We start from the raw sequence: 288,358 nt of genomic DNA, 5'->3' as shown, positions 1-288,358 counted from the left end.
CTAGACATAACAGTTCTTCAGCTTTCACAGAGTTCGACGATTGCAAGGTCGAGTTGAATGTTTACAGAAATCAAACAGAGATAAGCTAACTGTAAACCTTCATCAAAGCATCGTTTACAAAGCTCAGTACAGCAGTGATTTAAAGAAAAGCACTCTCTTTCAAATTTCACAGTAAATGGATAATTATTTTCACAGTAGATGGGTAATTTCCATTTCATTTTCCCGCTTTTTGTCATTTTATGACAACAAGGACGACTACAGCAACAACGACAAAGAAATACAGAGCGGTAATAGTGATACATCAGAAAATGTTTAAGAAACACCAGGCCATTTCTCAGGCATCACCTACCCGAAACACAGCTTTGTGGTGCTTTCGTCACTTGCTCTGGTGTGCCCCGTACACAGCCCATGTTCACACGTCACATTCGTCAAAGCCATGGTAGGGTGTGATCCACGCAATGTCCCTGCCCTTACGAAACTAGTCCTGCTAGGGTGTTTGCTAAAAGTGTGAGCTGGAGCAGGCCCATATTCGTATGAGACTTCTAATCACTACTTGCACTTAATTGGTTCCGGTGCTGTTTGATGTCTCCTCAGGCCAACGACATGCTTGCAATGGCTGGTGTGTATCCACGTGGCTCTTTCTGCGATCCTAACTCTGTCTGTGTTGTGAGGAGCACTTGAAACGGTCCCAGCTATCTCATCACCTTCCAATTATTTTTTTCCCTCCTGAAGTCTTTCACCACTATCCAGTCTCCAGGTTCTAGATCACGCAGCTTCCCTCCTGCTGCTTGGGGTACTGTTGCTTTTACTTGATTTTGTAATTCAGACAAACGTGCAGAGAGTTTTCTACCGTAACACAACATCTCATCCTTACAGTGGCTCGCTATCTGTCTTACCTTTGGGCTTGTGCCAATTCCTGTGTTTGGCGGTCGAGCAAACAAAATATCAAACGGGCTCAGATTAGCTCTTTCTCTCTTCCGAGATCTCATATACATTGGCACAATTGGAAGTACCTTTGTCCATGTCACTCCTAGTTCCTCAACATCTTGTCAATTTTTTTAATGTAGCATTTTCTCTTTCCACTGTCCCAACACTCGCTGAGTGGTTGGCACAGTGTTATCCCATGCTTCTTCCCAAATGATCACTGACCCGCTGTAAGGCATTATTGACAAATGGTGTTCCATTGTTACTACTAAGCCTTTCAGGGATGCCTCATCTCGGAATTATCTCAGTTAGCAAAGCCTTGGATACTGCACTGGGAACCTGTTTAGACGTGGGGAATGTTTCCACCCATTTGGAAAACATATCAACTATTACCAGACAATACATTTTCCTTTCGCTGGGCTTTAGTTCAATAAAATCCATTTGTAAATGTTCAAAAGGTTTTTGGGTTTGGGATTGTGCAGCCTGTTTACCATGACGCTTCACGATAGTCCTGAGGGGGCAAAAGGACGGGGTCCGGTCTGCACAACGGAACAGGATTGACCTGTCCCGGAGGCCGGCGCTTCAGTCAGTCCCGTAGATACTCGCAAACCGATCGCCTCAACACGGAATCGTAAACAATGACCTGTAAACAACGAATCAAAACAAGTCACACAAAGACAATGAACGTTACAGTACAACTAGCAGCGCCATAACTACTCCCCAATTTCCTTACAGAAGCAGTGTTCTGGGCCACAGGCTTTCTTCTCTTTTGCCCCGAGGGCTCAGCCTGCAGACCTCATGGCATTTACGAAATCCACATCAAATAACCAGTTGTTGTCTGGTAGAATTTGAGCCAATATAGGATAGCGGGTGGGAACTTCGGGGGGTGGGGACGGGGGGGGTGGTTGGCGTAATAACTGCGTTATTGATTGCCTGCAGGTCTTGAACAAATCTCCATTCCTCTGGTTCACCAGGAAAGTTTGCCTTTTTGACCGAAAAAATGGGGGTTCTCACTGGTGAGGTTTCACAGGGAATTATCACTCCAGCCTCTAGGAGGGATTCAAAGGCTGGAGCAATTCATTGTATGGCTTCAGGTTTTAACAGGTATTGTGCTCTGCAAGGACAATACTCAGCCTTCGGGGTTATCCTTATGGGCTCACAGCCCCGTATGAGCCCCACATCATGTTTGCACTTTGCCCACAACTCAGTAGGGACCATTTTTAATCTTGGTTCTGAGACTTCCATCTGAGGGAAACGCCAGGCTATCCCCCTACGCTTTTCAGGGCTAGTGCGGGTTACCTGGACTGTCCTATCTGCCTGAGTTAGCCAATTTAGTTCCTTCCTATACGTCCGCATATCTGGATTGAACCAGATACCCACATCGTCCCTGAAGACCCAACCTTTTGTTCTTTGTGCCTTTAGCACCTATGCTCCCAAATCCTGTCACATCTCACCAGACGCCTTCGCCAGTGAGGAGCGGAGCCTTCCATATTGAAAAGGTAGGGTCTACTTCCTGTTACAGATACCTTAGTTAAGTTCACGCTGACTGCACATCTGTGATCACTCCAACAAAAATCACAAAATAGCAAGTGATCTGGTCTAACCAAACTCCTGAATGAATCCTTCTCATATGGTTCGTCAGGGCCATCTCGTTGTGTGTGTGCTGGGCAGTGCAGCATATATCCAGCAAGAAAATCGGTGTTAACAGGATAAACATGGTTACTTGCTTCCAGGGCAAGTGAATCGCTCACTGAACTTATCGCTCTCTGGCTTAATCGCCACTCATCGGCATACATCAGGGTTCGTGGGTCATACTTTACAGCCTGCACTGGTAAATCTTTCCTTTGAATTACTGAGCAAGTCCAACCCCAGTCTCCCTACAAGTCCCGAGCCATCAGATTTAAAGGATAAAATTCTGATAACAAGAAGGAGAATTGCCACGTTTCCCTGTTAGTAGTTTCGCACAATAGGGGTGCGGAAAATCACTCCCGCACCACGACTCCTGATGCACCCATTGTGTTCAGGAACTTTTCACTCATCTTTATTTGTGTTGTTTATCTAAAGTGGCTGAGTGTAAGGACTGAATATGTTGCCCCTGTATCTACCAAAATGGTAACTGATTTACCTTCCATATATAACATAGAAGTGGGCATTGACTTATACGCATCGTTGTGTTATTGAACATATTGTACACACTTTGCAATCACAGCACTCAACGTAGAGGTCCGACATGTCTCAGTGTCCTTAAGGTTAGTAGAAGAGATTAGCATAAGCGAGTCTTCGTTGCCAAGTATAAAGGAAAGAGGCTTACCTGTGTGCCTTGTGGGCTGCCCACCTCCACCTCAGCCTTCCCCCGTCAATCACCCTGCGTCCAGCCTCCACGGCCGAGTGACGCTGTCTGTGTGGGCACTGTCTCGCTGAGTGGTCGATTGCTCTGCAAACAAAGCACCCGCCAGATCTACCTCTGCCAGCGCTTCGTCCGTGACCTCTTCCACGACCACTTCCTCTTCCATGACCTCCACCTCTGCCTCTCTCTCTTCCTGCAGCACCTCCCTCCAATGACTGGGTGACCATTCGCATCATAGTAGGTTGAGCTTCATGTGCTTGCTGTTCAATCTTTAGTTTCCACCTATCCTTCTCCTGGGTAAGCAACTTTTCAGCATGTATCGCCTGTTGTTCTATCAAATCCAGCTTTCCCATGTCCCAGGTAATACATGTGTCTTTTACCTTTTTTCGCGATTTCTTCCTTCATTCCATTGATGAAACTGTTCCTCAGGTGTGCCTCATTCGGCGTGATTTCTGCTGCCATTATCTCGTCAGGTGGTCTCAGTCCACTATGGGCATTATGGATTTCTGTGAGGTGCGTAAGGTACTGGGACACTGTCTCAACTTCCCATTGTTTACACATTGCTACTTTGGTCATTTTCATTCCCACTGGGAATGCCTCCCTACAGGAAGTTGCCAGCGCTGCAACAAAAGCATTAACGTCTCTGTTCTGCTCTGCTTGCGGGTTGGCGACTCTGGTATTGACATTTGCAGCTGGCCAGGTATCCTTGATTTTGCTGACATCGGCACCTGGACTTCGTCCCAGGAGACGGCCTACGTGGAACTTCCACCAGGTGCCTCCCATAGGGGTCTGCAGGTCTCGGAGGGCAGTCATTAAGGTCAAGATCTGAAACAGACTTATGACGCTGTACAGCTTCGTTACTTTGTTTTCCGCACGCGTCTGCATGTGCACTGGTGGTTGAACGTGTATTTGATCTATCCTTTACTTGAGATTTCCTTTCATTGATATCAACCTCAGCCTTCCCCATGTTATAAGCACTCCAATTCATAGGTTCTATTTTTCTCTTCCTTTTCTCCTTCTCTCTCTCTTCCTACCTCAAGCTCAACATTTCCAGCTGTCTTTTACTAAAATTCCTCCCTCCGGAAAAACACATTCCTTGACTGACAATTCTAACTGCTTTACACATTCTGGGCAGTAATTATTTAGCATGTATTTTATTTTTGGTTCCCCATTCCAAGTCCTGTGTGTACTCACCCTTTGTTTGCTCTTGCTGGAGCCCATTTTTAGTGAAACTGGAAAAAATGTTCAGCTCTCTCTCCCTCTCTGCCTCTCTCGTGGTAAAAGTACATATTCCCTTTTGACTTGCTTTTACCTCCGAAGATCCCCTCTTGCATTGGGCGAGTCCGCCTCAATGCCTTGGTTTTCGTAAACCAAGAAACCACCTGCCCGTTATATCTTAGGCGAGTCCAACTCGGCCAGTGGTGGTTCCAAGTCTAAAATGACCCTTAAACTTGCTCTCTCCTGAACACACGAGAGACGGTAATCCTCTTCCCTTGGGGTTTTACTCTAATACCACGCGAGAGTTCACTGAACCCTTTTTTCTGTGTTATTTATTCTCTTGTAATGACTCTCTGTGTCGGATTACTTAAACCACGACTCTTCCCCCGAGTTTCTTCGATTCGATCCCACGGCGCTGGGGTGATCCACAGATTCACAGTCCTCTCACCGAAAGGGGCCAAGTCAGTGTTCAACATGAAGTGAACGACCTTCGAGGTGCAGGTGCCTACACCTCCTGGGAATCTTCCGAATCTCACCAAGTCGCGGGATCCCGGACGACCCCCAAGTTTATTGTCGTGGAAATTAAATCGACTTGACTCAATTATTAGCAAAAGCAAAGAAAAGGTCTTTATTTAAAAATCCTGCAGGATTTTGACTCATTACACTAAGTCAGATGCCTCAACGCAAAGAGTACTGAAACATTATACAGACGCCTGCCTTATAGTGTTCCTTATCACACTCTCAAGGGCAAAGACTGGGATAATTCAAGTTGTTATCCTCTCATCCCCTTGTCCTAGACATAACAGTTCTTCAGCTTTCACAGAGTTCGACTATCGAAAGGTCGAATTGAATGTTTACAGAAATCAAACAGAGATCAGCTAACTGTAAACCTTCATCAAAGCATCGTTTACAAAGGTCAAAACGGCATTGATTTAAAGAAAATCATTCTCTCTCAAATTTCACAATAAATGGATAATTAATTTCACAGTAAATGGATAATTTTCCATCATACTTGTGAACTGCCTCTGAGCACTCTGCAAGGGTGGCATATCTTTCCTGAGATATGGGGCCCAAAACATCACACAATAATCCAAATGTGGTCTGATCAGAGCCTTATAGAGTCTCAGAAGTACATCCATGCTTTTACATTCAAGTCCTCTCAAAATAAACGTCATCATTATATTTGCCTTTGTCACCAGTCGAAACACCTGAAATGAAGAACTTATGATGGATAATAAAAAATTACCATGGAGCTACAAAAATGAACAATGATTAAAGCATGCTGGGAAATGGATCCGAGCCTTAATTAAAGTCTCTTTGCTAATCCACATGCTGCAGAATCCAGACAGGCTGCAGCTCCCTACAGACCGTTTGCAAACAAACTTGAGAGCTACAGACCCTACAATACAAACCTGGAGTTGAACTTGAATGGGATAATGGAATGTCGCCCTTGGGCCATCAATGTGCCACCCCCTGATTAGGTCTGTTTGACCAGGGTAATCCAACATGATCATTCTGTTAGCAGATCCTTCATACCTTCCCAAAAGGGGGTGAAGACTCGGAAGAATGAGATTCACCGCAAAACTCCACTTAGCGCAGTAAATTGAGAATAACCACCAAAACAAAAGATACCTTCAAGTCCATCGTATGATGGATAAATCAGCACGTGGAGCCCGGAAACGTTCTTTTGGGGTGGTATACGATCATACAGAGTTAAATTAAAGCATAAGATACATTGTAGTGTGTTTCGTTACTTTATAGTAAAATTTATTGTTCTAATATTAATTGTGTTCAATCAACAAATATTGTTGTTTCGGAGTCGACTCACAGTTCTTTTGGTGAAAATAAGATTTTAAAACACACTGTCTCGTGGTATAAAAGTTTCCTAAATATTGGTTCACCAGCAAGTTTACCTTTAGATAATCTTGGTCGAGAACACCGAAGTCTCTTTGCACTTCAGATTGAAGAATTTTCCCGCATTTAGAAAATAGTCCATGCCTGTATTCTTCTTACCAAAGTGCATGACCTCACACCATCCTCCATTGTACTCCATCTGCCACTTCTTTGCCCACTCTCCTAACGTGTCTAAACCCTTCTGCAGCCTCTCCCCTTCCGCAATGCTACCTGTCTTTCCACCTATCTTTATATCATCTGAAAAATTAACCAGAATGCCCTGAGATCATTCCTCTAGATCATTAATTTACAAGGTAAAGAGACGATGTCCCAAAACTGAGCATTGTGTAACATCACATGTCACTAGCTACCACGCTGACAAGATAATTTTTATCCTCCCCCTCTGTTTGCTGCATTTTTAGCCATTTTTTAACCTTGTTGTTTCTCAATTCCACACAGACAGATTCTACACCATCTGTCCATATTTCAGAAGTGATGGGAACTAGTTACGAGACTGCAAAACACTTTAGCATTGTCGCCAATTTATAGTTTAGACATGGACTAAAAATATGACATTGCCGATTCCACTGAGTTGTGGCGACAACCTATTCAGTTTGCATTATGGAAGAATACAAACAGTGAACCTTCTTGAGAGGACACAGACAATTTCAAATATTTGTATTCTTCCATAATACAGACAGAATAATTGGTCAAAGACACAAACTGTCGCCAAATTCCAGTGGAATTGACAATGTAAGATTTTTACATTATTTTGTTTTTATTTGTATATGAAGAAGATACAAGTATATGAAGCGATATAAGTGGGTCAAATGGACAACAAATATTGATGTATGGAGCATAGAATGGAAAATGTGTCTGTGTTCACATATATTGGCAGTTTAATGGAAACGCAGGAATTATTTCAATGGAGAGAATCGAATGAGGGACAGAGGAATCAGGCACCTGGATCACACACAAAAAATTGTGTACAGCAAAGTTTTAGAGAGGCCAGACAAATGTTGAAACGTTTTTGAAACAGAATTCATTCAGAAGTAGGAAATATTTTCTAAAGTTTTAAAGGGTACTGGTGAGACCACATCGAAAGAGCTATGGCAATAATGATATGCAAAGATACACACAGTGCTCCTCGTAGTACAGGAACAGTAACGTTTTTTTTTCAGAGAGAGTTACAGGATTTTGAACAAGTGACACTGAAGGGACAAAGGTTTCAATGCAAGTCAGGATGCAATACGACCTTGGAGATTATATTCTTCACCACTTGATGCTCACAAACTATGGAAATGGTGAGACTATTTTCTGTTTTCAAGAATTAAAGTGATAGAGTCTTATGGCACACAAACAGGCCATTCAGCGCAATATGTCTACACCAGCCAGAATACACCAAACTACATGAATGAAAGTTACCTCAAGGTGCATGGCCGACTCTGCTGTAGCATTTTGTGCTCATTCAGCTGCTGATTAAATGCTGCATTAACTTGTGTTTATTCGTGACCTGGGCTGTCAGTTAGCCTTTTTTTCAATGTATTCACGAAATGGTGTCTGCAAATATATCACAGTACTTTCAAAGGCCGCAACAAGCTCATCAGGTCAATAAACACGGTTACATTGTTCAATTATTATTATGAAATTGGATTTTTCAAAAAATCATTTGGGATTTTAATGGAGCTAGTTCAACATTAATTGCCAGTGAGAAGTTCCAGTCCCGTTGGTGTTGGCCCATCGAAGTGGCTGTTGGGAGAGAATGCCAGCTATGCATCTCATGTGCCAGTTTAGATGGGAGTAAGTATTACTGCTGGTGGACGTATTGGTAAACAAGCCGCCATGCTGTGATGAACAGTTGACAGAAAAACGCAGGAAATCTGACACTTTGTCAAAGTGAATGTGTGACAAGGATATTATTCTGCCGATAAATACCAACCTTACAACGAGAAGTCTATACAATAATGAAGGAAAGTTGGTTTCTATGATGTTGGTGTCCTTAAAATAATGGTGTCAAATAGCCGGAATAATGTTGGTGGGCTTATTGACTGAAACTTACACTGATCATATGACTTATCTAGGATATTTTCAGGGATGGCCGGGCTGTCCTCGTCTTAGAAAGTACTGATGCTCCATGAGATGACGCTGATTTGTAATCTCCCCACTTACTGAAGACAGTTCGATGGAACAAACCAACAATTACCATTAGGTCGTGCTTCTCAATATATCATGGAATCGTATAATAAAGAAGATGCCTATCAAATCTGACACCATCAAGTGCTGATACAAGTACTTTGTCAGTTTCCTTCCTCAACCACCCTCACAGGCAATGCATTCCAGAAGCATATCACCCTCTGGATTCAAAATAGATTTCACAAATCGTCACTCAATCTCTTGTCTTTCACTTCAAATGTTTATCCCCTTGTATTTAACCGTTTGACTAAGGGGAACAACTGCTGTCTGTTCACTCTGTCTATACCTCTCTTGGTGTTATACACCTCTGTCAGGTTCACCCCATAACCTTCTCTACTCCAAAATAAAGCAAAAGCAAATCTAGCCTATCTTCATGGTTTGAGTACTCTCTTGTTTTGTTGTTCTTTCAAAGTGAAGCCTCTCACATTTTGCAGTGTTAAGATTTTTGGTCATTGTTCTAGCCATCTGAACAATCTTGTTGTATCCGTCTGTAACCTAACACTTTCGCCCTCACTGTGAACAACGGGAATAATAATTGTGTCATTCACAACATTGCTTAACATGCTCTAACTCCCACCCCATCTCCCACATTCTTATCATCAACGTGAATGAATATCAGAAACAAAACTTGATTTTCTACCTGTTCTACAGTCGTTGTTTTAGAGGAAGTATTGATAATTCCAGTCTATAGTTTTCCCTCTTTTGGTAAATTTGCAGCATGATGCAGGAGAGGGCTTTTATTAGGGAGCCACAAATACTATTTTGGACATGAAACTGAATTCTGCTTTTATACTCCGGCCGTCTGCATGTATTATTCATAAGGCTTGTACATCATTAATCATCGACTCGCTTTTGGCACTGTGCACTGCAAGATTTCCATTTCATGTGTGCCTGCAGATCATTCTTTATAACATTCGCTGCAATCGCGTCAGAGCACAGGGAACTTTTTTTAATCTGCGGGATGGACGTAGGCTCATTCATGAAGGTTGTTTGAAATAACTAAGGTGATGAGGATAAAGATTCAATTAAATTCTGCATTATAAGCATGCAGTCGAAGATCAAATCACATTCTCATTTCTACGTTGAATTGGAAGCAAATTCATAGAAAAACAAAACGCCCACCGTTCTGGATATTGTTTCGTGTCATAAAATTACATGATGTTGAGTTAATGAATTAGAGAGTAAATAAAATGTCTGCATTTGATGGAGATACAGAAATGTAGAGTGGATGTACAATATGAACAAGAATCCTGTTAATAAAAGAAGTATGAGAAACATTTTCCTAATACTCAAAGGAAACCAGACCCCAGTTTTACTTCACAGTGATGTTTGGTTGTCCATCAATCTCAGTTTTCCAACTGCATGGTATTGCCTGCCACAGATGGTCCATCTGACACACCACTTCCTCCCCTTCCTATTCTTTCCTTACCCACCTACTTCCCTTGCATTGCCCCTTCTGCTGTGACATATCCTTCCACTGACCATCTTCCTTCTCACTTCTCGCACTGTGTATCACACCATTTCGCTATCACTCCCACTTTCCCTGACTCTCCCTTTCGTTTTTTGCTCTCACACGAAATGCTGATAATTCCTGACTTCTGTGTGCTACTGCATGTCATCAGTGAATGGTGCGTTTGAAATGATCACTGTCCGACAGCAACAGAAAACAGCATGTTTGCCACTGTCTGATGCGCCGTGAACAGAATGGCTTTGTTAACTATTAGTACAGAGTGGAGTTTCTTCCTGTCCGTCTATCACAACAATTAACCAAACAGCCTCACCACCAACAGGACAAACATATTAGGACTGAATTGGAAGTCCATGTATCAATTTTCTTTTGTATATTGTGAGGGATATTTTTCAAACAAACAGTATTTTTGTCTTTTGCTCCTTGTTCTTTCATCTGTTCTTCCAATATAATTTGAGGTGAGATCAGAGTGACTTCCCTTTCAATCGAAGCAGGACTTGACTGAGCGTGGGATCAATGACCCTGAGCAAAACTGTGATTAATGGGAATTAGAGAACATTCTGTACTGGTTATGCGAACAATGGGAAAACAATCTCTACAAGTTATCTTCCAAATTGCATGCCATCCTGACTAGGAACAAATTTGCTGTTCCTTCACTACCAGTTGTTAAAACATCTTGGAATGTGCCTACAAGCAGCTCTGTGTGTATGTGTATCACTTGGACAGAAGAGATTCAAGTAGGCTGCTCTCGGTCGCCTTTTCCAGAGTGATTGTGTTTGACACATAAAATCTGCCAATGCTAGTTCCATCCAAAACCTATGGATGACTGTGCCCTGTACCAATATATCTCATGTTTACGCAGTTTCATCTAAAGTTTCAGAAATGTAAGTCCTTGTTGAATGAGTATGACCCTAGTGACACCAGGAGCATGATATGACATTGAGGTAATGATTGGGATCCTTAATTCAATTGGTTACTAAAAAATGATTGATCATGTGATTCATGGTCACTGAATTCAACATTTTCATGGTGATTTATGACACGGAAAATGTTATTAATATTTAGGGCTCTGTCAAATAAAAAGCTTTTAATTTTTCATTCAATGACCATAACCAAATACATGAGAGTTGACTGAAATGGCAGCCTCACTGCTCCCTTTCATATCAGAAACATATCCACACTCCAAAACAAAAAGGAAGTTCGAAGTGCTGGAAAACTTCAAGAAGTCCAGCAGCATCTGAGCAGAAAGAGAATTAACGTTCTGAGACCAATATGACTTTTTCAGAACAGGGTCATGTTCGTCTCAATGTGTTAACTCTCTTTCACTCTCAAGATACTGAATCATCAGCTGTGTTTCACCAACTATTTCCACTTGTATTTGAGATTTCAAAGTTCCTTCATATACGCTAGCACAGTGACATACTTGGGTGCGTGGCAAGGTGGCTCAGTGGTTAGCACGGCTGTCTCGAAGCACCAGGGAACCTGTGCTCAATTCCATCCTTGGGCCACCATCTGTAATGAGCTTTCGTATTCTTCACGTGACTGCAAATGTTTCGTCCTGGTGTTTCTGATTCCTCCTAATTGACCATGAAAAATTGTTCATCTGCATCTTGCTTTAACTATGGGAGATAGGTGAATCGTATAGAACGTGGATCTGGGTGCAATGTTCTTCAGAGGATCAGCGTCAGCTGATGGGCCGAATGTTTTATTTAAACACTTTAAAATTTTATTTTATTATTATAACAAAGGCGGTGGTTACTGGGGCCAACATCTCTGTATCAGTACGTAATGAGCTAAATTTCTACTGATGTCGTTCCCTATTCTTTCCATGGTCCTGCACATTGTGTTATCCATGTCGTGGTTTTTAATTCTGAATATTCTGTGCATCGAAGAGCCAGGAGGGGACATGAGAAGTCGTTGGTAGATTGGGTCAAGGAAAACCCGAAGGCTTTCGGTAACTATATCAGGAATACAAAGATGACTAGAGTAAGATAAGGGTCTATCAAGTGTGGTAGTGGGAAGTTGTGCTTGGAGTCAGAAGATTAGCTTGGCCAATTCACCTAACCTGCACATCTTTGAACTGTGGGATGGAATACACACAGACCTGGGGAAAATATGATAACTCCACACGGAGTATCGCCTGAGGTTGCAATCAAAACAGACCCCGAGCACTGTGAAAGTGTAGTGCTAATCCCTAACCCACAGAGCCACATCAGCAATCAGCATTCTATCTCAGTTTCGTTGCTCTGCTTTGCATTTCATTCTGTCTACCAGAAAGCGTGATGGTGATTGGGGAATTATCGTTGTATTCCCCTCAAATCTCCACAGCCTTTTCTGTCTCCTCAGTAATGTTATTTTCATTCGTCCCTGGCTCATTAATCCATTGGTTTTAAAGAAACAAGGTCTTTGTACATGGCATTTTTTTTTCTTGAACTGAAGCAAAAATATGTAAATCTCACTGTTTTAAAGCGAATAAAACAGCAATAGGTTGCTTGCCAATTAAAGAAAAACCTGAAGCGCAACTCGTGTGTTGACATTACAGTGTTTCCTTCAGACAGTAGTTAGAGTCATGTCCAGAACTATCCAAGTTTCCTCTGTAAGACCAGGGCAACTCTGCCCAGGAACAATCTTTTGGTTGGCAGTTTTTCTAGCGGAGGAGAGAACAACACAATAACAACAAATTGATTTTGTGATTTTTGGGGCTGCAAGCCATTACAACATTGTATGTGAGCAACACGGCAAAATCATCTAACCTGCGAAAAGAAAACATCCATCAGTTCCCCCTACCACCGCACCCCACACCCCCCACCTCGGCTAGTGATGTCTACGTCCAATCCAGTCCAGTCCAAATTCACCTGCACTTCCACACACATTATGTACTGCATCCGCTGCATCCGATGTGGCGTCCTCTATATTGGGTAGACAGGCTGCCTACTTGTGGAACGTTTCAGAGAACACCTCTGGGACACCCGGACCAACCAACCCAACCACGCCGTGGCTCAACACTTCAACTTCCCCTCCCACTCCACCAAGAACATGCATGAATCCTCCATCCCACAACACGATGGCTGGAGGAAGAGCGCCTCACCTTCCACCTAGGAACCCTCTAACCACAAGGGATGAACTCAGATTTCTCCAGTTTCCTAATTTCCCCTCCTCCACCTTATCTCAGTCCCAACCCTCGAACTCAGCACCACCTTCCGAACCTGCAATCTTTTTCCTGACCTCGCCGCCCCCACCCGCACTCCGGTCTATCACCCTCACCTTAACCTCCTTCCACCTATCGCATTTCCAACGCCCCTCCACCAAGTCCCTCCTCCCTACCTTTTATCTTAGCCTGCTTGGCACGCACTCCTCATTCCTGAAGAAGGGCTCATGCCCGAAACGTCGATTCTCCTGCTCCTTGGATGCTGCCGAACCTACTGTGCCTGACCACATGAAGATAACAGATTTCCTTCCACGAAGGACACAACTAGTTAGGTGTTTGTTTTTATTTGACAATTCACAAACTTTCATCAAATTGTTAATCAAAATACTCCATTGAATTCAAATTCCACCATCTGATGAGGGGGGATTCAAGTCCAGGTCTGAGTCATTAGCTGGGTCCCTGGATTAATAGACTCGAGATAATAGCACTAGACCATTGCATCCCCAGCATCTATACTGGTAATGGTAGTGTTGCCGTTATTGTGACTGAGGTACAGAAAATTATGCAGTTACATTGTCAACTACTTCCAATGAGAACAGAATCGGTAATATTTCAGGTCACAGGGACTGTGCAGAGGTGCAATGATTTTTCAGCCAGGAATAGAAACTGAAGCGAGAAAGCCATTTCTTAACTCTGAGTGGGTGTGACATATATACAGAGATTTGACTTGTTCCCATCACTGGAAAGTCAGAGGAGATTTCCTGGATGGTTTTCTTGGGTTTGTGTTATCAGCTACTGCAATGATTTAGGGAAACCTGAGGGTCTGGTTCCCCACTCTGGACAAGGTTTTTGTACTGCATTTAGAGAGAGTCTGGGTCTGCAGAGACTGCATAGGAAGGAGCAGTCTCAATGTTGTACCTTTTCCTTGTGCAAAGTGTGAAGCCAGTTAATTTCAGCAGTGACGTCACAGAGCTGTGAAACCTCCATCAGCACAAACTGTAGTCTCAGACCAGTGAGAGGACAGTACTCAAAATGCCCATCAACTGTTTTGATTCTGGAACTTTCCAGGCAGATGTGGGTGAAGTATTCATTTTGCCAGAGTGTGATCCTCTCATGTTCTCACAAGGTGACAGAGGCCATCTCCGTCCGGTGAGGTGAATATGATGGTTCTGTCTCCACAGAGGAAAGAACAGAAAAATCTTCCCGAAATGTTAGGGAATATGGTGACTGACGAATATGTGATACTGCAAGAAGTTAGAATTATTAAAGAGGAAGTAATGAGGAATAAAATAACAAAGCTCATTGTATTTAATATTTTGTAAGTTGCTGGACTAAATGAGTTATGAATTTAGAGGGCTACAGAGTTAGGGCTGGAGAGTTGTGCTTGCTGGGTAGCTCTTTCGGGAGCAGGTGCAGACACGATGGGTCAATGGCCTAAATCTGTACTGTTAATTCCTTAACTCTATGAGGGAGGGCAAAGTATGTCAAAGCTTTTTGTGCTATGGAAAGGATCCTGCAGACTTGGAAGTAGCTACTGTGACCACAAACATTTAAAACAGGAGCGAGATGCAAAACAGCATACCAACTGATGAATAAATCGATGTCAGTTGAGAGGGCAAATTTTAGAATTTTTTTTAGTAATTCATAATAACTAGATCTTTGGAGAATAATTATATGATTTGCGGAGTCAGACTAGATTTTAGAAAGTGAAATAGTTTTTGATAAACCACTTGGAGTTGTGAAGGATGTTGATTGCGACATCGACAAATGAGAGCCAATGGGAAGAGTGTATTTGAATTTTCAGGAGGCTTTTGAAAGATGAGTGAAGAACGTTAGAGTCCTTGTATAAGGAGTGAATATACTACATGATTTGGGAATTAGATAATGGGGAGAATACAGAGAGTAAGATTCTGCTCTGGACTAAAGGTCATTGCACATAGGGTATCCCATGTATCAGTGCATGGAGCACTGCTGTTCACAAGCCAAATAAATGATTTGAATGCGAGCAACAAATATAGTTCTTTTCATTTTGTATTTATTAGAAGATGAGAGGTTGGGAAGTGCAGTTATCACTTACACAATTCACACTAGCCAGCAAGTAATCAGGACAGTAAATGGTACGTTGTCCCTCATTATAAAATGATTCAAGTGTTGGAGTAAATGCAACTTCCTGCAGTTGTAGAGTGTTGCTTGGACAGTATTTTGGTCACTGAGTACAGATTCTCTCTCCTTTAGAAGGATTGATTACATTGCGACTGAGATAGTGCATAATACTTTCACCAGACTTATTCCTGGGATGATGGTACCGTGAGGAAAGTGTGAGGAAAATGAATGTTTAATACGTGGCGCTGAGAGCGAATAACAGGCTTTTACTATTAAACTTGAAGATTAGAGACTAACACTCATTTTGTCAAGAAAAAGACAGTGATCATGTGAAACATTATATTTTTTCCATGAAATTTGATTCCCAATAGTTCACATACCTGCCCAGAGCCCCCATGTTGGTTGAGAGGCAGCTCCAGGCTCAAAATGATCTCTCACCGTCTCAGTTGGTGTGAGAACCTGCACTGTTCACAAATCTGTCAGCAGCCACAATACCTTATTCCTAAAAGAGTTAGCCAGTCCCACCAGGTTGTAACCTCCATCCAAATGCCAGTCTGACTTCTAGGAGACCGAAGCTTTTTCCTTGAGACTTGGCACAAACTGCCACTTTCCCTTCTGACCTTCAGAAAACCAAGATAAAGTAACACGTGTACCACTGGCAACGGACCCAGGAGGAACAACATAGAGCTATGTATCGTTGTAGTCTGTGCTCCGCTGTTTGTCATGTTGGGGCATCAATGACATCTTCGTATTTCTGCAAATTTGACTTGACAGGCTGAATGGCCTCTTCCTGGTCTCATGGACGAGGCTCAAAGGCCTGACTTGGCAACTCCTGGTTTATTTCACTCCTTTCCTCCTCGTGTAATAGGCAGGAGGGACTGAATGGGCTATCCCTGTTCATAATCAATAGTTTCAATGGGTTGAATATATTCAGTTGAAACCAGCTTGAGGTGCTGAATGAGCTCCTCTTATTTAATTGTGGAACACTAGAAAGAGAAAGTTCCAGTAAGACTGTTACATGCATGTTACCTTCACTTTAACAACACAGTTTGGATGCTATTCAGATCTTGCTGCACATGGACACGGACTGCTTCAGCAGTTGACTCGTGACAAATTATTCTTAATATTGTGTGATCTTCAGAGAACATCTCCACGTCTGACCGTAAGATGCGGGAAAGAAGTTGAAACAGCTGAAGAAAGCTACCTTGAGGATGCAGGCAGAGATATCCTGTGACCAATCACAAATATCTTCCCTTGTCCTCTGAATGCCTGTAACCAGTGGGCAGTTTACAGTTCATTCCCATATATCTCTCACATATGTCTGGTAAGGCCCCTGAGATTTCTCCAACTTCAAACATTCTAGTATATCCAATACCTCCACTACTCTGATATGACTGTCCCCAAGATATAACCACTCATTTCCTCAAATTCCCATGAATTCATGTCTTTCCACACTGTAAACATAGAGGAGAAATATTTGTTGAGGACATCGTCTATCTCTTACGGTACGACACATATATGTCCACTTTGGTCTTTGAGAGGTCCTATTCTCTCCCTCGTTAATGTTTTTCCTTTAATATACTTAAAGCGCCACTTTGGTTTCACCCTGATCTTCTCAGTCAAGGTTATCTCGTTCCACCATTCGCCATCCTGATTTCCTTCTTCAGTAAACTCCAACATCCCCTTTACACCTCCAGGGATTTCCTTGATTCCAGCTGCCTCTACCTGAGCCACGCCTCCACATTTTGTTTGGTCAAAGCCGAAACATTTCTTGTCATTCAGAGTTCCTCATTCCTGTCAACTTTGCTTTCACCCTCACAGGAACATATAGATCTTAAACTCCCACTTGCTGGAGGTCCCTTTGCTTGCAAGAAGACTATTCTAATCAAGCCCTGCAAACTCCTGTCTGAGTGCATCAAAATTAACATTGTCCCAATTTAGAACTTGAATCTGTGGACCAACATCTTTTTCCCTCTCCATAACTATTTTAAACTCAATAGAACTATGGTCACTGGTCCCAAAGTGCACATCTCCTGTCACCTCACTCACCTGTCCTGACCTATGTCTTAAGAGTAGGTCAAATTTTGCCCCTTCCCGATTAGGACCCTCTATATACTGCTTGAGGAAAGTTTCCTGACGCACTTACTTGATTCCATCCCATCAAATCCCTTAATGCTCTGGCAGTTCTAGTCTGTGTTATAAAAATTAAAACCCCTGTTATGACAACCCGAATGTTCCGGCAAGTGTCCCCAATCTCTGTATATATTTTTGTTCCTGTAATTCCTGTTAACTATTTGGGGGTCTATATTACAACTCCATTAATGTCACCATCCCCTTCTTTTGTCTTAGTTCCACCCACAAAGCCTCATTGGATGATTCGTAAGTTCGTTTATCTCTGATCACTGCTGTGATACTCCCCTTAATCAGCAATACCACTCCCCTCCACTCTTTCCACCATCTCTGTCCTTTATAATGCACTTTACCCTGGTACATTAAGCTGTCAGTCTTATCCATCCCTCAGCCATGCTTCTGTAATAGCTACTCTATCCAGCACCGATTACCTATCAACACCTTGAACTCATCAGCACTACCTGTCAAATTAATGCAAATTAATCAACAGATATTCCTTGCTCCCTATCTTATCTCAGCCTGACCTGTCTCTTCAATGTTCTATTTCTGAATACTGTATCTCCTTCCAGCCTCATATTTGCCTCCCTGCTCTTGTGGATACCATCTCCTGCCAATCTCGTTTAAACACTCCCTTGTCGGACTAGCGAAACTGGCTTCGAATATACTGGTCCTCTCTCCAGTGCATGTGTCACCAGTCCCTCTTGAACAGGTCAACTCTGTCACAGAAAAGTTCCCAATAATTTAGAATTATGAATTCCTCCCCCTGCACCAATTCTTTAGTCACATATTTATCTGCCATATCCTGCTATTCTTACCTTCACTAACTCATGACACTGGAAGCAATCAGGAGATTACCACTGTCGAGGTCCTGGTTTTTAACTTTTCTCCAAGATGCCGGTAATCATTCTGTCGAACCACATTCCTTTGTCTACCTGGGTCATTTGTGCCAACGTGCACAATGATTTCTGGTTGCTCCTCCTCCCCCTTGAGAACATTCAGCAGCCACTCAGAGACATCTGGGACCCTGACACCTGAGAGGCAACGTACCATCCTGGATTCCCGTCTGATGCCACATATTCTCTGATCTGTCCCTCTAATAATCTTCTATCCCTGAGACCCTGTTTACCTTTATCCTTTCCTGCTGCTCCCCAGAGCCAGTCGTAATGCAACCAACCTGGCTACTGCTGCTTTCCCCTGAACAGTCATTTCCTGACAGCCATCCCCCATCTGCCAATACACACAAAATCAGAATCCAAAATGGTATCGAGAATATATTTGTTTTCGAGAGGAATGGCCACAGGGGATTCCTGCACTCCTTGCCTACTCCCTTCGCCATTCCTGGTGTTCGCCCAGCTACTCTCTGCCTGGACCACGACTGGAAGTAACGAACGCCTATTGGATTAAATTGCTTTTATTTAAATGCAGCAGGGCTGACAGGTAAGGCTGATGACCTCAGGGCGTGGATCTTTACATGGGACTGGGATATTTTAGTCTTTACAGAAACATGGGTGTCTATAATATATATCTGTCATTGTTTGATCCTATCCTCAACCCACAAAGCGTCATCTGAAAACCCTTCCAAGATATGATCCGTCCTTACTGCACTCATTGACTCCATAACTAATAATGCAACACCACCTTCTCTTTTAGCCCTCTCCTCTGCTGCCTATAGGTCTTGTACCACAGAATATTGAGTTTTCAGCCCTGACCTCCCTCATACACATCCATGTGATGGCAAAAATGTCCACTTCCCCATGTCACCTCGTTCCCTTATCACATCTGTCGGTCTGATAATATTCCCACATTAAGGAAAGGGACATCCAGCCTGGAATATAGCACCTGGAATACTCTGTACCTCAGAGTTATATAGTCATTTACTGTTTGTGATCAAGCTGCCTTTCCATGAACTAAAACTGTAACTCTGGGACTGAATGAATAATTATTGAATTGTAATTTCTTTTTTAATTAATGTGTTAATCAAATGCAACTTTACAGAACTGAACAGTCAGCTCCACATACAATAAATTCCTGATGACTAATTCGCTGCTCAGTGTGCAGGAGGGGTCAGCCCTCAGTAAGGGAGAAGGTGGGGACTGCAGATGCTGGAGATCAGAGTCTAAAAGTGTGGCACTGATAAAGCACAACGGGTAAGGCAGCATCCAAGGAGTGGGAGAGTGAAAGCTTTGGGTATAAGCCCTTCATCATGAAGGCATTGATGTATTCACATGTTTTTCCATTCCATGATTCACAGGATATTTGGAACTGTACTTTTTCAGGAAGGCAGCACTACATATAGCCCTGAAATGGAAAACAGTCAATCAGTTGGTTGGAAAGGGAGTAGACAAAGTGGGGTGAAGTACAGACTGATTGAAGTACAAACATTAGGATAGATAAGTCTCCTGGACGAGACAGGAAGCACCCGAGGTTGCCAGAGGAAGTGAGGGGAGAGATTGCTGCGCCTTTGGCGGTGATCATTCCGTCCCCACTGTCCACTGAATTATTGCCCGATGAGTGGACGGTGGCCAAAGTTATTCCCTTGTTCAGGACAGGCACCATAGATAATCCTGCGAATACAGGCCAGTCAGTCTTACTTCTGTATTGGGAAAAGTATTGGAGAAGACTCTAAGAGACAGAATTTATGATTACTTGGAAAATCATAGTTTGATTAGAGATAGCATGGCTTTTTAAGGGGCAAGTCATGCCTCACGTAACTTATTGAATTCTTTCAGGATGGGATCGAGAACATTGATAAAGGTAGAGCAGTGGATATGATGTACATGGATTTTAGCAAGGTGGTCGACAAGTTAGCCTAAGATCGGCTCATTCAGAAGGTAAGGAGGTGTGGGATACAGGGAAACAGGGAAATCTGTGTGTGTGGATGCAGAATTGTCTGGCCCGTAAAAGGCAGCGGGTAGTAGTACATGGAAAATATTCAGCCTGGAGATTGGTGAACAGTGGTGCCCTGCAGGAATCGGTTCTGGGATTGCTGTTCTTCGTGATTTTTATGAATGACTTGGATGATAAAATGAAAGGGTGCTTTAGTAAGTTTTACGATGTAATAGATTTTTGGAGTTAAGGATAGAGGGGAGTGCTGTTGTAGGTAGTAATGGGAAATTGACAGAGTGCAGAACTGGGCTTATAAATGGCAGATGGTGTTCAACCTGGATAAGTGTGAAGTGGTTCATTTGGGAGGGTCGAATTTGAATGCAGAATACAAGTTTAAAGGCAGAATGCTTGGCAGTGTGGAGGACCATAGGGATCGTGTAGTTCATATCATAGGATGCTCAAAGTTGCCACTCAAGTTGATAAGATTATTAAGACGGATGGTATTTTCATTAGCAGGATATTGAGTTTAAGCGCCACGAGCTTATGCTGCAACGCAAAAAAGTTCTAGTGAGACTACATTTATAATCTTGTGTTCAGTTCTAGTCGCCTCACTACTGCAAAGATGTTGAGTCTTTGGAGAGGGTGCTGAGGAGATTTACGAGGATGCTGCCTGGAGTGGAGGGCATGTCATCCAAAGAAAAGTTCAGGGAGCTTGGGTTTTCTCCTTGGAGCAATGAAGAATGGGAGGTGACTTGACAGATGTGTACAAGATGATGCAAGGCATAGATAGAGTGGATAGCCACAGACTTCCTCGCAGGGCGGAAATTAGATTACAGTTTAGATTAGATTACTTACAGTGTTGAAACAGCCCCTTCAGCCCAACAAGTCTACACCGACCGTCGAAGTGCAACTCACCCAGACCCATTCCCCTACAACTAACACCAGACAATATAGTGTGGTCAATTTACCTAACCTGCGCATGTTTGCATTGTGGGAGAAAACCGGAGCAAACCCACGCAGACACAGGGAGAATGTGCAAACTCCACATACAGAGTCGCTTGAGGCGGGAATTGAACCCTGATTTCTGGCGCTGTGAGGCAACAGTGCAAACGACGCTGCCACTGTGCCACCCGGGAAATGGCTATCTCGAGCGGGCATCATTTTAATGTGATAGGAAGAAGGTTTAGTGAGGATGCTGAAAATGTGTTGCTGGAAAAGCGCAGCAGGTCAGGCAGCATCCAGGGAACAGGAGAATCGCCGTTTCGGGCATAAGCCCTTCTTCAGGAATTTAGTGAGGATGTCAGAGGTAGGCTCTTTTCACAGAGAGTAGTGGCTGAGTGGAATACATTGCCAGCAGCAGTAGTAGAATCAGTTGCATTAGGGATATTTAAGTGACTATTGAATAGTCGCATGAATGATAATGCAATGGAGACTATGTCGGTTAGTCTGACCTTTGAGGAGGATAAAGGGTAGGCAGGACGCCAAGGGTCGAAGGGCCTGCATTGTGCTGTACTGTTCTGTGTTTTATGTTTCGCCCAGCCTGTGGATTCTTATTAATTGTTGAATATGTGAGGGAGTGATATGTGTGTGAGATCAGGAAGTTGGGGAGGGGCGTTAGCCCAAAACTTCCACTAATGTTGTTCATAGTTACATTCACCTGAATGCCAGTACAATATGTGTGGCGTCCTACACCACGTAGGCTCCGCCAAGTTTAGATATTAACGTGATTCTTGACTTGCCATTTGCTGCTGTTTTCTTCAATTTCAATCAGTTGGGTGACCCATGTATGAATTAAACATTTGCTATGTTTCGTGAACTGGGCAAAAATAATACGTCAACTATGATTATTTAACTGAACTATAGTCTCTGAAAACAATTAAATTGATCTATATTTATGGACCGATAATATAAACTCCAGTCAAGATTTTCTAACAGAGCAATAAAGAATGTACATTTTATCTTATATCGAACAAGCAACATGTATCTAACTCTTTTGGCGATCAGAATTACATACACAATGTCAGGATTCAAAACAATGCATTGTCACTCCAACAGTTTGAAAGCGGTTGGCTTCTGAATGATTACATGTTTAGGGTGAGCAAACGATTGAACAATCAAATAGAATTAGCGTTCTTATACATTTATACATCATCAATCAGTTTAATTTCTCACTGAAATGTCCATGCTTCAGCTATTTGCCAGCGATTTAGAGATGGATATAATTCAATAAGCACTGTGAATATTAAGCTAAATAAATGATTTGTGTTATCAAATTTTAGCGAACAACAATTTTAAAAATTTTAATTTTGAGAAGGAATGATATTTAATACGAAATGTCGACAGTGAACAAAAACGATGAGCATATTATCGTGTGAGTGATAAGTCAGACCTTTTCAAAGAGATTTTTTGCCAAAACATTGACAGATTTGTTTTAGCAATTGGAATACAAATTTTGAAATATTCATGTTCTAAGTAATAGTTAGACTTCATAATGAAGCTGACCTTGTAGTACTTGCATTTGAAATGCTTATGCTGCACCAATAATCAGGTATTTGCGAGCATTTACAATGGGAAATAATCGGATACTGACTTTTATTCGCATCAGACACATGATAGAATACAAAACTTTAAAATTCGGGAGCAGCCATTGGCCACTGTGTGCGAACCAGCTCAATAATGTCTCCCAAGCGTCTCCCATTTGCCAGCCCTATCTGCAGCCTGTTAAATTCATATTTCCAAATACATAACCAGTTCTCTTTTTAATCTTCATCCACAACTCTCCCAGGCAGTCCATTCCAAATCCTAACAACTCTCCTTATCTCACTCTTCGATCTTTTGCTGAAAATCTTGAAATTAGAAATCAATGGTGCTGTAATGACAACTAACGGAAACAGAGTAATCATGTTTTACTCTGCAACATTTTTTTCATAATTTTAAGCATCGCAATAAGTTCACGTATTTGTCTGTTCTGCTCCAGGAAGTATAAGACTTGCAAGAACTGTAACAAACACTGCATTGGATAAACAGGCAGAAAACTAACCACTGGATACATGAACAACAACTAGCCAGAAAAAAGACATAACCCACCATTACTAGTATCCCTACATACGGATGAGGTAGTATACTATTTTGACTGGGTCTGCACATTCATCTAGGACAAGGCAAACGAAGACACGCATGAGAATTCCTAGAAGTATGGCATTCCAATCGGAACTCCATCAAGAAACACATCGATTTTGATTCCAACTAACACTCTCTGAGAAAAAAAATCGGACGGGAAATCAGCAATACTGGAAGTTACATCACTGACACAAGGAAACCTAAACACTGAAATAGAAATTCGAAACAAAACACTAGCACTTCACCGGGGGCTAACTGATAATGTTCCCTAGTATAGTGATGAACCGTCTGAAAATGAACTCTCCAACTCAGCGAGCAAACTGACATCCAGAAGAAACGCAATTTCTCTCATCCTTTCTTTAACTAAGTCATTCATTCCAGTTATCATTCCGATTGTTTATAAGGTTATTGGTATTCTTCTGCAAAGCAATGTGGTGTCTGTCTGTCTGTCTGTGTGGATGTGTGTGTGAGAGAGACCAAACAATCCTCTTTAATCTCTGAATTACTCCCCGTGCCATGTGAAAAAGAGGCAAGGATTAGGAAGGCAGTATAGCTTAACATGTTGTTAAAAAGCTAGTTCAGGATTGATGGTTTCAGATTTTTGGATCATTTGGAATTCTTTCAGGACAGGAAAGACAGGTTGCATCTTAACTGGAGGAGCAGCAAAGTCCTTGTGGGGAGGTTTGCAAGTGCAAGTCGAATGGATTTAAACTAATTAAGCAGGAGTGTGGGAACCAAAACAGCAGCTCAGTAACTGAGTAGAAGGTCGAGGTGAACAGGACATCAGGCACAGCCAGTCTAATGACCACGCTGAGGGAAGGAATCATATCAGTTCACATTGTGAGATGTAAGTTGGAATAAATGATAGGGAAGAGTTGCAGATTTATCAGGGATTCACAAATAAGGATGGAGAGTGTGGGGGCTGTGAGCCATTGAGATGTGTGAGATCAGGAAGACTGTGCACAAGAAAATATTAAATGGGAAAGAGTTCGGGGTGTAGTGGGGTGGGGAATTCTGTGATAAATAATTGGCTCCAAAAAACAGGAAAGCTTGCTTTCTGTCAACGTGAATACCTGGGAAGGAATTTATTATGCTTCAGAGAACTAGAACCCTCATAGCTAAAAGTCTGCATTATATTAAAGGAGAAGCTATGTCCATGATATTGCTGTAGCTATAATAATGGTGGGAAAAGTGCTCGTGCTGTTGTTGGACAATGCTTGCAATGAGCATGTGAATTATCCTGGATGTTCCCAGAGATGCCCTCGGTTGAGTAAGTGCATTGTGAGAACTTGCATGAGATGATGTCGGTTTGTAATCTCACCACTTGCTGAGTCCAGTCAAAGGAACAAACCCGCAACTGCCATTGCTTATTGCCTCCGAATATATCAGAGTCTTCATGGCTGCCACCGCATAGAATCATGCAACAAAGAAAAGGTCTATCACGTCTGCACCAGCAAGTGCACATCCAAAGGCTTCTTAAACGTTTGTGAGGTTACCTCCCTCAACGACCCTCCTGGACAATGCATTCCAGATTCATACCACCCTCTCAGTTCGAAACACATTCCACAAATCCTCTCTCAATTCCCTGCCTTTCACTTCAAAAATACGTCCCTTTGTTATTGCCCTTTTGACTAAGGGAAACAGCTTCTGCCTGTTCAGCCTCTCCATATCCCTTTTGCACTTGTACACCTGTACCATATTCCCTCCTCAACCTTCCCTGCTGCAAAGGAAAAACGAGTAAATTTAGCCCTCCCCATTCATAGTTTGAGTACTCACTTGTCTTATTACTTCTGACATGCATCATCCCACATTTATCAGTGTTAAATTTCATCGGCCATTTATCTGGTTATCTGAATAATCTGTTTCTATCCTCCTGTAGCTTAACTCTTTCCTCCTAACTGCGAGCCACCCAGCCCAGCTTTGTGTCATCCACAACATTGTTTATCATTCCACCGCCACCGGCCACCCACATCTTCCACATTCTCACCATCATCATTTATGAATATCACAAATCAACCGTGATTTCCTTCCTGTTGTCCAGATCTTATTTAGAGGAAGATTTGAGAATTCCAGTCTCTGGCTTTTCTTATTTTGGTCAATGTGCAGAGTGATGTGGCTAACATCTTCTATGAGGAAGCCACAAATAACATTTTCGACACAGAGTTGAATTCACCTTTTACACTTTGCCCATCTGCATGTTTTAGCCATAAAGCATGTAAATAATTTAGGATGAACTAGTTTTTGGCACCTTGCACTGGAACATTAGTATTTTGGAGGCACTGTTCTTTGTTACATTCACTGCAATAGCCAGAAAAGAAGAAACGTTTCATCTGCAGGATGGACACAGACTAATTCATTGTTTCTTTAAATCAGCTAGTGTGAGGAGGATAAATATGCAATTAAATTCTATGTTATGGACACACTGCACAAGATCAAATCATATTGTCATGTCTACCTTGAATTGGAAGCAAACACATACTGTAAAAAATTCAAAAACACCACACTAGATGAGAAAAAAAAACATGTCGTCTGCACTTGATGGAGATACAGAAATATAGTGTACATGTACAACCTGAACAAGAATCAAGTGATAGAAAAGAAAGTACATGAATTCTTTTCTTAATTTTGAATGGAAACCAGATCTTGATTTTCCTAAACAGTGATGTTTTTGCACACAATCCCGCTTCCTCAAAAACAAGCTTTTCCCTGTCACTAAAGCTTCATCCGCCATTCTTCGTCCTCCGTCCTACTCTTTCCTTACACTCCTACTTTCCTTGCACTACCCCTTCTGCTGCTACATACTCTTCCACTGATGATCTCCCTTATACCTTTCTTCTGCCACTCCCACCGAAAGTTACACCAATTCCCCAGTTATTCCCACTTCATCTGACCATCGCGTTCACTTTTTGCTTTCCAACTGGGATGATGGGAGCTGCTGGCTTCTGTGCTGCCATTGATCATTAGTAAATGATGAGATTGGGATGATCAATGTCCAATCGGAACAGACAAGCGTGTGTTTCTGTCACTGCCTGATGCACCGTGAACAGGATGGTTTTGTTCCCCATGGTACAGAGTGGAGTGTTTTTCGGTCTCTGTGTCACAGTACTTAACCAAACAGCCTCATCACAAATAGGATCAATCTCTCCTCAGGATCAGATGCCCATGTATCAGCTTTCCTTTAAATTTTGTGAGAACAGTGAACACACTGTTCAAACAATCCATGTTCTATCCTTTTGCTTTTTATTATTTTAAGGATTTTCCAATGTCATTTGAGGTGAGATCAGAGTCACTTCCCTTGAATCAAAGTAGTGTTTGACTCATGTGGCATCAGGGACCCTGAGTAAACTGTGGTCAATGGGAATCGGAGGAAATTCTGTGCTGGCAATTTCCTCACTGAGCAATGACACCTTCCCCAGAGCTTATGGGAATGACAAATACACTATGCCCTTCTAGTACCTTCCAAAAACATGGATGACTTTGTCCTGTTAATAATATCAACATATATTATGTTTTCACAGTTTGGTCTAAAATCTTAGAAAAGTAAGACCTTGCTGGTTGCGTTTCACCCCAAAGAAATTAGGGCGTTACAATAAGATTACGATTCAGATTATTTTCAACCAGTTACTTTTTGAGGACTGATCGTGTGATGTCAGTGCCAGTGATATCAACATTTTATCTGTCCAAAAGCATCACATCCAATTGGCTCAAGGCTGCACCACTCCCCAATTCTATTTCTTTCTCCGGCTCATTTGCCATGCTCATCAGATATATGAGGCCCACAAGATGCAATAATACAGAGATGCCTATGACCCCTTGAAACCTGCCTCCCGACCCGTGCCTTGCACTCTGACTGAATCCCCTCCCCCAAATGCACCTGCTGTCGTATCTGATGTTGAATGTTCTGTGCTTAGAAAAAGGTTTCAACTTTATCCCGCTCTGTCCCCACTTTAATGAATTTCGGGCACGGCTTGATGCTGAACTCTTCTTCCTCCGTCTTATCCTTGGTGCCCATTTCTTTGGGCAAAGATTCCACTCTCTGTCCCACAGACACTTTGCCAAGCTCCAATACTCTTCCTCCACCTGAACCTCTCGCTCTGGCGTTTGCTTGAACTCAATCTGTTCATTGAGAATGCTCGATGTGACATTGGTTGTTTTAGTTTCTCTGCATCCCCTCACCCAATCCACAAATTACACTCTGAACAAGTTGTACACCGTGTGCTTTGATCCAACCCTGACTTTGTTATTCAGCCTATGCTAGTAAGGGTGGTGCTGCTGTAGTCTGGTGGACTAACCTCTACATTGCAGAGACTGAGCGCCAGCTCTCAGATACCTCCTCATGTCACCTGCTGGACCATGACCATTGTTGTTACAATGGCACATCAGGCCATTGTATCAACTATGATAATCTGACCACATTTCATCTGGTCATTCCCACTCCACTTGCCCCCACATAACAGTCCCCAAGCTGATGGTCCTCTGATAGCAGAGCTCACTTGAATCTCCTCCTGAAAATCCACAAACAGAACTGCCCGGGCTGACCCATTGCTTCAGCCTGCTCCGGCCACACAGAGGGGGGTGCATGGATACGCCCCAGTCAAATCCGTTTCTTCATGGGGTACATTGACCATTACCTGTTCCAGTTCTTTTCCAGCCCCATCCACAACTCTTTCTCCAATACATAAATGATATAATGGAATCTGCTTCCCTCTCTTGTCCTGAAATGGAAAAAAACATCGATTTCACTTTCAATTTGCTTCCCTCCCTCACTTTCACCTAGTCTTTCTCTGACTCATCCCTTCCTTTCCTCGGTATCTCTGTTTCCATTTTTGGGGATCGACAGGCCACTAACATCTGGTATTAACCCACCGACGCGCACAGCTACCTGGAGTATATATCCTCACACCCTGTTTGCTGCAAAGACTCCATTCCATTCCACCAGTTATTCTGTCTCCATCGTATTGCTTCTGATGATGTCAATTTCAGAAATGTGGTCTCCCATATGTCCACCTTCTTCCTCAACTGAGGATTTCCCTAGCAATGTCCTTTACAGGGCCCTCAACCAGGTCTGACCCACCTCCTCCACTTCTATCCTCTTCCTCTCTCTATCCTCCTGCAACAGCGAGAGAATTCCTCTTGTCCTGGCTTACCATCCCACCAGCGTTCACATGAAGAGGATCATCAGCCGCCATTTCCCCCACCTCCAGCAAGATGTCATCACCAGATATGTATTTCCCTCCTCTCTCTTGTCCGCCTTCTGGAGGGACCAGGACACCTTGGTTCACTCTTTATTCACTCCCAATATTCCGCCCTCACCCCACACCACAAATGCACTTCTCTTGCCCCTGCCTAAGGTGTAACACTTTCGCACTTCTGTCCTCCTTTCTCACTATCCAAGGGCTCAACCACACCGCACCAATGAAGCAGCACCTTACCGATGTTTCCCACAATGTAGTCTAATAGATTTGCTGCTCACAATGTGGTCTCCTCTACACTAGGGAAACTAATGGAAAACTGGGTGACTGCTTCACTGAACATCCAAAGTGTACCTATACAAATGACCCTGAGCATCCAGTTGCCTGCCAGTTTAATACCGCATCCTGTTCCCTGGCCAATATCTCTGTGTCAGGCTTGCTGTAGTGTTCCAGGAAAAGTCAATGCAAACTGGAAGAACAACGCCTCATTTACCATGTGCGGATCCTACAGCCCTTCCGACTCAAAATCAAGTTCAATAGCTTTCGGCCCTGAACTCCCCAATGTCCTATCCCCCGACCAATAATATACCAGGTCTAGTTCTCCCGGTCCCCAGCGCCTTATTTTCACTATGGACATCCAGTCCCTGTACACCTCCATCCCCCATCACGAAGGACTCAAAGCCCTCCGCTTCTTTCTTTCCCGCCGTACCGACTAGTACCCTTCCACTGACACCCTCCTTCGACTGACTGAACTGGTCCTCACCCTGAACAACTTCTCTTTCCAATCCTCCCACTTCCTCCAAACGAAAGGAGTAGCCATGGGCACCCGCATGGGCCCCAGCTATGCCTGCCTCTTCGTTGGATATGTGGAACAATCCATCTTCCGCAACTACACTGGCCCCACCCCCCACCATTTCCTCCGCTACATCGATGACTGTATCGTGCTCCCACGAGGAGGTTGAACAGTTCATCCACTTCACCAACACCTTCTCCGCCGACCTCAAATTCACCTGGACAGTCTCAGATTCCTCCCTCGCCTTCCTCGACCTTTCTATTTCTATCTCAGGCGACCGAATCAATACGGACATCTAATACAAACCGACCGACTCCCACAGCTACCTGGACTACACCTCCTCCCATCCTGCCCCCTGTAAAAACGCCATCCCATTCTCTCAATTCCTTCGACTCCGCCGCATCTGCTCCCAGGAGGACCAGTTCCAATAACGCACAACCCAAATGGCCTCCTTCTTCAAGGACTGCAATTTTCCCCCCAACGTGGTCGACGATGCCCTCCACCACATCTCTTCCACTTCCCGCTCCTCCGCCCTTGAGCCCCGCCCCTCCAATCGCCACCAGGACAGAACCCCACTGGTCCTCACCTACCACCCCACCAATCTCCATGTTCATCGCATCATCCGCCGTCATTTCCGCCACCTCCAAACGGACCCCACCACCAAGGATATACTTCCCTCCCCTCCCGTGTCAGCATTCCATAAAGACCACTCCCTCCGTGACTCCCTCGTCATGTCCACACCCCCCACCAACCCAACTTCCACTCCCGCCACCTTCCCCTGCAACCGCAGGAGGTGCAAGATATGCGCCCACACCTGCCCCCTCACCTCCCTCCAAGGCCCCAAAGGAAACTTCCATATCCGCCACAGATTCACCTGCACCTCCACACATATCATCTATTGCATCCTCTGCACCCGATGTGGCCTCCTCTATATTGGGGAGACAGGCCGGCTACTTGCGGAGCGTTTCAGAGAACACCTCTGGGACACCCGGACCAACCAACCCAACCACCCTGTGGCTCAACATTTCAATTCCCCCTCCCACTCCACCAAGGTTATGCAGATCTTTGGACTCCTCCTTCGCCAGACCACAACAAAACGACGGTTGGAGGAAGAGTGCCTCATCCTCCGCCTAGGAACCCTCCAACCACAAGGGATGAACTCGGATTTCACCAGTTTCCTCATTTCCCCTCCCCCCACCTTGTCTCAGTCTAATCCATCGAATTCAGCACCGCCTTCCTAACCTGCAATCTTCTTCCCGCCCTCTCCGCCCCCACCCCAGTCTGACCTATCACCCTCGCCTTGACCTCTTTCCACCTATCACATTTCCGACGCCCCTCCCCCAAGTCCCTCCTCCCTACCTTTTATCTTAGCCTGCTGGACAAACTTTCCTCATTCCTGAAGAAGGGCGTATGCCCGAAACGTCGATTCTCCTGTTCCCTGGATGCTGCCTGACCTGCTGCGCTTTTCCAGCAACAAATTTTCAGCTAGTTCTCACATCGCCTTCCATTACTCACCCTCTATTGTTAGCTACCAACAATCTCCATTAACAGCTGTCCAGCCTCTTCTGCATATCAACCAACATTTTCCGACCTACCATCAGTTCTGAGGAAGGGTCACTGGACCCGAAACGTTAACTGTGATTTCTCTGCACATATGCTCCCAGACCTATGGAGCTTTAGAAGCAACTTCTGTTTTTGTTTCAACATTTTCATGGCAAGTTCTCACAATCCAATACGTCATCAACATTTAAACCCTTGTTAAACATAGGAACTTTGTAATTTTTCATTTAATGTCCATAACAAATTACTCGAGATCCAAGTGAGACAGGGGCTTTGCTGTTATCGTTCAGATCAGACAATTTGTCACAGTTCAGAAAGAAAAAGAAATCGAAAGAGCTGGAGAAAAACTCAACAAATCTGGCAGAATCTGACCAGAGATGCGCAGAATTAACCTTTGACTTTTCGAAGTGTCATATCATAATAAATATGTTAACTCTGTTTCTCTCTGCAGATACTTCCTCATCGTTTTCTTTCGCTTCTCCACCATTTTCAGTTTGTATCTCATGTTTGCATATCATTATATCTCATGTTTCTTGACCAGTCCATATGCTGACCTTGGTTGTATTTGGACACTGTGGTCCTTTCCTGTTCCTATTACAGTTGGTGTGTCTGTGACACGTGTATTAAGGCCGAAATCTGTTTCTTCTATAAGATTCAAAGAGACAAAAAAACATGTTTCTGAATATCCTGTAAATCTCAGAAAACCACTTTGTTTTAAAACACTTTTTAGAGGCAACTGAACTTCATGACATAATAAGAATCGAATTTTGATGATGGAAATCTCTGTGTCCCTCATTGAACAAGCTTGTCTCCTCCCTCCATAAACTTTCAATGCATATCACAGAATTATTACAGCAAAGGTTGTGGAAACTCAACCCATTGTCTCTTCCAGTCGAGAATGAGCTGGATCTCTTATTGTTATTCTGTATACTGGCAACTGAAAGCATTCTATTCGCGTGACATGGTAACTGCTCTGCCCAGGACCATAAGAAACTACAGACGGTTGTGTGCACAGCACAGACCATCACGGGAGGCAACCTTCCATCCATTTATACTTCTCATTGTTGCCGAAAGGCTGGTAGCAAAAAAAATCTCTCCCAAACCGGTAATGATCTCCTACAACCTCTTCCAACAGGAAGAAGATAGAGAGGCTTGAAATCATCGACCAGCATACTCAGGAACATTTTCTTCCCTACCGTAATTAGACTGGCGAATTGACATCTCTAACTTCAAATAATACTAGTCTTGCTAATAGCGATCTTGCTTTGCACATCTCCTGTGCAGCTGTAACCTAATATGCCTCACTCTGTTGAAATATCTCATGAGCTGTTTTTTTTGTCTACTATCATGTTCCTGCACTACTCACAAAACAAAGCTTTCCATTGTACATTTGACTAAAAATAAATCAAATCAAATCAAATAAAACACGTGGACTACAATGGCTCACTGTCTTCTCAAGAACAGCTGGAAAAGTGAAGTAATGCTGGCCCAGCCAGTGATACCCATGTCCCATTAAGGAATATAAGAAGATGACCACACTCAGGGAAGAGACACAGCGAGATAAAATCGCTTTCAACATTGTCTTAGACATATACCGATTCCCCGCACTATCTGAAAGTACAGTGTTCCTTTCATAAGCTGATATGGTGTAAAGTGAAGAGGCATTCATTTGTATGGGGAAAACATCGGCTTTCTTCGTAAAAGTGAAAATCCTCTTTGGATTTCTTTTGATTAGCGAAAACAGGTCCTAATGTCGGTCATTTGGAAAGGGAAGTGGTCAAAAGTGAACTTTGAAAAGCAGGGGATACCTGTATTTACGTGGGCATGTCATCAGCGAACTTGCAGCTGGCGTTGTTTGGAATTTGGCAACAGCCGTGTGTGGACAGCGAGTACAGTAGGGGGCTGAGGACGCATTCTTGGGGTATCCAGTGTTGACTATAATTGTGGTCGAGGTGCACATACCTATCTTCACAGATTGTGGTCTGTCGGTCAGAAACCGGGGGATCCAGTTGCAGAGGGTGGAGCCACGACTAAGGTCACAGAATTTTGAGATCAGTCTGGAGGAGACAATGATGTTTAAGTTAGATCTGTCGTCAATGAGAAGGAATCTGGTGTAGGAGTCTGGTGTAGGGATGAGTGCAGGGATCGGAGTATGGCATCCGTTCTGGACCTGTTACATCAGTCGGCAAATTATAAGGTATCAGGTCAGGAGGGGATGTGGGCCATAACCAGCCTTTCAAATCACTCCATGTTTATTGAGGTCAGAGCCACTGGGCGGTAGTCATTAAGGCATGTTACATGTGCTTTCTCACTTAGGAGGATGATGGTGATCTTCTCGATGCAGGTTGGCACTTCGGCTTGTAAGAGGGAGAAGCTGAAGTTGTATGTCAATACCTCTGCCAGATGGTCCTAACAGGATCTGAGTACACAGCCGGGAACATCGTCCAGGTCCGTCACTTCCCTTGCCTTGACTGTCAGGAAAACCGATCATGTCTACAGCGGTGACAGCGGGCACAGATACATCCGAGGCTGTCGGGGCAGGTTTCAGCCTGGCAGTCACACAGTTATTCATTATAGACATTCCTTCCCCCACCTCCCTCCATCGTTATCAACACAGTGACATTGGTTGGTGTAGACACCACACAGTTAGTGGCCAGACAGAATGCCATCAATAGACTGGATTGTGCGCCATAATGAAGTAAACTCACCACAACACGGGGCAGGGTGTGCTTCTACTGAGAGGCAGTGGTGCAGGGAGTGAAGACTTTGCAGGTGTAATTCCACTCAAGCCATTGCTTCAACATGAATGGAGTCAAGCACATTTAATGTTCTGCCTTGTAGATGGTGGACAGTCCTTAGAGAGCCAGGAAATGTATTATACATGGACAAACTGGACAAAGGACCTGAGGGCAGTTTTGCTGAGTTTGAAGATGATGCAGTGATGGTTTGCTGGGAAGATGATATTGAGGAACTGTGCAGGGTTCAGAAAGATGATGGAACACACTATGGAATCGTGTGAGATTATACACTTTGATAGGCGGAATAGAGGCAGACACTATGTTCAATCTGAAGCACAAACGGATTTTGAAGCACTCGTCCTCCTTTATGGTTAATGTGCAGGTTCAGTTGGAAGTTACGAAAGCAAATGCAATGTTCGCATTCATTTCAAGAGAACAAGAATACAAGAGATGAGACATACTGCTGAGAATATAATGGGCTTTTGTCAGACGGCATTTGGCATATTGTGAGCTGCTGAAGGATGACGACTTGTCATATGAGCGGCAGTGTGTGTACTTGATGGAACTTAGAAGAATGGTGGGGGTGGGGGGCATCTGATTGAAACTGATGGATTACTGCAAAGATTCATACAGTCAGTGTGTCGAACATATTTCCACTAGACAGAGAGACAATGCTAAAACAGCACAGTGCAGAATTGTAAGTCTCTGATCTGCTCTTGTATTTGTAAGTTGATTTGACTTCACGTTCTGGTCAATGGTAACCCCTGTGAAATAGACGGTGGGAAGATTCAGTGTAGCCGGCAGTACATTAATCGGTTGAATGCAAGCTACTATTTGTGAGTCTCACCTGGTGGGAGGACATTGTCTCTGCGATGATTGTCATTTGCAATCTGGTCATTTCGAAGGATTGAGCCTGTTACACCAGTATTGTTGATTTTAACTAAAAAGTTAAATTTATGACAGCACTCATCAACAATATATTATCGAATAAGGAACAGCCTTCTAATAACAGAAAAAGTCTAAAATGTTCAATATTAGAAACATTGCTTTCCTGTTCGTGTTCAAACCAGATAATCTGTCCCACCGAGATGCTCAACTTGGAACTTTTTTAAAAAAAAATCTTTTTTGGATGTCGGCATCACTGGAAGGGCCCAGCATTTCTTGCCCGTCCCGAGTTGCTCTTGAGAAGGTGGTGGTGAGCTATATTCTCACGTGCAATCTACGTGCTGTGCGTTGACCCACTAGTGATTAAGGAGGGAATTCTAGTGTTTTGAACCAGCAACAGGGAAAGAACGTCGATATATTTCCAAATCAGGATATTGACTGGTTTGCAGGGGAACGTGAAGTTGGTGGTGTTCAAAAAAGTCTACTGCCCTTGTCATTCTACTTGGAAGTGTTCGTGAATTTGGAAGGAGCCCTCTGAGGATCTTTGTGGAATTTCTGCATTGTGTCTAGTAGATAGTACGCACTGCTGTTCCTGAGCGGCCGTGGTGAAAGGGAGTGAATGCTTGTGGATGTGGTGCAAATCAATTGGGCTGCTTTGTCCTGGATTGTGTCAAGCTTCTTTAGTGCTGTTGGGTCTGCACTCATTCAGGCAAGTGAGGATTATTCCATCTCATTCCTGACGTGTGCATTGTAAATGTTGGACAGGCTTTGGGAAGTCAGGAAGTGAGTTAATCATGCAGTATTCCTAGCCTCTGATCTGCACTTATCTGTGGTGAGTCCAGTTGAGTTGATGGTCAATGATACCCTCCAGGATTTAGATAGTGGGGAAATTTAGTGGGGATAATGCTGCTGAATAACAAGTGGTTATATTGTTTCTTATTCGTGATGGTCATTGTCTGGATTTGTGTGGCACGAATGTTACTTGCCACATGTCAGCCCAATCCTGGATAATCCCCACTTCCAACCTTATGATGGAAGGAAGGTCATTGTTGAAGCTGCTGAAGATGTTATCCTCAGGGACATTATCCTCAGGGACTACTACAGATATGTTCTGGAGCTGAGATGACTGACCTCCAACAACAATGACAATCTTCCTATCTGTCAGGTATAAATCAAATAATGGGGTGTTGGCCCGTGATACCCTTTTTGCTTGGGGTCCTTGATGTCACATTTGTCAGAATGCAGCCTTGATGTCAATGGCTGGAATTAAGTTCCTTTTTCGATGTTTGAACCAAGGGTGTGATGAGTTCAGGAGCTGAGTGTCCCTGGTGGAACACAAAATGGGCGTCACTGAGCAGGTTATAGTTGAGCAGGTGCTGTTTGATAACACTGTTGATGAACCTTTCCATCACTTTACTGATGATGCAGAGTACACTTATGAGGCGGTATTTGGATGGGTTGACTTTGTCCAGCGTTTTATGTACAGAACATACTTCAGCAGTTTTTCCCATTGTCGGTTTTTAACCGTACTGGGACAGCTTGTCTAGGGAAGCGGGAAGTTCTGGAGTACAACTCTTCAGGACTATTGCCGGCATGTTATCAGGGTTATAGCCTTTGCAGTATCCAGTGCCTTCAACCGTTTCTTGATATCAGTCAATCGAATTAACTGATGACTGCTATCTGTAATGATGGGGACCAGGAGAGGAGGCCGAAATGGATCATCCACTCAAAACCTCTGACTGAAGATTGCTGCGAAAGCTTCAGCCTTATCTTTGGCACTGATGTGCTGGCCTCTTCCATCGTTGAAGATGGGAATATTTGTGGAGACTCCTACTCCAGTGAGTTGCTTGATCGTCCACCACCATCCATGATCAGGTTAGGAGGACTGCAGATCGAAAATCTGATGCATTCGTTTTGGGATATCTCAGTTCTGTCTGTCCCTTGCTGTTTATGTTATTTGGCATGCAGGTATTTCTGTTTGGAAGCTTCAGCAGATTAACATTTTATCTTTATATATTCCTGGTTCTGCTCCTGGCATGCCCTCCTGAACTCTCCATTGAACCAGAGTTGATCCTCTGCCTTGATGGTAATGGTTGAGTGGGGGGATATGATGGGTTGTGACATTACAGTTTGTGCTGGAGTAGAGTGCTGCTGCTATTAATGATCCACAGTGTCTTATGGACGCTCAGTCTTGAGTTGCTAGATCTCTTTGAAATCTGTGCCATTTAGCATGGTAATAGTGCCGCACAACACAATAGAGTTTATTCTGAATGTGACCGCGAGACTTTTACCGATACTGTCATTGACAGATACATCTGCAGTTGAGAGATTGGTAAGGATGAGGTCAGAGATGATTTTTCTCCCTCTTGTTCTTTCCCTCACCACCTGCTGCAGACCCAATCTAGAATCTATGTCCTTTAGGACCCGACTAGCGTGATCAGTAGTACTGTTGCCAAACTATTCTTGGTGGTCGACTTTGAAATCTCCCAACCAGAATGCACTTTGTGCCCTTGCCTCAGTCAGTGCTTTCTCCAAGTGCTCTTTCACATGGAGGTGCACTGATTCAGATGAGGAACGACGTTACGTGGTAATCAGTAAGATAATTCTTTGTTCATGTTTAAAATGAAGCCATGGGACTTCATTAGGTCTGGAGTCAATTCTGGAGACTACCAGAGCAACTACCTCCCGACTCTCTCTCACTGAGCTGCCCCCTCTACTGGATCAGTCCTGCCTTTGGGGCAGGACATATTCAGGGATAGTGATGGTGGTGGCTGTGTTAATTTTGTATGGTATGATTCCGTGAGTATGACTATGTCAGGCTGTTGCTTGACTAGTCTGTAAGGCAGTTGTCCCAATTTTGGCAATACCCCTTAGATGACAGTAAGGAAGACTTTGGAGGTTCTACAGTGATGTTTCTATTGTTGACTTTTCCAGTGCACAGTTTGATGTCAAGTGGTCCAGCCGGTTTCATTTCTTTGAAACTTTGTAACGATTGGTACAACTGAATGACTCACTAGACCATTTCAGGGGGCGATTGAGAGTCAATGACATTGCTGTGGGTCTGGAGTTGCATGTCAGACAGACCAGGTGAGGATAGAAGATTCCTTCATTGAAGGATATTAGTGATCCAGATGGATTTTTCTGAAAATCGGCAATGGTTTTATTCTCATAGGTAGATTCTTAATTCCAGGGATATTTTAAAATTATTGAATTGAATTTCCACCATCTGCAGTGGCGGGATTCGAACCTGGGTGCAAAGAACAAGAGCTGATTGTCTGGATTGATAATCTATCGGTAACACCATGAGGCCTGCTTGGAACCACATTTCATACTCAACTGCTATTTCTTGTATTGCCCTGTTTTGCATTCAGTCATTATGTTATTCTGGAACCTCAGCCATCATTAAGTCCTGATTGATTTACGTGTCATGAACGTCGTCTCGACTGCTTGAATTTCATTCAATATGTTTCGTTTGAACAGACATTTCAAGGCAGCTACACATCAGAAAAGAACAGGAAGTAAGAATGGTTGACTGTGCACTGTACGTGTCACCGGACCAGCATGTCTGGGTATTTCAGTTAGTCTAATCTTCGAGTAGGATAAAAGTTCGGCAGAACGTCGAGAGTCAAAGGGTCTGTAATGTGCTGTACTGTTCTGTGTTTTATGTTTCACCCAGCCTGTGGATTCTTATCAATTGTTGAATGTGTGAGGGTGTGATGTGTGTGAGATCAGGAAGCTGGGGAGGGGCGTAAGCCCAAACTTCCAGTCATGTTGTTCATTGTTCCATTCACCTGAATGCCAGTACAGTCTGTGTGGTGTCCTACACCAGGCAGGCTCTGCCAAGTTCAGTTATTAACGTGATTCTTGACTTGTCATTTACTGCTGCTTCCTTCAGTACAATCTGTTGGGTGACCCATCTATTAATCAGATGTTTGCTAAGTTGCGTGAATTGGGCAAAAATAAGACGTCAACTATGATTATTCGACTGTACTATAATCTCTGAAAAGCATTAAGTTGGTCTATATTTATGGATCTAAAATATAAACTCCAGTCAAGATTTTCTGACACCAGAAATAAAGAATGTACATTTTATTTTCTATCGAACAAACAACATGGATGTAACTTTTTTGGCGATCAGAATTACATACACAATGTCAGGATTCAAAACAATGCTTTGTCACTCCAACATTTTGAAAGTGGTTGGCTTCTGAATGATTACATGTTCAGGGTGAGCAAACAATGGAACAATCAAATAGAATTAGCGTTCTTATACATTTATACACAATCAATCAGTTTAATTTCTCACTGAAATGTACAAGCTTCAGTTATTTGCCAGCGAATTAGAAATGGCTATAATTCAACATGCACTGTGAATATTAAAGTAAATAATTGATTTGTGTTATCAAATTTTATTGAACAATAATTTGAAATCGTTTAAATTTTAGAAAAAGAATGTTATTTAATTTGAAATGCAGACAGTGAACAGAAAAGATAAACATATTATCGTGTGAGTGATAAGTCAGACCTTTTCAAAGAGACCTGTGCCAAAGCAATGACAGATTTGTTTTCGTAATTGGACTACAACGTTTAAAATATTCATGTTCTCAGTAATAATTAGAGTATGTAATGAAGATGGTCTTGCAATACTTGCATTTTCAATGCTTATGCTGCACTAAATAATCAGATATGCGCGAGCATTTCCAATGGGAAATAATCGGAATACTGACTTTTATTCACGTCAGACACATGATAGAGTGCAAAAGGTTAAAGTACTGGAGGAGGCCATTGGCCACTGTGTGTGCATCGGCTCCAGGAATGTCTCCAAAGCCCTTCCCATTTGCCAGCCCTATCTCTGCAACCTGTTAAATTCATATTTCCAAATACACATCCAGATCACTTTTTAATCTTCATCCACAAATCTTCCAGGCAGTCCATTCCAAACCCTAACAACTCTCTCAATAAAGACGTTTTTCCTTATCTCAAACCTGGATCTTTTGCTAAAAATCTTGAAAATAGAAATCAATGATGCTGTAATGCTAACTAACGGAAACAGAGTATTCCTGTTTTACTCTACAACTTTTTTTTCATACGTATGAGCACCGCAATAAGTTCACATATTTGTGTGTTCTCCTCCTGGAAGAATAAGCCTTGCAAGAACTGTAACAAACACGACATTGGGAAAACAGGCAGAAAACTATCCACCGGGATACATGAACAACAGCTATCCAGAAAAAAAGACATGGACCACTATGACTATATCCCACTGTATCCTGACATACAGATGAGGAAGTACACCATTTCGACTGGGTCCATCTAGGACAAGCCAAACAGAAACACGCACGAGAATTCCGAGAAGCAGAGTATTCGAACCTGGACTCGATCAACAAACACATCGATTTTGATTCCATCTAACACTCTCTGAGAATAAGAACCGGACATAAAATCACCAATACTGGAAATTACATCACTGACTCAAGGAAACCTAAACACATAAATAGCAACCATGACATAACACCAGCACTTCACCAGAGGCTCACTGATAATGTTCCCTAGTACAGTGATGAACCATCTGAAAATGTACTCTCCAGCTCAGCGAGCAAACTGACATCCAGAAGAAGCGCAATTTCTCTCATCCTCCCTTTAACTAAATCCTTCATTCCAGTTATCATTCCGATTATTTTAAGGTTATTTGTATTCTTCTGCAAAGTAATTTGGTGTCTGTCTTTCTGTCTTCTGAATGTGTGTGTGTTGGGGGGGGGGGGGGTTGTTGCGAGAGAGAGAGAGGGTGAGAGAGAGAGAGAGAAAGAAAGAAAACAATCCTGTGTAATCTCTGGATTACTCCCCGTGCCATGTGGAAAAGAGGGAAGGATGAGGAAGACAGTATAGCTTAACATGTCGTTAACAAGCTAGTTAAAGGGTGGGGGTTTCAGATTTCTGGATCAATGGGACCTCTTGCAAGGCAGGCGAGGACCTGTACAAACAAGACAGGTTGTATCTTAACTGGACGAGCACCAACATCCTTGTGTGTGTAGGGTGTGTGTGTGTGTGTGGGCGGAGGTGGGGGGGGGGGATGTTGCTAGTGCAAGTCAGATGGATTTGAATAAACCAAGAGAGTGAGAACCAAAGCATCAGATCAGGAACTGAGTAGAAGGTCGAGGTGAATAGGACATCAGACACGACCAGTCGAATGACCATGCCGAGAGAAGGAATCAAATCAGTCAAAAATGTGAGTTGGGAGTTGGAATAAATTATCGATATTATGAGGGAGTGAGGTGTTTCAGATCAGGGAGACAGTGCACAAGAAAATGATAAAGTGGAAAGAGGTTGGGGTGGGGAATTCTGTGAGAATCAACTGGCAGAAAAAACCAAGGAAAACTTGCTGTTTGTCAAAGGGAATACCTGGGAAATAATTTAATATGTTTCAGAGAAATAACATCCTTATTGCTAGAGGTCTGTATTATAATGGAGGAAAAGCTGTGTTCAAATTATGGCTGTAACTATAATAATGGTCGCAAACAGTTAGAATATTATCAGTACTGTTGTTGGACAATGCTTGCACAGAGCGTGCGAATTACCCTGGATGTTTCCACAGATGGCTGGGCTGACTTTGGTTGAGTAAGTGCTGAAGCTGCATGAGATGCTGCTGCTTTGTAATATAGCTACTGACTGAGTACAGTCAAAGGAACAAAGCAGCAACTGCCATTGCTTATTGTTTCAGAATATACCAGAGTGTTCATGGCCTCCACTGCAAAGAATCATGCAATGAAAAACAAGCCTATCACGTCTGTGCCAGCAAGTGCATATCCAAAGGCTTTTTTAAACGTTTGAGAGGTTACCTGCATTAACCATCCTCTTAGACAATGCATTCCAGATTCATACTACCCTCTCAGTTCGACACACATTCCACAAAGCCTCCCTCAAACCCCTCGCTTTCTCTTTAAAAGTGAGTCCATTTATTTTTGACCATTTGACTAAGGAAAACAGCTGCTGTATGTCCATCCATTCCATACCCCTTATGCTCTTGTCCACCTGTACCATATTCCCTCCTCAACCTTTCCTGCTGCAAAGAAAAACAAGCAAATTTAGCCGTCCTCTTTCATACTCACTTTTGGGTACTCACTTGTCTTGTTACTTCTGACTTGCATCATTCAAATTTATCGGTGTTAAATTTCATCAGGCCATTGTTCTGGCTATTTGAATAATTTGGTTATATCCTCCTGTAGCCTAACACTTTCCTCCTGACTGTGATCCATCCAGCTCACCTTTGTGTTATCCACAACATGGATCATCATTCCACTGATCCCCACCTCCACATTCTCACAATCGTCATTGCTGAATATCACAAACAACCCGTGATTTCCTTCCTGTTCTCCAGATGTTATTAAGAGGACGATTTGACAATTCCAATTTCTTGCTTTCCCTATTTTGGTGAATTTATAAGTGATGTAATTAACACATTTTATGAGGGAGCCACAAATAGCATTTTCGACACCTTTGTTGAATTCACCCTTTACACTCTGCCTCTCCGCATGTTTTATTTATAAACCTTGTAATAATTTAGGATAAGCTAGGATTTGGCACCTTGCGCTGGAACATTAGCATTTTGCGTGGCACTGTTCTTTGTAACATTCCCTGCAATAGCCAGAGCTGAAGAAATTTTTCATCTGCAGGATGGACGTGGACTCATTCATTGTTTGTTTAAATCAGCGAGTGTGATGGGGATAAATATTCAATTAAATTCGATGTTATAGGCAAACTGCAGAAGATCAAACCATATTCTCATATCCACCTTGAATTGGAAGCAAATACATACTGTAAATAAATCAAAAATGTTGAAACACCACAGTAGGGGAGAAAAAAAAACCATGTCGTCTGTACTTGATGAAGATATAGATTTATATAGTACATGTACAACCTGCACAAGAATCAAGCGATAGAAGAGAGAGTACAAGAAATCTTTTCTTAATTTTGAATGGAATCCAGATGCCGATTTTCTTGAACAGTGATGGTTTCTCATCCAATCTCACCATCCAGTCCCTTCTGCATATAAACCAACATTTTCCGTATTAGCATCAGTTCTGAGGAAGGGGCACTGGACATGCAACGTTAACTCTGATTTCCCTGCACAGATGCTGCAAGACCTGCTGAGCATTTACAGCAACTTTTGTTTTGTTTCAACATTTTCATCACAAGTTCTCACAATACAATACATCATCGATATTTACAGCCCTGTCAAACAGAGAAATTTGGACAATGTGGTCCTTTCTTGTTTCTATTACAGTTGGTGTGTCTGTGACATCTGAATTACAGCCGAAATCTGTTTCTTCTTTAAGATAGAAAGTAAAACAAAATTCTGAACATCTTGTAAATCTCTGGAAATCTATTTTTTTAATGCATTTTAGAGGCAGCTGAACTCCATGAAATAATCGGGATAGATTTTTGATGATGGAACACTCTTGTCCTTCATTGAACAAGCTTGTCTCCCCACTCTCCAAAAGCTTTCAATGCATAACATAGAATCATTACAGCAAAGGTGGTGAAAACTCAGCCGATTGTCTCTTCCAGTTTGGAATGAGCGATATCTCTACTATTATTCTCCTGTATTGTCCCATAGCCCTGCAGATTTTGTTATTAGTATCTGTTTTTTAATTGTAAGCATCCTGCAAGATATGAACAATATGATCAATCTAAAAAAAAAACTGACTTTGGAGGGAAAGTTCAGCAGGTCTGGCAGTATCTGTGAAGAGAAATCAACATTTATGCTTCAGATGCGGTGACCCTACTCAATCTGTATTCCCAATGATTAAATGGTGTGTACATAAAATATAAATTATAAAATATCCTTGTTGTGAACTATATTTAATTCTATCTGACGTTAAGCGTGATGATGACTGGGGAAAATCATTGTACTCCCCATGCAGTCTCCACAGCCACTGCCCCCATTCTGCCCTATCTCCCAGCCAAATGTGACTCATTAATTCACAAGTCTTAAAGAATCAGCTCACTTTTGGTTTTGGACTGAGGGGAAAAAGTGTAAACATTTTTGCTTTATAGCAAATAACACTGCATTAAGATGTTTGTCAATTTGTATAAATTAATTACTGAAGCATATTATGAATGGAAGGTCCATTATTTATTAGTGCAGGGAGAGCAACATTCATATAAGTCCACACTTCCTGTCTATTTGCAGATCAACTGTGCCCAGTGACAGTGTGTTCTCTGGCGTATGTTCCCGTGGAGAAGAGATCAGCACAGTAACAAGTCCTGATTGTGTTTCTTTTTTTTGTGGCGGGGTGGAAATTCGGGGTAAGATGGTTACAGCATTGCAAACGTACAACAGAGCAGAGTCATCTAGCCTGCGATAAGAAAGCATCCATCATTCTACCTCACAACTGACTTCACTAGAGCAATTAGTGATGGGAGATGTGACCAATAGCCAGTGATGTCAGCATCCAGTCCAGTCCAGTTATATTGCAAACTGAAAGTGTTGTATTGAAAGCTAGAACTGTTTGCTCAGTCACTGTAATTGATATCAGTCTCCATGCATTGTAACTGTGTCACTGGAGCGTTTCCTCTCTTATTGGGAGGGGCTTCACTCAGTGCGCTATCCCAGTGTAGGAGCAGATGTATCAGCTCGAACAATAACAAAGATCAGCAGCTGCACAGACGTGGAGAGGACAGATCTGAATCTGAGAATGATGGACTGGATAATTACACCAATGGAGAGGAGGCTTTCCTTGGGCCTTTTCAACATTTCCCTCTATTGGGAATTTCTACCATATCGGATATCAGCAGTACTGATTATTATTCTGGGCGGGGTGGAAGGTGTGTTACTAACCTATTCTCTCTATTGTTGGTGTTCTCTACCTCTGTCCATTCATTAATCCCATAAACAATTTTGAACTTCATTGCAATTTCTCTTATCTATATTTGTCAGAGAAAGAAACTATAACCTTCAATTCAAATTGCAGTCTCCATTCATCTGAATTGCAGACCACTCCCTTACAAACATATGAGAACAAAACTGTGGACAACCTCAAGATCCCTTTTGGCTATGAATTGATTTATGTCTCGTGCTCTCTCTGTCACCAACCCTGTCTACTACCACATCATAATATCCCCAACCTCCATCTCTGCGTCAGTGCTGTGTCTGAACAAACGATTGTCTGCACGTTGGTAAAATTCAGACTTTATATTTCAAGCTCTCTTCTGGCCACTCTTCCAGTTGCAAGTATTTCAATCTCAAAATTGTTCTTGTCTCGGACGTTACTTAATGATTAGGACAATGTACCAGAGTAGGAATATCGCTGGATATAATTCAGGAGCAAAGCTTATTAAACGAAAGATATTGTTTCAAGCGACTTGTTTCAAGTCCTACCACAACTGATGGCAGAACTTCAATAAAAATGATAAGAATTCGAATAAAGTGCATTTCACGAAAAACAACCATAAAACCCAGATTTTGTATGAAGATCTTACTGTTTCACTGATGACCTTAAAGAAATCTAATGTTACTATCCGGTTTGGGTTAAATGTGACTTCAGACCCATATCAATGCGCTTGATTTTATATTGGCTTGTGGAATGGCCTCACAGTCAGGGCAATTAGTGATGAGTAACAAATGCTGCCCTGGCAGAGATGCCGACTTACCATGGAATATCAAATTTGAAGTTTAAACCAAATAAAAGAAGATGCTGGAGATCTGAAATTGCATTTTAAAAATGCAAAGCAAAGAACAGAAAGTGCTCGGAGCTTTCCTGAACTGAAAACAGTTGGAAAATCGTGTGAATAATGCTGGTGACAGGGAAGTCTGCTTTGAAAGGGAGAAGGAGTGAACTAAATGGATAGAGAAAGAGAGAGATAGAAGAAAAAGAGCAAACAGGAATGATGATCAGCTGGGATGGAAATAAAATGTGAGATTCACCTCATTTATTTTTGGCTTTTCCCATCTTCCTGAATGTCTTGCCCATGCCGGTATATGTATAGCCCGCTTTTCAAAAAATCGCTTTTTGCCACTTCCCTTTCCGAAAAACCTCCATTACGTCCTGTTTTCGCTAACGAAAAGAAATCCGAAGATAATTTTCACTTTTACCAAGAAAGATGATTTTTTTCCCACATAAATTAATGCTACTTCACTTTACGCCATATCAGCTTATGAAAGGTTTTGTAGGAACACTCTACTTTCAGATACTCAGGGAAACTAAATATATATCTAAGATCATGTTTAAAGCAATTTGATCCCAAATGTCTGTCTTCCCTGAGTGTCGTCATCTTCTTAAATTTATTAATGGGATATAGGTATCGCTGGCTGGGCCAGCATTAGTTCACTTATTTGATTGCCCTTGTGAAGACCTTGAGCCTCAATGCCACTTAGACAGAGTGAGGCATACAAGGTGACAGCTGCACAGGAGGTGTGCAAAGCAAGAGCGACTTTCGTAAGATTAATATTATTTGAAAAGTTAGAGACTTCAATTCGCCAGTGTAATTACGATGGGGAAGAATGTGTTCCTGAGCATACTGGTCCATGTTTTCAAGCCTCTGTATCTCCTCCCTTTTGGAAGAGGTTGTAGGAAACCATTACCGGTTTTTGAGAGATATTTGATCTCAGCGAAAGGCTGGCAATGAGAAGTCTAAATGGATGGAAGCTTGTCTCCGCCGACATTTCCGCCACCTCCAAACAGACCCCATCACCAGGGATATATTTCCCTCCCCACCCCTCTCCGCCTTCCGCAAAGACCGTTCCCTCCGTGACTACCTGGTCAGGTCCACGCTCCCCTACAACCCACCCTCCCAACCTGGCACTTTCCCCTGCCACCGCAGGAACTGTAAAACCTGTGTCCACACCTCTTCCCTCACCTCTATACAAGGCCCTAAAGGAGCCTTCCACATCCATCAAAGTTTTACCTGCACATCCACTAATATCATTTATTGTATTCGTTGCTCCCGATGCAGTCTCCTCTCCATCGGGGAGACTGGGCGCCTCCTAGCAGAGCGCTTTAGGGAACATCTCCGAGACACCCGCACCAATCAACCACACCGCCCCGTGGCCCAACATTTCAACTCCCCCTCCCACTATGCTGAGGATATGGAGGTGCTGGGCCTCCTCCACCGCCACTCCCTCACCACCAGACGCATGGAAGAAGAACGCCTCATCTTCCGCCTCGGAACACTTCAACCCGAGGGCATCAATATGGACTTCAACAGCTTCCTCATTTCCCCTTCCCCCACCTCATCCTAGTTTCTAACCTCCAGCTCAACACTGTCCCCATGACCTGTCCGGACTTGTTCGACCTGCCCAGCTCCTTTTCCACCTATCCACTCCACCCTCTCCTCCCTGACCTATCGCCTTCATCTCCTCCCCCACTGAGCTGTTGTATTCTATGCTACTCTCTCCACATCCCCACCCTCCTCTAGCTTATCTCTCCACGCTTCAGGCTCTCTGCCTTTATTTCTGATGAAGGGCTTTTGCCTGAAACGTCGATTTTGCTTGTCCTCGGATGCTGCCTGAACTGCTGTGCTCTTCCAGCACCACTAATCCAGAATCTGGTTTCCAGCATCTGCAGTCATTGTTTTTACTTCCATGATAGTCTGGGCTGTGCACACAACCGCCTGTAGTTTCTTATGGTCATGGGAAGAGCTGGTACCGTCACACTATTATGCACGTGAATAGAATGCTTTCAGTTGCCATTATGCAGAGCACTGAGAGGAAGCAGTTCCAAAATATTTAGATGTAAGAATTGGTTGTTAAATGGACATCCAAGTTCTGCTTGCTGTTTTGACAACAATTGAAATTTAACCAATAAATTTCAATTATGTCCAAGATACCAAAACGCAATTGAGTTTATTTTATTGTCAACATCCAACCAAAGAGCCATCACATGCTTCAAGAGAATAGAGACGCCATCACCATCACAACGAGGGAGAAATAGACAGATACGTATAAGGAGAGAGAGAACATAGCGAGGGAAACAGCAGGACAGTCAGTCAAACAGAGAAAGAAAACAAAACAAGAAACAAACAGTCACATGGACAGGGAGAAGGGGAGATAGTAAGTTCAGGGAAAGAAACAGAAGACAGAGAAAAGGAAAATACAAGGAAGCAGACAGTGTGAGAGAAATAGTTAGATACAAAGCACACAGTGAGCTGAGGATGGGGAATGGAAGGTGCTGGGATTAGGAACTAGAGAGAGCTTGGAGTGAGCTGGGGGGAGGAAGATGAGGATTTACGATGACCTGTACCAAGGTGTACAGGCAGATCATAGTAAGCAAGGATGTGCAGAACGATGGCTATAAAACATGTCTGAGAGGCATGCAGGTTACGTTGTACAGGGCGTGCACGATGCGAGATCAACATGAACAAGATCGTCATTATCTGAGATTAGAGAGTACATTCATCAGTCTAATAACAGTCAGGAAGAAATTTTTAATTAACCAGCTACTCTGTGTTTTCAAGCTTCCATATCTTTTAGCCTGATGGAAGAGGTTGTGGGAGACCATTACTGGGGTGTGATTGGTCTTTGATAATGTTAGAACAAAACATTCTAGCACAGAAACAGGCCATTCGATGGTCCAAGCCTTCGCCGATCCAAATCTTCTATCGAAACCTGTCGCCTATTTTCTAAGGATCTGTATCCATTAGCTCTCTTCTCATTCGTGTATCTTTCCAGAAACATCTTAAATGGAACCACTGGTCACAGTTCACCATTTTGAGAAACTCCCTCCCACTACTATTTTCTGTCTTATGTTGCCCAGCCAGTTCTCTATCAACGTAGCTAGCGCACCATGTGACTTCAATTTCTCCATAGCCCGACCGTGGGGAAACATACAAAACGCCTTCCTGAAGTCCATGTACATGACATCTACAGTTGCTCCCTCATCAATCAACTTTGTACCTCCTCAAAGAATTCTATTGAGTTGCTAAGACATGACTTTCCCTGCACAAAACCATGTTGTCTATCACTGATAAGACTATTATCATCCAAATGAGAGTGGATCCTATCCCTCAGTATATTCTCTAGCAGGTTACCTACCCCTGACATCAGTCTCATCGGTCTATAATGACTGGAGTATCCCTACTACCTTTCTTAAACAAGGGGATTAACAATTGTCCAGTCTTCCATGACATCAGCCGTGTTCAAGGATGCTACAAAGATATCAGTTAATGCCCCAGCTATTTCCTATCTCCCTTCCCTCAGTCATCTGGGCTAGATGTTGGCAGCCTTTCTGCGACAACGAGCCATGTAAATGGAATCGATGGTTGGGATGTTAGAGTCCGTGTTGGTCAGAGCTGTGCACCCAACCTTCTATAGTTTCTCACGGTCCTGAGTAGAGAAGTTGCCATACCAGGCTGTTATGCACCGGGACTGTACGCTCTCAATGGTGCATCTGTAGATGTAGCGCATGCTGAATTTCCTGGATGACCTCAAGATGGAGAGGCATTGTTGAACCTTCCGACTGTCGGATCTATGTGAGAAGTTCAGGACAGGTTGTGAGTTATCATCACTCCGATGCACTTGATGCTCTGCACTCACTCAAACGGTTGATGTAGATGAGGTATGTTCCCCTCCTTTCTTCTTAAAGTCAGTGATCAGTCCTTTATGTTTGCCAGATTAGAGAGAGAGGTCATTATCAACAGATCATGCCACCAAGCTCTCTATCGTCTTTCTAGATTCTGATGAGTTATTGTTTAATATCTGTACTACTATAGTGATGTCATCAGCGAACTTGTAGCTGGCGTTGTTTGGAATTTGGAAACTCAGCCGTGGCTGTACAGGGTGTATGTAGGGGACTGAGGACACAGCCGTGGTTGTACAGGGAGGACATTAAGGGGCTGAGGACACAACCATGTGAGTACAGGGAGAACAGTAGAGGGCTGCAGAAACAACCGTGGGTGTACAGGGAGTACAGTGGTTGGCTGAAGGCACAGCCGTGGGATGAACAGGGAACACACTAAAGGGCTCAGGTGACAGCCGTGGGTGTAGCTGGAGTACCGTAAGCGGCTGAGGGCACAGACGTGGGTGTACATGGAATACAGTAAGGGGCTGAGGGCACAGACGTGGGTGTGCATGGAGGACAGTGGGGGGGGGGGGGGGGGCTGAGGACACAGCCGTGGGTGTACAGGGCGTACAGTAAGGTGCTGAGGGCACAGCCTAGGGTGTACAGGGAGGACAGTAGTGGGCTGAGGGTACAGCCGTGGGTGTACAGGGAGTATTGTTGGGTGTTGAGAACACATCCTTCAGCAGTGGTGATTGTTATTGTGGAGGAGGTGTTTTTACCTATCTTCACGATTGTGTATCAAAAGCCTGAGGAGCCAGTTGCAGAGGATCGAATCGAGACCAAGGTCGCAGAGTTTTGTGATTAGTCTGTAAGGGATACTGATTTTGAAGGTGGAGCTTTAGTCAATGAGCAGGAGTCTGGTGTAGGTGTCCTTGTTGTCCAGATGTTCCAGGGATGCGTGCAGGCTCGGATATGGCATCGATTGTGAACCCGTTATATCAGTCGGCACATTATAGGGCAGCAGGTCAGGCTGGGAGACTGGAGTTGGTGTAGGCCATAACCAGCCTCTCAAAGCACTTCATCGTCTATAAGGACACGTTTCATGTGCTTTCTCTCTTACGCGGATGATGATGGCCTTCTTGAATCAGATTGGGACTTCGGCTTCTGGAGGGAGAGTCTGAAGTTGTATGTGAATATCTCTGCTAGTTGGTACAAACAGGATCTGAGTGCTCGGCCAGGAACACTCTCCAGGCCCATCACTTTCTTTGATTTGACTCACTGAAAGACTGACCATACCTGCAGCGGTGACAACAGACACAGGTACATCTGAGGCTTTCACGGCAAGTGTCAGTCCTCAGTGACAGTCACACAGTCATTTATGATCGACATCCCCCCCCCCCCACCCCACCCCCCCCCCCCCCACCTCCCTCTGTCGTCTTCAACACACAATGACATTGGTTGGTATGAGCAGCCCACAGTCAGCATTGAGACAGATTGCCATTAATAGACTGGGATCATGCGCCATCAGGTTCTGCATCACCAGAATGGGGTAAATTCATAATACAATATGGGCAGGGTGTCAGTGACAGTGGTGCAAGGAGTGAAGACTTTGCAGGTGTAATTCCAGTCAAGCCACTGCTTAAACCTAAATGGAGTCAAGCATCTTGAGCGTTGTGCCTTTTCAATGGTGGACAGTCCTTAGGTAGTCAGGAGGTGCCATTTACGTGAACCATCTGACCTGATGGCAGTTTTGCTAGGTTTGCAGATGATACAATGATGATTGGATGGGAAGGTGATATTGAGGAAGTGGAGAGGCTGCAGAAAGACTTGGATAGTTTAGGACACTGGAAAAACACATGGCTGATGGAACACAATATGGAAACATGTGAGATTATGCACTTCAGTAGGCGGAATACAGGCAGACACTATGTTCTAAAAGGCTTCATGAAATCTGAAGCACAAAAGCAGTTTGGAGTCCTCGCCCTCTCTTACCGTTAATACACAGGTTCAGTTGGCAGTTAGGAAAGCAAATGCAATGTTAGCATTCATTTCAAGAGAGTGAGAATACAAAAGCGGAGACATACTGATCAGAATGTAATGGACTATGGTCAGATGGCATTTGGATTATTGTGAGTTGTTCTGGGGAAGGATCGACGGGTGTTGAACATGATTTATCCTGGGAATGATGGCTTGTCATATGATCGGCAGTTGAGGACTCTGTGTCTGTACTCAATGGAATTTAGAAGAATGGGGCGGGGGGCGCATCTGATTGAAACTGACCGACTACTGCAAAGATTGATACAGTTAGAGTATAGAAGATATTTCCACTTGTCTTAGCGACTAAAACAAAATGGCGCAGTTTCAGACTGAAGGGATAGCCTGAATAGCCTAAATCTATTGCTATATCTCATGCCCTTATGGTCATACAGTCGATTATTCAGTGCAGAGTTGAAAGTCTCAGACCTGCTATTGTTACCCTTGTATCTGTACGTTGATTTGACTTCATCTGCTGGTCAATGGTAACCCCTGTAATACGGACGGTGGGAGAAATCAGTGCCAGTCAGTAGTGCAGTAATATGTTGAATATAAGCTGCTATCTGTGAGTCTCATCTGGCGGGAGTACATTGTCTCTACGATAATTGTCAGTTTCAGTTTGGTGTTTTTGAAGGATCGATCCTGTTACGCTAGTGTTGTTGAATTTAACAAAACAGGTGCAATTTATCACAGCACACAGCAACAATATGTCATTGAACACTGAACACACATCTAATAACAGAAAGGTCTCAAATGTCCAGTATCAGAAACACTGCTTTCCTGTTCATGTTCAAATTAGACAACCTGTCACATCGAGGTGTTCAACTTGGAACTTTGTAAACTTATTTTTTGGTTATGGGAATCGCTGAATGGGCCCATCATTTCTTGTCCGTCCCTAGTTGCCCCCTTGAGAAGGTGGTGCTGAGTTGCCTTCTTATACCGCTGCAGTCCACCTGCTGTGCATTGATCCATAATGCTACGAGGGAGGGAATTCTAGGGTTTTGACCCAGTAACAGGGAAAGAATGGTGATATATTTTCAACTCAGGATGTTGACTGGTTTGGAGGGGAGTTTGAAGGTGGTGGTGTTCGCAAAAGCCTGCTGCCCTTGTTATTCAAGACGGAAGTGGTCGTAGGATTGGAAGGTGCTGTCTTGTAGATAGTACACATTTCTGCTACTGAACGTTGGTGGTCAATGGAGTGAATGCTTGTGGATATGGTGCCAATCAATTGGGCTGTTTTGTCCTGGATGGTGTCAAGCATCTTTAGTGTCGTTGTGGCTGCACTCATTCAGGCAATTGGGGAGTATTTCATCTAACTGCTGACTTGTGCCTTGTAAATGGTGAACATGCTTTGGGAAGACAGGAGGTGAGTTACTCGCGCAGTATTCCTAGCCTTTGATCTGATCTTATATTTATGTGGCGAGTCCAGTTGAGTTTCTGGTCAATAGTAACCCCAAGTGTATTGATAGGGTGGTGGGGAGGGGAATTTAGTGACAAATATGCTGCTGAATACCAAGTGGTTATATTGTTTCTTATTGGTGATTTTCAGTGTCTGGAATTTGTGTGGTGCGAGTGTTACTTGTCACTTATTAGCCCAAGCCTGGATATTGTCCAGACCTTGTTGCATTTTGGCACGGACTGCTTCCGTACCTGAGCACTTGCGAATGGTGCTGAATATTTTGCAGTCATCCCCGTTCTGACCTTATGATGGAGAGAAGACCATTGATGAAGCAACAGAAGATGTTTGGATCTAGGTTTCATCCAGAGGGCAACTGAAGATGTTACCTAGTGTGGTGAAGAAACGTCTGGAAATGATCATTCCAGTTCATGGAGCAAACCTACGTCAACATTATCTTGATGGACTACTGCAGAGATATTCTGGAAGTGAGATGACTGACCTCCAACAACGATGACCGTTTTCCTATCTGTCAGGTATAACTCCAATTATGAAGCAATTACTCACAATGTCCTTTAGGCTTGGGTTCCTTGATGCCGCATTTGATAGAATGCAGCCTTGATTTTCAAGTGCTGGAATTCAGTTCCTTTGTCTCTGTTTGAACAAAAGCTGTGATGAGGTCAGGAGCTGAGTGGCCCTGGTATAATCCAAACTGGGCGTCATTGAGCAGGTTATTGCTGAGCTGGTGCTGCTTGATAGCACTATTGATGAACCCTTCCATCACTTTATTGATGATGGGGAGTAGAGTGATTTGGTGGTATTTGGCTGGGTTGAATTTGTCCTGCGTTTTATGTACAGAAAATACTTGAGCAGTTTTTTTCCCCATTGTTTCACTCTCTATTGGGCTAGGGTCAATCCGCTGGCTTGATGGTAATGATCGAGTGGTTTATATGCTGTGTCATGACATTACAGATTGTGCTGGAGTATTGTTCTGATATTGATGGACCACAGCATCTTATGAATGCTCAGTCTTAAGTTGCGAGATCTGTTTGAGGTATGTGCCATTTAGCATGGTGATAGTGCCACACAACACAACTTAGTTTATTCTCAATGTGACCGTGAGGCTTTGTCTCCTCAACGACAGTGCGGTGGTCAGTTTTACTGATGCTGTCGTGGACATATGCATCTGCAGTTGGTAGATTGGTTAGTGAAACGGTCTGAACTGAATTGATGGTCATGATATGTAAACTTTGGAAAGGTGCAAGTCAGTGTTTTCAGTTCCAATCAAAGATTCCATTCCTTACAAATTATAACTAGCAAATGATTATTTACAAATTACGCACCAATATGCGAGGATTAAAAAGACTGTTCTCCTTGATTCATTTTGTCCTGCTCAAGTTTACATTTCCATATCCTCTCCACTCAACAATCCTGTCCAGTGCCACCATCGTGACACCCCAGTCTCCGCCTCAGCCTCAGTACAACTCCTGGATAAACCATCGTTTGTGCCTTTGTTCATCTCCACATACAGCTGTTCCAAGTCCCTTTTTACCACGTATCCATTGCAAAATAATTGCACTTGAGATGTTTACGTTCTCTGCACAGATATGGAAAAATGGGAAAGATGGGAAGACAGTGTAATCATAATCAAGAGCCACAAAATAATAATCTGTTGATATCGGCTTGCCTCATGCCCATTAAAGAAGTCAATGGGTCATTCTTCCCTGGTCAACTCTCCGTGTGACTGCAAACCTACAGCAATGTGTTTTATTCTTTACTGTCCTGTAGAACAGCTGAACCAGCCACTCAGTTCAAGGACGGCATAACACGCTGGCCTGACCAGGGCTGCACACATCCCGTGAGGGCAGATCAAAAGGAAAGATAATTCCCTCCCTCTGCGTGTATCCCATATTCCTGCAGGTGAATTCCTTTCAGGTAGGTGGCCATTAACTATTTTAGATGTATTCTTTGTGATTGAGTCTCTCCCCAAGAGTGATGTCTATCTCGATAGCCACCTCTGGTGCTGGCTTTATTGATGCTGACCTACAGATGTAAGGATGTTTTAAGTTCCACATCAGTGGCAGTGCATTGTAAATGAATGGTTTCCTGTGTCACATGAAGGAAATGGAGCCAGCTAAGCGAGGGAAGGAATTATTGTGATCAACTTTGAGAGCGTTGTTGAGGCTGTGTTTGGGGTATTGTGCAGATTTTATCTCCTTTATTAGGAGTGATCTCCTTACCATAGAAAGAATGAACACGAGTTCCACCGGATTCATCCCTGGGATGATGGCACCATGAGGAGTGAATAAAGGTTGATCTTTAACGCTGTGAGATAATAAGAGATGATTGCATTGAACCTTGAGGGGTATGGACAATCACTCCTTATATTCTAAACATACAATGAGAATGTGATAAGTTCCATGACTGTATTTCACTCAGGATACATGATGCTGGATAGTTTAAGTGCCTCTGCGGACGTTACGCTTACCCACAAAACCCCCACTCCCTACGGCGATTGAGAGAGATAGAAAGGTCCAGCTTTTGAATAAACTCTCCCCACATTAATACAGAGCAGTTGGTGTGTGATCTTGCACTGAATGTCATATTATCCACCACGCCGGCAGCAGCCACAATACCTTCATTCTATAACAGTCAACTACTTCCACCAGCTTCTGACCTTCATGAAGAGCATGAATCCATATCATCAGAGAAGTAAGGTGCCTCCTTAAGGTTTAGTCCATACGACTATACGACATAGGAGCAGGAATTGGGCAAGTTTGCCTATTGAGTCTACTCCACCATTCAATCATCGCTGATAAGTTTCTAAAACCCATTCTCCTACCTTCTGCCCGTAATCCTTGATCCCCTGGATAATCAAAAAAACTATCCCTGTCTCAGATATATTCAATGACCTGGCCCCACAGCCTTCTCTGCCAATAAATTGCGAAGATTCACCATTCGCTGGTTAAAGAAGTCTCCTTATCAACGTTCTAAAATATGTTCGCTTTAAGCTAAGGCTGTGTCCTTTCGTCTTAGTCTCTCCTACCAATGGAAACATCTTATGAACATCCACTCGGTTTAGGTCATTCAGTATTCTGTATGTTTCAATTACATTTCCTCTCTTCCTTCTAAACTTTATCAAGTATAGATCCAAAGACTCAAACATTCCTCATACAATAAACTTTTTCACTCTTATGATTATTCCCGTGAAAATCTTCTGAACATGCTTCAGGGATAGTACATCCTTCCTGAGATATGAAGCTCAATAGTACGCGCAACACTCCAAATGTAGTCTGACCAAAGCTGTATACAGCCTGTTCTTATATTCAATTTCTCTCGTAATAAATGCCATCAATAATGACTGCAATTGCCCTCCTAACTATTATCTCAGCCTGCAAGCTTATCTTAAGAGAACCCTGCACTTGACCTCCCAAGTCCCTTTGCAATCAGATTTCTGAATTTTCTCCCCATTTAGGAAATAGACCATGCCTCTATTCTTCATGCCAAAGAGCATGACCTCACAAATTCAGACGTTGGAATGCATCTGCCAACCCCTTCACCTGGCCAATTCCTTCTTCAGCCTCTATGTCTCCTCTCTCCGACCTGGCACTCTACGTATCTTAGTTTCGTCTGCAAACTTAGCCAGAGTGCCGTCAGTTACATCATCTAGGTTGTTAATGTATAAGGTAAAACGTTATGGCACCAATACTGTGCCTTGCTGACCACCACTTGTCACCTGCTGCCATCATGAGAAGGACCATTTTATCCCCACTCTCTGCTTTCTGTCAGACAGGCAAGCTTCTGTTCACGCCTCTACCTTGCCTCTAACACCACGGACCCTTATCATAATCAATAATCTCCTATGTGACACCTTGCCAAAGGCCTTCTTGATGTCCAGATGGATAACATCCATTGGCTCTACTTGATCGAGCCTGCTCACTTTTTCTTCAAAGATTTCCATCAAATTTGTCAGGCATGACCTTCCCTTGATGGAACCATGCTAACTTTGCCCTATTTTGCCAAATGCTTCCAAGTATTAAGAAATCTCATCCTTCACAAGGGATCCCAGGATCTTACCCACGACAAAGGTTAAGCATTTGTTTTTGTCTTTTCTTCCTTACTCCCTGGGCAAAAACAGATGTCACATTAGGGTGTTTCCAATGCTCTAGGATTGTTCCTTTCTCGAGTAATTCCTGAAAAATCACCACCATCACCTCAACTAACTATTCAGCTATCCCCCTTATAACAAAGGCATTTAATCCATCTGGTTCAGGTTATTTAACCAACTTTAAGCCATTCAGCTTTTTCCTAGCATGTTCTCCATGGTGGTGGTCACCATACTCAGCTCTAGCCACTCACTCTCCTGAATGTTTGAGATATTATTCGTGTCTTCCACAATGAAACTTATGCACAGTAATTATCCAATTCCTCGGCCATTTTCTTTGTCCCCACTGCTATCTCTCCAGTGTCATTTTCCAGCAATCCAATGCCATATTTTGACTCTCTTTTGTACTTTATATATCGAAAGAAACTCTTACATTTCTTCCTTTACATTACTGGCTAGCTTACACCGATATTTAGTAATCTCCCTCCTTATTTTATTTTGTTTGCCTTCTGTTTTGTCTTTGTAAGTTTCCCAAAACTCTGGTTTCCCATTGTACTTTCCCCCATTATGTCCTTTCTCTTTTGCTTTAATGCTATACCTGACTTCCTTCGTGAGTCGCGGTTACCTCATTCTCCATGTATCATGCCGCTTTTTACTCGGGGTAAATCTCTGTTGCATCCTGAATTACTCCATAAATCTCCTGCCATTGCTGCTCCACTGTCTTTCTTGTTGGGCCCTTCTACTAGTCAATTCTACCCAGCTCCTCTCTCATGCCTCTATAATTGCCTTTATTCAGCTCTAATACCGTTACCTCTGATTCTAACTATGCCATCTGAAATTGCAGAGTAAATTCAATCATATTATGATCATTGCCTCCTATGATTTCCTTCTCCTTAAGCTCCCTTATCTAAAATGCCTGCGCAAGCTGCTCCAAAAAACCAACTCATCGACATTCCACAAATTTCTTCTCCTGCAAACCACTACCAACCTGAATTCCCAGCCCACCTCCGTAATGTAATCCCACATGATCACTGTAACTTTGTCTTTCCTACACTTCTTTCTAGCTCCTGTTATATCTTGCACCTCAACTCCTGACGACTGTTTGGAGGCCTGAACAGAGCTCCAACTACATTTTTTTTAACCTTTTTGATTCCTCAAGTCTACTGATACAGATTCCACACCACTTGACCTTACTTCATTTCTTCTTATTGATTTAATTTCATTTCTTTCTAATAAGACAGCCTCCTCCCTTCTATCCAACTGCCTATCTTTTGATAATATCCTTGAATATTCAGCTGCCAATTCTGATCCTCTTGCAGTGACGTCTCCGTGATGGCGACCTGCCAATTTGTGTATGAGTCACAAGCATTTTTACTTTATTCGTTATACTGCATGCATTCCGATATAACAGTTCAGCCCTGTATTAGCTATTCCTCTTCTCATTGTCATTTGTTTGTCCTGTGTATTTGAAGTTTGATTGCTCACACTTTCCATATTCCCTGTGTATGGTGCTGCGTCTGTGCTGGAGATTTAAATAACTTGGAGTCATAGAATCATAGAGATGTATAGCATGGAATCAGAACCTTCGGTCAAACCCGTCCATGCCGATCAGCTATCCCAACCCAATCTAGTCCCACCTGCCAGCACACGGCCCATATCCCTCCAAACCCTTCTTATTCATATACCCATCCAAATACCTCTTAAATGCCTCCACCATTTCCTCTGGCAGCTCACTCCATATATGTACCACCTTCTGCGTGAAAACGTTGTCCCTCAGGTCTCTTTTATACCTTTACCCTCTCACCCAAAACCTGTGCTCTCTAGTTCTGGACTCCCCGACCCCAGGGAAAAGACGTTGCCTATTTACCCTATCCATTCCCCTCATAATTTAGTAAACATCTTTCAGTTCACCCCTCAGCCTCCGACGCTCCAGGGAAAACAGCCCCAGCCTGTTCAGCCTTTCCCTGGAGCTCAAATTCTCCAACCCTGGCAACATCCTTGTAAATCTTTTCTGAACACTTTCAAGTTTCGCAACATCTTTCCAATTGGAAGGAGGCCAGAATTGCATGCAATATTCTGACAGTGGCCTAACCAATGTCCTGTACAGCTGCAACATGACCTCCTAACTCCTGTACTCTGTACTCTGACCAATAAAGGAAAGCATACCAAACGCCTTCTTCTTGAGTTCTGCAGTCTTACCCCCTCCTTTAATTCGGGTTTTCTAATTTTCTCTATAACTGACACCACCCCACACTCACTTAGCTTAAAGTCCAGTCTGCAGCCCGAGTTATGTGATTTACCAGGATTCCGGTCCCAACACGGTTCAGATGAAGACCGTCCGATCAGCACAGTGCCCTCCTTCGCCAGTACTGGTGTCAATGTCCCATGATACAAACCCATTTCTCCCGCACCAAACTTTGAGCCACGCATTTTCCTGCTGACCCTGTGCTAATTAGCTCATGGTTCAGGCCGTAATCCAGAGATTATTTCCTTTTTGTTTCTGTTTTCTAATTTAGCTCTGAGATCTTCGTATCCCTTAACAGACCCTCTGCTCTAGTTTTATCTCTGTCGTTGGTACCTACACAGACCACGACCAATGGATCGTTACCCTCCCACTCCAAGTTCCTCTGCAGCCCAGATGAGGTATCCCTTACCCAAACACCAGTAGGTGACGCAGCTTTCAGGACTCACAATCGCGATCACAGAGAACAGTGTCTTACTATACTATCCCCAATTACCATAATATTTCTCTTCTCTTGTCCCGCTTGAAGGTTTCCCTTAACTCGGTGCTGAGGGCAATCAGCTCACCCTTCCTGCAGTCTCCATTCTCATCCACACAGGGAATAAGATTCTCGAACCTGTTAGACATGGACAGGTGCTGAGGCTCCTGCAACTCTACCTCCTGAATCCCTCTACCTGCCTCACTCATAGCCAAACCCTCCGCTTTCTAACCACTGGCTGACTTTGAGTCAGTGGATCTAAAGATTGTAACTGTCTCTTGAATTACAGCATCCAGGGAACTCTCCCTCTCCCTGATGCCTCGCAATGTTTGAAACTCAAACTCCAGTTAATCGACTCTGAGACAGAGTTCTTCTAGCATGCAACATTTATTCCAGACATGGTCACTGGGAACCACAGTGGGCTTCACCACTCCCACATCATGTAGAAACAACACATCACCCGACCCTCCATCCTTACTTTATTTAACTACTATTGAATTGTTCCTTTATAATTTTTAGTTGTTTTTGTACATCTGCTTATGCAAGTTACAACCAATAAATTAACATGATTCAATTTAACACAGATTCAAATTTAACACACTCCCTATTTGCAAATCAGATCACACCTTCCCTTTGTCAAATCTGCTCATTATCTTCTGAAAGAATTCTGACAGACTTGTCAGTGGGACCATTCCTTGATGAAGCCATGCTGACTCGGCCCTATTTTACCATGCACCTCCAGGTACTCTGCAATCTCATTGCAAGCAGTGCACTCTAAATCCCTAATAACGGCCGATGCCAGGCTCTACTGCCCTATGATTTCCTGTATTTTGCCTTTCTTCCTTCTTACACAGAGATTTTAAATTGTCCATTTTCCAGGTCTCTGGGACTTTGTTTGATGATAGTTATTCCTGAACAGTCGCGACCAATGTTTTCACAATCTCCTCCGCTAATTACTTCAGAACATTGGTTGTTATCCTTCCAGTCTGTGTGATTTATCCATTTTCAAACATTGCAGCTTCCCTAGTACCTTCTCCTCAGCACTGATCACTACATCCATTCCTCACCCTTGACTCACTTGAAGTTCTGGAATGTTCATAGTATCTACCATTGTGAGGGTTGACGGAAAGTACCTATTTAGGTCATTCTCCAATTCTTTGTTTTCAAATTCTCTGCAGCCAGCCTCAATTTCTGGTTGTCCAATGTTCACTCTCCCCTTTTATATATCTTTAAAAAACTCCTGCAATCTCTTTTTCTAAAGCAAGCGAGCTTACATGTGTCGTGTTCATCATTTTATTGCTTCTTGAATTGTCCTCTGCTGCTGTATAAAGGCTTCCCAATCTTAGACAGGCTGCGTGAGAGCATTCCTGTTAACTCACTGTCGAAAATATACTCATGCAACTGTCCTAATCCTGTTGTCCATCATTAGATAGCGTGGTGACAAAACACTGCTGCCTCACAGTGCCAGGGACTCGGGTTCAATTCCAATCTCTGGACCCTGTCTTTCTGGAGATTTTGCCATCTCTGCATTTGGAGAATTTCCTCTTTTCTCTCTCCACAGCATGTTTCTGTGTTTGTTTCAGGTTTCTGCCATCTACAGTATATTTGCTTGTGTTTGATGGAGAATTGCTGCAAAATGACGGGTTTATTGTAAAAGTAGCTCTGGTCCTCAGGCTTCCTGAGTGCTTGGGAATCTTGCCCAGCTACTTATGTGAGTGCATGTCCCTGATTACCTACTCTGTCTCTCTCAATCCCTGAGTCCGTCCGTCACTGCATGCAACCTTTCATCGAGACACACCGGGATTCCCCACACCCCATTGCCTGGCACTGGATGCTCCCTACGCAGTGAGCGCACAAAGACACTGGGCACTTTCTGACGCGCTGGGGATCCGGGGTAAAGACCCAGCTATTAAAAGGAACAGAATAGCTAAAATCCAATTGAACAGCAAAGCAGAGTAAACAGGCTGACTGGCACCCATCTGTTGTGACATTTTCAGGTCTTTTGGACTAATTTCTGTTTATCCTCGTCCATGTACAAATAGATGCTCCATAAGTATATTTTGTCACATAGGTTTGGTGGAGGTGACAGATATCAGATCCTATGGTCATTGCGACTGATTCGTTGGGCTCCACTTTCCTAGTTAATGAGATCACACTTAAGTTTTTATTGTCAATTCTATCCATTTTAAAGTAAAGGTCTTGCTGGAGTTGTTCTGAAAGCATATTTGAATGTTGGGGAGACTAGATTATGCCACGTGCCAGTGAGGTTAGGAATAGGAAGGCAATATAGTTAAAAAAAAACATGGCCAAAGAACTGGTATGATAGGCAGCACTTCCAATATATGGATCATTGCGATTCCCGGGTCGGTAGGATAAACACAAGAAGTACGGGATGCAGCTGAACTGGCAGCAATCTCAGATATGTGGGTCATTGGGAATCCTGGGTCAGTATGAAATACACAAGAAGGACGGGATGGACGTGAACTGGCAGCAATCTCCTGGCAGGCAGGTTTGCTATTGTCACTCAAGAGGGATAAAACTAATGTGGCGGTGGGGGAGGGAGGGTGGAGCCAGAGCAGTACGTCCACAAGCACAGTGACTGAAGAGCAGTTGGAGACTAATCCCAGTACAACTAAGACCGGCAACAAACTGGCAGAGGGGAGTGAACACAATGGGACTGGCAGTCTGATGTATGCTGATTTTAATGTGAGCAGTGTGACAGGCAAGACAGTTAAGTATATATAACTATGATACAAATATTAGAGATTTGGTTGAGAGAGGGATCAGAAAACTGTCAATCCAATGGGTCCAGAGCGAGTTGAAGAATGTGCAGCGAGAGGCTGGAGACGATTGTTTGAAGCAAAATAATTACCCAGCAGTTGATTGGAATTGGACAGTGTGGGATGCAATGTTCAGATTAAAGGGACAAGGGAGGAAACTGAAATTGTCTGTTTACAATATTTTCCGCTTTACTGACAGTCCTTTGTAATCTCCTGTTACCAGAGAATAGACGAGGAGAATGTACCTCAGGGAAACTCAAACCAAATATCAGGTCAGGATCTGATGGAGTTTGGCTAAAGTGTATTTATTTCAATGCAAGAATATGGGTAAGGACGATGAACTGGGAGCCTGAATCCATACATGGGTCGATGATGTTGCGGCTTTACAGAGACTTGGTTGAGAGAGGGAAAGGACTGGCAGTTCAAAGTATCCAGGGTTTAATTGGTTTAGGCGAGATAGAGAAGAAGCTAAAAGATGTGGACGAGTTATTTTACTGATCAGGGAGAATGCTACATCTGCACGTGAACAGGACATAGAGGAGGGACCATCCAGTGCAGCAATATGGGTCAAGCTCAAAAATAAGATGGATGCAAGCACTGCGTTACTATAATCTCTTCAACAGCCACGGAGGGATTGAGGAACAGATATGTATGTCGATTAAGGAAAGGTGTATTTAAAAAAAAGAGTGGTCATAGTGAGTGTCTTTAATATCCCCAATAATGACTGGAAGTCCATGAGAGCAAAGGGCTTAGACGGGGTAGAATTTGTTAACTGCAGCAGTTTATGGATAGTCCAACGAGAGGAAGAACCATTCTGGACCTCGTATTGGCTAATGAGCCTGGCCAGGTGACTGACCTTTCAGTGGGACATAATTTTAAAAACAGTGGTCACAGTTCCTTCAGATTTAAGATAGCTATGAACACGGATATGTCAGGACCTTGTGGGAATCTACTGAATTGGCGGAAGACAAATTACGTCAGTATCAGGCAGAGCTAGGACGTGTCAATTGGGAGGAGCTGCTATCAGGCAAATCCAATTTTGTATGTGGGAACTGCTTGTTAAATCCTGACAGCAAAATCATCTGGTGAACGTTCTCCCAACTGCTCGAATTTCTATCTTTTTTTTTAAACTGATATTTCAAGGCCGCTGCATATAAGACAACAGGAAGAGATAAAGGATGATTCTGCACTGTGTCCTTCGCAGGATCAGCTTGTCTCTCCAGGCACCTGAAGTCTTTATTGTGGGTCAGAGAACTTCAGAATTGATAGAGCACTGAAGGAGGCCATTTAGCCCATTGGACACCGACGAGCTCTCCAACAGCACAATTTGTCAACAGAGAGAACCGAATGTGTGTGTCTGTGCGTGTCTGCGTGAGAGAGAGAAAAATTAACAGAGAAAAAAGGAAGTGAAGAGAGATAAAACGAATGGAGAGAAAACTGAGCCACAGAGTGAGTGAGAGCAAGAGGTGTCAGACGAGTCTGAAGTTATATCAGAAGACAGCATGAGGAGAAATACACAGAAATTTCATTTAGAAACTCCCACAGACTGCAAGCCCTTTGTCTGGTGCCGTAACCTGTGAGCACTATGCTGTCATCCCAGATCACTTATCTCCAATAATTTCACAGAAACGGGTTGCTGACGCTGAACAGTATCCAAATGAACAATAGATTAGTTCCAGGGAGAAGGTGAATTAATTTAAATATTCTGAGCCAATAGGAACTTGTAGTCCCTCTGGACACGTTGTGAGAGACAGGGCGAGAGATTCTCAGTGAGGGGGACCACTGACAGGGGGGAGATCAGCATCTCAGCTGTGGGTCAAATAATGACTGATAAAGGTTGAAAACCTCGTCCATGGTTTCTAAATTCACATTTCAATTCATATAACTCCACATCGTAGGTGTATTTTAACAAACTTGCATCTTTGTGGTTTTCATGTTTTGGTATGGACAGAAAAGTTTGTTTTTTGTACCTTTATTTTGTGTTGGGACCACAGTCCGATCGAATCCTAACTAAGGCTGTCGACAGAGGTCGAAACTGATTAGGAGTGTGTGTGTGTTGGCAGGGTGGCGGAGGCGGGGGGGGGGGGGGGGGGTCCGTTATGGGGTTAAATTAGAAAAGAGGAGGTAAATGTACAGAGCTCAGGAGAGTTTATTAAAATCTCCAGCACAGACGCAAATAAGACAGAGTGTATGGAAAGTGTAAGCAATCAGACTTCAAGCACACTGGATAAACAAATGAAAATGAGATGAGCAACCGTTAATACAAGATTGAAGGGGTTATACCTGAATGCACGCAATATAAGGAATAGAGTAAATGAACTTGTGGCACAGATTGAAATTGATAGGTATGACGTGATGGGCATCACAGAGAAGTAGTTGCAAGGGGATCAGGATATTCAAGGACATATATCCTATCAAAAAGACAGTTAGCAGAGGGAGTGGGTTTACATTGTTAATAAATGAAATTAAATCAATAGTAAGAAAGGAAGTAAAGTCAGATGGTGTAGAATCTGCTTGGGTAGAATTGAGGAATCACAAAGATAAGACAATCACAGTTGCAGATTTGCACAGGCCTCCAAAGAGTAGTCAGGAGCTGGGGTACAAGATACTCCAGGAGATAGAAAAGATCTGTAGGAAAGAAAATGTTACAGTGATCATAGGGGGATTTAAATATGCAAGTGGAATGGGAACCCATTTTCGGAGTGGATCGCAAGAAAAGGAATTTGAGGAATGTCTATGGGATGGCTTTTTGGAGCATCATGTGGGGGAGCCCACTCAGGAACAGATGACACTGGATTTAATGACGCAGGCTAGATAAGGGAACTTAAGGTGAAAGAAAACTTCAGAAGCAGTGATTAGAACATGGTTGAATTTATTCTGTAATTTGAGAAAGAGAAAGTAGAATCAAAGTTAACAGTATTTCAGCTGAATAAAGGCAACTGGAGAGGCACAAAGGAGAAGCTGGGTAGAATTGACCGGGACAGGGGTCTAGCAGGAATGACAGGGGAACAGTAATGGCAGGAAATTCCAAGATTAATTCAGGAGACACTGCAGAGATACATGCTGAGCAATAAAGGCATGGTACAGGGATAATGAGGCAACCAGGGCTGACGAGGGAAGTCGGGGATTTCATATAAGTAAAAGCGCAAGCAATGTGAAGAGCAAAGGGAAACTGGAGAATGGGGCCAACAGAAGGCAAGGAAAAATAAATAAGGTGGGAGAAGATTAAATATGGGGGTAAGCTAACCAGTAAAATAAAGGAAACTTTAAGAGTTTCTTTAGATATATAAAGTGCAAAAGAGAGGTAGAAGTGAATATGGACCACTGGAAAATGATGCTGGTGAGACAGTAGTGGGAAACAAAGAAATGGCTGAGAACTTTGCATCAGCCTTCTCAGTGGAAGACACGAGTAATTTCTCAAGAATTGAAGAGAGTGAGACGGCAGTCCTGAATATGGTGGTCATCGCCAAGAAGAGTATGTTAGAAAACGGAATGGCCTGAATGTGGATAGCTCACCTGGACCAGTTGGACTACACCCCAGCCTTGTAAGGGAGATAACTGAAGAGTTACTGCAAGCGGAAGTGGTAATCTTTCAGGAATGACTAAAATCAGGAAACGGCAAAGTGGCTGTATAATTGCTAACATGACACCACATTTAATAAGGGAGTTAGGTAGAAGATGGAAAACTGCAGACTGATTAGCCTACCCTTGGTTGTAGGTAACATCCTGGAATCCATCGTGAAGGATGGGATTTCTGATACTTGGAGGTGTTTGGTAAAATAGGACAGAGTCAGCATGGTTTCATCAAGGGGAGATCAGTCCTGCCAAACCGGCTAGAAAACAGTGAGGGAGTAATAAGCAGATTAGATCAAGGAGAACCAATAGATGTTATCCTTCTGCACTCAAGAATCCTTTGACAAAGTGCCATGCATGAGGTTATTGAGAAAGGTATGGGCCCATGGTATTAGAGGCAAGGTGCTAGCATGGATAGAAGTTTGGCTGCCTGAGAGAAAGCATAGAGTGGAGATAAAAGTGTTTTTCTCAGGATGGCAGCCAGTGACAAGTGGTGTTCCACAAAACTCAGTGTTGGGACCATAACTTTGTGCATTCATTATCTATATGAAGGAACTGAGGGCATTCTGGCTTAGCTTTCAAACAGTGCAAAGATAGATAGAGGGACAGGTAGCATTGAAGAGGTGGTTCGGCTGCAGGAGGTGCTCTTGTGCATCTCCTCAACTTCCCACACCTCCGCCCTTGCACCCCACCCTTCCAACGACAACAAATTAGAACCTCTCTGGTGTTCGCCTTCCATCCCACCAACCTCAGGATACAACGCATCATCCTCCGCCATTTCTGCCACCAACAGTCAGACCCCAACACCAGAGATATACTTCGCTCCCCACCCCTAACATCATACTGATGAGATCATTCTCTCACAACTCCCTCGTTATCTCCACACGCCCCCACCAAGCCACCTTCCACTCCCAACACCATCCCTTGTCACTGCAAGAGATATGAAGCCTGTGCCAACACCTCCCTCCTCACCTCCACCCAAGGCCCCAAAGGATCCTACCACATCAGGCAGAGAACATCCTGTGAATTCAAACACCTCTTCTAGACAGTCCATTGCTCCTGTCTCCTATACATTGTCGAGACAGGATGTCAACTTACAGAACGGTTCAGGGAACACTCTTGGACACATAAACCCAACAACCCCACTTCCCTGTGGCCGAATACTTCAACTCCCCCTCCCATTCCGCCAAAGCCCTGCAAGCTTTTGGCCTCCTCCACTGCCAAATTCTAGCCACCTGACTTCTAGAGGAAGAATGCATCATCTTCTGCCTTGGGACCCTCCAAACACACGGTATCAAGGACAATTTCACCAGTTTCCTTATCTCCCCTCCCTCCACCTTATCCCAGATCTAACCCTCCAACTCAACACCGCCCTGTTGAACTGTTCTACCTGTCCATCTGCCTTCCCAAGTATCAAATCCATCTTCCACTCTGACCTATCACTATCATCACCCACCTTCATCTAGCTGTCGCCTTCCATGCTACCTTCCTCCCAGCATCAGCACCCCCCCCATTTATCTCTCTGCCCCCTTCCGCCCACCCCACATTACTGATGAAGGCTTTATGCCTGAAATGTCGAATCTCCTGCTCCTAGGATGCTGCCTGACAGACTGTGCTTTTCTATGACCACACTTTTTGACTCTGATCTCCAGCATCTGCGGTCCTCACATTCACCTGCTGAAGGACTTTCACAGGTTTGGAGAGTGAGCAAAGAAGCGGCAGTACAATGTGGGAAAGTGTGGGAAAGCATTTTGCCAGGACGAATAGAGGCATGGACTATTTTCGAAATAGCGAGCAAATTCAGAAGTCTGATGGGCAAAAAGACGAGGGAGTTTAGTCCAGGAGTATTGAAAAGTAAACTTGCAGTTTGTCAGTAGTTAGACAGGCAAATACAATGCTGGTATTTATTTCAAGAAGGCTTAAATATACAAGCAGGGATGTACTTCTAAGACTCTACAAGGCTTTGGCCGTGCCACATTTGGATTATTGTGCGCAGTTTTGCGTCCCAAATCTCAGGAAGGATGTACTGGTCCTGGAGCGTTTTCCAAAGAGATTCACGAGAATGGTGCCAGGAAATAAAAGCTTAACATATAAAAAATATTTGAGGGCTCTGGGTCTGCATTTGGTAGAATTCAGAAGGATGTTAGGAGGTCTAATTGAAACTTACAAAATACTAAATGACCTGGGAGAGAGGAGATTTTGGGAAGATGTATCCAATGTAGGAGAGAGACTAGTACCCGAGGGGACAGTGAAAAGAGAAGATCTTTTCGAACAAAGATAAGGAGGAACCTCTTCAGCCAGACAGCCGTGAATCTATGGAATTCACTGCTACAGAGGGCTGTCGAGTCCAGCTCATTGAGTATATTTTGGAGTGGAGAAAGTGAGGGCTGCAGATGCTGGTGATCAGAGCTGAAAATGCGTTGCTGGAAAAGCGCAGCAGGTCAGGCAGCATCCAAGGAACAGGAGAACCGACGTTTCGGGCATAAGCCCTTCTTGAGCAATGAGGAAAGTGTGTCCAGCAGGCTAAGATAAAAGGTAGGGAGGAGGGACTTGGGGGAGGGGCGTTGGAAATGCGATAGGTGGAGGGAGGTCAAGGTGAGGGTGATAAGCCGGAGTGGGGTGGGGGCGGAGAGATTTGGAAGAAGATTGCAGGTTAGGAAGTCGGTGCTGAGTTCGAGGGATTTGACTGAGACAAGGTGGGGGGAGGGGAAATGAAGAAACTGGAGAAATCTGAGTTCTTCCCTGTGGTTGGAGGGTTCCCAGGCAGAAGATGAGGCGCTCTTCCTCCATCCGTCGTGTTGCCATGGTCTGGCGATGAAAGTATCCAAGGACCTGCATGTCCTTAGTGGAGTGGGAGGGGCAGTTAAAGTGTTGGGCTACGAGGTGGTTGGGTTGGTTGGTCCGGATGTCCCAGAGGTGTTCTCTGAAACGTTCTGCAAGTAGGCGGCCTGTCTCCCCAATATAGAGGAGACCACATTGGGTGCAGCGGATTTAATAGATGATGTGTTTGGAGGTGCATGTTAATTTGTGGCGGATATGGAAGTGTCCCGTGGGGCCTTGGAGTGAAGTGAGGGGGGGTGGGAGTGTGTGGGCGCAAGTTTTGCATTTCTTGCGGATGCAGGGGAAGGTGCCGGGAATGGAGGTTGGGTTAACATAGAACATAGAACCTAGAACATAGAACAATACAGCACAGAACAGGCCCTTCGGCCCACGATTTTGTGCCGAACATTTGTCCTAGCTTAAGCACCCAGCCATGTACCTATCCAATTGCCACTTAAAGTTCGCCAATGATTCTGACTCTACCACTCCCACAGGCAGTGCATTCCATGCCACCACCACTCTCTGGGTAAAGAACCTACCCGTAACATCTCTCCTATACCTTCCACTCTTCACCTTAATTTTATGTCCCCTTGCAACACTCTGTTGTACCCGGGGAAAACGTTTATGATTGTCTACTCTATCTATTCCCCTGAACATCTTATAAACCTCATCAAGTCACCCCTCATCCTTCTCCGTTCCAATGAGATAAGGCCTAGCACTCTCAACCTATCCTCGTGCGACCTATTCTCCATTCCAGGCAATATCCTGGTAAATCTTCTCTGCACCCTCTCCAAAGCTTCCACATCTTTCCTAAAGTTTGGCGACCAGAACTGCACACAGTACTCCAAATGTGGCCCAACCAAAGTCCTGTACAGCTGTAACATCACTTCACGAGTCTTGAATTCAATCCCTCTACTAATGAATGCTAATACACCATAGGCCTTCTTACAAGGTCTATCCACCTGAGTGGCACCTGGTGGGGGGTGTGGACCTGACGAGGGAGTCACGGAGGGAGTGGTCTTTTCGGAACACTGATAGGGGAGGAGAGGGAAATATATGCCTGGTGGTGTCCGTTTGGAGGTAGCGGAAATGACAGCGGATGATACGGTGTACATGGAGTTTGGTGGGGTGGTAGGTGAGGACCAGTGGGGTTCTGTCTTGGTGGCGGTTGGAGGGGCGGGGCTCAAGGGTGGAGGAGCGGGAAGTGGAAGAGATGCGGTGGAGGGCATCGTCGACTACGTCTGGTGGGAAATTGCGGTCCTTTAAGAAGGAGGCCATCTGTGTTGTACGTTTTTGGAACTGGTCCTCCTGGGAGCAGATGCGGCGGAGACGAAGGAATTGGGAATATGGGATAGCGTTTTTTCAGGGGGCAGGTAGGGATGAGGTGTAGTCTAGGTAGCTGTTGGAGTCGGTCGCTTTATAGTAAATGTCTGCTTCGATTCGGTCACCAGAGATAGAAATGGAAAGGTCTAGGAAGGGGAGGGAGGAGTCTGAGACGGTCCAGATGAATTTGAGGTCGGGGTGGAAGGCGTTGGAAAAGTGGATGAACTGTTCAACCTCCTCGTGCGAGCACGAGGCAGCGTCGATACAGTCATCGATGTAGCGGAGGAAAAGGAGTGAGACGGATGGGTTCTTGACTGTAAAGGGGATCAAGGGTTACAGGTAGAAAGTGTGAGAATGGGGTTGAGAAGCATAACAGCCATCATGGAATGGCGGAGCAGGCTCAATGGGCCTAATGGCCAAATTTCTGTTCCAATGTCTTCTGGTTGTATGGTTAATATTGGCTCTCCTCGTTCCCCATTGGAGATGTATCCTTGAATTTGATCTTTATATGATTTATGAAGAATAAAATTCCAATACTGATGGATGGGAAATATCATGTTCCCTCCCTCCACTCTCAGTAGTAATGCTCCGATATCATAATCACACTGCAATTAAAATCCAGTGACATTTACTTCAATACAGTTGATTGACATCGATAACATTAACAGCATGACCCTGACCTGCCCTCTCTGATCCTTGAATAACCATCTGAATTGTATGTCACATCATATTCTCTGTTAACATATCCATGCCATTTGTCTGTTATCACTCATGTTGTCATAAGCAATTTTCTGTCAGATTATGGACTAGGAAAGTTCTCTACATATTTTACTGACATTATAATCACTGATTAGTAGTTACAGATTATATGTTTCGATTTATAAGCCGAGAACGTTGTTTAGGTTCTGACAATCCTTTGACATTACTGCCATATCTAAGGCAGATTGAATGAATACATTCAATCAATCTACCATCTCAAATATTTCTTCCTGTTCACCCCCACACATCTCCCATGCCAAATGTGTAAACTTTAGAAGTTATTTTGAATTTTAATAAAATCATTATTGGATTCAAAGGGGTTAACTGGAGATGTTTGTTCAGTGACTGTGATTAATATCAATATCAGTGGATCCTAATTATGGCAGTGGAGAGTTTCCAAGGTTGAAATATAAATGGGCTCTGTTCAATGTGCTATCACATAGTGTGAGGAGGAGCATCACTGACAGCACTAACAGGGACCAGCAGCTCGAGAGAGAGAGAGAGAGAGAGAGAGAGAGAGAGAGAGCGGGAGGAGAGATCAGAATCTGAGAACATTAGACTGGAATGTTCCAACAGTGGATCAGAATCTGAGAACATTAGACTGGAATATTCCAACAATGGGCAGGAGTTTATCCTCTGGTCTTTACTTTTTCGGCCTTGGATATCATTAGCATCACGGATCCAGGATATCCTTTGGATTATTCAAGGAGTTTACTACCCCATCCTTTCGATAGTTGGTGTTCCTGGTAATTCATTATATTTGCCTACTAAACTGGGTTGAACTCAATTTCTGCTCATGATATATAAATTTTGGAAAATGCAAGTCAATGTCATTAGTTCCAATCAAAAAATCATTTCCTTTTAAATTATAACTGTCAAACTACTATTTATAAATTACTCACTGATATGCGAGAAGGACACAGAATGTTCTCAAACTCCATAATCCATTTTGTCCTTCACGGATTTACATCTCCATGTCCTCCCCACTCACCAGTCCTGTCCAAAACCACCATCATGATATCTCAGTCTCGTCTGCATTCTCAGTGTAACTTCTGAATGAACCATGATTTTTGCCTTTGTTCAATCTGGATGCAATAGTTTCAAGTGCCTTATAATCACATGTCCGTCACTAAATAATTGCTCTTGAGGATGTTTGACGTGTTCCCTGCACGGACAGGAAGACAGTTTATGATAGTCAAGTCATTGACTCATAATCTAGAGCCACAGAATAATAGTCTGTTGATATCTCATGAAGGAAAGTGGTGGAATTTAAAAGCAACCATTATCATTTGTTATAAAAGCCCTCATGCTTGCCTGAAGTCCTTTAGGTAAGTCAACGTGTCACCCTTCCCTAGTCAGGTTTCCGTGTGACTTCAGTGACGAACATGTGGGTGTACTGCACCTTTAAACTACCTGACAGCACTAAGTCTTCTGGAAAATATATATAATTTAACATTTTGTCGAACAACTCGCTTAGCTCATTGTCTTGAGACAAAAACAAATTCAGCCAAACAGTTTAAATTATGCCCCAAATGACCCACCTCCAATCAAGTTTGAATGTAATATATTGTTAATCTTGAAAGCCAATGACGCAATCCAATAGTTTGGAGGTACAAGGCCGTGGAAAATTGAACAGTTGAGAGCAGAGCTGCCAAGCTGCCAGCATACAAAGACTGCCTGAAAAATAGCTCCTTTAAAAGTATATTCATTGATTAGTAACTAGTGAAGCAGAATCCCCCAGAAGAAAAGAAGACAGGACTATGGAGAAGAACCGAAAGCTTCCTGGTTTTGAGATAAGAAGTTTTATTTTGTAAATCTTAATTAGGAGTGTTATCGGACTCGTATTGTGGAGGGGGAAAGGTCAAAGGTAGGTTAGAGGAAGACGTCGGTAAATATTCGTTCGATTATTATTCTCTGTAATACTTTAAGAAATAAAGTTGTTAATTTCTACTTTAAATAGTCTTTAGATTCTAGAATTATCACACATTACTGCATTGGATAAATCTTTTCTCTGTTGCTGGTTTTAATTAAGCAGGAACATTTATCCGGTGTTGTAACACTACACACCCCCAGCAATGTGTTTTACTCTTCACTGTCGGGTGGAACAACTAAAACTGCAACTCAGTTTAAAATTGGCGTAACATGCTGCCCTGACGAGGGCTGCATACCTCCTGTTAGAGAAGAACAAAAGTAAAGATAGCTCCTTTCCTCTGCCTGTTTCCCGTATTTCTACAGCCCATTTCTATTCAGGTAGGTGATCATTAGATCCTTTAGGTGTATTCGATCTCATTGAAATTCTCCCCGAGTGTGATGCACGTCTCCATAGGCAACTCTGGTGCTGGCTTTATTGATGCTGACGTACAGATGTAAGGAACTTATACATTCCATGTCAGTTGCAGTGCATAGAGAAATAATGGCGTTTTATAACACGGAAAGAAACGGTGATGTCTAAGTGAGAGAAAAGGATTATTGCACTCATCCCTGAGAATGTTGTTGAGGCAGTATTTGGCGTACTGTGGATAGACTTTCTCTCAAGTCTCATCAGACTAATCTCTGGGATGATGACAACATGAGCAGTGAGTGAAACTCAGAGAGAGAATAAGACGAGATTGCATTGAACCTAAAGGGGGATGGACAATAACGAATGATGTTCTAAACAGGCACTTATATGGTGATAAATTCCATGGCATTTTTTTCACTCGGGTCACATGATTCTCGATATTTTAAGAGCATCAGAGAACGTTCCACTCAATCACCCCCGCTCCCTATTTCGATTGAGACAGAGAGGGAAAGAGAGAGAGAGAGGTTCAGGCTTTTGAATAAACTCTACAGTTCAATTGGTGCGTGATCCTGCAATGAACGTCATGCTATCCATAATCCTGACAGCAGCCACAATACCTTCATTATAAAAGAGTTAATTCTTCTCAGCAGCTTCTGACCTACATGGAGAACATGGATGTGTCTTCTCGGAGATGGAAGATGCCTCCTTGAGACTTGACACAAAATATTTGGGTTCCCTCCTCACTGCCAGCAAACCATGTTAAAGTAGCACTCGTTCTATAAACACTGGAACCGTGATTAACATCATGGATTCCTCTATCATTGCAGTCTTGGTTTCATTGGTTTGTTTGTTGGAATATCAATGACGCCATCCTGCTCCTGTATAACTGTCCATGAGGCTGAATAGCCTCCTCCTGATCTCATGGAACATATTTATGGGTCTGATTGGGCTCTGCCTGTTCCTGTTTAACATCTCAATGTACTGACCAGACCCCTTCCCATCCTGAGGAACAGGCAGAATGATTGAATGGGCTGTCCCTTTTCATTTTCAGTAGATTCCAGGGCTCAATGACTTCCACAAATTAGTGTGTAACCAGCTTGAAATGCTGAATGAGCTCCTCTTTCAACTGTGGAAATGTGCAGTGTCTGGCAGCGCTGTTACATGAATGTTACCGACACTTTAACAGCACAAACCGGAATGCTGTCCGGGTCTTGCTGCACATGGACACAGAATAGCTCAGGAGCTGAGGGGGGACAAAATGTTCTGACTATTGTGTGATCTTCAGTCATCATCCCTCCTTCAGATCTTATGATGGGGAAAGACATTACTGGAGCAGATCAAGATGTTTGTGCTGAGGAGGCTAACCTAAGGATCTCCTGCAGAGATATCCCGGGGCTGATAGGATTGTTGACCACCGACCACAAACATTTTTCTTTGTGCTCTGAAAGACCCAGACGACTGGGAAGTTACACTTGATTCCCATTCAGCTCAAATAAGTGGGTGGTCCTGATGCCATCCTCAGTCAAATACTGCCTTGATATCAAAACCATTCACTCTTTGCTGAGCCCCTCTGTTCACATCTTGTTCATATTAATTAGGTGACGATGTTTGTGTAGGGAGTGATTTCCTCTCACAGAGGATAATCACTGTCAGGAATTATCTGGGCTGGAGAGTTATGGGAGCTACATCACTGAAAGTATTTAAGGAGATAGATGGATTTTTGACCTGCCAGACAGCTTAGGGGTGTGAAAAACTGGGGCATTAAAGAAGAGTTAATATCAATAGTGGATCAGCCGAATTACCTGATCCGGTTCCTTATGTCCTCATACTCTGTAAATACAAAGTTAATGATTGTAATTTTCCTGAACGTTCTGTTATTGAACGTTGCAATCAGTCAGAGCAAAGTATTTTGTGAGTCATCTCTGAGTGAGGTATGTGGGTTGTATTCACAGTGAGTCTGGGTCTATAATATGACCAACAAATAATGCACAAGTTACAGTGAGGAGACAGTCTGCAAAGAGACCAGAGGCGTCTTTCGAACCCTGCCTGGATTTCCAAATAGCATTTCCAAACCACACCAAGCCGTGTGTGTGTGAAGTCTTGAGGGACTGAATGAGATGCTGTGTTACTGTGGACCAGGCATTTGGAGCAAGTGGCCTCCAACTGCTTCTTGCAGGAGCTGTGAGTGGTTGAATGGATCATAGGAACATAGGACTGAGCAGCAGGAGTGGGTCATTAGACACTTTGTTACCGCTCCACCATGCAAAAAAATTATGGGTCATGTGACTGTGGTCACCCCACATTTTTCTGTCCGTACACCATTTTCTGACAGTCACTTGTCTTTCAAATGTCACCAAATACAACTTTGAACACATGCAAACATCCAGGCACCACAAACGTCTGGGGAGGGAATTTCCACTTGGACAGCCCTTTCAAATGTTCTCCTTTGTGTTCCAGCCAATGTTGGAGAGTCACTGTTTCCTTTTCCAGTCCCACTCCCCACTGGTTACACCAATTTTAAATGCAACCAGTTTAGTGATGTGGCCAATGATATCGGTCTCAGAGGAGGTCATTTTCTAGAAAAAATGTGAGACACAGAAAGTTGAACTCATATCAAATGGTAAAATGACAGAGTTCCCCAAATGTTATTCTGCTATGGAAGTTATTCTGTTCAAATAAACTGCTGATAGTGGGATTTCTTTGTGGAACAGTTGGATTTGGCTGAATTCAGGCAGTGGAGAGATTCCAATGAATCCTCACCAGGAATCCTTCACAAGTGGTACAGATAACGCAGGATTTTATGAACTGACACTCAGATATCTGGTAGAACAAAGTAAGAGAGAGGGATCAATTGGCTGCTGCTTCTCAGGCAGGGAACAAGTTTCTCCCTCTCTGTGTTGGAACATAAAATGATGTCAACTGAACACCAAATTGGACTATGTGTGCTCTCCAGGAACATTCTCTGGAAAATCTGATTATGGATTATATGCCGTGGCATCATTGCTGTTGTTGTACACAATTCCATTCAATCTCAAAAAATGTCACCACTTTATAATTTGATGACATGCTTACATGTGTCTGTGTAATTTGTAAATATTGGTAGGTGTCTCCATAGTATATGTGTTAATATCAATGCATCTTTTCCTTCAAATTTATTCTCTAGCTTTAGTCTCCCTGACAAGGGATAATATGCATCCAGCGGATGCACTTTTCTGAAAGTCATGGGTGATTCAATACTATTTCTAGGCTAAGATCGAAATTGATTATCCCCAATAACCAAAGGCAAGCATTCCAGGAATGAGTAATGGGAAACCTCTTTGAAATTTTCGAAAACAGTTATATCCTTTTATTTTATTGTTAGAGGATCAAAACTGCACACAGTGCATGAGGTGTGGTCTCAGCAATGCCCTGGACAGATGCAGTAAAACATTCCTGCGATTAAACCTGATACCTTTTATCAAAAACAGCATCATTCCACTTACCTACCAAATTACATGCTGCACCTGCAGACTGACTTCACATGATTCATGTCCCAGGAACATGGAAACCGCCTGTATCGCAGAGTTCAGCAATCTGTCTCCATTTAAATTGATTACCATTATTTTATCCTTCATGACAAAGTACACTTCTTACCTTATGTTATTTCTACTGAAGGTTTGCGCACTAATCTTCCCTGTCTATAATCATATTGCAGACTACCTCCATTTGATGACACAATCAATGACCATCTTGGTGTACGAGCTAATTGAGCTGCAAGCTATTCCCTCCCCTTCCTCCAGATCTTTGATACAGATTATTGGACGTTGATGACACAACAGTGATCTCTGAGGCACTCTATCAGATAGAGCTTTGTAGGCTGAAAGTAAACATTTCTCTCTTACTCTCTATTACCTGTTAGCAACAGATTCTCTGTTACTGTGTAGCCGTTCAGGCGGGTTGAATGCCTCGGCCTGGGCTGTGTAATGTATTCAACGAGCTAAATTACTTCATTGTATATTCCTGTGTAATCCCTTAGAGGGGCAAAATGGTCTCCTCCTGTCTCATTGTAACCATCCTGTCTGACTAAATGGGGTGGTCCCCTTTCCTGGAACAGCATCGAAGGGTGGATTGAGGGAACAACACATGGGTAGGGGCAGCAATACATCTTTACAACAGCATCAAGGGTGGATAGAGGGAACAACACATGAGGTAGGGGCACCAGTATATTTCTGTACAAGTATCGAGGGTAGATTGAGGGAACAACGCATGGGGTAGTGGCAGAAGTATATCACTGTAACAGCACCGTGGGACGGATTGAGGGAACAACACCACAGGTAGGGACAGGAGTACATCTCTGTAACAGCCTCGAGTGGTGGATTGAGGGAACAACACATGTGGTAGGGGCAGTACTTGGCCATTCGGCGGCACCTTTCAGAATGCTCATGGCTGATCCAATTGTGTCTGATCATCCTTCTCCTGTATGGTCCCGATAAACATTTATTCTCCTGTCCACAAAGATCAGTCGAGCTCAGCCTAGAAAATCCTCAATAAGAAAGTCTTCCCTATTCCCTGAGGATGAGAATACCACAGATAGCACAGCACTAAAGAGAATGGGACATTCTTATTTCATTGTGGGACCCATTACTTTAAAACTACGTTAACCTCACATCAAATCACCACCTCTTTTCATAATCATAAACCATTCTGCCCTCCAAACCTGTCCCACATTCCCACTGACTCTTTCCAGTCAAATATGTATCAAACCCAACCTCTGCTGCTGTCTCAGAAAGTGAGTACCTGATAGCATAACACCACATGAGCAGGAAAAAAGGAGCAGAATTAGGCCATTTGGCCCATCGAGTCTGATATGCCATTCAATAATTTCTTGTATGTACCTCAACCTCATTCTCCTGCCTTCTCCCTGGAATCCTTGATCCCTTTATAAACCAAAAACGTACCGACTTGTGTCTTAATGAGATTAGTGCTTGTGTCTCTGCGTGTACGTATATGTATGTGTGCATGTCCATATGTGTGTAGGTGTCCATGTGCTTGTTATCTGTGTATTTGGTGCCTTCATCTGTGTGTCTGTGCATCAGCCTCTGTGTTTCTATCTGTGTTTGTGTCTATTTGTGTGCAACTGAATATATCTCTCTGTTGAAATATGTACATATGCCGATCTCCTTATATGTGTTGTGCATTTTAGCATGTTGGGGTGTTTACCAATGCATCTGTGCATATCTGTGTCTGCATCTCTGTGCAGTGAGGTATCTGTTTTTGTTTCGGAGTGAAAGGACTGACGTTGGAACTGACAGTGGGTTTAAAGTGAGAACTGAAATTTGCTCTTTACTCGGTTGATGGGAAGTGGATGTTTCAGAATCTCCACATGAGCCATCTTGTTCCTGTCCGGCTAATGCCAGGCTCCTCCCCAGATGGTGGGCGAAGGGGGTGTGAGGGAACAGATCTCAGGCACTCCACTATCCGCTTGGCCCTTTCTGTCCCATTCCAGGCATTTTCTCCTGGAACAGGAGAAAGGGAGAGAGGGAGAGTGGGAATGGGTGACCATGCTGTTAGTGCTGGTGGAGGTGGGTCTGGGGGGTAATGGTGTAGTGTCCGGAATAAGTCAGCTGACTGTTGTAAATCCATTTAGTATTATTAGTATGGGGGGTATTGCGCAGGTGACAGAGAAAGTGAGGAACAAAGTTGCTGAATTCAATAATGAGTTTGGAAGTGCCTGAGCCTTATTTGCAGACAGCGCGCGAGCCTTGTTCGGGGGCAGTGCCATAACAGATATACGGGGAGTGTGAAGGAGCAGATAGAATATGGTGACCCTTATCCTGACAGAGCGGGGAATGTTATTGACGCTTGTCCTGTACTGATGAGCATTTCTTCAGATCATCACTAATCTTGCTCCTAATCACACCCTGTCTTTCCAAGTGCATGTATATCTTATCTCTCAGAACCTTTTCAGGTAAGGTACCTAATACAGATTTTTGGTTTAGTGGTCTATAGCTCCCAGGTTTTTATTTGTAGCCCTTCGTGAGTAAGGGCACAACATTCGCCACCTTCCAGTCCTCTGGGACCTCATCCGTTGGCCAGCGATGATGCAAATATATCAGTCAGGGCTCCCGAAATTCCTTCTCTGTCCTCCTGCAGTGTTTCTGAATACATCTGGTCACGACCAGGAGAGTTATAGAAATACTGCAAAGTCTGAAAAATACGTCTATTTATTTTAGGTATAAACACCAAAGAAAGGGAAAGTGACACAAAGATGTTTAACATATCAAATTAGAAAATGTATTAATCATAGGAAGTTGCTTCAGAAGAATTTCAGTCATTGTGGAAACCTGAGAATTCTCAGAAATTCACAATCCAGACACAAGGGCCATGAAACTGATAAGGAAATCAAAAGAAGAACATGAATGATAACAAACAGGAATAAGAACACTGCATAAATCTGCAATCCGTATTTCAAATGAAACAAAATAAAAGTAGGGTCTAATATGGAAATTTGTAATCGGGAGAGGAGAGTTTATTGTGAATAACAGGGAAATGGCAAATAAAATAACCAGTTCATTTGCATCTGTCGTCATGGAGGTAGATCCACAAAATCACCCAGTAATACCAAGTGATACTGTAGGGCTTGTACAACTAAAGACAAAAAGTCAATTTATATCAGTGGCAAGGAAGTATTTGAGAATGTAACTGGATTGAGCATGGCTAAGTCGGATAAACCTGATGTACTTCATATTAAAATGTCAGGCATAAATCGGCAAAAGAAGTATTAATTGCACTGTCGATGACTGTGTTTTATTTTCCTGTGCATTCTGAAAAGGCTAGAAGCCATTGTGGATAAATGAAAGTTAGCAAACGTGGTCCAAGCACTATAGATTAATGGAAGGAATCCAAGCATCTATAAAGGGAAGAAGACATACTTTGGAGAAATGCCGATCAAGTAACTTGACATCTGCATGGAAACTGTTGGAATCTATTATACAGCATTTGATATTGGATATTTAGGAATTAACAGCAACAATGCAGAAAATCGGTATGTATTTCTGATAGATATCTAACTCGATGTGCTATTAGATTTTAGACCCCATCAACCACCCTCTGAGAGAAGGAACAGGAAGTGACTTCACCGCAGGAAATAGCATCACCACAGGAAACGACATCAGCAACCAAAAGAAAGCCAAACAGATAAATAGAAAGCAGGAATTTTCAGCATTGTTTCGCATGAGGTCCACTGAAGATGTTACCTAGTAAGATATCGAAACATCTGGAAATGAACCCTCCAGCTCCGCGAGCAACCTGCATCCATTGTGTACAATGTTGCTGAGCCAATCTGAGAAAGAATATACTGACTAAAAAAAAAGTGCAATGGACATTGTCCAGATTAATCCCTCAGATGGCGAGATTGCCTGATGAGGAAACTCGGCCTGTGTTCTCTAGAGTTTCAAAGAATGAGATGAGGGTCACAATGAAATTTAGGAAATTCACAAAACATATGACAGCTTGGAAATACACAAAACGTTTCCCTGGCTGACAAATCCACATTCAAGGCAAATAACTGCAGGTTAAGTGACAGACCATTTAAGACCACAATAATGAGGAAATTCTTCACTCGGTGTGATCTGCCTAAAACAGGGGCATAGAAACCTGCTGGTAGGGCAAGATTAGGAAGAGTCCCCAGATATTCTGCAAGTGTGTCAACTGGAGAAGAATAACAAGGGAACAGGTGGGAGTCATTCGTGATTTGCCAAGTTGCATCCAAATCAATTTAGTGTTAGGAGACAGAGGGTAGTGTTTAAAGGCTGTTCGTGTGACTGGAGACAGGTGCCCAATGGTGTATCACAGGGATCAGTGCTGTGTCCCTTATTATTTGTGATTCGGACGTGTTGGTGTTGGACTGTGGCGGACAAATATAAAAATCACATAACACCAGGTTATAGTCCAGCAGGTTTATTCAGAGGCACAAGCTTTCAAAGCGTACAACCACCTGATGAAGAAGCAGGGCTTCGAAGCCAGTGCCTCCGAATAAACCTGTTGGACAATAATCTGGTATTGTGTCGTCTTTAACCTTATTATTTGTGGTATTCATAAATGGTGCAGCTGTGAATATAGACGAAGTTGGCGGGAGTGTGACAACTAAGTTAGTGTTTGATACAAAGATTGTCCGGGTGGTTGGTAGTGAGGAGGAAGGCCCTATGTTACAGGAAGATACAGATGGTATGGTCTGGTGGGCAGGTCAATGGCAGATGAAATGTAACCCTGATAAATATGTGGTGATACACTTTGGAAGAAGGAACTGAACAGGGGAATACTCAATGAAAGGCAGCACACGAGGAAGCTCAGAGGGTGCGTCTTCACACACCCTTGAATATGACTAAACAGGTTGATGCACAATTTCAGAAAGCATAGGGACCGTAGATATAACCTTTATTCATCAAGGCATAGATTATAAGAGCTAGGCGGAACTTAGGTTTGGCCAAGATGGAATACTGATTGTAGTTTATTCCAGGAAGGATGTGATTTTCGTGGAGGGGGCTCAGAGGAGATTCACCGGCATGTTCCCTGGGATGGAGCATATCAGCTGTGGAGAGAAGTTGGATAAGCTCGGTTGTCTAGTTTGGAGGAGAGAAGGCTGAGTGGGCCGATATTCAGAAGGATAGCATTACGAGGGACATGGACAGGACGGATAGACAGCAGCTGTTCCTTCTCGTCAAAGGGCCAAAAACAATGGAGCACATTTTATAGTGAAGGGTTTAAGGTTTGGAGAGGAATTGAGGATTGTTTTTCACCCAGAGGGTGTTGGGGTCTGGAATGCACTTCCTGAGAGAGGAGTTGTCATGGTAACTTCACAGCCATTAGAAAACACACGGCTGTGCACTTGAAATGCCATAAGATTCACGGTTATGGGTCTTGTGTCAGAAAGTGGGACGAATGTAGACCGTGCTGTCTTGTTGATGGTACAAAGTCTGTGCTTCTGTGTTTGCATGGCTGTGGAAAGTTAATCATTGAGAAGCTTAAGAAAGGAATTGATGGGTTTCTGAAGAGTATATTAACAAGGGTTTTAAGATTGAACTTGTAATATCTTCTGAAAATATGTCAATGGCAAAATTAAGTGGAAAAAGGTGCAGCTTTCTTACAGTCTGATACCAGAGAATTGAGCACAGGGAAAAGGCAGAACTATGGAGCAAATACTTCGGTTATGTCTTCACAGGAGAAAACAAAATAAAAAAGAAAACGTCCCAACTACTAGTCAACATTAGTCTGTTGAGAAAAAGGGAGTAGAATGAAATTAGCAACTGAACAGTTTTAGAGGAAGTATTGGAACTGAAAGTAATGAGCACAGACAAAGTCAACAGAGGTTTATCAAATGGGCACCATATTTGAGAAAGTGACATTTCACATAATTATGGAGAAACAATCAATGCAATATGATCGCATTTTTCAGAAGAATTTTGATAAAGCCCCAAGCCTATTATGCAAATTCAAATCCCTTGGAACTGGGACTAATATGGTTTTAGAATGGGAGAACTGGCAGGAAGCAGTGAGTAGGAATAAAACATTTTTTTAATGGACGGCTTGGAGGATATAGCAAGGATCAGGGTTTGGGACCCAACTATTCCAAACACTCATCATATATTTGGCTGAGTGGATTAAATACAATATTTCCAAGTTTGCTGATGACACTAAACAATATCAGATTGTGCGTGGGTGAGCAGGATGCCAAAATGCTCCAAGTTGATTGAGACAAGTGGAGTGTTGGGTAAATACGTGGCATATGGAGAGCAATGGCGGGCGGGGGCTTGGGATATGTGCTATTGTGACCTTTGATGGGAAAAACAGAACGGGAACCTATCATTTGAAAAGGGATTGGTTAAAAATGTTGATCTATCCAGGAACTTAAGCTGCATTTTTGTTTCCTTCTGTGCAACCCATCGGAGTCAGTGCAGGGCAATGAGATCTGAATCGAGAAATCAATACTGGGAATGGCTTTTGGACGCTGACCAGTGTACACAGATCCAACAAGTGGGGAGCTGTAACATTGAAAAGGATCTGGATCTCCCTGTACACCAGTCACTGAAAGCACTGTTGCAGGAGCAGAAAGCAGATAGGCAGATAAATCGTGTATCTACCTTCATTTCAGGGGGACTTGAATATAGGAGTACAGGTGTTTTATTGCAGCTCTACAGGACCTTGGTGAGACATTGTCTCGAACACTGTGCAGTATTATGTGCAGTTTGGGTCTCCTTACTTAATAAAGGACAAACCTGACATTGATGGAGAGCAGCGAAGATGGCCAGACTGATCTCTGGGATGATAGGCTTGTTGTGCGGGCAGAATCTGGAGCGGCTGGGCTTGTATTCCATGGGCTTTCGGAAAATGAGTCGAGATCTCAATGAAATATATAAAACTCTGCTAGGGCAAGGCAGATTGGAAGCAGGGGTGGCAATTCCCCTGGCTGGGACATCAAAACTAGGGGCCACAGTATTAGGTTAGGCAGGCCACTCTGCAATGAGATGAGAATAAATGTCTGCACTCAGAGACTGGTGAACTTGGGGAATTATCTCCCAGATCAGGCTATGGAAACCAAGGCACTGAATAGAAATAAGGATTTCTGGAAACTAAAGTGATAGGGAGAGAGCAGGGAATGGTATAAAGATAGAGGATCAGATATCATTCCAGCTTGTTCTCCAAAACGTGGTAGCTGTGTTCCTGTGCATCACTGTGTTGCAGAAAATCATGCAACATTAATGATGTGCTCTATGGGGAAAAGAGAATAATGGACGAACCGCAAAACATCAGTAAAACTCAAAAATTAAAGTGAGTCTAACACACACACTAGCACAGTCTAATAATCCTTTAAATCATATATTGTAATGAAATAGTGCTGCAAATGTAACACTTTTACAATACAGTCACTGGCTACATCCCTGTACCTTTCACCAAGCTCTTCTCCCGAAAGCGTGCATGGCTGACTGACAACCTGATGCCAACACGGCATTCCAGTTCTCCACAAGATTCTCCCCCTGGTTTGAAATAAAGTTCCTTCTAGTTGGAGAGAACACTTCCCTGTTTCTAACTCAAGGTCAAGGTTTGCAGAGCGGATTGCATTCCTGTTTTAGCAGAACATTCAGAGGGTGCATTTTGCAGGCAGAAGATCCTGAGGCTGGGTTTTATTGTTTGGCTGGTGCCTGGCAAGGAGTCGCATGACAGTGAACGGGAGTTCACTTTATAGCAAAAAGGTGCGCAATTCGCAAATCGCATTGCAGTCAAATCAGTTTCATCAACACATGTTATCAGAAAACTGCCTGTATATTGAATCGAGGATCAAGATGGATGGACCGAAAGGATTACAACAGTTCTTATTTTATATTTCACAATGTTTAAACATATTAATAGATATGAACACTGTGTCGGAAAAAAACTGCATTGAGGAGATTTTCTCCAAGAACTAGAATGGGGAAGGCTCAATGTGTTGAATGGCCTACTCCTTGCCCGATGTTTCTGTGCAGTTTGTGGGAAAGCTCTGTAAATGTTGTCACAAGCTCTCAGATGTTAGGAAGGAAGTCTCTGCAGGGTCAACAGTGCTGTGATTCCCGTTCTCTTTTCTGATATCGAGGCTGGTGCTGGGTATTCTGTCGGGTTTTATCCTTTAAGACCTCGGAGCAGTGATACAATTGAGTGTCTTGCTTGGCCGTTTCAGGGACCATTGAAGAGCTTATCACATGTCTGTGAGCCTGGAGTCACTTTTAGGCCAGACCTGGAAAGCACGGGAGATTCACTTCATGCAAGTACATTGGAAAAGAAAATTAGTGCCTACAATCGACTTGACTTCAAGGTCACTGTTACTGACACTCGATTTTGCATCTTAATATTTTATGAATTGTTTTTAACGTCCACCAGCTGCCAGAGCATTATCCTGGTTTGGAGTAGTAATCCAGTGACATTTCCAAAACAGCACCACCTCCACATGGGGACCTCTCAGAAATCACACTGACCAAGTTATTTCTGTGTTGCTTGACAGCTCTGTCAAAAAGAGCTCCCATCACTTTGACTGTGATGGGCATAAGGGGGTGGCAATTGGTCAGATTGTAATTAATCCCCTCTTCGGGTACGGGACATAGTTGAGTAATTTTCCACATTGCCAGGGAGATGTCAGACTTGGAGCTGGAATTAAACAGCTTCCCCAGGGACACGGCATTTTGTGCAGCACAAGTCTTCAGTCATATTGCAGGAATGGTGTCAGGGCCCATTGCCTTTGTCGTATCTACTGTGTTCAGCTGTTTCTTCATGTCACGGGCAGCAAATCGAATTGGTTGAACACTGCCATCTGTGATTCTGTGGATGTCATGGCGAGGATGAGGTGGAGCATCCATTAAACACATCTGGCTGAGGATGGTGCAGATACTACATCCTTGTCTTTTACACTAATATGCAGGGCTGTTCCATTATTTAGGATGGGGATATTTCTGGTGTCCTCTCCTCCAGTAAGTTGTTTAATACTACACCGATATTTATGTCTGGATATGGCAAGACTGCAGAGCTTAGATCTGATCTGTTGGTCTTGGGATCATTTCATCCTCTCGATCAGATGTTAGTTCTGCTGTTTGGAACGAAGCCACCCAAGCGCCGTAGCTTTGACGGTATGTAATCAGCTATAGGTACACATTGTTCTGACCTTGGCATGTTCATCCACACTCCTTACTGAACTATCACTCGGTTTGATAGTAATAGTAGACTGGTGGACTATCCTGGGGAAAATGTTAGAGATTATGTTTGAATACAGTCCTACTTCTGTTGCTGCTGTTGTCTACAGCATCACACGAAAGCCTAGTTTGAGCTGCAATATCTGCAATTCAATTCTGCTGACTGTGCCCCAGTTAACATCGAGACCCATTCACCGATCAGCCGTGTACTCAGTGACCGCACCTGGTTTCTGATGCGGTAATATTTCCATTTTCATATTCTCATTCTGCTGAGGGTTCTCCTTGGTGTCATGCTTCCAATTTGTTACATTACTCAAACGCTTTAACATATTCATCTGAATCTTTTCCTTTGTCGTCGTGCCATTTTCTGCGTTTGAATTGAATGTGTTTCCCTCTGGTTTTCTCGCTGACCATGATTAAGAGCTCTGTGGTGTCAGTGATGCCAGCTTTATGCAGTTTCTGAGTGAATGAATGTATGCACTTCAGTTCCCAGGGTACGGCGCTCTGTGTGGGCAGGGCATTTGAGCAGCTTTCACACACGTCATTGGAACTTGTTCAAAAACAGAAATTGCTAAAGAAACAACGCAGCTCTGGCGGCATCTTCTGTCGTGAATGTAGACTTAATATTTCAAGTCCAGTGGCCCTCTACAAAGCCCGCAGTTTCTTCAGATTTTTTTGTATTTACTTTGTATTTATTTCCAGTATCCATAGTTATGTTTTTCATTGAAAATTTGTGATGTGCCTATTCGTTTCTGAAGAACCTCAGCAGGTCTGGCAGAATCTGCAGAGACAGAGAAACAGAGTTAGCGTAACAAGTCCAATGTGACTTGTTCTGAACTGAAAAGGGGTGGACACTGGGCTTTTTAATCCTTTGCCGGAGATGGGGGATGGGTGACTTGGAAAAGAGGGCGTTGCAAAAGATAAACGGGCTATTAGCAGTGGTGAACGAGAAGATGATGCAAAATGGGTTTAAAATAAGGTGTGAATGGGGGAAAGGGGTTCTCTCTAGTTGAGAGTAAGATAAAGAAGACAACCACACAGGGCCATAGGGAGAACAGGAGAGAGAATGTTGAGAATGTGGTATTATATAGATCTATATCTATACGTTTTCACAGTATACATCATCACTGCCTTCACACTATGGAATTCAGGTGCTTGACCTCTTATTGACACGAGTAAGAGTTTCATGCTGCCTTAGTTTTGTAACATAGAGCAAAACTAACAGTATGAAGTTTGGGTTGTTTTCTACACCTGTCATTTTTAATATTCTTTCAAATTTCCAGTGCTTATCGTTAAATGTTTGATCGTGAAGTTAGTATCAGGTGGAGTGTACGAAGTTGAGGGGTGGCATTCTAAAAGTTTATGACATCATAGCAGGCATGGATAGAGTGAATAGCGAAGGTCTTTTCTGCAGGATCGGGGAGTTCAAACACAGATGCATAGCTTTAAGGTGAAAGGGGGGAAACTTGAAACGGACGAAGGGACAACATTTTTACACAGAGTGTGATGTATGTATGGAACGAGCTGCCAGAGGAACAGTGGGAGATGCAAGCACAGCTACAATATTTCAAAGACATTTAGACCAACATATGAATGGGAAACGTTTAGAGGCATTTGGGCCAAGTGCAAGCACATGGGACTAGTTTAATCTAGAAAACCTGGTCAGCATGGACAAGTTGGGCCAAAAGATCTGTTTGTGCAAGATATGACTGTATGGATGTAGAAATTGAGGAAAATGTACGAAAAGATATGATGTAATAAATTGGAAAGAAATATAAAAACAAGCATCATGACCTTTTCTGTCAACATAAAAAAAGCTTGAAGATGTGTGTGTGTGTGAGCTGAAGCAGAAGTGAAGTGAGGAAAGTAGATTGAGGCCATTAGGAGAGTGTGACTGGAGAACAGGCCACAGGGAATAGGCAGATAATTTACACTAGTATTTTAAATCACTCCTCATGGGGAAAGTAGTGTAAGCATGTCAATGGTATAAACAAAATGGTAACAGGAGGGAACTTATTGAACTGTCTCTATCAAAAGGAACAAGGTATTTACCTAACAGATAAGAATAAGGGTAGTCAGGTCAGCAGTAATTCATAGTTAATTTTAAAGGAAGTGGTCACAGAGTGACTAGCGGCATTTTGTGAAATATTCCATAACTCTCTGCATTACAGGAGTGTTCCAGTGAAACTGGAGAACCTCCAATGTGGCGCCTGTCTTCAAGAAAGGAATGAGACAGAACGCAGGAACAATTTAGCCTAACAGTTAATGCTGGGAATCTGCTAGAGCCTCTTATTAAGGAAGGAATTGCAGGGCACTTAGAAAAGCTTAATGCAGAGTTGGCATGGTTTTGTGAAGGGGAAACTATTTTTCCTCTGTAAAATCATACAAATTCTTTTTTGGAGATCCCTGAGAATGTCAAGATTAGAGTCATGCTGGAAAAGTACAGCGTGTCAGGCAGCATCCAAGGAGCAGGAAAATCAATGTTTTGGGCAGGAGCCGTTCATCAGGCATCCCTGAGAAAGTGACAAGCAGATTTGATAAAGGGCACTGGTCAACATGAGGCTTTCCAGAAAGTTTTCACAAGGTATCACAAAATAAACGTTCTGACACAAGACAGAGGCTTGTAGTATGATGAATAATATATTTGCATGGGATAATGGTTGCTTAACACATAGAAATCGGAGAGTCAGGATTAATGGATCTTTATGATAAAGACGTATCTACTGGATTACCACAAATATCAGGCCGATGGCATCAGTTATGTACAATCTATACTGATAGCCTGACGGCGGGAGCTGGGTGCAATATACATCGGAGTTTGTGGATGACTTTGAGAACCAAAATGCAGGTTGCTATTTAATGAAGAGGACTCCCAAAAAAGGAGTAGTACAAAGGGATTGTAGTGTTTCTGAGTATGAAACGTAACGTCAGCATGCTGATGCAGCAAGTAACGAGATTGGTTCATGAGGCGGCTTCCTGGGATGGAAGAGTTGAATTATTGAATACATTTAAAATGATAAGGAGATTATTCATTGTGGTTGAAATGAGGGTGATATTACGGAATGTACAAGATACAGAGGGGCCTTGACAAGGTAGATGTTTCCCCTGAGTTTCGAACTCGAGGTGGTAGTTACAGAAAAAGAAACATCGACTTCAGTCTGAGGTGAAAAAATGATGCATTCTCACAGAAGGTAGTGAATGTCTGCAATTCCCTAACCCAGAGAGTTTTGGAGGGATTCAAGAAATTGGGTAGGAAAGTAGAGTTGAGCCCGGAAATGAATCAGCCATGTTCTTATTGAATGAGAGTTCAGTCTTGAGGGGCCGAATAGCCGTCTCATGTTCCTACTTCTTAGTTTTTCATGTCATGCTTTTGGAAAGTAATTGATTATTTTCCTGGAAGTCGTGTTGTACAATGTTGCATTCGTTAGAGGAGAAAATTTGCCTGAGTTAACCCTGGATGGGATATGGGAGCTGCATTCAAAGCAATTCCAGAGCAGAACTTACAGAGTGGGGAAGCATGGAAAAAGGGATAGCGGCTGGGGGTCACTTCCTGACCGAGCCTGGAATTTTCAAGTGCATTTCCGAAACTACAACTAACCATCGGCGTGGCTTCCATCTGCCTGTTTGTAGCAGGTCAGAAGGGCTGAATGGAACATCAGAACATAGGACTGAGGGACACGAGTGGGCTAAACGGCCCTTTAACACTACCCCACCAGTAAATAAGGTCATGGCTCATCTCATTGTGGTCCCAACTGCACTTTTCTCTCCATGCCGCATTATCCCTGATTCACCTGTCTATGGAAAATCAGACAAAGCCAGCCTCGATATAATATAAAGATTCAACCATCCCAAACTTCTGGGAAAGGGAATTCCCACTTGAGTGAAATCCGACTTTGTGAATTTTTCCTCACTCCGGTTCTGACTGAGGTTGGAGAGTGTCACTGTTTCCTTTTCTAGTCCCACTCCTCCACTGCTCACAACAAATTTTAAATGTAACTGGGTTGGTGATATGACCGATGATAAAGGTCTCAGACGGGGTCAGTTTCAGTGATAGGAACAAGTCAGACAGATTTATTTCGTCAGCCACAGGTAACTAATAGGGCTAATGGCGCAGCCTGTTAGATTTGTGGTTAGCACTGCTGCCTCATATCAGCAAGGAGCTGAGCTCAATTCCAGCCTCGTCCGACATTCTATGTGGAGTTTGAACATTCTTCCCGTGTCTGTGTGGGTTTCTTCCCAGTTCTCCAGTTTCCTCCCACAGTTCAAAGATGTGCAGCTTAGTATTATTGGCCATGCTAAATTACCCAGAGTATCAGGGATGTGAAGGTTAAGTGGGTTAGTCATGGGAAATGCAGGGTTACATGGATAGGGCAGGGGGACTGGTCTGGTAGGAAACTGTTCAGTGGGTTGGTATGGACTCGATGGGTCGAATGTCCTGCTTGCACACTGCAGGGGTTCAATGACAACAGCATCAAGTTTGGGCTGTACAAACTTCCAGTCAGTATGTACCTGGTTCACTCGCCTCAAGGCTTTGCATATTTCAATACAATCAGCTCTCACTCCAAGGGTAACCTGTTAAAGTCCACATAATATCAGCCCTTCATGCATGGAATAAATGAAGTGAAACATCTCTGAACTGCTTCCAGTGTTACTATACACTTTCTCAGATAAGGATGCAAAACTAAAAGTAATCTCACACACCGTTGAGTCGATTTATTTTTGTTTGCTCAGGGTGCAGTGAGTCTTTGGAACACTCTTCCCTGCAGACCATTCGAGACAGAGATATTGAATATTTTTGAAGCAAGGTTCACGAATCACAAAGGAGTCAAGGATTATCGAGGAGTGGGCAGCAATGTGCAGTGTTCGGGAAAATGTAGACAGTGGTACTGAATGACACGGCTCCAGAATATCCAGGAATTAAACGAAATGATAACATCGATAAAGTTTTAACTGGGAACAAGATGGAAGCGATCTGAAAGGTCAGCTTTGCTGATCTCTGCATCACAATAATGCTGTACCCCACCCCACCACAGTCATTTACTCACAACTGAACACTAAAAGAGCTATAGAATCCTTACTAATGCCATTTTGTCAAGTGGAAATGACAAAACATGGGAAAGTTTCGAGTAAGTCCCAACACGCAGCGAACCCTTCAGAATCTTTCAGCATGTCGTGGCCGCACTGGTAACACCCTCTGCTCGTTCAACGGACCGAGTTACTCACCAGGATTTGGTCACCGAGTTCACCAAGTTACGGGAAATAATTGAAACCATGATTGAAGAAACATCCAACAGTAGGATAGAACCACTCTCAGCACTGCTCCAAAAACATGAACAGCAACTTGAAAGGCTTGGAAACAGAACGGGCGAGGTCGAGCACCAAACTGCAGGGGCAGAGTCTGTGATCGATTCCTCTAAGGAACGGACCCACGCCCTTGAAAAACATATTCGTACCTTAACTGAACAAGGTGGCGAACTCGAGAACAGGCGCAGAATGAAGAATGTTCATTTCATCGGTCTGTTGGAGACATAAGCTGTTCAGCCAGTGAGTTTTTTTCGAGAACTGACTGCCGCAATTCCTTTACTTCGAAGCTGAAGAGGGACGGGTGAACAGTGAGGCAGCTCATCGCGTTAAAGCGTGGTGGTCAGACTCGACCAACGCCTTCGCCCTGTCCTTGTACGATTACATACTTGCAGGGACAAACAAATACTTATGGAAGCTGCCAGAATACAGGGAAAAGATCCGACGAGGGCTCAGGATTATGTTCATCCAGGTCGTTTCAGCGGCAGTGATTCAGAAAAGAAAATCTTTTGATGATATCAAGAGAAGACTAAGGGAACTTGAGATTCTGTACTCGTTATTGAATTCAGCAGTGCTCCGTATGTTATCAATAGATCCAAGCACTCAATAGATCCACTGACTCTCCAGAGGAAGCGAAAACTTTGTGGACACTTTAAAGTAGGCTGGATGCTTTAATGGATATCGATAATCATGTTTCTCTCTTTTTAAAGAAAGTTTGTTGAATGTTTCTGGTATTAAGCAGTGTGAATTTATAATCGGGGATGGGTAGAGTACACACTTTTAACTTATTCATTAGTATTACTACTCGTTTTTGTCTTGCTCAGTTTGTGTGTTGGGTTTGGCTCAAGATGGAGGGAGTTATGAAGGTGATCGTGATGACTAAAAGCCTACCTAAGGGCAGTTCAATCCCGATATATGTGATCAGTTGCCCTGGATGCAGTATTGATAATAGGGCAGAAGACAAAGATTTGTGACGTGCAAATGCCCCCAGTGGGCGGGGGGTAAATGCCCTTCCTGAGTGCCATTGGTACTTTGTATCTGTTTTTTTGTTTTTGTATGTATTTAGTTTTGGAACGTTTTGAGAGCTTGTCAGTTGTAGTAGCTTTACTTTGTATGTATTCTTAGGCTCTATGAGTCTTTTTTCATTGATACTCAGAGATTTATATTTCGAGTTCTTCCTCTCTGGAGTCCATATATTGTTTCAGTGTGTTATGGCTAATGTCGTGCTTAAATGGTGCATCTGGAGCATTAAGGGACCCAGTTCAGAGATAAAAGGTACTTTCTAGTCTTAGAAAGGAGAGGGTGAATATTGCCGTATTGCAGGAGATGCACCTTGATGACAAGGAGCATTTGACATTACAGCAGGTCGGGGTTGATCAGGTTTATTTCTCGTCTTTTAATACTTGGAGTAGGGGATAAGCCATACTGGTGAGGAAGACTTTTCCATTTAAGTTACTAGATTGCATTAGACCCCCACGGGAGGATCATAATCCTCAAAGATATATGGGGAAGAAAACGGTACTTTGAAAGTTTATTTCCCCCGGTGCACAGTTCTAAATTCATGGTAGTTGCATTTTCCAAATTAAGTAATCTTTCTTCGCAGCACATTATGGTCGGAGGAGATATCAATGATCATTTGCGCCCACCTTGGCCAGAATGCCCAGAGGCCACCAGTACCATAGAACATAGAACATTACAGCGCAGTACAGGCCCTTCGGCCTCGATGTTGCGCCGCCCTGTCATACTAATCTGAAGCCCATCCCACCTACACTATTCCATGTCCGTCCATATGCCTGTCCAATGGCGACTTCAATGCACTTAAATTTGACTAATCTACTACAGTTTCAGGCAAATCATTCCATCCCCTTACTACTCTGAGTAAAGAAACTACCTCTGATATCTTTCTTATTCCGATCTCCCCTCACTTGAAAGTTGTGTACCCTCGTGTTTGCTGTCCCCATACTTGGAAAAAGGCTCTCCCTGCCCATCCTATGTAACAGGCTGATTATCTTGTATGTCTCTATTAAGTCACCTCTCAACCTTCTTCTCTCTAACGAGAACAGCCCTCAGCCTTTCCTCGTAAGACATACCAGGCAACAACCACGTAAATATCCTCTGCAGCCTTTCCAAATCATCCACATTCTTCGTATAGTGCGGTGGTCAGAAATGTGCACCATACTCCAAGTGTGGCCGTGCCAGAACATTGTACAGCTGCAGCATAACCTCCTTGTTCCGGAACTCAATCGCTCTATTAATAAAGGTCAAAACACTGTATGCCTTCTTAACAACCCTGTCAATCTGGGTGGCAACTTTCAGGGATCTGTGTACATGGACACCGAGATCACTCTGCTCATCTGCACTCTCAAGAATCTTACCATTAGCCCAGTACTTTGTATTCTGATTACTCCGTCCAAAGTGTATCACCTCACACTTGTCCACATTAAACTCCATTTGCCACCTCTCAAGCCATGACAACTACCCTGCATCTCTCACTCCTATCGATAATCATCCTTGCAATCCATTCCTCTACATCTCTGCAACTATTCGGAGGCCTATAGAAAACTCCTAGCATGGTGACTTCTCCTTTCCTGTTTCTAACCTCAGCCCATACTACCTCAGTTAACGAGTCCCCAAATATCCTTTCTACAACTGTAATATTGTCCCTGATCAACAATGCTACACCTCCCCCCTTTTACCATCTTCTCTGTTCTTACTGAAATATCTGAATCACGGAACCTGCAACAGCCATTCCTCTCCCTGCTCTACCCATGTCTCCGTAATGGCCACAACATCGAAGTCCCAGGTATCAACCCACGCTGCCAGTTCACCCACTTTATTTTGGATGCTCCTCACGTTCAAGTATACACACTTCAATCCAAGTTCTCGCTTGCCAGTGTCAGATACTTGATTTTAGAACTCCCTACTCTCATCCTCTTCCGTACATTTTCTACAATTTTGGTTCCCATCCCCCTGCTCTATTACTTGAAACACATTTTAATAGCTTTCGTGAATTTCCCACCCAGGATAATGGTACGCCTCTGGTTTAGATGAAGACCATCCTGCTTGTAGAGGTCCCACCTATCCCAGAATAAACTCCAATTATCCAAAAACCCGAAACCCTCCCTCCTGCACCATCCCTGTAGCCACGTGTTCATCTCCTTTCTCTCCATATTCCTCACCTCACTAGCACGTGGCACGGGCAGCAAACCAGATAAAATAAGTCTGTTTGTCCTAGCTCGAACCTTCCATCCTAGCTCCCTGAATTTCTGCCTCAAGTTCCCATCTCTCTTCCGACCTATGTGGTTGGTGCCAATGTGGACCACGACTTGGGGCTGCTCTCAACCACGCAAATATAAACTGTTCTACTTACCCTTCCCAGAAGTCCTTTGCTCGCTCCTTCCTCGCTGGCCTGAAGGTAAGAAGTTTAAATCTACTTACCGGCCTTCCTGACAATCACCTCGTACAAACGTCACGTCCTCCAGGCTCCCGCCTCTCGCTGCTCCGAAATGGACAGTTGGCCTGAAGATAAGAAGGTTAAATATACTTACTGGCCTTCTTGACAATTACCTCGCACCAATGTCACATCGTCCCGGCTCCCGCCTCTCGCTGCTCCGAAGTGAGCATCTTTACAATCTAGGCAATTAGTGGATTTTTGTGTGGAACTGGGGCTGGTGGATGTTTGAAGGCAGATCCACCTCACACATAGAGATTTTCCTTTCTTCTTTAACCTGCAGAAATGCCACATTGTTGGTCTCTTCCACACCTTGCAGCAATCTTTGATTCGATGGCGTTCTGTAAAATTGGGAATATTACCATTTCTGACCATGCAGCAGTATACTTATTGGTTAAGATTAAGGGCAATATAGCAGGTTCGAGACACTGGCGAATTGATCCCTTTATTCTTAAGGAGAGTAAGTTCATTGAGTATTTTTGTAATGAATTCGGAGCTTTCTTAGCCATTAATTCAGATTCAACCAGTAACCCATCCATTCTATGGGAAATTGCTAAGGCATACGCCAAAGGAATAATTATTCCTTAGGATGCTGGAAGCTGGAACAGGAACGCTTGCTCCAGGCACTGTTGAAGGCAGCGAAGAGGGCATACTGTGATAAACCCTCGGTGGCTAGACTGCAGACGATTCAGTCTGCAGTGAATTCTATGCTCACACAGACATCCAAAGAGGAACTTACTTACAAAGGCTGTTTGAGCATGGTGATAAGCCAGGCAAGTATTTAGCCTATCTTGCGAGGACAAAGAGCATCCCCAAACCATTAATTCAATTAGCGAAGGTACTGGAACCTTTACCTGTGATCCCATAAAGATGAAAGCAGCACTTCGGAAATTTTAGCCCGAACTATATCAGACTGAGCATTATGAGGATAGGTAGATTAAGATGGAATCTTTCTTCAAGAACTTGGATTTTCCAGGGATAATCCCCAACACGCATCTTGCTTTAACGCACCATTGTCAGTGCTGGAGGGTATAAAGCAGATTCAGCGCGGAAAGGCGCCGACTCCTGACGGATTTTCAAGTGATTTTTATGAGGAATTTATAAACCTATTATCAGGGTCGATGATTACCATGTTAGTCACTCACAGAGTCACGACTACCTCCCACCATCCTTTTCAACAGAGGAACTGTTACTGTGGGACTGTGCAGAGATGAAACCGTTTTCTCAGCCAGTAAGAGAAACTGAGGAAAGAGAGGCATTTTCAACACTAAATGGGTGCATCATGGGTGTGGGGATTTGACTTGCTCCTGTCATTGGATAGTCAGCGGAGTTTCTGTGGATGGTGTTCCCGGGTTTGTTTTGTTAGCTGCTTGGTTCATTCAGGGACATCCGAGGGTCTGGCAACGGCACTGTGGACACTACATTTACAGAGTGCCTGGGTCCATGGTAAACAAATGGAGCTGAGACTACACAGAAGTGAAGTTCTGTAAATAGGAGGAAGTAGGCACTGCACTATCCTCCCCGGGATTTCCAGGCACATTTGTCGACGCTGGTCTCATTCCAAGTATAAAGTGTGAAACCAATTTGTTTCAGATATGAGGTTGTCACCGAGCTGTGTACCCTCCTTCAGTATATCCTGTAGCCTCAAACCAGGGACACGACTGTGAACTGGATTAATTGTGGAATTTTACAGCGCAGGGGTGGGTGGCATATGCATTATCTCCGGAGTGCAGTCCTCTGATGTATCACTCGCTGAGAGAAGACATCTGCTCCGCTGAGAGGAATATGTTGGCTCTGTCTCCACAGAGGAACTTACAGAAACAAACTAGGGAACAGAGTGGCTGGTGTAAAAGGTGAATAACAGGAAATTAGAATTATAAAAAAAATGTATTTGAAAGTATCATTGAACTGAAGGTTTGTAATTTGATGCATCTGATGAGCTACTTCCAAGAGTATTGAGGAAGTACCAACAGAGCTAGTAAAATAATTATTGATTATTTTTCAAAGCTGCTTCGATTCTGGAAATGATCCTGCTGACTGGAAAGCAGCTATAGTGAAACTAAATATTTGAAACAGATCGGAGTGAAAAAAAAACAAACAGAAAACTAGATACCTTGATGTCAGCTGTGAGGAAAAAATATAATTGTAGCCTGTTATAAGAATGTAGATTAGTGGTGCTAGAAGAGCACAACAGTTCAGGCAGCATCCAAGGAGAAGCAAAATCGACGTTTGGGGCAAAGGCCCTTCTTCATAAGAATGGGACTACTTAACACTTGGAGAATAATTATTTGATTTGGTAGAGTTGGCCTATATTCAGGAAAGGGAAATAATCTTTGATAAACGTGCTGGGGTTTGCGGAGATTGTCCGTTGTGACATCACTAATTGAGAACCAATGGGAGTGGAGTATTCGAATTTTCAGCAGTCGCTTGACATGAATGAATACAGGTGTGGAGGGAATGTTAGTGTCCATGGGTAGCTAGGGGTGGAATATATGCCATCTGGCTAAAAATTGGGTAATGGAGATACGAGAAGAGTAGTGTTTTTCTCTGGACTGAAGTCTTGTTGGTTATCAGATGGATCACTGTTTGGACAATAGCTGTTCACATGGTATAAAATGATTCAGATGCGAACAACAAATATCATTATTCTATATTTATATTTCTTAAATGGTGCGACAATGGGTAGTGCTGTTGTTGAAAAGGACCTGGATGTCCTTGGTCATAAGTCACAAACAGAATTCTTACGGGGCAGGAAGTAGATGATACGTGGGTCTTCATGCAAAATCATTGAAGTACCAGAGTTAGTATATCTTTCACAATGGTAGTGTTTTGTTGAGGGAGCATTTGCTGCTGTGTGTACATATTTGTTCTGCTTTTTAAATCATGATCTCTTTGTCACGGAGACAATGCAAAGGAGCTTCACCAGACTAAACCCTGGCATGATAGTACCATCAGGAGAGAGTGCAGTAACTCTGTTTTCAATCTGTAGCGCTGTGAGAGAATAGGAAAATGAAACTTGATGGTTATGGGCGGACACGCATTATGTCTCAAGCAGCTGAATAATGTGAAAATTCCATACTTTTCATTGGATGTTTGATTCCAGATAGTTTAGATGCATCTGCAGAGCCCCACATGTCGATTGACAGAGGTGCAGGCTCTGAATTAACTCTGAACACTTTAATGCACAATTATTGCGTGACACTGCATTGATTGTCATTTGTACGCAATCCTGTCAGCAGCTAAAATAACCTCATCCTGAAACAGTTAGCCATTCTGACCTCCATGGAGACCATGGTTCTGCTCTATTGGAGATGGAAGACAACTGAGAGAATGGCTGAAAATGTCGGCTGTATGCCTACTCAGAAAACCATATTAAATTAATATTTAAGTACTATGAGTAATTAAGCCACTTGGTTCAATTTGAACCAGTCTATCTGTGCAGTTCCTGCATTATTTGATTGTGATGTTGGAGCATCTTTCAGCTCTTACTGTTCCTGTGTTAGTGGCTTGTGAAACTGAGTGACCTCTTCCTGTTCCTTTGTAAGTGATTCCAAGTGTGAAATGCTCTCGTTCTGATCACGTGTAAGTGACGTATGGGAGTGAGCAGACTACTTATCTTCCTGTGTAACGGCAGGAGGGATTGAATGAACTATCATATGTCTTGCCAAGTAGTTTAGTTTGGCTGAAAGACTTCCCCATATTTCTGTGAACCCAGAATAAGGTGCTGAATGAGCTCCTCCTTTTATTGTGGAAATGTACAGTGCTGTTTTATGAATGTTACCCAGACTTTAACAGCACGATATATAATGTTGTCCAGGTTTTTTTTTTAGATATGAACACAGATTGCTTCTGGAGCTGCAGGGGGACAATTTGTTCTGAACATTATTCAAACTTCAAAGATATCCCCACTTCTGCGCAGTTTGGACTCAATGGGCTGAATGGCCTCATTCCACACTGCAGGGATTGTTTGATGATAAATTGGAGATACCTGTTCTAAAGGAGCTACCATGAGGATCCCCTGCAGTGATGTCCCACACCAGGGATGATTGATGCCCTCTGATAATAAACATCTTCCCTTGTGCTGTGAATGACTCCAGTAGTGGAGCGATCACAATCAATTATCATTAAGTGCGATTTTGGTACTGAATTTGTGCATCTTGCATTATTGCTCACTTCCTGGTTTATGGCGCTATATGTTGCATAGGGCGTTTGAGCAGCTTTGACAAGTTATTAAACTCAGAAATTGCTGGAGAAACCTAGCAGGTCTGGCTGCATCTGTGGATACAGAGAAACAGAAATAATGTTTCAAGTCCAGCATGGCCACATTTCCGAACAAAAGTGGACAAAGGATGAGGGGAAACAGAGCATGTGGAGGTGCAATGCCACAGAGGAGTGGCTTTTGATTGTGGTGTAAGAGAAACTGACGTAAAATAGGTGTAAATTAAAGTGTGAATCGGAAAAATGCGTTGTTTGTATTGTGCGTAAGATAAACAAGACAAAGACAAGCTCATTGGGAGACAAGGAAAATAGGGAAACCAGGAAGCAGAATGCATGAAGAATGGAGAACAGCCATAGTTGCTCCAGGCTGTGAAGTTATGGAATTTAATATTAACTCCTCTCGGTGGAAAAGTACCAAAGTGTAAAATGAGGTGTTACTCGAGCTGGGGTTGTGCTTCATTGGAACATTGAAGCAGCCCAGGACCGATACGTTAACATGAGAGCAATGTAGGTTATTGAAATGGGAAGCAATGAGAGTGTCATGGTTATTACTACTGACAGAGTGAGAGTGTTCCTCAATCCAGTCTCTGTTTGGTCTCCCCAGTGTAAAGGAGACTGTATTATGAGCAGCAATGACAGGAGAATGGAGTTAATGATTACAAGTGAAATCTTGCTTCACCTGAGAAGTGTGATTGGGGCCTTGGACATTGAGTAGGGAAGAGGTGAATGAGCATGTGTTGCAGCTTCTGCAATTGCATGGGAAGGTGCCATGGAGGGAGTGGTGAAGTGGTCGGGGTGAAGGAAGGTGTCACAGAGGAATAGTCCCTGTGAAATGCTGACAGTGGACGGGAGGGGAAAATGTGGTTAATAGTGGTGTCCTGCTGGAGGTGGTGGAAATGGCGGAGGATGATTCCGTGAATGTGGAATTTAGTGCAGTAGGAAGTGAGGACAAGGGGAGATCTATCATTGTTCTGGGAAGGAGGGGGTAGAGTGAGGGCAGAAGTGAGGGAGACGGGACAGTGACTGCTGAAGGCCCTGGGCACCGGAGTTTGGGGTTCTGGTTTGAAGGAAAAGGAGGTCACGTCACAGGCAGTTCATTGGAATGTGGCATGATCAACCAGAAACAACAAAGATGGAGAAACTGGGAGAATGGAGTCAGCCTCCGCTGATCATGTGTTCAGCCACATGCACAAGTTCCCACTGAATGATTGAAAATAACCAGGCATCTAAATTGAGGATTTCTCTCTCAGACCTGCTCTGAAGCGGGATGTGGAAGTAGACCCAGAGGAAGGTCAGTGGATGTACATGGGCACACATTCAAGCAGATATTCCATAATATTCAGAGATTATTGTTTTTGTTCAAAAAGAAGGACTCGATAAGAAGATGAACCACCCATGGTTGACAAAAGCTGTAAAGGATACTATTCAATCACAATGTGATGAGTGTTTGTGTAGGATCGGGTTTAGGATGTTTAATTTAAAGACAAAAAGCAGATGCTGGGCATGCATTTAAGCTGCGCTTCCTGAATTCTCTCCCCCCCCCCCACCAACCCCAAGAAACCACTGCCATTAATGCTCTATCTTCTTCCCTGCTCGTCTCCCCTTTCTGATCCCAGGTTCTCCCTCTCAAATTACAGAGTACATTCTCTCACATTGTGGACCCTCCGCACTTCACCTGAAACTCTTTGATCAAGTCTTCCTTCGCTGCACTCGCATCAAGCTGTGTTTTGAGACGCCACTTTGCCTCGGGTGTTAATGTGGCTCGGCCTCTCCATTCTTGCTCATTCAGGAAATTTTTCTTCTTGGAATAAATCTAATTGAAATCACCTCTCCACCTTTGCACTGAATTTACAGTTAATCCAAATTTCCAAAAGTATATTCAGCCTTCATTTCACTCTGCTAAAGGCTGTCCGTCTGGTATAATAATTTCGTCTCTCACAAAGATCTATCCAGAGCAACGTTTTCACTGTCAACATCATCATCCCTTTTCGACAAAGGATTTCAGGTGTTTTACTTCTTCTTGGCATGAGTAAGCGTTTCATGCTGCATTAGTATTGTAACAGAGAAAAGCAAATCACAACATGATGTTGGTTTACCTGTCATTTTCGATATTGCTTCAACTTTGCAGTGCTTAGCTCGAAATGATTGTTCTTAAAGTTAGTATCAGATCGAGTGTAGGAGGTTGAGGGGTGAAATTCTAGAAGTATATAATATCATGAGTGGCATAGGGTGAATAGTCAAGGTCTATTCCACAGGGCAGGGGAGATCAACATAGAGTACATAGGTTTAAGCTTTAAGGGGGAAGATTTAAAAGTGACAAAGGGGCAACGTTTTCACACAGAGAATGGTATGTGTCTGGAATGAGATGCCAGAGGAAACGTCGTAGATGCAAGTATAGTTACAACATTTCAAAGACATTTGGACAAACATATGAATAGGAAATGTTTAGAGACATGTGGGACCCGTGCAAGCAGATGGGACTCGTCTGTTTTGGAAAACCTGGACAGCATGAACAAGATAGATCAAAGGGTCTGTTTGTGTGCGATATGACTGTGTGAATCTAGAAAGCGAGAGAAAAGAAAGAAAAGACATGATGTAATTAAATTGGCAAGAAATATAAAAGCAAGCATTTTGAGCTTTTCTGTGTGTATGAAAACATGTTCAAGGTGAGTGTGTGACCTTTGGTAGAAATAAAGTCAGGAAAGTATATTAAGAACATCTGGAGGGTGTGACTGGGGACCTGGCTACTGAGAACAGGCAGATAACTTACACCGGTATTATACATTCATTCCTGACAGGGGAAGGCACTGTAAGCATTTCAACGATATAAACAAAATGGTAATAAGAGAGGCGTTCTTGAACAGTCTCTAACCAATAAGACCAAGTTTTTTTTCAACAGATAAAACTTAAGGTAGGCAGGTCACCAGTAATTCATAGCTGGCTTTAATAGAAGTGGTTACAGAGGGAATAGTGGCGCTGTGTGAAATATTCCATAACTCTCTGGATTACAGGAGTGTTCCAGTGAAACTGGAGAACCTTCAATGTGTTCGTGATGAAGGGGCACTTGTAGACACGAGGCTTGCCAGAGATTTTCCACATGTTATCACAAAATTAAGGCTCCTACACAAGACAGAAGCTCATAGAAGCTCATATCCAGAAGCTGGATAATGTATTAGCATTGGACGACGGGTTGGTTAACACATAGAAATCGCAGAGTCAGGAATAATCAATCTTTCTGACAAAGACGTATCTACTGGAGTAACACAAATATCAGTCCGGTAGCTTCAGTTATTTACAATCCACATTGATAGCCTGTTGGCGGGAGCTGAGTGCAACATACATCCGAGTTTGGGGATGACACTGAGAACCAAAACGTAGGTTTTTACTTAATGAAGAAGACTCCCAAACTAAAGAACAGTACAAAGGGATGGGCGTTTTTCTGTGAAAGAACCATAAAATCAACATGCTGATGCAGCAAGTAACTAGTTTATTTCATGAGGCGGATTTCTGGGATAAAAGGGTTCAATTATTGAGTACATCTAAAATGGTGAGGTGTTTGTTCATTGTGTTTGAAATTAATGAGGGTGATGTTATTGAAACGTACAAGATACAGAGGGGTATTGACAAGGTAGGTGTTAAGTTGTGGTTCCATTCCTGGGCAGAGTCTCGAACTCGGGGATACAGGTACAGCATTAGGGATATCGATTTCAAACTGAGATGTAAATAAATGTCTCCACTTAGAAGATAGTGAATATCCAGAATTCCCTAACTCAGTGAGTCACTGAATGTATTTACCGACGGGGTGGATTCGGTTTTGACACATTAGCGAGTTGAGGGATACTAGGGGTTAGATGGAAAGTGGAGTTGAGCCCTGGAGTAGATCAGCCGTGCTCTTATTGACCGACAGTCCAGGCTTGAGGGGCCTATTGGCACAGGCATGTTCCCATTTCTTACGTACTAAAGTTATGCTGTTGGAAAGTGGCAATTTTCCTAGAAGTCGTGCTGTAGAATGTTGCATTCAGGAAGAACAGAGGATTTGTTTTACTTAACACTGGGCTCGGCAGGGGGCTGTATTCACAGCAATCTGGATCTGCAACATGACCCACATTTCCAGCAGAAGTTACAGAGAGGAGAAGCCTGGAAAGATGGATTGGAGGGGGTCCTGATGGTCACTTCCTGGCCCGGCTTGGATTTTTCAAGAACATTTCCGAAATTACACCTAACCATTGGAGTAGCCTCGATCTGCTCCTGTGTAGCAGGCCTGAAGGGCTGAATGGGACATCAGAACACAGAGATGAGGGACACAACGATGACATTCGGCCCTTTGACACTACTCCACAATTAAAAACGATTACGACTCATCTTATTGTGGTCCCAGCTACACTTACCTCTCCATGCACCATTATCCCTGGTTTACCTGTCTATAGAAAGTCAGACGAAGCTAGCCTCGATATAATATAAAGATTCAGCCATCCCAAACTTATGAGAACAAGAATTCGCACTTGAACGAGTCCTCACTTTGTGAGTTTCTCTTCACTCCGGTTCTGACTGAGTTTGGAGGGTGTCACTGTTTCCTTTTCTAGTCCCACTCCTCCACTGCTCACAACAAATTTTAAATGTAACCAGATTCTTGAAATGGCTGATAATAAAGGTCTCAAACAGTGTCAGGATCAGTGATAAGAAGAAGTCAGGCATATTTCTTTAGTCAGACACAAGTAACGTACATATATAACAGAGGGGCATGGTGGATATGTGGATAGCACGGCTGGTTTCAACTCCAACGTCTAGATGAGAGTGGTGCTGGAAAAGTACCGCTGGTCAGGCAGCATCCGAGGTGCAGTAAAATCGTCATTTCGAACAAAAGCTCTCCATCAGGAATGGAAGGGTTCAAATTGCAACCTCGAGCGAACCTCTATGTGGAGTTTGAGATTCTCTACGTGTCTATGGGGGTTTCCTCCCAGTGCCCCAGTTTCCTCCCACAGAGCAAAGATATGCAGCTTAGAGTGGATTGGTCATGTTAGATTGCCCATAGTGTCCAGGGATGTGTCGATTAGGTGGGTTAGTCATGAGAAATATATGGTTACATGGAGGCAGGTTTGTGTGCGATGCTGCTTCGTTAGTTGATGTGGATTCGATGGGCAGACTGTCCTGCATCCACACTGTAGAGATTCTATGACAATGACAACAGGTTTGGACTATACAAATACCCAGTCGGCATCTTCCTGATCTGCTCTCCGCAAGGTTTTGTATGTATAAATAAGATCAGCTCTCATTCCAAGAGTAACCTGTTAAAGCCTTCATAATATAAGCCCTTCATCGTTGGAATATGTGAAGCATAACATATCTGATCTGCTTCCAATGTCATTACAACATTACTCAGGTAAGGATACAGAACATAATCTCAGATGTTTTGTATGTTTGTTTTCTCAGTGTTGTGAGTCTTTGTAACTCTCTTCCCCGCAGAGTATTGGAGACAGAGATATTGAATTCTTTTTTTTTGAAGCACAGACGGAAAGTTCATAAATAACAATAGAGTTAAGGATTATTAAGCAGGAATATGCAGTGTTGGAGATATGCTGACAGTGGTACCAAATGACACAGATTCAAAACATACAGGAATATAATGCAAAACAAAATTATAAAATAGGAAAAAAAATAAAATGTAGCAGTGATAGAATATAGTTCGAAAGGGCCATGGGACTGCTCTGTCATTAGAGAGAGAGACCACTCAAGCAGGTTTAACCTGAGGGTCACCACATCTCGGGTGATGGGGTGAGAGTGAGAGAACATCCTCTTCATGGTAACCTCTGTCAGTGTGGGGACTTAAACCAGCGCTGTTGACCTATCTGTGCATCACAAACCAGCCATCCAGCCAACTGAGTGGGAGACCGCGTAACTGTTGCAGACAGAAACAGGCACAGACAAAGGGCAAGAGAAACAATCATAACAAGGAAAAAGGTACAATTTAGATAACGGTCAAGATAACAGCTGAGGATTAAATCGTTCTCTGCTATAAATAGTATTTTATAACGAGACAAGTGATTAGCAGCCGTCTTAGGCTGAATAAAATACGGTGAGACAAGTGAAATTATCAGAATTATTAATTGAAATTTGATATCGATCTCCACAAATAAGTGTATACTTTTGATTGGTCTATGTAAAATGTGCTTACCATTACACAAAAGTATGAAGCTGATGGAATATATTGTTTGCAGAGTCCATCTTCATGGGAAATGCCCTCGAACAGGTGCTTGAAGAAAACCGGGGTAAAAGTGCCTGAGTGTCGTCTGGTCAGTGACTGGAACCCAGGGGGTTGAATGACTGAAAGTTCCTGTGACATTGAATTGCGAAAAGCATCAGATCATTCGCGTTCTTATTAAATACGAGAGCACATTTGAAGGACTGAATAGCCTCATGATGGAATTGCATGATATCTGATTTACAAAAGCTTACATCTCTACTCCCTCCACTTATGAGTTTCATACTGGGGCACTGACATTTTCCTGAAAATTGGAATTATTTAGAGCATTATCTGGAACATTCCATAATCCGCATTCTCCAGAACATTCTTTTACCTTTTGGTGGTATTGAGAGAGGGGGAGAGGCAGAAAGGGAAGCTGCTGCATGCGGCAGTGACAGTGGTGAAGCATGAGCCTTGTTTTGGGGTAGGTTCTATAACAGAGAAACAGTGAGTGTGAGGGAGCAGAGAGAACATGCTGACCCTTATCCTGACAGAGCGGGGGATGTTATTGATGCTTGTCCTGTCTTGCTGGATATTTCTTCAGACCATAGATGCACTGAGCTGGGTGGCGAGCTCAGATCATGCTTGGTGGGTCTTGTAGTGTGGCCCCCTCTGGGAAGAGAATGATCCTCGTCTGTATTAGCCTATCCACCAGGCCCTCCGTGCTCCTGTCGACACACCGTGGTGTAATTGCCCCTTATCTGCCATGCTATGAGTAAACTATGCAGGGCAGCTCCGAAGTGACAAAGCTCAAACGTTTGCACATGGCCTTTTAAAGTTGACACCAGTGCCAGGGATCATGAAATATCCAGGGGCATCCGGGCGATGGTGAGTATCACAAGCCATGATGTGTGGGAGAATCGGGCTGGCAGTGAATGAGAGAGACACCATGGGGTGGGGTGGGCAGTTAATGAGGTGCGTTCGATAAGATAGCACCAGGAAATTAGTTCCGACTCATGCAGACAATCCCTCTGTCACACCCAATGAAAATGGCACTGAGAGAAATTATTATTACATTGAGCCCAATGAATCGAAGACTCTTCTGACCCCACTCCCAGTTACAAAGCTGCAGAACAAATCATCATGCAAAACTCTCCGTCATCTGGACTCCCACCGATATCTCGTTCACCCATCATTCCTGGGAATACTGGCTAACGTTGCAAAATGCCATTGAAATATCTTCACTTCAGCATTCTGAAACCTGTGGTCTTCCATGAAATTGTCTCTCAATCTCATTTTCTCCTTTTCCCAAAACTCTTGATTTTTGGTATTTAAACTGATTTCCCTGACATCTCTCTCTAGCAGTGCGTTTCACTCCCACAGCATCCCTTGTCATGTTTCAACGGAGATATGGAACAGTAAATGGATGGGGGCTGCACATTCTGTCACTTCTAGCATGGGCTGCAAGTTTCCCCAAGCTCGGCTGCGATCTAACACCATCTTACTGAGCAATGTACTTGGGTGGTGTATACAGCTCTACATGCTGGGAGGGTAACTGCTCCTGGTTTACAGATCAATGCAATGCTATTCACTGTACAGCTCCCCGTAATGAACAGATACCTTGTCAACGTTTATGGTGTGGGATGCATATCACCCCATGCTGGACAGACCGTTTCGTCCAGGTTTCTGAATCAATGCACTGGTGTTGTGTGTACTGTTCCCCATGTTGGACAGATGGATTGCTTAGAGCTGCATAGTATTCCACCCTGGACAGATTGCTGAGTTGTACTGAGCCTGGTCTGCACAGTCTCATGTGGTCTCATAATTGTCTGGGCTTGATCTGTGAGTTGGATTGTGTATCTGATATAATTCCTGACAGAATTATCACTGGTCCAGCTCGGCGCATTCAGTTGTCAAACCCCGTGTTTTTGCAACTTATTGTCCATTAAGTAATTATCCAATTACAACTTGAATACCTGTCCTTCTTGTTATGGAGGCGAGCAAACGCTCCTCCAAATATATGCAGAAGGTAGTCTCAACCCGAACATTTTCTTATTTTAAAGGTAATTGCCAGGTAGGTGCTGTGTTTCAGATTCAATTCGTTTGGACAAAATATTCGACATTAACAAAATACAATTTATTAAAGCATTGTAGACAAAATACAATAAAAATAAGAGGAACTTGGAATAACTTCATGCATTGGAAAATGTAACGGTTATTTAATTGCTAAACAATAACTGGTCCAACATGGTGACATTCTTAAAACACACACTTGTCACAAAAGAAATTCAGGAAACATATTGTTTCGCATGCAGCTCTCCAATCCAGGAGGAATGAACATCAGAAGCCAATTCTGAGAGAAATCTCAGAGTGTGTAGCTGCCGGGAGAGATTTACTGCCTTCCAACTCTGCTGAGACCCCAGCAAAAACTGGCGAATGGGAAACCTGAAAATCCTGGTTCTGGGAGAGTTTGTCCATCACTCCACTGGACCAGGCTGCGGCTGGAAGGACCACAAGGAATGGAATGTATCTACACTGCTTATGCCATTGTAGGAGCCTCTCAAAGATGCCTAACCCCAGCTGAGCCGTGCAATGTTGATAAGATAAATGTCCAAGTTAATTATAAATAAATAAAGCCAAAGGATGCAGCAGGCCTGGTGAGCAGACACAGACGGCCTTTGGAGCACAGCAATTCCGACCCTGCCAAAACGGAGGAGAATTATCGAGCTTGTGAAGAGAAAGCATCATCTCTCTGCCTCACCTCTAACATTACAATTCAAGATGTGCCATTAGCCAAATAGTCAGCGATGTCAACATCTCAGGAAGACCAAGTATTATTGTCATATGTCAGGGTTGTTGCGAAAGGGGTTAACTGGAGCTGTTTGTACAGTGACTGTGATTGATATTAGTCTCCATGGATCTTAACTGTGTCACTGGAGGGTTTCCTATTCTATTAATAAGGGGATTCCTTCACCGTTTAATCTCACAGTATCAGCGGTACTGTCATCCTGAAGATGATTGGGATCGGCAGCTACAGAGAGACGGCGAAGAAGAGAGTCTTAGAACAATAGACTGTAATGTTCCAACAATGGACAGAAGTTTATCCGATTGTCTTTACTTTCTTTCACTGGATTGGGCATGGTTAGAGTTGCGGATACAAGCCGTACTGATGATTATTCAAGCAGGTTACTATCCCATGCTTGCTATGATTGGTGTTCCTGGTAAGCCTACCTTTGTCATTTCTATAAACTGTGATGATGGTTATTGCTATTTCAGTTAATAAAATTTAACAAATGCATAAACTGTTATCTTCTGTTCAGTCACAAACTCCACTTCATTTCCACCAATCTCAGACTTCTCTCTCATAAATATCTAAGAAGAAACGAAATTGTTTAGACCGTTTTGTCTTCGTTTCACCCTCAACTGTTTCTCTGTATTTTCTCCGCCATCAAACCTGCCCACACCCAGCTCTGTAATATCCCCAGTCTCCAGCTCTGCCTCAGTGCTGTTGTTGAATTAGCTATCAACTGTCCCCTTGTTAACTTCAGATTTACGGCTCCAGTTCTCTTCTGACCTCTCCTCCAATTGCAAATATTTTGAATACAAACTTGTTCTTGCTTCTCCAGCCAATTAATAATAGAGACCCCATATCAGAGTAACAATGTCACTGGATGGGTAATTGAGAGGCACAGGTTATAACCTTAAAGGTATTATTTCAAATCCTATCACAGCCAATGACAGAACTTAAATTCGAATGACAAAAATTGGAATGAAATCTCATTTTACTAATGGCAACCATAAACCTTCAGGATTTCTTTCATTATTTCACTTATAGCCTTTCTTAAAGAAACTAAGTGTGACTTCAGACCAATGACCACATGGTGGCTCCATATTGCCTTGACAAATGGCATCACAGTCAAGAGCAGTTAATGATGAACAACAAATGCTGCCATTTCTGGTGATGCTGACATCCTGTGAAACAACAACATTAAAGGTGAGAAAACCACGGAACTATGGATGTTGGAGATTTGAAATAAAATTCTCCAGCGTCTGAAAATATTGAAGAATCTCAGCAAGTATGGCAGCCTCTGTCAGGAGAAAATCAGATACAGTTGCAAGTATAGTGATCCTGCATCAACACTGAAAGCAACTGAGAAGTAATATTATTTCTATCAGGGATGGCTGGATGAGTGAAGAGAAAGTTAGTTGAATAGATGGAGAAATGTCCAGCAAGAGAGAGAACAAGAGAGAGAGAAAGACAGGAAAGAAATGAAATGCAAAAAAGGGACTGCTGATGAGAAAGTAGAAGGAAAATAAAAAGAAAACTTATTCTAACATAACTCCTTTTTCACTTATTCCTGAATATCACGTCAACTTAGATATGCTCCTGTTTAAAGTGAGTTATATTCCCTCCATCGCTCTTCTCTGAGAGTGAAGATCAACTCCATTGGCAATATTGATGCTGTCCTTATAGTTGGTTGGATACAGAGAAACGTAATGTGACATTGTCAACTGCTTTTTTCAGAAAAAGGGACTGTTACTGTAGGACTGTGCAGAGATTTAACGGCTTTTTCAGCCAGGAAGAAAAACATTTTCAACACGGAATGGGTGCACTACGTGTGTGAGAGATTTTGACTAGTGCCTGTCATTAGACAGTAAGGGGAGGTTCAGTGGGTGCTATCCTCGGGTTTGAGTATTATCAGCTGCTGCACGTATTCAGAGAGATCTGAGGGTCTGGTGACCCTACTCTGGACACTGCATTCATAGAGTGTTTGGGAAACAAATAGAGCCGTGATTATACAGAAGGTAAGCTCTGTACATGGGTAAGGGCTGGGTACAGTACTATCCTCCCTGGGATTTCCAGGAATATTTTTCTTAGCTGAACCAATTCCAAACGTATAATGTGAATATTTCAAAAATGAGGTGGTCACTGAGCTGTGTCCCCTCCATCAGTATAACCTATAAACTCACACCAGAAACAGGACTCAACATGAAGTGAACTGGATTAATTCTGGAACTTTCCAGGCAGGAGTTGTTAACATATTCATCATCTCCGAAGTGCAGTCCTCCGAAATATTCACTGGCTGTCAGAAGCCATCTGCCAGCTGAGAGGAAGACATTGAGTCCCTCTCCTTGAGTAAGGTACAGAAGCAAACTTCCAGATGTACAAGGGAACAGGGGGAGTGGTGAACATGCGGAACTGAGTGCAACTAGAATTAATGTTTTTGAAAATCCATTCGAATTAAAGGTTGGTAAGGTGCTGCATCTGATGAGTTCCATCACTAAGTATTGAGGAAGTGGCAACAGAACCAGTGAAAGAATTACTAATTATTCTTCAGAGCTGCTTTGAGTCTGGAAAGGATCCTGTAGCCTGGAAAACATAAATATTGTAAACATAAATATTGAAAACAAGACAGAGAGTGAAAACATAAAACTAAATACCTTGATGGCAGCTGTGAGAAAAAAAAAACTTTGTAGTCTTTTATAATAAATGTGACAACAATAAACCTGGAGAACAATGATATAATTTGATGGATTTGGCCGAGGTTCAGTAAAGGCAAATGATCTTTGCTAAACCTGCTGGAGTTTGTGGACTCTGTCCATTGTATCATTGACAACTGAGAACCAGCGGGACTGACGTATTTGAAATTACAGAAGAATTTGACATTTTAAATGCAGGTGGGTGGAGAATGCTAGCGCCCATGGATAGGTAAGGGTGGAATACACCGAATGGATTAAAAGTTGGATAATGGGCAAAATGAACAGAGTAGCTTATTTTGTATCTGGACGGAAGGATTGTGGGGTCTCCGGAGGTGTGAAATGGTCACTTTCTGATCCTGTGCAAGTGACATGTGCTGTTGGACAGACTGCTTGTCTTCCTGTGCGAAAGGCAGGAGGGACTGAATTGGCTGTCCCTCCTTTGTACAATAGTTTTGAGGGGCTGAATGACTTTTCCACATTCTTGTGAAGCCAGATTGAGGCACAGAATGAACTCCTTTGTTTACTGTAGAAATGCGCAGTGTCTGGCAGCGCTTTTCCAAGAATGTTGCCGACACGTTAACTTGAATGCTGTCCAGGTCTTTGTTGCGCATGGACACAGACTACTTTAGGACCCGAGGGAAGTGTTCTGAACATTCTGTAACCGACAGTGAATATCCCCACTTCTGTTTAGTGAGACCTCAATGGACTGAATGGCCTGCTTCCACAATGCATGGATTCCCCGCTGTCCAACTAGAGATGCCTGAACTGGGGGAGCTCCACTGAGTGATGCCCCACAGCTGAGATTATTAATGCCCACTGATGATAAACATCTTCCCTTGTGCTGTGAATGACTCCAAACAGCAGAGAGTTTGCAATGGATTCTTATGAAGTGCGATTTTTCTCAGGCTCCTTGATATCTTCCTCATATAAATACTGCCTTGATATCATGACCAGTCACTCTGAGCTAAGCCCTTGTATTCACCTCTATCATTCGTATCAATATATCTTGGTGTCAGAGCAGACAATGGTTTCTTCAAACAAAGTGTAGTGAACGTCAGGAATTCTCTATTCAGGAGAGTCAGGGGAGCTAGATCACTGAAAGGTCTCTGAATGGTCTTCCCTGTTTCTGTGCACCAGGTTATAGCAGTAAGTGGCCTCCAACTGCTCCTGTCTAGCAGATTAGAGGGGTTGAATGGAACAATGGAGCATCGCACTCAGGAGCAGGGTTAGGTCGTTTGACATTATGAACCTTCTCCACCAGGCACGAAGATTGTGGCTGATCAGATTTTGGTCTCAACCCCACTTTCCTGTCTCTATCCTATTATTCATAAATCAATCTTTGTAAAATACTTAATGAACTCAGTTTGAATAAATGTGAACAGAGAGGCAACACATACCTCTCAGGAAGAAAATCCCCACTCAAATGGATCTTGTAGAATTCCGTGTCATCTCTCTTACAGTGTCGTACAGCAGGGAACCATGTCCACATAAATCAGACATCCCAACCTTATCTCAACTCATTTACCAACATTAGCCCTAGATCATTCTTATCATTCCTATTAATATGCACATCCAGAAACATTTGAAATTTTGTAACTTTAGCAGCTTGCATCACTTTCTCTGACAGCTCAATCCATACACACACCACAATCTGCATGAAAATGTTATCCTATTAAAGTCTTTCTCCTCTCACCTGAAGCGTTTGTCCGATAGTTTTGGTCTCACCGATCCTGGGAAAAGGACCTTCGATATTCAGTTTATCCATGTTCCTCATGATTTGATAAACCTCTATAATGTTACGCCTCAGCCTCCGATGCTCCAGAGAAAACAATCCCCAGTCTGTCTCGACCCTCCCTGTAGCTCAATCCCTCCATGCCCAGCACTACCTTTGTAAATCTTTTCTGCGCCCTCTTAGGATTAACAACATCTTTCCTATAGCAATGAGAACCAAATTAGACACAATATTCTAAACGTTCACTTACCAACATCCAGCCCAGTTGCAATATGATCTCCTAACTCACATACTCAACGTCCTGACCAATAAAGGCAAGCAAACCAAACCCCTTCTTCACCACGCTGTTGACCAGCGACTCCACTTTTAAGGAACAATGATCCTGCACCCTTTTGTTCAACAACACTCCCCAGGACCACACCATTAATTGTATATGTCCTGCCGTACTTTACCTTTCCAAAATGCAGCACTTCACATTTATCAAAATTTAACTCCATCTGTCACTCCTTCGTCCATCTGATCAAGATCCCATTGTACTCCAATTGCTGTAAACATAATAAACAGGCAAATATTCACATCCAATTTCCTTTATATAAATGACAAAAGCAGTGGACTCAGCACTTTGTGTTACACCATTAGTCACAGGGTTCCAGTCTGAAAATCAATCGTCTACTACCCTCTGCCTCCTACATTCACTGTAATTTTGTAGTGGATTGGCGAGCATATCTTGGATCCATTTATGATCCAAACTTACTAACTTGTCTGTTGTGTGGAATCCTGTCGAATGCCTTGCTGAACATTGTATGGACAGCGTCGACCACACAGCCTTAATTAAACTTGTTTGTCATCTCTTCAAAAAACTCAATCAATTTTGTTAGAAATGACTTCCCGTGCAAAACATCATGTTGACTATCGCTAATCCGTAGTTGCATCTGCAATTGCAAGTAATCCTATCCCCCACAATCCTCTCCAACAACGTGCCCACTAATGACATCAGGCTTACTGATCTATAGTTCAGGTCATTATTCCCTTTCCTCGTCCCATGCTTCCACTGCTCACTGCAAATGCTAATGCAAACGGGTTGATTATTTGGCCAACAATATAGGTTGCAGACTGGGTCAGGGTTAGGAACAAATTAGGCAGGATTCTTTAATCAGCTAAAATTAACAAATTTATCACCCAAACAAAGTTACTCAAATTACTTTGGAAAGATACATGACAAACAGTTTGGATATTACAAATCTGAGCACCAATGTTTCTCTTTCGAAAAGTACTGACACATGCACACGATTGATGACCAGCAGAACAAAAAAATCTCGGCAGAGCGTTAATTTGGAAGAATTTTGCCGAAATATTAATTGAACTCATGATGAAAGGGAACATTAGTGATTGTTCCAAATATCATTCAGCTTATGGAGCTATTCTGTTCTCACAAGGTACTGGTAATGGGATCACTTTCTGGAACAGATGATTTTGCTGAATTCCCTTTACTTCAGGCAGTGGGGCTATTTTAGTGAATCCTCAACAGGAATCCTCCATGAGTGGCAAAGGAGTTTCCAGCTCACACACATTGCTGGGAAGAGGAACGCGAAGAGGGAGGGAGCAACAAGCTGTTCCTTCCCAGGAAGGATACATTTCCTGCCTCTCTGAGTTGAATCACACAATACCATTATCTAGCCCCAAACTGGACCAAATGAGGTCTCTTTGGACAGTGTTTCAACTGTACGATTCCATTGCATTCCCTTCTCCATGTAGCTACATCATTGCTGCTGTCGTATGCAGAGCCAATACCTTCGTAACAAATAGCCCCATTAGATTTGTAGATGTGTTTACATATTCCGGTATACATTTAAAATACAACTTTTAATATCTTCATAATATCTGTATTTAAATGAACACATATTCGTCTTAAAATAATTTCCCAGTCTGTTCTCCCATACAAGATGAAATATTCATCAGATATACACCAGCTTAAAATCTTATGTGGTCAATAAGAACATGGCTCATTCTCAGGTCTAAACATCTAATCGGACAGAACATAATGCCTTCATCCCAAGAATGAGTAAAGAGAAACGTCTTTGAAAAGTTTCAAAAACACTTTGTTTTTCACTTCAGTGGAATTACAACCACACACAGTACTTCAGATGTCGTCTCAGCAACGGCCTGTACAGATGCAGTAAAACATCCTTAAGATCAGACCCAATACTCTTTGCAAGAAAAAAATACCATTGTATTTATTTTCAAATCACGTGCTGAATCTACAGACTAACATGATATGATTTACGTACCAGGACACAGGAATCCCTTTGTACCAGCGAGTTCTGCATTCTGCCTCCAGTTACATAGCGTATTGTTGTTTTATGGGGTGTAGGTTTGCTCGTTGAGCTGTAGGTTTGATATGCAGACATTTCATTACCTGGCGAGGTAACATCATCAGTGGCGACCTCCAAGTGAAACGAAGCTGTTGTCTCCTGCTTTCTATTTATATGTTTGTCCTGGATGGGGTTCCTGGGGTTTGTGGTGATGTCATTTCCTGTTCGCTTTCTGAGGGATTGATAGATGGTATCTCGATCTATCTGTTTGTTTATGGCGTTGGAGTTGAAGTGTCAGGCCTCTAGGAGTTCTCTGGGTTGTCTTTGCTTAGCCTGTCCCAGGATAGATGTGTTGTCCCAGACAAAATGGTGTTTTTTTTCTCCATGTGTGGGGCTACGAGGATAAGAGTGTCGTGCCATTTTGTGGCTAGCTGATGTTCGTGTGTCCTGTTGGCTTACTTTCTTTCTACGTAGTGTTTCTGGCAGTCCTTGCATGGAGTTTGGAAACGACGTTGGTTTTGTACATGGTCTTTTAAGTTTGTGAGTTTTTTTGTTTGAGAGTGTTGGTGGGTTTATGCTTCCTCTCAAACACAAACTTCCCGTCACCGACTTTGTGCATTTTGTTTTTTGCTGAAGGTTTGCTCACGACCCTCCCGTGTCTGTATCCCATTGCAGACACTGTGTCACCACTTGACATCTCATTGAATGACTATTCTGGTATCTGAGCAAATTGAACTCCAGACCATTCAGCCCCTTCATCCAAATCAATAATCTAGATTTCAATCTGTTGATAACCCCACACTGATCCCTGACAAATTCCAATAATGACATCTTTCCAACATGAAAATAATAATTATTTCTACCCTGTATTTCCTGGTAGCTGACTAGGGCTCCCCTGTTCCTGTGTACCTGCCCAGAAAGGTTACATGGCCTCCTGCTATGCTATGTAGCTAAGTGTCGACTTGTTTCTGATCTCAGTGATCTTCCTTCCGGCCATTTGTTGCCAGATGATCAGGTGTAGTTCGTACCGTCATTGATCCTGATCCCTGAGAGTTTACAATATGAGCACAGAATATAGACTAAGATTTGCGGGGAGGGGTGGTCGCTACCCGGTCAGAAATGTGGTCTTTCAGATGTAGCAATCGAACCATTCTGCAATATCAGTCAAGTGCTCAATTTTCACCAGGCAGACACTGAGGAAGAGGGGATATTTCCTATTAGTCTGATTAACATGCATCCCCTTAACAACACAACCAATAATCTTCATTTGTGGCTGTTGGTGATGTGCTGAAAAATTGTCGCAGTCAGTGCACATTAAAATAAAGTATTGTGTTTGAGAGGTGACCTTATACATGATTTTAGAATCATGATGGGTATGGAAAGGGTAAATAAGCAAGGTATTTTTCCTGGGGTAAGGGAGTGCATAACTAGGGGGCATTGGTTTAAGGTGAGAGGGGAAAGATGTCAAAGGGACCTAACGGGCAACTTGTTCACACAGAGTATGGTGTGTGTATGGAATGAGCTGCCAGAGAGAGTGATGGAGGTTGGTGTGATTACAATATTTAACGTCATCCAGTTGCGTACATGGAAAGGAATGATTCAGAGGGATATGGGCGAAATGCTGGCAAATGATACTAAATTACTGTAGGTCATCTGGTTGGCAGAGACGAGTTTGACCAAAGATTCTATTTCCCTGATGTATATCTCTCATACACAATGACTGAATCCTTCATTCTATTCCTATGTATCTCCTTAGAGGGGCAGAATGCTCCCCCCCCCCATCCCCCCCACCTCATTGCAGTGATACTGACTGGCTGAATGGGGTATTCCTCTCACTCGGTAACAGGCTCAAGGGGTGCAGTGAGCGAACAGCATATGAGATAGGAGCTCCAGCCGGCTGCTCAGTTTATGAAGATCATGGCTGTTCTTTTTGCGGCTGAAAACTCTTTTCGTGTCTATTCCCAATAAACCCTGACTCTCCTGTCCAGCATAGGTCAGTCAATGCCAGCCTTGAATATCTTCAATGACCCAGTCTTCACTGTTCGCTGGGGATGAGAATATCACAGCCAGCACAGCCCGAAGGAGATAAGAACATCCTTATCTCAATCTTCAATGGGACAACCTCTAAATTTAAAAGTGTATGATCTTTACAGCAAGTCACCTCATTTTTAGATGTGAGAGCACGACGAATAGGAAAGAAATGGACCATTTAGCCCCTCAAACCTATCCCACATTCCCACTGACTCTGTTCAGTAAAGTATTTATCAAACTCAGCCTTACTGCTCTCTTAGGCAGACATTTCAGATAGAGTAAACACAAAGCATACCAAATTGGTGCAGAACCACAGTGATTGGTCCATCAAGTCTAATCAGATGTTTGATCACGGCTGACATGTTTCACAACAAAATTCTCTCGCCTTCGCACTGTAATGCTTGATCCCCTTATCAATCGAAACATATCTATCTCTGCCTTAAAGACAAAAATGTGTCTATGTCATCGTATGTCTGTGTGTGTGTTTCTTCCTATTGGCAGGTGACAGAGGGTAGTGGAGGAGGGTTCTCTTTTGGACTAGAGGCTTGTGGCCAGCGGCGTTCCACAGGGATTGGTGCTGGATCCACTTTAGGTTGTCATGTATATCAGTAATTTAGTTGTAAATAATAGAATGTATCGTGAGCACGTTTATGGTTGACATCAAGATTAGCTCTATCGTGGAAGGTGAAGAAGGTCACAAAAGATTTTAAAGAGATCATAATTAATTGCATCAATGAATAATAGAGTTGTACAGCACACCGTTTGGTCCAACTCATTCTTGCCAACCAGATGTCGTAAATTAGATTACTTTACAGTGTGGAAACAGGCCCTTCGGCCCAACAAGTCCACACCGACCCGCCGAAGCGCAAACCACCCATACCCCTACATTTACCCCTTACCTAACACTACGGACAATTTAGCATGGCCAATTCACCTGACCTGCACATCTTTGGACTGTGGGAGGAAACCGGAGCACCCGGAGGAAACCCACGCAGACACGGGGAGAATGTGCAAACTCCACACAGTCAGTCGCCTGAGGCGGGAATTGAACCCGGGTCTCTGGCGCTGTGAGGCAGCAGTGCTAACCACTGTGCCACCGTGCCACCCAAAGTTAAACAAATTAACTTTGTTTCATTTTCCAGCAGTCGTTGCAAATCTTTTTAAACCCTTCTAATTCATGTCCCTCTCTAGATGCCTTTTAAATGTTGTAATTGCACCAGCCTCCACCACTTCTTCTGGCATCTCATTGCATACATGCGCCACCCTCTGTCCATCTCACCTTAAATCTACGTCCTCTAGTTGTGGAATTCGCTACATTGGGATAAAGGCCCTGACTATTCACACTACCCATGGTCTTCATGATTTTATAAACCACTAGAATGGTAAATGTGACTCCAATCAACACGAATGTCTGTGTTTTCAGTCATCCCGGGCCTAAGTTTTGAAATTCAATAATGACAAGTGTTTCTTCTGCATCAAGTCACTGTTCTAAAACCATTTTAATCAACTTGTTCAGCCACTTTTTAAAACACCTCTGTGGGATTTGAATCTCGAATTTTGGGTTCAGAGATTGGAACACCACAACCACTTGGCAGCAATCCCTAAAGCTGCAACATTAGTCTCCTGTATGTTTGTTCAACAGACTGTTGTTAAATACTGTGACATACTTCCTTGACAGGCAGGATTGAATCTAGACCTTCTGGTCCAGAGTGAGAGGCACTACCACGCAAGTTCAGGTTTTGGAATCTAACCCAGAGCTCTGGCTCAGAGGCATGGGCGTTACCAACTACACAATACTTAAAACATAGCCAGATTTTGGGTCACATTTTAAATGTCAGCTTTCAGCTCGTTGTGGGTTCATTAAAATTTGGTTCACTTTTACTGAATTACACAGTTAAAAGAATTATATTGTTTAACAGATGAAAGGTACTTACCTCAAAAATAGGATGTTGAGTTTATGTGCTCTGCCTTCGAGATAAATTATGAAGATCTTTAATTGTTTGGCTATGATTTTCACCTTAAGTGGCTATTATCTGATATCTGCAATATGAGGGAAAGACATCCTGCAGACACACTTTGCACTATAAAGGATCTGGAACAGATACTTATCACTGAACACCAGAGATGTAGAAAGAGCATACTTTCTGGATCAAAAACATCAATCACAATTTCCCGCCAGTAACGTATGATGGCCCTGTTCTGAAAACCACGAAATGATCCAAGGCAGCGAACTATTTGCCAGCCTTTCTACCCCAGTACTATCACTCACTGAGCTGAGGTGTGGCAGATGGAGTTTAGTTTCGTTAATTACAGGGTATCAGAATTTGGTAAAACAAACAACGAGAGGACATATACAATTCAAGGTCAGGCCATTGGTAGTGTTGTAGAAAAGATAGATCTAGGCGTTCTGGTATATTTCTTTGAAGTTTGCATCATGCGTGGCAGGGTGGGTATGAAGGCGTTTTACTTGCTCGCTTTCATTGCTCAGACATTTTAGTATAGGAACTGGAACATTATCTTCAGATTGTGCTGGACATTCGTGACGTCTTTCCTGAAGTTCTGTGTGCAGTTCTGGTCGCCCAGTCACATTGAGGATATTATTAAACAGGAGACATTTCAGAAAAGATTTACCAAGATATTGCTGGGAATGGAGTGTTTAAGTTATGAGGAGAGCCTCGATAGACTGGGAACTTTTCCACTGCAGCGTAGAAGTTTGCGAACTTATTAAATTTATAGAGGTTTATAAATCAATGACGGGTATAGATACTGTTGAATGGCAGGTGTCCTACATTAGGGTGGTGGATTTCAAGACTGGGGTAATTTTAAGATGACAGGAGGAAGCTTAACAGAAGATATAGTGTCATTGAACTGTCCAGCATGGAAACATACCTTCCTATCCAACTCGTCCCTACTGTTCAGACGTCCTTAATTAATGTAGTTCCATTTGCTAGCATTTGGCCCATATTCACGAAACGCTTCCTTTTCATGTGCCCATGAGATGCCTTTTAAATGTTATAATTGTATCAGCCTCCACAACTTCCTCTCGCAGCTCGTTACAGACACAGCATGCTCTAATTGAGACCGTTGTTCCTTAGATAGGTTTTAAGTCTTTACCCTCTCACCTTCAACCTATGCCCTCCAGCTTTGGAACGTGCTAACTTGGGGAAAAAGACCTTAGCTATTCACGCTATTCATTCCATTAAGAATTTGGAACCTCTCAACCGTTGGTGCTCTAGGTAAAATAATCCCGGCCTACTCAGCTTCTCCATAAATCTCAGAACCCGCAACCCTGGCAGTGCCTTTGTAAATCTTTTCTGAATCCTTTCAAGTTTCATACATCCTTCCTCTATGATGGAAACCGTAATTGCAGGAAGTATTCAAAAGTGGCCTAACCAATGTTCTGTACAATGTTTCTTTGTTGAGCAACACTCCCCAGGAACTTAACTTTAAACGTATCAGCCAAGCCTTGATTTTCCTTTCCAAAATGCAGTACAACACATTTATCTAACTTAAACTCCATCTGCCACTCCTCAGCCCATTGGTTTTCTGGTTAAGGTCCCGTTATACTCTGAGATAACATTTTCTCTCTGTCCACTGCACTTCCAACTTTTGTGTCATCTATAAACGTAATAATCATGCCTCCTATATTCATATCCAAATCATTTATATGAATGACAAATAGCAGTGGACCCAGAACCAATCTTTGTGGCACTCCACTGATCTATGGCCTCCAGTAAGAAAAGCAACCCACCACCACCACCCACTGCCTTATACCTTTAGCCAGTTCTGTATCCAAATGTTTAGTTCTCCCTGTATTCCATGAGCTATTGGAGTCTACCAGTCTACCAGGAGGAATTTTTTTGAACTTCTTACTGAATTCCATATAGATCACTTGCACTGGTCTGCCCTCATCAATCTTTTTCATTACTTCTTCAAGCAAAAATAATCGTGGTTGTGAGACATGATTTCCCATGCACAAAGCCATGTTGACTATCCCTAATTGGTCCTTGCCTTTCCAAATACATGTACGTCCTGTCCCTCATAATTCTCTCCAATAACTTGCCCACCACCGATGTCAGGATCATTGGTCTATAGTTCTCTGGCTTTTCCTTCCCAGTTTGTTTAATGGTGGCATCACGTTAGTCGGCCTCATGTCTTCCAGCACCTCATCTTTAGCTATTGATGATAAGAACATGCCATTAAGATTCCCAGCACTCATTTCGCCGAGCTTCCCACAGAGTTCTCATATATACCTGATCAGGACCCATGAAGTGCATTTTGATTACACACCATTTGGTTCGTGTATGGAATGAACGCCGAAGAAGTGATGGATATGGGTAAAGTTACAACATTTAAATGACACTTGATTAAGTACAAGTATAAGAGAAAGTTTGGGAAAATATGGTCCAAGCGCATGCAGGTGGGACTGGTTTAGTTTGAGATTATCATCAGCATGGACTGTATGATCCAATAGGACTGTTTACAAACACCCAGTGTAACTCTATGACTCCATGTGTGTTTGTATGTCCAAGCATGTATCTGCATATTTCTTTCCGCGCTTGTCTATTTTTGTGTGTCTATATGTGTCTCTGTGTGCCCTCTGAGTGTATCTATCTCTCTGTGTATGTTATGTGTCTGTTTCTCTCTCTCTCTCTCTGTGTTTGTTTGTTTGTGTGTGTGTGTCTGCCTCTGTGTGTGTGTGTGTGTGTATGTGTTGATGGTGCTGTGATCTGTTGCCTCTCTTGGTCTCTCCAAAACTGAATCCCTGTTCAGTGGTGTGGAGAGTGAAGCACAGACTGACAGCAACAGAAAGCTCAGCAAGTCCGACAGCACCTGTAGACAGAAATGATAGTTAAAGTTTCAGGTAAAGTGACCCTTCCTCAGAACTCATGACAGGGGGATATTACATCACTTTAAGAACCATAGTGACTGCCAGATTCGCCCCACACAGATACACACAATCACTAATACAGAGACATAGAGACACTCACTAATACACGGAAACTAATACAGATATGGAGAGTCTGTCAGTAATTCTCTTGCTCCATGATTTTCTTGTCAATATGTCACTTTCCCTATCTAGTGTGTGTCAGTATTTAATTCTGTACTCAGGGAGTTTGTTAGTATTGCACTTGATCACAATAATGAGTGAGTCGGTATGTCCGTGTGGCATGTGACGGTAGGACAATTTCAATGTTTGCAGGTAACAAACCTGGAAGAATTATAAAGTTTGTGATGGGCAGTGTGGTACGCCAACAGGACAGTGACACGCTGGTTTTCAGTTTTATGACAGATGAGGATCAATGCAGGGCAGTGTGAGGTGATACACTTCAGTAGGAAGAACATTGAAATACAATATAAAACAGGCTTTACCGTTATAAAAGGGGTGCAGGAACAGAAGACCTGAGTGTAAATGATCAAAGATTATTAAAGATGTCGGGACAAGTGCGGAGAGCAGTAACTATCACAGATAAGTTTCAGTATCTGAGCTGTTTACAGAAAGATGTGAATGAGGGAGCCTCCATGCTCCCTTCTTGGGAGGTGGTGGTGATTATGTGTTGTGAGCCCACCCTGCTGCCCACCGAGACCTTCTGGATTCCATTTGTACCAGCTCGACACAAAAGGGAGATGGCATCAGGGCCACGGCTTCTAATTTGTGCCGGGGGGAAACGGAGCTGCCAATGGATTGAAAGTGCGAATTGCCCTTCACTGAACATTGCTCCTTAATCGATTGGTGGGACGTGGATGTTTCAGAATCTCCACACAAAACGTCCTGGCCCTCTTCGGCTCGTACCAGGTACCACCCCCCCCCCCCCCCCCCCCTCACCCCCCACAAGGCAGGAGTGAACGAGTGTGAGGGAAGGGATATTGGGCACTTCACCACCCGGCTTGGCCCTTTCTGTCCTATTTCCGGCTGTTTCCCGTGGAATGGGTGGAAGGGAGGGAGGGAGCGAGGGTGGGAGTGAGTCGCTTTGCTGTTAGTGCTGGTGCAGGTGGGGAGGTTGGACATGGTGAGGTGTCCGGAGGGAGTCAATACACAATAGACAATAGGTGCAGGAGTAGGCCATTCTGCCCTTCGAAACTGAACCACCATTTAATATGATCCTTAATCAGTATCCTGTTCCTGCCTTATCCCCATAACCCTTGATTCCATTATCCTTGAGAGCTCTATCCAACTCTTTCTTAAACGAATCCAGAGACTGGCCCTCCACTGCCCTCTGGGGCAGAGCATTCCACACAACCACCACTCTCTCGGTGAAGACGTTTATCAACATCTCTGTCCTAATTGGTCTACCCCGTATTTTTAAACTGTGTCCTCTGGTTCGGCAGTCACCCATCAGCGGAAACATGTTTCCTGCCTCTAGAGTATCCAATTCTTTAATTTCTTATATGTCTCAATCAGATCCCCTCTCAGTCTTCTAAAATCAAAGGTATACAAGCCCAGTCGCTCCAGTCTTTCAGCACAAGGTAGTCCCGCCATTCCAGGAAGTGACCTCGTGAACCTACGCTGCACTCCCTCAATAGCCAGAATGTCTTTCCTCATACTTGGAGAGCAGAACTGTACACAGTACTCCAGTTGTGTTCTCACCAGGGCCCTATACAGCTGCAGAAGCACCTCTTTGCTTCTATACTCAATCCATCTTGCTATGAAGGCCAACATTCCTTCTTCACTACCTGTTGTACCTGCATGTTTACCTCTACTGACTGGTGTATAAAGCACCCAGATCTCTTTGTATTGCCCCTTTACCTGAATTGATTCCATTTAGGTAGTAATCTGCCTTCCTGTTCCTGCCACCAAAGTCCATACATTTATCCACATTAAACTGCATCTGCCATTCATCTGACCGCTCACCTAACCTGTCCAGGTCACCCTGTAATCTCCAAACATCCTCTTCACATTTCACCCTGCCACCCAGCTTAGTATCATCAGCAAATTTGCTAATGGCATTACGAATACCATATTCTATACCTTTAACAGTGCGGTCCCAGCACTGATCCCCGTGGTACCCCACTGGTCACTGCCTGCCATTCCGAAATGGAGCCGTTTATCACTACTCTTTGTTTCCTATCAGCCAACCAACTTTAAATCCAAGTTAGTACCTTGCCCCCAATACCATGCAACCCTAATTTTGCTCACTATACTCCTATGTGGGACTTTATTAAAAGCTTTCTGAAAGTCCAGTACACTACGTCTACTGGATCTCCCTCGTCCATCTTCAGAGTTACATCCTCAAAAAATTCCAGAATATTAGTCAAGCATGATTTCCTCTTCATAAATCCATGCTGACTCTGACCTATCCGGTTTCTACTATCCTGATGTGTTGTAAATTCATCCTTTATAATAGACTCTAGCATTTTTCCAACCACTGAGGTCAGATTAGCTGGTGTATAATTTTCTGCTTTCTCTCTCCCACCTTTCTTAAAAAGTGGTACAACATTAGCTAACCTCGAATCCGCAGGAACAGATCTTGAATCTATCGAACTCTGGAAAATAATCACCAACGCATCCACGATTTCTCGAGTCACCTCCTTCAATACTCTGGGAAGTAGACTATCAGGCCCCGAGGACATATCAACCTTCAGACCTAACAGTCTCTCCAACACCAAATCCTGGCAGATATAAATTCCCTTAAGTTCAGGTCCTTCAGCCATTGTTACCTCAGGAAGATTGCTTGTGTCTTCCCCAGTGAACACAGATCTGAATTACCAATTCAATTCTTCTGCCATTCCTTGGTTCCCTGTAATATGTTCCCTTGTTTCTGTCTTCAAGGGCCCGATTTTAGACTTAACCATTTTTGTTTTTGCCTTCCATATACCTAAAAAGCTTTTACTATCCTCCTTTATATTTTTGGCCAGTTTACCTTCGTACCTCATTTTTTCTCTGCGTATTTCCTTCTTAGTAATCCTCTGTTGTGCTTTAAAAGCTTCCCAGTCCTCCGTTCACCCACTTATCTTTGCGATGTTATGCTTTTTCTCTTTTAACTTTATACGTTCCTTAACTTCCCTCGTCAGCCACGGCCATCCATGCCTCCTCCCGGGATCTTTCTTCCGTTTTGGAATGAAGTGATCCTGCATCTTCTGCATTATACACAGAAATATCCGCCATTGTTCCTCCACTGTCATCCCTGCTAAGTTATTGCACCATTGAACTTTGGCCAGCTCCTCCCTCATAGCTCCATAGTTCCCTTCATTCAACAGAAATATTGTCACTTGCGACTGTACCCTCTCCCTCTCAAATTGCAGATTGAAGCTTATTATATTATGGTCACTACCTCCTAATGGCTCCTTCACTTCGAGGTCCCTGATCAATTCTGGTTCGTTTCACAATACGAGAGTTGAAACTTTATTGCTGGAACAGCACAGCAGGTCAGGCAGCATCCAGGGAACAGGATTTTCGACGTTTCTGGCACAGGCCCTTCTTCAGGAATGAGCAGAGAGTGTTCAGCAGGAGAAGATAAAAGGTAGGGAGGAGGGACTTGGAGGAGGGGCGTTGGAAATGTGATAGGTGGAAAGAGGTCAAGGTGAGGTTGATAGGTCGGAGTAGGATGGAGGCGGAGAGGTCAAAAAGAAGACTGCAGGTCAGGAAGGCGGTGCCGGGCTGGAGGGATCCGGCTGAGACAAGGTGGGGTGAGGGGGGATGAAGAAACTGGTGAAGTCCAAGTTCATCCCCTGTGGTTGGAGGGTTCCCAGTCGGAAGATAAGACACTCCTCCTCCGACCGTCGGGTTGTTGTGGTTTGGCGGTGGATGAGTCCAATGACCTGCATATCCTCGGTGGAGTGGGAGGGGGAGTTGAAATGCTGTGCTACAGGTTGGTTGGGTTGGTTCGTCCGGGTGGCCCAGAGGTGCTCTCTGAATCGCTCCGCAAGTAGGCGGCCTGTCTCCCCAATATAGAGGAAGCCACACCGGCTGCAGCGGATGCAGTAGATGATGTGGGTGGAGGTGCAGGTGAATCTGTGGCGGATATGGAAGTTTCCTTTGGGGCCTTGGAGAGAGGTGAGGGGGTAGGTGTGGGCGCAAGTGTTGCACCTCCTGCGGTTGCAAGGGAAGGTGCCGGGAGTGGAGGTTGGGTCGGTGGGGGGTGTGGATCTGACAAGGGAGTCGCGGAGGGAGTGGTCTCTACGGAAAGCTGATAGGGGAGGGGAGGGAAATATATCCTTGGTGCTGGGGTCTGTTTGGAGGTGGCAGAAGTGACGGCGGATGATGCGCTGTACATGGAGATTGGTGGGGTGGTAGGTGAGGACCAGTGGGGTTCTGTCCTGGTGGCGGTTGGAGGGGCGGGGCTCAAGGGCGGAGGAGCGGGAAGTGGAGGAGATGCGGTGGAGGGCACCGTCGACCACGTCGGGGGGGAAATTGCGGTCCTTGAAGAAGGAGGCCATCTGTGTTGTACGTATTTTGAACTGGTCCTCCTGGGAGCAGATGCGGCGGAGACGAAGGAATTGGGAGAATGGGATGGCGTTTTTACAGGGGGCAGGATGGGAGGAGGTGTAGTCCAGGTAGCTGTGGGAGTCGGTTGGTTTGTAGTAGATGTCCGTGTTGATTCGGTCGCCTGAGATATAAACAGAAAGGTCTAGGAAGGGGAGGGAGGAGTCCGAGACTGTCCAGGTGAATTTGAGGTTGGGGTGGAAGGTGTTAGTGTAGTGGATGAACTGTTCAACCTCCTCGTGGGAGCACGAGGTAGCGCCGATACAGTCATCAATGTAGCGAAGGAAAAGATGGGGGGTGGAGCCAGTGTAGTTGCGGAAGATGGATTGTTCCACATACCCTACGAAGAGGCAGGCATAGCTGGGGCCCATGCGGGTGCCCATGGCTACTCCTTTTGTTTGGAGAAAGTGGGAGGATTGGAAAGAAAAGTTGTTCAGGGTGAGGACCAGTTCGGTCAGTCGAAGGAGGGTGTCGGTGGAAGGGTACTGGGTGGTACGGCGGGAAAGGAAGAAGCGGAGTGCTTTGAGTCCTTCGTGATGGGGGATGGAGGTGTCCAGGGACTGGATGTCCATGGTGAAGATGAGGCGTTGGGGACCGGGGAAGCGGAAATCCTGGAGGAGGTGGAGGGCGTGGGTGGTGTCACGAACGTAGGTGGGGAGTTCTTGGACTAATGGGGACAGGACCGTGTCGAGGTATGCCGAGATGAGTTCGGTTGGGCAGGAGCAGGCTGAGACGATGGGTCGTCCGGGGCAGTCAGGTTTGTGGATTTTGGGCAGGAGGTAGAAACGGGCGGTGCGGGGTTGAGGGACTATGAGGTTGGAGGCGGTAGATGGGAGGTCCCCTGAGGTGATGAGGTTATGGATGGTCTGGGAGATGATGGTTTGGTGGTGGGGGGTGGGGTCATGGTCAAGGGGACGGTAGGAGGAGGTATCTGCGAGCTGGCGTTTGGCCTCAGCGGTGTAAAGGTCAGTGTGCCAAACTACTACTGCGCCTCCCTTGTCAGCTGGTTTGATGGTGAGTTTGGGGTTGGAACGGAGGGAGTGGAGGGCTGCACGTTCCGAGGGTGAGAGGTTGGAGTGGGTGGGAGGGGTGGGGGAGTTCAGGTAGCGGTTAATATCGCGGCGGCAGTTTGCTATGAAGAGGTCGAGGGCAGGTAGGAGGCCAGCACGGGGTGTCCAGGTGGACGGGGTGTGTTGGAGGTGGGAGAAGGGGTCGTCAGAGGGTGGGCGAGAGTCTTGATTGAAGAAGAAGGCACGGAGTCGAAGGCGGCGGAAGAATTGTTCGGTGTCACTCCGTGTATTGAATTCATTGACCTGAGAACATGTGGGAATGAAGGTGAGACCTCTGCTGAGGACTGATCTTTCATCCTCAGAGAGGGGCAAGTCTGGAGGGATGGTGAACACACGGCAGGGCGGGGAGCTAGGACCTGGTGTGGGGCTGGAGCTGGATGTGGGGGCGGGGTTAGGCCTGGGGGCGGGGACAGAGGTCGGCGTGGGGGCGGAGTTGGACATGGTGATGGACACCGGCGGGGGGGCGGGGTTAGGCGCGGTGACGGAACTCGGCCGGGGGGCGGAGTTAGGCGTGGTGGCGGAACGCGGCGTGGGGGCGGGGTTAGGCGCGGTGAGGGAACGTAGCGGGGGGCGGGGTTAAGCGTGGTGACGGAACGCGGCGTGGGGGCGGGGTTAGGCGCGGTGACGGACCGTAGCGGGGGGCGGGGTTATGGGTGGGGACGGAGCGCGGCGTGGGGGCGGGGCTAGGCGTGGTGACGGAACGCGGCGTGGGGGCGGGGTTAGGCGTGGTGACGGAACGCGGCGGGGGGGCGGAGACACATGCGGCGATGTGGTCGAAATGTAGTTTGTTGACGTCACTGGGGGCGGAAGTATCTGCGGCGACCACGGAGACAGAGTTCTTCCCCATAGCCGCGGAGGTCGCCAATCTGTTGGCGATTGTCTTCATGACGATCGCAGAGCAGGTTGTCTGTGCGGCGATCCCGGAGGCTGTTGTTTGGGCCGCGATCATGAAGGTTACGAGTTCGGTGGGGGCGGAAGTGACGTCATCGTCGGCGGCGTCTGCGGCTGTTCCCGCGGGCGCTGTAGCGGCCGCGTGTGTAATGGCGCCGGACTGGTTTCGGAGGCCGATGGAAGTTTATGGAATGGTTGAGGAATCCGGAGTTTGGGGGTAAGTGCATGAAAGTTTTTGGTACTTACTGCCTTTAATTTCCGAAATGGCTAGAAAGAACTGTTTGTTCAGTCTATGGATTCTTCTGTAAATGAAGAACAGTAGAGGTCCTTTACAGGTCTGTGAGAGAGTTGTCCTGAGCTGGGGTCGGTCGAGTTGCAGGGAATGTAGGTACCGGCGCATGGCTGCAAGCGTGGATTGGAGTATCTGGAGGGAGGTCCGTTGCTGGAGGCTGCGGATTTGTTGCAGGTACTGGTAGTCCTGGTTGGGTCCAAATTGTGTTGGTCGGAAGGTGATCTGGAGTCCATGGGGGATCAGTCGGTTCCGTAGGCAGGTGCTGAGAAAGGAGATATGGCTGTGGTAACGAGTCTGCTTCAGAATGTGGCTGAAGAGCTTCTGTGCAGAGGAGATGACCTGGGGTGTGCAGTGAGAGAGGGACTCACTGAAATCTTTGTAGAGAGAGGCAGAGAGCTTCTTCAAGGAAGGCATCCTTGTAAGAGGATTCGCAGTAGGTTGAAATCTTCGAGGAGAAACTGAGGTCTGCAGATGCTGGAGATCAAAGTTGAAACTTTATTGCTGGAACAGCACAGCAGGTCAGGCAGCATCCAGGGAACAGGAGATTCGACGTTTCGGGCACAGGCCCTTCTTCAGGAATGAGCAGAGAGTGTTCAGCAGGAGAAGATAAAAGGTAGGGAGGAGGGACTTGGAGGAGGGGCGTTGGAAATGTGATAGGTGGAAAGAGGTCAAGGTGAGGGTGATAGGTCGGAGTAGATGGAGGCGGAGAGGTCAAGAAGAAGACTGCAGGTCAGGAAGGCGGTGCCGGGCTGGAGGGATCCGGCTGAGACAAGGTGGGGGGAGGGGGGATGAAGAAACTGGTGAAGTCCAAGTTCATCCCCTGCGGTTGGAGGGTTCCCAGTCGGATGATAAGACGCTCCTCCTCCGACCGTCGGGTTGTTGTGGTTTGGCGGTGGATGAGTCCAATGACCTGCATATCCTCGGTGGAGTGGGAGGGGGAGTTGAAATGCTGTGCTACAGGTTGGTTGGGTTGGTTCGTCCGGGTGGCCCAGAGGTGCTCTCTGAATCGCTCCGCAAGTAGGCGGCCTGTCTCCCCAATATAGAGGAGGCCACACCGGCTGCAGCGGATGCAGTAGATGATGTGGGTGGAGGTGCAGGTGAATCTGTGGCGGATATGGAAGTTTCCTTTGGGGCCTTGGAGAGAAGTGAGGGGGGAGGTGTGGGCGCAAGTGTTGCACCTCCTGCGGTTGCAAGGGAAGGTGCCGGGAGTGGAGGTTGGGTCGGTGGGGGGTGTGGATCTGACAAGGGAGTCGCGGAGGGAGTGGTCTCTACGGAAAGCTGATAGGGGAGGGGAGGGAAATATATCCTTGGTGCTGGGGTCTGTTTGGAGGTGGCGGAAGTGACGGCGGATGATGCGCTGTACATGGAGATTGGTGGGGTGGTAGGTGAGGACCAGTGGGGTTCTGTCCTGGTGGCGGTTGGAGGGGCGGGGCTCAAGGGCGGAGGAGCGGGAAGTGGAGGAGATGCGGTGGAGGGCCCCGTCGACCACGTCGGGGGGGAAATTGCGGTCCTTGAAGAAGGAGGCCATCTGTGTTGTACGTATTTTGAACTGGTCCTCCTGGGAGCAGATGCGGCGGAGACGAAGGAATTGGGAGAATGGGATGGCGTTTTTACAGGGGGCAAGATGGGAGGAGGTGTAGTCCAGGTAGCTGTGGGAGTCGGTTGGTTTGTAGTAGATGTCCGTGTTAATTCGGTCGCCTGAGATATAAACAGAAAGGTCTAGGAAGGGGAGGGAGGAGTCCGAGACTGTCCAGGTGAATTTGAGGTTGGGGTGGAAGGTGTTAGTGTAGTGGATGAACTGTTCAACCTCCTCGTGGGAGCACGAGGTAGCGCCGATACAGTCATCAATGTAGCGAAGGAAAAGATGGGGGGTGGGGCCAGTGTAGTTGCGGAAGATGGATTGTTCCACATACCCTACGAAGAGGCAGGCATAGCTGGGGCCCATGCGGGTGCCCATGGCTACTCCTTTTGTTTGGAGAAAGTGGGAGGATTGGAAAGAAAAGTTGTTCAGGGTGAGGACCAGTTCGGTCAGTCGAAGGAGGGTGTCGGTGGAAGGGTACTGGGTGGTACGGCGGGAAAGGAAGAAGCGGAGTGCTTTGAGTCCTTCGTGATGGGGGATGGAGGTGTACAGGGACTGGATGTCCATGGTGAAGATGAGGCGTTGGGGACCGGGGAAGCGGAAATCCTGGAGGAGGTGGAGGGCGTGGGTGGTGTCACGAACGTAGGTGGGGAGTTCTTGGACTAATGGGGACAGGACCGTGTCGAGGTATGCCGAGATGAGTTCGGTTGGGCAGGAGCAGGCTGAGACGATGGGTCGTCCGGGGCAGTCAGGTTTGTGGATTTTGGGCAGGAGGTAGAAACGGGCGGTGCGGGGTTGTGGGACTATGAGGTTGGAGGCGGTGGATGGGAGGTCCCCTGAGGTGATGAGGTTATGGATGGTCTGGGAGATGATGGTTTGGTGGTGGGGGGGTGGGGTCATGGTCAAGGGGACGGTAGGAGGAGGTATCTGCGAGCTGGCGTTTGGCCTCAGCGGTGTAAAGGTCAGTGCGCCAAACTTCTACTGCGCCTCCCTTGTCAGCTGGTTTGATGGTGAGGTTGGGGTTGGAGTGGAGGGCTGCGCGTTCCGAGGGTGAGAGGTTGGAGTGGGTGGGAGTGGTGGGGGAGTTCAGGTAGCGGTTAATATCGCGACGGCAGTTTGCTATGAAGAGGTCGAGGGCAGGTAGGAGGCCAGCACGGGGTGTCCAGGTGGACGGGGTGTGTTGGAGGTGATAGAAGCGGTCGTCAGAGGGTGAGCGAGAGTCTTGATTGAAGAAGAAGGCACGGAGGCGAAGGCGGCGGAAGAATTGTTCGGTGTCACTCCGTGTATTGAATTCATTGACCGGAGAACGTGTGGGAACGAAGGTGAGACCTCTGCTGAGGACTGATCTTTCATCCTCAGAGAGGGGCAAGTCTGGAGGGATGGTGAACACACGGCAGGGCGGGGAGCTAGGACCTGGTGTGGGGCTGGAGCTGGATGTGGGGGCGGGGTTAGGCCTGGGGGCGGGGACAGAGGTCGGCGTGGGGGCGGAGTTGGACATGGTGATGGACACCGGCGGGGGGCGGGGTTAGGCGCGGTGACGGAACTCGGCCGTCACAATACGAGATCCAGAATTGCCTTCTCCCTGGTAGGCTTCAGCACCAGCTGCTCTAAGAATCCATCTCAGAGGCACTCCACAAAGTCTCTTTCTTGAGGTCCAATACCATCCTGATTTTCCCAGTCTACCTGCATGTTAAAATCCCCCATAACAACTGAAGTAACATCTTTGCAACAGGCCAATTTCAGCTCCTGATACAACTTACATCCGACATCCGGACTACTGATTTCTGGCCTGTCGATAACTCCCATGAGGGTGCTTCTACCCTTAAAATTTCTCAGCTCTATTCACACTGACTCTACATCCCCTGATTCTAGGTCCCCCTGCGCAAGGGACTGAATATCATCCCTTACCAACATGGCCACCACACCCCCTCTGCCCGTCAGTCTGTCCTTACGATAGCACGTTTAACCTTGAATATTCATTTCCCAGGCCCTGTCCACTTGAAACCACGTCTCAGTTATCCCCAGAGTATCGTATCTGCCAATTTCCAAAAGAGCCTCAAGTTCATCCATCTTATTTCTAATGCTTCGTGCATTCATGTCAACACCTCCACCCCCCCCAACCCCCCCCCCCCCCCCCCACCACCAAAACACTCTCCCATCGCAGCTCCTTCCACTGCCACCGCAGGAATTGCACAACCTGCGTCCTCACCTCCCCACTCACCTTAGCCCAAGGCCCAAAATGATCCTTCCACATCCATCGGAGTTTTTCCTGTACTTCCAGGCAAACAACCTACCATATCCATTGCTCCCGATGTTGTCTCCTCCACATTGGGGAGACAGGAAGCGAACATGGTGCACACTTCAGAGAACATCTCCAGGACACCCGCACCAATCAACCCCACTTCCCCATGGCCAGACATTTCAGCACACCCTCTCACTCCAAGGCCCTGGTCCTCCTTCACCACTACCCCCTAACCAACGGATGCCTGGAGGAACAAAGCCTCATCTTCCAACTTTGGACCATGCAACCACACGGGATCAATGTGGATTTCACTAATTTCCACATTTTCCTTTCCCACACGTTAACCTTCCAACTCAACATAGCCCCCGTGACCTGTCCTACCTGCCCAAATTCCTTCTCACCTTTCTGTTCACCGTCCTCTCTGCCATATCACCTTCACCCTAAACGTTATCTACCTGTCACGTTCTCAGCTACCTGCCACATTCTCAGCTACCTTCTCCCATTCCTATCCCCTTCTCATTTATCTCTCAGCACCTTCGGGCGACAAGCCTCATTCCCGATGAAGGGCTGACACATGAAATGTGGATTCTTCTGATCTTCGCATGCTGCCTGAAGGACTGTGCTTTTCCAGCACCGCATTCTCGACTCTGACCTCCAACATCTGCAATCCTCACTTTCTCTCTTGAGTGAGTGAATACAGATTCGTCCAGATACACGGAAATGGTAAAAAGAAAGATTGAAAGATTTATTGTTGGTCCGGCAGTTACCCTCATCCATTCCATTCAGACTGAGTAAATATTCCTTTTATTATGATATGAAATGTGATGTCAGGAAGGGGTAAACTGAACCTGTTCGTTCAGTGACTGTGATTAATGTCAGTCTCCATAGATTGTATTTATTCCAGTGGAGCATTTCCATATTTTACTGACAAATGGGCTCCGTCAATGTGTTATTCCACAATATGAACGGGAGCATAACTCATTTGTCCATGAAACTTCCCTCAATCGATCTGTGTCGTTTATCCAAATCCCGGCCAGTTGTTCATATTTAACCTGGTTTCCTTCAAGTGCATTTCTCTTAAGCAGTGATTTTCACATTCAACCATCCCAAATGCACACCACACACACACACACCCCTCCCCCCTCCCCACACACACACCCCTTATACTGGTCCAATGGAGATAGAAACCTTCCCCTGCTGAGTGTAATTGATGTGTGTATCGTTCCCATATGATAGTATGGTTAGCAATGCTCCTCATGCTGGGCAGATAATCCCGTTCTCTGAACAATGCACGAACATCGTCTGCACAACTCGCCATGTTGGTCTGTCATCTTCTCCTAGCTTATGCTGCTTGTAGTGTTCTGTGAAGCCAATTCAGAATTTGATGAAACAAAGTATTTCAGCTGATCTGAAAAAAAAACTTTATTTAATGTTATCATTCTTGGAATTTTCGTCTCTAGGAGTTCAATCCTACCGTTCGTCCCACCACCCAGTCTTTTTCTATATACTTTCACAACATTTTCTCGATTAATTAACTGTCTGTTTCTGACTTTAATGTAAATCTCTCTGTCCCTCTGTATCTTTCCCTGGCCTTGGTTTTTGACTTCCTAGTATTGTGTGCTGGTATTGTGTAGCTCAGAAACAATGAAATGGTGTGTGTCAGGCTTCTGTCCACTTCCCGATGTGTCCCATGTGGTGCTCCATGGATGAGGGAGGGTGGTGTGTGTCGGGCAGTTGTTCACTTCCCGATGTGATCCATGTGGTGTTCTATGTTCAGGAGAGTGTGTGTCGGGCTGCTGTCCACTTCCCGGTGTGTCCCATGTGGTGTTCCATGTTCAGGGGAGTATGTGACGGGCTGTTGTTCAATTCCCGGTGTGTCCCATGTGGGGATCCCTGTTCAGGAGTGGGTGGTTGTGTTGGGATTTTGTTCCCTTCCCGGTGTGTCCTATGTGGTGCTCCATGGATGGGGAGCGGGAGGAGGGGGTCGTGTGTCGGCCTGTTGTTCACTTCCCGGTATGTGTCATGTGCTGCTCCGTATTGGGTAGGGTTTTCAGCAGATTTGACACATTTTTTAAACTTGATCTGCGCCTGTCCACTGAACGTCTGACTTTTGTGTTTGTGCCTTTGAGCTGATCGTGTGGTCAGTAACACGAGGAAGCACCTGGTGTATTATTGGAAAGGAATAGGTACCTTACATCTCTGACAATGCTGTCACTTTCAAAAGGGTTATTTGCTCATTTTCTTTAAAGAGAGATCTTAAAGGCCGAACTGCCTATTGCAAACCGCTGAATTAAATAACTTAGGAGGCTTTTAGGTTTTTTAAATATAAATAATGATAACAATGGTCAGCCCGCACAGACCAGGCTTTCCAGTTTTTCTGAGCTGTACCAACCACCAGGTGCCTGGGGTGGGAGAAGGGTTGGATGCTTCAGTAAATGATCCCAAGTTGCTATTCTCTCTGAAATCTGTCTTGATGCTGTTTACCCCTGGATTGGAGAACTGCATGAATTACTGACTGGCCTTGGGTGTATCTTTTTGCTAAGGGACGAGCTTATGGGATGATTGTACTTTGGAACAGTTCATTAGTGGAAGGTAACATCCAAATGCCTCTTAAATGTTGTACTTGTATCAGCCTCCCCAACACCACCCGGCAGTACATTCCATACACGCACCATTCTCTGTGTGAAATAATTGCCCCGTAGTTCTCTATTATATCTTCCCCTCTCACCCTAAACTTATACCCTCTCGTTCTGACTCCCCGACCAGAGGGAAAAGACTTTACCTATTTACCCTATCCATGCCCCTCATAATTTTGTAAAACTCTATAATTTCAGCACTCATCCTCCGACGCTCCAGGGAAAACAGTCCCAGTCTGTTCAGCCTCTCTCTATAGCTCAAATCTTCCAACGCTGGCAACATCCTTGAAATCTTTTCTGAACCCTTTCAAGTTTCACAACATCTTGCCGATAGGAAGGAGACCAGAATTGCACGCACTATTCCAACACTGGCCTAACCAGTGTCCTGTTCAGCCGCAACATGATCTTACAACTCCTGTACTCTATGCTCTGACCAATAAAGGAAACGCCTTCATCACTATCCTATCTACCTGCAACTCCCCTTTCAAGGAGCGATGAACCTGCACTCCAAGGTCAATTTGTTCAGCAACACTCCCTGCGACCTTACCATTCAGTGTATAAGTCCTGCTAAGATTTTCTTTCCCAAAATGCAGCACCTCGCATTTATCTGAATTAAACTTTATCTGCCACTTCTCAGCCCATTGGCCATTTGGTCAATCTGAGGTGTCCCTCTTCGCTCTCCACTACACCTCCAGTTTTGGTGTCATCTGCAAACTTACTAATTGTACTTCTTATGCTTGCATCCAAATCATTTATGTCAATGACAAAAAGTAGTGAATCCAGCACCGATCCTTGTGGCACTGCACTTGTCACAGGCCTCCAGTCTGAAAAACAACCCTCCACCACCACCCTCTGTCTTCTACCTTTGAGCCAGTCCTGTATCCAAATGGCTAGTTCCCCATTTATTCCATGAGATCTAACCATGCCATTCAGTCTCCCATGGGGAACCTCATCAAAACCCTTACTGAAGTCCATATAGATCACATCTATCCTTCTGCCCTCATCAATCCTCTTTGTTACTTCCTCAAAAAATTAAATCGAGTTTGTGAGACATGATTTCTCACGCACAAAGCCATGTTGACTATCTCTAATCAATCCTTGCCTTTCCAAATACATGCACATCCTGTCCCTCACGATTCCCTCCAACAACTTGCCCATCACCAACGTCAGGCTCACCGGTCTATAGTTTCCTGGCTTGTACTTAACACCCTTCTTATTCAATGGCACAGGGTTAGCGTACCTCCAGTCTTCTGGCACTTCACCTGTGACTATCCATATAACAAATATCTCAGCAAGAGGCCCAGCAATCACTTCTCTAGCTTCCCCCAGAGTTCTAGGGTACAACTGATCAGGTCCTGGGGATTTATCCGCCTTTACCCGCTTCAAGACATCCAGCACTTCTTCCTCTGTAATATCGGCATTTTGCAAGGTGTCACAATCTATTCCCCTACATTTTATATCTTCCATATCATTTTCCACAGTACATACTGATGCATAATACTTCTTTAGTATCTCCCCCATACTTCCTGTGCTAGGAAAAATATTCTTTTGTTTTGGATGTCTGAAAACCCCCCGGGTCTGTTGGGTGGTTGCAAGCTCGTCATGGAGAATATCCCTTTGGGCGTTCTCATCAGTATGGTGCCCTGAAAAGCAGAGATTTATATAGGTATGGCAACCCTTTTTGGATTACCGCGATACAGGCTTACCTGCTGCTCTAAAAAGGGCTTTTATATAGCCATGACGATATTGTCTAATGAATCACATATTAGAAATTATGAACATATGAATGGGTATCCGTTAATGCTCTCCAAGAACGAGAGCTAACACTTTGTTATGCTGAGCCATATTATTTATTTATTATTTATTGTTTATTTTTGTTTTTCTTCTGTCCGTTTAGAGAGTTTAACTTATTTTGTATATAATGAGACAAGTGTTTGGAAGCTGTCTTTGGCTGAATACAATAAGTTGAGACAAGTGAAATAACCAGAATGACTAATTGTGATTGGATACCGATAACCATAAAATAAGTGCATGGGTGTAATTTTGCTCCGTTATTTGAGTTGTTTTGTTATTGGTTTAATATAATAATGAAAATATATTTAACAATAAAATAATTTGCTAAAAATTTAAAATGCTAACATTGATAGATTCGAGTCCCAAATAACTCTCATTAGAGATACCACTCATGGTGGTTTACGTTGAAGGTCACCCCACGGGTGATGGAGTGAGGTTGAGAGAGCATCCCCTTCATGGTAATCTCTGTCAGTGTTGGGAATAGAACCTGCGCTGGTGGCCTCCCTCTGCATCACAAACCAACCATCCAGCCAACTGAGTGGGAGACTGTGTAACTATTACACATAGAATCAGCCACAGAAAAGGGCAAGAGAAATTTTAATGACAAGGAACAAGGTGTATTTGAGACAAAAATGTTCTCTGCTAGAAATTGTATTTTATAATGAGACAAGTGTTTGGAAGCTGTCTTTGGCTGAATACAATAAGTTGAGACAAGTGAAATAACCAGAATGAATAATTGTGATTGGATACCGATAACCATAAAATAAGTGCATGTTTTTGAATGGTCTGTGGAAAGCATGCTGACTGTTGCATGAATTTATAAATCAGATGAAATATATTGTAAGGAGAGTCCGTGCTCATGGGAAATGCCTTCGGAACACATGCTAGAAGAAACCCGGGGTATGAAGTGTCTGAGAATCGTCTGCTCGGTAACAGGAACCTGGGGGTTGAATGACTGGAAGTTCCTGTAATATGTAGCTGAGAAAACCATCATAATACCCCCAACGTATTGAATGTTGCAGGATATTTGAAGTACTGAATGGCCTCATGGTGGATTTTAATTGTGTGTGATTTGAAAAACGTACATCGCTACTCCATCCTCTTACGTATTACACACTGGGGCACAGCCGTTTTCCTGAAACTGGGAGTAAGTTGGAACAATACCTGGAACATTCCATAATTGGCATTCCCCAGAATATTCTATAACTCTGTGGGGGGGCATTAGAAAGGCAAGAGAGAAAGAGAGAGAAGGTGCTGCATGCAGTAGTGAGAGTGGTGGAGCATGAGCCTTGTTCGGGGATCGGTGTTATAACAGATATACAATGAGTGGGAGGGAGTAGAGAGAATACAGTGACCCTTATCCCTACAGAGTGGGGAAGCTTAATGATGCTTGTCCTGTATTGTTGGACATTTCTGAAGACCGAAGATACTGCACGGAGCTGGGTGGTGAGAGCAGATCAGGCTCGGTGAGTCTGGTAGTGTGGCCCCCTCTGGGAAGAGAATGGTCCCCTTTTGTTCTGGCCCATCCACCAGGACCTCCGTGCTGCTGTCGACAAACCATGGTGTAATTTCCCCTTCGCTGCCATGCTTGGGGAAAATGTTCAGGGCAGCTCCAAACTGATAAAGCACAGCCGTGTGCCCATGGGCCTTTTAAAGATGGCAGCAATGTCAGGGATCACAGAATATCCAGGGGCATCCGGGCCATTGTGAGTACCTCCAGTCATGATGGGTGGCAGAATCGGACTGGCGTTGTATGAGAGGGGCACTATGGAGTGGGATGTGTAGTTAATGAGATGTGTTTGGTAAGATAGCACCAGGAAACTAGCTCGGCCTCGTGCAGACAACTCCCCGTCCCACTTAATGAAAATGTCACTGCGACAGTTTTTTGTTAGGTTCAACCCAGTGAGGCGCAGACTCTGCTGTCCTCATTCCCAGTTACAAATCTGCAGAACAAATGCTCATCCAAAACTCTCCATCGCCTGAACTCACAGCAATATGTATCTGTGTATCTGTGACTCAAATTTCAGATAACCGTTCCCCTGATCTCCAACGTCCTTTTGTTCCACTACACTCCTTAAGGCCCTCTCATTCATCACTAAGCTCCTAACTGGATATGACTTTCCAAAATGCAAGACGTCACACTTATCTATATTAAACTCCATTTGGTATTTCTCAGCCCACTTCTCCTGCTGATCAAGATACTGCTGCAATTTCTGATAACGTTCCTCACTGTAAATGATGTCTCCTAATTTAGTGTCATAAGCAAACCTACTAACCTTGCGTAGTGCACTCTGGTCCAATCATTGATATAGATAACGAACAGCAATGGGCTCAGCACCGACCACTGAGGCACTCCACTAGTCACAGGCCTCCGGTCCGACAAGCATCCCTCCACCAGAGACATTTGCTTCATAACGTCAAGCCAATTGTGTCGCCAATTTGCCAGTATACATTGGAGTTCATTCGATCCAACCTTCCAGAGCGGCCTACCATGTGGTACCTTATCAAAGGCCTTACTGAAATCCATATCGACTATGTCCACCACCCTGCCCTCGTCAACCTTCCTGGTCACTTCCTGAAAAAACTCGAACAAAATTTGTAAGGCATGATCGGCCACGCACAAAGCTATGCTGACTGCTCTAAGTCAAACTCTGTCTTTCCAAATGCATGCATATCTTATATCTCCGCAACTTCTCAAGTGGTTTACCGAAAACAGATGTGAAGCTTACTGGTCTATATTTCCCAGGCTTTTCTTTGCAGCCCTTCTAAATAAGGGCACTACATTTGCTACTGCCCAGTCTTCCGGTACCTTACCCCTGATCTATCTTCTCTCGACTCGTGAAGTGCTCTTAGATATATCTGGTCAGGACCAAGAGATTTATCTGACTTTGTGCATTCTAATATGTCCAACAGCACCTCTACTGTGATATGCACTGTACCATGATATCACAACTAACCTCACAAAGGTCACAGGTCTTCATGTCTTTCTTCATGATAAACACAGAGGGGAAATTGAGGACCTCACCCATCTCTTGAGGTTTTACACATGCATGCCCATTTTGGATTTTCAGGCGTCCTATCTCTGTCTAGTTGTTCTTTTTCTTTACTATACTGAATTTGTATTCACCCTATTCTGCTCAGCCAAGGCTATCTCGTACCCCACTTTAGCCCTGCTGATTTCCTTCTTCAGTAAACTCCTGTCACACCTGTGTACCTCCAGAGATTCACTTGGTCCCAGCTGCCTGTACTTGAGTGACGGCTCCTTTTTTTTTCTGGTCAGGGACTCAATATCTCTTGTCATCCAGGGTTCTCTCTTCCAGTCTCACTTTCCTTTCACCCTCACAGGAACATGCAGACCTTGAACTCGAGCTATCTGACTTTTGAAGCACTCCCACTTGCCCGGGATCCATTTACCTGGAAACACACTACTCCAATCAAGCCGTGCAATCCCCTGTCTAATTGCAACAAAATTCGCCTTGCCCCAATTTATAATTTGAATCTATGGACCAGTTTTGCCCCTACCAAACCTATTTTAACATTAATACGGCTGTGGTCACTTTTCCCAAAATGCTCGCCCACTTTACCTCCGTCACCTATCCTACACTATTTCCCAACAGTAGGTCGAGTTTGTCCGTTCTCGAGTAGGACCCTCTACATGCTGCTTGTGGAAGCTTTCCTGAACACACTTAACAAATTACGTTCCATCTAAGTTCTTAACCCTCTGGAAGTCCCCGTCCATGTTGGGATAATTAAAATCACATATTATGACAACCCTATTGCTCCTGCAAGTCTCGCCAGTCTCCCTTCATATTTGTTCTTCTAATTCCCATTGATTATTTGAAGGCTTATAATGCAACTATTATAACATTACCACCCCCTCTTACTTGTTTGCATCATTTACAAAATCTCATTGGATATTATCTCAGTTATTTCATCTTCAAATACTAGAGTGATATTCGCCTTAATCAGAATTATTGGTATTTAAATTGTTTCCATTTACATCTCTTCCTCGCAGTGATTTGACATTTGCAGCACCCCTTGTCAAGGCACATTGTAGATATGGAACTGTAAATGGTTGGGAGCTGCACATCCTGTCAGATCCAACATTGGTTGCAAGTTTTCCCACACTGGGCAGTGATCTAACACAGTGTTACCGAACAATGCAATAGCCTGGGTTTATATATGAATGAACCAGTGCGGACTGCACAGCTCCCCACGCTGGACATTTAGTCCAGGATTATAGATCTAGCATTGGTGTGGGGCTGCACGTAGTTTCACTCTGGGCATAGCTGGGTTGCATTCAGCTGTACACTAGCCGGATCTACACAGGGCTCCATCCTGAATATGTGATGGATGGGCTGGTTATGTGAGTTGGATTGCGAATGTGAGAGAACTAAATATCTGGCTATGCTTTTATTTTGTGTTTTAATTCTTGTGATTGGACCCTTCAAATCCTGAATCATCCGGTTAGACCCGACCCTCTGGATGAGTCATGGTGACTGTTGTTACAGCATCTGGGTCTGCAACATGACAAAAGAATGGAGCGGAGGCTGCAGAGAGGGACAGTCTCCGTATAATGGAATGAGGGAATCACCATCAGATCAGCCGTGGTCTTAATGAATGGTGGGGCAGGATTGAAAGAACCACGAATACAACTTATCATATATTTCTGTTTGTTTCAAGAAAACTCTCCTTCTCTCCCAGTGTCCCATGCTGGTGGGGAGTGAGTCACCTCCTCCTGTTCCTGCGTAACAGGATCCTCGGGCCTCAATAGCCTCCAGATTTCCCTGTGCCCCAGTTTTCATCAGTTGAATGACTCCCTCCAGTTCCTGTGTCCCACTCTCGAACAGTTGAGTCCCCTGTTCCTGTGTCCCAGATTCAAGCAGTTGAATGATTCCCTCCTGATCCCAAGTTTGTGAAAATACATGTCCTCCTCCTACTCCTGAGTAACAAGCTCCAACAGCTCTGTGCTCACCTGCTGCTCCTGTGGAATGGAGGTGAGGGAGTGAATGACCTCTTCACCCATTCTTTACAGCTTTTATTTGACGAAAGGCCTTTGTCCTGTTTCTGTAAAACACCATCAAAATCTGAATGATGTATTTTTGTATTTGACTCTCAGTAATTGAACAAACAAGCTGACTGACAGAATTCAGATGCTGAATAGCCTCCTCCTGTTCCAGTGTTATACACTGAAGAGTCAATAGACTCTCAGAGATGTACAGCACGGAAAAAATCGTTCGGTCTGGTCATCCATACCGCCAAATATCCTAAATTAATTTCGTCCCCCTTGCCAGCAATTGGACCATCTCCCTCTTCACACTTCTCAGAGAAATATCCATCCAAATGCTTTTTAAATGGTGTAACTGTACCTGCCTCCACCACGTCTTTAGGCTGTTCAATCCATACACACAGCAGTCTCTGTGTGAAAATGTTGTCCCTCATGTCCCTTTTTAAATCTTTCTCCTCTCACCTTAAACCTTTGTCTTCTAATTTTGGACTCGTCTAACCTGGGAAAAGACATTGACTGTTTATCTTATCTCTGCCCCTCATGATTTTATAAACCCCTTTAAGGTCCCCCCTCAGCCTTAACACTTGAAAATAGCCCCAACCTATTCAAACTCTCACTGTAACTCTGACCCTCCAACACCTGCAACGTTCTTTTAAATCTCTTCTGCTTTGACAACGCCTTTCCGACAGCAGGGTGACCAGAATTAAAGGCAATATTATATAAGTGGCCTAACCAATATCCTGTACAAATTTAATATGTCATGCAAATGCTTCGACTCAAAGCATGCACCAATAAAGGGAAGATCACCAAGTTCATTCTTCACTGCGCTATCTACCTGTGACAGCACTTTCAAGGAACAGAGAACCTGCACCACTAGTCTAGCTTTGCTACCTCACAGGGCAGCGACCTGGGTTTAATTCCATCCTTGAATGACTGGCTGTGTGGAGTTTGTACATTCTCCCCGTGTCTGCGTGAGTTTCCTCCGGGTGCTATGTTTTACTCTGACAGTATAAGGATATACAGGTAAGGGTAGATTGGCCATGCTAAATTGCGCACTGTACTCAGGGATGTGTAGGGGAGGTGGATTAGCCATGGGAAATGCAGGCTTCGAGGGATAGGGTAGGTGTTTTTTCCAGTGGGATACTGTTTAGAGGGTCGGTGTGGCCTCGATGGGCCGAAAAGCCTGTTTCCTAACTGTAGGTATTCTATAATTTCGATGGAGTTCTCCTTCATTAGCAGCTTTCGACAGGGCACTACTTATAGGTCTTGCCTTGATTTGTCTGCCAAAATGCACACCTCATATGTAAGTAAAATATACTCTATCTGCCACTCCTCGGCTCACCTAAGCAAAGTCCCATTGCAGTCTGAGAGATCATTCTTCACTGTCGACTACACCACCAAATTTGGTATTATCTACAAACTTACTGACCATACTTCATATACTCAAATGCAAATGATTTGTATAAGTGACAAAAGGCAGTGGACCCACTATTGATCTTTGCGGCACGCCACTGGTCACAGTTCTCCAAGTTTAATGAACAAATGTCCACTGTCACGCCCTGACTCCAATATTCAAGAGAATTTTGGATCTAAATGGCGAGTTCTCCATGGATCCCAGGCAGTCTAACCTTGCTAACCAGTCTACCATGTAGAACATTTTGGTAATCTTACTGAATTCTATAAAGACAACATCCACTGGCCTGCCTTCATCAATCATTTTCATCACTTCCTCAAAAGATTACACCGAGTCATTGAGACGTGATCTCTAATGTACAAAGCCCTCTTCAGTCCTTGTCTTTTCAAATGCTTATACATCCTTTCCAACAAAATCCCCTCCAACAATTTAGTCACCATTGACGTCAGGCTCACTGATCGATAGTTACCCGTTTTTCTTCCTTACCTTTTAAATAATGACAGTATGTTAACAGCCCTCCAGTCTTTTGACACCTCACCTGTGGAAATCAATGATACAAATATTTCAGCAAAATGCTGACCAATCTCTTTCCTAGCTTCCCACAAACATCTGGGATACAACTGATCAGGTCCCAGGGATTTGTTCACCTTTAAATGTTTTAAAATGTCAAACACGTCCTTGTAATATAGACATCTTTCAATGTTTCACTATATATTTATTCATTCTCTCGCTCTTGTAATCTACTCCACATTAAATACTGAGAAGAAATACTTGTTTCGTATCCCTCCCATCTCCTGTGGTTCCACACATAGTTAGCCTTACTGATCTTTAAGGAGCCCTATTCTCTCCCTAGTTAATCTTTTACCATGAAAGGATGTGTAGAATTTCTTCAATGCCTTGTTAACCCTATTTCTAAAGCCATCTCATGGCCACATTTTTCTGGCCTGATTTCCTCGTTGACTATACACGTACTGCCCTTACACTCCTCTCGGGATTCACTTGATCTCAGCTCTGAAATATGCCTCCTTCCTTACCTTGACCAGAGGATCAATATATCTAGCCATCCAGCACTCCCTGCACCCACCAGCCTTGCCCCTCTCACGAATAGAAACACGTTGGCTCTGGACTGTCTGAAACCAAGTTTTTATGGCCTTGCATTTTCCAAACATCCCTTTACCTGTGAATAGGGAATTCCAATCATCCTTTCACAGGGCTCGCCTAACACTTTAAAAATTGGCCTTAGTCAAAGTTAGAACTTTAATGTTCATATCAGGTCTTTCCTATTCCAAAACTAATTTAAAACTAATATTTATGCGGAACAGACTTGAAAGTTAAACAAACACTTCCTGCCCCTCTGCAACAGGCTTGAGAGGCTGAATGGGCTCCTCCTGGCCCTCTGTAATAGATTGGAAAGGCTGAATGGCCTCCTCCTGTACCTGTATAGCAGACCCGAGACATCAAATGACACAGCAACCCGTGGATTATGAGCAGCCGGTAAACTGTATCTGATGGAGGTCCATCCCTTCTCAGTTACAGAGACACAAACAACACAATGTACTCCAGGTACCCTCTCAGTAACGCTGCAGCGACACATCTCTTTGTTTTGAATGATTCTGTTGACAAAATGTGCCAATATCCCAGCTTTCCATCTTTTCAAGTTGAACCAGCCTAAATGGGCTGAATGGCCTTCTCTTATCCCTCTGTAAGAGGCCCATTGGGACAGAATTGCTTCGGCCTGTTCCTGATCAGCAGTCTCAATGCTCTGTCTCAAGGTTTTGAAAGGATTTGGTTGCAGGGCACTTAAAACCAGGAGTAGCCTCACACTGGTCAAGAAGCATCATACTTTGGGTTAAGGTGTCTAGAAACTTGCCCACCCGACTTTTCTTTATGTCGCCGATCTGTTATTTTATAACTGCCTCCTTTCATAAGCAGAGTGGAACACATATAGATCCCTGCAGTGTTCTGTTAATGCACTCATATACAAGTTAAAACAAGATTATAAAGGTTTATGGTCCATCCCTCAGCAACCCTCATCCATTCCATCCAAACCCAGTAAATGTTCCTTTTTATACTGATATGAAAAGTGATGTGTGGAACTCGTTAACGGAGCCTGTTTATTCAGTCATGATTTGGAGATGCCGGTGTTGGACTGGGGATGTACAAAGTTAAAAATCACACAACACCAGGTTATAGTCCAACAGGTTTAATTGGAAGCAACACTAGGTTTTCGGGCGCCGATCCTTAATCAGATAATAATGGAGGACACAATTCTAAAGGACAGAAATTATAGCAGAAATTTACAGTGTGATGTAACTGAAATTATACATTGAAAAATAGCTTGGTTGTCTGTTGAGTCTTTCGTCTGTTCGAATACCATGATAGTTTCACTTATTTCATGTGTCGATCACAAAACCCTTTTTAAAAAAAATAAGTTGCATTCTCAGGTTAGCTGTAACATTGACTGTTAGATAGACAATATGTTGAAGGTGTTGGCCCCTTGTGTTCTCTGTCTACGCCATGATGTTTAAATTGATTCTGATCTGAAAAGTGAGATAACAGAGTTTTACATGAATTCATGCAGTTTTTGAGCTCAGAGTTTTACATGAATTCATAGCTTTTGAACAAAGTACAATGTAACTCTATAAGTACAAATCCACCCCACAAAACATATGTGTGCATTTAGGTCGTCTGTTTGTGTGTTTCTGTGTTTGTCTGGTTTGAGGGTTGCGAGTGTGAGGGAGTGTATATGTGTGTGATGTGATGTAGTCTTAAGTCTGTGAGGGGATGCATGTGTGAGTGTGGGAGTGTGTGTGCGTGTCTGTGTTGGGGGGCTGTGAGTGTCTGTAAGAGAGAGTGTATATGTGTGTACATGAGTGTAGAGTGGTCTAAGTCTGTGTGAGTGGAGTGTGGGTGTCTGTAAGCGTGTGTGGGAATGTCTGTGTGTGTGTCTGTGTACATGTGTGTCCGTGTGTATGTGTGGGTATAGGAGTGCCTGTGTGTGTGTGCGTGTGTGTGAGTGTGTGTGTGTGTGTGTGAGTGTGTGTGTGTGTGTGTATAGTGCAATGGTGGTCACCTGTAACATGACATGAACCCAAGGTCCCAGTTGAGGCCCTCCCTATGGGTACCGAAATTAGCTATCAGACTCTGCTCGGCCACTTTTCGCTGCTGCCTGTCCCGAAGTCCGCCTTGGAGGGTGGTCACATGGAGGTTGGAGATTGAATGTCCTGCACCACTGAAGTGTTCCCCAACTGGGATGGAACACTCCTGTCTGTTGATTGTTGTGCGGTGCCCATTCATCTGTTGTCGTAGCCTTTGCTCGGTTTCCCAGTGTTTGTTCAGTGACTGGCATTAAAGCCAATCTCCATGGATTCTAATTATCCCAGTGGAGGATTTCCATCTTTTAATGATAAATGCGCTCCGTGCAATGTGTTATTCCATAACATGAGCAGGAGCATCACCGACATCAATGACAGGGATCAGCAGATTCAGAGAGAGGGGGAGGAGAGATCAGAATCTGAGAACATTGGACTGGAATGTTCCAAACATGGATCAGCATCTGGGAACATTGGACTGGCATGTTCCAATAATAGACAGGAGTTTATCCAATTATGTTTGGTATCTTTCTGCATTTTCTTGGTGGCCATTATCATCACGGATCTATTACGCTCTTCTCATTATTCAATATTTTTATTATCTTTTCCTGGCTATCTTTGGTGTTCCTGGTAAGTGTCACTGTCCAGATTGTTTTTCTCTATAAACCAGTTATGACTGCATTACTGTTCTTTCATATAATCTACACTTCTTGCCAGTATTATTGTTCCTGTTGAAACTCTCAATCCAGATATTCACTCTACAGACCACTACTAACTACATCAATGAATGTGTTCAATTACTGTCTCACTCTCTGCTCTGACATTGTTACTCACGGGTCTCGATGTTGACTTACTCAGTTTCAGCGGAGAACTACAATTTATTGTATCATTGCCTTTGTTATTTATATATTAACCTCATGGAGGTCACTGTCTACTGCTCTGGTTACAAACTCCACTTCCTTCCACTGTTTCCCTCCCATCCCTGGCCAATATCTCCAGCTGAAGCAGACAAGTCACAACCGTGGGAGATCGCTTTGACTATGAGCTAATTCCTGACACCATACTCTGACCATTTCTAACTTGAAATACTCACCATTCCAGAATATATCTCACTGGCTTATTCCGTCTGCTGTTTGAATCTTGAGCTATGTATTACAGTCTTAAAGAAGTCAATAATCTGCTGCTGACGCTCCCGGTTTCAAACCTGCCGAAGCAAATCTGATTTGAACTCACGCCAAACTCCCATCCATCTATCATTCATGTGCACGCCGATGTATGTTGCTATTGTGTCTGGCAATACCTTTATTTTGACATTCTCAAACACTTTACCTCATCTGACCATGAAACTTTACCTCATCTGACATGATTAACAAAGAGCCTGCCAGTTGTTCGTAATTAGAATAGTTGCCTCCATGAGCTTTCCTTCTCAAACAATGAGTTTCTCCTTCAAACACGCCCCCCCAACCACCCCCCCCCCCCCCCCCCCACACACACACACACACACACACTCAGTCTCTGATGAACACACGGAGAGAGCAAAACTTCCCATTGCAGGCAGTAATCTGATGCGAGTAGTTAGCATATGTTAGTAAAGTTTGCAATACTCTCCAGATAGTGCAGTTTACTGAGCAACACACTAGCATGGTCTGCACAGCTCTCCATGCTGGGCTGTCATCTTGTCCCAGTTTATGTTGTTGGGGTGTTCTGAAAAGCAGATTCAGAATTTGATGAAACAAATCATTTCAACTGATTTGAAAATGCCTTTATTCAATGTTCTCATTCTTGTAATTTTACTCATGAAGATCTCACTTCTCCAATTAGTCCCACTGCCCTGTCTTTTTCTCCATTTTCCACATCTTTTCAGTTAATTGACTGTCTGCTTTTGTCTTTAATGTGAATCTCTCTGGTCCGTCTGTATCTTTGCCTGGCTTTGGGTTTTGTCTCCCTAGTGTATCGAGTGCTGGCATTGTGTAGCTCAGAAATAATGAAATGGTGTGTGTCAAGCTGTTGTTCACTTCCTGGCATGTCCCATGTGATGGTCCGTGGACAGGCGTGTTTCAGAAGTTATGAGACACATCCTTGTAACTTGGTCTGTACCTGTGGTTGTCCCTCTTAGGTGACCTTCTGATCAGTAACACGAGTAATCCCACTGAGTAAAGGACCAGGCATCTAAATTGTGTGACAATGCTGTCACTTTTTTAATAAAATATTATTTTCTCCTTATTTTTAGTAAGAGGTCATAAAGGCCAAACTGCCTACTTAAAACGGCTCAAGTAAATAACTTACTCGGCTTTTAGGGTTTTTAATAAATAGTAGTAACAATGGCCTGCTAGATATTTCCTTGTAGCTGTAATAGTTACCAGGTGCTTGTAGTCCCAGAAGGGTTGGAAGTTTTAGTAAATTATCCCTAGCTGCTGTTCTCTCTGTAACTTCACTTGATGCTATTTCCTCCTGGATTGGAGAACTGTATGCAAGAATGCATGTCTGAAGGTTCCTTTTTTGCCAAAGGGTGTGTTTCGGTTATTTTAGTTATTGGAACAGTTGATTTGTAGAAGGTACTGTATCCATTATTCGATTAAGGTTTCCAATAGTTTAGTTATTCTAAATTCCTCTTCATTTTGTATGGATTTTCATTAGAGTGTTTAGATATATTGTCTTTTGCTTCATGTTGAGTGGTTTGACGAGTAGCATCACATCTGGAACACCCAACTCACATCTACCTTTAAAACAAGGAAAGGTTGGAATCCAAGCTACCTCCTTAAAATAGTTTGGGGCAGTCTGGTTCGTCTATAGCAAACTGGGGACTCTCGTCTGGTTCTAAATCAGTAACACCAAATTGGGTTTAGAATTACAATCCCTACAGTGTGCAAACAGGCAATTCGACCCAACAAGTCCACACTGATCATCCGAGGAGTAACTTACCCAGACCCATTCCTCTACCCTATTATTACACATTTACCCCGACAAAAACTCTTAACCCACACATCCTTGAAAACTATAAACAATTTAGCATGGCTACTTCACCTGACATGCACATCTTTGGGTTGTTGGAGGAAACCAGATAATCCAGAATAAGCACCAGGAGGCTATTGGGTTCAAAGGTCGCGTATTGTTGCTGTTAGTGTCTTTTGTTCCGGATGTTGAATTCGGTTGGTTTAAACAGTGTTTTGTTTGTAAAGATTATTTCAGTCACTGAGAGTTCTCTGGGTGTGGGAGAAGTGAAGTTGGGGGTTTTCCATAAGGTAATGAAGGCAACGCTGTAGGAATTGGCAGACAAGCTGGAGTTGGGGTTTGGTTTGTCTGTGAGAAAATGAGAGATAATTACAGCTAGAGCTCGGCAATTACATTTAGTGGAAATGCCATCAGAGTCTTCGGAAAAAGCGAGAATTCAATTTCAAGTAAGGCACCTTGAACATGAGAAGGAATTGAAACTTTTTTAATTATGATGAAAAGTAGAAATAAAAGAACAGGAAATGAAGAAGAAAGAGAGAAAAAGAGAGAAGAAATGCAGAGAGTTCCAACTTCAAAGGTTAGCAATTAGAGAGGAAAGTTGACATAGAAGGCGGAGATGAAGGTACGCAGTCGGCAGGATGAGGAGGATAGTGAGAATGAGCAACCCCATAGTAGCCAAAGGTTTGATGGAGATCTGTTTAAATACATCCAGGTATTATCTATATTTGAGAAGAAGGATGGGGGAGCCTTTTAAATTTCATTTCAGAAAATGGCTAAACAATGCAGTGCTCAGTGAACATGTGGATTTAGTTGATTCAAGCAAAGCTGATAGGTATTTGCATCCCTCTCGGAGGCGGTGTCTGGGGAGTAGGAGGAGGTGAAGAAAGCCATCTGAAGTGCATATGAGGTTGTGCTGGAAGCTGACAGACAGTGTTTCAGGAATCTAAAATAGCGTCCATGGTTAAATACACACTGAGTTTGAAAGAATCTAACAAAGTAATTTTGAAAGGTGGGGAGGGGTATTAAAAACAGAGAAAAGTTATGGCACTCTTAGAGAGTTTCTTATTTTGGAGAAGTTTAACAATTCACTTCCTGCAGTCGTGCGAACTTGTGTGGAAGGGCAGGGAGATACAATGACAAGATTAGAAGCTGAAATGGCTGATGGTGATGATCTGGTTCAGAAATCAAATCTTGGTTTCTGTGAGAGATTGAGAAGTATGTGCGAGATCTTCTCAAAACATCCCTGTGAAAGTAAGGTTTATTAGCATAGGCCAAGGGTAGCAGGTCAAGAGGTTACAGCATTAAGAGGTACAGAAGTATGTAACTCTTGTATGCTGAGACATGAGGAGGTATGTTATTCAGAGGGAGTATTGGAGAGGTGAAAAGTACTCCATTATGTAACGTGTGGTTGGAGTGTCCAGTGGAAACAACTACAGATTTATTCCACAATGGGGAAGGAGGCCTTGAGCTTGGTGTTGGCGTCACAACATTTCAGCATTTAAATTGCGAATAACATACATGAGACAAATTTTTATCACTGATCGTGATCCCTTAAAGTTTTTGGAGAAGTTTAGGGAGAAAAATACCAGTCTGTTTCGATTGATCTTATTCTTACTGCCATTCACTTTGAAATTTTACAGTTGACAGGGCGAGAAAACTTAAGTTTTGACACATTGTGGAGACTTGGAGGAAGAAAGACAAAAGGCATTCTGTGGCAGGATGAAATGACTGAAATGGAATCGAGTTGTGAACATTTGTATGTTCAGAGTCAATGTAATATATATGCATTTCAGTCTACTAATAGAGGAAGATTAGGAGGTCAAAAATGAATCCATCTTTGTATATTGATGGATCATTTTATTAAAGGTGGAGTTGTGAGGATACTATCATTGTAAAAAGGTTATTTTCTCTTAGTTTTTTTTTAAGAGAGGTTTTAAAGGCAGAGGTGCAGAACTGCTGTCTGAAAACAGTTTAAGTCAATAACTGAGAAAGCCTTTAGGTTTCATTAAAACGGTGATAACAATGGAAGGGCAGTGGCCAGCTCTGCCAGACCAGGTTTTCTTGTTTTGTTTTTAGCGGCAGCATTCAGAAACTGCTGGAGATCTCAGCAGGGTTGGAAGTTTCAATGCATGATCCCTAGCTGCCTTTCTCTCTGAGATCTCTTTTGATGTTGATTTCTCCTGGATCTGAAAACTGCATGTAAGAATTTGTATTTGAATATATCTTTGTGCCAAGCAGTGTATACCAATAAGGTATGGTATCTATTGTATGTGTAAGTGTTCAAACATATAAGCTAACTCAAAATGTTGATTTCTTTGATAGTATTTTAACTAAAGCATTTGAATAGATTATATTTTGCTTAATGTCGAGTTGGTTTACCAGTCACAACATATCTGGAAAGCACACTTCCCATCTATGTTTAAAATAAGGAAAAGTTTGGGTCTAAGCGGCCTTCTTAAAATATTTCGTGGGGATCTGGTCTGGTCCACAACATTTGCAGCCGAGGAGTTTCTGACTGATTCCTTTTGTTGAAAAGTTAGTGGAGGGGCTGGGGACGGTTTGCTGCATTTTGTGCTGTGAGCTGCCTCAGACATTCAGGGAGACCTGAGGATTTGGTGACCCAACTCGGGATGGAGCATGGGAACTTTATTTACAGCATCTGGGTCTGCAACATGAACAACAAGTGGAGCAGAGGCTGCAGAGAGGGGAAGCTCTGAAACCGCGCAGTGAGTGCATGTGGTGAAAGGGATCTGCTGTATCCACCGCGGATTTTCCAGGAACAGCTTCTCAAGCACCATTTAACCCAGGAGCAGAGTGTGAAGGGATCCTGACTGACCAAGGAACTGGTCACAGAGCAGTGTCACCTCCTTCAACCCGCAGCTGCACACGAGGCGGAGGACGGTGCTGTCAGTGGCTGTTAGGGTCACTGTTTCATTCAGCTTCTATGATCCGGAACTTTCCAGGCAGGACTGGGTGACATATCCATCATCTCCCAGTACCTTAACATCAATGTCACCATTCGGTGACGGAGGATATATATGATGGATGAGTAAAATACATCGTTTCTTCCTCAGCGGGAAGATGCTGTGTGTATCCTTATTTTCCCAGGATAGTGGGATTCCCCTTGGTGTACGTGACATCTGCGGTTAGCCATGTCAATGGGGAGAGGTAGAGGAACTGAAGGAGCTCTCACTCGATGAATGTTACAGTGTGTCCATGCACAGTACATCATGTTGGTGAATACCCCTGTCCTGGCAGCAGCCACAGTTCCTTCATTCAGAAGCAGGCAGCCAGTCCCATCGTCTTCGTCTCTCCATGTAGAAAGGAATAAATGTATCTTGGATAAAGGCCGTCCCCTTGATGCACGTTTCAAATCACCATCCCCACCGCCAACTAACTACATCAAAATATTCCATGTGCACGGAGAGCAATGGGGTCACTTGGATCGTCTGGGAGCAGACGATCAGGGATAGAGCAAAACCTCTCATGTCTGAACGTGTCTGAGTGAACCCCCAGCACACAGTGTCATTAAGTCCTGTAATCCCTCTCCATTTCAGGAACATACTGCCTTCCATTATCCCAGAATATGAAATGACAGGTTATATCATGTTATATTGCACCTGCCAAATTATTATCCATTGCCTTTACCTCTCTGTAATTATCTGTAGACCCTCTACCCTCTCTTGCTGATTTAATCTTTTGCTTATCACAGCGACATGAGAAAACTCAGTATCTGTGTATCTGTTCCATCCTCCTGACCATTGATATAGATTGTAAATAGTTGAGGACCCAGCACTGGTGATTGTGTGACTCCACTGGTGACGTTCTGTCAAACTGATTAAGACTGATTTATCCGGAGTGCCTGCTTCCTGTTTGATACACAGTACTCCCCAATTTCTGTGTAACACAGTGGAAAGGCTGAATATAAACAAGGACCATCAGTCAGGAATCCAACCCCTCGAACCTGCTCCGCCATTGAATACAATCATGGCTGATGTCATCGCGTCCTCTGTTCCACTTTCCTGCCATCTCTCCATTCTCAATCTCTTGTCTCTGGTTGTAGATTGCCCCACATGAAAAAAAAGAATCACTCCACCTCTACACTTACAATTACATTTAGCATTTGCAGACCTCAATGAGATCTCCTTTCATTCTTATAAACTCGAGAGTATAGGCCTGAACTGCTCAATTTCTCTTCATAAGACAAACACTTCAAATTTGAAATCAATATAATGAACCTCTTCTGATTTGTCTCTAATGCAAATACCTCATTCCGCAGGACACAGAAACTGTACTCCAGTACAGCCTCACTAATGCGTTGTATAGCTACAGCAACACTCCCTACATTTCTACTCTATCCTTTTACAAATAAATGCTGAAATTATGCTTGCATTTCTCAATACTTGCAGTACTCGCAGGCAGGTGTTTTGTGATATACAAGCTGATATCCTGATCACTCTGTACCTGAGCACTTTGAGGTTTCTCTCCATTTAGATAATAATTTGTCTTTCTGTTACGCTGGCCAACTTGAATAACCTTATATTTATCCACTTCAATTTTCATTGCCAATTTTTTGCTCATGCACCCAACCTGTCCATGTAGCTTTAAATCTCTTGAATCACCATTCCGAAGTACAATTGAAAATGTAGCTAAAGTATTTTCTATCCCGTCATACGAGTAATAATATCGATCGCAAATGGTTGAGGCATGAGAACTGAAATCAATGGCCCTCAACAAATTGCATTTTCCAAAAGAAAATGACACATTTATTCCATCTGACTCCATTTTGTTGCTTAACCAATCCTCCATTCAAGCTAATAAATTACTCCTAAACCCATGTTGTCTGATCTTACCACTTACTTTTTGGAGAAGCGACACATCCAATGCCTTCTGGAAGACAAGATATCACATATTTAAGTAACTCAAGCAAACACTTCAAACTTGATTTAATCTTTGTAAAACCATGTTGACCCCGATGGATTGTGGTTTAACTTTGCAAATGTCCTCAACAGTGGATTCTAATAATTTGCCTCATATTACAATAGTTTATTGTTACATTTTAATCATTAATGTATACATCTATTGTAAGTTCTTCCCTTTCGAAAACCTTTAGGTTTTCTTTGAATTCCTGTCTCATGGGCAAAAGGTTTAAAGAGATCTGTTGCAACTGCTGTGTAAGAAGCATGTGTGGCTCAATGGACTCATCATCCTGCTGGTGTACAAAATCGATGGGATGAAGTCTTGTTGTCATCTCCAAGGCCAGAATGACCTCTTCCTGTTCAGGCGATAGAGGGGTGGGGGATTATGGAATCTTCCCGGTTGCCATGTAACATATTGAGGGGCTGATGGGTCTTCTCATATTCATTCATAATAGGTGGAGATACTGAACGGTCTCCTCATGTATCCTGGTGATGGTACCAAGGGAGCGATTGGTCTTCTCTTGTTCCCATACAACAGACACGTGTCTAAATTACTTCCTCCTTTCTCATGACATAAGTCACAGATAGTTTTTATCCTTATCCAATTCTCTTGTAACAGACTCGGTGGGTCTGAATGGCCTCCTGTTATCCCAGTGTAACAAATCTCCAGTCACTGTGTGACCGCTTCCAGTTCCTCTGTTACAAACTTGAGGAGGCTGAATGGGCTGATCCTGTTGCTGTGTAATAGGATACTGGTGTCGCATGGCCTACTCTGGGTCCAGTGTTATAGATTCGAGGTTCTGATTGCCCTCCTCTTGTAAATATACATCATGCTCAAGGGGCTGACCAGACTCGTCCTATTCTGGTGTAACAGGGTCAAAGGCCGGAATATCCTTCTGTTGTTCCTGTGTAACAGGCTGGAGAACGGAATTGATTCATCCATTATCTGTGTAATTCGCTTCAGTTGTTGACTCCTTCCTGTCATCTCGGTTGAAATATGATCTTCTTTCATTTTTGTAAACTCCAATGGCTATTGGATCAACCTGATCATCCTTTCGTTATAAGCTAGCACCTTCATTGCAGGAATCAGTTGAGGGAACCACCTCTGAGCTGCTTCCAATACAACAACATCCTTTCTTCATTGAAGAGACTAAATCTGTACACACTAGTCCAGATGTGATCTCACTAAGATCCTGTACAGCAGCAGTAATGCTTTACCACCCTGTTGTAAGGTTCCCACCCAGGTTAGAGCAGTCTCAGCTCACTTGGGGAAATACAGAGCATTGTTGAACGATCATTGTCCTTCTCTACTCCACTAGCATAACGGGAGATCTGGAGAAAATGTCACAATGATGCTTAAGAAGAACATAAATGATGTGGTGAGATGATCTCTACCATTAACCTCCCCAAAGCCCACGTCGCTCAGATTCTACATAATCTTGTAAGGTGGAGCGTAAAAACAGCAAGGAGAAGGAAACATGGATGGGAGTTATATATCAAAGTGAAAGCTGCAATTCAAATGTTGGGCAAGTTATAAAACAGGAAAATGAGATATACACATTTGTGGCTACTGCAGTAATAATGTACTGTTTACATTATATCTAAACTGTGTTAACGCAACTGAATGCTAATGCTGGGAAAAATGGATTTCATGAGGATGTGTTAGTTAGCTGGCATGAACATTTTGTCGTGCACTGAGCTGGAGATCAGGTTATTTAGGAATTGGTGTTGGATGATCAGAAAAGCTAATTGAAAACTTTGCTGTAGAGGAACTTTTGCGAACAGTGACCACAATGTGTTGGTTTTCTTTTATGCTGTTTGAGTACACAGTGTTTTTTTTTGTTTTATTTGAAGGAACTGTTATAAATCTGAATCAAGCAAGCCCTGAAGGTGTGAGGAGAATGTGGGCACTACAGATGCTGGAGATCAGTGGCGCTGGAAAAGCACAGGAGCATTGTCGTTTCGGGCACAACCCTTCATCAGGAATGAGACTTATGGGTCAAGGAGCCTGAGAGATAAATGAGAAGGGGGTGTGGCAGGAGGCAGGGAGCTAGGAATGCGATAGGTAGAGGAAGGTGGGTTGAAAGTGATAAGTGATGAAGGGAGACAGAACGCCTCATCTACTGCATCCTTTAAACTCAGTGTGGTCTTCTGTACATTGGCGAGACACACGTGGATTATTTCAGAGAACATCGCTGGAACAGCCACATTGACCAACTCCCCACCTTGTGGTTGAACACTTTACCTCTCCTTTCCACTCTGCCAAGGACATAAGAGTCCTGGGCCTCCTCCATCGCCAAACCCTTACCACCCGAAGCATGGATGGAGAAAGGTTCCTCTTCTGCCTTGGGACCCTCCAACCACAGGAGATTAATGAAGATTTCACCAGTTTCCCCATTTCCGCTAACTCCACCTTATCCCAATCCAATCTTCCAACTCAGCAACCTCCCCACTTTTGAACGTTTCTGTGTGTTCATCTTCCTTCCCATCAATCTGCTCCACCCTCCTCTCCGACCTAACCCTTTCAGCCTCACCTTCAACTATCTATTAAACCAAAGGAAGCAGCTTAGAAAAATGCCAAGTGTTGGAGTAAGCTAGTGGATTCGGAAAAATGTAGGACCCAGCAACGGATGACCAAGAAACTGAGAAGGAAATCAAAAAGCGATACAGCATGGAAACAAAAGAAAAACATAAAGACTGCTAAAGAAAACCATAAAGACTGCTAAAAAAAAGTACATCAGTGTATGAAACTAAAGTAAAAACAAGGGCAAATATGGAATAGTATGTGTGTGGACTGGATAATTTATTGAAGAGAACAGAGAAATCACAGCGGAAAGAAACAGTTTCTTTGTGTCTATCTTCAAGGCAGAATATCCATAATTCTCCCAGAAATACCAAGTGACCATGGGACTTGTGTAAGTCAAGCCTAAGATCATTCTTACTAGTGTTGAGGTCATCTTTGAAAAGAAAACTGGATTGAGTATTTATGAATCTGACAGATCAGATGTACTTCATACACGAATATCAGAGGAAGCAGCAATAGACGTATTGATTGCATTGCGGATTTTCAGGTTATTTTCCAATACATTCCCGAACGATATTTAGCCAATCTGGATATGGCAAAAGTTATAAATATTATCCAACAGTTTAAGAAAGGATGAAGATGGAGACTGGTGTACTACAGATCAGTTAACTTGTAATCCGCGGTCGGGCGTCTCTTGGGCTAAATTACAAAGAACGTGCTACTGGATATATAGAAGTTAATGACCAATCTGGGGACGATGACAATGCATCGATGAAACGAACGCCATACGTGGAAAACATGTTTTGGAATGGTTTGAAGATGATTCTTGTGGACATAGGTTACAAGGAGCTAATGGATAACGTATCGTTGGATAATCAGGAGGATCTTTTTTTTAAGAACTCTCCCACTAACATCATAAGAAAAGTTAAAGTGAAAGGAATTGGGAAGAACGCATGCAAATAGGAAACGAAAAATTAGGTTTACATTCATGTGAATGTAATTGCAATATAGAGGATGTCGTGCACCAGCTGCATATAGTGTTGCTGAGACTAAACTTAGAGTATTGTGTACCGTTTAGAGTCCCAATCTAAGATAGAATATACTGACTACAGAGGAACTGCAAAAGGTATTTTCCAGAATAATCCATAAAATGGCAAGATTGTCTGATGGGGAAACTCAGCCTGTGATCTCGAGTTTCAAAAGATGAGAAGTGATTGTAGTGAAACTTAGATACTTAGAAACATAGAGGGGACTGAATAACAGAGGGACATGCAGAAGTGCAAGCAGGCGAGATTATTGAGAATCCCACGGTATTCTACACGGGCAAGTAGAACAGAATAATTGGCAAACAGTTAGTGTCCATTAGAAACCAAAGTGGCAATCAGTGCGTCAACCCGGAGAACATTGATAGATTGGTACATGTAAACATCACAGCTGTTTTACTTGGGAGAAGGAGGATGCGGGTACAGAATTCGTGAAGATGGACTGGAAAGCTCTTGAAGAGATTGATGTAAAATACGAGCGGGGGTTTGAGGCTTTGTATGGTATAAAATTGGACCAATCCGCAGGTGTGGATACTGTTGGAGTCAAGGAAGGAAACTTTAATTGGAGTCTGACCATAGGGGAGGTGCCAGAGGACTGGAGAGCAGCTAATACGATTCCACTTCACAGTAAGGATGGTAGAGATTTGCCAAGGTAACTGCGGACGAGCGAGTATTCGATCACTGTTCGGGAAACTACTGGAGAAAATAGAGAAGGAGAAAATCGAACTCCAATCAGAGTTGCAAGGTTTGATCAGAGGTAATCATCATGATTTTATCAGAGTGAAGTGACACCTAATGAATTTGATTGAATTAGTTTGAGGAGGTCGCTTATTTTGTTTTGCAGCAAGGCCTTTGACAAAGTTCCACATGGGAAATTGAAAAAAATAAAATAAAATCTCAGAGTATCAAGGATAACTTGAAAAGTTACAACAAAAATTGTCTTAGTGTCAGGAGGCAGAGGGTGGTGGGAGAAGTCTGTTTGTGTGACTAGAGACCAGTGTCCCCTGATGTACCATAGGGATCAGTGCTGTGTCCCTTATTGTTTTGCAGCATTCATAAATGGTATAGATGTGAATCTGGAGGGGGAGTGGGTGGAGGGGTGGGAGTTGTGATAAGTAAGTTTGTGTTTGACACAAAGATTGGCCGGGTGGTTGGCAGTGAGGAGGGAGTTCTGATTTTACAGGAAGATACAAGTGGAATGATCAGATGGGCAGATCAATGGCTGGTGGAATGTGATCCTGATAAATATGAGGTGATGTACTTTGGAAGGAGGAACCAGACATGGGGTGTACACAATGATTGGCAGCACACTAGGGAGCTCACAGGGTGTTTCTCCACACATCCCTGAATGTGACTGAACAGGGTAATGGACTAGTTAAGAATTGAACCTTGGGTGTAGCGTTTATTAATCAGGGAGTAGATTATAAGTGCTATACAGGGCTTGGTTTAGTCCATGATGGAGTACTGTCTGTCGTTCTGTGGGCCTCATTACAGGAAGGTGTGATTGTACTGGAGTGTTTGCAGAGGAGATTCACCGGGAGGTTTCCTGGCATGGATCATATCAGCTATGGAGAGAGGCTGGATAAGCTCGGGTTGTTTACTTTGGACAGAGAGGCTGAGGGGATGTGATTCAGAAGGATAAGTTAACAAGGAACATGAACAGGGTGAATAGACAGCAGCTGCTCCTTTGAGACAGAGGGTCAAGAACAAGGGAGCACACTTTTAAAGTGAAGGGTTTGAGGTTCAGAGAGGATTTAAAGATTACTTTTTTTTTTCACCCAGAGCGTGTTGAGGTCTGGAATGTACTTCCTGAGAGGGGAGTTATCACGGCTAACCTCTCAACCGTTAAAAGTACTTGGACGAGAACTTGGAAGTTTCATAACATTCCAGGCTATGGGCCTGGTGGTGGAAAGTGCGACTAATACAGATCGTGCTGTATTTCTGTTGGTACAGAAACTATGCTCCTGTGAGTGTATGATGTTGAGCTGAGCATCCTAAGACAGGAATTGATGGGTTTCTGAAGATAATGTTCACAAAGGTTATAAGAGTGAACTGTAATAGCTTGTCAAATTATATCAATGTGAGAAGTATGAAAAAACAGTGCAGGTTTTTTTCCAGTTTGAAACCAGAGAATGGAGAATGGGAAACAGGGAAATGGCAAAACCATGAATCCATAACTTCACTTCTGTCTTCACAGAACTTTCTGACAATACCAGGAAAACCAAGTCTGGTGTTGGAAAACATAATCGTACATGGAAAACAGAACATAGTAAGTAAATGGTTTGGGAGAAATTATTGGGACTGAATGTAATGGTCATAGACAACACTAAAATTAATTTATGAAATGGGAATTATGTTTGAGAAACTGACTGGGAGACAAATGAAAGAAAAACAATGGATGCAAAACACGTGGATTTTCAGAAAAATGTTGATAAAGCTCCCAGCCTAGTTTTAAAAATCAAATCTGAGTGGATTGGGGCGAATATATGGCCATGTTTCTAGAATGGGACAGTTGGCAGCAAACAGTGAATAGAAATAAACAGACACATGAAGCAACAGCCTGACATTGTCTGTAAGGTATGATTCTGTGAGTATGACTATGTCCCAGACACCCCATCACATCCCCGGATATCTCCTGTTTCACCAGCAGGACAAACAAAGCAGACGTGGTGGCACAGTGGGATACAGTTGGAAGGGAATTGCTCTGGGAGTCCTCAACAGTGACTCTGTATCCCATGAAGTCTCCTGGCGTTCGTTTACACATGGGAAAGGAAACCTCCTGCTGATTACCATGTACCAACTTCTCCCAACTGATGAGACAGTTCTCCTCCATGCTGACGAACACTTGGAAGAAGCACTGAGGGTGGCAAAGGCACAAAATGTACTCTGGGTTGGGGATGTCAATATCCACAAAAAGAGTAGTTCAGCAGCAGCATTACTGATTGAGCTGGCCGTGTCCTAAAGGATATAACTGATAGACTGGGTCTACGGCAGGTGGTGAAGGAACCCACAAGAGGGAAAAGCCATATTTGACCACAGCCTTACTAATCTAGCAGTTGCAGAAGTATCTGTCCATATGACATTATCGGTAAGAGTGACCACTGCATAGTCATTGTGGAAATAAAGTCAAATCTCAACATTGAGAATAACCTCCACCATTTTAGGTGGCACTATCACCGTGCTAACTAGGACAGACTTCGAACAGATCTACCTGGGTTTCCATAACGTGTTGTGGGTCATCAATAGCAGCAGAATTGTACTCCTGCAAAACCTCATGGCCTGGCATATTCTCCTCACAACAATTACCATCAAACTAGAGGATCAACCTTGGAGTGTGCAGGCGGGGCAGGAGCAGCACTGGCCATAGCTGACAATGAGGTGTCACCCTGGTGAAGTCACCAACCAGGACTACTTCTAAGCCAAACAGCAGAAGCAGTAAGTGATAGACAGAGCTAAGTGATCCCACAAGTAACGGATCAGATCGAAGCTCTGCAGTCCTTCTACTTCTAGTTGAGAATAGTTATGGACAATTAAACAAGTCATTGGAGGAGGAGATTCCATGAGTATCCCCATCCTTAATGATGGAAAAGTCCAGCACTTCAGTGTATAAGATAAGGCTGATGCATTCGCAACAATCTTCAGTCAGAAGTGCTGAGTGGATGATCCATCTTGGCCTCCTCGATGTGGTCCTCAGCAATTCAGTTACCAGCCATCAGCCAATTTGATTCACTCCACGCAATATCCAGATTCAGTTGAAGATACTGGATACCCCAGAGGATGCATACTCTGACAACATTCTGTCAATTATACTGAAAAGTTGCTCTCCAGACCTTGTCACTGCCCTCACCAAGCTGTTCCAATACCGTTACAACAATTACATTTCCCCAATTACGTGGGAAATTACCCCAAGTATCTCCTGTATATAAAAAGCAGAACAAACCCAATCGGGCCAATTACCACTCCATCAGTCTACTCTCGATCATCAGTAAAGTGGTGGAAGGTCTTAGTGATTTCAAGCAGCACCTGCTTAGCAATAACCGGGTCAATGACGCCCAGTTTGGGCTCCACCAGGGCCACCCAGCACCTGAACTCATTACCTTGGTTAAACATGGACAAAAGAGCTGAATTCCAGAGGTGGGATGAGAGTGAAAGTCCTTTAAAACAAAGCTGTCTTCTCTCAAGTGTGGCATCAAGGGGCGTAAACAAAACTGGAATCAATGGGTATCAGGGGCAAACTCCCCGCTGGTTAGAATCATACCTGACACGTAGGAAGAGGGTCATGGTTGATAAAGGCCAGTCAACTCAGCTCCAGGACAAGTCTGTAGGAGTCCCTCGGGCAGTGGCCTAGGCTCAAACATCTTCAGGGCTGTTTGATCAATGACCTTCCCTCTATAATAATGTCAGAAGTGGGGATGTTCGCCAATAATTGCGCAATATTCAACAATATTTGTGGCTCTTCAGATACTGAAGCAGTCCATGTTCAAATGCAACAAGATCTCGACAGTATCCAGGCTGACAAGTGGCAAGTAATATTCAGGTCACACAATTGCCAGACTGTGACCATCACCATTAATATACAATCTAACCACTGCCCTTGGCATTCAATGGTGTTACCATCACTGAATCCACAGTGGACTGCAGTGGTTCAACAAGGCAGCTCACTACCATCTTCTCAAGGGGCAACCAGGGACACGCAATAAATGCTGGCCCAGCCAGTCAAACCCAGATTCACGAAATAAATAAATTGAAAAACCAGATTTTTTTTAACAGAGGAAGGTTGTTGAGGTATCACAGCGATCGGTGATCAGGCCCCAGCTGTTCACAATATCCATTAAAATTTGGTTGCGAGAATCAAATACAATATATCCCAACCTGCTGACAGAACACGATGTTGGATTGCGAGTGGGTGAGGAGGTTGTATAAAAGCTTCAAGGTGACTAAGGCAAGTGGAGTGAATGGGCAAATATGTGGCAGATGGCGAGTAATGTGGGTAGAGGTGACGGTATGCCCTTTGGTGGGAACAAGAGATTGGCAGCTTTTCAGTTGAAAAAAGATTGTTTGAAACATGTTGATCTAAAAAGCGAAGTGTGCGCCTTTTTGTCGTCTCCTTCTGCGCAGCCCTCCAAGGTCCGTGCAGCGCAGTGACGTCTGAACGCGGAAGTCAATACTGGGAATGGCATTCCCATGCTGCCCAGTGTACATAGACCTACCAATGGGGAGCTGTAACGTTGCAAATGATCTGGATCTCCCTGTAGACCAGTTACCGAAAGTAATATTGCAGGAGCAGAAAACAGTTAGGAAGTTCAATGTTGTGCTGACCTTCATTTCAGGGGGATTTGAATCCAGGAGTAAGGGTGTCTTACTGCAGCTGTACAGAAGGTTGGTGAGACCCCATCTCAAACACTAAAAAATTGTGTGCAGGTTTGGTCTCCATACCTAATAAAGGACAAACCTGACATTGAGGGAGTGCAGCAACGGATGACAAGACTGATCTCTGGGATGACAGGCTTGTTGCGGGAGCAGAGTTTGGAGCGACTGGGCCTGTATTCCATGGGGTTTAGGAAAATGAGAAGAGATCTCAGTGAGATATATAAAGCTTTGACAGGGTGAGACGGATTGGAAGCAGGGATAATAATTCCCCAGGCTCTGGTGTCGAAAACAAGGAGAAAGTGAAGGCTGCAGATGCTGGCGATCAGAGCTGAAAATGTGGAGCCTTGTTTTAGACAGCGTAGCAGGTCAGGCAGCATCCAGGGAGCAGGAGAATCAGCTGCACCCGTTGTGGCCTCCTCTATATTGGGGAAACAGGCCGCCTACTTGCGGAGCGTTTCGGAGTACACCTCTGGGACACGCAGACCAACCAACCCAACCACCCTGTGGCTCAACACTTCAACTCCCCCTCCCACTTCACAAAGGATATGCAGGTCTTTGGACTCCTCTATCGCCAGACCACAACAACACGACGGTTGGAGGAAGATCGCCTCATCTTCCGCCTAGGAACCCTCCAACCACAAGGGATGAACTCGGATTTCACCAGTTTCCTCATTTCCCCTCCCCCCACCTTGCCTCAGTCAAATCCCTCGAACTCAGCACCGCCTTCCTAACCTGCAATCTTCTTCCTGACCTCTCTGCCCCTACCCCACTCCGACTTATCACCCTCACCTTGACCTCTTTCCATCTATCGCATTTCCAACGCCCATCCACCAAGTCCCTCCTCCCTACCTTTTATCTTAGCCTGCTGGACACACTTTCCTCATTCCTGAAGAAGGGCTTATGCCCGGAACGTCGATTCTCTGTTCCCTGGATGCTGCCTGACCTGCTGATCTGTCTAAAACAAGGTTCCACAGTATTAGGTACAGACAGACCATTCTGAAATGAGATGACAATAAATGTCTGCCCTCAGAGACTGGTGAACCTGGGGAATGCGCTCGAACCTGGAACCCAAGACACTGAATATAAATAAGGACTTAGAGACAGTAAAGGAATGGTGAGAGAGAAGGAGAACGATATGGAAATAAAGGGCCAGGTATCATTATATTGAATTGGGTAGCAAACTCAACAGACCAAATGGACTACTGCACTTCCTACTTTATAGCTTCCCACGGTTAAACACATTAAGGGATGTGTACAGTGTGTGGGAAAGTGCATTGAGGAGATGTTTGAACATGTACTGAAATGGGGAAGGCTCAATGTGTTGTATGGCCTACTCCATTCCCGATGTTTCTATGTAGTCTGTAAATGTTGTCACAAGCTCTCAGATGTTACGAAGGAGGTATCTGCAGGGTCAGCAGGACTATGTTTCTCACTCCCTTTTCCGATACTGAGGCTGGGCCCAGGTGTTCTGTCTGGTTTTATTCTTCAGACCTCGGAACAGTTTGATGCAATAGAATGTGTTATTTGGCGGATTCAGGGACATTGAAAAGTTTATCACATGTCTGTGTGTCTGTAGTCACGTTTAAGCCAGACCAGGAAAGCACGTGAGATTCACTTTCTGAAAGTACATTTGTGAAGCAAATTGGTGTGTACAATCGACATTGGCTTGAAGGTCACGATTTACGGACATCAGGTTTTGCATCTTAATATTTTGTCAATTGTGTTTAACTTCCACCAGCTGCCAGAGCATTAGCCTGGTCTGAATTAGTAATCCATTGACCTTTCCACAGCAGCACCATCTCTACATGGGGACCTATCTGAAATCAAACTCAGCAGGTTATTTCTGTGCTATTTAATAACTCTGTCAAAAAGAACTCACACCAATTTGACTGTCGTTGTGGGACTGAGGTGGAGGTAACTGGTCAGATTGTAATTATAATCCTTTTAGGAACTGGACATAGTTGAGTAATTTTCCACATTACCAGGGAGATGTCAGAGTTGGAGCTGGAATGAAAGAGCTTCCTCAGGGACACAGCTTGTTATGCAGCACTAGTCTTCAGTCCTATTACAGGAATGGTGTCAGGGACCATTGCCTTTTTCGTACGTACTGTGTTCAGCTGTTTCTTCATGTCACGTACAGCAAAATGAATTGGTTGAAGACTGGCATCTGTGATTCTGTAGGTATCATGGCGAGGGTCGATCATCAACTCAACACTTCTAGCTGAGGGTGGTGCAGCTACCACATCCTGGTCTTTTACACTAATGTGCAGAGCTGTTCGATTACTGAGGATGGGGATATTTGTGGAGCCCTTTGCTCCAGTCATTTGGTTAATCATTCAAGATCATTTATGACAGAACGTGACAGGATTGCGGAGCTTAGATCAGATCTGTTTGTCAAGTGTGGTAGCTTTAATGGGTTCGCGTCAGGTTTCGGTTCACGTGGTTCTGACCCAGTCATGTTCACCCACAGTCATTATTGAAACATAGATTGTACTGATGGTAATGGCAGACTGAGGAAATTATTCGAGGCTAAAACTTACAGGTTGTAGTTGAATGCTGTTCTGCCTCTCCTGCTGCTGTAGTCTGCAGCACTAAATAAATTGCAGTTCTGAGCTGCAATATCTGCAATGCAATTCTGCTCTCCGTCCCTTAGTTCACATCGAGACCCATTCACCCATCAGTCATGTACTCAGTGACCTTCTCTGGGTTCTGATGTGGTAACACTTTCATTTTCATATTCTCATTCTGCTGAGGGTCTCTCCCCGGGTCATGCTTTCAATCTGACACATTCTGCAAAATCAATTAACTGATTTTAATTCAATTGTTTAATTCATCTGAATTTTTTTCCTTGAGTAATACCATCTTCAGTGTTTAAAGTGAGTATGTTTCCTCTGTTTCTCTCCCTGACCATGATTAAGAGCTGTGTAATATCAGTGATGTCAGCCTTATGTAGTTTCAGAGCTAATGAATTCTCTGGATTCACAATCATCTTCACCACATTGCATGTTTCCTCTTTTGATATGATGCCTTTTTACTCATGGTTGCCCTGTCCTGCCATGAGTATGTTTCATCTCCTTTGGGAGAATTTCTGATATCCTCTGAAATATCTCCAGAAATTCCTGCTTTTGCTGTTCCATGGTCTGCCCTGCTCGGCTCCCCTTCCAATTAACTCTGGCCAGCTCCTCCCGAATGTATTTGTAGTTACATTGCTCAATTATAATCACATTACATCAAGACGAGAGCAATAGATATAAACCGAAAGAAGGAGCTTTGAGAAAAGGGATGCAAAGAATAATTGGTAAATTTCTTAACTAGATACAAGAGAGAAAGAGCGAGACAACATAGATGAGAAAATGTGAAAAATGAGAAAACTAGATCATCGAAAGAAGTAGATGTACAGCCCTCAATGTTTTGGCAACTTCTGTGTGCAGTGGTCCTTTGTACAATGCACATGCAACAGAGCAATATGTTCAAATGCTGGCTCTGATGCCAGAATTTGTATGTCCAATAATATGACAGACACTAGCTTTGGAAAGTATCCAACAGGCCAATATATTGAATTCTGGTAGAAAGGGGATCAACTGAAATAAGTTGGGACACCAGAAGCAAGAATTTATAACACATCCCGATAAGAATGAGAGATTGGAGTGGAGAATTCCAGAAAAAGATGGAACGTTGAGAGAAGGGGAACATATCATTTTAGATGAGAATCAAATGATGTTTTCATGTTTTATAAATTACATACATCATATGCATCACTTTTCGTTAACTGTGTCTCCGTTGTTCATTTAGAATATATTGTGCACATATGAAAAATGTTACATATCTGCACACGCACATTAATTAAACAGTGTATATAAAATCATTTTTCCGCCATTGAAATGGTCGTGTTGTCGTGTTACCATGACACATGAACACCAACTGGCCACCAAAAGACATGACCCACTATCACTATGTCCCATACATACAGGCAAAGAAGGGCACCACTTTGATTGGGACAACACACAAACATACTAAGACACGCAAGGACGTTCTTAGAGGAATGGCATTCTCACTAGAAGTCCGTCAATAAACACACCAATTTAGATCCTATCTACCTTCTCTTGTAAAACAAAAGAACTGGAAATGACATCACCCATCCTAAGAACCCAAGACCTATAAATAGAGGGCGCTACATACCACCAGCGCTTCAGCAGAGCCTCTCACTGATGATGTTACCTAGTCATAGTGTCGAATCATCAGAAAACAAACCTTCAAGCACAGCGAGATAAGTTGCATACATACAGACTGTTATTTTTCTTTTATTAGTGGAATTTGTGAGTTCTTTGTCACTCATGTATTAACAGATTACGAGGAGAGGTGAGCTTTTGGGGGTTTTTGGTTTTAATTAACAGAAGTGCTCAACATAGATGTCTTCACAGTTTGGGGCCCTGCCGTATGGGACTTGGACAGATTTGAACCGATTTCGGGTACAAAATGTTCCAGCAAATTCCAACACGTTGCAATTAGTGACCTCGATCTTCAAATAAAACCGGTCGGAAAATCTGTTTAACTTTGTTTACTTGTGGTTTTTTAAATTAAAAGTGAGGGAAATGGCTTTTAACATTACTAAAGAGGTTCGCAAATTTGCCAAGAAAGTTTAGAAAGACAGAAACAGGACATTTTTTAGAATTAGCAAATAAGTTGGAATTGGGTTTAACCAGGGACAAAAGGAAACCTGACATTATAATTGGTCAAGCACTTTGATGTATCAAAGAAACAGACAAGTGCAGTCGAGTTAGAAAAAACTTAAATTGCAAATATGGCAACTGAAGTTAGAAGATAAAGAAAGAGACGGAAACAGAGAGAGAAAAAAGAGGAGAGGAAAAAGAAAGAGAGAGAGAATTTGAAATTCAGAAGTTGGGAATTAGACAAGAAAGTTAAATTAACTGGATGGAGATGAAGGGAGAACGTCGGGATGTATACAACTATGTTAGTACCTTGCCATATTTCGGTTAGAATAATGTCAAAACCTTTTTTATTTCATCTGAAAAAAATGACTCGGCAGATTATGTGTCCAGTGAATATGCGGGCAATGCTAGTTCAGAATAAGCTGGTGGGCACAGCTGGTGATGCATGTGCAGCGCTACCAGATGAGGGGTCAAAAGATTATACAGATGTCAAATTGGCTATTTTGATTGGCTATGAATTGGTACCAGAAGCATATAGACAGTGGTTCATAAAAATAGAGACGGAACCAGGTCAGACTTATGTTAAGTTTGAAAGAATTAACTAGTCTTTTTGATAGATGGATGCTGGACTAAAAATAGATAAGACCTGTGAGGCTCGAAGGGAGATTATTCTGCTGGAGAAGTTTAAAGACTCACTTCGAGAGATGGTAAAAATTCATGTGCACGAACAGAAAGTTCAAGAAGCGAGAAACGCGGCAGAAATGGCAGGTAAATATGCATTGGTGCATGAGATGAAATTTAGCTTCTGGGAGAATTTTCATACTATGAGGGATAGAAATTGGGAGAAGGGAAGTTCACACATTACAAATCGAACAGTAGCGCACAATAGTTTACCACAAGTGAAAAAAGAAGCCCAAAGGGGATGAAAGGAGGTGAAAGGCCTCAGGTGTTCTCACTATAAGGGCGTGGAACACATAAAATGACAGTGCCGATGGTTTAAGAAGGGCACTGGGAAAAGGTGTTTTCATTGAAGTAAGCTGGGACACACTGTGATGGTCATTGAAGGAAGGCACTTTGGGGAAAGATGTGGCAGAAGAGGCTAAGCCAGTGGCATTAGTGAAACTGGTAAAGGACACCCCAAGTAGAGCCGAGGAGCTGCAGGAGAGAATACAGCCAAAGCAGGGGCTGGGTATGGAGTCAGTACCTGATCGCTATAAAGAATTTGCCACTGTAGATAAAGTTTACTCAGAAAGATCAGGGGGAGAAGAACAAGAAGTTATAATTTTGTGAGATATGGGATCTGCTCAGTCTCTAATAGTTGAGAAGTGAGACGCCGGAAAAGCACAACAGATCTGGCAGCAACCGAACAGCAGGTCAATCGAATATCAGGCAGAAACCCATCGTCAGGAATGTGGTGGGGGGACAATGGGGCTAAAAGATAAATACGAAGGTAGTAGCTGTGCTGGTGGGAGGGTCACTGGGAAGGCGATAAGAAGATGTAGGTGGGAGTAATAATGATATGTCAGTTGGGAGGGTGGAGTCGGTAGGTGGGAAGGAAGCTGGCCAGTTAGGGCTGTTCAAGAGGGCAGTGCTAGGTTGAACGGTTGGATCTGGGAGAGGTTGGTGGAGGGGAGATTTGGAATTTGGTGAAGTCAACGTTGATGATGGTTCCAGTTTGAGGGTTCTAGTTGTCCTACCACCTATTCACAACACCCTCCTCTCCGACCTATCACCATCACACTCCACCTGCGTCTACCTATCGCCTTCCAAGCTATCTCACACCCAGCTCCACCGCCACCCTCCTATTTATTTCTCGGCCCCCTTCCCCCTCCGTTACCACACCCCCCACTTTCCTGATGAAGGATTAATGCCTGAAAAGTCAACTCTTCAGCCCCTCGGATGCTGCCTGGTTGGCTCTGCTTTTCCAGCGCAACACTTTTCAACTCTCATCTCCAGCATCTGCAGCCCTCACTTTCTCTCGGCCTCTAATAGTGAGAGATGAAAGTATTTTCACTCTTTTTGACATATTAATCAAGATCGTGACAATTTGTGGAATGGGGATAGAAATAAAGCATTCCCTTGTGTAACATCAGGTTGGAATGCCAAATCAAGGTTGGGGAAGTAACAGTGACAGTGAGTAACAGAGTGTCATTTCCAGGAATACAGTTTGTTCTTGTGAACGATTTAACAGGATCCAAGGTGGGCGTGGCACCCCTTCTGTTGGAGAAGGCAAAAGGAAAACTAGGGAACTGGGGAGTTAAAAGAAAAATACCCATGATTTTTCCAGACTGTATTCTAACAAGATTGTGGGCGACACGGTGGCACAGTGGTTAGCACTGCTGCCTCACAGTGCCAGAGACCCAGGTTCAATTCCCGCCTCAGGCAACTGACTGTGTGGAGTTTGCACGTTCTCCCCGTGTCTGCGTGGGTTTCCTCCGGGTGCTCCGGTTTCCTCCCACTGTCCAAAGATGTGCAGGTTAGGTGAATTGACCATGCTAAATTGCCCTTAGTGTTAGGTAAGGGGTAAATGTTGGGGTATGGGTGGGTTGCGCTTCGGCGGGTCGGTGTGGACTTATTGGGCCGAAGGGCCTGTTTCCACACTGTAATGTAATCTGTAATCTAATCCGTAATTCTACTGTCATAAATTAGAGCAGGAAGGAAAACCAAAATAAAAAGCCAAAGGAGATGATGCTCAGTGAACTGACACCCTGCTTGATGTCACAGTGCAGAAAAAAAACCTGAACAGGCAGAGGATCAGTCAGAGGATCAGGCAGGGGTGTTTAGTCCTGAAAGGCTAATGGACTTACAACAGATATATACACACACACCTACACATGAACCCACACAAAAAAAGGAATCAAAATATATTGTCGAACGTTATTAACTTAAACATAGAAAGCTAAAATTAAAATGGAGACCCCGATAGGCTAGTGCAGAAGGGAAATGGGCCGAAGTGCACCAGATTGTTTTCGGAGTAGGTTACAGTGTTACGGGTAGCACATAAACTAACTGCAGGGGGTCACCTAGGTATACAGAAGACTCAGGCTTAGGTACAGAGGCATTTCTAGTGGCCTGGAATGCACACGGACGTGGTTATTTTTTGATGTACATGTCACACATTCTAAATGGTAGGGAAGTCACAGGCAGTACTAAAGCCAGCACCTTTGTTACCAATTCCTGCATTCGCAGAACATTTCACGTGGATTATGATTAGTCGTGTAGCTCCCCGATCTAAAATAAAAGTGGAAACCAATATTTGCTAGCCATAATGGATGTGTCTACCAGATTCCCAGAGGCAATTCTATTATGGAGTCATGATTCGGAGATGCCGGTGTTGGACTGGGGTGTACAAAGTTAAAAATCACACAACACCAGGTTATAGTCCAACAGTTTTAATTGGAAGCACACTCGCTTTCAGAGCGACGCTCCTTCATCAGGTGATTGTGCAATCACCTGATGAAGGAGCGTCGCTCTGAAAGCTAGTGTGCTTCCAATTAAAACTGTTGCACTATAACCTAGTGTTGTGTGATTTTTAACTCTTATGGAGTGTTAAGGTAAAAAGGGAGGTGGAGGAGTTGGTAGCTTTCTTTACTCACTCTGGGCTCCGCAGAGAGACTCAATCAGACCAAGGTCTCATTTTACCGCTCAGCTGTTCATGGAAGTCATGGATAGTTTAAGGAAGTCATGGATAGCTTAGGCATACAGCACTTCAAATCAAGGGCGTCCCATCCTGAATCCCAGGCACCCTTGAAAAGTTAGCATCAGACGCTGAAGACCATATTAACAGCGTACTGTCAGGATTACCAGAATGATTGGAATGAAGGTGTCTCATTAAATTGTTTGCCATTAGACAAAAATTATTTGCCCCAAATAAATCTACTCAGTTTACTTCCTTTGAGTTAATATTTGAAGTCAGAGGTCCTTTGGAATTAATTGAATATAAATTGACAGGACCGAAGTCAGAGATCTCACACTCGGATTATATATGTGAGGTGAGGGAGAGATTAGATGGAGTAGGTGAGTTAGCTAAACAGCACCTGAAGGGCACAGCATAGAATGAAGCACGTGGCAGATATAAACTCTGAAATTTTGACGATTTCCTGTGGGGATGACATATTCGTATTGCTTCCAGTGATAGGAATCCACTTCAATGCCAGGTTTAGAGACTCAGGAACAGAGTTATGGTCAGATGGACAAATTGTGTAGTTTATCTGTATGATGCAGTGATTTTTAGCAAGTGATTGAAAGCTCACGTGTTACAGCTGCCAGAGCATGTTGAACGTTTACAAGAAGCAAACTTTGTAATAAACTTAAAGAAAACAGAATTCGCGAAGGCAGAGGTGACGTTCCTAGGACATTACATTGGACATGGAAGGTTGACCCCATGGAACACAAAGACAAAGGGCTTTGAGGAATTTCCACGACCATCCTGGAAGAAAGAGGATTTTTGGAACTGAGTGGATTCTATCAGAAGTTTGTTCCAAACTTCAGCAGCGTATTGACACCACTGATGGACTTAGTAAAGAAGGAAACAGAATTGTGGTGGACAGAACAATGCCAGGAGCCATTTGAGAATTTTAAAGCAGGATAAATCACCGCATCAGTTTTAGCTGTACCAATTATTTTGAAACCCTTTCAAAATTCTATTTGCTTCTAGGGATATAGGGGTTGGAGTTGTATTGATACAGTAAGATGATGATGGAATTGAATGGCTAATTGGCTACTTGTCGAAAAAACGCGATATCCACCAGAAAGAAAAATACAACATTCTCCATTATTGAAAAAAGGATGATTAAGTTTCGCACTGACCTGACAATATTTTAATGTTTATGTGACAAATAAATTGTCGGAGATGGTTGTGGACAACGACAAACCTCTCGCGTTTTTTGGAATATTTAAAGATCAGAATATGAGAGCATTTCATTGGAGTCTTATCACACCGACTTTAAACTTACAAAATGTCCATACTTGGGTCCTAAAATGTGATAGCAGATGTGTTATCGTGGATTTAAAGGAAAAAGTTTAGATAAGATTTGACTTATTCCAGTTTATATAGGTGTGTAAGATTAATATGAATGATATAACTGAGATTAATACTTTTGTATTTCATAATAATGGGATTAAGAATTAGAAGAAAAGAAACGAAGCCATCTTTTCATTCTGATGTTTGTTTTTTTCTGAAGGAGGGAGGTCTTATGAAGCAGAAAGCATGTCAGCTCACTTTAAGACAGAACGGGTTTTGTTGAATAGAAAGTACAGCACAGATGCCAGCTAAATGTCAGATTGTTCCATATGTCACAGTTAGCTGTGAAATGGATACCTGAGTTTTGGTTGCTGTTTTGTCAACAATTCAAATACAACCAAAGCGTTTAAATAATGGTCAGGATACCAGAAGCCAACGGAATTTGAATATTATTGTTTAGACACCTGGAAAGCAATCAAATTATGAGAATTGTTGTATCATGGGGAGTATATAAACCGAGCATTTGAACACTAGAGGGAGAGCCACTGCCATCCAACAACAGAGTAACTGCTGTAGAGCACGAGTGCTAACTGGCCATCTCAAACACTCTCTTTCAAAGATACATGTTCATGTCAAACCTACTTGCAATAAAAAATGACCCAGGGAGATCAGCAGCTGGAAGAGTGAACACAGCGGGGAAGATAGAGACGGTGTGGTCTTGAGATTGTAATGTTTAATACGTGGGCTGTTGGAACAGAATATTTTTTACAGAGTCGGAGTCAGATAGTAAGTAGCTTGTATTTGTGAATAGTTGTTGTTTAGTGTTCACTATTAAAGTTAAGAAACTAACTTGTTAATTTTTGTATAAATCGTGAAATGTAGGAGATCTGTGTCACGCATATTTTAACAGATTACAAGGTGAGGCGAGCTTTTCTGGGTGTTTGTTTTTAATTAACAGAAGGGTTCGACTCCACCTTGTAAATGTCCATCCACGCTAACCCCAATTCCCTGCAGTTGGCCCATATCCTTCCAGTCCATTCCTATTCACATATTTATCCAAATGTGTTTGAAATGTTGTTAATATACCCCCCAACCACATCTGCTGGCATCTCATCCGTTTATGTAAATAAGTGGTCCCTCAGATTCCCTTTTAATCCTTCCCCTTTAACCTTAAACTGATCGTCTCTCGTTCTCGATTCTCTAAACCTTGGAAAAAGACTGAGAGCATTAACCCTACCACTGTGATCTTATTCAGCTCTATAAAGACTCCCTCAGTCTCCTACATGCTAAAGAAAAGTTCCGAGCTTGTCCAAACTCTCCCTATAACTCAGACCATTGGGTCCTGGCAACGTCCTTGAAAATTTCTTCTGCACTCTTTCCAATTTAATAGCATCCTCCCTATAACAACGTGACAAAACTGAACGCAATACTCCAAGTGCGGCCGTACCAAAGTCCTGTGTAACTGCAACATAAATTCCCAACTTCTATCCACAATGTCCCACCTGATGAAGGCCAATCTGCCAAAAGCTTTCTTCACTGCCCTGTCTACCTGTGACTTCACTCTCAGAGAACCGTGCAGCTGAACTCCAAGGTCTCTCTGCCCACTACACCCTTGAAGATCCTCCCATTCACCATGAAACTCCTACCTTGCTTTGAGTTTCCAAAATATAAGACATCACGCATCTATATTAAATTCCATTTGCCATTCCTCGGCCCACTTCCCCACCTGATTAAGGTCCTGCTGCAATTTCTGATAAACTTGCTCACTGATCATGCTCCCATTAACTTTAGTGTCATCTGCAAACTTACTAATCATAACTTGTACATTCTCAACCAATTCATAGATAACAAACAACAATGGACCCAGCCTCCAGTCTGACAAGCATCCTTCCACTAAACCCTCTGCTTTCTACCATAAAACCAACTGTGTATCCAATTGGCCAGTTCCCCCAGCATTCCACGTGATGGAAACTTCCAGAGCAGCCTGCCGTGTGGGACCTTATCAAAGGCCTCACTGAAATCTTCAGAGACTATGTCTACCGCTCTGTCCTTAGCAACCTTCCTGGTCACTTCATCAAAGAACTCTAACAAATTTGGGAAGCATGATCTCCCACTCACAAGTCTATGCTGACTGCTCCGAATCAAACCCTGTGTCAGTAATTGGTGCAGTCAATTGTGTGCTTTCCTTCATTTTAAGATGATTCGAGTACATAAGTAAAGCCATCTTCCTGCTGTTGTAGAGCCTTGCTGAGAGAGTATTTGGAGCACTCTGTACAGATTTGATCTCCTTTGTAAGGAATGATCTCCTTACCACAGACACGGGTGATGGCAACATGAGGATAGAGTAAAGAAACGAAGTGTTTAACGTGTAGAGCTGTGAGAGACGCAGAAATGATGACGCAGAAACACGAGGAGTGGCAGCGAACACTGATATCCACAAGACACATTGATAGGGTGAGAAATTCCATACTTTGCCCAGGATTGATTGGTTTGATTTATTGCCACGTGTATCTCAGTACAGGGGAACACTTTATTTATGAGCAGTGGGGGCAGGTCATAGTAAGCATGGCCAGGCAGATCATAGGGTGGAAATAGACTTGGACAGAGTAAGGCATACAGGATACACTGCACAGGACAAGCATGTGACAAGATGAACATGAGCAAGATCGCCATTATTTGAACTTAGAGAGTCCATTCTTCAGTCTAACATGGCTTTCCGAATAATTTATATGCCTTTACTAACTCTCGCCATGTTATTGTGCAGTCGGTGTGTGCCCCTGTACTGAACGCCATGTTTTCACAATCCCCAACAGCAGCCACAATACCTTCATTCTGAAACAGGTAGCCATTCCCACCAGCTTCCACCCTACATAGAGAACACCAAGCTGGCTTGTCGGAGATGGAAGGTGCCTTCTTGAGACTTCACACAGGACATATGGCTTCCCTCCTCACCATGGTAAAGTCCCACGTGTGTATTATGAGTAACGGAGCCAGGAGGAACAACGTGGAGCAGTCTGTCTGTGCAGCCTCTGCTCCACTTGTTCATCATGTTGGAGCATCAATCTGGAGACACATAAGTCTGCCGATGCTGGTGACCAGAGTAGAGCGTCGATTGCTGGAAAAGCACAGCAGGTCAGGCAGCATCCGAGAAGCAGGAGAATTGACGTTTTGGGAATAACGCATTCATCAGGAATCAGCATCAATTACCACATTCTGCACCCCCGTGTAAGTGCATTGAGTTGGGAATGGCCTCCTACTGTTCCTGTATAAGTGACTCAAGGGGCTGATTGGCTTCTTCCTCGTCCGATTGGACAGGGCCAAGGGCCTGACTGGTTACCCCTGGTTCCTGTTTGACAATGGCTCATTGTACTGACAAGTGTGATGATGCTGTAGCTTTAAGAGGTTATTTTGTCCTGGTTTCTTTTAAGAGAGAGATTGAACGATCGTTACCAAGCTGGTTAGTTAAGACCGCTTGAGTAACAGCTACGGAGGCCTTGTGTTTATTTTAATGCAGGCTGAATGGGTGTGGCCAGCTCTCACAGATTAGGATCTCTGGGTTTTGGTTTCTCAGTAACATCAGAAACTATTGGCGTCTCCACAGAGTTGGAAGCTTGAGTGTATATCTCCTGACTGCTACCCTCTCTGAAATTTCTCTTGATACTGTCACATTTCATCTTAAACAGACACTTTACATTCCCTGTAAAATAAGAAAATATTAGAGTCTATGCTATCGCCTTCAAATTTTTTCGAAGGGCTCTGGTGTGGTCCATCACACTGTACTCTTCTCTTCCTGAGTAATAGGCTAGAGGCACTAAATGGGCTGTCCTTTTCTTCTCCAATAGTGTCAATGGGCTGAATGGCTTCCTCGTATTCCTGTGAAAGCAGCGTGAGGTGCTGAATGAACTCTTGTTTTACTGTGGCAATTTGCAGTGTCAGGCAGTGCTGTTACATGAATGTTACAGACACTTTAACAGCACAAGCCTGAGTGGTGTCCGGGTCTTGCTGCACATGGACACAGATCAGTTCAGGAGCTGACGGGGGACAAAATGTTCTGTACATTGTGGAATCTCCAGTGACAATCTCCACTTCTGATCTTATGGTGGGGAGGGTGGGGGCGGGGAGATATTGATGAAACAGCTGAAGATGTTTGTGAAGGGGAAGCTACCCTGAGGATCTCGCACAGAGGTGATCCAGGACTGAGATGATGAACATCTTCCTTTATGCCATGTTTGACTCCAAACACTGGACAGTTTACTCTGATTCCCATTATGTCCAGTTTTGTTAAGCTCCTTGATGTCAACAGAAGTCAACCACAGCCTTGATATTGGGGCCAGTCATTTTACCTGAACCCTTGTGTCAACCTCTTTTGTTCACATCAATTAACCATGATATAGGAGCAGAAAGTGTTTTCTTCAAACAGATGGGATTGAATGTCAGGATTTCTCTTCTCAAGAGTGTTCTGGGAGCGAGATGACTGAAATTATTTGAAGAGGAGGTAGATGGATATTGATCTGTCAGAGAGGTGAGGGCTATGACGAATTGCTTATTAAAGAGGATTTCAGACCGAGAGCAGACCAGCCATGATTTTTGTGAAAGGCAAGGCAGGTTTGGGGAGTGAACGACCTGCCCCTGTTTCAGATGTTCTCACATTCTGTTGTTGAAAAGTTAGTGGGTGTTATTTTCATGAATGCTCTGTTATTGAATATTGCAGTCGGGGAGACCAGAGGATTCTGTGAGCCATCTCTGGGTGAGGTATAGAGGCTGTATTCACAGTGAATTTAGGTCTACAACATGACCAACAAATGAAGCACATGTTGCAGATAGGGGAAGGTCTGTAAAGAGAGATGAGCGTCCTCGTTTATACCCGTGCCTGGGTTTTCCAATTACATTTCCCAAATCACCTCAAAGTGTGTGGGACAGTTATGAAGGGCTAAATAGACTCCTCTGTTTCTGTGCACCAGTTTATAGCAGTAAGTAGCCTCCAACTGCTCCTGTCTAGCATGTTTGAGGGGCTGAATGGAACACAGAAGCATGGGACTGAGGAGCAGAAGTGGGTCATTACATACTTTGAGCCTTCTCCACCAGGCACTAAGATTGTGACTGATCAGGTTGTGGTCTCAGCCCCACTTTCCTGTCGATATCCCATTATGCATGACTCACTTCTCTGTCAAATATTTACCTCATGCAGCTTTCAATCAATGTGAGCATAGAGGCATGATAAACTTCCAGTGAAGAGAATTCCCACTTGAAAAGTCCTTTCAGAATCATTCGTCATCCTTTTTATAGAATCCGAGAGTCATGCAGAACGGAAACAGACCCGTTCGTCCAATCTGTTCACTCCGATCAGATATCAAATCTGATCCAGTCCCATTGCCAGCACTTGGCCAATATCCCTCCTCTTTCAGACACTTTTTAAATGTGCGATTGTAACCGCCTTCAGCACTTCATCTGACAGCACTTTCCGTACACACACCATTCTCTGTGTGAAACATTTACCTTAAGGACCCTTCTAAATCATTCGCCCTCTCTCCTTCAACCTATGCCCTCTTTTTCTGGACTCCCCTGTCCTGGGGAGCAGAACGTAGCTGTTCAGAATATCAATGCCCCTGATGATTTTATAAACCTCTATAATGTCACCCCTCAATCTCTGACACTCCAGGGGGAAACCTCTCCCTAAAGCTCAAACTTCCACTCCTGGAACATCTGTGTCTTAATCATTTCTGCAGAAAACCGAGTTGTACGCAGTATTCTTAAAGTCGTCTCACCAACATCCTCTACAGCTGTAACATGCCACAACAACCCCTGTACTCAATGCTCCGATTGATTAAGGGAAATGTGCCAAATGTGTTCTGTCCCACTCTGTCTACCTCGACTCCACTTTCAAGGAACAATGTACCTGAAGCCCTATCCCTTTGTTTCACAACACGCCCCAGGACCTGACCATCAAGTGTATAATTCCTGCCCTGGTTTGCATTCACAAAATGCAAAGCCTCATATTTATCTAAATTAAACTTCATCTCTCACTCCTTGCCCCTTTGTCCCATCTAATTGTGGTCTCGTTGTACTCTGAGATAATCGACTACACCACCTTTCTGATGTCATCTGTAACCTTACTAACTATGGCCCCAATATTCGCATCTAAATCCTTTACATAAATGATGAAATGCAGTGAACTCAGTACTGATTCTTACAGCACACTGCTGCTCACAAGCCTCCAGTCTGAAAAATATCCCTCTTCCTTCAAACCAATTATGACTAGCTTCCCCTGTATCCCATGTGACTGAAACTTACTCATTTGTCTACCAATCAGAATGAAATACTTGCTATGAAGTGGGGCTGAGTAGGTTAGGTTTATTTTCACTGGAAAAAAGGGGATTGAGGGGGGACTTGATTGAGGTTTACAAAATCATGATGGGTTGAGACAGGGTGGATAGATAGGGGACTTTTCCCAGAGTGAAGGATTCAGTAATGAGGGATCGTGCTTTCAAGGTGAGAGGTGGAATGTTTAAGGTGGATACACGCGGTACGTACTTCACACAGAGGCATTTGGAACACGTTGGTAGCAGAGGTGGTAGAGGCAGGCACGGTAGATTCATGAAAGATGCGTCGGGACAGATGCATGAGTAGGTGGGGAGCAGAGGAATACAGATGCTTAGGAATTGACCGACAGATTTAGACAGCACATTTGGATCGGCTCAGACTTGGAGGGCAAAGGGCCTGTTCATGGGCTGTAAATTTTCTTTGTTCTTTTTTCTTTAAATGAACACCTTGCTGAAGTCCATATAGACAATGTCTACCAAACTGTCTTCAACAATCTTCTTTGTCACCTTTTCAAAAAACTCAACCAAATTAATGAGACATGAATTCCCATGCAGAAAGCCACGTTGTCTACTCCGATCAGCCATTGCCTTCCCAAATGTATGTAAATGCTATCCCTCAGAATCCCCTCCAACAACTTACCCACCACTGACATCAGGCTGACCGGTGTATAATTCCCTGGCTTTTTGGGTCACTGTTTCCTTTTCTAGTCCCACTCCTCCACTGCTCCCAACAAATGTTAAAAGTAACCAGGTTGGTGAGATGGCCGATGATATCTGTCTCAGACTGGGTCAGGATCAGTTTTCGGAACAAGTCAGGCTAGTTTATTTAAGCTGCTCAAATAGCACGTTTATGATCCAGAGCAATGTTACTCAAACTATGGTGGAAAGATGAATGGCAAACTATTTGGGTATTGCAAGAATATAATCAATATTTCCCTTTCTAAAAACACTGACACACACACACACACACACACACACACACACACACACACACACACACACACACACACACACACACACACACACACACACACACACACACACACACACACACACACACACACACACACACACACACACACACACACACACACACACACACACACACACACACACACACACTTTTAACTTGAAAGAACTCTGTCCAAATATTATTGGAACTCATGAAAAAGGGAAAATTGTGAGATTGTCCAAAACGCTGTTCTGTTTCTGAAGATATTGTACTCACACAGCTGCGAGCAATGGGATTCCATCCTGGGACAGTTGGATTTGGCTTAATTCCCTTTGCTTTAGGCAGTGAGGAGATTCCAGTGAATTCTGGTCAGTGATCACCCAAAGGGTAGCACGGTAGCACTGCTACCTCACAGCACGAGGAACTTGGGTTCGATCCCAGCCTTGGGTGACTGTCTGTGTGGAGTTTACACATTTTCCACTTTTCTGTGTGAGCTCTAATTGGTGATCCAGTTTCCGACCACAAACTGTGTCGGTTCGGTGGATTGGTCATGCTGTAGTGTTCAGGGATTTCTAGGTTAGGTGAATTAGTCAGGGGTGAATATTGGGGAATGGATTGGGAAGGTTGGTATAGACTTGTTGGGCCGAAGGGCCTGTCTCAACACTGCAGGGATTCCATAAAAAATAAGAATGGTAATGACGACTGTAATTTTTTTTTTGCTCGCACACATTGCTGTGATGAGGAACAATGAAGGAGAGAGAGTGCAATAGGCCGTTCCTTCTCAGGCAGATTACATTTTCTCCCTCTCTAAGCTGAATCACACAGTAATGTCATCCTTTCCCAAACTGGAACATGTGAGGTCTTCTTGTACATTGTCAAAACTATGTCCTCCATCACATTCCCTGTTCCATGTAGGTGCATCATTGCTGCTGTCATACACAGAGCCATACTCTTAGCAGAAAAGAGTTTGATTTGAAATATGTTTCCATGGCCCTGCGTCATAAAAAAAAATAAAATGTTTAATTTATTCAGAATACCTGTGTTAAAATGAATGCATTTTTCAAAGAAATACAGAAATTGCTGGAAAAGCTCAGCAGGTCTGTCAACATCCAGATTCCTTTTACATGCCGTAGTTGTACCAGCCTCCACCACTTCCTCTGGCAGCTCATTCCATACACACACCACCCTCTGTGTGAAAAGGTGCCCTTCAGGCCTCATCAAAACCTTTCCGCTCTCACTTTCCACCAATCCTCTATAGTTCTTGACACGCTTAACCTGGGGGAAAACTTTGACTACTCACCCTATCCATGACCATTTTAATTTTATAAACCTTTACTGCTGCAAAATGTGACTTTAATCAACATGAATAGCTGTACTTTCAGTCATCCTGGGCCTAAATTCTGAAATGCAATACTGATACCTCTTCCTTCTCCATCAGGTCACAATTCGAAATCCATTTTAATCAGTTTGTTCAGATGTATCAGGAGACACATCTGTGGGCTTTACACCGAGACCTTTGTGCCCGGACGGACACTCGCACCACTCAGCAATACCCATAAAGCTGTAACAGTATTCTCCTGTGTGTTTGCTCATCAACCTGTTCTGACATGCTGTGACATACCTCCGAAACAGGCAGGACTTGAATCCAGGCCTTCTAGTCCAGAGCTCGGAACACTACCACACAAGTTCAGGAATTGGAATCAAATTCAGAGCACTGACTGAGAGGCAGGGACTCTACACACTACACTACCATACCCAGATTTTGGGACATATTTTAGTGCCCGCTTTCAGCTCAGTGTGGGTTTATTATAATCAGAGCTGAAAAATGTGTTGTTGGAAAAGCACAGCAGGTCAGACAGCATCCAAGGAGCAGGAGAATCGACGTTTCAGGCATAAGCCCTTCTTCAGGAATGAGGCTGGTGTGCCAAGGAGGTTAAAATAAAAGTAGGGAGGAGGGACTTGCGGGAGGGGCATTGGGAATGTGATACGTGGAAGGAGGTGAAGGTGACGGTGATAGGCCGGAGAGGGGGTGGGGGTGGAGAGGTCGGGAAGAACATTGCAGGTCAAGAAGGTGGTGCTGAATCTGAGGGTTGGGACTGAGATAAGGTCGGTGAAGGGGAAATGAGGAAGCTGGAGAAATCCACATTCATCCCTTGTGGTTGGAGGGTTCTTAAGCGGAAGATGAGGTGCTCTTGCTCCAGGCGTCTTGTTGCCATGGTCTGGCGACGGAGGAGGACAAGGACCTGCATGTCGTTGGTTGGGTGGGAGGGGGAGTTAAAGTGTTGAGCAATGGGGCGGTTGGGTTGATTGGTACGGGTGTCCCAGAGGTGTTCTCTGAAACGTTCCGCAAGTAGGTGGCCTGTCCCTCCAATGTTGAGGAGACCACATCGGGTGCAGCGGATACAGTAAATGATGTGTTTGGAGGTGCAGGTGAATTTGTGGCAGATATCGAAGGATCCCTTGGGGCCTTGGAGGGAAGTGAGGGATGATGTGTGGGCGAAGTTTTGCATTTCTTTCGGTTGCAGGGGAAGCTGCCAGGAGTGGAGGTTGGGTTGGTGGGGGTTGTGGACCTGACGAGGGAGTGGTGGAAGGAGTGGTTTTTCCGGAACACTGATAGTGGAGGGGAGGGAAAGATATCCCTGGTGGTGGGGTCTGTTTGGAGGTGGCGGCAATGACGAAGGAGGATACGATGTATCCGGAGGTTGGTGGGGTGGTAGGTGAGGACCAATGGGGTTCTGTCCTTGTGGTGATTGGGGGGGCGGTGCTCAAGGGCGGAGGAGCGGGAAGTGGAGGAGATGTGGTGGAGGGCATCGTCGACCACGTCTGAGGGTAAGTTGCGGTCTTTGAAGAAGGATTGTTCGGGTTGTTCGGTATTGGAATTGACCCTCCTGGGAGCAGTTGCAGCCCAGGCGAAGGAATTGGAAATATGGATGGCGTTTTTACAGGGGGCAAGGTGGGAGGAAGTGTAATCTAGGCAGCTGTGGGAGTCAGTCGGTTTATAGAAAATGTCCGTGTTGAGTCGGTCGCCCAAGATAGAAATGGAGAGGTCTCGGAAGGGGAGTGAGGATTCTGAAACGGTCCAGGTGAATTTGAGGTCGGGGTGGAAGGTGTTAGTAAAGTGGATGAAATGTTCAACCGCGTCGTGGGAGCACGAGGTAGCGCCGATACAGTCATCGATGTAGCGGAGGAAAAGGTGGGGGGTGGTGCCAGTGTAGCTGCGGTAGGCCAGTGTCCGGCCTATCACCGTCACCCTCACCTCCTTCCACCTATCACATTCCCAATGCCCCTCCCCCAAGTCCCTCCTCCCTACCTTTTATATTAGCCTGCTTGGCACACCAGCCTCATTCCTGAAGAAGGGCTTATGCTCGAAACGTCGATTTTCCTGCTCCTTCGATGCTGTCTGACCTGGTGCGCTTTTCCAGAAACACATTTTTCAGTTCTGACCTCTAGCGTCTGCCATCCTCACTTTCTCCTATTTATTATAATCAGGTTATCATTACTCAATTACAAAAAAAAACACTTTGTATTGTTAAACAAATACAAGATATTTGTCTCAACAGTAGGATATTGAGTGTACATTCTGTGCCATCGAATTTAACTATGAACGGCTTTAATTGCTATTATCTGTTGTCTGCAATATTAGGGAAAGAAATCCTGCAGACACACTCTACCCAATGAAGGGTCTCAAATGGATATTTATTACTGAACACCAGAGACGAAGAAGAGCTTACTTTCTGGCCCCAAAGCACTGAGCGGTATTACCCACCTCTAACGTGCGACTGCCCACTTCCTAAAGCAATGAAATGATGCCAGGCCGGTGATTACTGTCCAGCCTCTCCTCCCCACTGACTGTATCTGCAATCTGTACCTCCTCCCACGAACCACACAAGGCTACCCAAGCTCAGGGTCTTTGTGAAACTCAAGGCTGGAATGTGCAGGCATCCTGGAGAGGGATTGACATTTTAACATTGAAGGGAGAGGGTGAGATTGCAGTAATATCACACACTGAGCTGAGGGGTGGTAGATGGAGTTTAATTTGGATTACTGCGAGGTATTGGGTTTGGTAAAACAAACAAGAGCAGGACCTATACAGTTAAAAGTAGGGCCTTTGGCAGTGTTGTCGGACAGAGACCTAGGCCGTCAGGTATAATTCTTTTAAATTTGCACCTCATTTTGATCGTGTGGTTAAGAAAGTGTTGAACACACTTGCCTTCATCGGTAAGACCTTTGAGTATCGAAATTGAGACGTCATGTTGTGGTTGTACAGGACATTGGTGAGACCCCTTCTGGGTTTGTGTGTCCAGTCTGGTCATCCTGCCCGATCATTCCATAGGCGCACCACCCTCTGGGTGAAAAAGATGCCTCTTAGGTCACTTTTAAATGTTTTCCCTCTCACATTAAGCCTATGTCCTCTAGTTTTGGACTTCCTGTACCCTTAGAAAACACCTTGACTATTCACTTTGATATTACTGACCTTGATATTATTAAACTGGAGAGGGTTCAGAAGAGATTAACCTGATGTTGTTGGGAATGGAGGGAATGAGCGAAAAGGAGGGGCTGGATAGGCTGGCACTTTTTTCACTGGAGAGTATGAGATTAAGGGGTAACTTCACAGAAGTTTACAAAATCGTGAGGGGTACAGATAAGCAGAAGGGCTGATGTCTTTTCCCTAGAGTTGGGAATTCAAAACTGAGGGAAATTTTAAGATGCGAGGATAAATGACTCACAAATATCATGAGAGGTAATTATTTCAGACAGAGTCTGGCTTGTGTGTGGAATGAACTTCCAGAGGAAGCGGTGAAAGCAGTGACAGTTACAATGTTTGAAGGACATTTAGATGAGTATATGGGTAAGACATCAGTTTGGATGGTGCTGGGAGCAGCTGCCCTCTCCCTCCCCCTCTCTGAATGAATCCCTGTTGGTTTTCACCCTCTGCCAATGCCTGTGCAGTGGCGTGTGGAGGCCAGCAGAGGGTGGCATTGCATCACTTTAAACGTCACAGAGACTGCCAGACCTGCCCCACACAGAGATACACAGATACACTGACAAGAATTGTTAGGAATTGAAGCTCATCTGGTAATTTCAATTAAACATAAAGTAATGCTCAATTCACCTTGTAAACTGGTCAAATATGAATGGCAGAGAACTCCCAAATTCCACAGTTTAAATAAATAACATCAATTTATTTTTTACCTCTGAAAGTGAACATTTTGCATCAACAATTCAAAACTCTGAGGCCCCCAATCTCTTAACTGCTTATTACCCAACTCCAGTTCTCTTGCAATATGTGTTTCTGGGTCTGCCATTCTCTCATATCTTAGGTGCTTGTAAGCTCTCAGTTCAGAACAGCATTCACCTATTCCTAAACGTACAGTGCACGCTTTCAACTTCATCACATCATACCCTGATTAATATAGATAAGTGGAACCTATCCAGATCTCTCTTGCTCTGTGGTTTGTTAATATTTCATTCAGACGGTCTGGATTTTTGTTGCTCCGTTGTCAGCATGTCATTATTCGACACCGTCCATGGAGCAATATTTCACTTCCTCACACTCGTGAGTGCGGCAGGATTTCAGATGTTTCATGGGGACTGTGACGCTAGGACAATCTCAATGTTTGTAGATGGCATCGAACCTGGAAGAATTGTAAAATCTATGGAGGGCAGTGTGGAACTTTAACAGTAAAATCACACATTGGTGTCGTGTTCAGGTATATAGCAGATGGGGATCAATGCAGAGCAATGTGAGGTGATGCAGATTGGTACGAAAGATAAATAAAGACAGTCTAAAGCAGGCTGTGCCATTAAAAAGGGGCTGCAGGAACAGAGGGCACTGCGTGTATATGAGCACAGATTATTGAAGATGTCGGGACAAGTGGGGGGGGGGCAGTTATTATCACAGATTAGTTTCAGTATCTGAGCTGTTTACAGGAGGAGGTGTAGGAGGGAATCTCGGTGCTCCTCTCTTGGGAGGTGGTGGTGACGATGTGTTGTGAGCCCACCCTCCTGCCCACCGAGACCGTGGGGATTCCATTTGTACCAGCTCGACACAAAAGGGAGATGGCATTAGGGCCACGCTTCTAATTTGTGTCGGGGGGGGGGGGGGGGGGCAACGGAGCTGCCAGTGTGTTTAAAGTTAGAATCGCCCTTCATTGGACATTGCTCCTTACTCGGTCGGTGGGACGTGGATGTTTCAGAATCTCCACACGAGGCGTCCTGGTCCTCTCTGGCTCGTACCGGGGTCCTCCCCACATGGCGGGAGGGACGGGGGGTGAGGGAACGGATATCGGGGACTCCACCACCGGGCTTGGCCCTTTCCGTCCTATTCCAGGCTGTTTCTCTTGGAATGGTAGAAGGGGAGGGAGGGAGTGAGGGTGGGAGTGGGTGGCCCTGCTGTTAGCTGGTATAGGTAGGGGACGTGGTCATGGTGAGGTGTCCGGAGGGAGTCAGTCCACAGTGTTGTATCCATGCAGTGTTATTAATGTGGTGGGTGGGGGGTGGGTAAAGTGTTGGGGGAGAGAGAGAGAGGAGAGACAGACAGAGACAGAGAGAGACAGAGAGAGAGAAGGTGCTGCATGCAGCAGTGAGAGTGGTGGAGCATGAGCCTTGTTCGGCGATGTGTGCTATAACAGATATACAGTGAGTGTGAGGGAGCAGAGAGAATACGGTGACCCTTATCCTGACAGAGCGGGGAAGGTTATTGATGCTTATCCTGTATTGCTGGACATTTCCTCAGACCACAGTTACTGCACTGAGCTGGGTGTTGAGTTCAGATCATGCTCGGTGGGTCTGATGGTGTGGCCCCCTCTGGGAAGTGAATGGTCCCCCTCTGTACTAGCCCAATCACCAGGCTCTCCGTGCCCCTGTCGACAAACCGCGGTCTAATTACACCTTATCTGCCATGCTCGGGGTAAACTGCAGGGCAGCTCCGGACTGAGAAAGCTCAACTGTGTGTCCCTTGGCCTTTTAAAGATGGCCCCAGTGTCAGGGGTCATGGAATATCCAGGGGCAACCAGGCGATGGTGAGTACCTCCAGCCATGATGGTTGGGAGTGTCGGGCTGGTATTGAATGAGAGGGACACCATGGGATGTGGTGGGTAGTTAATGAGGTGAGTTCGATAGGATAGCACCAGGAAAGTAGCTCGGCCCCGTGTGGATGATCCCTCTGTCACACTCAATGGAAATGGCACTGAGACAAATTATTGCTATATTTAGCTCAATGAGTCAAAGACTCTGCTGACCCTACACCCAGATACAAAGCTGCAGGACAAATATTCATCCAAAACTCCGCATCATCTGAACTCCCACCAATATCCTGTTCACCTACCATTCTTGGAAACACTTATGTTACACGACGCTGTTAAAATGTTTTCATTTCTGTATTCTGAAACCTGGGAACACATCCTTCCATAACACTGTCTCTCTGTCTCCCCCTCTGTGTCTATTTCCCACAGCCCTCCCATTTGTTATTGTTTAACCTGATTCCCCCTCCATCTCTGTATATCTGTGGCAGTCTTGTTCACACCCACAGCATCCCCTTGTCAGGACACAATGGAGAGATGGAGCTGGAAATGGGTGGGAGCTGCACATCCTGTCACTTCCAGCATGGGCTGCAAGTTTCCCCACGCGGGGCAGGGTTCTAACACAGTGCTACTGAGCAATGCACTGGGGTAGTGTACACAGTCCTACATGCTGGGAGGGTAACTGCTCCTGGGTTACAGATCAATGCACTGGGGAGGTAACTGCTCTTGGGTTACAGATCAATATACTGGGTTGGAGTACAGAGTCCTAGATGCTGGGAGGGTAACTGCTCCAGGTTACAAATTAGTGATCACTGCGCAGCTCCTGGTGATGAACAGACGTTTAATCCGGGTTTATCGATCAATTCATGGGTGTGGTCTCTACTGCTTCTCACACTTAACAGGCAGGAGGCTGGATGAACACAGCAAGCCAGGCAGCATTGGGAGGTGTGGAATTTGACATTTCAGGACACCTTCAGCAGTGTTACTCCCAAAACGTCGATTTCACCAGCTCCTGATGCTGCCTGGCTTGCTGTGTTCTTCCAGCCTCCTGCCTGTCTACTTTGGATTTCAGCATCAGAAGGGTTTTTTTTGTCTCTATCCCAGCTTCGCATACTCGACAGATGATTTAAAGGTAAATGCTCTGACATGATCTGTGCAGACTGCAATTTCCCTTCCCACGTGGTTAAAAATGCCCTCCAACACATCTCGTCCACATCCCGCACCTCCGCCCTCAGACCCAACCCCTCCAACCGCAATAAGGACAGAACGCCCCTAGTGCTCACCTTCCACCTGACCAACCTTCGCATAAACCAAATCATCCGCCGACATTTCCGCCACCTCCAAACAGACCCCACCACCAGGGATATATTCCCCTCCCCACCCCTCTCCGCCTTCCGCAAAGACCGTTCCCTCCGTGACTACCTGGTCAGGTCCACGCCCCCCTACGACCCACCCTCCCATCCTGGCACTTTCCCCTGCCACCGCAGGAACTGTAAAACCTGTGCCCACACCTCCTCCCTCACCTCCATCCAAGGCCCCAAAGGAGCCTTCCACATTCATCAAAGTTTTACCTGCAAATCCACTAATATCATTTATTGTATCCGATGTTCCCGATGCGGTCTCCTCTACATTGGGGAGACTGGGCGCCTCCTAGCAGAGCGCTTTAGGGAACATCTCCGAGACACCCGCACCAATCAACCAAACCGCCCCGTGGCCCAACATTTCAACTCCCCCTCCCACTCTGCCGAGGATATGGAGGTGCTGGGCCTCCTCCACCGCCGCTCCCTCACCACCAGACGCATGGAAGAAGAACGCCTCATCTTCCGCCTCGGAACACTTCAACCCCAGGGCATCAATGTGGACTTCAACAACTTCCTCATTTCCCCTTCCCCCACCTCATCCTAGGTTCTAACCTCCAGCAACACTGTCCCCTTATCTTGTCCGGACTAGTCTGACCTGCCCAGCTCCTTTTCCACCTATCCACTCCACCCTATCCTCCCTGACCTATCACCTTCATCTCCTCCCCCACTGACCTGTTGTACTCTATGCTACTCTATCCCCACCCCCACCCTCCTCTAGCTTATCTCTCCACGCTTCAGGCTCTCTGCCTTTATTCCTGATGAAGGGCTTTTGCCCGAAACGTCGGTTTTGCCTATCCTCGGATGCTGCCTGATTTGCTGTGCACTTCCAGCACCACTGATCCAGAATCTGGTTTCCAGCATCTGCAGTCATTGTTTTTACCTCGATGATCTGTGCAGTGTTTCACTCTGGACAGATTGCTGGCTTGCACTGAGCAGTACACTGGCCTGGTCTGCACAGTGTTCCACGGTGCACAGACATCTCCTCTGGGTTTATGGTGTCTCTGCTGGTTCTGTGAGGTGGATTGAGAGTGTGGAATATCTAACCATTTAAGCTGATCTGGTAATACCTTTAGTTTCCATTCCTGTGATTGGACCCTCCGTCTCTCACCCCCTTAACGTTACAGAGTGCCCAGGTACAGTTCATCATGTTGTTGAATACCCGCTGTCCTGGGAGCAGGCAAAGCCTCTTCATTCAGAAGCAGGCAGCCATTCCCATTGTCCTCGCGTCTCCACGCAGAAAGGAATGATAGCCTTTTAGATAAAGGCTGTCCCAGTTGTACAGGGCTCAAAACATCCTCCCCCTAACCAAGTCCCACCACCAACCAACCACATCAAAATACCCGGTATGTACTGAGAGTAATGGGGCCACTGTGAACATCAGGGAGCAGACCATCAGAGTGATGGGGCCACACTTCCCATGTCTGGACAGATCAGAGTGAACCCTCCAGTACACATGGTATCACTAAGTCCTGTAATCCCTCTCCATCTATGTAATACACAGCCTGTTATTCTTCCTGAAAAAAGATCACAGGTTCTCAGTTACCCACATTATATTCGATCTACCAAGTTGTTGTCTGTTACTTATCCATTTACAGAGTCTCTACCTCCCCTTGATAACTTCAGTTTATCTGAATCTTACTGTCAGTTCAAATTTAGTTCGAACATGTTTGTTCCATTTCTGGAAACCATGGATGTAATTTGCAAATAGTTGAGGTCCCAGCACTGGTCACTGCAGACAATAATTTGAGTTAAACTGATAGACTGATTTCTCCCTAATTCATTCTTGCTCCTGGCTCAGTATCCCTCCTCCCTCCCCGTATTCCTATGTAGCAGCTCTGAAAGGCTGTATCTTCCCTGCATTTCCTGTGTAACAGTTTGGAAAAATTAAAAGATCTGCTCCAATAGCTGAGTAACAGCATCTAATGGCCGAATGGCCTCATTCTGTTCCTGTTTAAATCCCTTGTTTTTTTTAGTGAACATGATGTCTGACACTTCAGTTTATTTTTAGTGCTTATTTTTCCCCAGCATCCATGTTGTGCGTGTACAGGTGTGAGACACAGTGAGAGACGCAAGGTGCACGAATCTTTATTCAAATTTCCACCACCAGGAAGAAAGGAAACACGCGAGTGGCCAGTGACAAGCAGTGCCCTTCACATCAAAGGGCAATGCTGTGTGATCAAACAGTGAAGGGGAGGGCAAGGATTAAATCAAAATAGAGTTGGAGGGGGAAATAATGCACTCCACTCCCTGCGGCGCCCACCTCTCCGTGAACAACTCCAGGATGTTGGTGTACACCACGTACTCCTTCTCCAAGGACACACGGGCTCTAACATAGCAGAATAGGGGCAGGCAGTAGTCCCTGAGGACCCCCTCCACGGCCTGCTGCCTGGTCCTGTTTATGGCCAGTTCAACCAGGCGCAGGAGCAGACCCATGAGGAGGTCTTCAGACCTGTTCTCCCTCCTCCGTACCGGGTGCCCGAAGATCTGGAGCGTGGGACTGAAGTGCAGCCAAAAGCAGAGGTGGAGGTTTTTCAGAAAATCAAAAATGGAGTGCAAACGCCCACACCCAATATATACGTGGTCCACGGACTCCACAGTGCCACAGAACAAGCAGTTGGGCTGGGAGTCTATGAACCAACGCAATCTTCGGTTGTAGGGGACCCTCCACGCCAGCTCCCGGAGAGAAAGGGGAGGATTCCCGCCTAGAGAGCCCTCCATTGGGGATCCCCACCGCCCAGTCGCAAATGGGCACGCCAAGGCGCGAGCGGACGGTGGATGAGAGAGAAGAGATGGACGGTGTGCAGCAGCAGTCGATACAGGACCCGCCTTTTTACGTCCTTAAAAGGGACAAAATTAATATTCCAGAGGCTGCTCAGGTTGTGGGGCACAGGCTCCCGCGGGAAGTACAGGACCTTGGGGACAATGTGAAATTCCGTTCGGGCTGGGGTGAGCCTGGACGGAATCCCACTGCACACCTGAGCATCCTCCAACTGGTGCACTACGTCAGGTCCGAGAATTGCCGTTTTAAGGCGTCGGATGGCGGTGGCCACGTACCAGACGTCTACCGCTGCCCTGATCGCTATGTCATGCTGCAGCGTCCAGCCCAGGCTCCCGGCACCCAGCACGTCCCCGACCCTTGTCGCCCTCGCCACCACGGCCCTCCCCTCTGACAGCCACTCGAACCCGCGAGTACGGAGGTGCGGATTCCTGAGCAATTGCTCCCTGATGACAGCCGCTACTCCTGCTGGAGGGTAGCGGCGACGCAATTCGATCATGTTCCAGACAGTGATCAGGTCCTGGTAAAATATAGGCAGTGTCTTGAGGGGAACCTCCAAACCGTCACGGTCGACAAACAGGAGCTGCGTGTCGTAATTGAGGTTACACACCTGGCGGAAAAAATACGTAGCCAGTACGCCCCACCGAGAAGGAGACTCGACGTAAATGTATTGCTGCAAGGTCTGAAGGCGGAACATCGTGACCTGGGTGCAGACGCACACCAGCGACTGGCCGCCCTCCGCAATAGGGAGACTCAGAACCTGCGCAGCGACCCAGTGCATTTTTTGTTCCAGAAGAAGTCGACCAACGTTCTCTAGAAGGCAGCGACAAAGACAGGAGGAGGGACCAAAGTGACCAGCCGGTAGCACAGCATGGCGGCCACCAGCTGGTTTATGACCAGCAATCGTCTCCTGTAAGATAGCACTCAGAGCAGTCCTGTCCAGTGGCCTAGGCGAGCCGAGACTTTGGCCTCCAGCTGCTGCCAGTTGGCCGGCCAGGATTCCTCAGCCGGGCTGAGGTAGACCCCTAGGTAGAGGAGATGGCTGGTACTCCAGCTGAACCCCCGCAACTCCTCCAGCAGAGTCCACCCGCCACGGATCGACCAGTAGTCTGGAACATTTGGCCCAGTTTATCCCGGTGGAAGATGCTGCCGAGTACATGACCTGGCACACGCACATCCTCCCCAGGTCAGCCGGGTCGATGAAACAGAAGAGCACATCGGCGGCGTAAACTGAGAAGACCAACCCACTGCCCACACGATGCAGAACCAGCCCCTACAACCTCCCCCGCAAGAGGCGCAGGAAAGGCTCCACGCACAGGGAATACAGCTGGCTGGACGGGGGCAGCCTTGATGTACTCCTCTCCCGAAGTGAAGGGGCGCCGTCAGGGAACCGTTAACTTTAACCAGACACTCTGCAGTGGCTGCAAAAGTTGGATCGGGGCGAGGAACAGCATCCCGAACCCAAATTCCCGCAGAGTCCCGAGCAGGTATTCGTGATCGACCCTGTTGAACACCTTCTCCTGGTCGAGAGCAGGAAGGCGCTCGGCAGACCAGCCCGTCGACAGAAATGGATTAGGTCCCGGACCAGGTGGATATTGTCTTGAATAAAACTCTTGATGGGCTGAATATCCTGCTTCAGTACAGGTGAAGTTGGATTAGTGCAGAACATTTTGGAACCATCAGTGAATAGGCCACTTCTGACTTTATGATGGAGGAAAGGCCATTGATGCTGCAGCTGCTGCGAGCCCACAGTGTCTCATGGATGGCTAGCTTCCATGTGCTTGGTCCTTTAGAAGTATGCCCCTACTTCACAGGAGTGCCACATAACACAGTGGGCAGGGTCTTCAATGTGAGGCTGAGACTTTCCGTCCACCAGGACTGTGTGCTGGCGGCTCCTACAGATACTGTAAGGGACAGATCCCTCTGGGACAAGGGGTTTGGTGAGAATGTTTCCCCCTTGTTGGTTCCCCTATCACTTCCCCCAGTCTGACTGCTGTGTATGTGAGGCCCCTCAATGCTCAGTCAGTGGTGGGCCTGTGGATACACTCTTGGTGATGAACATTGAAGTCCCACACCCAGAGGACGTTCTGTGTCCTTGTCACCCTCAGTGCTTCCTCTGATTTGTTTCTAACATCGGGGGGAACTGAGTTATCACCGAGAGAAGGGGTGGGGGGGCAGGAGATATCCATCCTCAGGCGATTTCCTTGACCATGATCTGTTCCCATGAGATTTCCTGGGTTCTGGAATTAATGTTGGGGAATTGCAGGGTAACTCCTTCCCTGACTGTATCCCAGGGTGTCCCCATCACTGGTGGGTCTGTCCTGGCGGTGGGACAGGATTACCCAGGGATGGTGATGGGGCTTCATGAAACATGAACCATCAGGCCTGGTCCCGTGAGTATGACGATGTCGCACTGTTTCCTGACGGGAGTGTGGTGCTGGAAAAGCACAGCAGGTCAGGCAGCGTCCGTGGAGCAGGGGAATGAACGTTTCAGGCATAATCTTTTAATCAGGAATGAGACTTGTGGACCGGGGAGCTGAGAGATAAATGGGAGGGGACTGGTGCTTTGGCAGGGGGGAAGGAAGTTGGGAATGTGATCAGAAGATGGAGGTGGGGGAGAAGTGATAGGTCAGAGAGGAGGGTTGGGTGGATGGGGGAAAAGGTGATGGACAGGTCAAGGTGTTCCCCTGAATTTTATGTCCCCAACATCGTATAAGTGATGTTTCTTGGAAGGTTCTGTCCCCAACATTCTATAACTGTCATTCCCCGGAACGTTCTGTCCCTGACATTGTTTGTGATTGGCCGGACATCAGTGAATTGAACAAACGATAAGATTCCGAGGGAAGAGATCCCGTTCCAGGGCGAAGGAGACACTGTTCCAAAGGCCACTCAGTCAGTTAAAGGGGTGAATACGTTTTCCCTGTGTTTACATTTCTTCACGACACAGGATCGACCACAATTTAGACCAAAATACAGGAATTCCCAAACTCCGTTTGTCTTCAGGAAACTGGGAGAGAGTCCTTCAGGACAGCAACGTTTCCACCTTCCGTATTAGGAACTGGGAAGATTAGATTAGATTAGATTAGATTACATTACAGTGTGGAAACAGGCCCTTCGGCCCAACAAGTCCACACCGACCCGCCGAAGCGCAACCCACCCATACCCCTACATTTACCCCTTAACCTATCACGACGGGCAATTTAGTATGGCCAATTCACCTGACCTGCACTTCTTTGGACTGACCTGTGTCTGCTCTCGAGTGATTGAGTGTTTGGGAATGTTCTAAAACTATCTGTCCTTATGGATGGGTCTCTGTGTGTTTGGGGAGGGAGGGTTTCTTGTGGTTTATGTCACATTTTAGTCAGTAATTCAGACCTTCCCATTTGTTATTCCAGCTCCAATTATTTTAATAAATCCCTGAATACAGGGACACATTTGAAAATCTCACTGGGTCCCCAATCAAACGGGTCCCTTTGCCTCCAGGCTGATGGATAATGGGTTTGTTTTCCTTCCTCACAGTTAACGTAGTGACCATCTACGTCCTGCTTGAGAAAGATTGTGGATTGTCTCCATGTGTCAGACGTTACCTGGGGGCCATGGCAGCGGCGGATCTCCTGGTCATTATCCTCGACCTGATCCTGAGACACATTCCCATTGTTTATTGGGAACAATTTTATTTCCTGATGGACTCCGTCCCCGTGTGTAATATCCACGCCGTCCTGCTTTATGCAGCCACTGACTGCTCTGTCTGGTTAACCGTCACTTTCACCTTTGATCGGTTTGTGGCCATTTGTTGCCAGAAGCTGAAAAGTAAATATTGCAGTGAGAAAACAGCGGCTGTGGTTCTGGGAGCAGTGACTGTGCTGAGCTGTTTAAAGAACATTTTCTGGTATTTTATGCTCACGGCTTGGTATTGGCTGGGGAACCCCCCCTGGTTTTGTTATGTAACAGACGCTGTTCGAACCTCCAGTGTCTGGGTCACAATCGAGTTCCTCCACCATATTCTAACCCCGTGTGTCCCATTTCTTCTGATTCTGCTGCTCAATGTTCTCACCGTCAGACACATTGTAGTGACCAGCAGAGCCCGCAGGAGACTCCGCGCTCACACCAATGGGGACGCTCAGTCTGACACTGAAATGAGAAACCGAAAGAAATCCATCATTTTACTGTTTGTGATCTCGGCCAATTTCATCCTTTTATGGTCAACGTTAATGCTTTATTCTCTATGGAACAGGTTGTTTCATATTGGGTCTGGGTCTGCGTATCTTGATCCCTTTGTGGGGGAATTGGGCTTCATGCTGCAGCTCCTCAGTTGCTGCACAAACACCGCGATTTATGCCGTGACCCAGACTAAGTTCAGGCAGCAGCTGAAGAATGTGCTGAAATATCCCTTCACTGAAATCCATCCATCCATCAAATTCCCTCATTAATCACACCATCCGGGATTTTCTCATTTCAGTTCAGTGTTTCAGCGATGGAGCTGCCTGTCGCTATGGTAACAGACTGAGGGTAGGGCTGGTTTGTCCATCCTTATCCCACAGGGGGGTTACAGGGAAACATTTCAATGTTTCTCACAACTCAGGGGCCAGTGAGAAAAGGCACAATCCCACTGACTGTATCCATCACTTCCATTTGTAAACAACAAAAATGTTGATTAAAGCATGCTGAGCAGCAGAGTGACCGATGTTGTTATGTGTCTTTGTGTTAGAGAAGCTGAGCTGGAGAGAGACAGACTCAGCCCCACGTCCTGGTCCTCAGGGAAGGGGAGGGCAGCGCGCTGAGCTCAGGAGCTGTGTTTAACTCCCTCTGACCCCCCACTCCAATCTGGCCTCCCATTTCCTCTCCCCCACTTTTCCTCCTCAATTCTCTCCCTCTCTCTCGCTCTTTCAGCACACTCTCTGTTTCTCATCACCTCTCCCTTTCACTCTTCCTCTTCCCCCTCTCTCTCACATACCCCCAACCCCGGTTTCTCCACATGCCTTCACACCTCCCTGTCCCCCTTCCCCTTGTCTCTCCTGCCGACTCTGTCTCCCTCCCACAATTCTGTTTCGACCCAATTTTCCCTCCTCCCACCTCCCACATCCCACCCCCAACCCCCACACGCAGCCGCACGACCTCGAACTCCCCAGACTCTGGTTCAGAGGGAGAGGGAAGAAACAGGGGACAGAGTGTGTCAGAGAGAGGGGGGGAGGGCGGGATAGAGATGCAGGCAAAGAGAAACGATTCGAGGTGGGGAGGGAGAGAGACACCGAGGGAGGGGGATCGAGAGTGAGAGAAGGAGGAGAGGGAGATAGAGTGAGAGGGAGAGAAAGAACGACAGGGGAGGAGACAATGAGAGAGAGGGGCGAGAGACGGGGGCGAGAGGAGAGACCGAGAGAAGGGGAACAGAGAGCGTGGAGAGAGGGGGTAAGAGAGAGCAGATAGAGAGTGAGAGGAAAAAGAGAAGGTGGGAGAGAGAGGATAGGCGAGAGAGAGGATGGGAGAGAGGAGGGGAGATGGAGTAGGGGAGAGAGAGGAGGGAAGAGAGAGGAAGGGAGAGAATCGATAGGAGAGAGAGGGGGAGAGGAAGCAAGAGAGTGGAAGGAAGAGAGGACTGGGAGAGTGGAGGGAGGAGCGAGGAGGGGGAGAGAGGAGAAGGAGAGAGGAGAGGGAGAGTGGAGGGGAGAGGAGGGCGTGAGAAATGGGAGGGGAAAGGGTGTAGAGAGAGGGGCGTAGAAAGAGGGGGTTAGAGAGACGGTGAGGAGAGAGGGGGTAGAGAGAGGGGGTAGAGAGGGGAGAAGACAGAGGGCGAGAGAGAAACGTAGAGAGAGGGGCGGTGAGAGAGAGAGTGAGAGAGAGAGGCGAGGCCGAGAGAGGGAAGGGAGAGTGAGAGGGGAGGGAGAGTGAGAGGAGAGAGCGAGAGACAGGAGGGCGAGAGACGGGAGGGAGAGAGGGGAGGGCGAGAGAGAAGAGGGCGAGAGAGGGGAGGGCGAGAGAGGGAAGGGAGAGTGAGAGGAGAGGGAGAGTGAAGGGAGGGAGAGTGAAGGGAGGGAGAATGAGAGGGGAGGGCGAGAGAGAGGGGAGAGAGAGAGAGCGAAGCAAATGGGAAAGAGAGGAGCAAGACAGAGCGAGAGAGGAGAGAGAGGGGGTGATAGAGATAGAGAGAGTGGGCGAGAGTGAGTGAGAGTGGGGCGAGAAAGGGGTGAAAGAGAGAGAAAGAGAGAGAGAGGGAGAGAGGTGCAAAAGAGAGGTGCAAGTGAGAATGAGAGAGCAAGAGTGAGATGAGAGCAAGGGTGGGAAAGAGTGAGATGTGTGTGGGAGAGAGGGTGAGGGGGAGAGGGAGAGACTGAGCTAGAGAGAGCAAGAGAGGGGCGAGAGAAGGGCGACAGAAAGAGAAAGGGGAGAGACACGGGGAGAGAGAGGGATGGAAAGTGCTGGGGGATAAAGAGAGTGACAGAGAGAGCATAAGCGGCCGAGGGAGAGTGAGCGAGAGGCAGAGAGATGGGGAGGGCGAGAGAGAGGAGGGCAGAGCGAGAGATGGGGGCAAGTGAGAGACAGAGGGATGAGAGAGAGGGGTGCGAGAGAGAGAAGGTAAGAGGGGAGGACTGAGAAAGAGAGACGGTGAGAGAGAGCAACACACAGACAGAGAGAGACATAGAGCAAGAATGAGAGATAAGAGGTGAGAATGGAGAGAGACAGACAGACAGAGCATCAGTGAGAGAGAGAGCGAGAGAGACAGTGAGATGAGAGAGAGAGGGAGGCAAGAGAGAGGGAGAGAGGGAGTGAAATAGAGAGAGAGCATGAGAGCGCGAGGGTGGGTGAGAGTTTGAGAAAGAGAGACCGAGAGAAAAAGTGAGAAAGACAGGGTGTGAGAGAGAGATGGGGGGTGCGGGGGGAGAGAGGGATAGCAAGAGATCGGGAGAGAGAAGAGAGAGGAGGCGAGTGAGAGACAGAAGAATGAGAGAGAGGGATAAGTTCACACGAGAGAGACAGAGGCAGCGAGACAGAGAGGGAGACCTGAGAGAAACGGAGAGACAGACAGTTTGAGAGAGATAGAGGGGGCAAGAGAGAGACAGAAGGATAAGAGAGAGAGGGGGGGCACAAGAGAGACAGAGGCAGCGAGGGAGGGAGGGATAGCTAAGAGAACAAGAGAGACAGGGAGACAGAGAGATAGAGAGGCAGAGACAGAGAGGCAGAGAGACCGAGTGAGAGAGAGGGGCGATGGGGGCGTGAGAGAGGGGGATGGAGGGGGAGGGATTGCGTGACAGGGCAAGAGAGATGGCAGAGAGAGTGCACAGAGTGAGGGGCCAAAGAGAGGGGGAGAGAGGGGGGAGAGAGAGGGGGAGTGGGGAGAGAGAGACTGCACAGAGAGAGGGGGAAAGAGAGGGGGAGAGAGAGGGGAGGGGAGAGAGAGGGGAGGAGAGAGAGAGGGGACAGAGCGGGACAGAGAGGGGAGAGAGGGGAGAGATAGAGGGGTTGTGAGAGAGGGTGTGTGTGAGAGAGAATGGGTGTTAGAGAGACGTGGTGTGTGAAAGAGAAGGGGCATGAGAGAATGGGTATGAGAAAGAGGGGGTGGGACAGAGATAGAGAGAGAGACAGATTGGTGAGAGAGAGTGGGGAGATGGGAGTGAGTGAGAGGGTCTGTGAGAGATAAGGGTTGAGGGATAAGGATGATAGAGAGGGGGTGAGAGAGAGGGCGTGAGAAAGAGAGAGAGCGAGTGAAAAAGAGAGATCGTGTTGAGAGAGAGGGGGATTAGAGAGAGGGGGTTGGGGTGAGAGAGAAAGTGGAGAGGGGGTAAGAGAGAGTGGAGTGAGAAGGAGAAGGTGTGAGAGAGAGTGGGTGAGAGACGGGTGAGTGGGAGGAGTGAGGGGTAGGGTCAGAGAGAGAGAGAGGGGGGGCCAAGAGACAAAGGGTGTGAGAGAGGGAGAGGGGTGAGGGGGTGAGAAAGTGAGGGGGTGAGGGGTTGCGGGAGAGGGGATGTGAGAGGGGGGAGAGAGAGGGGTTGAGAGAGAGGGTGGTAAGAGAGTGAGGGGTGAGAGAGAGATGGGTGAAGAGAGAAGGGGGTGGGAGAAGAGGTGGTGAGGGGTGTGAGAGATGAGAGAGAGAGAGGGTGAGAGAGAGGGAGTGAGAAAGAGAGAGAGGGAATGAGAAAAAGAAAGAGAGAGGGTGGGGGAGATGGAGGGAGTGGGAGAGAGGGGCTCAGAAAGAGTGGGAGACAGAGACACGGGTAAGAGAGAGAGGGAGTGAGAGAAAGGGGGATGTGGTGGGGTGAGAGAGATGGTGGATGAGAGAGAGGAGGGTGAGAGATTGATGGTGTGAGAGAGTGAGGTTATAAGAGAGAGGGTTTGTGAGTGGGGTGGTGAGAAGGGTGGTGAGTGAGAGAGCGAGTGAGAGAGAGGGGCTGAGAGAGAGGGAGTGAGAGAGCGGGTAAAATAGAGAGGGGGTGAGAGAGAGAGGTGTGTGAGAGAGAGGGGTTGAGAGAGAGGTGGGAGAGAGATGGGGTGAAGAGAGAAGGCATTGGGAGAGAGACGGGGTGAGGGGTGTGAGAGATGAGAGAGAGGGTGAGAGAGAAGGGAGTGAGAAAGAGAGAGAGGGGATGAGAAAGAGAAAGAGAGAGGGTGGGAGAGATGGAGGCTGTGAGAGAGCGAGGGTGTGTGAAAGTAGTGTGAGAGAGAGGGGGATGCGAAAGAGATTGGGGTGGGAGAGAGAGAGGGCTGAGAGAGAGGGGGTGGGAGAGAGAGGGGGTGAGAGAGAAATAGGGGTGGGGGAGAGAGAGAAAGAGAGGATGAGAAGGTGAGAAAGAGAGAGTGTGTGAGGGAGGTGAGAGATGAGAGAGAGCAGGGTGAGATAGAGAGTGTGCTGAGAGAGAAAGGGGGCTGAGAGAGAGGGGAGTGAGAGAGAAGGGGCTGAGAGAGAGGGGACTGACAGAGAAACGGGGCTGAGAGAGGGGCTCAGAAATAGTGGGGGTGAGAGAGAGGGGGTGACGGAGAGAGGGGGTGAGAGTGAGAGGGGGATGTGGGCGGTGAGAGTGAGAGACGTGGGTGAGAGAGTGGAGGGTGAGAGATTTAGGGTGTGAGAGAGTGAGGTTAAGAGAGAGAGGGTTTTGAGAGGGGGGTGGTAAGGGGAGTGATGAGTGAGAGAGGGTGTGAAAGAGAGGGGTTGAGATAGTTAGGAAGTGAGAGAGCGAGGGCGTGAGAGAGGGTGAGAGAGAGGGGTGAGAGAAAGGGGTGAGAAGAGTGGGGAGAGAGACAGAATGGGCTGAGAGAGTGGGGGCCAAGAGAGAGCGGGCTGAGAGTGGAGTGAGACAGAGAGAGTTTCTGTGAGAGAGAGAGGGAGGATGACAGAGAGGGGTGAGAGAGAGGCGTTGAAAAAGGGAGAGAGGGGCTGAGAGAGAGGGGGTGAGGGAGAGAGAGGTGTGAGAGAGAGGGGGTGAGAGAGAGGGGTTAGAGAAACGGTGGTGTGAAAGAGAGGGTGTGAGAGAGAGGGGGTGAGAGAGAGGGGTGAGAGAGAGAGGGTGGTGAGAGAGAGAGGATGAGAGAGTGATGGAGGTTGAGAGAGGGGATGGTAAGAGAGAGAAGGGGGTGAAAGAGAGAGGGAGTGAGAGATTGAGGGGATGAGCGAATGAGGGGGGTTGAGAGAGGGGGTGGTGAGTGGGGGATGAGAGAGAGAGGGAGTGAGAGAGAGGGGGAGAGAGAGAGAGGAAGTGAGAGAGAGAGGAATGAGAGAGAGGGTGAGAGAGAGGGATAAGAGAGAGAGGGGTATGAGAGAGGGGTAAGAGAGAGGGGTTGAGAGAGAGAGGGTGAGAGAGAGGGGTTGAGAGAGAGAGGGGATGCGAGAGAGAGAGGGGATGAGAATGTGAGGGAGGTTGAGAGAGGGGATGGTAAGAGAGAGAAGGGGTGAGAGAGAAGGGTTGAGAAAGAGAGGGTGAGAGAGAGGGGTTCAGAGAAAGAGGGTGAGAGAGAGGTGTTGAGAGAGAAAGGGGGTGTGAAAGATTGAGGGGATGAGCGAGTGAGGGGGGTTGAGAGAGGGGGTGGTGAGAGGGGAGTGAGAGAGAGAGGGTGTGAGAGAGAGAGGGAATGAGAGAGAGAGAGAGGGTGAGAGAGAGGGGTGAGAGAGAGAGGGGTTGAGAAAGAGAGGGTGATGAGAGAGGGAGTGGTTGTGAGAGAGGGGTTGAGAGCGCGAGGGGTGGGGCAGAGAGAGGGTGAGAGAGAGGTGTGAGAGAGAGGGGGTGAAAAGAGTGTGGGGTGGGAGAGAGAGAGGCGGGTGAGAGAGAGAGCGAGGTGAGAGAGGTTAGAGGGAAGTTGAAGTGAGAGACAGAGAAGGGGTGGGAGAGAGTGGGGGTGAGAGATGAGAGAGGGTGAGAGAGGGGAAGTGAGAAGGAGAGAGAGGGGATGAGAAAAAGACAGAGAGATGGTGGGAAGAGGGCGAAGGTGAGAGAGCGAGAGTGTGTGAAAATGTGTGTGTGTGAGAGAGAGAGTGGATGTGAAAGAGATTGGCGTGGGAGAGAGAGAGGGTGTGACAGAGCCACAAGGGTGAGAGAGAGGTGGTGAGAGAGAGATGGGTGTGAGAGAGAGAGAGAGGGGATGATAGAGTAAGGGGCATTGAGAGCGGAGGTGGCAAGAGAGAGAGGGGAGTGAGAGAGAGAAGGAGTGAGAGAGAGAGGGTGAGAGAGAGAGGGTGAGAGACAGGGGGTCGCGAGAAAGGGGGGTGAGAGACTGAGTGTGTGAGAGAGTGAGGGGATGAGAGAGTGAGGGTTTTGAGAGGGGGATGAGAGAGATAGGGTGTGAGAGAAAGCGGTTGAGAGAGAGAGGGTTGGGAGAGAGGGGGGGTGAGAGAGAGAGAGAGGAAGTGAGAGAGAGAGGAATGAGAGAGAGGGCGAGAGAGAGGGATAAGAGAGAGAGGGGTATGAGAGAGATGGTAAGAGAGAGGGGTTGAGAGAGAGAGGGGGTGCGAGAGAGAGAGGGATGAGAATGTGAGGGAGGTTGAGAGAGGGGATGGTAAGAGAGAGAAGGGGTGAGAGAGAGGGGTTGAGAAAGAGAGTGTGAGGGAGAGGGGTTGAGAGAAAGAGGGTGAGAGAGAGGTGTTGAGAGAGAAAGGGGGTGTGAAAGATTGAGGGGATGAGCGAGTGAGGGGGGTTGAGAGAGGGGGTGGTGAGAGGGGGGTGAGAGAGAGGGCATGAGAGAGAGGGAATGAGAGAGAGAGGGTGAGAGAGAGGGGTGAGAGAGAGAGGGGTTGAGAAAGAGAGGGTGATGAGAGACGGAGTGGTTGTGAGAGAGGGGTTGAGAGTGCGAGGGGTGGGGCAGAGAGAGAGTGAGAGAGAGGTGTGAGAGAGAGGGGGTGAAAAGAGTATGGGGTGGGAGATAGAAAAGCGGGTGAGAGAGAGAGCGAGGTGAGAGAGGTTCGAGGGAAGTTGAAGTGAGAGACAGAGAAGTGGTGGGAGAGAGTGGGGGTGAGAGATGAGAGAGAGGGTGAGAGAGGGGAAGTGAGAAGGAGAGAGAGGGGATGAGAAAAAGACAGAGAGATGGTGGGAAGAGGGCGAGGGTGAGAGAGCGAGAGTGTGTGAAAATGTGTGTGTGTGAGAGAGAGAGTGGATGTGAAAGAGATTGGCGTGGGAGAGAGAGAGGGTGTGACAGAGAGACAAGGGTGAGAGAGAGGTGGTGAGAGAGAGATGGGTGTGAGAGAGAGAGAGAGGGGATGATAGAGTAAGGGGCATTGAGAGCGGAGGTGGCAAGAGAGAGAGGGGAGTGAGAGAGAGAAGGAGTGAGAGAGAGAGGGTGAGAGAGAGAGGGTGAGAGACAGGGGGTTGCGAGAAAGGGGGGTGAGAGACTGAGTGTGTGAGAGAGTGAGGGGATGAGAGAGTGAGGGTTTTGAGATGGGGATGAGAGAGATAGGGTGTGAGAGAAAGCGGTTGAGAGAGAAAGGGTTGGGAGAGAGAGGGGGTGAGAGAGAGAGGAAGTGAGAGAGAGAGGAATGAGAGAGAGGGCGAGAGAGAGGGATAAGGGAGAGAGGGGTATGAGAGAGATGGTAAGAGAGAGGGGTTGAGAGAGAGAGGGGGTGCGAGAGAGAGAGGGGATGAGAATGTGAGGGAGGTTGAGAGAGGGGATGGTAAGAGAGAGAAGGGGTGAGAGAGAGGGGTTGAGAAAGAGAGGGTGAGGGAGAGGGGTTGAGAGAAAGAGGGTGAGAGAGAGGTGTTGAGAGAGAAAGGGGGTGTGAAAGATTGAGGGGATGAGCGAGTGAGGGGGGTTGAGAGAGGGGGTGGTGAGAGGGGGGTGAGAGAGAGGGCATGAGAGAGAGGGAATGAGAGAGAGAGGGTGAGAGAGAGGGGTGAGAGAGAGAGGGGTTGAGAAAGAGAGGGTAATGAGAGAGGGAGTGGTTGTGAGAGAGGGGTTGAGAGTGCGAGGGGTGGGGCAGAGAGAGAGTGAGAGAGATGTGTGAGAGAGAGGGGGTGAAAAGAGTGTGGGGTGGGAGAGAGAGCGGCGGGTGAGAGAGAGAGAGCGAGGTGAGAGAGGTTAGAGGGAAGTTGAAGTGAGAGACAGAGAAGGAGTGGGAGAGAGTGGGGGTGAGAGATGAGAGAGAGGGTGAGAGAGGGGAAGTGAGAAGGAGAGAGAGGGGATGAGAAAAAGACAGAGAGATGGTGGGAAGAGGGCGAGGGTGAGAGAGCGAGAGTATGTGAAAGTGTGTGTGTGTGACAGAGAGAGGGGATGTGAAAGAGATTGGCGTGGGAGAGAGAGAGGGTGTGACAGAGAGACAAGGGTGAGAGAGAGGTGGTGAGAGAGAGATGGGTGTGAGAGAGAGAGGGGATGATAGAGTAAGGGGCATTGAGAGCGGGGGTGGGAAGAGAGAGAAGGGAGTGAGAGAGAGAAGGAGTGAGAGAGAGAGGGTGAGAGAGAGAAGGTGAGAGACAGGGGGTTGCGAGAAAGGGGGGTGAGAGACTGAGTGTGTGAGAGAGTGAGGGGATGAGAGAGTGAGGGTTTTGAGAGGGGGATGAGAGAGATAGGGTGTGAGAGAAAGCGGTTGAGAGAGAGAGGGTTGGGAGAGAGAGGGGGTGAGAGAGAGAGGGTTGATAGAGAGAGGGTGCAAAGAGGGGGATGAGAGGTGAGAGAGAGGGTGAGAGAGGGAGTGAGAAAGAGAGGGAAGATGAGAAAGAGACAGAGAGATGGTGGGAGAGAGAGGGTGTGACAGAGAGAGAGGGATGAGAGAGAGGGGGAGTGAGAGAGTGAGGGGATGAGAAGGTGCTGGGGGTTGAGAGAGGGGTTAGTGAGAGGGGTGTGAGAGAGAGGGTGTGTGAGAGAGAGAGCGGAGTGCGAGAGAGAGGAAGTGAGAGAGAAGGAATGAGAGAGAGGGGGTGAGAAAGAGAGGGGTGAGAGAGGGGTGAGAGAGCAGGTTTGAGAGAGAGAGGGTGATGAGAGAGGGAGAGGGTGTGAGAGAGGGGTTGAGAGAGAGGGGTGGGAGAGAGAGGGGGTGAGAGAGAGAGGGGGTTGAGAGAGAGACCTGAAGAAAGAGAGTGGAGTGGGAGTGAGAGGTGGGTGAGAGAGAGAGAGCTAGGTGAGAAGGAGGTGAGAGGGAGGTGCGAGTGAGAGACAGAGAAGGTGTGGGAGAGAGTGGGGATGAGAGATGAGAGAGAGGGTGAGACGGGGGAGTGAGAAGGAGAGAGCGGATGAGAAAGAGACACAGACATGGTGGGAGAGAGGGAGAGGGTGAGAGAGCGAGGGTGTGTGAGACTGTGAGAGAGAGGGGGGATGAGAAAGAGATTAGATTGGGAGAGAGAGAGGGTGTGAAAAAGAGAGGGGATGAGAGAGTGAGGGGTGTTAAGAGAGAGGTTGGTAAGAGAGAGGGGGTGTGAGAGAGAAAGTCAGTGAGCGAGAGATAGAGTGAGAGAGAGATGGTGAGAGAGAGGAGGGTGAGAGACAGGAGGGTGAGAGATTGAGGGTGTGAGAGAGTGAGGTTATGAGAGAGACGGGTTTGAGAGGTGGGTGGTGAATGAAAAAGGGAGTGAGCGAATGAGGGAGTGAGAGAGAGAGGGTGAGAGAGAGGGGTGAGAGAGAGGGGTGAGAGAGGGTGTTTTAGAGAGGGGGATTGAGGTAGAGGGGTGAGAGAGAGATGGGGTAAAGAGAGAAGGGGTGGGAGAGAGAGGGTTGAGGGGTTTGAGAGATGAGAGATGGTGAGAGAGAGGGAGTGAGAAAGAGCGAGAGAGGGGATGCGAAAGAGAAATAGAGAGGGTGGGAGAGATGGAGGGATTGAGAGAGCGAGGGTGTGTGAGAGTAGTGTGAGAGAGAGGGGGATGTGAAAGAGATTGGGGTGGAGAGAGAGAGGGCTGAGAGAGAGAGGGGTGGGAGAGAGAGGGGGTGAGAGATAAATAGGGGTGGGGGAGGAAGAGAGAATGGGAGGATGAGAGGGTGAGAAAGAGAGAGTGTGAGGGAGGGGAGAGATGAGAGAGCAGGGTGAGATCGAGAGGTTCCTGAGAGAGAAGGGGCTGCTTGAGAGGGGGCTGAGAGAGAAACGGGGCTGAGAGAGAGAGGCTTAGAGAGAGTGGGTGTGAGAGGGGGGTTTAGGGAGAGAGGTGGTGAGAGAGAGAGGGGGATGGGAGAGAGAGGGGTGAGAGAGACAGTGGGGAAAGAGACAAAAGGGGCTGAGAGAGGGGGCTGAGAGAGCGCGGGCTGAGAGAAAGGGGGTGTGAAAGAGAAAGAGAGTGTGTGAGAGAGGGAATGAGAGAGAGGGGTGTGAGAGAACCGTTGAAAGAGGGAGAGAGGGGCTGAGAGAGGGGGTGAGAGAGAGTGGTGTGTGTGTGAGAGAGAGAGGTTTTGAGAGAGAGGGGTGAGAGAGGGGGTGAGAGAGATAGGTGAGAGAGAGGGTGGTGTGAGAGTGAGGGGATGAGAGAAAGGGGCAGAGAGAGTGGGTGTGAGATGGAAGGGTTGAGAGAGAGGGGGTGAGAAAGAGGGGTGAGAGAGAGAGGGTGAGAGAGAGGCGTTAAAAGAGGGTGAGAGGGGCAGAGAGGGGTTGAGAGAGAGACGGGGTGTGAGAGAGAGGGGCTGAGAGAGAGTGTGTGAGAGAGAGTGGGGGTGAGAGAGAGGGGGTGTGTGAGTGAGGGGGTGAAAGCGAGAAAAGGGATGAGATAGAGTGTGTGAGAGAGGGGTGGTGACAGAGAGAGGGAGTGAGAGAGAAGGGGCGAGACAGAGTGTGGGGAGAGAGTGGGGAGAGAGAGTGAGGAGAGAGGAGTGAGAGAGGGGAGAGAGAGTGGTGAGAGACAGTGTGTGTGGTGAGGGGGGTGAGAGAGAAGGGTGATAGAGGGGGAAGAGAGAGGGGGAAAGAGAGAGGGGGAGAGAAACGGTGGAGAGAGAAGGGGAGAGAGGGGGTAGAGAGTGGGGGAAAGAGATTTAGAGGGGAGAAAGAGTTAGAGTAGTGATACAGAGAGGGGTAAGAGAGAGGGGAAGTGAGAGAGTTGGGTTGAGAGAGAAATAGGGGTGGGGAGAGAGAGTCAGAGGATGAGAGGGTGAGAAAGAGAGAGAGTGTGAGGGAGGGGAGAGATGAGAGAGAGCAGGGTGAGATCGAAAGGGTACTGAGAGAGAATGGGGGCTGAGAGAGAGGGGAGTGAGAGAGAAACGGGACTGAGAGAGAGGGGCTCAGAGAGAGTGGGGGTGAGAGAGGGGGTGAGGGAGAGAGGGGGATGTTAGAGGGGGCTGAGAGAGAGACGGTGGGTGAGAGAGAGAGAATTGAGAGAGAGGGGGGTGAGAGAGAGATTGGGGTGAGAGACAGAAGGGGCTGAGAGAGAGGGGGCTGAGAGAGAAACAGGGCTGAGAGAGAAGGGTTCAGAGAGAGTGGGGTGTGAGAGAGAGGGGGTGAGGGAGAGGCAGAGAGAAAGAGAGAGGGGATGAGAAAGAGAAATAGAGAGGGTGGGAGAGATGGAGGGGGTGAGAGAGCGAGGGTGTGTGAGAGTAGTGTGAGAGGGAGGGGAATGTGAAAGAGATTGGGGTTGGAGAGAGAGAGAGGGCTGAGAGAGAGAGGGGTGGGAGAGACGGGGTGAGAGAGAGGCGTGAAAAGAGAGTGAGAGGGGCTGATAGTGTGGGGGAAGAGAGAAAGGGTGAGAAAGAGGGGTTGAGAGAGAGGGACGGTGTAAGAGAGAGGGGCTGAGAGAGAGTGGGGGTGAGAGAGAGGGGGTGTGTGAGTGAGGGGGTGAAAGGGAGAGAAGAGATGAGACAGAGTGTGTGAGAGAGGGGTGGTGAGAGAGAGAGGGAATGAGAGAGAAGGGGCGAGACAGAGTTTGGGGAGAGAGCAGGGGGAGAGAGGAGTGAGAGAGGGGAGAGAGAGTGGTGAGAGACAGTATGTGGTGAGAGAGGGTGAGAGAAAAGGGGTGAGAGAGGGGGGAAGAGAGAGGGGGAAAGAGAGAGGGGGTGAGAGACGGTGGAGAGAGGGGGGAGAGAAACGGTGGAGAGAGAAGGGGAGAGAGGGGTTAGAGAGTGGGGGAAATGGATTTAGAGGGGAGAAAGAGTTAGAGTAGTGAGACAGAGAGGGGTAACAGAGAGGGGAGGTGAGAGAGTTGGGGTGAGAGAGAAATAGGGGTGGGGGAGAGAGAGAGTCAGAGGAGGAGAGGGTGAGAAAGAGAGAGAGTGTGAGGGAGGGGAGAGATGAGAGAGAGCAGGGTGAGATTGAAAGGGTACTGAGAGAGAATGGGGGCTGAGAGAGAGGGGAGTGAGAGAGAAAGGGGACGGAGCGAGAGGGGGTTGAGAGAGAAACAGGGCTGAGAGAGGGGTTCAGAGAGTGTGGGGAGTGAGAGAGAGGGTGTGAGGGAGAGAGGGGGATGTGAGAGGGGGGTGAGAGAGAGACGGTGGGTGAGAGAGAGGGGTGAGAGAGAGGGGGGTGAGAGAGAGATTAGGGAGAGAGACAGAAGGTGCTGAGAGAGAGGGGGCTGAGAGAGCGCGGGATGATAGAGAGGGTGAGAAGAGAGGGCGTGAGAGAGATTGGGGAAAGAGAGGGGGAAGTCAGAGGGGGAAGAGAAAGAGGAGAGAGGGGGGTAGAGAGTGGGGGAAAGAGGTTGATATGGGAGAGAGAGTTAGAGTAGAGAGACAGAGAAGGGGTAAGAGAGAAGGGAGGTGAGAGAGTGGGGAGGTGAGAGAGGGGGGCGTGAGAGAGGGTGGTGTGAGAGGGAGTGAGAGAGTGGGATGTGGGAGAGGGGGGAGAGAGAGAGGGCTGAGAGAGGGGAGCTGAGAGAGAAAGGGGGCTGAGAGAGAGAGAGGGTCTGAAGGGGGTGAGAGAGAGAGAGAGAGGTGGTGCGCGAGAGAGAGGGAGTGAGACAGAGAGTGATTAGAGAGGGGGAGAGAGAGGTGATAGAGGGGTGAGAGAGAGAGGGGAGAGAGAGAGAGAGTGGTGAGAGACAGGGGGTGTGAGAGATGGGGGTGAGAGAGATGGGGCTGAGAGAGGGGTGTGGGAGATTGGGTTGAGAGAGGGAGGGGTGAGGTTTGGTGAGCGAGGGGCGTGAAGGGGTTGAGAGGGGTTAAGAGCAGGGGGATTGGGGATGAGACAGCCGTGTGAGGGGGGATGAGAGAAAATGAGAGAGTGAGGAGAGGGAGGGGATGAGAGATAGAGTGGGGTGAGAGAGAGAGAGGGGCTGAGAGAGCGCGGGGGTGAGACGGAGGAGGGTGTGAGAGAGGTGGGTGAGAGAGAGTGTATAAGAGAGGGGGGAGAGAGAGGGTGGGTATGAGGGAGAGAGTGATGGGGCGAGCGAGTGTGAGGGAGAGAGGGTGTGTGAGAGAGGGGAGAGATGAGAGAGACCGGGGTGGGGGTGGGTGTGAGACAGAGGGTTGGAGAGAGAGGGGGTGAGAGGGGTGAGAGAGAGAGTGGGTGAGACAGAGGGGTGTAGAGGGGGGAGATACAGGGTGGAGAGAGGGGTGAGAAATAGTGAGAGAGGGAGAGGGGAGAGGGGGGAGAGAAGGGGAGAGAAGGGGAGGTGGGGAGAGAGGGGGAGAGAGGGAGGAGGGGGAGTGAGAGTGTGGTAAGAGAGACAGAGAGAGGGGTGGGGAGTGAGAGAGAGGGGGCTGAGAGAGGGATAGAGCGTGCGGGGTTGAGAGAGAGAGGGGGGGGATGAGGGACAGCAGGGCGAGAGAGGGTGAGAAAGGGGGAGTGAGTTAGCGAGAGGGTGAGAGAGAGCGAGGGTGAGAGAGAGAGTGGGGGTGAGAGAGGGGTGACAAGAAGGGTGTGTGTGTGAGGGAGAGGGTGAGTGAGAGAGGGGGTGTGAGAGTGAGATGTTAGAGAGAGATCGGGTGATCGAGAGAGGGGGTGAGAGAGAGGGTGAGAGAGGACGATAGAGAGGACTAAGAGAAAGAGGGGGTGAGACAGAGAGGGTTGAGAGAGAGAGGAACAGTGAGAGAGATCAGGGTGGGACAGACTGGGGAGAGAGAGAGGGGCTGAGAAAGAGAGGGTTAGAGAGAAGTGGTGAGAGAGTGAGGTTGAGAGAGAGGTGTGAGAGAGAGGGGTGAGGGATAGCGCGGGTGAGAAAGATAAAGGGGGTGAGAGAGACAGGCTGAGAGAGAGAGAGGGTAAGAGAGGGGGTGAGAGAGAGAGGAGGTGAGAGAGAGGGATGAGAGAGAGAATTGAGGGGAGAGGGAGAGATGGTTGAGGGAGAGGGTGTGTGCGAGAGTGAGCGGGTTGGAAGACAGAGCGGGTGAGAAAGAAACAGTGGTGAGAGAGAGACTGGCTGAGAGAGAGAGGGTGAGAGAGAGGGGGTGAGAGAGAGAGGGTGTGAGAGAGGGTGAGGCAAGAGAGAGGGATCGAGGTGAGAGGGAGGGTGAGAGAGAGAGGTGATATGAGAGAGAGGGGTGAGAGAGAGAGTGGGTGTGAGAGAGAGGGGTGAGAGAGGTGGGTATGAGACTGTGGGGGTGAGAGAGTGGTGAGAGAGAGGGTGAGAGAGGGTGTGTGATCGAAAGAATGGGTGAGAGAGAGAGGTTGAAAGACAGCTGATGAGGGAGACAGGTAAAAGAGAGAGGGGCGAGAGAGAGGAGCTGAGAGAAAGAGAAGGCCTGAGAGAGAGGGTGTGAGAGAGTAGGGGAGAGAGAGAGAGAGGGTGATTGAGAGAGGTGTGTGAGAGAGAGGTGTGTGAGAGAGGAGCTGAGAGAAAGAGAGGGCCAGAGAGAGAGGGGGTGAGAGAGAAGGGGTGAGAGAGAGAGGGTGAGAGATGTGTGTGAGGTGGGGTGAGAGAGAGAGGGGGCTGAGAGAGGCGTGAGGGAAAGACGGCGCGAGAGAAGGTGTGAGAGAGGGTGGGAGAGAGAGTTGGATGTGAGAGAGAGGGGTGAGAGAGAGAGAGAGGTTTGAGAAAGAGGGGGTGAGGGAGAGGGGATATGAGAGAGAGAGAGAGGGTGTGAGAGGGAGTCTGAGAGAAGGAGGTGAGAGAGAGAGAGCGGGGGTAAGTGAGGGGAATGAGAGAGGGGAGAGGTGTCAGAGGGAGGGGATGAGAGAGTTAGAGTGGTGAGAGACGGGGGTGAGAGAGAGGGAATGACAGATAGAGCGGGGTGAGAGAGAGCCGTGAGAGAGAAGGGGTGTGAGAGAGAGAGGGGTGAGACAGAGAGGGGATGAGAGGGAGAGGGGGTGAGAGGGAGAGGGGGAGAGAGAGGGGTGAGAGAGAGGTGGTGAGAGAGAGTGTAGGTGAGATAGAAAGGGGTGTGAGCGAAAGGGCGTGAGGGAGAGGGTGCAGAGAGAGAGGGGATGAAAGATAGAGCGGGGTGAGAGAGCAAGGGGTGAGAGAGAGGGGCTGAGAGAGAAAGGGGGGTGGGAGAGAGAGAGTGAGAGGGTGAGAGGGTGAGAGGGTGAGTGAGATAGGGTGTGAGAGAGGGGGAGAGATGAGAGAGCAGGGTGAGATCGAGAGGGGGCTGAGAGAGAAAGGGGGCTGAGAGAGAGAGGGGTGAGGGAGTGATGGTTTGTGTAAGAGAGAGGGGGCTGAGAGAGGGGGGTGAGAGAGAGGGGCTGAGGGGTGAGAGAGAGAGAGGTGTGAGAGAGAGGGTGAGAGAGGGGGAAAGAGAGAGGGAGAAAGAGAGGGGGAGAGTGGAGAGAGGGGAAAGGGGAAGAGAGATTTAGAGGGGTGAGAGTGTTCAAGGGGTGAGAGTGAGGGGAGAGACAGAGGGGATGTGAGAGAGTGGGGAAGTGAGTGGGGGTCGTGAGAGAGGGTGGTATGAGAGGGTATGAGAGAGTGGGATGTGTGGGGGAGAGAGAGGGTGCGTGAGAGATGTGGGGTGAGAGAGAGGGGGCTGAGAGAGAGGGGGGCTGAGAGAAAAAGAGTGCTCTGAAAGAGATGGTGAACTCGAGGGCAGAGAGAGCGGGATAAGAGAGAGAGGGGTCAGAGAGAGTGGGGGTGAGAGAGAAAGGCTCTGAGAGAGAGAGTGTCTGAGAGAGAGGTGGTGAGAGAGAGGGGGTGAGAGAGAGGGGGTGAGTGAGAGACAGAGGGTTAGACAGAGAGGTGTGAGACAGAGGTGTGTGTGTGTGTGAGAGAGAGAGGGGTGAGAGAGTGTCTGAGAGAAGCGATGAGAGAGAAGGGGTGAGAGAGAGAGTTGTCAGAGTGAGTGTGGGTGAGAGCGAATGGGGCTGAGAGGGAGGTGTAAGAGAGGGAGGGGTGAGAGAAAGAGGTGGGTGTGAGAGCGAGAGGGTGTGAGATAGAGAGGGGGTGAGAGAGAGGGGTGTGAGAGAGAGAGCCTGAGAGAGGGGGTGAGAGAATGGGTGAGAGAGAGAGAGAGAGGTGTCAGAGAGAGGGGCAAGAGAGTGAGTGGCTGAGAGAAAGAGAGAGCCCGAGAGAGAGGGGGGGTGAGAGAGAGGGTGAGAGAGAGAGAGGGTGAGAGAGAGAGGTGTGTGAGTGAGAGAAGGGTGGGTGAGAAAGGGTGCTGAGAGAGAGAGGGTGTGAGAGAGAGGGGTGAGAGAGAGAAGATAAAAGAGAAAGATGTTTGAGAGAGGGGGGGGTCAGAGTGGGGTTGAGAGTGAGAAGGGTTGAGAGAGTTGGGGTGTGAGAGAGAGGAGGGTGAGAGAGAGATGAGGGAGAGAGATTGTGTGAGAGAGGGGGTGAGGGAGAAGGGGTGCGAAAGAATGGGTGAGAGAGGGAATTGTGTGAGAGAGAGTGTGAGAGAGAGGGGTGTGAGGGAGAGAGTGGTGTGAGAGAGACGGGATGAGCCAGAGGGGATGAGAGAGAGGGATAAGAGAGAGATGGGTGAGAGAGCGGGAGAGAGAGGGAGAGAGTGGTGCGGGGGATGAGAGAGAGGGTTTGAGGGGGTGCAAGAGAAAGAGGGGTGAGAGAAAGACGGGTAAGAGAGGGAGAGGGGTGAAAGAGAGAGAGGGGGTGAGAGAGAGAGGATGAGACAGAGGGAGTGAGAGAGGGATGAGAGAGAGAGGGATGAGGGAGATGGAGAGAGGGGTGCGGGGGATGAGAGCGCGGGGATGGGAGAGAGGGTTTGAGAGAGAGGGGCAAGAGAGAGAGAGGGGTGAGAGAGAGAGACGGGTGAGAGAGGAAGGGGTTGAGAACAGAAAGGGTGAGAGAGAGGGGGTGAGAGAGAGAGGGTGTGAGAGGGAGTCTGAGAGAAGGAGATAAGAGAGAGAGCGGGGGTAAGTGAGGGGAATGAGAGATGGGAGAGAGAGGGGGGGGAGGGAGGATTGGGGAGAGGGCGGAGAGGTGTCAGAGGGAGGGGATGAGAGAGTTAGAGTGGTTAGAGAGGGGGTGAGAGAGAGGGAATGACAGATAGTGCGGGGTGAGAGAGAGGGGGTGTGAGACAGAGAGGGGTGAGACAGAGAGGGGGTGAGAGGGAGAGGGGGAGAGAGAGATGGGTGAGAGAGAGGTGGTGAGAGAGAGTGGGTTTGATAGAAAGGGGTGTGAGCGAAAGGGCGTGCGCGAGAGGGTGCAGAGAGACAGGGGACGAAAGATAGAGCGGGGTGAGAGAGTGAGGGGTGAGAGAGAGGGGCTGAGAGAGAAAGAGGGGTGGGAGAGAGAGAGTGAGAGGGTGAGAGGGTGAGCGAGATAGAGTGTGAGAGAGTGTAGAGATGAGAGAGCAGGGTGAGATCGAGAGGGGGCTGAGAGAGAAAGGGGGCTGAGAGAGAGAGGGGTGAGGGAGTGATGGTTTGTGTAAGAGAGAGGGGGCTGAGAGAGGGGGGTGAGAGAGAGGGGCTGAGGGGTGAGAGAGAGAGAGGTGTGAGAGAGAGGGTGAGAGAGGGGGAAAGAGAGAGGGAGAAAGAGAGGGGGAGAGTGGGGAGAGGGGAAAGGGGAAGAGAGATTTAGAGGGGTGAGAGTGTTCAAGGGGTGAGAGAGAGAGAGGGGAGAGACAGAGGGGATGTGAGAGAGGGGGGACGTGAGTGGGGGGCGTGAGAGAGGGTGGTATGAGAGGGTATGAGAGAGTGGGATGTGTGGGGGAGAGAGAGGGTGCGTGAGAGATGTGGGGTGAGAGAGAGGGGGCTGAGAGAGAGGGGTGCTGAGAGAGAAAGAGGGCTCTGAAAGAGAGCGTGAATTCGAGGGCAGAGAGAGCGGGATAAGAGAGAGAGGTGGTGAGAGAGAGTGGGGGTGAGAGAGAAAGGGGGTTGAGAGAGAGTGTCTGAGAGAGGGGGGTGAGAGAGAGGGTGTGTGTGAGAGTGAGAGGGTTAGACAGAGGTGTGTGAGAGAGGGGTGTGCGTGTGAGAGAGAGAGGGGTGAGAGAGTGTCTGAGAGAAGGGATGAGAGAGAAGGGGCGAGAGAGAGAGAGGGTGAGAGAGGAAGGCGGTGAGAGAGACAGAGGGCCTGAGAGAGAGGGGACGAGAGAGAATGGCTGAGAGAGAGAGGAGTGAGAGAGAGGGCTGAGATAGAGAGGGCCTCTGTGAAAGAGAGGAACTGAGAGAGGGGTGAGAGTGGATGAGAATAAAGGGGAAACTTTATTGCTGGAACAGCACAGCAGGTCAGGCAGCATCCAGGGAACAGGAGATTCGACGTTTCGGGCACAAGCCCTTCTTCAGGAATGAGGCTCATTCCTGAAGAAGGGCGTGTGCCCGAAACGTCGAATCTCCTGTTCCCTGGATGCTGCCTGACCTGCTGTGCTGTTCCAGCAATAAAGTTTCAACTTTGATCTCCAGCATCTGCAGACCTCACTTTCTCCTTGAGAATTAAGGGGTCAGAGAGAGAGGGTGAGGGGGAGATACAGGGCGGAGAGAGGGGTGAGAGAGAGTGAGAGAGGGAGGTGGAGAGAGGGGGAGAGAAGGGGAGAGAGGGGGAGGTGGTGAGAGAGGGGGAGAGAGGGGAGAAAGAGAGTGGTAAGAGAGATAGAGGGAGGGGTGGGGAGTGAGAGAGAGAGGGCTGAGAGAGGAAGAGAGAGTGCGGGGTTGAGAGAGAGAGAAAAGGATGAGGGACAGAAGGGCGAGAGAGAGGTGGTGAAAAAGGGGGAGTGAGATAGAGAGAGGGTGAGGGACAGAGAGGGTAAGAGAGAGAGTGGGAGTGAGACAGAGCGGGTGTGTGAGAGAGAGAGGGTTGAGAAAGACAGTGGTGAGAGAGCGGTAAGGGAGAGAGAGGATGTGGGAGAGAGAAATTGGGTGATAGAGAGAGGGTGGAGAGAGAGGGGATGAGAGAGTGAGAGAGAATGCGGGTTTGAGAGAGAGAGGGATGAGGGACAGCAGGGCGAGCGAAAGAGGGTGAGAAGGGGGGTGAGGTAGAGAGAGAGGGTGTGAGAGAGAGGGGTGAGAGAGAAAGGGGGTGACAGAGAGAGAGGGGGAGATGGAGGGGATGACAGATAGAGCGGGGTGAGAGAGAGAGGAGTGAGAGAGAGGGGTGGAAGAGAGAGAGGGGTGAGAGAGAGGAGGGCTGACATAAAGAGAGGGCCTGAGTGATGGGGGCGAGAGAGGGGTGAGAGAGAAGGGGTGAGAGAGAGAGAGAGGGTGAGAGAAAGAGAGGGGTGCGAGAGAGAGGGGGCGAGAGCGAGAGAGGGTTAAGAGAGAGAGTGATAAGAGATAGACAGGGGTGAGGGAGATGAAGTGGGAGAGAAGGGGTGAAAGAGAAAGTTGTGTGAGTGAGGGTAAGAGAGAAAGGGGTGAGAGAGTGAGGGGTGAGAGAGGGGTTGAGAAAGAGAGGGTGAGAGAGGGTGTGAGAGAGAAGGGATGAGAGAGAGGGGATAAAGAGAGGGAGTGAGAGAGAGAGACTGATAAGAGAGGGGGTGAGAATGAGAGAGAGGGGTGAGAGAGGAAGGGGCTGAGAGAGTGAGAATGGGTGAGAGAGAGAGAGGGTGAATGATAGCGGATGAGAGAGAGGGGTAAGAGAGAGAGAGGGTGAGAGAGGAAGGGAGTGAGAGAGAGGGAGGGGGTGTGAGAGCGGTGTGTGTGAGAGAAAGATGGGCGTATGAGAGAGAGAGAGGGTGAGAGAGAGGAGCTGAGAGAAAGAGAAGGCCTGAGAGAGAGGGGTTGAGAGAGAAGGGGTGAGAGAGAGAGAGGGTGAATGAGAGAGGTGTGTGAAAGAGGGGGGTGAGAGAGAGATTGGTAAGAGACAGAGAGAGATGGGTGTGAGAGGAAGGGGCTGAGAGCGAGAGAGGTGACAGAGAAGGTGTGGGTTAGAGAGAATGGGTGAGAGAGAGAGGGTGAAAGATAGCGGATGAGAGAGAGGGGTAAGAGAGAGAAAATGGGTGTGAGAAAAAGAGGGGGTGAAAGATAGCGGATGAGGGGAGGGGTAAGAGAGAGGGGTGAAAGAGGGAGGGGGTGAGAGAGAGGGAGGCGGTAAGAGAGAATGGGTGTGAGAGAGATGGTGAGAGAGAAGTGTGTGAAAGAGAGAGGCGTGTGAGAGAGACAAGCTGAGAGAAAGAGAGGGCCTGAGAGAGTGGGTGAGAGAGAAGGGGTGAGAGATAAAGGGTGAGAGATGTGTGTGAGGGGGGATGAGAGAGAGGGGTGTGAGAGAGGCGTGAGGGAAAGAGGGTGCAAGAGAAGGTGTGATGGAGGGGGTGAGAGAGAGTTGTGTGAGAGAGGGATAAGAGAGAGAGGGGTGAGAGAGAGGGGTGAGAAAGAGAGGGTGAGGGAGAGAGAAAGTTGAGGGAGAGATGAGCCAGAGGGGGTGAGAGAGTGGGGTAAGAGAGAGGGGTGAAGAGAGAGACGGATAAGAGAGATGGAGAGAGGGATGCGGGGGTTGAGAGACAGGGGAAGGGAGAGAGGGTTTGAGAGAGAGGGGCAAGAGAGAGAGCTGATAGAGAGAGAGAACAGTAAGAGAGGAAAGGGCGAGAGAGAGGCTGAGTGAGAAAGGACGCTGGGAGAGAGAGAGTGAGAGGGTGAGAGGGTGAGAGGGTGAGAGAGAGAGGTTGTGAGAGAGGGGAGAGATGAGACAGAGCAGGGCGAGATAGAGAGGGAGCAGAGAGAGAAAGGGGCAGAGAGAGAGGTGATGAGAGAGAAAGGGGGCTGAGAGGGGGGGTGTGAGAGAGAGGGGTGAAAGAGTGAGGGGGTGTGTGAGAGAGCGGGCTGAGAGAAAGGGGTTGGGATTGATGCGGCTGAGAGGGAGAGACAGAGGGGGAGAGAGAGGAGGTGAGACGGAGGGGGAAAGAGAGGGGGTAAGAGAGGGGGTAAGTGGTGGGAGAGATAGTGGGGAGGGGGGAGACAGGGGGAGAGAGATTAGAGGGGTGAGTGTTAGAGGGATGTGAGAGAGAGGGGTGAGACAGAGGGGATGTGAGAGAGTGGGGAAGTGAGAGGGGGGCGTGAGAGAGGGTGGTATGAGAGGGGGTGAGAGAGTGGGATGTGTGGGGGAGAGAGAGGGGGCTGAGAGAGAGGGGGCTGAGAGAGAGTGGGGCTGAGAGAGAAAGGGGGCTGTGAGAGAGACAGGGTCTGAGAGAGAATGGGGTGAGAGGGGCTGAAAGAGAGAGGCTGTGAGAGAGAACGGGTGAGAAGGAGAGATTGGGGTGCGAGAGAAACAGAGACAGAGGTGAGAGAGAGGGGTGTGAGAAAGAGAGTGCTGGTGAGAGAGAGTGTGGGTGAGACAAAGGGGGGTAGAGGGAGTCGTTATAGGGCGGAGTGAGGGGTGAGAGAGAGGGATGAGAGAGAGGGGGAGAGACGGGGAGAGAAGGGGGAGAGAGGGGGAGGTGCGGTGAGAGTGGGGAGAGAGGGAGGAGGGGGAGAGAGAGAGTGGTAAGAGAGATGGAGAGCGGGGTAGGGTGTGAGGTGGGGATGAGTGACAGCAGAGAGAGAGAGGGTGAGAGACGGGATTGAGAGAGAGTGGGGGTGGGAGAGAGAGGGGGTGAGAGAAAGAGAGAGCCTGAGAGAGAGGGGCGGAGAGAGAAGTGGTGAGAGAGAAGGGGTGAGCGAGAGTGTTCCAGAGAGAGGTGTGTGAGAGAGAGGGGGTAAGAGACAGAGGGGTGTGAGAGCGCAAGGAGGAGAAAGAGAGAGAGAAGGGGGTGTGTGAGCGAGAGGAGGGTGAGAGAGAGGTGAGGGAGAGAGTGGGTTTGAGAGAGAAATGGGGTGACAGAGAGAGGGGATGAGAGAGAAGGGGTGCGAGAGAGTGGGTGAGAGAGAGAATTGTGTGAGAGAGAGGGGGTGAGGGAGAGAGGGTGAGAGAGAGGGTTTTGAGGGAGAGTGGGTGTGAGAGAGAGGGATGAGAGAGAGGGGTGAGAGAGAGAGGGGTGTGAGAGAGAAGGGGTGAGAGAGACTGGATGAGACAGAGGTGGTGAGAGAGAGGGGTAAGAGAGAGATGGGTGAGAGAGAAAGGGATGAGAGAGGCAGAGAGTGGTGCGGGGGATGAGATAGACGGGATGAGAGAGAGGGTTTGAGGGGGGACAAGAGGGAGAGGGGTGAGAGAGAGATGGGTAAGAGAGGGAGAGGGGTGAGAGAGAGAGAGGGGTGTGAGAGAGAGAGGGGGGTGAGAGAGAGAGGATGAGACAGAGGAGGTGAGAGAGGGGTGAGAGAGAGAGGGATGACAGAGATAGAGAGAGTAGTGCGGGGAATGAGAGAGAGAGGGGATGGGAGAGAGGGTTTGAGAGAGAGGGGCGAGAGAGAGAGGTGAGAGAGAGAGACGAGTGGGAGAGGAAGGGGTAGAGAACAGAAAGGGTGAGAGAGAGGGGGGTGAGAGATAGGGGATGAGAGAGAGAGGGGTGAGAGGGAGTCTGAGAGAAGGAGGTGAGAGAGAGCGGGTTTAAATGAGGGGAATGAGAGAGGGGGAGAGAGGGGGGTATTGGTGAGAGAGGTGTCAGAGGGAGGGGATGAGAGAGTTAGAGGGGTGCTGAGAGAGAAAGGGAGCTCTGAGAGAGAGGGTGAATGAGAGGGGAGAGAGAGTGTGATGAGAGGTGGGGTGAGAGAGAGTGGGGCTGAGAGAGAAAGGGGCCTGAGAGAGAGAGTGTGTCTGAGAGAGAGGGGTTGAGAGAGAGGGGTGAGAGGGAGAGGCGGTTAGAGTCAGAGAGAGAGTGGGGGTGAGAGAGGGAGAGAGGGATAAGCGAGAGGGGCGTGAGAGAGAGAGTGCTGGTGAGAGAGAGAGTGGGTGAGACAGAGGTGGGTAGAGAGGGGGAATGCAGGGTAGAGAGAGGGGTGAGAGAGAGAGGGATGAGAGAGGGAGATGGGAGAGAGGTGGAGAGATGCGGGAGAGAGTGTGAGAGAGAGATTGGCAAGAGAGATGGAGAGAGTGATGGGGAGTGAGAGAGAGGGGGGTGAGAGAGAGAGAGAGAGTGTGTGGTTGAGAGTGAGAGGGCATGAGAGAGAGCAGGGCGAGAGAGAGCGGGTGAGAGAGAAAGGGGGATGGGAGAGAGAGTGAGAGTTTGAGCGAGAGAGGGTGTGAGAGAGGGGAGAGATGAGAGAGAGCAGGGTGAGATCGAGAGGGGGCTGAGAGAGACAGGGGCTGAGAGAGAGGTGATGAGGGAGAAAGGGGCTGGAAGAGATGGGGCTGAGAGAGAAAGGGGCTGAGAGAGAGGGACTGAGAGAGAGAGGGGGTGAGAGAGAGGGCTTAGAGACTGAGGGGGGTGTGAGAGAGAAGGGGAAAGATAGAGGGAAGAGAGTGTGGGGGAAGAGGGGGGAAACGGAGGGGGAGAGAGTTAGAAGGGTGAGAGTGTTAGAGGGGTGAGAGAGACGGGTTGAGACAGAGGGGATGTGAGAGAGTGAGTAATAAGAGGGGGGTGTGGGGGCGGTGAGAGAGGTGTGGAGAGAGAAAGGGGGCTATGAGAGAGGGGCTGAGAGAGAGGGGGGAGAGAAAGAGGGGTGAGAGAGAGAGGGGTTTGAGAGAAAGGGGGTGGGGGAGGAGGATGGGAGAGTGGGGATTAGAGAGGGAAGTGTGAGAGAGGGTGGTTGTTGGTGGTGTGAGAGAGGTGTGTGAGCGGGTGAGGGGGTGAGAGAGAGAGTGTGAGGTGTGATGTGAGAGATGGAGTGTGAGAGAGGGGTTTGGAGGGTTGAGAGAGGGAGGTGAGATGGGGGGAGAGAGGGAGGTTGAGACAGAGTGGTGAGAGAGATAGAGAGAGTGGGAGAGGGGGAGATAGAGAGGGGATGAGAGACAGAGCGGGGTGAAAGAGAAAGGGGGTGAGGGGGTGGGTGGGAGAGAGGGGGTGAAGAGAGAGTGTGGGTGAGAGAGAAAGGGTGTGATAGAGAGAGGGGGAGAGTGAGAGCATGATAAATAGAGCGAAGTGAGAGAGAGTGGTGAGAGAGAAAGGGGGTGGGAGAGAGAGAGAGTGAGAGGGTGAGAGGGTGAGAGAGAGAGGTTGTGAGAGAGGGGATAGATGAGAGATAGTAGGGTGAGATCGAGAGGGGGCTGAGAGAAAAACTGGGCTGAGAGAGAGGTGATGAGAGAGAAACGGGGTGACAGAGAGAGGGGGTGAGAAAGAAGGGGTGCGAGAGAGTGGGTGAGAGAGAGAATTGTGTGAGAGAGAGGGATGTGAGTGAGAGAGGGTGAGAGAGAGGGGTGAGAGGGAGAGTGGGTGTGAGAGAGATGGATGAGAGAGAGGGGTGAGAGAGAGAGGGGTGTGAGAGAGAAGGGGGTGAGAGAGACTGGATGAGACAGAGGTGGTGAGAGAGGGGGTAAGAGAGAGATGGGTGAGAGAGAGAGGGATGAGAGAGGGAGAGAATGGTGCGGGGGATGAGATAGAGGGAATGAGAGAGAGGGTTTGAGGGGGGACAAGAGGGAGAGAGGTGAAAGAGAGAGATGGGTAAGAGAGGGAGAGGGGTGAGAGAGAGAGAGGGGTGAGAGAGAGGGTGAGATTGAGAGAGGGGTGTGAGAGAGAGAGGAATGTGATAGAGAGAGGATGAGACAGAGGGGGTGAGAGGGGGTGAGAGAGAGAGGGATGAGAGAGTTAGACAGAGTGGTGCGGGGGATGAAAGAGAGGGGATGGGAGAGAGGATTTGAGAGAGGGGGAAAGAGAGAGAGAGGTGAGACAGAGAGAGACGATTGGGAGAGGAAGGGGTAGGGCACAGAAAGGGTGAGAGAGAGGGGGGGTGAAAGAGAGGGGGTGAGAGAGAGGGGATGAGAGAGAGGAGGTGAGAGGGAGTCTGAGAGAAGGAGGTGAGAGAGAGCGGGGTTAAATGAGGGGAATGAGAGAGTGGGAGAGATTGGGGGAGAGGAGGTATTGGGGAGAGAGGTGTCAGAGGGAGTGGATGAGAGAGTTAGAGGTCAGAGAGAGGTGTGAGAGAGTTGGAGGGATGAGAGAGTTAAATTGGTGAGAGAGGAGGGTGAGAGAGAGGGGATGACAGATAGAGCGGAGTGAGAGAGAGGCGGGTGAGAGAGTGGGGGTGAGAGAGCGAGGGTGTGAGAGGGAGAGGGGGAGAGAGAGAGGGGTGAGAGAGAGAGAGGTGGTGAGAGAGAGAGTGGGTGAGAGAGAAAAAGGTGTGAGCGAAAGGGCGTGAGAGAGAGGGTGCAGAGACAGAGAGGGTGGGAGAGAGAGAGAGTGAGAAGGTGAGGGGGTGAGCGAGATAGGGTGTGAGAGAGGGGAGAGATGAGAGAGCAGGGTGAGATCGAGAGGGGGCTGAGAGAGAAAGGGAGCTGAGAGAGAGGGGGTGAGGGAGTGATGGTTTGTGTAAGAGAGATGGGGCTGAGAGGGAGAGAGAGAGGGGGTGAGAGAGAGGGGGTGAGAGAAGGGAGAAAGAGAGCGGGGGAAAGAGAGAGGGGAGAGTGGGAGAGTGGGGAGAGGGGGAGAGGTGGAAGACAGAGTTAGAGGGGTGAGAGTGTTAGAGGGGTGAGAGAGAGAGGGGTGAGACAGAGGGGATGTGTGAGAGTGGAGAAGTGAGAGGGTGGCGTGAGAGAGGGTGGTATGAGATGGGGTGAGAGAGTGGGATGTGTGGAGGAGAGAGCGGGTGTGTGAGAGATGTGGGATGAGATAGAGGGGGCTGAGAGAGAGGGGTGCTGAGAGAGAAAGGGGGCTCTGAGAGAGAGGGTGAATGAGAGGGGAGAGAGAGTGGGATGAGTGGTGGGGTGAGAGAGAGTGGGGCTGAGAGAGAAAGGGGCCTGAGGGAGAGAGTGTGTCTGAGAGAGAGGGGTTGAGAGAGAGGGGTGAGAGAGAGAGGCGGTGAGAGAGAGAGAGAGAGTGGGGGTGAGAGAGGGAGAGAGGGGTGAGCGAGAGGGGCGTGAGAGAGAGAGTGCTGGTGAGAGAGAGAGTGGGTGAGACAGAGGTGGGTAGAGAGGGGGAATGCAGGGTAGAGAGGGGGTGAGAGAGAGAGGGATGAGAGAGGGATAGGGGAGAGAGGTGGAGAGATGCGGGAGAGAGTGTGAGAGAGAGATTGGCAAGAGAGATGGAGAGAGTGATGGGCAGTGAGAGAGAGGGGGTGAGAGAGGGAGAGAGGGTGAGTGGTTGAGAGTGAGAGGCCATGAGAGAGAGCAGGACGAAAGAGAGCGAGTGAGAGAGGGGAGTGAGAGAGAGCGGTTGAGAGAGAGGGGGAATGATAGAGAGCAGGGCGAGAGAGAGGGGGGCGAGAGAGAAATGGGGATGGGAGAGAGAGAGTGAGAGTTTGAGCGAGAGAGGGTGTGAGAGAGGGGAGAGATGAGAGAGCAGGGTGAGATCGAGAGGGGGCTGAGAGAGACAGGGGGCTGAGAGAGAGGTGATGAGAGAGAAAGGGGCTGGAAGAGATGGGGCTGAGAGAGAAAGGGGCTGAGAGAGAGGGGCTGAGAGAGAGAGGGGGTGAGAGAGAGGGCTGAGAGAGTGAGGGTGTGTGTGAGAGAGAGGGGCTGAGAGAGAAGGGGGTGAGAGAGAAGGGGAAAGATAGAGGGGAGAGAGAGTGTGGGGGAAGAGGGGGAGACGGAGGGGGAGAGAGTTAGGAGGGTGAGAGTGTTAGAGGGGTGAGAGAGACGGGTTGAGACAGAGGGGATGTGAGAGAGTGAGAAATAAGAGGGGTGTGTGGGGGGGGTGAGAGAGGTGTGGAGAGAGAAAGGGGGCTATGAGAGAGGGGCTGAGAGAGAGTGGGAGAGAAAGAGGGGTGAGAGAGAGAGGGGGTTTGAGAGAAAGGGGTGGGGGGAGAGGAGGATGGGAGAGTGGGAATTAGAGAGGGAGGTGTGAGAGAGGGTGGTTGTTGGGGGTGTGAGAGAGGGGTGTGAGCGGGTGAGGGGGTGGGAGAGAGAGTGTGAGGGGTGATGTGAGAGATGGAGTGTGAGAGAGGGGTTTGGAGGGTTGAGAGAGGGAGGTGAGATGGGGGAGAGAGGGATGTTGAGACAGAGTGGTGAGAGAGATAGAGAGCGGATGAGAGACAGAGCGGGGTGAAAGAGAAAGGGGGTTAGAGGGGTGGGTGAGAGAGAGGGGGTGAAGGGAGAGTGTGGGTGAGAGAGAAAGGGCGTGATAGAGAGAGGGGGAGATAGAGAGCATTAAAAATAGAGCGAAGTGAGAGAGAGGGGTGAGAGAGAAAGGGGGTGGGAGAGAGATAGTGAGAGGGTGAGAGGGTGAGACAGAGAGGTTGTGAGAGAGGGGATAGATGAGAGAGAGTAGGCTGAGATCGAGAGGGGGCTGAGAGAAAAAGTGGGCTGAGAAACAAGTGAAGAGACAGAAACGGGGCTGAGAGAGAGGTGCTGAAAGAGAAAGAGGGCTGAGAGAGAGGGGGCTGAGAGAGAGAGTGGGTGTGCGAGAGAGAGGTGAGAGAGTGAGGGGGTGTGAGAAAGAGGGGTCTGAGAGTGAGGGGTGTGAGATAGAGGGGGTTGAGAGAGAGAGGGAGTGAGAGAGGAGTGGTGAGAGAGGAGGTGAGAGAGGGGGTGTGAGTGAGAGGGGAAGAGAGAGAGGAAAGAGAGAGGGGGAGACAGGGAGGGGAGAGAGAGTTATAGGGGTGAGAGTGTTAGAAGGGTGAGAAAGCTAGAGGGTGTGAGACAGAGGGGAGGTGAGAGAGTGGGGAAGTGAGAGGGGGGCGTGAGAAAGGGTGGTAATAGAGGGGGTGAGAGAGAGGGCTGTGAGTGGAGAGAGGGTGGGTGAGAGAGGTGGGGTGAGAGAGAGGGGGCTGGGATGGAGAGGTGCTGAATGAGAGGGTGGCTGAAAGAGAGTTGGGCCGAGAGAGAAAGGGGCTGTGAGAGAGAGTTGGGCCGAGAGAGAAAGGGGCTGTGAGAGAGAGGTTGAGTGAGAGGGGAGAGAGAGAGTGGGATGAGAGGGGAGGGTGAGAGAGAAAGGGGCTGAGACAGAGGGTCTGAGAGAGGGGAAGAGAGAGAGGGGTGAGAGAGAGAGGTGGTGAGAGAGAGAGTGGGTGTGAGAGAGCGAAGGTCTGAGAGAGAGGGTGTGAAGAGAAAGTGTGAGAAAGAGAAAGGGGGCGAAGAGAGAGAGGGGGGCTGTGAGAGAGGGTCGTGAGAGAGAGTACTAGTGAGAGGGAGTGTGTGAGACAGAGAGGGGGTAGAGGGGGTAGAGGGGGAAGAGACAGGGCGTGAGAGAGAGAGGGATGTGAGAGAGAGAGGGGTGATAAAGAGAGAAGGGGTGAGAGAGAGGGGGGATGGGAGAGAGAGAGGTTGAGAGAGAGGGGTGAGAGGGGTGTTTGAGAGTGAGGGTGGGTGAGGAGGGTGAGAGAGAGGAGTGAGAGAGAGGGTGTGAGAGAAGGGGAGAAAATGCCTGGATGTGAGAGAGAGAGAGAGAGACAGGCTGAGAGAGAGAGAGCCGGTGAGAGAGCGGAGGTGAGAAAGGGGATGAGACAGAGGTGGTGAGAGAGGGGTAGGAGGGGGAAGGGTGAGTGAGAGAGGGATGAGAGAGAGAGGAAGAGAAAGGGGGATAGAGGGGGAGAAAGAGGGGGAGGATGTGGGAGGGGGGAGATAGAGATAAAGGAGTGAGAGAAATGGAGAGAGGAGTGCGTGGGCGGTAAGAGATAGGGCAGTGAGAGAGCGAGGGGTGAGAGAGCGGATGTGTGTGTGAGAGAGGGGGATGTGTGAAAGAGGGGGTGTTGAGAGAGAGGGGGTGAGAGAGGGGTGTGTGAGAGAGAGGGTTTGAGAATGAGAGAGGGGTGAGAGAGAGGGTGCAAAAGAGTTGGAGGTGAGAGAGGGGGCTGAGAGAGGGGAGGGGTGAGAGAGGGGGGATTGGAGAGAGTTGGGGGTGAGAGAAGGGGTGAGAGAGGTGTGGGGGGTGAGAGACAGTGGGCTGAGAGAGAGAGGGGTGAGACAGAAAGAGAGTGGTGAGAGTGGGAGGTTTTAAGAGAGTAAGAGGGCTAAGAGAGAAAAGAATGAGAGAGTGGGGGTGAGAGAGATGGGAGACAGAGAGGGAATGACAGATAGAGCGGGGTGAGAGAGAGAGGAGGTGAGAGAGAGGAGGTGAGAGAGAGGGGTGAGAGTGAGTGAGTGAGGAGGATGTGAGAGATAGAGGGTGAGGGGGTGAGAGAGAGGGTGCGAGAGAGTGAGAGTGAGTGAGGGGGTGAGAGAGGGGGGGGAGAGAGGACATGACAGATAGAGAGGGGGTGAGAGAGAGAGGTGTGAGAGAGAGGGGTGGAGAGAGAGGGTGAGAAAGAGAGGTGTGTGTGAGAGAGAGTGTTAAGAGACAGAGGAGTGAGAGAGAGGGTGAGAGACAGAGGGTGTGTGAGAGAGAGAGGGGATGGGGGTGAGAGGGTGAGAGAGAGGGGGGGGTGAGAGAGAGATGGTTAAGAGAGAGAGGTGTGTGAGAGAGAAGGGTGAAAGAGAGAGAGGGAGAGAGGGGGTGTGAGAGAGATCGGGGTGGAAGAGAGAGCTGGTGAGAAAGAGACAGTGAGTGAGAGAGAGGGAGAGAGAGGGGGTGTTAGAGTGAGGGGTGTGTGAGAGTGAGGGGGGTGAGAGAGGAGGCTGAGAGAGAGAGGGATGAGAGAGAAACGTGAGAGAAAGAGATTGAGAGAGAGGTGTGTGAGAAAGGGGGTGAGAGAGAGAGAGAGGTGAGTGAGAGAAGGTGTGAGAGAGAGATCGGGGTGGAAGAGAGAGCGGGTGAGAAAGAGACAGGGATTGAGAGAAACAGGCTGAAAGAGAGAGAGAGAGTGGGTGAGAGAGGGGAGTGAGAGTGAAGGGATGAGAGAGAGGGGGTGAGAGAGAGGGGTGAGAGAGAGAGGGGTGAGAGAGAGGAGGTGTGAGAAAGAGAGGGGTGAGGGAGAGAGGGGGTGTGAGAGAGATCGTGCTGGAAGAGAGAGCGGGTGACAAAGAGACAGGGGTGAGAGAGAGACAGGCTGAGAGGAGAGGGTGAGAGAGAGGGGATGAGAGAGAGGGGGTGAGAGAGACAGAGGTAAGAGAGAGATAGGGATGAGAGTGAGAGGGGTGAGAGAGAGAGGGCCTAAGAGAGAGTGGGTAAGAGAGAGGGCGTGAGAGAGGAGGGATGAGAGAGTGAGAGAGAGAGAGAGAGAGAGAGAGAGTGGTGGTGAGAGAGCGAGAGGGCAAAGAGAGAGAGGGGTGAGAGAGAGAAGTTAGAGAGAGATTGAGGTAGAAGAGAGAGCGGGTGAGACAGAGACAAGGGATGAGGGAGAGACAGGCTGAGAGAGAGTGGGGGTGAGAGAGAGGGCCTGAGAGAGAGGGGGTGAGAGAGAGGAGGTGAGAGAAGGGGTGAGAGAGAGAGGTTGAGAGAGAGAGAGAGGTGTGTGAAAGAGAGGCCAGTAAGATGGAGGGATGAGAAAGAGAGCGGTGAGAGAGAGGGGGCTGAGATAGATGGGGCTGAGAGAGGGGGATGAGAGCGACGGGGTAAGAGAGAAGGGGTGAGAGAGAAGGGGTGAGAGAAAGAGGTGTGTGAGAGGGACAGCGGTAAGAGAGAGAAAAGGGTGAGAGAGAGGGGGGTGAGAGAGAGGGGTGAGAGAGAGAGACAGGCTGAGACAGAGGGTGAGAGAGAGAGGGTGAGAGAGAGGCGGGAGAACGAATGATTGCGAGAGAGGGGTAAGAGAGAGGGGTGTGAGAGAGAGGGTGAGAGAGAGAGGGGGGTGAGAGAGATCAGGGTGGGACAGAGAGGGGATGAGGAAGAAAGAGGAGTGAGAGAGAGGGATCAGAGAGTGTGGGGAAGAGATTAAGGAGAGGGAGGATGTAGAGAATGGGGCAGAGAGAGCGGGGAGAGAGGGGGAGACCGAAAGGGGAGAGGGTTGGATAGAAAGGGGGAGAGAGATGGAGGGCATGGAGAAAGGGGAGTGAAAGAGAGGTGAGAGAGGGGAGGGAGAAAGAGAGGGGGGGAGAGAGTGGGGGAGAGAGAGAGAGAGAGGGGGTGAGAGAGAGGCAGGAAAGAGAGGGGGAGAGAGATGGGGAGAGGGCGAGTGGCGTGAGAGAGGGGGAGAGAGGAGGGAGAGAGAGGGGAGAAGGGGAGAGAGGTGGGCGAGAGAGAGAGGGGTGAGAGTGTGGGATGAGAGAGAGGGGTGAGAGAGAGGGGTGAGACAGAGGGGTTAGACAGAGGGGTGAGAGACGATTGAGACAGAGGGGAGAGGGGGAGAGTGGTGAGTGAGAGAGAGGATGAGAGAGTGGGTTGAGAGCGAAGGCTGAGACAGAGGGGTGAGACAAAAGGGAGAGGGGGGAGAGTGGTGGGTGAGAGAGAGGGGTGAGAGAGAGGGAGAGAGTGGGGAGAGACGACGAGAGAGGTGGGAGAGAGGGGAGAGGGGGAAAGGGGGGAGAGAGAGGTTGGGGGACAGAGGGGGGAATGAGAGAGGTGGAGTGTAAGAGTGGGAAGAGAGCACAAGAGGGGTAGAGGGAGAGAGACAGAAGGTTAGAGAGAGAGTCGGAGAGAGAGAGGATGAGGGAGAGACGGATTGAGAGTGAGAGGGGTGTGAGTGAGAGGGGGTGTGAGTGAGAGGGGTGAGAGAGAGGGAGAGAGAGAGAGAGAGAGTGAGTCGGGCGAGAGAGAGGGTTTGGTTGGAGAGTGAGTGAGGGGGTGAGAGGTAGAGGGTGAGAGAGAGAGAATGAGCGAGGGGTGAGAGGGGAGAGAGAGAGAGACAGACAGACAGAGTGCCAGAAACAGAGAGAGAGTGAAATGTCTCAGGGAGGACCAGTACAGCAGAAGTGAAAGCAGGACCCTCACAAGATGGTGGGAATGAAGCCTAGAATATAGCTGTTCCCTGCCCAGCTCTGTATCTATGACCTATCTTCCGGGTGTGAATACAGAAGGCCACGAACTTCTCCCTGTGCTGTTTACTGTGAGTGATCTTCCCGGCTGCAGGATTTACTGAAGGCTCCAGACCTCCCTCTTCATGTCTCTCTGGCTGACCAACCGTCTTTGATGTGGCTATGGACGAGACAAGAGTTAGGAATTCGGCTGAGACAGGAACATCCTGATGACCTACAAGAGACAGAGAAACAGACAGAATGAGAAATTAGACTGATGCAGTGATGTGTACACATGGAGGATGGCACTGAGTCCCACAGAAATCTGGAAAATCCCAGTCTCCATCCCTGGCCTGCGCTTTTGCATCGCTCTGGAATGGAGAATTCTGTTGGCTCAGGATCTTGAGTAGCTGCAAGAGTGAGAGATACTGACAGAGGCAGTAATTAGACCCACACAGTGAGGGATATCACGTGGAGAGAGACTGAGTGATATCACCAGAGTGCAGGAAGGTATCAGGAGCACACAATGGTCATGATGAAAGGGGTGTGATTCATGGTGCACTGGGATCAGTACTCACTGATGGGTGAGCTACGAGTGGGACAGGTGATGCCTTCGTGTTATTTTCACCCGACTGTTCATCCAGATGTTAATGCCGGTGTCAGCTATACCCATCTAACTGCTTAATATCCTTTCAGGAGGGAAATCTGTTATAGAAAGCGGGTCTGCCCTACACATGATCCAGACCCAGAGCGATGGGGTTGACTCTAAACTGCTCTCTGTAATGATCCAGCAAGGAACTCAGCTCAAGGGCAGCTCGGGGTGGGCATGCGATGCTGGCCAGCCAGAGACAGCAACATCCCATGAGTGAATTGAACACAACATTGCTGGGACCAGTGTCCTGGCCAATCATGTCGGTAGGCTTATGGACAGGACTTTAAGCTGACAGAGAGAATGCAGGGCCAGGGTTCAGGTGAAAGGAGCTTTCCAAATCCAAAGAAAATGGCAATGTAGCTGAAGACAAGCAGAAAGGAACAGGAAGAGACAGAGTTTAACTGAAACTGTACATCAGTGAATTGGACTGTGACAAGAAATTGTGGAAAGAGTCAATCGTAATGTACTTTTTTTTGGACTGGCTCAAGTCTCTGGTACAGAGATAAATTAGGTTTAGTGGTGACACTGTGAACAAAAGGTGGAACATGAATATTCTATTGTCCACCTCCTTGAGGGGTCTCAGGGAGAGCAGGATGGGTAACCCTGACAGTAATGGGTAACAACGGCAATACAGAGAAAGCATTTGGCCTCAGATGATGAAGCTGAATCAACCTGAATGCAGATTCTGGGTAACACGTGTCAAAAACACAAGCAGGAGAACAGTTTTTCGGCTGCCTAACAGCATTTCATTGCTTAACCCTGTTACACATTCCAATGAATTCCTGTGTACTGCGAAGGCACTGTGATCGTTTTGGGAGATTTCAGTCTTTGTATATCTGGGACAGCCACATTGGCAAAAGTGATGATCTCCAAACTCCTCTTTGAATGTTTGTATCAGTGTTTCTTTGAATAACACGTTGTGCAAACAGCCAGGGACGTGACTATCTCAGATCGACCGTTGGGTGATGACGTTGAGTGAAGGAGTAATGTCCCACTGAGATATCCTCTGGGAAATTGTAGTGTCGTGGAATTCAGCGAGATGATGGATTTTTAAAGTGACCATAAGGCACACCCTACAATCACAACCAAAGCCATTGACATGTGTTTGAGAGGAGAACTGACCAAGGTAAACAGGGGAAACAGTGAAGTGTATGGCTGGAAATGGAGAGTGGAAAACATTTACAGTCATAGAGATGTACAGCACAGACACAGACCCTTCGGTCCAACTCATCCACGCCACCCACATATCCTGTGGGTGGACGAGGGGAAAGCGGTAGATGTGGTGTATATGGATTTTAGTAAGGCGTTTGATAAGGTTCCCCATGGTAGACTACTGCAACAAAATACGGAGGTATGGCATTGAGGGTGAGTTGGAGGTTTGGATTAGGAGTTGGCTGGCTGGAAGAAGACAGAGGGTAGTAGTTGATGGCAAAGGTTCATCTTGGAGTGCCGTCACAAGCGGTGTTCCGCAAGGATCTGTTTGGGATCATTGCTGTTTTTCATTTTTATAAATGACCTGGAGGAGGGGTTAGAAGGTTGGGTGAGCAAGTTTGCGGATGATACGAAAGTCGGAGGAGTTGTAGACAGTGAGGAAGGATGTGGCAGGTTACAGCGGGATATAGATAAGCTGCAGAACTGGGCAGAAAGGTGGCAAATGGAGTTCAATGTAACTAAGTGTGAGGTGATTCACTTTGGTAAGAGTAATAAAAAGATGGGGTACTGGGCTAATGGTCGGATACTTGGTAGTGTGGATGAGCAGAGGGATCTTGGTGTCCATGTACACAGACCTTTGAAAGTTGCCACCCAGATAAATAGTGCGGTGAAGAAGGCATATGGCGTACTGGCTTTTATTGGGAGAGGAATTGAGTTCCGGAGTACTGAGGTCATGTTGCAGTTGTATAAGACTCTGGTGCGGCCGCATCTGGAGTATTGTGTGCAGTTTTGGTCGCCATACTATAGGAAGGATGTGGAAGCACTGGAACGTGTGCAGAGGAGGTTTACCAGGATGTTGCCTGGTATGGTAGAAAGATGATATGAGGAAAGGCTGAGGCACTTGGGGTTGTTTTCATTGGAGAAAAGAAGGTTTAGGGGTGACTTGATAGAGGTGTACAAGATGATTAGGGGTTTAGATAGGGTCGACAGTGAGAATCTTTTTCCACGTATGGAGTCAGCTATTACAAGGGGGCATAGCTTTAAATTAAGGGGGGTAGGTATAGGACAGATGTTAGGGGTAGGTTCTTTACTCAGCGAGTCGTGAGTTCATGGAATGCCCTTACAGTAGCAGTGGAGGACTCTCCCTCATTATGGGCATTTAAGCGGGCATTGGATAGGCATATGGAGGATACTGGGCTAGTGCAGGTTAGGTGGGCTTGGATCGGCGCAACATTGAAGGCCGAAGGGCCTGAACTGCGCTGTATTCTTCTATGTTCTATGTTCTAACATAATCTCGTCACATTTGCCAGCACTTGGCCCAAATCCCTCACAATCCTTCCTGTTCGTATACCCATCCAGATGCCTTTTAAATGCAGTAATTGTACCGGTCTCCACCACTTCATCTGGCAGGTCATTCCATACACGCAACACGCTCCACATCAAAACGTTGTCCTTTACATTCCTTTTATATCTTTCCCCTCTTATCCTGAACCTGGGACCTCCAGTTCTGGACCACCCCACCCCAGGGAAAAGACCGTGTCTGTTAATCCTAACCATGCCTTTCATGGTTTTATAAAACTCCATATGGGTTTTCCTTCAGCCTCAGACATTCCAGAAAAAACTTCCCCAGCTCATTTAACCTCTCCCTTTAGCTCAAATCTTCCAATCCTGTCAGCATCTTTGTAAATCTTTTCTGAACACTTTCAGTTTATACAATATCCATCCAATAGGGAGGCGACAAGAATTGCAAACAATATTCCAACAATGGCTTATCCAATGTCCTGTACAGCCACAACATGACCTGCTAACTCCTCTACTCAATGCACTGATCAGTAAACACAAGCATACCAAACACCTTCACTATCCTATCGACCCACAATTCTCCTTTCAAGGAACAATAAACCTGCACTCCAAGGTCTCTTTGTTCAGAAACACTCCCTGGGAGCTTAACATTAAGTGTATAAATCCTGCGAAGACTTGCTTTCCCAAAATGCAGCACCTCCCATTTATCTGAATTAAACTCCATCTGTCACTCCTCAGCCCATTGGCCCATCAGTTCACCATCCCGTTGCAATGTGAAGGAACATTCTTCACTGTCCACTACACCTCTAATTTTGGTGTCATCTGCAAACTTACTAACTATACCTGCTGTGTTCATATCCAAATCATGCATATAATTAATGGAAAGCAGTGGATGCAGCACCGATCCTTGTGGCACTCCACTGGTCACAGGTCTCCAGTCTGAAAAAACAACCCTCCACAACCACCCTCTGTCTTCTACCTTTGAGCCAGTTTTGTAATCAAATGGCTGGTTTTCCCTGTATTCCATGAGAGCTATCCCCTCCCTGACTGATCCCTACCCAACAATGCAATCACCCCCTCCCTGACTGATCCCTACCCAACACTGCAATCTCTCCCTCCCTGCCTGATCCCTACCCAACACTGCACTCACCCCCTCCCTGCCTGATCCCTACCCAACACTACGTTCATCCCCTCCCTGACTGATCCCTACCGAACACTGCGATTTCTCCCTCTCTGACAGATCCCTACACAACACTGCAAACTCCCCCTCCCTGACTGAGCCGTACCCAACACTATAAACTCACCCTCTCTCTACCTCCTCTCTCCCCCTCTCTCTCGCCCTCCTCTCTCGTACCCCCTCTCTCGCACCACCCTCTCTCTACTCCTCTCTGTCCCAATCTCTCTCTCTTCACTCGCTCTCTCCCCTTACTCTATCACCTCACAGAGAGAGAGATGGGGACAGAGAGGAGTAGAGAGAGGGGGCGTGAGAGGGGGGTACGAGAGACGAGGGCGAGAGAGAGGGGGAGAGAGGGGAGAGAGAGAGAGGGGAGAGAGATGGGGTAGAGAGAGAGGGGGAGAGAGAGAGGGAGAAGGGGAGAGACAGATAGAGAGGTGAGAGAGAGAGAGGCGAGAGAGGGGGGCAAGAGGGGGAAGAGAGAGAAGGAGGAGAGAGAGCTGGAGAGAGACGGGAGAGAGGGGGGAGAGAAAGGGGAGAGAGAATTTGGGGAGAGAGAGGGGTCGAGAGAGTTTGGCATGAGGGGGAAGAGAGGGGGAGAGAGTGAGTGGGGCGACAGAGGGTGTGAGAGAGAGAGTGTGAGAGAGAGGGGGTGAGAGAGAAGTGGTGTGAGAGAGGAGGTGTGAGAGAGGTGGTGAGAGAGTGGGGGTGAGAGAGAGGGGGTGTGAGAGGGGGGTGAGAGTGAGTGGGTGAGAGAGTGTGGGTGAGAGAGAGTGGGTGAGAGAGTGTGCGTGAGAGAGGGGGGAGAAGCGGAGAGGAGGGAGAGGGGGGAGAGTGAGGTGATAGAGTAAGGGGAGAGAGCTAGTGAAGAGAGAGAGATGGGGACAGAGAGGAGTAGAGAGAGGTGGCGCGAGAGGGGGTACGAGAGACGAGGGCGAGAGAGACCGGAGAGAGAGGGGGACAGAGGGGGGAGAGAGAGATGGGGAGAGATGGGAGAGAGAGATTGGGTGCGAGAGGGGGGGGTGAGAGAGAGGGTGAGAGATAGGGGGTGAGAGAGGGGTGAGAGTGAGGGGGAGAGAGATTGTGAGAGAGGGGGTGAGAGAGAGAGGGTGAGAGAGAGTTGGTAAGATGGAGAGAGAGAGGGCATGAGAGAGGGGGTGAGAGAGGGGGGTGAGAGAGGTGGTGGGAGGGGGGTGAGGGAGGTGAAGAGTGGGTTTAGGGGAGAGGGGGCAGAGAAAGGTGGGAGAGAAAGGCGGATGGAGTTTGGGGGAGAGAGAGTGGGGAGAGAGAGGGGTAGAGAGAGAGGGTGAGAGAGGGAGGGGGAGAGGTTGTGAGAGAGGGGGAGGGTAGCAGAGAAAGGGAGACAGAGAGAGAAGAGAGAGATATGGGTGAGAGTGGGGGAATAGAGTTGGGGAGAGAGTTGGGAAAGACAGTGGGGGAGAGAGAGGAGAGAGTGAGAGGGGAAGAGAGGGAGGGTGTGAGAGAGGGAGAGGGAGGGGAGAGATTTAGGTGACAGAGTGGGGAGTTACTGAAGAGAGAGGGGTAGAGAATGATGGAATTGAGGGAGCACTTTCTGACGTACTGACGGCGAACTACTTGAGGTATTGAGGAAGCACTTTCTGAAGTACTGAGGGAGCACTTTCTGAGATACTGAGGGAAGCGATCTGAGGTAATGTGTGAGCACTATCTGAGGTATTGAGGGAGCAGTTTCTGAGGAATTGAGGGAGCACTTTCTGAGGTACTGAGGGAGCACTTTCTGAGGTATTAAGGGAGCACTATCTGAGGTATTGAGGGAGAACTATCTGAGGTACTGAGGGAGAACAACCTGAGGTACTGAGGGAGCACTTTCTGAGGTACTGAGGGAGCACTTTCTGAGGTATTGAGGGAGCACTTTCTGAGGTATTGAGGGATCACTGTCTGAGGTACTGAGGGAGCACTTTCTGAGGTATTGAGGGAGCATTATCTGAGGTACTGCGGGATAACTATGTGAGCTATTGAGGGGGCACTTTCTGAGGTAATGAGGGAGTACCAATTGAGGTTCTGATGGAGTACTTTCTGAGATATTGAGGAAACACTTTCAGAGGTATTTAGGGTGCACTATCTGAGGTATTGAGGGAGACCTATCTGAGGTACTGATGGAGCACTATCTGAGATATTGATGGAGCATTATCTGAGGTACAGAGGGAGCACTTTCTGAGGTATTGAGGGATCACTATCTGAGGGACTGAGGGAGAACTATCTGAGGTATTGAGGGAGCACTATCTGAGGTACTGAGGGAGAACTGTCTGAGGTACTGATGGAGAACTATCTGAGGTATTGTGGGAGAATCATCAGAGGTACTGAGGGAGAACTATCTGAGGTACTGAGGGAGCACCATCTGAGCTATTGAGGGAGAACTATCTGAGGTATTGAGGGAGCACTTTCTGAAGTACTGAGGGAGCACTATCTGAGGCATTGAGGGAGCATTATCTGAGGTATTGAGGGAGCACTATCTGAGGTACTGAGGGAGCACTATCTGAGGTATTGAGGGAGCAGTATCTGAGGCATTGAGGGAGCAGTTTCTGAGGTACTAAGAGAGCACCTTCTGAGGTATTGAGGGAGCACTGTCTGAATACTGAGGGATCACTTTCTGAGGTACTGAGGGAACACTTTGAGGTACTGAGGAAACACTATCTGAGGTATTGAGGGAGCACATTCTGAGATATTGAGGGGGCACTTTCTGAGGTACTGAGGGAGCACTTTCTTAGGTATTGAGGGAGCATTTTCTGTGGTACTGCGGGATAACTATGTGAGCTATGGAGGGGGCACTTTCTGAGGTTTGAGGGAGTACTAACTGAGGTTCTGACGGAGCACTTTCTGAGGCATTGAGGAAACAGTTCCAGAGGTATTTAGGGAGCACTATCTGAGGTACTGAGGGAGAACTATTTGAGGTACTGAGGGAGCACTATCTGTGGTGTTGAGGGAGAACTATCTGAGGTACTGATGGAGCAATATCTGAGATATTGAGGGAGCACTTTCTGAGGTATTGAGGGATCACTATCTGAGGGACTGAGGGAGAACTATTTGAGTTATTGAGGAAGCACTATCTGACGTGCCGAGGGAGAACTATCTGAGGTAGTAAGGGGGCACTTTCTGAGGTATTGTGGAAGCACTTTCTGAGGTAACTGAGTGAGCACTTTCTGAGGTACTGAGGAAGCAGTTTCTGAGGTATAGAGGAAACATTTTCTGAGGTAACTGAGTGAGCACTTTCTGAGTCACTGAGGAAGCACTATCTGAGGTATTGAGGTAGCACTTTACGAGGTATTGAGGGAGCACTTTCTGAGGTATTGAGGTTGCACGTTCTGAGGTACTGAGGGAGCACTATCTGAGGTATTGAGGTAGCACTTTCTGCGGTATTGAGGGAGCACTTTCTTAGGTATTGAGGGAGAACTTTCTGAGGTATTGAGGGAGCACTTTATGAGGTACTGAGGGAGAACTATCTGAGGTACTGAGGGAGAGCTATCTGAGGTGTTGAGGGAGCACTTTCTGAGGTACTGAGGGAGCACTATCTAAGGTACTGAGGGAGAACTATCTGAGGTATTAAGGGAACACTATCTGAGGTATTGAGGGAACACTTTCTGAGGTATTGAGGGAGCATTGTCGGAGGAATTGAGGGAGCACTCTCTGAGGTACTGAGGGGGGAAATATCTGACGTATTGAGGGAGCACGTTCTGAGGTACTGAGGGAGCACTTTCTGAGGTATGGAGGGAGCACAATCTGAGGTACTGAGGGAGAAATATCTGAGGTACTGAGGGAGCACTTTCTGAGGTATTGAGGGAGCACAATCTGAGGTACTGAGGGAGCACTTTCTGAGGTATTGAGGGAGCACTTTCTGAGGTACTGAGGGAGAACTATCTGAGGTACTGAGGGAGAGCTATCTGAGGTGTTGAGGGAGCTTTTTCTGAGGTACTGAGGGAGCACTATCTGAGGTACTGAGGGAGAACTATCTAAGGTATTAAGGGAACACTATCTGAGGTATTGAGGGAACACTTTCTGAGGTACTGAGGGAACACGTTCTGAGGTATTGAGGGAGCACATTCTGAGGTACTGAGGGAGAAATATCTGAGGTACTGAGGGAGCTATTTCTGAGGTATTGAGGGAGCACTTTCTGAGGTATTGAGGGAGCACTTTCTGAGGTATTGAGGGAGCACTTTCTGAGGTAGTGAGGGAGCACTTTCTAAGGTACTGAGGGAGCACTATCTGAGGTATTGAGGGAGAACTATCTGAGGATCTGAGGGAGCACTTTCTGAGGATCTGAGGGAGCACTATCTGAGGTATTGAGGGAGAACTCTCTGAGGTATTGAGGAAGAACTATCTGAGGTATTGAGGGAGCACTTTCTGAGGTAGTGAGGGAGCACTTTCTGAGGTACTGAGGGAGCACTATCTGAGGTATTGAGGGACAACTATCTGATGTATTGAGGGAGGACTATTTGAGGTACTGAGGGAGAACCATCTGAGGTATTGAGGGACCACTTTCTGAGGATCTGAGGGAGCACAATCTGAGGTATTGAGGGAGAAATATCTGATGCAATGTTGGAGCACTATTTGAGATACTGAGGGAGCACTTTCTGAGGTATTGAGGGAACACTGTCTGAGGTATTGAGGGAGCATTGTCTGAGGAATTGAGGGAGCACTCACTGAGGTAGTGAGGGGGAAATATCTGACGTATTGAGGGAGCACTTTCTGAGGTGCTGAGGGAGCACTTTCTGAGGTATGGAGGGAGCACTCTCTGAGGTACTGAGGGAACACGTTCTGAGGTATTGAGGGAGCACAATCTGAGGTACTGAGGGAGAAATATCTGAGGTACTGAGGGAGCACTTTCTGAGGTATTGAGGGAGCACTTTCTGAGGTATTGAGGGAGCACTTTCTGAGGTATTGAGGGAGCACTTTCTGAGGTACTGAGGGAGCACTATCTGAGGTATTGAGGGAGAACTATCTGAGGTATTGAGGGAGAACTATCTGAGGTATTGAGGGAGCACTTTCTGAGGTAGTGAGGGAGCACTTTCTGAGGTACTGAGGGAGCACTATCTGAGGTATTGAGGGAGAACTATCTGAGGTATTGAGGGAGCGCTTTCTGAGGATCTGAGGGAGCACTATCTGAGGTATGAAGTTAGAACTATCTGAGGTATTGAGGGAGAACTATCTGAGGTATTGAGGGAGCACTTTCTGAGGTAGTGAGGGAGCACTTTCTGAGGTACTGAGGGAGCACTATCTGAGGTATTGAGGGAGAACTATCTGAGGTATTGAGGGAGCGCTTTCTGAGGATCTGACGGAGCACTATTTGAGGTATTGACGCACAACTATCTGATGTATTGAGGGAGCACTATTTGAGGTACTGAGGGAGATCTATCTGAGGTATTGAGGGAGCACTTTCTGAGGATCTGAGGGAGCACAATCTGAGGTATCGAGGTAGAAATATCTGATGCATTGATGGAGCACTATTTGAGGTACTGAGGGAGCATTTTCTGAGGTATTGAGGGAGCACTATCTGAGGTACAGAGGGAGCACTTTCTGAGGTATTGAGGGATCACTATCTGAGGGACTGAGGGAGAACTATCTGAGGTATTGAGGGAGCACTATCTGGTGTTTTCAGGGAGAACGTTCTGGTGGTACAGAGTGCAGAGGATAGAAAGGAACAGATGCAATTCCCTGATCGTTTCCTCAGGTTCCCCGATACCATCTCGTGTCATAATTTGAAATGGAAGCCACTCCCCATCTCTGAAGATTCAGATCATTTTAAACAATCAGTGAAAAATAACATCAGAATGTGTCTGAAATATGGTTTGGAGGTAAACTTTCATCAATCTATTGTGACTTGTTGCTTGGAGACGCTTTAGAAAAGCAGTCACCCAAACAGACTAACGCTATCTATGCAAGAGGTGGTGCACAGGAAGATCCAACAAGTCTCTGCAGCTGCTGTCTGTCTCCCTGGAGCAGTCATCATGCGAGTTCAGGGTTCTGTCCTGGGAGAAATCATTTCTTCATCAATACCTCAACCATGTCTTTACAGGTGTGTGTGTGTAGGTGTGTGTGTGTGTGTGTGTGTGTGTGTGTGTGTGTGTGTGTGTGTGTGTGTGTGTGTGTGTGTGTGTGTGTGTGTGTGTGTGTGTGTGTGTGTGTGTGTGTGTGTGTGTGTGTTTGTGTGTGTGTGTGTGAGAGAGAGAGAGAGAGAGAGAGGGAGAGAGAGAGACTGCCCGTGTTTGTGTGTGTAAAAGAGTGGATGCATGTGTATCTCTGTGTGTCTGTATGTGTGTGCCTGAGAGAGAATGTGCATGTTCATGTGAGAGTGTGTGGCTGTGTGTGTGTTTGAGGGTGTGTGTGTCGCAGTGTGCATGTGTGTGAGTGTGGGTGTGTGTGAGAGAGTGTGTGTGTTTGAGAGAGAGAGTGTGTCTGTGTGTATATGTGTGTGCCTGTGTGTTTTTGTGTGTATGTGTGTGTCTTTGTGTGAGAAAGAGTGTGTATGTGTGTGCGTGTTTGTGAGAGTGAGTGTGTCTGTGTGTGTGAGAGTGTGGGTGTCCGTGTGTGTGTGAGAGAGTGTATCTATGCATATTTGAGGGAGCGTGTGTCTGCATGTGTTTGTTTGTGAGAGAGGGAGTGTAACTGTGTGTTTATGTGTGTGAGAGAGAGAGCGTCTGTGTGTGAGAGAGAGTGTGTGTCAGTGTGTGTGTGAGAGAGAAAGTGTGTGTCCATGTGTGTGTGAGAGAGAGAGAGTGTGTCTATGTGTGTTTGAGGGAGCGTGTGTATGTGTGTGTGAGAGAGAGAGTAACTGTGCGTTTATGTGTGTGTGTGAGAGAGTGTGTCTGTGTGTGTTTGAGGGATCATGTGTCTGTGTGTCTGTCTGTGTGTGTGTGTGTGTGAGAGAGTGTCTGTGAGTGTGTGAGAGACAGAGAGAGTATGTGTGTGTGAGAGAGAGTGTCTGTGTGCGTGAGAGTGACTGGGTGTGTGAGAGAATGAGAGTGCGTGTGTGAGAGAGTGTTTGTAAATGAGAGAGAGTGTGTGTATGTGTGTGTGAGAGAGTGTGTCTGTGTGTGAGAGAGTGTGTGTGTGAGAGGGAGTGTTTGTGTGTGTGTGTGAGAGAGAGAGAGTGTCTGTGTGGATGTGTGAGAGACTGTGTCCGTGTGTGTATTTGAGGGAACGTTTGTCTGTGCGTGTATGTGTGTGAGAAATATAGTGTGTGCTTGTGTGTGTATGTGTGTGAGAGAGTTGTGCCTGTGTGCATGTGTGTTTGAGAGTGTGTCTGTGTTTGTGTTTGAGGGAGCGTGTGTCTGTGTGTGTGAGAGAGCCTGTGTGTGGCGGGGTCCTTTGTGTATGTGTGTGTGTGTGTGTGTGTGTGTGTGTGTGTTTGTGTGTGTGCGCTTATTGGTTGCTCATGAATATAAAATCCAGCTGCTGTTTCAGGTGAATTGGTCCTTGTGTCTACAAAGACACAAAGGCTACAAGAGTGACTGATCTGGGGGAAAGAGAGTGCTGCTCATTCCAGTGGGGATTCATCCAGTAAACCTTCCCCACACACTAACATCCCTCTAGCAATGCAGTGACTAGTCCTGCACACAGTGCTCCAGGTACAAACCAATGTAATGTCACCGTAGTCTTACCAGAGCATGGGACAGCTCCTCATTGCAGAGCGGTGTCTGGTGGGGATTTAAACAGAGGGTCACCATGGCCCCAACTGATGGGAGAGGTTGGGTAGGAGAGTCCTTCAGGGTAACTCTAGCTAGTGTGGTATGCTAACTGACCAGCCAACTGAGCTAACCAACCTCACTCGAGGGACATGCCCTGTATAACCCAATCATAGGAGCAAGGCCATTCGGCCCCCACCCTAACCCAGAAGGGAGAGCACGGGAAGCTGATGAAGGAAACAACCCCCTCCCATGTGGCCTTCTGAAATGTAGCTGGAGGACAGAACACATCTGGCTTGCTGTTTGCTTCCCCGAGACTGGCCTGCTCCACCTTACAGTGAGAGACTGAGGGGAATCTCGAGGAGATTTAACTTCTCACGGAGAGGCTGCAACTCCAATCCAAATCAGGCTGGTTCCCTCCGAGACGCACAGAAGAGGGCAGCCCTCTACAGATCAGGCCCTTCTGTCATCCTAACCTCCAGTGTGGGGGCCAAGAGCTGGGAGATAGCATTAAGAACATAAGACCATCCGAAATAGGAACAGGAGGAGACCATTCAGCCCCTCGAGCCTGCTCTGGTATTCAATAGGCTAATGGATGATTCAACATTTGATTTGGGAGCTGAAACTAGGACAATACAGAGACAGAGAATCAAATTAATCTGCCATGAGGAATCATCAGACGAAAGCAAACACGTACACACACTTACACACACACACACACACACACACACACACACACACACACACACACACACACACACACACACACACACACACACACACACACACACACACACACACACACACACACACACACACCAACAGTGGGATTCAGGCCGTCTGTGGGAACGGGGAGAGACAAAGGAACAAAATGCTAGAGAGGGATCTGATCCCACAGATTTCACTGCTTCCCTCTCTCTCTGCAGCTCTCATGTCTATTTTTGTTTTCCCAGTTCTCTCTCCCACATCTTTCCTTCAATCCCTATCACTCAACATCCTTCACATCTCTGTCCTGTTTCCATTTCCCAGCAGATTCCCTTCCCCCTTTTTCACCTCACCAGGTTTTTCAGGAATGGTTAATCATTCAATCTTTCACAAAACTAACACCTCTGCATCTGTCTCTCAGCTCTGTGGGATCTTGCTATTCCTGTCTGTACATCATTCTAGCCACATCACATCAGCCCCTACCACCACACCACTCACTCATCTCTATCTCTCTGCTCTTGCAGCTCCTCTCTCTCTCCTATATCTCTCCCTGGGATTTCTGTCTTGCTGTCTGCCTGAACTTCTCTCCCTCTCTTTCTCTCCCCATTTTCACCTTGTATCTATCTGATATTGTAGTTCTCTTCTTGGAGTTTCACTCTCTCTCTCCCTCTGTCTGGCTCTCTTCTGCTCTCTCTCAGTTCTTCTCAAATTCTCTCCCCCCTCAACCTGCCTGTCTTTCTCTTGTTCTCTCCCTCCCTCTCACTCTCTGTCCGTCCATCTTTCTCTCCTGTCGTTTCTCTCCCTCTTTCTCCATGGACCCCTCTGCTCAGTCCCAGTGACTGTGGGAAGGGCATTGGGAAGAGTCTGCCGCAGTGCCTGGTCTCTCTCAGGTTTTACCCCCACTGTAGGGGAGGATCATAATGTACTTTTCTGAGTGAGTCTGAAATAGAGAAAAAATAGAGAAAGGGAGAGTGATAAAAAGAGAGAGAGACATGGAGAGGGTGGAGATGGACAAAGTGATGAGAGAGAAATGGGCAGTGAGAGTCAGGGAGGCGGAGTGAGAAAAGGACAGAGTGAGAGAGACCGGGAGAGAGTGAGAACGACATAAACTGAGGGAGATGGACAGTGTGTGTACTTGGTGATGGTTTTTAAGTGCGATCTTGCTGTGCATTACAGCAGTCAGTCAAAAGGCAAGTTAGACTCTGCACTATGTCCTCCAGCCCAGGAGCTGTGAGTCTGCATGGGAAGGGGGAGAGTGGGAGACACGGAGGTAGAGGGACATCCAGAGACAGGGGGAGTGTCTGATGGGACTTTGGGGTTGGTGGAAAAAGGTGGGGCTGTTGTCAGAGAGAGATGGAGGGAGGGATAGCATGTGATGCAAAGTCTGAGACAGGGTGGAGAAGAGGTCTCCACACGAAGGATAGTCAATGAGGCCATTCAGGGGCTAATCCTGAAGATCCTGAACAGGACCAGGATCATTCAATGGGGGAGGGGAGATGATGGGCAGAAAGGACTCCATCTGTGATGCAAACTTTCTGTAATTCTGGGACTGGGATCTTGCTGTGCATTAAAATAGTCCAAGGCCAGTCAACCCAGACTCATTTCCCGGTGTGAGAAAGTGAGGACTGCAGATGCTGGAGAGTCAGAGTTACAAAGTGAGGATCTGGAGAAGCACAGCAGGTCAGGTAGGAGAGTCGATGGTTCAGGCCTGACCTGCTGGGCTTTTCCAGCTCCACACTTTTCCACTCAACGCCCTCTACCCCAGGGAGTAGGGCTCACAGCAATGTTGTGGGGCATCTAAATATTTGAGGGGAGCACAGTTGGTGAGGTAGGTATTTGGGGAAGGGACTAAATTTGAGATGGGCAATTGTTTTTCGGGGGTTCAAAACTGGGTGAGCACTTTCAGGTCTAAAATAAAGAAAAAGAGAAAGGGAGGGTGAGAAAAAGAGAGAGAGGTAGAGAGAGTAAGGATGGAGAAGGGGAATGAGAGAAAGATGGGGCAGAGACAGACAGTGAGAGGGAGGGTGTGAGAGAAAGGCAGATTGAGAGAAAGAGACAGACAGGGAGAGAGAAGTACAAAGAGAGAAGGGTAAGTCAGACTGAGACAAACAGGCGTTGAAGCATGGACAGACTGAAGGGGTGACACTCAGTATTCCAGTTGGTTCCAGCTCCCTCTCTCTCAATGGTTTTTCACACTCCCTCTCCCCCATGCTCCTGGGGTTTGCTTCAGCTTGTCTCTCTCCCTCTCTGGATGGTGAGCTGGTCTCTGTCCCTTGCAATGTTGGTCTCCTCAGAAAACCTCCAGAAAATTCAAGAGATCAGTCTGCAGGTGATCCCTGGTTTTGTTCATTTCTGGATGGTTTCCCAGAACTTTCTATACTTCTGGCCAATTCGGAGAATCAGTTAATAGTTTGAAGCGTTGCTAATCATTTGGATGGCTTGTTCCTGTTAGTTTCGTTGTGTAGCAGGACCCGGTGCCTTCCTATCTGGGCCATCCTTTGGTGGAGACGTTGTTAGGGATATGTCTGCACAGGAGAACTGTTGCCTTTTGCATTATGCTGATGGGATAACCATCTGGCTGCTGTCTGGCTTTTGTGATTTGGGAGTATAACTTGTCCAATATACCCAGCATCTCTTGGCTGTCTATCTGTGTTTTAGCAAGGAGGCCGCAACATTTCACCCATTCCCCCTCCCCCACCCAGTCTTTTGAATGGAAATAAGCTGATACAATGAATTACAAACCTAATTTTAAAAGCTGGTTATGTTTGTTGTCAGAGTAGCCTGCTGTTTGAGCGAAAGCCATTTTGTACATTGTTCAAACCGATTGTCATAGGGCTGATAAGTGATATCATAGAATCCCTACAGAGCAGAAACAGGCCCTTCAGCCCATCGAGTCCACAATGACCCTCTGAAGAAAGTCCAACTCAGATCCATCCCCTGATGATATCCCTGAAACCCTGCATTTCCCATGGCTATTCCAGCTAACCTGAATATCCCTCAATACTATGGGAAATCTGTCAAAAATGTGCACCATTGACCAGTGGGAGAAAACCCATGCAGATGCAGAGAGAATGTATAAACTCCACACAGACAGTCGCTCAGGAGTGGAATCAAACCCAGGTCTCTGGTGCTGTGAGGTAACAGTGCTAACCACTGAGTGACTGTGGCTCTCCGAACTGTTTCGACAAAACATATTCCGTTCTGAGAATCCATACAGAATTGTGATGCATAGCCAACATCCAGTGAGCAGACTACATGCAAGGGAATGAGACTTGCTGGCTCAATCTCTGGAATTCCCTCCCTAAGGACATTGTGGGTCCACCACCTGCAACAGTTCAAGGAGGCAGCTCACCACCAAAACCAGCTCCCGAGCAGCTACGGACAGGCAATCAATACTGGGCCCAGCCAGGAACACTCAAACGCTGCAAATGAATGAAACTAAGGTTATCACCCGTGGAGTTCCATCTACCTTCCAGCCCCTGGGGGTGTGTCCATGCATTATTCACCATGATCGTACCCATCTGTTGCAGCCTGCAATCCGAACCACCGGTATCCCGAGATATATCAAGGTGAGTGCAGTTAGGACCACAGCTTGATGTGAGAGGAGCCGAATTCGTTAATGACAGGCGGTGGGAATGCCGTGGTATGACCTGTTCTTTCACATTTACCTAAGTGTGGTTCCTGTCAATGTCCCCTCTATATCCACAGCATGTGGGATGGAATCATGATAACCCATCCAAATACCTTTTTTAATGTAATTCCGATACTTTCGACTTCAAAGATCCCCATCCTAACTTTGTCACTTGGGATAAATAGAATTCCTAGCACCAAGCCCAGTGCCCCACTGAAAGTGTCCTTGCAGCTGTCATTAACCCAGCCCTTGGTGAGCTGCTGTAACTGACAGTGAGACATGTTAGTGTGGGTGTTCTCCTGGAACAAATATTTACGCTGTTTGTCACTAATCCGGGATGAGACTTTTCTCGAGCAGTGAGGACTGCTGCCTTCATTTCATCATGGATACCCCTCCCCCATTGTTGTCCCTCAGGGAGGGCTGAATGGCCTGGTGGACAAAGTCACATGGTGATTAATTTAGTTTGTTTGTCAGCATCCAGTCCGTGTATGACAGACTGTCGGTCTGTCTCATCCAAAAATGTATCTGAGTTTGAGACAGGATCAAACAGAGTGGCCTTTTTGGTGCTGCCCACCAGCTGGGTGCCTGGAATGGCTGTTGTGTATGGAGTGAGACCATCAGCTGTCTGATACTAGATAACCACAGGATGCAATGGAAGTTGGGTACGTCTGTGGGTCAGGGCTGGAGGCAAAAGGTGCAGTTACCTGGAAGAAAGGCAATGGGAGTTCCCATCTGTGGGTGGGTGTGGATGTGTCAGTGTGGGGCCTGTCGTTATCTCCCTGATGTGGGAGAACCCCAAAGCCACACATTATCCCATTTGGGAGGAGCCCTGGTTCCCTAGGGATTGTATTTGCTCCTGGCACCTCCTACTAGGGCCTGTGTGTTGCTCCGTGTTGCGCCATGCAGCTACTTGGAGCTCCCTACACTGTCCTTCCAGATTGTTCATGTAACCTGAGCAATCAGGTTCATAGCAATCAGCTTGAATCAACCAAAGCACTCTTAAGATCCAACCAATCTTGAGGAAGATTGTGAAGACCCAAATATAAACCCCTGGTAAGTATTGTAACATTCCAGCCTATTGTTGTCATATTCTGGTCCATTGTTGGAACACTCTCGCGCATTGTTCTCAGACTTTGATCTCTTCTCTCCCTCACTCTCGAACTGTTGTTCCTGGGTAGTGCTGAAAGTGAAGTTCCTACTGATACTATGTGATAGTATTGTAAGAGCCCCTTATTAATAGGAAGTAAACCTTTTAGTGAAATAACTTGATGCATGGAGACTGACATTAACTACAATCACTGAACGAGCAGGTCCACTTAACCCCATTCAAACTAATTTATTTTATAACATGGTAAATTAATACATTTGCTCAGTCTGGATGGGATGTCTGAGTGTTTCTGAGGAATGGACACAACAGCAAAGTGATTGATGTTAACTATTTAATGATCCATAGATATGGAAGTGTGGTCAGAGGACTGAAGAGTTTTCAATTACCATCTCTTTTCATAAAAGAAGAGACAACCCCTGTAATAAAGAATAGCCAATATAATATAATTAAAATATTGAGGATACTTCTAGAGTCTCCCATTTGGGGAGAATAATTTGTTCCTCAGAAACATTGGATTTACAAGAAGCAACTAGAATAGAGATGCAAATGGAGAACACATGTATAGACAAGAGTGGTCAGGTTGTCAGTTTATTAAGCTAGTATCAGAGCAGATCGATGAAGATGATGCTGTAGATTTTCTGAACTAAAATACAATCAAGGATCATTGTCGTGGAAATTAAATCTACTCAACTATTAGCAGGAGCAAAGAAAGGATCTCTATTTTGAATCCTGCAGGATTGACTCACTACGCTACGCCAGATGCCTTAATGCAAAGAGCACTGAAACATTGTACAGATGCTTGCCATATAGTGTTCCTTATCACACTCTCAAGGGCAATTCCCTAGTCTCTCAGACATAATGGTTCTTCAGCCTTCGCTGAGTTCGACTATCGCAAGGTCAAGTAGAATGTTTACAGAATTCACACAGAGTTAAGCTGACGGCAACCCTTCATCAAAGCATCGTTTACAAAGCTCAGTACAGCATTGAATTAAAGAAAAGCATTCTCTTTAAATTTCACAGTAAATGGATAATTAATTTCACAGTAAATGGATAATTTCCCATTTCATTTTCCCCCTTTTTGTCATTTTATGACATCAAGCCCAACTACAGCAACAACTACAAAGAAATACAGAACCGTAATAGCTATACATCAAAAAATGTTTAGGAAACACCAGGCCTTTCCTCATATACCAACTAACACAGCCTTGTGGTGGTATCTTCACTTGCTCTGATGTGCCCTGTACACAGCCCATGCGTGAGCTGCGGCAGCCCCATAATCGTATGAGGCTTCTAATCACTACTTGCACTTAATTGGTTCTGATGCTGTCCGATATCTCCTCGGGCCCAGCTACACGCTTGTAATGGCTGGTATGTATCCATGTGGCTCTTTCTGCGATATTAACTGCTGTCTATGTTGTGATGTGCACTTGAAATGGTCCAAGCCATCTCTTCGCCTTCCAGTTGTTCCTACTGAAGTCTTTCACCACTATCCAGTCTCCAGGCTCTTGATCATGCAGCTTCCCTCCTGCTGGTTGGGGCAGTGCTGCTTTCACTTGATTCTGTATTTGAGACAAAAGTGCAGAGAATTTTATACAGTAACACAATATCTCATCCTCATAGCGGCCTGTTATCTGTGTTACCTGAGGTCTTGGGCCCATTCCTGTGTTGGGCGGTCTACCAAACAAAATCTCAAACGGGCTAGGATTAATTCTTCCTCTCCTCCTCGATCTCATATACACTAGATCGGAAGTGCCTTTGTTATGTCACCCCTAGTTCCTCACAACATTTTGTCAATTTATTTTTTAGGGTAGCATTTTCTCTTTCCACTGCCACACTACTCACTGGGTGGTAGGCACAGGGTTGTCTCATATATTTTACCAAATAATCACTGATCTACTGTAAGGCATTATTGGCAAATGGTGTCCCATTGTCACTATTGATCCTTTTCAGGGATGCCCCATCTCGGAATTATCTCAGTTAGCAAAGCCTTGGATACTGCACTGGCATCCTGTTTAGACGTGGGGAACGCTTCCACCCATTTGTAAAACATATCAACTATTACCAGACAATACTTTTCCCTTCGCTGGGCGTTAGCTCAATGAAATCCATCTGTTAATGTTCAAAAGTTTTTGGGGGTTGGGGGTGTGCTGCATGACTTATCTGTATTCCCCTTCCCATATTATTAGTGACACAGATAAAACAATATTTCTGGGATTAATGAATAAATCCCTTCGTGTACCAGTGTGCCAAAATACTGTCGTACGCCCACCCTTTTGACACATGGTCCTTACCGTGTGTCAGTTTGGCATATAATGGAAATAATGATGGTGGTGGACAGGGTTTCCCATTGGGACCACACCATACTCCTTCCCTCACACTGCATCCTGCTTTCGTCCACTCACGCTTTTCTTCCAGTGTGGGCTGTGACTGTAACTCCCATACGTCTGCTGTTGGGGTACAAACTTTTATCATACACATGTCAATCTGCTCAGTTGGCGGCTGCTGAGTCTGCCCTTGCATTGCCTTGGGAATAAGATCATTATTTTTTGAGTGGGCTTCACACTTACACACAGAGATTGATTTCTGCAACAGGACCGCTTCCAGGAGGTCGGAGATCAGGTCGCAGTGTGTGATGGGCTTTCCGGTGGAGGTCAAGAAGCCCCTGTGTTTCCATAGGGTTCCAAAATCATGTACAACCGCAAAGGCATATCTGCTATAGGTGTAAATATTCACTGTCCTTCCCTCAGCTAACTTACAGGCCTCAGCCAAGGCAATCAGCTCTGCTGCTGGCGCTGACAGATGAGAAGGGAGTGATCCCACTTTGACTACCTCGCAGATAGTCACTGCATCATACCCAACACAATTCTGGCCTGTTCCCTTGCTCCTGAATGCTGACCCATCCACAAAAAACTCCATGTCTGGATTCTGACATGGTGAATCTTGCAAATCTGGTGTAGGGCTGCAAATTCCATTAGTTACAGCAACACAGTCCGTGTGGGTCTCTGTCTCCTTCTGTGGGGAGAAGGCTAGCCGGGTTAAGGACGTTATATCACTTTATTGTAACGTTAGGCATCTCCAATAACACAGTATTGTATCGGAGCCAACGTGCTGCTGATATGTGTGCTGTCCTTTGCTCAGAAAGCAGGAAGGATACTGCATGTGGGACCAGTAGGGTTAATTCACCTACGCCGACTATATCCCTGGATGCTACAACAGCCATTTCAGCTGCAAACACAGCTCACAGTCATTGAGGCAATCCTGCTGCTATGGGGTCTAGTTTAGCTGAAAAATATGCTACCGGCGTCAATCTTCCCCCATGATTCTGCACCAGCACAGATATCATGCAGCCACTCTTCTCATCTACCATTTGTACAAAAGGCTTGCTGGGTTCGGAATTCCCAGCGTAGGTGTAGTTTGGAGCGCCATTTTTAATTCAACAAAGGCACTCTCGGCCTCTGGGGTCCATTTTAATGGGCTCTGGTGCTGCAACCCTTTGCCATGGGCTATGTCACTTAGGGGAGTCTCAAGGGTTGCAGGAATGCGGGATGAACATGCTAAAGTCGGAGCTCATGCCCAAAAAGGAGAGCAATTGTCTCTTCGTGTGAGGCTTTGGAATTTGCTGGATTGCTTGAACTCTGTCCTGACCAATGGCCTTCCCTTATTCAGATATTAGGTTACCTAAGAACCTCACCTGTTGTTGCACAAATTGTAGCTTTGCGAGACTGGCTTTGTGCATTCCCGCGCTAGATGGGAGAGAAAAGCAATGGTCTCCTTCTCACATTGTTCATTTGTTGGTGCTGCTATCAAGCAATCATCTACATACTGCAGAAGCACTGACACCAGGGTTTGAACAAGAGTCTCTAGACTCCTGTGTAGAGCCACATTATATGTAGTGGGGGACTCACAGTAACCTCGCGTGAAGGTGTATGATTTTCCTTTGAATGAAAAAGCGAACCAGAATTGACTACCGGTACACTAAAAAAGGCATTTGCTAAATCCACAACAGAGAACCATTTGCTGTCCGGTGGAATTTGAGCCAATATAGTTCAGGGGTTGGGAACATTTGGGACACGTGGAACAACAGCGTTAGTGACTGCCTGCAGGTCTTGAACAAATCTTCATTCCTCCCATTCCTCCCCGGGAATATTTGTCTTTTTGACCGGAAAAATGGGGGTTCTCACCGGTGAGTTTTCACAGGGGATTATCACTCCAGCCTTTAGGAGGGATTCAAAGACTGGAGTAATTCCTTTTATGGTCTCTGGTTTTAACGGCTATTGTGCGCTGCAAGGACGATACTCAGATTTCGGGACTCATGAGCCCCACATCATGTTTGCCCTTTGTCCACAACTCAGTCGGGACCATTTTTAATTTTGGGACCCAGACCTCTAACTTAGGGAAACGTTAGGCTACCCTCCTAGGCACTTCAGGACTAGTGGGGGTTATCTGGACTATCCTATCTGCCCGAGTTAGCTAATTTAGTTCCTTCTTAAATGTCCGCATGTTTGCATTGAACCAGATACCCAACCCACATCATCCCGTAAGACCCAACCTTTCGTTCTTTGTGCCTTTAGCACCCATGCTCCCAAATACTTCCACCGCCTTCGCCAGTGACACGTGAGAGCAGATCCTTCCACATAAAAAATAGGGTCTATTTGCCGTCACAGATACTTTAGATAAGTTCACACTGACTGCACATCTGTGAACACTCCAATAAAATTCACAGAATAACAACTGATCTGGTTTAACCAATCTCCTGAACCAATCCTTCTCATATGATTCGTCAGGGCCAACGCGATGTATATGTGTTGTGCAGTGCAGCATGTCTCCAGCACTAAAATCGATGTTAGTAGGATTAACATAATTACTTGCTTCCAGGGCGAGTGAATCACTCACTGAACTTATCGCTCTCTGGCTTAATCGCCACTCATGGGCATACATCAGGGGTCGTGGGTCATATTTTACCGCCTGCAATCTTCCTTTGAATTACTTGCAAGCCCGTCGGAGTACTGACCAAATCCAACCCCAGTCTCCCTATGAATCATGAGCCATCAGATTTAAAGGACAAAATTCCAATGACAAGAGTGAGAATTGGAATGTTTCCCCATTAGTAGTTTGGCACAATAGGGGTGCGGAAAATCTCTCCCACACCACGACTCCATTGTGTTTAGGAACCTTTCACTCATCTTTATTTGAAACGATTGTGGAAACTGGCTTAATTTCAGGACTGAGAATGTTGCCCCTGTATCTACCAAAAAGGTAACTGATGTACCTTCCACATAGAGGTGGGCATGGACTTATATGCTTCATTGTGATGTTGGACATACTGTCCACACTTCGCAATCTCAGCGCTCAACGTAGAGGTGTGACATGTCTCAGTGGCCTTAAGGTTACTAGAAGAGATTAGCATAAGTTGCAAGCATAAAGGAAAGAGGCTTATCTGTGTACCTTGCGGGGTGACCACCTCTACCTCAGCCTTCCCCTATCAGTCACCCTGCTGTCCAGCCTCCAGGACCGATTGGGACTGTCTGTCTCGCCCAGTGGTCCATTGCTCTGCAAACAAATCACCCGCCAGGTCTACCTCTACCAGTGCCTCTTTCGTGACCTCTTCCTCTTCCACGACCTCCCCCTCTGCCTCTCTCTCCTTCTGCAGCACCTCCATCCAACGGCTGGGTGACCATCTGCATCATAGTAAGCTGAGCTTTATGTGCTTGCTGTTCCATCTTTAGTTTCCACTTATCCTTCTCTTGTGTAAGCAACCTTTCAGCATGTATTGCACGTTGTTCTATCACGTTCAGCTTTCCCATGTCCAAGTTAATACATGTGTCTTTACCTTTTTCACTATTTCGTCCTTCATTCCATTGATGAAGCTATTCCTCCGGTGTGCCTCAGACAGCGTAATTTCTGCCACCATTATGTCGTCGAGTGGTCTCATTCCACTATGGGCGTTATGGACTTCAGTGATGTGCGTAAGGTACTGGGACACTGACTCACCTTCCCGTTGTTTACACACTGCTATTTTGGTCATGTCCATTCGCACTTGGAATATCTCCCTACAGGCGGTTGCCAGTGCTGCAACAAAACCATTAAAGTCTCCCTTCTCTTCCACTTGCAGATTGGCTGCTCTGGCACGGACGTTTTCAGCTGGTCGGGTATACTTGATTTTGGTGATATTGGCACCTAGTTTTCATCCCAGGAGAGGTCGCATGTCATGTGACATGGGACGGCACTCAGTGCAGAACTTTGTCACTTCTTATTAGCTCCAACCTCGCGTGGGTCAGGCAACTGCCCAGAGGCATTTTCCAGATCCTTCATGGTCGATTGGCTGGTGAACCAACACTGGGCGCCCTTATGGACCAGCAACGTCAACCATTGGGGCTTGAGGAACGACCTGGTTAGATGATCGTACGCCAGTACCCGCACCGTCTGACTCATCATACGTCGGGGGGTGATCACGGACAGGCCTTGGATGCCTTTCCAACTTGGAGTGGTCGTTTTTCTTTTGGTCTTCTTGTTTCGGTCTGTTGCGGGAATGGTGTGCTATCGGTGATCCAGCAGGCCCTGAGGTGGTAGCCACTGACTTGGAGCTTTCACCAGGCGGATCTCGTAGGGGGGCTGCAGGTCTTGGAGGGCAGTCATCAAGGACAGGGCCTGAAACAGACTTAAGACACCGTGCAGCATCGTTAGGTTGTTTTATGCATGTGCACTGGTGATTGTACGTGTATTTGATCTATCCTTTACTTGAGATTTCCTTTCTCTGATATCAGCCTCAGCCTTCCACATACTATAAGCACTCCAGTTCATAGGTTCTATTTTTCCCTTCATTTTCTCCTTCTCTCTGCTCCTACCTCAACCTTAATATTTCCAGCTGTCTTTTACTAAAGCTTCCTCCCTCCGGAGAACCACAGTCCTTAATCCACAATTCTGAAAGCTTTAGAAATTCTGGGCCATAATTATTGAGCATGTATTGTCTTTTTAGTTAGCCATTCCAAGTCCTGTGTTGAATCTCCCTTTGCTTGCTTTTGCCGGAGCCCATTTTTAGAGTCACTGCAAACTTGTTCAGCTCTCACTCTCTCTCTCTCTCTCACGGTACCATTATCTTTTCTTTTTTGCTTTTACCTCCGGAGGTCCCCTCTTGCATTGGGTGCGTCCGCCTCAATGCCTTGGTTTTCGTAAACTAAGAAACCATGTACCCGGTACGTCTTTGGCGAGTCCAAATCAGCCAGTGGTGGTCCCAAGTCTAAAACCAGCCTTAATCTTGCTGTCTCCGAAACACTCTTGAGACAGCAAGCCCCTTCCCTTGGAGTTTTACTCGAATGCCACGTGAGATTTCATTGAACCCTTTTCCTGCTGTATTCATTCTCTTAGAATGACTCTCTAGATTGGATTACCACGACTCTTACCTACCTTATTTGATTTGAATCTCCGGAGCTAGGGCATTCCACAGATTCCCAGTCCTCTCACGCAAAAGGTCCAATTCAGCGCTCAAGATGAAGTGAAAGATCTTCAAGGCCCTGGCGCCTGCGCCGCCTAGGAATCTTCAGAATCTCACCCAGTCGTGGGGTCCCGGGACGAGCCTCCAAGATTACTGTCGTGGAAATTAAATCGACTTGACACAATAATTAACAAGAACAAAGCAAGGGTCTTCATTAAAAACTTTGCAAGATTGACCCATTACACTAAGATAGATGCCTCCATGCAATGAGTACCGAAACATTTACACAGACGTCTGCCTTGTAGCGTTCCTTATCACACTCTCAAGGGCAGAGAATGGGAAATCTCAAGTTGTTATCCTCTCATCACTTGGTCCTAGACATAACAGTTGTTCAGCTTTTGCTGAGTTCGACTACCGCAATGTCGAGTTGAATTGTTAAAAAATTCAGAGATAAGCTAACTGCAAACATTCATCAAAGCATCGTTGACAAAGCTCAGCGCAGCATTGATTTAAACAAAGCACTCTCTTTAAACTTCACATTAAATGGATAATTAATTTCACTGAAAATGTATAATTTTCAATTACAGTCACAGTGTGTTCAGAGAGAGTTATAGGGTTTCACAATGTGCCTCAGAGAGAGTCACAGTAAGTCAGAGTGTCATAGTGTGTCTAAGAGTGTCAGAGAGTGTCAAAGTGTTTCACGTTGTGTCTTAAAGAGGATCTCAGTGTGTCTCAGAGAGTGTCACAGTGTCTCAGAGAGGGGCCGGGAATGTCACAGTGTGTCAGAGAATGTCCTAGTGTGTCTCAGACACAGTCAGAGCATGTCGAGGTGTGTCAGAGAGTGTCACAGTGTGTCTCAGAGAGTGACAGAGAAAGTCACAGTGTGTTAGAGAGTGACACATTATGCTTCAGAGAGTGTCAGAGAGTATCTCAGAGAGTGTCAGAGAGAGTCAGAGAGTGCCACAGTGTGTCTCAGAGAGTGTCTTGGTGTGTTACAGTATGTCTCAGAGTGTGTCACAGTGTGTCTCGGGGAGTGTCAGAGAGAGTCAGAGAGTTCAGTGTGTCACAGTCTGTCAGAGAGTGTCACAGTGTGTCTCAGAGAGTATCAGAGATTAACACAGTGTCTTAGGGAGGGACACAGTATGTCTCAGAGAGTGTCAGAACGTGTCACAGTGACTTAGAGAGTGTGACAGTGTGTCAGAGATTGTCACAGTGTGTCAGAGAGAGTCATAGAGTGTTACTGTGTGTCAGAGAGAGTCACAGCGTGTCTCAGAGAGAGACAAATAGTGACACTGCGTGTCACATTCTGTCAGAGATTGACACAGTGTGTAAGAGAGTGGCACAGCACGTCTCAGAGAGTAACAGAGAGAGTCAGAGAGTGTCACAGTGTGTAAGAGAGTAGCACAGTGTCTCAGAGAGTGACACAGTGGGTCTCAGAGAGTATCAAAGAGAGTCAAAGAGTGTCACAGTGTGTCAGAGAATGTCACAGTATGTTTCGCACAGTGTCAGAGAGAATCAGAGAGTGCCACAGTGTGTATCAGAGAGTGCCAGAGAATGGCAGAGAGAGGCAGGGAGAGTCACAGTGTGTCTCATAGAGAGTCAGAAAGTGTCACAGTGTGTCTCAGTGTCTCAAGTCGGTCAGAGAGTGTCAGAGAGAGTCAGAGAGTGCCGCAGTGTGTTTCCGTCTGTCAGAGAGTGTCACAGTTTGTTTCAGAGAGTGTCAGAGAGAGTCATAGTGTCACAGTGTGTCTCTGAGAGTGTCAGAGAGAGTCAGAGAGTGTCACAGTGTTTCACAGCCTGTCAGAGAGTGTCACAGTGTGTTTCAGAGATTGACAGAGAGAGTCAGAGACTATCACAGTCTGTTTCAGAGACTGCAGAGAATGTCAGAATGTGTCACAGTGTCTCTCTGAGAGTGTCAGAGAGAGTCAGAGATTGTCACAGTCTGTCAAGGAGAATCAGAGAGTGACACTGTGTGTCTATGCGATAGTCAGAAAGTATCACTCTTTGTCTCAGAGAGAGTATGAGAGTGTCACAGTATGTCTCAGAGAGTGTCAGAGAGAGTCAGAGAGTATCACAGTCTGTCAGAGAGTCACAGTGTGTCAGAGGGTCGCAGTGTGTCTCAGAGTGTCAGAGAGTGTCAAACTGTTTCACAGAGTGTCTCAGAGAGTGTCACAGTGTGTCTCAGAGAGTGTCACAGTGACTCAGCGAGAGACAGAGAGTGTCGCAGAGTGTCTCACAGAATGTCCGAGAGAGTCGGAGAGTGCCTCAGTGTGTTTCAGAGAGTGTCAGAGCGAGTCACAGTTTGTCTCAGAGAGTGTCACAGTGTGTCTCAGGGAGTGTCAGAGAGAGTCATGGAGTGTAAAAGTGTGTCTCAGAGAGTGTCAGAGAGAGTCAGAGAGTTCAGTGTGTCACAGTCTGTCAGAGACTGTCACAGTGTGTCTCAGAGAGTGTCAGAGATTATCACAGTGTCTTAGAGAGGGACACATATGTCTCAGAGAGTGTCAAAAAGTGTCACAGTGTCTTAGAGAGTGTGACAGTGTGTCAGAGATTGTCACAGTGTGTCACAGAGAGTCAGAGAGTGTCGCTGTGTGTCAGAGAGAGTCAGAGAGTGTTACAGTGTATCAGGAAGAGTCACAGTGTGTCTCAGAGAGAGTCAGAGAGTGTCACAGAGTGTTTTAGAAAGAGACAAATAGTGACACTGTATGTCACATTCTGTCAGAGATTGTCACAGTGTGTAAGAGAGTGGCACAGTATGTCTCAGAGAGTAACAGAGAGAGTCAGAGAGTGTCACAGTGTGTAAGAGAGTGGCACAGTGCCTCAGAGAGAGTCAGAGAGTGGCACAGTTCGTCTCAGAGAGTGTCAAAGAGAGTCAGAGAGCGTCACAGTGTGTCACAGTCTGTCTGAGAGTGTCACAATATGTTTCGGATAGTGTCAGAGAGAATCAGAGAGTGCCACAGTGTGTATCAGAGAGTGTCAGAGAATGTCAGAGAGTGTCATCGAGTGTCCCTATCGGTCAGAGAGTGCCACAGTGTGTCTCAGTGTCACAGGGCGGTCAGAGAGTGTCAGATTAAGTCAGAGAGTGCCACAGTGTGTTTCAGTCTGCCAGAGAGTGTCACAGTGTGTTTCGGAGAGTGTCAGAGAGAGTCATAGTGTCACAGTGTGTCTCTGAGAGTATCAAAAAGAGTCAGAGAGTGTCACAGCTTTCACAGCCTGTCAGAGAGTGCCAGTGTGTTTCAGAGATTTACAGAGAGAGTCAGAGGCTGTCTCAGTCTGTTTCAGAGGCTGCAGACAGTGTCAGAGTGTGTCACAGTGTGTATATGAGAGTGTCAGAGAGAGTCAGACAGTATCACAGAGTGTCACAGTCTGTCAAAGAGAGTCAGAGAGTTGCACTGTGTGTCTCTGCGATAGTCCGAAAGCATCACTGTTTGTCTCAGAGAGAGTCAGATAGTGTCACGTTATGTCTCAGAGAGTGTCAGAGAGAGTCAGGTAGTGTCACAGTGTATCACAGTCTGTCAGCGTGACAATGTGTCAGAGTGTCGCACTGTGTCTCAGAGTGTCAGAGAGTGTCAAAAGGTTTAACAGAGTGTCTCAGAGAGTGTCACAGTGTGTCTCAGAGAGTGTCACAGTGACTCAGCGAGAGACAGAGAGTGTCACAGTGTGTCTCAGAGAGAGTCAGAGAGTGTCACAGCGTGTCTCAGAGAGTCTAAGAGTATCACTGAATGTCTCAGAGAGTGTCAGAGAGTCAGAGAGTGTCACAGTGTGTTTCAGAGATTGTCTGAGAGTATTATAGTCTGTGAATGCAACAGTGTTTCCCAGAGAGTGTCAGAGAGATTCAGAAAGTATCACAGTGTGTATCAGAGAGAGTCAGACTGTCAATGTATGTCTCAGAGAGTGTCAGAGGGTATCACAGTGTGTTCAGAGAGAGTTCGAGAGTGTCACAGTGTGTCACATTCTGTCAAAGAGTGACTCAGCGCGCCTCAGAGAGTGTCACAGTGTCTTAGTGAGTCTCACAATGTGTCAGAGAGTGTCAGAGTCTGTTTCAGATAGTGTCAGAGAGTGTCAGAGAGAGTCAGAGATTGTCACAGTGTGTCTTTGATAGTGAATGAGAGCGTCAGAGAGAGTCAGAGAGTGTAACAGTGTGTCTCAGAGTGAGTCGGAGAGAGTCACAGTGTGTCTCAGAGTGAGTCAGAGAGAGTCAAAGTGTGTCTCAGAGAGTGTAAGTGAGTATCAGAGAGTCTCAGAGAGAGAGAGAGAGTGTCATAGTGTGTCTCAGAGAGAGTCATAGAGAGTCATAGTGTTTTCCAGAGTACCACAGTATGTCTCAGAGAGTGACAGAGAGTGTCACGTGGCTCTAAGTAAGTGTCAGAGAGAGTCAAAAGTGTCACAGTCTGTCAGAGAGTATCACAGCGTGTTTCATAGAGATTCGCAGAGAGTCATATTCTGTCTCAGAGAGTGTCAAAGAGGGTCAGAGTGTGTCACAGTGTGTCTCAGAGAGTGTCACAGTGTCACTGATAATGCCAGAGAGAGTCACAGTTTGTCAGTGTCGGTCAAAGAGAGTCAAAGTGCGTCTCAGAGAATAGAAAGGAATGTCAGAGAGACTCAGAATGTGTCACAGTGTGTCTCTGTGAGTGTCAGAGAGAGTCAGAGAGTGTCACAATGTGTCTCAGACAGAGTCAGATTGACAGTGTATGTCTCAGAGAGTGTCAAAGAGTATCAAAGTGTGTTCAGCGAGTCAGAGAGTATCAAAGTGTGTCACAGTCTGTCAGAGAGTGACTAAGCGTGGCTCAGAGAGTGTCAGAGAGAGTCATAGTGTGTTTTAGATAGTGTAAGGGAGTGTCAAAGAGAGTGAGAGAGTGTCATAGTGTGTCTCCGAGAGTATCAGAGAGAGTCAGAGCGTTTCACAGTGTGTGTCAGAGTCTCAGAGTGTGTCAGAGTGTCACAGTGTTTCTCAGAGTGCCAGAAATTGTCAAAGTGTTTTATGGTGTGTCTTAGAGAGGGTCTCAGTGTCTCTCAGAAAGGGTCACAGTGTATCAGAGAGAGGCCAGGAATGTCACAGTGTGTCAGAGAGTGTCGCAGTGTGTCTCAGAGAGTGTCACAGTTTCTCAGAGAGAGGCAAGGAGTGTCACAGTGTGTCAGAGAATGTCACATTCTGTCTCAGAGCCAGTCAGTGCATGTCGAAGTGAGTCAGAGAGTGTCACAGTGTGTCTCAGAGAGTGACAGACAAAGTCACTGTGTGATAGAGAGTGGCACAATATGCCTCAGAGAGTGTCAGAGAGTGTCTCAGAGAGTGTCAGACAGTCAGAGAGTGCCAAAGTGTGTTTCAGAGAATGTCAGAGCGAGTCACAGTTTGTCTCAGAGACTGTCAAAGAGGGTTAGAGTGTGTCACAGTATATCTCAGATAGAGACTCATGGAGTGTCAGAGAGAGTCAGGGAGTGTCAAAGTGTGTCTCAGAGAGTGTCCCAGTGTCTCAGAGAGAGACCAGGAATGTCACAGTGTGTCAGAGAGTGTCGCAGTATGTCTCAGAGAGTGTCACAGCGTCTTAGAGAAAGGCAGGGAGTGTCACAGTGTGTCAGAGAATGTAACAGCGTGAGAGAGAGTCAGAGAGAGTCACGGTATGTCTCAGAGAGTGTCAAAGAGTATCACAGTATGTCACAGTCTGTCAGAGAGTGTCACAGCGTGCCTCAGAGAGTGTCAGAGAGTGTCACAGTGTGTCACAGTCTGTCTGAGAGTCACAGTGTGTCAGAGTGTCACACTGTGTTTCAGAGTGTGAGAGAGTGCCAAGTGTTTCACGGTGTGTCTTAGAGAAGATCTCAGTGTGTCTCACAGAGTATCACAGTGTCTCCGAGAGCGGCCAGGAATGTCACAGTGTGTCAGAGAGTGTCACAGTATGTCTCAGAGTGTATCACAGTGTCTCAGAGAGAGGCAGGGAGTATCACTGTGTCAGAGAAGGTCACAGTGTGTCTCAGAGCCAGTCAAAGCATGTCGAAGTGTGTCAGAGAGTGTCACAGTGTGTCTCAGAGAGTGACAGAGAGAGTCACAGTGTGTTAGAGAGTGGCACAATATGCTTCAGAGAGTGTCAGAGAGTGTCTCACAGAGTGTCAGAGAGAGTCAGAGAGTGCCACAGTGTGTTTCAGAGATTGTCAGAGAGTGTCGCAGTGTGTTACAGTCTGTGAATGTAACAGTATTTCTCAGAGAGTGTCAGAGAGAGTCAGAAAGTGTCACAGTGTGTCTCAGAGAGAGTCAGATTAGCAGTGTATGTCTCAGAGAGTGTCAGAGGATATGACAGTGTGTTCAGAGAGAGTCAGAGAGTGTCACAGTGTGTCACAGTCTGTAAGAGAGTGAGTCAGCGTGCCTCAGAGAGTGTCACAGTGTCTTAGTGAGTCTCACAGTGTGTCAGAGAGTGTCACAGTGTCACAGAGAATGTCAGAGAGAGTCACAGTTTGTCAGTGTCGGTCAGAGAGAGCCAAAGTGCGTCTCACAGAGTGCAAAAGAGTGTCAGAGAGAGTCTGAGAGTGTCACAGGGTGTCTCAGACAGTGTCAGATTGACGTTGTATGTCTCAGAGATTGTCAGAGAGTATCAAAGTGTGTTCAGACAGAGTCAGGGAATGTCACAGTGTGTCACAGTCTGTCAGAGAGTGACTCAGCGTGACTCAGAGAGTGTCGGACAGTGTCACAGTGTCTTAGTGAGTCTCACAATGTGTCAGAGAGTGTGACAGTCTGTTTCAGGTAGTGTCAGAGAGTGTCAGAGAGAGTCAGATATTGTCACAGTGTGTCTCAGAGTGAGTTAGAGAGAGTCACAGTGTGTCTCAGAGAGTGTAAGTGACTGTCAGAGAGATTCATAGTGTGTCTTAGAGAGTGTAAGGGAGTGTCAGAGAGTCTCAGAAAGAGCGATAGAGTGTCATAGTGTGTCTCAGACAGAGCCAGAGAGTGTCACTGAATGTTTCAGAGAATGTCAGAGAGTCAGAGAGAGTCACAGTCTGGCTTAGATAATGTCAGAGTGGCAGAGAATGGCAGAGAGAGTCAGAGAGAGTCAGTGTGTCTCAGAGAGTGTCAGAGAGTGTCATAGCCTGTCAGAGTGTCACAGTGTGTATAAGAGAGTGTCAGAGAGAGTCAGAGAATATCACATGTGTTTCTGAGAAAGTCGGAGAGTGTCACAGTGTGTTCAGAGAGGGTCACAGTGTGTCTACGAAAGTGTCAGAGAGTATCAAAGTGTGTCTCCGAGACAGTCAGAGAGTGTCACAGCGTGTCTCCGAGAGGGTCACAGTGCATCAGAGTGCAGCAATGTGTCTCAGAGAGAGTCATAGAGTGTCATAGTGTTTTAGAGAGTGACACAGTATGTCGCAGAGGGTGTTAGAGAGTGTCAAAAGTGTCTCAGTCAGAGACTTAGTCAGAGAGTGTCACTGAATGTCTCAGAGAGTGTTAGAGAGTCAGAGAGCATCACAGTGTGTGTTAGAGAGTCAGAGAGTATCACTGAATGTCTCGGAGAGTGTCAGAGACTCAGAGAGCATCACAGTTTGCCCCAGAGAGTCAGAGAGTATCACTGAATGTCTCGGAGAGTGTCAGAGAGTCACAGAGAGTCACAGTCTGGCTCAGAGAGTGGCAGAGAATGGAGAGTAGAGAGAATCAGTGTGTCTCAGTGAGTGTCACAGTGTGTCTCCGGGAGAGTCATAGATTAGATTAGATTATATTATAGTGTGGAAACAGGCCCTTCGGCCCAACAAGTCCACACCGAACCGCCACCCACCCATACCCCTACATTTACCCCTTACCTAACACTACCTAACATGGCCAATTCACCTTACCTGCACATCTTTGGACTGTGGGAGGAAACCGGAGCACCCGGAGGAAACCCATACAGACACGAGGAGAACGTGCAAATTCCACACAGTCAGTCACCTGAGGCGGGAACTGAACGCGGGTCTCTGGCGCTGTGAGGCAGCAGTGCTAACCACTGTGCCACCGTGCCGCAAAGAGTGTCACAGTTTGTTTCATAGAGTCACTGTCTATCTCAGAGAGTGTCAAAGAATGTCAGAGTGTGACACAGTGTGTCTCAGGGAGGACATAGAGTGTTATATTGTGTTATAGAGTGACACAGTATGTCTCAGCGAGAGGCAGGGAGTGTCACAGTGTGTCAGAGAATGTCACAGTGTGTCTCAGCGCCAGTCAGCGCATGTCGAAGTGTGTCAGAGTGTGTCACAGTGTGTCTCAGAGAATGATAGAGAGGTTCAAAGTGTGTTAGAGAGTGGCACAATATCCTTCAGAGAGTGTCAGAGAGTGTCTCAGAGAGTGTCAGAGAGAGTCGGAGAGTGCCACAGTGTGTTTCATAGAGTGTCAGAGCGAGTCACAGTTTGTCTCAGAGAGTGTCACAGTGTGTCTCAGGGAGTGTCAGAGAAAATCAGGGAATGTCAAAGTGTGTCGCCGAGTGTGCCAAAGACAGTCAGAGAGTGTCACTGTGTGACACAGTCAGTCAGAGAGTGTCACAATGTGTCTCAGAGAGTGTCAGAGGTTATGATAGTGTCTTAGAGAGGGACACAGCATGTCTCATAGAGTGTCAGAGAGTGTCACAGTGTCTTAGAGAGTGTGACAGTGTGTCAGAGATTGTCTCAGTGTGTCAGAGAGAGTCAGAGAGTGTCACAGTGTGTCAGAGAGAGAGTCAGAGAGTGTTACAGTGTGTCAAATAGAGTCACAGTGTGTCTCAGAGAGAGTCACAGAGTGTTTCAGAGAGAGATAAATAGTGACACTGTATGTCACAGAGTGTAAGAGAGTGGCACAGTATGTCTCAGAGAGTGACAGAGAGAGTCAGAGAGTGTCACAGTGAGTAAGAGAGTGGCACAGTGTCTCAGGGAGAGTCATAGAGTGACGGTTGGTCTCAGAGAGTGTCAAAGAGAGTCAAAGAGTGCCACAATGTGTCACAGTCTGTCAGAGAGTGTCACAGTATGTTACGGACAGTGTCAGAGAGATTCAGAGAGTGCCACAGTGTATATCAGAGAGTGACAGTGAGAGTCACAATGTGTTAGAGAGTGGCACAATATGCTTCAGAGAGTGTCAGAGCGAGTCACAGTATGTCTCAGAGAGTGTCAAAGATGGTCAGAGTGTGTCACAGTGTGCCTCAGGGAGTTTCAGGGAGTGTCACAGTGTGTTTCCGAGAGTGTCAGAGAGAGAGTCAGAGAGTGTCACTGTGTGTCACAGTCTGTCAGAGAGTGTCACAGTGTGTCTCAGAGAGTGTCAGAGATTATCATAGTGTCTTAGAGAGGGACAAAGTATGATTCAGAGAGTGTCAAAAAGTGTCACAGTGTCTTAGAGATTGTGACAGTGTGTCAGAGATTGTCACAGTGTGTCAGAGACAGTCAGACTGTGTCATGGTGTGTCAGACATAGAGTCAGAGAGTGTTACAGTGTGTCAGAGTGTGTCACAGTGTGTCTCAGGGAGCTTCAGGGAGTGTCACAGTGTGTTTCAGAGAGTGTCAGAGAGAGTCAGAGAGTGTCACTGTGTGTCACAGTCTGTCAGAGAATGTCACAGTGTGTCTCAGAGAGTCTCTGAGATTATCATAGTGTCTTAGAGAGGGACACAGTATGAGTCAAGGAGTGTCAAAAAGTGTCACAGTGTCTTAGAGATTGTGACAGTGTGTCAGAGATTGTCACAGTGTGTCAGAGACAGTCAGATTGTGTCATGGTGTGTCAGACATAGAGTCAGAGAGTGTTACAGTGTGTCAGAGTGTGTCACAGTGTGTCTAAGGGAGTTTCAGGGAGTGTCACAGTGTGTTTCAGAGAGTGTCAGAGAGGGTCGGAGAGTGTCACTGTGTGTCACAGTCTGTCAGAGAATGTCACAGTGTGTCTCAGAGAGTGTCTGAGATTATCATATGTTTTAGAGAGGGAAACAGTATGATTCAGAGAGTGTCAAAAAGTGTCACAGTGTCTTAGAGATTGTGACAGTGTGTCAGAGATTGTGACAGTGTGTCAGAGACAGTCAGACTGTGTCACGGCGTCAGAGAGAGTCATAGAGTGTCACTGTGTGACAGAGAGAGAGTCAGAGAGTGTTACAGTGTGTTAGAGTGTGTCACACTGCGTCTCAGAGAGAGTGTCATAGAGTGTTACAGAGAGAGACAAATAGTGACACTGAATGTCATATTCTGTCAGAGATTGTCACAATGTGTAAGAGAGTGGCACTATGTTTCACAGCCTGTCAGAGAGTGTCACAGTGTGTTTCAGAGATTGACAGAGAGAGTCATAGTCTATCACAGTCTGTTTCAGAGACTGCAGAGAATGTCAGAATGTGTCACAGTGTCTCTCTGAGAATGTCAGTGAGAGTCAGAGATTGTCACAGATTGTCACAGTCTGTCAAAAAGTATCAGAGAGTGACACTGTGTGTCTCTGCGATAGTCAGAAAGTATCACTCTTTGTCTCAGAGAGTGTCACAGTGACTCAGCGAGAGACAGAGAGTGTCGCAGAGTGTCTCACAGAATGTCAGAGAGAGACGGAGAGTGCCACAGTGTGTTTCAGAGAGTGTCAGAGCGAGTCACAGTTTGTCTCAGAGAGTGTCACAATGTGTCTCAGAGTGAGTCGGAGAGAGTCACAGTGTGTCTCAGAGTGAGTCGGAGAGAGTCACAGTGTGTCTCAGAGAGTGCAAGTGAGTATCAGAGAGTCTCAGAGAGAGAGAGTGTCATAGTGTGTCTCAGAGAGAGTCATAGATAGTCATAGTGTTTTCGAGAGTACCACAGTATGTCTCAGAGAGTGACAGAGAGTGTCGCGTGGCTCTAAGTAAGTGTCAGAGATAGTCAAAAGTGTCACAGTCTGTCAGAGAGTATCACAGCGTGTTTCATAGAGATTCGCAGAGAGTCATATTCTGTCTCAGAGAGTGTCAAAGAGGGTCAGAGTGTGTCACAGTGTGTCTCAGAGAGTGTCACAGTGTCACTGATAATGCCAGAGAGAGTCACAGTTTGTCAGTGTCGGTCAAAGAGAGTCAAAGTGCGTCTCAGAGAATAGAAAGGAATGTCAGAGAGACTCAGAATGTGTCACAGTGTGTCTCTGTGAGTGTCAGAGAGAGTCAGAGAGTGTCACAATGTGTCTCAGACAGAGTCAGATTGACAGTGTATGTCTCAGAGAGTGTCAAAGAGTATCAAAGTGTGTTCAGCGAGTCAGAGAGTATCAAAGTGTGTCACAGTCTGTCAGAGAGTGACTAAGCGTGGCTCAGAGAGTGTCAGAGAGAGTCATAGTGTGTTTTAGATAGTGTAAGGGAGTGTCAAAGAGAGTGAGAGAGTGTCATAGTGTGTCTCCGAGAGTATCAGAGAGAGTCAGAGCGTTTCACAGTGTGTGTCAGAGTCTCAGAGTGTGTCAGAGTGTCACAGTGTTTCTCAGAGTGCCAGAAATTGTCAAAGTGTTTTATGGTGTGTCTTAGAGAGGGTCTCAGTGTCTCTCAGAAAGGGTCACAGTGTATCAGAGAGAGGCCAGGAATGTCACAGTGTGTCAGAGAGTGTCGCAGTGTGTCTCAGAGAGTGTCACAGTTTCTCAGAGAGAGGCAAGGAGTGTCACAGTGTGTCAGAGAATGTCACATTCTGTCTCAGAGCCAGTCAGTGCATGTCGAAGTGAGTCAGAGAGTGTCACAGTGTGTCTCAGAGAGTGACAGACAAAGTCACTGTGTGATAGAGAGTGGCACAATATGCCTCAGAGAGTGTCAGAGAGTGTCTCAGAGAGTGTCAGACAGTCAGAGAGTGCCAAAGTGTGTTTCAGAGAATGTCAGAGCGAGTCACAGTTTGTCTCAGAGACTGACAAAGAGGGTTAGAGTGTGTCACAGTATATCTCAGATAGTGTCACAGTGTGTCTCAGGGAGTGTCAGAGAGAGTCAGGGAGTGTCAAAGTGTGTCTCAGAGAGTAACAGAGAGAGTCAGAGAGTGTCACAGTGTGTAAGAGAGTAGCACAGTGTCTCAGAGAGTGACACAGTGGGTCTCAGAGAGTATCAAAGAGAGTCAAAGAGTGTCACAGTGTGTCACAGTCTGTCAGAGAGTGTCACAGTATGTTTCGCACAGTGTCAGAGAGAATCAGAGAGTGCCACAGTGTGTATCAGAGAGTGCCAGAGAATGGCAGAGAGAGGCAGGGAGAGTCACAGTGTGTCTCATAGAGAGTCAGAAAGTGTCACAGTGTGTCTCAGTGTCTCAAGTCGGTCAGAGAGTGTCAGAGAGAGTCAGAGAGTGCCGCAGTGTGTTTCAGTCTGTCAGAGAGTGTCACAGTTTGTTTCAGAGAGTGTCAGAGAGAGTCATAGTGTCACAGTGTGTCTCTGAGAGTGTCAGAGAGAGTCAGAGATTGTCACAGTGTTTCACAGCCTGTCAGAGAGTGTCACAGTGTGTTTCAGAGATTGACAGAGAGAGTCAGAGACTATCACAGTCTGTTTCAGAGACTGCAGAGAATTTCAGAATGTGTCACAGTGTCTCTCTGAGAGTGTCAGAGAGAGTCAGAGATTGTCACAGAGTGTCACAGTCTGTCAAAGAGAATCAGAGAGTGACACTGTGTGTCTCTGCGATATTCAGAAAGTATCACTCTTTGTCTCAGAGAGAGTAAGAGAGTGTCACAGTATGTCTCAGAGAGTGTCAGAGGGAGTCAGAGAGTGTCAGTGTGTCACAATCTGTCAGAGAGTCACATTGTGTCAGAGGGTCACAGTGTCTCTCAGAGTGTTAGAGAGTGTCAAACTGTTTCACAGAGTGTCTCAGAGGGTGTCACAGTATGTCTCAGAGAGTGTCACAGTGACTCAGCGAGAGACAGAGAGTGTCGCAGAGTGTCTCACAGAATGTTAGAGAGAGTTGGAGAGTGCCACAGTGTGTTTCAGAGAGTGTCAGATCGAGTCACAGTTTGTCTCAGAGAGTGTCACAGTGTGTCTCAGGGAGTGTCAGAGAGTCATGGAGTGTAAATGTGTGTCTCAGATAGTGTCCGAGAGAGTCAGAGAGTTCAGTGTGTCACAGTCTGCCAGAGACTGTCACAGTGTGTCTCAGAGAGTGTCAGAGATTATCACAGTGTCTTAGAGAGGGACACATATGTCTCAGAGAGTGTCAGAAAGTGTCACAGTGTCTTCGAGAGTGTGACAGTGTGTCAGAGATTGTCACAGTGTGTCACAGAAAGTCAGAGAGTGTCGCTGTGTGTCAGAGAGAGTCAGAGAGTGTTACAGTGTATCGGGGAGAGTCACAGTGTGTCTCAGAGAGAGTCAGAGAATGTCACAGAGTGTTTTAGAAAGAGACAAATAGTGACACTGTATGTCACATTCTGTCAGAGATTGTCACAGTGTGTAAGAGAGTGGCACAGTATGTCTCAGAGAGTAACAGAGAGAGTCAGAGAGTGTCACAGTGTGTAAGAGAGTGGCACAGTGCCTCAGAGAGAGTCAGAGAGTGGCACAGTTCGTCTCAGAGAGTGTCAAAGAGAGTCAAAGAGCGTCACAGTGGGTCACAGTCTGTCTGAGTGTGTCACAGTATGTTTCGGATAGTGTCAGAGAGAATCAGAGACTGCCACAGTGTGTATTAGAGAGTGTCAGAGAATGTCAGAGAGTGTCATCGAGTGTCACTATCGGTCAGACAGTGTCACAGTGTGTCTCAGTGTCTCAGGGCGGTCAGAGAGTGTCAGAGTAAGTCAGAGTGTGCCACAGTGTGTTTCAGTCTGCCAGAGAGTGTCACAGTGTGTTTCAGAGAGTGTCAGAGAGAGTCATAGTGTCACAGTGTGTCTCTGAGAGTATCAGAAAGAGTCAGAGAGTGTCACAGCTTTCACAGCCTGTCAGAGAGTGCCAGTGTGTTTCAGAGATTTACAGAGAGAGTCAGAGGCTGTCTCAGTCTGTTTCAGAGGCTGCAGACAGTGTCAGAGTGTGTCACAGTGTGTATATGAGAGTGTCAGAGAGAGTCAGAGAGTATCACAGTGTCACAGTCTGTCAAAGAGAGTCAGAGAGTTGCACTGTGTGTCTCTGCGATAGTCCGAAAGCATCACTGTTTGTCTCAGAGAGAGTCAGAGAGTGTCACGTTATGTCTCAGAGAGTGTCAGAGAGAGTCAGAGAGTGTCACAGTGTATCACAGTCTGTTAGAGTGACAATGTGTCAGAGTGTCACACTGTGTCTCAGAGTGTCAGAGAGTGTCAAAAGGTTTCACAGAGTGTCTCAGAGAGTGTCACAGTGTGTCTCAGAGAGTGTCACAGTGACTCAGCGAGAGACAGAGAGTGTCACAGTGTGTCTCAGAGAGAGTCAGAGAGTGTCGCAGGGTGTCTCAGAGAGTCTAACAGTATCACTGAATGTCTCAGAGAGTGTCAGAGAGTCAGAATTTGTCACAGTGTGTTTCAGAGATTGTCTGAGAGTATTATAGTCTGTGAATGCAACAGTGTTTCCCAGAGAGTGTCAGAGAGAGTCAGAATGCATCACAGTGTGTATCAGAGAGAGTCAGACTGTCAATGTATGTCTCAGAGAGTGTCAGAGGGTATCACAGTGTGTTCAGAGAGAGTTCTAGAGTGTCACAGTGTGTCACATTCTGTCAAAGAGTGACTCAGCGCGCCTCAGAGAGTGTCACAGTGTCTTAGTGAGTCTCACAATGTGTCAGAGAGTGTCACAGTCTGTTTCAGATACTGTCAGAGAGTGTCAGAGAGAGTCAGAGATTGTCACAGTGTGTCTTTGATAGTGAATGAGAGCGTCAGAGAGAGTCAGAGAGTGTAACAGTGTGTCTCAGAGTGAGTCGGAGAGAGTCACAGTGTGTCTCAGAGTGAGTCGGAGAGAGTCACAGTGTGTCTCAGAGAGTGCAAGTGAGTATCAGAGAGTCTCAGAGAGAGAGAGTGTCATAGTGTGTCTCAGAGAGAGTCATAGATAGTCATAGTGTTTTCGAGAGTACCACAGTATGTCTCAGAGAGTGACAGAGAGTGTCGCGTGGCTCTAAGTAAGTGTCAGAGATAGTCAAAAGTGTCACAGTCTGTCAGAGAGTATCACAGCGTGTTTCATAGAGATTCGCAGAGAGTCATATTCTGTCTCAGAGAGTGTCAAAGAGGGTCAGAGTGTGTCACAGTGTGTCTCAGAGAGTGTCACAGTGTCACTGATAATGCCAGAGAGAGTCACAGTTTGTCAGTGTCGGTCAAAGAGAGTCAAAGTGCGTCTCAGAGAATAGAAAGGAATGTCAGAGAGACTCAGAATGTGTCACAGTGTGTCTCTGTGAGTGTCAGAGAGAGTCAGAGAGTGTCACAATGTGTCTCAGACAGAGTCAGATTGACAGTGTATGTCTCAGAGAGTGTCAAAGAGTATCAAAGTGTGTTCAGCGAGTCAGAGAGTATCAAAGTGTGTCACAGTCTGTCAGAGAGTGACTAAGCGTGGCTCAGAGAGTGTCAGAGAGAGTCATAGTGTGTTTTAGATAGTGTAAGGGAGTGTCAAAGAGAGTGAGAGAGTGTCATAGTGTGTCTCCGAGAGTATCAGAGAGAGTCAGAGCGTTTCACAGTGTGTGTCAGAGTCTCAGAGTGTGTCAGAGTGTCACAGTGTTTCTCAGAGTGCCAGAAATTGTCAAAGTGTTTTATGGTGTGTCTTAGAGAGGGTCTCAGTGTCTCTCAGAAAGGGTCACAGTGTATCAGAGAGAGGCCAGGAATGTCACAGTGTGTCAGAGAGTGTCGCAGTGTGTCTCAGAGAGTGTCACAGTTTCTCAGAGAGAGGCAAGGAGTGTCACAGTGTGTCAGAGAATGTCACATTCTGTCTCAGAGCCAGTCAGTGCATGTCGAAGTGAGTCAGAGAGTGTCACAGTGTGTCTCAGAGAGTGACAGACAAAGTCACTGTGTGATAGAGAGTGGCACAATATGCCTCAGAGAGTGTCAGAGAGTGTCTCAGAGAGTGTCAGACAGTCAGAGAGTGCCAAAGTGTGTTTCAGAGAATGTCAGAGCGAGTCACAGTTTGTCTCAGAGACTGTCAAAGAGGGTTAGAGTGTGTCACAGTATATCTCAGATAGTGTCACAGTGTGTCTCAGGGAGTGTCAGAGAGAGTCAGGGAGTGTCAAAGTGTGTCTCAGAGAGTAACAGAGAGAGTCAGAGAGTGTCACAGTGTGTAAGAGAGTAGCACAGTGTCTCAGAGAGTGACACAGTGGGTCTCAGAGAGTATCAAAGAGAGTCAAAGAGTGTCACAGTGTGTCACAGTCTGTCAGAGAGTGTCACAGTATGTTTCGCACAGTGTCAGAGAGAATCAGAGAGTGCCACAGTGTGTATCAGAGAGTGCCAGAGAATGGCAGAGAGAGGCAGGGAGAGTCACAGTGTGTCTCATAGAGAGTCAGAAAGTGTCACAGTGTGTCTCAGTGTCTCAAGTCGGTCAGAGAGTGTCAGAGAGAGTCAGAGAGTGCCGCAGTGTGTTTCAGTCTGTCAGAGAGTGTCACAGTTTGTTTCAGAGAGTGTCAGAGAGAGTCATAGTGTCACAGTGTGTCTCTGAGAGTGTCAGAGAGAGTCAGAGATTGTCACAGTGTTTCACAGCCTGTCAGAGAGTGTCACAGTGTGTTTCAGAGATTGACAGAGAGAGTCAGAGACTATCACAGTCTGTTTCAGAGACTGCAGAGAATTTCAGAATGTGTCACAGTGTCTCTCTGAGAGTGTCAGAGAGAGTCAGAGATTGTCACAGAGTGTCACAGTCTGTCAAAGAGAATCAGAGAGTGACACTGTGTGTCTCTGCGATATTCAGAAAGTATCACTCTTTGTCTCAGAGAGAGTAAGAGAGTGTCACAGTATGTCTCAGAGAGTGTCAGAGGGAGTCAGAGAGTGTCAGTGTGTCACAATCTGTCAGAGAGTCACATTGTGTCAGAGGGTCACAGTGTCTCTCAGAGTGTTAGAGAGTGTCAAACTGTTTCACAGAGTGTCTCAGAGGGTGTCACAGTATGTCTCAGAGAGTGTCACAGTGACTCAGCGAGAGACAGAGAGTGTCGCAGAGTGTCTCACAGAATGTTAGAGAGAGTTGGAGAGTGCCACAGTGTGTTTCAGAGAGTGTCAGATCGAGTCACAGTTTGTCTCAGAGAGTGTCACAGTGTGTCTCAGGGAGTGTCAGAGAGTCATGGAGTGTAAATGTGTGTCTCAGATAGTGTCCGAGAGAGTCAGAGAGTTCAGTGTGTCACAGTCTGTCAGAGACTGTCACAGTGTGTCTCAGAGAGTGTCAGAGATTATCACAGTGTCTTAGAGAGGGACACATATGTCTCAGAGAGTGTCAGAAAGTGTCACAGTGTCTTCGAGAGTGTGACAGTGTGTCAGAGATTGTCACAGTGTGTCACAGAAAGTCAGAGAGTGTCGCTGTGTGTCAGAGAGAGTCAGAGAGTGTTACAGTGTATCAGGGAGAGTCACAGTGTGTCTCAGAGAGAGTCAGAGAATGTCACAGAGTGTTTTAGAAAGAGACAAATAGTGACACTGTATGTCACATTCTGTCAGAGATTGTCACAGTGTGTAAGAGAGTGGCACAGTATGTCTCAGAGAGTAACAGAGAGAGTCAGAGAGTGTCACAGTGTGTAAGAGAGTGGCACAGTGTCTCAGAGAGAGTCAGAGATTGGCACAGTTCGTCTCAGAGAGTGTCAAAGAGAGTCAAAGAGCGTCACAGTGGGTCACAGTCTGTCTGAGTGTGTCACAGTATGTTTCAGATAGTGTCAGAGAGAATCAGAGACTGCCACAGTGTGTATTAGAGAGTGTCAGAGAATGTCAGAGAGTGTCATCGAGTGTCCCTATCGGTCAGACAGTGTCACAGTGTGTCTCAGTGTCTCAGGGCGGTCAGAGAGTGTCAGAGTAAGTCAGAGTGTGCCACAGTGTGTTTCAGTCTGCCAGAGAGTGTCACAGTGTGTTTCAGAGAGTGTCAGAGAGAGTCATAGTGTCACAGTGTGTCTCTGAGAGTATCAGAAAGAGTCAGAGAGTGTCACAGGTTTCACAGCCTGTCAGAGAGTGCCAGTGTGTTTCAGAGATTTACAGAGAGAGTCAGAGGCTGTCTCAGTCTGTTTCAGAGGCTGCAGACAGTGTCAGAGTGTGTCACAGTGTGTATATGAGAGTGTCAGAGAGAGTCAGAGAGTATCACAGTGTCACAGTCTGTCAAAGAGAGTCAGAGAGTTGCACTGTGTGTCTCTGCGATAGTCCGAAAGCATCACTGTTTGTCTCAGAGAGAGTCAGAGAGTGTCACGTTATGTCTCAGAGAGTGTCAGAGAGAGTCAGAGAGTGTCACAGTGTATCACAGTCTGTTAGAGTGACAATGTGTCAGAGTGTCACACTGTGTCTCAGAGTGTCAGAGAGTGTCAAAAGGTTTCACAGAGTGTCTCAGAGAGTGTCACAGTGTGTCTCAGAGAGTGTCACAGTGACTCAGCGAGAGACAGAGAGTGTCACAGTGTGTCTCAGAGAGAGTCAGAGAGTGTCGCAGGGTGTCTCAGAGAGTCTAACAGTATCACTGAATGTCTCAGAGAGTATCAGAGAGTCAGAATTTGTCACAGTGTGTTTCAGAGATTGTCTGAGAGTATTATAGTCTGTGAATGCAACAGTGTTTCCCAGAGAGTGTCAGAGAGAGTCAGAATGCATCACAGTGTGTATCAGAGAGAGTCAGACTGTCAATGTATGTCTCAGAGAGTGTCAGAGGGTATCACAGTGTGTTCAGAGAGAGTTCTAGAGTATCACAGTGTGTCACATTCTGTCAAAGAGTGACTCAGCGCGCCTCAGAGAGTGTCAGAGAGTGTCACAGTGTCTTAGAGATTGTGAAAATGTGTCTGAGATTGTCTGAGCGTGTCAGAGAGAGTCAGAGAGTGTCACAGTGTGTCAGAGAGTGAGTCAGAGAGTGTTACAGTGTGTCAAATAGAGTCACAGTGTGTCTCAGAGTGATTCAGAGAGAGTCACAGAGTGTTTCAGAGAGAGATAAATAGTGACACTGTATGTCACAGAGTGTAAGAGAGTGGCACAGTATGTCTCAGAGAGTGACAGAGAGAGTCAGAGAATGTCACAGTGAGTAAGAGAGTGGCACAGTGTCTCAGGGAGAGTCATAGAGTGACGGTTGGTCTCAGGGAGTGTTACAGAGTGTCAGGGAGTGTCACTCTGTGTCACAGTCTGTCAGAGAGTCACAGTGTGTCAGAGTGTCGGAGAGTGTCAAAGTGTTTCACGGTGTGTCTTAGAGAGGGTGTCAGTGTGTCTCAGAGAGTGTCTCAGAGAGAGGCCAGGAATGTCACATTGTGTCAGCGAGTGTCGCAGTATGTCTCGGAAAGTGACAGAGTGTCTCACAGAGAGGCAGGAAGTGTCACAGCGTGTCAGAGAATGTCACAGTGTGTCTCAGAGAGTGACAGAGAGAGTCAAAGTATGTTAGAGAGTGGCGCAATATGCTTCAGAGAGTGTCAGAGAGTGTCAGAGAGTCAGAGAGTGCCAAAGTGTGTTTCAGAGAATGTCAGAGCGAGTCACAGTTTGTCTCAGAGACTGTCAAAGAGGGTTAGAGTGTGTCACAGGAAATCTCAGATAGAGTCTCAGGGAGTGTCAGAGAGAGTCAGGGAGTGTCAAAGTGTGTCTCAGAAAGTGTCAGAGAGAGTCAAAGTGTGTCACTGTGTGTCACAGTCTGTCAGAGAGTGTCAGAGATTATCACGGTCTCTTAGAGAGGGACACAGTATGTCTCAGAGAGTGTCAGAAAGTGTCACAGTGTCTTAGAGAGTGTGACAGTGTGTCAGAGATTGTCACAGTGTGTCAGAGAGAGTCAGAGAGTGCCACTGTGTGTCAGAGAGAGTCAGAGAGTGTTACAGTGTGTCAGAGAGTGTCGCAGTGTGTCTCAGAGAGTGTCACAGTGACTCAGCAAGAGACGGAGAATGTCACTGAGTGTCTCAGAGACTGTCGGAAAGTGTCACAGTGTCTTTGTGAGTCGCCCTCACCCATCACTATCCCAGAGAGTGAGTCATAGAGTGTCAGAGTGTGGCGGAGAGTGTCACACTGTGTCTCAGAGAGAGTCAGAAAGTGTCGCAGCATGTCTCAGTGAGTATAAGTGTATCACTGAATGTGTCAGAGTATCAGAGAGTCAGAAAGTGTCACAGTGTGTTTCAGAGATTTTCAAAGGGTGTCGCAGTGTGATATCGTCTGTGAATGTAACAGTGTTTCTCAGAGAGTGTCAGAGAGAGTCAGAAAGTGTCACAGTGTGTCTCAGAGAGAGTCAGATTGTCAATGTATGTCTCAGAGAGTGTCCGAGGATATCACAGTGTGTCACAGTCTGTCAGAGATTGTCACAATGTGTCACAGACTGTCAGAGAGTGACTGTCGCAGATAGTGTCAGAGAGAGTCAGAGAGAGAGTCACAGTGTGTCTCAGAGAGTGTACGTGAGTGTCAGAGAGAGTCATAGTGTATCTTAGAGAGTGGAAGGGAATGTTAGAGAGTCTCAGAGAGAGCGGGAGAGTGTCATAGTGTGTCTCAGACAGAGCCAGAGAGTGTCGAAGAGAGTCAGAGAGTGTCCCTGAATGTCTCAGACAGTGTCAGAGAGTCAGAGAGCGTCACAGTGTGTCTCAGAGAGTCAGAGAGTATCACTGAATGTCTCAGAGAATATCAGAGAGTCAGCGAGAGTCACAGTCTGGTTCAGATAGTGTCAGAGAGTGGCAGAGAATGGCAGAGAGTGTCAGTGTGTCTCAGAGAGTGTCAGAGAGTGTCACAATCTGTCAGAGAGTGTCACAGTGTGCCTAAGGGAGTGTCAGAGAGAGTCATAGTGTGTCTTAGACAGTTTAAGGGAGTGTCAGAGAGTCTCAGAGAGAGCGAGAGTGTCACAGTATGTCTCCGAGAGGGTCACAGTGCGTCAGAGTGCCGCAGTGTGTCTCAGAGAGAGTCAGAGAGTGTCACAGGGTGTCTCAGAGTGAGTCAGAGAGTCTCAGTGTGTCTCAGAGAGTGTACGTGAGTGTCAGAGAGGGTAAAAGTGTGTCTTAGAGAGTGCAAAAGAGTGTCAGAGAGAGTCAGAAAGTGTCACAGTGTGTCTCAGAGTGTCAGAGAGTGTCAAAGTGCTTCACGGTGTGTCTTAGAGAGGGTCTCAGTGTGTCTCAGAGAGTGTCCCAGTGTCTCAGAGAGAGGCCAGGAATGTCACAGTGTGTCGGAGAGTGTCGCAGTATGTCTCAGAGAGTGTCACAGTGTCTTAGAGAAAGGCAGGGAGTGTCACAGTGTGTCAGAGAATGTAACAGCTTGCGAGAGAGTCAGAGAGTGTCACGGTATGTCTCAGAGAGTGTCAAAGAGTATCACAGTATGTCACAGTCTGTCAGAGAGTGTCACAGCGTGCCTCAGAGAGTGTCAGAGAGTGTCACAGTGTGTCACAGTCTGTCAGAGAGTCACAGTGTGTCAGAGTGTCACACTGTGTTTCAGAGTGTGAGAGAGTGCCAAGTGATTCACGGTGTGTCTTAGAGAAGATCTCAGTGTGTCTCACAGAGTATCACAGTGTCTCAGAGAGCGGCCAGGAATGTCACAGTGTGTCAGAGAGTGTCACAGTATGTCTCAGAGTGTATCACAGTGTCTCAGAGAGAGGCAGGGAGTATCACTGTGTCAGAGAAGGTCACAGTGTGTCTCAGAGCCAGTCAAAGCATGTCGAAGTGTGTCAGAGAGTGTCACAGTGTGTCTCAGAGAGTGACAGAGAGAGTCACAGTGTGTTAGAGAGTGGCACAATATGCTTCAGAGAGTGTCAGAGAGTGTCTCAGACAGTGTCAGAGAGAGTCAGAGAGTGCCACAGTGTGTTTCAGAGATTGTCAGAGAGTGTTGCAGTGTGTTACAGTCTGTGAATGTAACAGTATTTCTCAGAGAGTGTCAGAGAGAGTCAGAAAGTGTCACAGTGTGTCTCAGAGAGAGTCAGATTAGCAGTGTATGTCTCAGAGAGTGTCAGAGAATATGACGGTGTGTTCAGAGAGAGTCAGAGAGTGTCACAGTGTGTCACAGTCTGTAAGAGAGTGAGTCAGCGTGCCTCAGAGAGTGTCACAGTGTCTTAGTGAGTCTCACAGTGTGTCAGAGAGTGTCACAGTGTCACAGAGAATGTCAGAGAGAGTCACAGTTTGTCAGTGTCGGTCAGAGAGAGCCAAAGTGCGTCTCACAGAGTGCAAAAGAGTGTCAGAGAGAGTCTGAGAGTGTCACAGGGTGTCTCAGACAGAGGCAGATTGACATTGTATGTCTCAGAGAGTGTCAGAGAGTATCAAAGTGAGTTCAGAGAGTGTCGGACAGTGTCACAGTGTCTTAGTGAGGCTCACAATGTGTCAGAGAGTGTCACAGTCTGTTTCAGATAGTGTCAGAGAGTGTCAGAGAGAGTCAGATATTGTCACAGTGTGTCTCAGAGTGAGTTAGAGAGAGTCACAGTGTGTCTCAGAGAGTGTAAGTGACTGTCAGAGAGATTCATAGTGTGTCTTAGAGAGTGTAAGGGATTGTCAGAGAGTCTCAGAGAGAGCGATAGAGTGTCATAGTGTGTCTCAGATAGAGCCAGAGAGTGTCACTGAATGTCTGAGAGAATGTCAGAGAGTCAGAGAGAGTCACAGTGTGGCTTAGATAATGTCAGAGTGGCAGAGAATGGCAGAGAGAGTCAGAGAGAGTCAGTGTGTCTCAGAGAGTGTCAGAGAGTGTCATAGCCTGTCAGAGAGTGTCACAGTGTGTATAAGAGAGTGTCAGAGAGAGTCAGAGAATATCATATGTGTTTCCGAGAAAGTCGGAGAGTGTCACAGTCTGTTCAGAGATGGTCACAGTGTGTCTACGAAAGTGTCAGAGAGTATCAAAGTGTGTCTCCGAGACAGTCAGAGAGTGTCACAGCGTGTCTCCGAGAGGATCACAGTGCATCAGAGTGCCGCAATGTGTCTCAGAGAGAGTCATAGAGTGTCATAGTGTTTTAGAGAGTGACACAGTATGTCGCAGAGGGTGTTAGAGAGTGTCACGTGGGTCTCAGAGAGTGTCAGAGAGAGTCAAAAGTGTCTCAGTCAGAGACTTAGTCAGAGAGTGTCACTGAATGTCTCAGAGAGTGTTAGAGAGTCAGAGAGCATCACAGTGTGTGTTAGAGAGTCAGAGAGTATCACTGAATGTCTCAGAGAGTGTCAGAGACTCAGAGAGCATCACAATATGTCCCAGAGAGTCAGAGAGTATCACTGAATGTCTCGGAGAGTGTCAGAGAGTCACAGAGAGTCACAGTCTGGCTCAGAGAGTGGCAGAGAATGGAGAGTAGAGAGAATCAGTGTGTCTCAGTGAGTGTCACAGTGTGTCTCCGGGAGAGTCATAGATTAGATTAGATTATATTATAGTGTGGAAACAGGCCCTTCGGCCCAACAAGTCCACACCGAACCGCCACCCACCCATACCCCTACATTTACCCCTTACCTAACACTACCTAACATGGCCAATTCACCTTACCTGCACATCTTTGGACTGTGGGAGGAAACCGGAGCACCCGGAGGAAACCCATACAGACACGAGGAGAACGTGCAAATTCCACACAGTCAGTCACCTGAGGCGGGAACTGAACGCGGGTCTCTGGCGCTGTGAGGCAGCAGTGCTAACCACTGTGCCACCGTGCCGCAAAGAGTGTCACAGTTTGTTTCATAGAGTCACTGTCTGTCTCAGAGAGTGTCAAAGAATGTCAGAGTGTGACACAGTGTGTCTCAGGGAGGACATAGAGTGTTATATTGTGTTATAGAGTGACACAGTATGTCTCAGCGAGAGGCAGGGAGTGTCACAGTGTGTCAGAGAATGTCACAGTGTGTCTCAGCGCCAGTCAGCGCATGTCGAAGTGTGTCAGAGTGTGTCACAGTGTGTCTCAGAGAATGATAGAGAGGTTCAAAGTGTGTTAGAGAGTGGCACAATATCCTTCAGAGAGTGTCAGAGAGTGTCTCAGAGAGTGTCAGAGAGAGTCGGAGAGTGCCACAGTGTGTTTCAGAGAGTGTCAGAGCGAGTCACAGTTTGTCTCAGAGAGTGTCAAAGAGCTTCAGAGTGTGTCACAGTATGTCTCAGAGAGTGTCACAGTGTGTGTCAGGGAGTGTCAGAGAAAATCAGGGAATGTCAAAGTGTGTCGCCGAGTGTGCCAAAGACAGTCAGAGAGTGTCACTGTGTGACACAGTCAGTCAGAGAGTGTCACAATGTGTCTCAGAGAGTGTCAGAGGTTATGATAGTGTCTTAGAGAGGGACACAGCATGTCTCATAGAGTGTCAGAGAGTGTCACAGTGTCTTAGAGAGTGTGACAGTGTGTCAGAGATTGTCTCAGTGTGTCAGAGAGAGTCAGAGAGTGTCACAGTGTGTCAAATAGAGTCACAGTGTGTCTCAGAGAGAGTCACAGAGTGTTTCAGAGAGAGATAAATAGTGACACTGTATGTCACAGAGTGTAAGAGAGTGGCACAGTATGTCTCAGAGAGTGACAGAGAGAGTCAGAGAGTGTCACAGTGAGTAAGAGAGTTGCACAGTGTCTCAGGGAGAGTCATAGAGTGACGGTTGGTCTCAGAGAGTGTCAAAGAGAGTCAAAGAGTGCCACAATGTGTCACAGTCTGTCAGAGAGTGTCACAGTATGTTACGGACAGTGTCAGAGAGATTCAGAGAGTGCCACAGTGTATATCAGAGAGTGACAGTGAGAGTCACAATGTGTTAGAGAGTGGCACAATATGCTTCAGAGAGTGTCAGAGCGAGTCACAGTATGTCTCAGAGAGTGTCAAAGATGGTCAGAGTGTGTCACAGTGTGCCTCAGGGAGTTTCAGGGAGTGTCACAGTGTGTTTCCGAGAGTGTCAGAGAGAGAGTCAGAGAGTGTCACTGTGTGTCCCAGTCTGTCAGAGAGTGTCACAGTGTGTCTCAGAGAGTGTCAGTGATTATCATAGTGTCTTAGAGAGGGACAAAGTATGAGTCAGAGTGTGTCAAAAAGTGTCACAGTGTCTTAGAGATTGTGACAGTGTGTCAGAGATTGTCACAGTGTGTCAGAGACAGTCAGATTGTGTCATGGTGTGTCAGACATAGAGTCAGAGAGTGTTACAGTGTGTCAGAGTGTGTCACAGTGTGTCTCAGGGAGTTTCAGGGAGTGTCACAGTGTGTTTCAGAGAGTGTCAGAGAGAGTCAGAGAGTGTCACTGTGTGTCACAGTCTGTCAGAGAATGTCACAGTGTGTCTCAGAGAGTGTCTGACATTATCATATGTTTTAGAGAGGGACACAGTATGATTCAGAGAGTGTCAAAAATTGTCACAGTGTCTTAGAGATTGTGACAGTATGTCAGAGACAGTCAGACTGTGTCACAGCGTCAGAGAGAGTCATAGAGTGTCACTGTGTGACAGAGAGAGAGTCAGAGAGTGTTACAGTGTGTCAGAGTGTGTCACACTGTGTCTCAGAGAGAGTCAGAGAGTGTCACAGAGTGTTACAGAGAGAGACAAATAGTGACACTGAATGTCATATTCTGTCAGAGATTGTCACAATGTGTAAGAGAGTGGCACATTATGTCTCAGAGAGTGACAGATAAAGTCAGAGAGTGTCACAGAGTGTAAGAGAGTGTCACAGTGCCTCAGAGAGAGTCAGAGAGTGACACAGTTGGTCTCAGAGAGTGTAAAAGAGAGTCAAAGAGTGTCACAGTGTGTCACAGTCTGTCAGAGAGTGTCACAGTATGTTTCATACTGTGTCAGAGAGAGTCAGAGTGCCACAGTGTGTATCAGAGAGTGTCTGAGAATGTCAGAGAGTGTCATAGTGTGTCACTATCGTTCAGAGAGTGTCACAGTGTATCGCAGTCTCTAAAGGCGGTCAGAGAGTGTCAGAGAGAGTCAGAGAGTGTCACAGTGTATTTCAGTCTGCCAGTGAGTGTCACAGTGTTTTTCATAGAGTGTCAGAGAGAGTCAGAGTGTGTCACTGTGTGTCTCTGAGTGTCAGAGAGAGTCAGAGAGTGTCACAGTGTTGCACAGCCTGTCAGAGAGAGTCACTGTGTGTTTCAGAGATTGACAGAGTGAGTCAGGGACTGTCACAGTCTGTTTCAGATAGTGTCAGAGAGTGTCAGAGTGTGTCACAGTGTGTCTCTGAGAGTGTCAGAGATGTCAGAGAGTACCACAGTGTGCCACAATCTGTCAAAAAGAGACAGAGAGTGTCACTGTATTCTCTGTGATAGTCAGAAAGTATCACAGTTTATTTCAGAGAGAGTCAAGAGTGTCAAGAGTACCACAGTGTGTCACACTCTGTCAGAGAGTGTCACAGCGTGCCTCAGGGAGTGTTAGAGAGTGTCACACTGTGTCACAGTCTGTCAGAGAGTCACAGTGTGTCAGAGTGTCGGAGAGTGTCAAAGTGTTTCACGGTGTGTCTTAGAGAGGGTGTCAGTGTGTCTCAGAGAGTGTCTCAGAGAGAGGCCAGGAATGTCACATTGTGTCAGCGAGTGTCGCAGTATGTCTCGGAAAGTGACAGAGTGTCTCACAGAGAGGCAGGAAGTGTCACAGCGTGTCAGAGAATGTCACAGTGTGTCTCAAAGCCAGTCAGAGCATGACGAAGTGTGTCAGAGATGTCACAGTGTGTCTCAGAGAGTGACAGAGAGAGTCAAAGTATGTTAGAGAGTGGCGCAATATGCTTCAGAGAGTGTCAGAGAGTGTCTCAGAGAGTGCCAGAGAGAGTTAGAGAGTGTCGAAGTGTGTTACAGTCTGTGAATGTAACAGTGTTTCTCAGAGAGTGTCAGAGAGAGTTAGAAAGGGTCACAGTGTCTCAGAGAGAGTCAGAGAGCATCGAAGTGTGTCACAGTCTGTCAGAGAGAGACTCAGCGTGACTCAGAGAGTGTCAGAGAGTGTCACAGAGTCTTAGTGAGTCTCACAATGTGTCAGACAGTGTCACAGTGTGTCTCAGATAGTGTCAGAGAGTGTCAGACAGAGTCAGAGAGAGTCACAGTGTGTCTCAGAGAGTGAAAGTGAGTGTCAAAGAGAGTCATAGTGTGTCTTAGAGAATGTCAGAGAGACTCAGACAGAGAGAGAGAGTGTGTCATAGTATGTCTCAGATGGAGCCAGAGAGTGTCAAGGAGAGTCAGAGAGTGTCACTGAATGTCTCAGAGAGTATCAGAGAGTCAGCGAGAGTCACAGTGTGGCTCAGATAGTGTCAGAGAGTGGCAGAGAATGGCAGAGAGAGTCAGAGAGATTCAGTGTGTTTAAGAGAGTGTCACAGGGTGTCACAGCCTGTCAGAGAGTGTCACAGTGTATCGAAGAGAGTGTCAGAGCGAGTCAGAGAGTATCACAGTGTCTCTCCGAGACTGTCAGAGAGTGTCACTGTGTGTCTCTGAGAGGGTCACAGTGTGTCAGAATGCCGCGGTGTGTGTCAGAGAGTCTTAGATTGTCGTAGTGTGTTAGCAAGTGACTCGTAAGTCTCAGAGAGTGTCAGAGAGTGTCACGTTGTTCTCAGAGAGTGTCAGAGAGAGTCAAAAGTGTCCCAGTCTGTCAGAGAGTGTCACAGTCTGTTTCATAGAGAGTCGCAAAGAGACACATTCTGTCTCAGAGAGTGTCAAAGAGGGTCAGAGTGAGTCACAGTGTGTCTCAGAGAGTGACACAGTGTCACAGAGAATGTCAGAGAGACTCACAGTTTGTCAGTGTAGGTCAGAGAGAGTCAAAGTGCGTCTCAGAGAGTGCAAAAGACTGTCAGAGAGAGTCGGAAAGTGTCACAGTGTGTCTCAGAGTGTGAGAGAGTGTCAAAGTGTTTCACGGTGTGTCTTAGAGAGGGTCTCAGTGTGTCTCAGAGAGTGTCACAGTGTCTCAGAGGGAGGCAAGGAATGTCACAGTGTGCAGAGTGTGTCGCAGTATGTCTTAGAGTGAGACAGAGAGAGAGTCACAGTGTGTCTCAGAGAGTGGAAGTGAGTGTCAGAGACAGTCATAGTGTATCTCACAGAGTGTAAGTGAGTGTCAGAGAGTCTCAGAGAGAGCAAGAGAGTGTCATAGTGTGTCGCAGATTGAGCCAGAGTGTGTCAGAGAGAGTCAGAGAGTGTCACTGAATGTCTCAGAGAGAGTCCCAGAGTCAGAGAGCGTCTCAGTGTGTCCCAGAGAGTCGGAGAGTATCACTGAATGTCTCAGAGAGTGTCAGAGAATGTGAGAGAGTGTCAAAATGTTTCACAGTGTGTCTCAGAGAGTGTCAGAGAGAGTCAGAGAGTGTCACAGTTTGTCTCAGACAGAGTCAGGTGAACAGTGTATGTCTCAGAGAGTGTCAGAGTGTATCACAGTGTGTTCAGAGAGTAACAGAGTGTGTCACAGTCTGTCAGAGAGAGACTCAGCGTTCCTCAGAGAGTGTCAGAGAGTGTCACAGTGTCTTAGTGAGTCTCACACTGTGTCAGAGAGTGTCACAGTCTGTCTCAGATAGTATCAGAGAGTGTCAGATTGAGTCAGAGAGTGTCACAGTGAGTCTCAGAGTGAGTCAGAGAGAGTCACAGTGTATCTCAGAGAGTGTAAGTGAATGTCATAGACTCTCAGAGAGAGCAAGAGAGTGTCATAGTGTGTCGCAAATTGAGCCAGAGTGTGTCAGAGAGAGTCAGAGAGTGTCACTGAATGTCTCAGAGAGAGTCCCAGAGTCAGAGAGCGTCTCAGTGTGTCCCAGAGAGTCAGAGAGTATCACTGAATGTCTCAGAGAGTGTCAGAGAGTCAGCGAGAGTCACAGTCTGGCTCAGATAGTGTCAGAGAGTGGCAGAGAATGGCAGAGAGAGTCAGAGAGAGTCAGCGTGTCTCAGAGAGTGTCAGAGAGTGTCACAGTGTGTATCCTAAACAGTCAGAGAGTGTCACAGTGTGTCTCCGATAGGGTCACAGTGTGTCAGAATTCCGCAGTGTGTCTCAGAGAGAGTCATACAATGCCACAGTGTGTCTAAGGGAGAGTCATAGAGTGTCATAATGTGTTAAAGAGTGACACAGTATGTCTCAGAGAGTGTCAGAGAGTGTCACGTGGGTCTCAGAGAGTGTTCGAGAGAGTCAAAAGTGTCACAGTCGATCAGAGAGTGTCACAGTTTGTTTCATAGAGTTTCACAGATAGTCACTGTCTGTCTCAGAATGTCAGAGTGTGACACAGTGTGTCTCAGAGAGAGTCAGATTGTCAATGTATGTCTCAGAGATTGTAAGAGGGTATCACAGTGTGATCAGAGTGAGTCAGAGAGTATCGAAGTGTCTCACAGTCTGTCAGAGAGTGTCAGAGAGAGTCAAAAGTGTCATAGTCGATCAGAGAGCGTCACTTTTTTTTTCATAGAGTTTCACAGAGAGTCACTGCCTGTCTCAGAGTGTGTCAAAGAGGGTCAGAGTGTGACACAGTGTGTCTCAGAGAGTGTCACAGTTTCACAGAGAATGCCAGAGAGAGTCACAGTTTGTCAGTGTCGGTCAGAGAGAGTCTACGTGCGTCTCAGAGAGTGCAAAAGACTGTCAGAGAGAGTTAGAAAGTGTCAGTGTGTCTCAGAATATGAGAGAGTGTCAAAGTGTTTCACAGTGTGTCTCCATGAGTGTCAGAGTCAGTGAGTGTCACAGTTTGTCTCAGACAGAGTCAGATTGACAGTGTATGTCTCAGAGAGTGTCAGAGAGTATCAAAGTGTGTTCAGAGAGAGTCAGAGACTATCAAAGTGTGTCACAATCTGTCAGACAGTGATTCAGCGTGCCACAGAGAGTTTCAGAGAGAGTCACAGTGTGTCTTAGAGTGTGTAAGGGAGTGTGCGAGAGTGTTATAGTGTGTCTCAGAGAGTGTCAGTGAGAGTCAGAGAGTGCCACGGTGTGTTTCAGAGATTGTCAGAGAGTGTCGCAGTGTGTTACAGTCTGTGAATGTAACAGTGTTTCTCAGAGAGTGTCAGAGAGAGTCAGAAAGTGTCACAGTGTGTCTCAGAGAGAGTCAGATTGTCAATGTATCAAAGTGTGTTCAGAGAGAATCAGAGAGTATCAAAGTCTGTCAGAGAGTGACGCAGCGTGCCTCTGAGAGTGTCAGAGAGAGTCACAGTGTGTCTTAGAGAGTGTAAGGGTGTGTCAGAGAGTGTGTGAGAGTGAGAGGGTCTCATAGTGTGTCTCAGAGAGTGTCAGACAGAGTCAGAGCGTGTCACAGTGTACCTCAGAGTGTCAGAGGGTGTCAGACTGTCACTGTGTGTCTCAGAGTGTCTCAGTGTGTCTCAGAGAGTGTCACAGTGTCTCAGCGAGTGACAGAGAGTATCACAGAGTGTCTCAGAGATTGTCAGAAAGTGTCACAGTGTCTTAGTGAGTCTCACAGTGTGTCAGAGAATGTCACAGCCTGCCTTCGATAGTGTCAGAGAATGTCAGAGAGAGTCAGAGAGTGTCACAGTGTGTCTCAGAGAGTGTAAGTGAGTGTCTCAGTGTGTCTCAGAGAGTGTCACAGTGTCTCAGCGAGTGACAGAGAGTATCACAGAGTGTCTCAGAGACAGTCAAAGATTGTCACAGTGTGTTCAGAGAGGGTCACAGTGTGTCAGAGTACCGCAGTGTGTCTCAGAGGAGTCATAGAGTGTCATAATGTGTTAGAGAGTGACACAGTATGTCTCAGAGAGTGTCAGAGAGAGTCAAGTGGGTCCCAGAGAGTGTCAGATAGATTGAAAAGGTGTCACAGCCGATCAGAGATTGTCACAGTGTGTTTCATAGAGATTCACAGAGATTCACAGTATGTCTCAGAGAGTGTCAGAGAGTGTCACGTGGGTCTGAGAGTATCAGAGAGAGTCAAAAAGTGTCACAGTGTGTCACGGTTTGTCAGTGAGTGCCGCAGTGTGTTTCAGAGAGTGTCACAGAGTGTCAGAGTCTGTCTCAGTGAGTGTCAAAGACGGCCAGAGTGTGTCATAGTGTGTCTCAACGAGTGTCACAGTGTGTCTCAGTGAGTGTCAAAGAGGGTCAGAGTGTGTCACAGTGTGTCTCATAGTGTCCCAGGGTCTCAGAGAATGTCAAAGATTGTCACAGTTTGTCAGTGTCGGTCAGAGAGAGTCACAGTGTGTCTCAGATTGTGCAAGGGAGTGTCAGAGAGAGTCAGAGAGTGTCACATTGTGTCACCGACTGTCAGAGAGTGTCATAGTGTGTTTCAGAGAGTGTCAGACAGAGTCAGAGAGTGTCACACTGTGTCTCAGTCGAGACAGATGACACTGCCAGTCCACGAGGCGGTCAGGTATGTGAATCAATAGTTGGCGTGGATGCAGAGCTGAGGATTCAGACGTCGCATAGAGCCGTGGTAATAGGGGACTCCATAGTGAGAGGAACTGAACAGGCTTTCTGGGCAACAGGCGGGATTTGCGGATGGTGTGTTGCCTTCCTGTTGCCAGTATTAAGGACATCACAGACAGGGTGCAGGCAAACCTCAAGGGCGAAGGTGAAGAGCCAGAGGTGTGGTACATGTTGGCACAAATGATGTCCGGAAGAAGTGGAGGAACATACTACAGCGGGACTTCGGAGAACTAGGAAGAAGGCTGAAAAGCAGGACGTCCAGAATAGTTGTCTCCGGTTTGCTTCCGGTTCCTCTGGCTGGAGAGGCCAGGAACAAGGAGATAATGGACTTGAAAATGTGGCTGGGGAACTGGTGCATGAAGCAAGGATTTAAATTCTTGGATCACTAGGGTATGTTTTGTGGTAAGCATCAATTAAACAAAAGAGACGGTTTGCACCGTAAGAGGTTGGGGATCAGCATTCTGGCAGGCATTTTTGCTACTGCAACATAGCTGCTTTTAAAAGAAGTAGCGGGGGGAGGGGACAAACTGGATGTTTAAGAAGGAATTGAAGGGAAAGTTAGAACAAGGGAAGTCAAGAAAGACAACGGTATCAATGAAGCAGAAAACTCAAAAAGGGATCATGCCGTAAGGTTGAGTGAAATAGGGGTTGATAGGAAGGGTGAGGGCAGTAGCAAATTAAAAATACTATATATGAATGCACGAAGCATTCGAATTAAGATGGATGAGTTGAGGCTCTTTTGGAAATTGGCAGCTACGATATTGTGGGGATAACTGTGTGGTTTCAAGTGGATAGGGCCTGGGAAATGAATACTCAAGCCTATATGTGCTATCGTAAGGACAGACTGACGGGCAGAAGGGGTGGGGTGGCCATGTTGGTAAGGGATGATATTCAGTCCCTTGCGTGGGGGCAACCTAGAGTCAGGGGATGTAGATTCAGTATGGATAGAGCTGAGAAATTCTAAGGGTCGAAAGATCCTCTTGGGAGTTATCTATAGGCCCCCAAACTGTAGTATGGATGAAGGATGTAAGTTGAATAAGGAGCTGAAATTGACCTGTCGCAAAGATGGTATGACAGTTATTATGGGGGATTTCAACATGCAGGTAGACTGGGAGAATCAGCATGGCATTGGACCTCAAGAAAGAGACTTTGTGGAGTGCCTCCGAGATGGATTCTCAGAACAGCTGGTGCTGGAGCTTACGAGGGAGAAGGCAATTCTGGATCTGGTGTTATGCAACGAAACAAAATTGATCAGGGACCTCGAATTAAAGGAGCCATTAGGAGGTAGTGAACATAATACAATAAGCTTCAATCTGCAATTTGAAAGTGAGAAAATACAATCGGAATTGACAATGTTTCAGTTGAATAAATGGAACTATGGAGCTATGAGGGAGGAGCTGGCCAAAGTTCAATGGTGCAATACCTTAGCAGGGACCACAGCGGAGAAACAATGGCAGATATTTCTGTGTATAAAGCAGAAGATGCAGGATAATTTCATTCCAAAAAGGAAGAAAGATCCTTTGAGGAGGCATGGGTGGCCGTGGCTGACGAGGGAAGTTAAGAAACATATAAATACAAAAGAGAAAAAGTATAACAAAGTTAAGGAAAGATGAGTGGGAAAACGGAGGACTGGGAAGCTTTTAAAGAACAACAGAGGATTACTAAGAAGGAAATACGCAGAGAAAAAAAAAATGAGTTACGAAGGTAAACTGGCCAAAAATATAAAGGACGATCGTAAAAGCTTTTTTAGGTATGTGAAAGGCAAATAAATAGTTAAGACTAAAATTAGGCCCTTGAAGACAGAAGCAGGAGAATATATTACGGAGAACAAAGAAATGGCAGAAGAGTTGAATTGGTACTTCAGTTTTGTGTTCACTGGGGAAGACACAAGCAATCTCCCTGAGGTAACAGTGGCTGAAGGACCTGAACTGAAGGGGATTTATATTTGCTAGGAATTAGGGTTAGAGAGACTGTTAGGTTTGAAGGCTGATAAGTCCCCGGAGCCTGATGGCCTACATCTCAAGGTACTGAAGGAGGTGGCTCTAGAAATCGTGGATGCGTTGGTGATTACTTTCCAGAGTTCGATAGATTCAGGATCGGTTCCTGCGGATTGGAGGGTGGCTAATGTTGTACCACTTTTTAGGAAAGGAGCGAGAGAGAAAGCAGGAAATTATAGACCAGCTAGTCTGACCTCAGTGGTGGAAAAGATGCTGAAGTCTATTATGAAGGATGAAATTATGACACATCTGGATAGCAGTAACAGTATAGGTCAGAGTCAGCATGGATTTATGAAGGGGAAATCATGCTTGACTAATCTTCTGGAATGTTTTGAGGATGTAACTCTGAAGATGGACAAGGGAGATCCAGTGGATGTAGTGCACCTGGACTTTCAGAAAGCCTTTGATAAAGTCCCACATAGGTGATTAGTGAGCAAAATTAGGGCGCATGGTATTGGGGGCAAAGTACTGACTTTGATTGAAAATTGGTTTGCTGATAGGAAACAAAGAGTAGTGATGAACGGCTCCCTTTTGGAATGGCAGGCGGTGACCAGTGGGGTACTGCAGGGATCAGTGCTGGGACCCCAGCCTTTTGCAATATATATAAATGATATAGAAGATGGTAAAATAGTAACACTATCAAATTTGCTGATGATACAAAGTTGGATGGCAGGGTGAAATGTGAGGAGGATATTAGGAGATTACAGGGTGACCTGGAGCGGTTAGGTGAGTGGACAGATGCATGGCAGATGCAATTTAATGTGGATAAATGTATGGCTATCCACTTTGGTGGCAAGAACAGGAAGGCAGATTACTACCTAAATGGTGTCAAGTTAGGTAAAGGGGCAGTACAAAGAGATCTGGGGTGTTCTTGTACACCAGTCAATGAAGGCAAGCATGCAGGTACAGCAGGTAATGAAGAAAGCTAATAGCATGCTGGCCTTCCTAACAAGAGGGATTGAGTATAGAAGCAAAGAGATTCTTCTACAGCTGTCCAGGGCCCTGGTGAGACCGCACCAGGAATATTGTGTGGAGTTCTGGTCTCCACTTTTGAGGAAAGACATTCTGGCTATTCAGGGAGTGCAGCGTAGGTTCACGAGGTCAATTCATGGAATGGCGAGACTATCTTACATTGAAAGATTGGAGCGACTGGCTTGTATACCCTTGAGTTTAGAACACTGAGAGGGGATCTGATTTAGATGTATAAGTTAATTAAAGGATTAGACACTCTGGAGGCAGGAAACATGTTTCCGCTGGTGGGTGAGTCCTGAACCTGAGGTCACAGCTTAAAAGTAATGGGTAGGCCATTTAGGACTGAGATGAGGAGAAACTTCTTCACCCAGAGAGTGGTGGCTGTGTGAAATGCTCTGCCTCAGAAGGCAGTGGAGGCCAAGTCTCTGGATTCGTTTAAGAAAGAGTTGGATAGAGCTCTCAAGGATAGTGGAATCAAGGGTTATGGAGATAAGGCAGGAACAGGATACTGGTTTGAGGATGATCAACCATGATCAGAATGAATGCTGTGCAGGCTCGAAGGGCATAATGGCCTACTCCTGCACCTATTGTTATTTATCAACCTTCGATAAGCTCATGGCTCAGCCCCTACGCTGGAGGGAAAATCTTCCCAGCTGTTCAGCCTCGCCCTACAGTCGAACCCTTGCTACCCTCGTCACATCTTTGTCTATATTTTGTGAGCAATTTCACGTGATTTCCTTAATTTTTCAAAGATGCCAATTACGCTGGACAACAAGGAGCTACTGGAAACGGAAAGGTCAAGCGTTGAACGGCTGCAAGTTTCAGTGGTGGACGACTTTGAGCAGCAGCAGCTGCGTGTGGAGCGCGTTTCTGTCGTGCAGTTGTTATCACGTTCGCTTAACACACGACAGGTTCTCGGTTCGAAACCGGGCAGGCGCAGTCTGGTTCCCGGGGGCAGTCTGATCGATTGACGTGAGTGGTCGCTTGTTGCTTTTGTCAGTAAGCCTGCCTTTGAATTTGTTCCCCCGTATCTGCTGTATGCGATGTAAAGGTATGCAATTCCATTTAAGTACTGTGTGAAGCATTGTTATGGTTTTCTCCTCCCTGGTTCTGAATATGCGCCGGTGTGTACAACACCGATGCCCAATCTGTTGAAGAGTTTAGTTCCCGTGCTCTGATCCTTCCGCTAAAAGCAGTAACACATTTGCTTTCCTTGCCCCGGCGGCCCAGTTCAAAGCCAAGGAGAAAGCTGATGTGCTGCTGTCACAGTGCACCACGGATTCCTAATGTAGTCTCTCCATTAAACGTATGCCAAAGCAGTCTCTGAAAGGCCTCATTTGGAAGTTGTCTTCCGCTTTTCAACGTGTGAAAATCAGCATCAAAATGCCTGAATCATGTTTTGGAGTAGTTCACATGTCAGCGGCTCACTCCATCAGCAACAGGAATGAATGAATTTACACTCTCAGATGAAGCTCCGGGCTTGTACTGTCATAGTCACTAATATTAAGGTGTGCCCCTGAAGTCCCTGCCATGTTGGAACTGAAAACGAGGAAATGATAGAAAGGCTACCGAATGACATTGTCTCCATTTTGTTTTCTTTACATCACAGAGGAGCAGAAACATGTAAGCAGCGTGTGGGGGGACTAACACAGCGAGGCATGTGTAGTTCTGCTGAAACTCTTTCTTTCTGACTCAGGCATCAACGAGAGACGTGAAGGTGACTCAGGCGGGAGGCATTTCAAATCGAGAACAAAGAGCATTCGCGTACAGTTAGCACTTCTTTACCATCTCGTGGGGGTGGGGGGATTGCCTTTTGCCTTCTGTCATTGTGTTCTAATAAGCACCATGGAATTTAGTAAACTTTACTGAGTCGCTTCTCATCGATTCACACACAGGGATCCACCTTAGCTGGCAGCCATCTGGCTCATGTCCAGGTATGGACATCTCTGCAGCAAATTGCACGTTGAATGTCAAAGACAAGGAAACTGGCAACTCGTACCGGCACCGAGGCTCGAACACATTCGGGATGCGATCTGTCCTTCTCGGATTCTACCGCCAACTCAGCTTTTCATGTAGAAAACATTCTTTGGGACGCCTTTTCTGCAAAACAGTCGCGGTAACTGTAATAAGGTGGATGAGATTGAGGCTCCTTTGGAAATTGGCAGTTACGATGTTATGGGGATAACTGAGACGTGACGTCAATTGGACAGGGCCTGGGAAATGAATATTCAAGGCTATACATGCTATCGTAAGGACAGACAGATAGACAGAAGGGGTGGGGTGGCCCTGTTGGTAAGGAATAATATTCAGTCCCCTGCACGGGGGAACCGAGAATCAGAAGATGCAGAGTCAGTATGGATAGAGCTGAGAAATTCTCAGGGTATAAAGACCCTAATGGGAGTTATCTCCAGGGCCCCAAACAGTATAGTCTGGATATAGTGTGTGAGTTGAATAAGGAGCTAAAATTGGCTTGTCACAAAGATATTACTACAGTTGATATGGGGATTTCAACATGCAGGTCGACTGGGAGAATCAGGATGGTACTGGACCCCAAGAAAGGGAGTTTGAGGAGTGCCTCCGAAATGGATTCTGAGAACAGATTGTACTGGAGCCTACCAGGGAGAAGGCAATTGTGGATCTAGTTTTGTGCAACGAACCGGATTTGATCAGGGACCTCGATGTAAAGGAGCCATTAGGAGGTAGTGACCAC

The 288,358-nt window shown here is 46.2% G+C and overlaps 1 protein-coding gene across 1 annotated transcript; it reads left to right on the top strand.

Annotated features, from left to right (window-relative positions):
* Window positions 1-59,164: 59,164 nt before the first annotated feature.
* Window positions 59,165-195,205, top strand: LOC148137383 (putative G protein-coupled receptor 139). The gene is made up of 5 exons (XM_087982997.1): window positions 59,165-59,211; window positions 60,872-60,999; window positions 71,120-71,164; window positions 107,718-107,888; window positions 194,057-195,205. The coding sequence occupies exons 1-5, from the start codon at window positions 59,165-59,167 to the stop codon at window positions 194,965-194,967; spliced, it is 1,302 nt and encodes a 433-aa protein (XP_087839123.1). The 3' UTR covers window positions 194,968-195,205.
* The last annotated feature ends 93,153 nt before the right edge of the window (window positions 195,206-288,358 follow it).

This window comes from Chiloscyllium plagiosum, unplaced genomic scaffold (genome assembly GCF_037043375.1).
Source record: "Chiloscyllium plagiosum isolate Xiang-an unplaced genomic scaffold, Cpla_swu_hap1 HiC_scaffold_44, whole genome shotgun sequence".
Taxonomy (NCBI): Eukaryota; Metazoa; Chordata; class Chondrichthyes; order Orectolobiformes; family Hemiscylliidae; genus Chiloscyllium; species Chiloscyllium plagiosum.
Note: the sequence above shows the minus strand (reverse complement) of the source record. Positions and strands in the feature narration are given on the sequence as shown.

Bases quoted from the DNA above. Each gene is read 5' to 3' on its own strand.
- LOC148137383 (XM_087982997.1), top strand. From the start codon at position 59,165: ATGGATCGTTACCCTCCCACTCCAAGTTCCTCTGCAGCCCAGATGAG. The intron at 71,165-107,717 runs GCAGGAGTTTAT...GAGACGGCGAAG, and splicing joins CTGGAATATTCCAACAATGG to AAGAGAGTCTTAGAACAATA. The intron at 107,889-194,056 runs GTAAGCCTACCT...CCTTCCTCACAG, and splicing joins TGCTATGATTGGTGTTCCTG to TTAACGTAGTGACCATCTAC.